At 44.6% G+C, this 288,358-nt stretch overlaps 3 protein-coding genes and 1 long non-coding RNA gene across 7 annotated transcripts; 2 read left to right on the forward strand and 2 right to left on the reverse strand.

The window, feature by feature from the left end:
• Nucleotides 1–5,837: 5,837 nt before the first annotated feature.
• Nucleotides 5,838–149,661, forward strand: LOC141103124 (pre-mRNA-splicing factor ISY1 homolog). Of its 3 annotated transcripts, XM_073592385.1 has the most exons (5): nucleotides 5,838–5,929; nucleotides 26,043–26,142; nucleotides 125,758–125,861; nucleotides 140,756–140,842; nucleotides 149,359–149,661. In XM_073592385.1, the coding sequence occupies exons 2-5, from the start codon at nucleotides 26,097–26,099 to the stop codon at nucleotides 149,371–149,373; spliced, it is 252 nt and encodes an 83-aa protein (XP_073448486.1). In that variant the 5' UTR covers nucleotides 5,838–5,929; nucleotides 26,043–26,096; the 3' UTR covers nucleotides 149,374–149,661. The 3 variants fall into 3 exon arrangements, 1 of the variants encoding a protein (XP_073448486.1); XR_012235250.1 differs by lacking the exons at nucleotides 5,838–5,929; nucleotides 26,043–26,142 and adding an exon at nucleotides 73,791–73,843; XR_012235251.1 differs by lacking the exons at nucleotides 5,838–5,929; nucleotides 26,043–26,142 and adding an exon at nucleotides 80,940–81,040.
• LOC141103125 (uncharacterized) lies at nucleotides 27,021–73,637 on the reverse strand. 2 transcript variants are annotated; one of them, XR_012235253.1, is made up of 4 exons: nucleotides 73,536–73,637; nucleotides 37,599–38,013; nucleotides 30,537–30,724; nucleotides 27,021–27,705 (listed from the first exon to the last, which is right to left on the reverse strand). It is a non-coding gene; the product is annotated as an uncharacterized lncRNA (long non-coding RNA). The 2 variants fall into 2 exon arrangements; XR_012235252.1 differs by having other exon boundaries at nucleotides 27,023–27,705; nucleotides 30,377–30,724.
• Nucleotides 149,662–151,717: 2,056 nt separating the features above from the next.
• Nucleotides 151,718–196,906, forward strand: LOC141103126 (haloacid dehalogenase-like hydrolase domain-containing 5). Its single transcript, XM_073592386.1, has 8 exons — nucleotides 151,718–151,945; nucleotides 181,504–181,701; nucleotides 184,206–184,318; nucleotides 185,113–185,206; nucleotides 186,714–186,747; nucleotides 187,839–188,013; nucleotides 193,839–194,027; nucleotides 196,248–196,906. The coding sequence occupies exons 1-8, from the start codon at nucleotides 151,838–151,840 to the stop codon at nucleotides 196,651–196,653; spliced, it is 1,317 nt and encodes a 438-aa protein (XP_073448487.1). The 5' UTR covers nucleotides 151,718–151,837; the 3' UTR covers nucleotides 196,654–196,906.
• A 36,606-nt stretch (nucleotides 196,907–233,512) lies between these two features.
• On the reverse strand, nucleotides 233,513–272,816 carry RAB43 (RAB43, member RAS oncogene family). The gene is given in 7 exon segments (XM_073592387.1): nucleotides 233,513–237,058; nucleotides 237,061–237,095; nucleotides 237,098–237,164; nucleotides 237,166–237,254; nucleotides 237,257–237,286; nucleotides 249,831–250,014; nucleotides 272,467–272,816. Coding segments are annotated over 7 exon segments (621 nt in total). The 5' UTR covers nucleotides 272,659–272,816; the 3' UTR covers nucleotides 233,513–237,034.
• Between the last annotated feature and the right edge of the window lie 15,542 nt (nucleotides 272,817–288,358).

Consider the following 288,358-nt stretch of genomic DNA (forward strand, 5'->3'; position numbering starts at 1 on the left):
GGGCTACAGTCCACTCAGTGACAGATCTAAAAGCGATTTACCATAAATCGTTTTCCTATATCCTTTAAGGATTTTCTGTGCAAACATATGCAAGAGCTATATGATTGCTTCTTTAAGGCCTGCAGGTGGCTATTTACCTCCAGGCTAAATTGGTAACCACCCTTTCTAGAGGTCTCTAGGGCTGGGCTCATTGAGACTTTAGTTACTGATCAGTCCCACCTGTGTATGAGCTGGCTAGCGTTTGCTCAATCTACGGAGGTAAGGTAGGACAACAGCTACTATAGTAGGGTGTCCAACCATTTTAGGATTGGTTCCTTCACTGGTGGTGAAGGATTAGTATCTACAGCCCAGGCTATGCCTATGAAATAAATTGCCCCTGTTTGGTTATTTCATAAAGGGATACACCATGACTCCTTCTTGGCTGCTCACCAGTAGACCTCAGTAGTGAAGGTTTGTCCTTGCTGGGGTGTTTGGTGGCACAACTAAAGTACACATTGAGATTTGTGACATCTCTGCTGAAGCTTGTTGGGTGTCCTTTATATCCTAAAGGTACTGCTTTGTTTGGCTACAGATCAGAAAATACAACAGAGAAGGTGGTCTGTACTTTCTGGTTTTGTGCCGCACACCAGAAACGCATCATTGAGTCTGGTGATGACATTTCTGCTCATAATTGTTATATTGCTGCACATCAGACCTACACAAGATTGAGGTCTGTCTGTGGGGTTTTTGTGTCCTGTATTACTGCCTTATTAGTTGCTTATCAGAAAGGCAGTAGGAAAGATTGATGGTCCTGATTTGTCGGGCTCCATAACAGAAGTACAAATTGAACCTGTGCCAGGGGTAGTACATACACTGCCTTTGGTAATCGGTACAGCACCACAAGGTGGCATCGTGCTGATTCAGACAGTGCTATTAACGGCAATAGCTGCCGATTTTAGGCATGCGATTTGACATGTTGAGTTGCATGCCAAATCGCTTCAATATGGATGTGCTATCTCTATTCAGAATTGTTAGATTGTTGCACATCAGAGATATACACGATTGAGGCCTGTCTGTGGGTCCTGTATTACTGCTTTATTGGTTGCTCATCAGAAAGGCAGCAGTGAAGATGGATGGTCCTGATTTTGTTGGAAAATACAAAATTGAACCTGTGCCAGGGGTAGTACACATACTGCCATTGGTAATCAGTGCAGCACCACAAAGTGGCCCGTGCTGATTCAGACTATTAACTAGTGCTATTAACGGCAATGGCTGCCGATTTTAGGCATGCGATTTGACATGTTGAGTCACATGCCAAATCACTTGAATATGGATGTGCTATCTCTATTCAAGATTGTGGTTGCACATCAGACACATACAAGATTGAAGGTTGTCTGTCCTTTATGTCTTACATTTACTGCCTTATTGGCTGCATATCAGAAAGGACACAACAGTGAAGGTTGTTTCTCTTTTTCTGATTTGTTTTTGCTGCTCAGCAGAGAGACACATTGAGGGTGATGGCATCTCTGCTCAGTATTGGTATATGCTACACATCAGACATACACAAAGATTGAACATTGTTTGTGTCCTGTATGTCCTATATTTACTGCCTTATTGTCCGTATATCAGAAAGGCACAGCAGTAAGTGGTGTTTCTCATTGATCTTCCTTGCTGTTTATTAGGTATACACAGTAGGGGGTTGTTGGTTGCACTCCTCCAGGGAGCCACAGCATGGGGACCCCTTGTTTGTTCGACCTGAAAGCTGCTTTTCCTGCGACCTGTGTAATCTTGAGGTCTGTGGTTCCGTAAGCAGCGACTGCTGGAGACGCTGCGACCTGGAGTCGCACAGTCACGAATGGTACCCTTTGGAAGCCATAGTATATGACTTCTAATGCGTCTTGCAGTCCCAAGTGGCAGGTTGGGTCGCACGAGTGTGGGAACCCTAAGCTTATCTGTCCCTTCTGGTTCAGGTTTTGCAACGCAGCAGGAATACTCATTGTGGAGTTATTGCCTTATTTTGCAGTAGACCAGAAAGATCGCAGCTGTAAAGGCTGTCTGTTGTTTCTTTGTTTTTATGTTGCTGCACAGCAGAAATACTCAACATTGAAGCTTGTTGGTGCTTTCTGTTTCATATTGCCTTACCTTATGGCACTTCAGAAAAACACAATGCTGTAGGTTGCTTGTGTTCTTTCTCTGTTGGTTCTATGTAACTGCACTACAGAACTGCATAACAGGAAGGATTGTCTTATAACTGTACTTGGTGGTTCGTCATAAATAGGCAACATAGAAGTTTGGGTCTTTCTGTCTTCTCTTTATGGCCTTGTTTTACTGTACATCAGTAAAACACCACTGTAAAAGGGGGTTCCCGTCCTTTCTGTATTTACCAGTTATGACCTAGCTAGCTGCACTTCAGAAATGCGCAGCATTTAAGGTGTGTTTGTGTCTTAATGCTTACATATTGGCCGCACATCAGAAAACCAGACTGTAAGATTCAGATTTGGGTCTCTTCCCATATTTGATATTTTGGTTTAGCTAGTCACACTCAGATACACAACATTGTTGTCTATGCTTGTGTCCTTTCTGTCTACATCTATTGTGCTATGTCCACAATCTATGATTTTTTTATTTGTGATGTTAATAATACATGTATCATCTTTTTGTATTTCAGCCTTCTCTTCTGTGGAAGGGCCAGGAGTTCTGGCTGCAGATGTCACATGTCAGAAAGCCTCGACCCCTTACATTCAGGGATGCCAGAGCCATTTCCTAGGGTGAAGCCCAGTAGAGTTATAGGTCACTGGAGGAAGGCAATAATGAATCGCCCTCTTTAATAAGAACTTAGGAAGTTCGGTTCAGAGGAGTTTTATGGCCTGAAGATGAAGTATAAACATGTATACCCGACCAAATAGGTTACAGCTCGGTGCATGGCCTTCATTTTTCCCTTCTAGCAAAACTAGATGTAGCAATATGAGTGTTCTTCTCCTGCTATGGATGTTAATCTCCTGAGTAGGCTCTCAAGCGTAAGTAAAACTATAGATTGGGCATGCCTTAAACCCAGGGATTAAGTTTTTGTTAATCTATTTCCCTTAAGTAGGTTTCCCTTCAGTCTTTGCTGACGTAAAGATAAAAATGAACAAAAAGGGGTTGTCTGTCAGGGGCCCCTCTTTTTTGGCAGTTTATTTCCCTGGACAGGGTTGTGTTAAGACAGGCCCCCTTATGGATCAATGTAGTGTCCTTGTCTTACAACACAGGTCTCCGATTAATCTTTTTAGTGGTTCTAAGCAGCACCTATAGGCAGAATAGGCCATTGTTAGATGTGTGACAGGCAACATTGATAACCTACAAGTTTAACATGTTTTCTGATTCCATCTTTAAGAGCCCACTCCACCTAGATACTGCATCCGAAGCAGAGAAGGCAGGGACACCGGTGGAGTAGACCGGCAGATCAGCCGCATTATCCAGCTAAGATGCCTTCATCAAGCATATAGAGTGAAGGTAAAGCTCACTGCAGAACCGAGGTTTGCCAAGAGGGTCTTGCAGTGGTCCCACCCTAAGGTAGGCCTGAGGTACTTGATTATCCTCTCAGGTGTGCCGTCCTGGAAGATGACTTGAGAAAAGTACTAGTTACTTACCGGTAACTGTCTTTCTAGGAAATCTTCCAGGACGGCAGGCCTACTTCCCACCCGTTGGAGGAGGGAAAAATTTTAGAACACTAGAAGGTAAGTGCCTATGAGGAATGATTTCCCTTGTGAACCAGGTTCAGGAGTTACTTCTCTACAAACTGAGGATCAAGGGGAAGGGTGTGGACTTAAAACAGCTGTTGATTGATTGTGTTTCCTGTGGGGAGGAGCCTCTCATCTCTCAGGTGTGCCGTCCTGGAAGATTTCCTAGAAAGACAGTTACCGGTAAGTAACTAGTACTTTTTTACAATTTTTTTTTTATGTCACACGGTATTTGTGCAGTGGTTTTTAAAGAAAAAATACAGAGCAAATACACTTTAATGAATATTCAGGCAAAAAGAACACAATTTATAATCCATTTTTTTTAGTAAAATATAAAAGATGTTACTCAAAGTAAATAGATACGGGACATCACGATTTAAAATTGCAATCGCTCGTGGAATGGCGACGAATTACATTACTTAAAAATCTCCATAGGCGATGCTTCAAATTTTTTACAGGTTACCGGTTTAGAGTTAGAGGAGGTCTAGCGCTAGAATTATTGCGATCACTATAACGTTTGCAGCAAATTCTCAATTGGTGCGGACACCGTTTACATATGTGTGTGCATCCTAAGTATGCGTTCACTTCTGTGCGCGAGCATGGAGGGATGGGGGCACTTAAAGAGGAAGTAAACCTTCCAGTGCTCTTTGTACCTATAGGTAAGCCTAGGATAAGGCTTGCCTATAGGTACTGTAAATATCTCCTAAACGTGCGCCGTTTAGGATATATTTACTGTATACTACGACGAATGATGTCATCAGCACATGCACTCTGAAAGAACAGCCGCCCATGCCGTTCCTTGAGAAGCCTGTGCCGTGACAAGCGGCTACCGTGCGCATGTGTGGGAGTTACATCAGCAGCCCAGCCAGTGACACAGCCAGAGTCCGCGGCCCTGGGTGGAAGACGGGCTAAGATGGTTGCGGCCTCCAGCAGGGCGCGACACAGGTTTTGTTTGCAGGAAAGCGTCACATAATGTGCTAGGATGCTATGCATCCTAGCACATTATGCCTTTTACTTTGTAGGGAAGAAAAAAAAAAAAACATCAGTTTACTTTCTCTTTAAAATGTTTTCTTTATTTTATTAATATTATTTTTACACTGTTCCTCTAAAGGATATGTAAACGTTCATTGTTTTTTTTTTTTTTTTTTCTTTTTAGACAAACATGTCATACTTACCTTCTCCATGCAGTTGGTTTTGCACAGAGTGGCTCCGATCCTCCTCTTCTGGGGTCCCTCAGCCTGCGCTCCTGGCTCCTCCTTCTCGAGTGCCCCGTCGGAGAAGTGCTCTCCCTCAGGGCACCCATGCAGGCGCTCTCCCCGTGTCCTGCTGCTACGTCCATTGACACTGACAGCAGGACTCAGCTCCGCCCCCGGCTACTGTGTCATTGGATTTGATTGACAGCAGCAGGAGCCAATGGCTGCACTGCTATCAATCTATCCAATCAGGACCCGAGACACCGGCTGTGCTCGTCCCCGGCACAGGAACGATCGGGCTCAGGCACGTAAAAGGGGGGCTGGTACACTACAAGAGGTTTTTCTTTTCATACATCAGGGTACACAGAGCCATAGTAATTACTATGTGGGTTATAGGCCACCTTTAGGTGATGGACACTGGCACGCCCTAAATTAACAAGTGCGCTCCTATATATCCCCTTCTACTACTGGGAGTATCCAGTTTTTTCGCCAGTGTCTAAGGTGTTGGTCACGAGTAAAGATGTGCTGTGCTGAGCTCCACTGGAACAATCCTTGCTGGGGATAGCCATGCTGACCGGATCCATTCAGTGTCTTTCAGGCCAGGTTGAATGGTACCCGGGCCTCGTATCTGAAGAAACAAGGTTTTTGCTTGCAAATGCTTCTCTTTCTAGAGAGCTGGGCCCTGGGATCCAGTACTTTTGGTAGTAAGGCCAATAAAGTTTTACTGGCAGGGTGCTGTTGCAGGTCCAGGATTGTGGGATACCTCGAGGTTCCCTGTTCCTGAAGGTTTTACGGAGCCCACCGTGAAGGGTGAAGATTGGGTCTGATGGTTTACCACAGAAAACCCTGTGGCGGGAAAAGGTAAGTGGAGATTTTGAAATTTTTATGAAAAGTCTCCTTTAAGTATATAATGTTGTCATGTCTATGTGTCACCACTGGGGGCTGTATTGAGCACTCACCGCCTCATGTTGGAAACAGCCACTGTGTCAGGAGCGAACACTTCCTCCTTCTCCTCTGGCAAAGCAGCAAGATTCTCTGGTAAGAAGGGGTAACTTGTCCTCCTGTCGGTAGCCCCTGCGCTGGGATTCCCCCTTCTGGGGGATTAAAGGCCCGGATTCAATTAAAAAAACAAAAAACGCTGCAGCCGCCTGGCGGTTGTTTTACCCCCCCGCCGGACCGGCTCGGGATTCCAGTGAAACCTATAGCCCGCTGCTCGCGCGGGAAAACCCGTCCTTTTGAAAAGGAGGGTGGAGCCGTAAAACAGCGTGGGGGGACGGGGCTAACAGCGTCAGCGTTCTCCGACGCCAGGAACACATGGAGGAAGTTTTTAAAAGCACACTGGGTGCTGCTGCAGGCTGTTGAGGGACACAAGAGCAAAGAGGTGGCATTTCCTTTGACACATTATTACTATTGCTTCAGGCTGGGCATTAATAGCAGCATTTTTAGTGCTGGACTATAGTCTAGCAGTGTATGCATTCTTTGGTAGTGCCTCTGTTTTGAACATTAGGCTTTGAGTGGTAGTGGTTTGATTATTTTACAAACAACCTAAATCCATGTCCAAAAGAATGTCATCCTCCTGAGAGTGATGCGGTTGGTCAGAATGAGCCGTCAGGGGAGACTGGTGTTGCAGCAGCGCTGAACACTTCAGCCCCTATAGATATCACACAGGAGGTTTTTTTCTTCTACCATTTCTAGTGGAAAAGAAGATTGATGCTATGATCACTTTCCATAGTGGGTTCAATCATAGCAGATCCCCATCCATTGCTCAGGACCCTCATTTTGAGGTACAAGAGGCAGGGAATCAGGAAGGTCTTCCAAAGAGACCTGGAAAATACTAATCTATCCTCTTCTGAGGATCCTAGTATGGAGGGAGTAATCTCACATTTCTGGTACACTCCCTCACTAGATTGGTTCGTTTAACCCTTTTGCTGCCTGTAGTGCAGTGATGAGCCCACCTCTGGTTGGGATCACTAACCTTCCCCGTCTGGGGATGCTTTTCCTATCCATTCATGACTAAAAAAGCTGATATATTCAGAATGGGAACACCTGGATAAGCTGTTTTTTTTCCTCCAATAAAGTGTATCTATGGAGGAAAAATTCTATAAGAAGTGGGAGGTTCCAGCAATTAATGCTGCAATCACCTTGGTGAATAAAAATCTCACTTGTCTGATAGACAATGCGCAAATGATAAAGGATCCAACAGTTAAAAAGTTGGAACTCCTGTTTAACCCCTAGACATCCGCGCTATGGCCGAATGACGGCCACAGAGCAGACCTGCATTCCCGGGAGGCCGTCATATGACGGCCTCCCCTGTGCACGCTCCCTGCGTGCGCCCTGCAGGGCGCGTGCTGTGATCACCGAGTCACTGAGATTTGGCTGATCACCGATCCGAGTAAGGGGCCGGGGCCGGTCCCGGCCTCTTACCATGTGATCAGCTGTCAGCCAATGACAGCTGATCACATGATGTAAACAAAAGATCGGTAATCGTGTTTTTTTTTTTTTTCTCACGCTGACAGCGCGAGTAGAAAAAAAAGCCGATGACCGCCTCATCAGTGCCACCTAAAAGTGCTCACAGTGCCACCTATCAATGCCCACCTGCCAGTGCTGCCCATCACTGCCACCTGCCAGTGCTGCCCATCACTGCCGCCTCATCAGCGTACATCAATGAAGGAGAAAAATTACCTGTTTTAAATTTTTTATAACAAAATATAAAAAAATAATTTTTTTTTTTTTTTTTTTAAATTCATTTTTTTTCATTTTTTTTAACAAAAAGTAAAAACGGCAGAGGTGATCAAATACCACCAAAAGAAAGCTCTATTTGTGGTGAAAAAATGATAAAAATGTCATTTGGGTACAGTGTTGTATGACCGTGCAATTGTCATTCAAAGTGCGTCAGCGCTGAAAGCTGAAAATTGGTCTGGATAGGAGGGGGGGTTTAAGTGCCCTGTAAGCAAGTGGTTAAGAACAACATGTCTCTGGCAGGTTCAGTAGCGCAGCAGATTCTTACAGCAATTAGGGTATCTCAGTCCATAAAAGGATCAGTTTGTAGAGATACTTAGGATTCTTCCTGATCAGCAGGCCCAACAATGGGATGGCGTATTAGATGCACTATGTTTTACGGTGGATGCAATGAAAAATTCTATCATTTAAGCCTCACGGCTTATGTTGGGACTAGTACATACACAGAGTCCTGTGGCTGGTAAATTGGTCACCCGAAGCACCATGTAAACAACTCCTAGCCAGTTTGCTTTTTCATGGTGAGCGGTTATTGGAGACGATCTGGATAAATATATCCAAAGGATTTCTAATGGGAAAAGTTCTCTTTTGCCAATAAAAGAAGTGCAAACGTTTCTCATTTTAGCATGCTTCCTCTCCAGTACCAGGAGCATCTGCCCCTAGGCAGTCTCGACAGCCTGCCACCGTCAAGACCAAGAGTCCCAGGGCCAGAAGAGGTCTTGGGGCAGGTAGCTTGCAAAGCAAAATGCTAAGGCCTCCTTATGAAGGCGCGCCCCCGCTCGCTCGGGTGGAGGGAAGGCTTCTGCAATTTCCAAATCTGGCAGGAACAATGTCAGGACAGTGGTGGGGCTTCCTCAGTTTCTCTAGGTTACAAACTAGAGTCCCGAGAATTCCCGTTTTCTAAAATCAAATGTTTCAGAATTCCAGGGGAAAAAAAGTCTCTTTTTAGCTCTGGATCATCTTTTATCTCAAGAGGTGATATTGGAGGTTCCCTTAGAGGAACAGAGTTCAGGGATTTATTCAAACCTTTTCACGGTTTCAAAACCAAACGGGGAGGTAAGTCCTATTTTAGATCTCATAGATCTGAACCGGCACTTATATATCTGGTCCTTTCGCATGGAGTCAATCCGATCGGTGGTCTCCATTTTGCAAGGAGGAGAGTTCTGGCATCAATCAATATCAAGGATGCAGATTTCCACGTGCCGATATTTCCCGCTCATAAGAAATTTCTACGCTTTGAAGTAGAAAATCGCATTTTCAGTTTGGGGCTCTGCCATTTGGTCTAGCCACTGCTCCACGGGTATTCACAAAATTCCTGACACCTCCCTTAGTCAGGTTAACGGCCCAGGGCATAAGTCCTAGCCTATTTAGACGATCTGCTTTTAGTAGATCAATCAGTCTCTGGCCTAAACCAAAGAATCTCTGCTGTAAGCTACCTGGAATGCCTAGGTTGGCTCAACCTAGAAAAATCCTCCTTAAAACCATCAAGGAGATTACAGTACTTGGGGCTAGTCATAGATACCATACAACAGGCATGTCCAAAGTCCGGCCCGCGGGCCAATCGCGGCCCGCGGTCCGGTTTCGGACGGCCCGCCTGGTAATTTTGACATATATATCTTTTGTGGCCCCCAACGAATCCCCGAGCGCCGGGGGCCATAAAAGATAGATATGCTGGCTGCCTTGGAGGGGGCGGGACAAGCGCCGTACAGGATACAGGAGAATTTCCTGTTTACACGGCGTCCTGTGTAAAAGGAAGTCCCGTCTCCTGCGCTGCCATTGGACAATTGTTTTGTCCATCATAGGAGGCGGGACTTTCAATTAAAGAGGCCGCCGTGTAAACAGGAATTTCTCCTGTATATCTGTTGGCGCTCGTCCCGCCCCCTCCCTGTCTCCTCCAAGGCTGCAGATGGACATGAATCAGGCTGCACTGACAGCAATGGTGAGTCTGCATTCATGTCAATGTGGTGGGGGCTGCCGTATTTATGTCAATGTGGTGGGGGCTGCATTCATGTGAATGTGGGGGCTGCATTCATGTGAATGTGGTGGGGGCTGCATTCATGTGAATGTGGTGGGGGCTGCATTCATGTGAATGTGGTGGGGGCTGCATTCATGTCAATACGGTGGGGGCTGCATTCATGTCAATACGGTGGGGGCTGCATTCATGTGAATGTGGTGGGGGCTGCATTCATGTGAATGTGGTGGGGGCTGCATTCATGTTAATGTGGTGGGGGCTGCATTCATGTCAATACGGTGGGGGCTGCATTCATGTCAATACGGTGGGGGCTGCATTCATGTCAATACGGTGGGGGCTGCATTCATGTCAATACGGTGGGGGCTGCATTCATGTGAATGTGGTGGGGGCTGCATTCATGTCAATACGGTGGGGGCTGCATTCATGTCAATACGGTGGGGGCTGCATTCATGTCAATACGGTGGGGGCTGCATTCATGTCAATACGGTGGGGGCTGCATTCATGTCAATGTGGTGGGGGCTGCATTCATGTCAATACGGTGGGGGCTGCATTCATGTCAATACGGTGGGGGCTGCATTCATGTCAATACGGTGGGGGCTGCATTCATGTGAATGTGGTGGGGGCTGCATTCATGTGAATGTGGTGGGGGCTGCATTCATGTGAATGTGGTGGGGGCTGCATTCATGTGAATGTGGTGGGGGCTGCATTCATGTCAATACGGTGGGGGCTGCATTCATGTCAATACGGTGGGGGCTGCATTCATGTTAATGTGGTGGGGGCTGCATTCATGTTAATGTGGTGGGGGCTGCATTCATGTCAATACGGTGGGGGCTGCATTCATGTCAATACGGTGGGGGCTGCATTCATGTCAATACAGTGGGGGCCACATTCATGGCAATGGAGTGGGGGCCGCAGATGGGCACTGATTAGGCTGCATTGATGGGCACTGACCCTTATTTTGCTTCACAGTTCTTTATTTAAAATTTAAGATTTTTTTTCCTGAAACTTCATTTTTAAAGTGAAGGTGCGTGTTATAAGCAGATTAAATCCGGTATATCCAAATAACACGCCCAAGCTCATCTATTCACCACACACAGCACAAAGGCAAGAGAATTCTTGTTGGGCCGTGTATTAGTGCTCGGATAGACACACTTAGACCAAATTTTAATGGTTTAAGAATGTCAGGCAAAATGGTCGGCCCTCAAGCATGTTCTATTCATCAAATCTGGCCCTCTTGGAAAAAAGATTGGACACCCCTGCCATACAAAGAAGGTATTCCTACCCCAGGCGAGAATCGGTTCCATTAAAGAACTGATTCAACTTGTCAAAGCAAAGAGAAATCCTTCCATTCAGATGTGCATGAAATTGTCAGGGAAAATGGTGGCCTCCTTCAAGGCTGTTCCTTATGCGCAGTTTCATTCAAGACTGCTAGAAAACGCTATTCTGTTGGTCTGGAACAAGAAGGTTCAGGCTTTGGTTTTTTTTTTTCCAATACTCTCATCCACCTAGGTGTGTCTGAGCCTCAATTGGTGGTTAATATCAGCAACCTCCAAAAATGGAAATTCCTTTTTTACCAGTATCTTGGAAAATGGTAACAACGGACGCCAGCCTTCTAGGTTGGCAAGCAGTCCTGGAAGAAGCGTCTGTCCAGGGGAAATGGTCCAAGAACCAGAAAGGACCCTGTCCATCAACGTTCTAGAGATTAGGGCAGTACATCTGGCCCTGGAATTCTGGACGCTCAGGCTACGGAATTGTCCTGTCAGGATTCAATCCAACAATGCCACGGCTATGGCTTACATCAATGACAAGGGGGCACGAGAAGTCGTGCAGTCCAAAAAGAAGTGAATCATGTACCAGCTTGGGCAGAAAGCAACATACCTTGTCTATCAGCAATGTCCATTTCAGGGATAGAGAATTGGCAGGCGGACTATTAAGTCGCCAACTATTGTTTCCGGGAGAATGGTCCCTTCACCCCGACATCTTCCTCTTGATATGTCAAGAATGGGATTATCCGGACGTTGATCTGTTCGCGTCCAGATTAACAACAAAGTCGACAACTTTGTGTCTAGGATGAAGAATCCACTAGCGTGCGGAACAGATGCCTTGGTTTTCCCATAGGATCAGTTTTCTCTGATCTATGCGTTCCTCCAGTTCTGCTACTTCCGCGCCTTCTCAGGATCAAGCAGGAACGAAAAGAGGTGATTCTGGTGGCCCTAGCGTGGCGCCGAGATCATAAAGATGACAGTAGAAGTCCCTTGGACCCTGCCATTATGGCCAGACCTTCTAGCTCAAGGTCCGGTATTTCATCCTACCTTTCAAACGCTAAATTTAGCGGTTTTGCTATTGAAACCCACATTCTAAAGCAGTGTTTCTCAGCTCCAGTCCTCAAGGCGCCCCAACAGGTCATGTTTTCAGGCTTTCCATTATTTTGCACAGGTGATTTGATCAGTTTCACTGCCTTAGTAATTACCACAGCTGTTTCATCTTAGGGAAATCCTGAAAACATGACCTGTTTGGGCACCTTGAGGACTGGAGTTGAGAAACACTGTTCTAAAGGATCGTGGGTTATCTCCTTCAGTAGTGTCTACTTTGATTAATGCTAGGAAGCTGGCCTCCAGAGTCAGTTACTTAGAATCTGGAAGGCACATATTTTCTGGTATGGAGCCCAGGGGTTGGCACCCCAGGAAGTATGTCATAGGTAGGATTCTTGAATTCCTGCATCTGGGATTATAAATGAACCTGGCCCTGAGTACGATCAAGGGCCAGGTCTCGGCCTTATCAATATTTTTTCAACGGCCTCTTGCTTCTCACTCTCTGGTGCGTACTTTTATTTAGGAATTTAGGTAACAAGAATTAATCCCCCTGTCAAGGCACCTCTAAATCCTTGGGATTTGAATTTTAGTCTTGTCGGCTTTACAGAATCAGCCTTTTGAACCTATATGGGAAATTCCCTTAGTTCTTTTAAAGAAAAATAGTCTTTTTGGTTGCCATATCTTCTGCCAAGAAGAATATCGGAATTGGCAGGTCTGTCTTGTAAAGAGCCATATTTTTAATCATGCATAAGGATAAGGTGGTATTGCGGCCTCATCCTAAATTTCTACCGGAAATGATGACCGGTTCTCATTTGAACCAAGATATTATTCTGCCTTTTTTCCCAGAGTCTCGATCTAAGGAAAAGAAGGCACTACATTCCCTTGATGTAGTAAGAGCGGTTAAAGCCTATTTTAAGGAAACCGCTCAGATTCACAAAAACAGATATTTTGTTTGTGCTGCCAGAAGGTCCTAAAAGAGGACAAGCAGCATCGAAATCTATTTCCAAATGGATTCGTTAAGTGATTGTTCAATCTTATGGTCTGAGGAAGAAAGTTCCTCCTTTTCATGTTAAAACACATTCCACCAGGGCTGTTAGTGCCTCCATGGGCGGTGCGTTACCAGGCCTCTATGGCTCAGATCTTAAAGGCCGCAACTTGGTCTTCAGTCCATACATTTACCAGATTCTATCAAATCGATGTAAAAGGTCATGAGGATATTGCCTTTGGGCGTAGTGTACTGCAGGCTGCAGTATAAGTCCTCTGGCCTCTTAATGCCCCACCTTTTATTGTGTCTCCCTCCCTTCAGTTGCCATTGCTATGGGACATCCCACATAGTAATTACTATGGCTCTCTGTCCCCTGATGTATAAAAAGAAAACAGGATTTTTAAAACAGCTTACCTGTAAAATCCTTTTCTTTGAAGTACATCAGGGGACACAGAGGTCCCTCCCTTCTTGGTATACACGTGTATTGCTTGGCTACAAAACTGAATACTCCCAGTAGTGGGAGGGGTTATATAGGGAGTGCACTTGTTAATTTAGGGCGTGCCAGTGTCCATCACCTAAAGGTGGCCTATAACCCACATAGTAATTACTATGGCTCTGTGTCCCCTGATGTACTTCAAAGAAAAGGATTTTACAGGTAAGCTGTTTTAAAAATCCCGTTTTTACCTCAATGCATAGAATGCATTGAGGTGAAAAACCGTGAGGGTTTACAACCCCTTTAATTTTTTGGATCACTTTTATAACAATCACAAGAAATGTAAACCTCCCTTGTGATAGAAATAAGGGATGACAGGTCCTCTTTATGGAGACACCTCTCCTCTTACCCTTTTTAAAGCATCAAATAAAATTTAAAAAAAAAAAAAAAAAATCTGATGCTTTAAAAAAAATAGTTTACATCCGCCCTAGACTGGAAGTGACATCAGGACGTCACTTCCAGACTTCTAGATCATAGGGGTTAGGAGAGACCAAATCGTCCTCTGTGGCAAGCTGCGCAAACCGGTTGGATCATTTCTCGGGCTCCCCGGTGAGAATGGTAAGCCAGAGAAACGACCCCTCCCCTCCCACTGCTTCTAAAAACTCAATTTTGTTCTTCTAATGAATTGTATTAGATATGTGTTGTTTTTCCTCTAAATGGTTATGACAGTACAGGCCTATGAAAATATTATACGGGCCCTGACTGGCACCTGCCTAGTACCAGCAGGGCTGGTGTATGTGAAAGGATCCATAGATCTGTGTCACCCCCACGTGTTTAAAGTTTTCTCTTCTCGTCTCCCAGAAGTTAAATAATCTCTACCAACATTTTTATTAGCAGAGTATGGAAGAGTCAAAAACTCTTTCAGATTTATGGTTAATGAGGAAAGTGGAAAGATAGTGCTGGACCTGTAGGGTTATCTTACTGGTATTGTCTAGGTAGGTCCTTCTCCCCATACACTGCTTGTGGACTGTTATCCTAAACCCTGACCTGTTATTTACCAACTGTATAGCTAGCTGTTCATTGCTGATTCTGTAGAATTTCAAAATGGCTACTTAGTTGATCACCTCCTGTAGTAGATCTGCAGTCTCTGGTCATCTCCTGTAGAACATCTGCCGTTTTTGGTCATCTCCTGTAGGACATCTGCAGTCTGATTATTATCTCCTGTATTACGTCTGCAGTCTCTGACCCTCTCCTGTAGTATGTCTAGCAGTAAATAATTTGCACAACCCTTTGGTGTTTCGGGGAATGCAGAGTATCCCAAAATCTCATCAGTTGACCATACTGGGATGCAGTCTCAAAACAAGCTATAATGTATGTTCACAAAATAGTATTTGAGAGTCGGGTCAAGCCCTTTTGTGGCTTAAAGTGGACCTTTTACCACAAAGGCCTAGGCCTCTTTCACATGTGTTGCAGTCCCTTCTGCTCCACTATAAAGTTATCCACAGTGGATCACGTTGTAGTGGCAGTTAGCAGGCATTCAGGAGAAGATAGTGCTTGTGGCTGCAGCGACTGACTTTAGTGGGCAAGGGGATGGCACCTGTGAAACTTCACATGTTGAGTTAAAATTGCGGCACTCAGAAGCTAAGCATTGACATCGGGGCATGTGTAGTCAACGAAGCAGCTGCTATGTTCGTTTTAAAGGTAGGTGGTCAAGGGGTGGTTCTGTTTAATCACCCTCTCTCTTTTTTTTTTTTTTTATCGCCCTCTTTGAAGCCACTCTTATACACAATCTGGTCATGCCCACTACTCTCTGTGGCATGCTTAGCAGAACTTGTTTTTAAACTGTATCTCAGGGTCACACTGTGTTGACTTTGTAGGTGTAAACCATTTCAATTGCTTGTTCTGGGTATTGTCAGTGTTTACAGTGCCTTGAAAAAGTATTCACACCCCTTGAAATTTTCCATATTTTGTCATGTTACAGCCAAAAATGTAAATGTATTTAATGTGATAGACTAACACAAAGTGGGACATAATTGCGAAGTGGAAGGAAAATGATTTTCAAAACTTTTTACAAATATCTAAAAAGTGTGGCATGCATTTGTATTCAGCCCACTTTACTCTAATACCCCTAACTAAAATCTAGCAGAACCAATTGCCTTCAGAAGTCACCTAATTTGTAAATGGAGTGCACCTGTGTGTGATTTAATCTAAGTATAAATACAGCTGTTCTGTGAAGCCCTCAGAGGTTTGTTAGAGAACCTTGGTGAACAAACAGCATCATGAAGGCCAAGGAACACAGTAGAAAGGTCAGGGATAAAGTTGTGGAGAAGTTTAGAGCAAGGTTAGGTTATAAAAAAAAAAAATCCAAAGCTTTGAACATCTCACGGAGCACTGTTCAATCCATAATCCGAAACAGGAAAGCGTATGGCACAACTGCAAACCTACCAAGACTTGGCCGTCCTAAACTGACAGGCTGGGCAAGGAAAGCATTAATCAGAGAAGCAGCCCAGAGGCCCATGGTAACTCTGGAGGAGCTGCAGAGATCCACAGCTCAGGTGGGAGAATCTGTCCACAGGACAACTATTAGTTGTGCACTCCACAAATCTGGCCTTTATGGAAGAGTGGCAAGAATAAAGCCATTGTTGAAAGAAAGCCATAATGGGTCCTGTTTGCAGCTTGCAATAAGCCATGTGGGGGACACAGCAAACGTGGAAGAAGGTGCTCTGGTCAGATGAAAGCAAAATGGAACTTTTTGGCCTAAAAGCAAAACGCTATGTGTGGCAGACAACTAACACTGCACATCACCCTGAACACACCATCCCCACTGTGAAACATAGTGGTGGCAGCATCATGTTGTGAGGATGCTTTTCTTCAGCAGGGACAGGGAAGCTGGTCAGAGTTGATGGGAAGATGGATGGAGCCAAATACAGGGCACTCTTAGAAGAAAACCTTTTAGTCTGTAAAAATTTGAGACTGGGTTCACCTTCCAGCAGGACCACGGCCCTAAACATACAGCCAGAGCTACAATGGAATGGTTTAGATCAAAGCATATTCATGTGTTTAGAATGGTCCAGGCAGATGCTTTCCATCCAATCTGACAGAGCTTGAGCTATTTTGCAAAGAATAATGGGCAAAAATGTCACTCTATATGTGCAAAGCTGGTAGAGACATCCCCAAAAAGACTTGCAGCTGTAATTGCAACAAAAGGTGGTTCTACATAGTATTGATTCAGGGGGGTTGGATACAAATGCACACCACAATTTTAGATATTTATTTGTAAAAAATGTTGAAAACCATTTATCATTTTCCTTCCACTTCACAATTATGTGCCTATTTGTGTTGGTCTATCACAAAAAATCTCAATAAAATACATTTACGTTTTGGTTGTAACATGACAAAATGTGGAAAATTTCAAGAGATACGAATACTTTTTCAAGGCACTGTACATATTGTGTTTATATTGTTTAAATACCGATTGTCAGTAAATTTTCTAGGTTTTGTCAGTAAAAAAATATGCGAGAGGATGGCAACCCTGGTATCCAGTGACAGCAGTGGTATGCTAAAAGGCAACTGGAGGAATCTTGGAGCAACCAGACAACTCCATCTGTGACAGTTTCATCGAGACTAGTGCACCCTGTAGTGAAGAGCTGTGTATTGAGGGCTGGATCTAATCACTTGATTAATGTGCTGCTCAATTATCTGGGATTGCTCCATTGCTCAGTGAGCAGCAATGATGTGTGGTAACCTCCAGCAACCAATGAACAATAGTGATCTGGAGTAACCTCTAGGGACCAATCAATGACTGGTAATTATATGCTGGTAACCTCTAATAACGAAACAGTGAGCGGTAATGAGAAGCAGTAGTAATTGTGTAAATTGCTGCGCTAATATGTGATATTAAACAAATGTGACTCAAATAAGATGAAACCAAAAAAAATCATAAAATCCAAATAAACTCTTCAAAACACTGCAGTGACACTTTGCAGGGAGGAAGTGTACAATTCACTTTGGCAATCACCATGTAAACCATCACCAACCCTAAGAAGTGGACTCCTTCCTACCAGAGCACGAGGACTCTAATACAGAGTCAAATCAATAAATGAACAGTGCTGCGCTACTAATGAAAATAATTAAATCAAGTGCTCCTCAAATGATCAATGAAGACATGAACTATCAAATAAATTCCAGTCCATGAACAAGTGACTTATGAATAAAATTAAATGGGACAATTAAAGCGATCCACCATTCTTGTGCAAATAAATCCAGAAAGTACTCATACTCTTCTCCACCTGTCTTTTAGGCTGCTCACCTCACTGTTTGACCCCTGTAATACCAGCGGGTCAAACACAGCAGTTCCCCTCTGGGGATATCAAAAGAGACTGGTGTGATGCTGGCACTGATAGCCCTCTATTTCTTACACATCCTCTGTCTGGTTCTCAAACCCTCGATGTGAATAACAATCAGCAAACATATAAAAAAGAATGGCAAAATCTAGTGCTCTCAGTATAAAAGCAGTTTAGTCCCATAAAAAATGAGTAAACATACTTACAAAAATGGCACTAAAAGACATTTTTAGTACAAGCATGGATACAAAGTATACGGAATAGCTGCGGTGTGATGACAGCATGTAGGCTCTGCCCCCTATTATTTTTTTTTTATGGGAATAAACTGCTTTTATACAGAGAGCACTAGATTTTGCCATTCTTTCTTTATATGTTTGCTGAATGTTATTCACATTGAGGGTTTGAGAACCAGAGGATGTGTAAGAAATAGAGGACTATCAGTGCCAGCATCATGCCAGTCTCTTTTGATATCCCCACAGGAGAACTGCTGTGTTTGACCCGCTGTTAAAACCTGGGTCAAACAGTGAGGTGAGCAGCCTAAAACGCAGGTGGAGGAGAGCATAAGCACTTTCGGGATTTATTTGCACAAGAATGGTGGATCGCTTTCTTTAATTGTCACACTTCATTTTATTCATGTCACTTGTTCATGGACTGGAATTGTTTTGATTGTTCATGTCTTCATTGATCATTTGAGGAGCACTTGATTTAATTATTTTCAGTAGTAGCACAGCACTGTTTGTTTAATAATTTGTTATTGGAGTGAAAACACTTTAGCAGCTACTTTGTATATGTTTTTGTCTCGTATTCATCATCTTTTTTTTATATTTGTTTATTTAGTGTGATTCACAATAGATTTGCGCTGATTGATTTTTTAAATTTATATACAGAGTCAAATTCGCCTGTATATGACAATCCCATCAAGCAGAAATCTGGTTCATATTGATTGGCTGGGGTTCAACAGTATATCTCGTTTTTCCAATCAATGGTAACCATATAATGCACGAAATTCCACATAAAATCAAACTGGAAGAATCCACATAGTGTAAAACCAACTATGATTTTTTTTTCCTCACATACTGTATGCACTTGTGTTTATTTTATATTGTTTAACCTTATTTGAGTCACGTTTGCTTATTATCACATTTTAGCACGGCAATGTACACAATTACCACTGTTATAAAGTTTGACAATTTTTGCCAGCTGCTTTTTTTACTTGTACCTACCAGCGCATTTTCTAATATTGTTTAATGATAAGCAGTAACCTATAGCAACTAAACAGTGAGCAGTAATAATGTGCAGTAATGTCTAGCAACCAGTCAGTGAGTGGTAATGATATGCTGTAACCTCTGACAACCAATCACAGCCTGATCTGCTGCAGTAAACTGAATTCAAGTCTTCCTGCTATTTGTTATATGTCTAAGAGCAGGCGGGGAACCAAGAAAATGGTTGCCCAGGGTCTAATCAATATTAAAGATGACCCTGGTAATGGCACTGGTCATTTGTGTGAATACAGATTAATTCAGTGAAAGGGTTAAAGGCCTTTTCTCATTTGTCCATTTTCATGCAGTAAAGAGGAAAAAACTTACTGTATGAAAATGCATATCAAATAGAAATCCTATTTTCTTATCGTACATCACGGGACACAGAGCCATAGTAATTACTATGTGGGTTATAGGCCACCTTCAGGTGATGGACACTGGCATGCCCTAAATTAAAAAGTGCACTCCCTATATAACCCCTCCTACTGGTGGGAATACCTCAGTTTTTTCGCCAGTGTCTAAGGTGTTGGTCACGAGTAAAGATGTGCTGTGCTGAGCTCCTCTGGAGCAATCCTTGCTGGGGCTAGCCATGCTGACCGGATCCATTCAAAGTGTCTCTTTTGGCCAAATTGAATGGTACCCAGGCCTCATATCCGAAGAAACAAGGTTTTGCCTGTAAATGTTTCTCTTTTTAGAGAGCTGGACCCCGGGATCCAGTACTTTTTGGTAGTAAGGCCATAAAGTTGTACTGGCAGAGGTGCTGTTACAGGTCCAGGATAGTGGGTTTCCTGAGGATCCCCAGCTCCTGAAGGTTTAACGGAACCCACCGTGAAGGGTGAAGATTGCGTCTGTTGGTTTACCACAGAAAACCCTGCGGCGGGAAAGGTAAGGAGTTTTCTAAGAATTTTTTTTTAATTTTCTTATGAATGTCTCCTTTAAGATCAGTAAATGTTGTCATGCCTATGTGTCACCACTGGGTGCTGTATTGAGCACTTACTGCCTCACGCTGAGAGAACATGCTGTGTCAGAGAGCTAAGATGCTTCTTCCTCCAGGCAGACAGCAGCACGCCCTAAGCTCTGGGGGGGGTTCTTCTCCCCCCTATTGCCCCCCTGTGCTGACATTCCTCCCCTCTTCATGGGGGAAGAAGCGCTCTAAGTTTTTCTTTTGAACAAAAAAAAAAGAGAGAGAGAGAAGAAAACTAGCGCGATCAGCTTACAGACCCCCCCCCCCCGCCATGCTGCTCATTCCCATAGTCCGACGCTCGCGCCGGAAAAAGTTTTCTTTTTAAAAAGGAAAAGGGGAAGAGCTGTAGTCAATGCGGGGGGCGGGGCTTGGCGGTGTCCTCCGACGCCCAACACGAGGAGGCAAGGTTTTAAAAGCACCTTTTGTGTTGCAGGCTGTGGAGAGACACAAGAGCAAAAGGTGGCGTTAAGAGGTTTGGTGACACAGGCATTTCCACATTTTTACTGCTGCATCAGGCTGGGCATTAATAGCAGCAACTGTGCTGGACTATAGCTCAAGCAGTATATGCATTCCTTCTGGTAGTACCTCTGCTTTGTGCATTGGGCTATGGCAGAAGGGGGGTAAAAACACCTTTGGGCTCTAGAAAGACTTATCTAGTCGTACAGAAGCCTAGATCCATCCCAGTAAGATGGTATCCTCCCCTGAGAGTAATATGGCTGGTCACGGTGAGCCGTCAGGAGGGGCAAGTGTTGCAGCTGCTCTTAAACACTGCAGGCCCTGTGTATATTACTAAGGAGTTTTTTTCTTTAACCATTTTAAGCTTGAAGTAAAAGTTTGATGCTTTAATCGCATCCCAGAGTGGGACTAAGCGTAACAGGTCCCTGACCATTGCTCAGGACCCTCATACTGAGGAACAGGGTGCGAGAGATGGCAAATTTCTCTCTAGGACCAGGAAAAGGCTGATGTCTCCTCTTCCGAAGAACCTGATGCGAAGTATCAAGCTCGCAGGAAAGGTTGTTTACAGTCGCTCACTGAATTTGTCCGCTCCACATGTTTACTGCCAGTGACGCAGTCAGTCGATGAGCCCACTTCTGCTTTGGGTTCACTAAAAGCCCCCCCAATCTGTTCATGCTTTTTCTATCCATTCATGGCTAAGAAAGCTTGTGTATTTTGAGTGAGAGCACCCAGATAAACAGTTTTTTTCCTCTGAAAAAGTTCTCAATACTTTATTCTATGGAGGAAGGGTTTTATGGGGAGTTCCAGCAATTAACGCTGCTATATCCTCTGTAAACAAAAACCTGACTTGTCCAGTAGACAATGCTCATATGCTAAAGGGTCCAACAGATAAGATGTTGGAGTTCTTTTAAAAAAAAAAAAAAAAAACTCTATATTTTGATCGCAGGTTTAGTCATTCAAACCTGCGCTGGCGTTCAGAGTATCTCAGTCCAAAGAACCAGTTTATAGAGGTACTAAAGTTATTCCTGATCAGCAGGCCCAGGGTTTGGCCAGCATATCAGAAGTGTTCCGTTTTACAGTTGATGCTATGAAAGATTCTATTCTCCAAGCCTCACGGCTCATGCTAAGGCTGGTACATGTGCATAGAATCCTATGATTGAAAGATGGTCAGCCGAAGCGCAATGCAAAAAGCTCTTGGCCAGTTTCCTTTTTTATGGTGAACGGTTATTTGGAGACAATCTGGATAAGTATATCCAAAGAATTTCTAATGGGAAAATTCCCTTTTTTCTGGTTAAGAAGTTTAAGTATTTTTCTTTTAAATGTGCTTCTTCTCCAGTGCCAGGGGCATCTGCCTCCAGGCAGTCACGACGGCCTCCACCTACAGGATTCAAGAGGTAAACCTCAGGGTCAGTCCCAGGGTCAAAAGAGGACCTGGGGGAGGTAACCCGCAAAACAAAATACTAAAGCCTTATGAAAGGGTGCCCCCGCTCGCTTGAGTGGGGGGGGGGGCTTCTACAGTTTTCAAGGGACTGTCAGGAACATTGTCAGAGTTCCCATCTCTTCGTTTTCTCAGATCAAAACGATCCCAGAGATCCAGTGAAAAGAAGTCTCTCTTTCTAGCTTTGGATCATCTCTTGTCTCAAAGAGCGGTATCGGTGGTCCCCTTGGTAGAGCAAGGATTAGGGTTTTTCAAACCTTTTTTATGGTTCCAAAACCGTACGGGGCTCTCAGACCCATTTTAGATTTCAAAGATCTAAACCGGGTTTGAATATCTGTTCTTTTCGCATCGAGTCAATCGGTAGTCTCTGTCCTACAAGGGGGAGAACTTCTGGTGTCAATCAACATCAAGGATGCTTTTTTCCCCGCTCACCAGAAATTTACGCTTCAAGGTAGAAAATATTCATTTTCAGTTTGTAGCTCTGCCTTTCGGTCTAGCTACTCCATCTCGAGTGTTTACAAAGGTCCTGGCTCCTCCCTTAGCCAGGGTAATGGCTCAAGGTATAACAATACTAGCCTATTTAGATCTTCTCTTCATAGATCAATTCGGTAGCCCGCTTAATTCAATTTGGTCATCGCAGTTAGCTACCTAGAATACCTAGGTTGGATTCTCAACCTAGAGAAATCCTCATTAAATCCATCAAGGAGATTGCAGTACTTGGGGCTGATCATTGATACAGCTCAAAAGAGGATGTTTTTTTTCCCCAGGAAAAGATCAGTTCCATAAGGGAACTGATTAAGTTACTCAAGTCAAAGAAGAATCCTTCTATTCGGCTTTGCATGAATTGGTTGGGAAAGATGGTGGCTTCTTTCAAGGCCGTTCCTTATGCACTGTTTCATTTAAGACTGCTGCAAAACAGTATCCTGTCAACTGGGAACAAGAAGGCCCAAGCTCTGGGCTTCCTAATGCGTTTATCCCCCAATGTGTGTCAGAGCCCCAATTAGTGGTTGATATCCAAGAATCTTCAAAAAGAGGAATCCTTTCTACCAGTTACCTGGAAGGTGGTAACAACAGACACCAGCCTTCTGGGCTGAGGAGCAGTCCTGGAAGAAGCATCTGTCCTAAGGAAATGGTCCAAATCAGTGATGACCTTGTCCATCAATATTCTAGAGATTCGGGCAGTACGCCTGGTCCTCGAGGCCTGGATGCTCAATCTACGGAATTGCCCTATCAGGATCCAATCCGACATTGCCACAGTTGTGGATTTATCATTCACGAGAAATTGTGCGGCCCAGAAAGAGGTGGATCATATTCTATCTTGGCAGAAAACAACATTCTTTGCCTATTAGCAATTTTCATTCCAGGAATAGGAATTGACAGGCGGACTACTTGAGTCACCAACAATTGTTCCTGGGAGAATGGTCCTTTCACCCCGACATGTATCTGTTGATATACCAGAAGATGGGGAGTTCCGGATGTGGAATTTTGTGTCAAGGACAAGGGATCCGAAGGCATACAAAACGAATGCCTTAATTTTTTTCCGTGGGATCAGTTTTTTACTGATCTATGTGTTCCCTCCTGTTCTGCTGCTTCCGCGCTTTTTTTTCAGGATCAAGCAAGAAGGGAAGGAGGTGATTCTTGTGGCCCAGGAGATCTTGGTTTGCCGAGATCGTAAAGATGGCGGTGGGGGACCCTACCACTATGGCCAGACCTTCTCTCGCGAGGTCCGGTATTCCATCCTACCTTACAAATGCTGAATTTAGCGGTTTGGCTATTGAGACCCACATTCTGAAAGATCGTGGGTTGTTAGCCTCAGTAGTTCTACTTGGGTAAATGCTAGGAAGCCGGCCTCCAGAGTCAAGAATCTGGAAGGCATATGTCTCCTGGTGTAAATCCAGGGGTTGGCACCCCAGGAAATATGTCATAGGTACGATCCTTGAATTCCTACAGATAGAATTAGAATTGAAGTTGGCCTTGAGTACTATCGATGGCCAGATGTCGGCCTTATCGGTCTTTCTTTTCATCAGCCACTTGCTTCTCTCTCTGGTTCGTAACTTTATTCAGGGGGTAACGCGGATTAATCCTCCAGTTTAGTCACCCCTGAACCCTTGGGACTTAATTTTAGTCCTTTTGGCTTATAGAAGCAGCCTTTTTTTGGAGCCAGTACGAGATATTGCCTTGGTCCTCTTAACAGGGGAAAAATAATTTTCATGGTTGCCATATCTTCTGCAAGAAGAGTATCCGTGTTGGCTGCTCTTTCTTGTAAGGAGCTGTATTGGTTTATTAAGGTCTATTGAAAGTGACCGCTCAGATTCGTAAACAAATGTTTTGTTTGTGTTGCCAGATGGTCCTAAAAGAGGACAGGCATCATCGAAATCTATTCCTAAATGGATTTGTCAAGTGATTGTTCAAACTTATGGTTTTAAGAGGAAAATTCCTCCTTTTCATATTAAAGCGCACTCCACCAGGGTTCTTAGTACTTTTTGGGCAGTGCATCACCAAGCCTCCATGGCTTAAATCTGCAAGGCCGCAACTTGGTCTTCAGTCCATACATTTACCTGATTCTATCAAGTAGATGTAAAAGGCATGAGGACATCGCCTTTGAGCGCAGTGTACTGCAGGTTGCAGTATGAGCCCTCTAGTCTCTTGGTGCCCTACTTTGTTGTGTCTCCCTCCCTTCAGTTGACATTGCTATGGGACATCCCACATAGTAACTACTATGGCTCTGTGTCCCGTGATGTAAGATACGAAAAAAGGATTTTTGTAACAGCTTACCTGTAAAATTCTTTTCTTTGAAGTACATCACAGGACACAGGGGTCCCTCCCTTCTTGGTATACACGTGTATTGCTTTGCTACAAAACTGAGGTACTCCCACCAGTGGGAGGGGTTATAGAGGGAGTGCACTTTTTAATTTAGGGCGTCAATAAAAAACAAAAAGTGTAGCGCTAAATGAAAATACACTCTCAATGTATAAATTGTGAAAAAAATATTAATAAGTGAGTGTCCAGTGCTTTCAATAAAGAACAAATGTCCATCAAAAACAAATTGAATGTCCTTCAGTGAACCAATAATTAAAATCCGTAAACCATAAGGACCCTGAAGGTCACCACTTGTGAAAAAATGTGCACAATGCCATCACCAGCGTGTAACTCCATACAGACTGATATAAAATAATACACAGCTGGTTACTATTAAGTCCGTTATATGTACATATTAGATCTTATTGGATGGTAAATATAGAGACCAATTCGATACACCGCACCACAGTGTCTTCAAAAAAACGTGCAATGCCCACAGCCAGTGAAGATGGAGGCTTACCGGAGGGTTTGAACCCAGAACAGCATATACTGTCAGGGTCAAACCAGCTTGTATTGCACACCGGCAATGGGGGGAAGACCTCGGCAGCCTGGAGATGGAAGAGTCCCAGGGGGCTTCATGAAAGTGTCTTCTCCAAATGTAGCGTTAACTATCCCAGCATATGGGCATATAGCAAGCCGGGGTCATGCACGGGTAATCAGGCAGAGGCAAAGTCCATAAAGCAAGTTGGAGTTATGCACTGGTAATCAGGCAGAAGGAAGATCCAGGAGCAAGCCAGGGGTTGAGCCAGGAGAGGAGATCAACAGGTCTGGAATGAACTGGGTCAATGAACAGGAGATCCAAGTAATGATACAGAGGTTTAGGAATACAGGAAGCTGACAACAATCCAGCTGCAATACAAGCTGGTTTGACCCTGACATTATATGCTGTTCTGGGTTCAAACCCTCCGGTAAGCCTCCATCTTCACTGGCTGTGGGCATTGCACGTTTTTTTGAAGACACTGTGGCGCGGTGTATCGAATTGGTCTCTATATTTACCATCCAATAAGATCTAATATGTACATATAACGGACTTAATAGTAACCAGCTGTGTATTATTTTATATCAGTCTGTATGGAGTTACACGCTGGTGATGGCATTGTGCACATTTTTTCACAAGTGGTGACCTTCAGGGTCCTTATTGTTTACGGATTTTAATTATTGGTTCACTGAAGGACATTCAATTTGTTTTTGATGGACATTTGTTCTTTATTGAAAGCACTGGACACTCATTTATTAATATTTTTTTCACAATTTATACATTGAGGGTGTATTTTCATTTAGCGCTACACTTTTTGTTTTTTATTGGTTCACTTAGCAATTATTCTTTTTGCTGTGTTAGCAGCTCATACTTCAGAGCAAGCGCAATTTTACCACTGTTTTTTTCGTTAATTTAGGGCGTGCCAGTGTCCATCACCTGAAGGTGGCCTATAACCCACATAGTAATTACTATGGCTTTGTGTCCCGTGATGTACTTCAAAGAAAAGGATTTTTCAGGTAAGCTGTTATAAAAATACTATTTTTTCCTATATGTCTTGTTTATTTCACTCATTACCCACAGAAATCAGACCAGGCAATGTTTTTCTAATCTTGTTTCCTGTTCTTAGCAGACAGGAGTGGCACCCGGTGTTGTCTTCTGCTGCTGCAGCCCATCTGCTTCAAGGTTCGATGTGTTCAGAGATGGTATTCTGCATACCTTGGCAGTAAAGATTGGTTGAGTTACTGTTACCTTTCTATCATCTCAAACCAGTCTGCCCGTTCTCCTCTGACATAAACAAGGCATTTTTGTCCACACAACTGCTGCTCACTGGACATTTTCTCTTTTTTGGACCATTCTCTAAACCCTAGAGATGGTTGTGCGTGAAAATCGCAGTAGATCAGCAGTTTTTGAAATACTCAGACCAGGCCCATCTGGCACCAACAACTATGCCATGTTCAAACTCACTTAAATCTCCTTTCTTCCCCATTCTGGTGCTTGGTTTGAACTTCTACAAGTCGTTTTTACCACATCTACATACCTAATTGCAGTTGCTACCATGTGATTGGCTGATTAGCAATTTGTGTTACTAAGCAATTGAACAGGTGTACCTAATAAAGTGGGTGTATTTCTACAGGTAAAAGGCAACTCTGCATCACAACCTCCTGAGCACAGATCTCTGCTTCACATACTACATTTCAGGGCTTGTTCACACCAGGTGTGGTGCAGGAATGAGTGAGAAATTGTGCGTTTTCCCACACCACACAAAAAGGTGCTGCTCTTTCTTTGCAGCATGACGCAAATACGTTCACACCTGCTAAAATGCAGGGTACCTCAGTACCATGGGTTTTGGTGGGCTGTGATTTAAAAATTGTGGCATCTTTTTTGCTATATTCATGCACATAGGGCAACCCAATGGGCAGGAACACACAAAAAAAAAAAGTGTGTGTTTGTGCTCAGACGCACCTCCTGGTGTGTCCTGAGATCGGGCACCCTTTAAAATTCTGCACAGACTGAAAAATTTTTCACTTTTTTATTTTTTATTTTTTCAAAGCACCATTTACTATACGTATCCTGTATAAAGAGAAATTATATGTTATACTATACATTTACATTAGTTTACATAGTTTTTTTTGTTTTGTTTTTTTCAAATCATCAACCACTACAAGCATTCTATATAAATTCCTCAATTCCAAACCGGCCCTGGAATCTCCAGTGCTGTTGCTGGTTGGGAACAGCAGCCCGGCAAATTGGACAAGTTGCACATAAAATATAGGAGTGCAGTTCAGAATTATAGTGTCCTCACCATCTTCATATCCTGCAAGACAAATAGAACACACTATCTTGTCCTTGCCGTGCTGCTCCATGGCTGATGGTGGTGCTCAGCAGCCTTGTTGAAGTCTCTTGGTGAACGGCTCCTGTTGATGAGTGTGTCGTCCTGTCTCCGACAACGTTGCGCTCTGGACCTCGTCCAATGGACGAATAGACTTTTGACCTTCCTCATACTAACACCTTTGGCGGGATCTGCGACGTGAAGGTCGTGGCATCCTGATGGTGTTAAATGCTGGTGTATCTAAAAATAGCTAAAAAAAATATATAATATTAATAATAATAATAATAAACAATAAAAGTATGATAGTAATAGAAATAAATATTAATAAAAATGATAAGAATTGCAGTGAATATCAGGAGAAAAGCTCTGACGTTGCAACTCAGTCAGCTCCCAGTGCAGAAGTGATTTGAGAGACAGCCTCGGCCTGCAACCAGTCACAGCTTATGACATTACACCAACTGTCACTTTTCAGGCCTAAATATTTTGATTGACAATATGTCTGCCATGCAATACTGTACCCACACAAGTGTTATATTTTACATATAATAAAACTGTGCTATGGAGTTATCCACATCTGCAATACCACTCATCGCCATAGATGTCTGCCTTAATGAACAGCTTAATACAGTTTATACACAGCAGTTTGTTTCTGCAGCCACCTTGTCTAGTGTAAAGTATAGGAGGCCAAGCCCAGAGGAGAGAGGAATCTGCCCGTGTGAGGTGCCGGAAAAACGGTCCGGTGGGGATGATGGCCTCCAGGGAGAGCACAGTCGAGCAGGTAAGGAGGACAGAGGGATGGAGAGCTAGGGGTAGTGATGAGAAGGCCGTGGTAAGGTGTGGTGGATGGTGTAGGCCTAAGTGGTGAGTAGAATGCGGGGAGGTGGAATAGGCTCAGGCTGTTGTATGGCGTGGGCCGTATTGTGCTGGATGGCGGAGGAGGGGGCCAAAGGTGGTGAATGGCCGGCTGTAGAGGGGATAATGTTCAGAAAAAGTCGGGTGGGGGTGTTGCAGACATAGCTGAAGCTCCCCCTTCACCTCCCACTGTTCCCTCATCTAGCTTTCCCTCAACAAGCATTGCACAAGAGTGACGATCCCAGCCAAACTGGACCTTTTTACATATTCCCAGGATTGCAGTGCAATTTGGAATGGCGGTGATTCCACTCTCGACCCCAAATTTCCAAATTTGAGCGAGGCCTAATAGTGAATGGCAACCTTTAAATTCCTGGTACCCAAAGCACACCCCACCCCCCTGTGTGACTTGCAGGCGGCTGGGCATCATGGAAAGAGCAGAGTGGCAGCGGGGTGCTGGGCATTGGATGGCACTCTGTGTCCTAGACCCTTCACTGATGAGACTAGACTATGGTTTGAGCTTTCTCTGACCACAGTACATGGAATGTCCGGCCAGGGGAGCAACATAGGAACCTGTGATCCGGGAAGGGGGAGGGGGTGAAGTTTCACTACCATGGACAGTAATAGGGGAAGAATTTGAGGTTTTGTATTGCTAAGGACTGGGATGATGGGGTGGTCACTTAAGTTGAAGTTTCTGGTGGTAAGAATAAAGCAGTAGATAGCAGTGTTTTTCATGTCATGTGCACTAATGCCCGTGGTTTAGGCAACAAGCTTTCTGAGCTGACAGATCTTATATCTAGGGACAACTTGGACCTTGCTGCAATTACAGAGACATGGTTTAGGGATTCAAATGATTGGGAAATAACCATCCTAGGGTACACACTATACAGGAACATCAGAGTAGGGAAGAGGGGAAGTGGAGTTGCCATGTATGTCAAAAATAGCATAACGCTAACATTAATTCAAAAAAACAAACTAAATACTTGAAACCCTCTGGATCTGCCTTTCAACCAGAGAGGAATATTTTCTTAAAATTGGTGTTGTAAACAGACCCCCAGGACAGACTGAAGATTATGATAACTTGTTGATTGATGAAATAACCCAAATTGCAATGAAGGGAGAGTTTTTGATTATGGGTGACTTCAATAGGCCTGACATTAACTGGAATTCTCAACTTACTATTACAAGCAGGAGCAGGGATGTAATGGAAGCACTGAATCAGGTTTCTCTAAACAGTAAAAGAGCCCAACCTGAGGTGACCATATTCTAGACCAGTGTTTCCCAAGTCCAGTCCTCAAGGCGACCCAACAGGTCATGTTCCCAGGCTTTCCCTCAGATGAAACAGCAGGACTGGAGTTGAAAAACACTGTTCTAGACCTAGTACTGACAAATGGGGATCGACTGTCTGATGTTGAGGAGGGAGAGAATTTGGGTTCTAGTGATCACCAATGTCTTTGGTTTGATATTAAAACAAGAACTGAAAAATCATATACATAAACAAAAGTTTTAGATTTCATAAGGACAAATGTTGCTGAAATGGGGACATTTCAATGAAATGAAAGGTTGGAGTAAAATGACAGGAGTAAGTAATCAGTGGGCACTATTAAAGTATACCATCCTATAGGCAACTAGATTATAGGTCAGGCAAGTTAGTAAGAATAAACAGAAGAAAAAAAAATATGGTTCAATAAAGAGGTAAGTAGGATAGTAAAGAAAAAAAAATTGTATATAGAAGATTTAAGGAAACAGGAGTTGTAGCTGACAGAGAAGAGTATAAAAATGGACAAAAAGAGGCCAAACACATCAGTGCTGCCAAAGCACAGATAGAGGAGGAAACTGTCTAAATCTATTAAGAAAGAAGATAAAACCTTTTTTAGGTACGTTAGTGATAGAAGGAAAAAATACAATGAGATCACAAAAATAAAAACTGGGCACAACATATACGTTGAGGGAGACCTGGATATAGCAAACCATTTAAACAACTACTTCTTTCCGTTTTTTTTTGTTTTTCAAATCATCTACTACAAAACCACTACAAGCATCCTGTATAAATTCTTCAATTCCAAACTGACCCTGGAATCTCCGGTGCTGTTGCTGGTTAGGAATAGCAGCCCGACAAGTTGCGCTTTCCTGAAGCTATCGTTGGATGCAGCCGGTGTGAAATTGGTGAGTGCAGGTCAGAATTGTAGTGTCCTCACTATCTTAATATCATGCAACACAAATAGGACAAACCATCTCCTCCTTGCCGTGCTGCTCCATAGCTGATGGTGGTGCTGGGTGGAGATCAGCAGCCTTGTTGTGGTCTCTTGGCGAACAGCTCCTGTTGATGGGTATGTCACCCAATCTCTGTCGACATTGCGCTCTGGACCTCGTCCGATGGGTGATTGGAGACTTTTGAATGGTGGTGTACCTAAAAATAGCTAAAAAATTTTTTTTAAATTAATAATAATATAAAACAATAATAGTAATATTAATACAAATGATAAGGATTGCAGTGAATATCAGGAGAAAGGCTCTGACAATACGACTCAGTCAGCTCCCAGTGCAGAAGTGACTTGAGACACAGCCTCAGTCTGCAGCCAATCACAGCTTGTGACATTAAACCTCCTCACACCAACTGTCACTTTTCAGGCCTATATCTTTTGATTGACAATACGTCTGCCATGCAACACTGTACCCACCTAAGTGTTATATTTTATAGATTTATATATAATTAAACTGTGCTATGGAGTCTACCTGTGGATTGTGAGTGCACGTGGGCGGTGAGTATCTGTGTATTGTATTGAGTATTAGTGTCAGGAAGCAAGTTGTTAGGTAATTTGGACACGGTATAATCCCCAATCCTCATTAAATTAGTAGGTATGATGCCTGACGAGTGTGGAGATGCGAATCGGTGTACATCTTGCAACATGTATGCGTTCCTTGTACATCTGATAAAGGGCGAATACTGCTGTGCAAAATGTAAGCACATTGTTTCCCTTGAAGCCCAGGTTCTGAATCTAGGGAAGCAACTGTCAGCACTGAGAAGACCCTCCATACTAAAGGAGAGCCAGGAATGTACTCGGCAGGAGCCAGCACAGAGGCGGGTGGAGACAAAGAGGTGCAGGCACTAGAAACGAGTAGATGGGTGACAGCCAGGAAGGATAGGAGGGGAAAGTGCCAGGGAGGCCGATTCTGGGCTGGAGCATCCCAATAAGTACGCTCCATTGAGTGACATTAGTAAAACCGGTCAGGGACCAGCACTGCTGGAGCTGAGGGACTCTCCTAGCTGCCAGGGGATGAACTCCTCCAGTGGGAGGGGGAGGAAGCGAATGGAAGGGATAGACAGATTCTGGTGGTAGGGGACTCCATTCTTAGAAGAACAGAGAGGGCAATCTGTGACAAAGAGCTGAAGCGCCGAACTGTATGCTGTCTACTGGGCGCTCGGGTTCGGCACATCACGGATCTGGTGGACAGATTACTAGGAGGGGCTGGGGGAGACCCGGCTGTCATGGTATATGTTGGCACCAAATGACAAAGTCTGAGGCAGATGGAGTTCCCTAAAGAATGATTTTAGGGACTTAGGAGCTAAATTGAGGAAAAGGACCTCCAAGGTAGTATTCTCAGGAATACCATCGGTACCTCGAGCCACACCAGAAAGGCAGAGGGAGATAAGGGTAGTATACAAGTGGCTGAAAAGCAGGTATAGTAAGGAGGGGTTTTGGTTCCTGGAGAACTGGGCTGACCTCTCAGTAGGTCACCATTTCTATAGAAGGGACGGACTGCACCTAAATCAGAAGGGTGCAGATCGCCGCAAAGTTAGAGGGGTTTTTAAACTAGGCGACGGGGGGGGGGGGGGTCCAGAGGTAGAGATTGTCAGCAATGAGCATATTCCAGAGGGTAGTATCAGGGGCATTAGTGGTGGGTTGGCTAAAGCACATAAACCCAACGCAAGTATAGTAACAAGCACGATTTGCAGTCTCGGAACACCCAATAGGAGGAGAGTAAGCGACCGGTCTAAACTACGTGGCATGTTCCCCAATGCAAGGAGCCTGGCAGACAAGATGGGTGAACTAGAGATACTGTTGAACGAGGAGGATTTTGATTTTGTGGGAATTTCAGAGACCTGGTTCAACAGCTCTCATTATTGGCTGGCAACCATTCAAGGGTATTCCCTTTATCGTAGGGATAGAGGGTAAAACAAGGGGGAGGGGTATGCCTATAGATCAAGAATAATGTACAAGTGAATGTGAGAGATGACATCAATAAAGGGAGCTAGGGAGGAGGTGGAATCCTTATGGGTATAGCTCCAAAAGGGATGAAGCCAAGGAGAAAATACTGGGAGTATGCTATAGGCCCCCTAACCTGAGGGAGGAGGGGGAGACGGACCTCCTATCACAATTTGTATTAGCAGGATGGATGGGAAGCGTTATCATAATGGGGGATTTTAATTATCCAGACAGACTGGGCGGAGGGAGGCTCGCCAGTTCCTAAATGTCTTGCAGGACAATTTCATGGGTCAGATGGTAGACGCAGCAACTAGAAACAAGGCGTTACTGGATCTACTGATTACCAACAATACAGACCTGATCATGGATGTGGAAATATGGGGCAATTTAGGAAACAGCGATCACAGGCCAAACCTCCCTAAACTATGAACCTTGCTAGAAGATATAAATTGGGATAAGATCTTAGAAACAAAGAACACGGAGGAGAGGTGGGCTTGCTTTAAGAGCATATTAAATAAGGGCATTATTATATGTAAGGGTGCAATTAGGGCAGCTAAGACAGAACATGAAAGACACATAGCGGAGGAGAGCAAAAAAAAAAAAATCCCAAGAAATTCTTTATATAAACAGTAAAAGGGAGGACAGAACATATTGGCCCCATAAAGAATGCGGAAGGACATCTGGTTACAAAGGATGGGGAGATGGCGAAGGTATTGAATTTATTCTCCTCAGTCTTCATGAGGGAAGTGGGGGCTTCAGTAACCAGAACTGCTGTGTTTGTCCTTATGACATCACAGGAAGCACCCTCATGGCTAAAAGAGGACAGAATTAGAAATAGACTTGGGAAACGTAACATTATTAAATCACCGGGACCAGATGGCTTGCACCCGAGGGTACTTAGGGAACTCAGTCAAGTAATTGCCAGACCATTGTTCCTAATTTTTACTGACAGTCCACTGACTGGAATGGTACCAGTCAATTGGAGAAAAGCCAATGTAGCCCCAATATTTAAAAAAGGGCCAAAATACATCCCTGGGAATTACAGACCAGTTAGCCTAACATCAATAGTATGCAAGCTCTTGGAGGGGATGATAAGGGACTGTATCATTAGCAGTAATCAGCATGGATTCGTGAAGAATCATTCTTGCCAAATCAATCTATTAACCTTATATGAGGAGGTGAGCTGCCATCTACAGTGCTTTGCAAAAGTATTCACCCCCCTTGGCTTTTTACCTATTTTGTTACATTACAGCCTTTAGTTCAATGTCTTTTTAATCTGAATTATATGTGATGGATCAGAACACAATAGTCTAAGTTGGTGAAGTAAAAATATATACGTAAAACTATTTTTCAGAAATAAAAAACTGATAATTGGCATGTGCGTATGTATTCACCCCCTTTGTTATGAAGCCCATAAAAAGCTCTGGTGCAACCAATTACCTTCAGTGCCGGTTCACACAGGGGCGGCACGACTTGCAGGTCGCCTCAGCGAGGCGACCTGCAAACGACTTCCGAGGCGACTTGCAAAACGACTTCTGCATAGAAGTCTATGCAAGTCGCCCCCAAAGTAGTACAGGAACCTTTTTCTAAGTCGGAGCGACTTGCGTCGCTCCTATTAGAACGGTTCCGTAGCACAGAACGGGAGGCGACTTGTCAGGCGACTAGGTCGCCTGACAAGTCGCCCCTGTGTGAACCGAGCCTTAGAAGTCACAGAATTAGTGAAATGATGTCCACCTGTGTGCAATCTAAGTGTCACATGATCTGTCATTATATATGCACACCTTTTTGAAAGACCCCAGAGGCTGCAACACCCACGCAAGAGGCACCACTAACCAAACACTTCCATGAAGACCAAGGAACTCTCCAAACAAGTAAGGGACAATGTTATTGAGAAGTACAGGGTTAGGTTATAAAAAAAATATCCAAATCTTTGATGATCCCTAGGAGCACCATCAAATCTATCATAACCAAATGAAAAGAACATGGCACAACAGCAAACCTGCCAAGAGACAGCCGCACACCAAAACTCATGGACCGGGCAAGGAGGGCATTAATCAGAGAGGCATCCGTGTGGGTGTGGGTACATGACCCTCGAACGCAGACAGTGTAAGCTGTCTGCGGATGTAAAATTGGAGGCAATGGCTCTGTTCATGCAGGTGCTACATCCGAAATGACATCAATGGGACTGCCTACACAGAGATGCATGGAACACCTGTGCATCTCTGTAAAGGTATACCGTGTATGCCCTGTGTGAACAAGGCCTTAGGCCCCTTTCACAAAAGCACACTGATCGGCTCTGCCTGTCCATTTTTCAGGCGCGCCCAATCGGACCACCCATTATTCTCTATGGAGAGACTGATGTAAATGGAGGTGTCCGTTTACAACCGCCTGCGTCTGATCCAGTCCACTAAAAACAGACGGATGGGGAATCCATTTCCCATCCACCTAGCAGATTGGATCGGATGGTATCGAATGGAAATGGACAGGCGGTCCGTTTCTATCCGACCGTCCCATAAAGAATAGCGAGCTATGTCCGTGTCCGCTCTGCATCAGCGGAGCGGACACGGACCTGTCATCTGCCTGCTCAGCGGGGATCAGCAGACAGATCCCCGCTGAGCAGGCGGATCTGCTTGACAGAGTTCGCTCCATGTGAAAGGGGTCTTACCAGGAGCGGCCGGTCCATTATGGACGCTGCTCCCCTGTAGGGCGATGGACTCATACGTTTGTATGAGTTTTGTTTTTTTTTCAAGCCACATGATTAGAGCCTGAGGCTCTAATTGGCTTGAAAAAGGTTGGGCTCAGGCGCATACCCACCTCACAAGTGGGTGGGCTGCACCCCGAATCCACCCATTTGTGAGTTGTGACAATAGCAAATTAATATTTGCTATAGTCCTCCGGCTTCTGGCCTTGAGCGAGGCCTAATAGTGAATGGCAACCTTTAAATTCCTGGTACCCAAAGCATGCCCCACCCCCCCATGTGACTCGCAGGTGGTTGTGGTGGTTCTACAATACTGTTCCTCAGACAGATATACACCTCACCTCCATCCCCTGAAGAAGAGGTAGTAACCTCGAAACGCATTGGGCCTGCACTGTCAATTAGCTCCTGCTGATACAGCCTCTGTGGGGTTATGTGTAGCTCTGTCGACTTGGCGTGTATATCCTGGTTGTATTATCAATATTTGTAAATTGTGGCATCCATATTTGTTTTTATTTATGTGCCTTAGTATATGTTATACTTTTAAATTTTTGATATAATAAAATTTTGATATTTTTTCATATTTTCTGTTATACTTTTTTGAGACCTCCGCCCTTTAAAATCCCACTTAAGAGGAAAAATCATCTAGCGCAGGTGGTTGTGCATCATGGAAAGAGCAGAGTGGCAGCGGGGTGCTGGGCATTGGATGGCACTCTGTATCCCAGCCCCTTCACTGATGAGACTAGACTATGGTTTGAGTTCTCTCTGACCACAGTACATGGAATGTCCAGCCAGGGGAGCAACATAGGAACCTGTGATCCGTGAAGGGGAGGGGGTAAAGTTTTACTAACATGGACAGTAATAGTGGAAGAATTTGAGGTTTTGTATTGCTAAGGACTGGGATGATGGGGTGGTCACTTAAGTTGAAGTTTCTGGTGGTAAAAATAAAGCAGTAGATAGCAGTGTTTTTCATGTCATGTGCACTAATGCCTGTGGTTTGGGCAGCAAGCTTTCTGAGCTGACAGATCTTATATCTAGGGACAACTTGGACCTTGCTGCAATTACAGAGACATGGTTTAAGGATTCAAATGATTGGAAAATAACCATCCTAGGGTACACACTATACAGGAACATCAGAGTAGGGAAAAGGGGAAGTGAAGTTGCCATGTATGTCAAAAATAGCATAACGCTAACATTCAAAAAACAAATTAATACTTGAAACCCTCTGGGTCTGCCTTTCAACCAGAGAGGAATATTTCCTTAGAATTGGTGTTTTATACAGACCCCCAGTACAGACTGAAGATTATGAGAACTTGTTGATTGATGAAATAACCCAAATTGCAATGAAGGGAGAGTTTTTGATTATGGGTGACTTCAATAGGCCTGACATTAACTGGAATTCTCAACTTACTATTACAAGCAGGAGCAGGGATGTAATGGAAGCACTGAATGGGGTTTCTCTAAACAGTAAAAAGCCCAACCTGAGGTGACCATATTCAAGACCAGTGTTTCCCAAGTCCAGTCCTCAAGGTGCCCCAACAGGTCATGTTCTCAGGCTTTCCCTCAGATGAAACGGCTGTGGTAATTACTAAGGCAATGAAACTGATCAAATCACCTATGCAAAATAATGGAAAGCCTGAAAACATGACCTGTTTGGGTGCCTTGAGGACTAGAGTTGAGAAACACTGTTCTAGACCTAGTACCAACTCGACTGTCTGATGTTGAGGAGGGAGAGAATTTGGGTTCTAGTGATCACCAATGTCTTTGGTTTGATATTAAAACAAGAACTGAAAAATCATATACATAAACAAAAGTTTTAGATTTCATAAGGACAAATGTTGCTGAAATGGGGACATTTCAATGAAATGAAATGTTGGAGTAAAATGACAGGAGTAAGTAATCAGTGGGCACTATTAAAGTATACTATCCTGAAGGCAACTAGATTATAGGTCAGGCAAGTTAGTAAGAATAAACGGAAGAAAAAAACAATATGGTTCAATAAAGAGGTAAGTAGGATAGTAAAGAAAACAATTTGTATATAAAAGATTCAAGGAAACAGGAGTTGTAGCCGACAGAGAAGAGTATAAAAATGGACAAAAGGAAGCCAAACACATTATCAGTGCTGCCAAAGCACAGATAGAGGAGGAAACTGTCTAAATCTATTAAGAAAGAAGATAAAACCTTTTTTAGGTACTTTAGTGACAGAAGGAAAAAAATACAATGAGATCACAAAAGTAAAAACTGGGCACAATATATACGTTGAGGGAGACGTGGATGTAGCAAACCATTTAAACAATTACTTCTTTCCGTTTTTTTTTTTGTTTTTCAAATCATCAACTACTACAAAACCACTACAAGCATGCTGTATAAATTCCTCAATTCCAAACTGACCCTGGAATATCTGGTGCTGTTGCTAGTTAGGAATAGCAGCCCGACAAGTTGCGCTTTCCTGAAGCTATCGTTGGATGCAGCCGGTGTGAAAATGGTGAGTGCAGGTCAGAATTGTAGTGTCCTCATCATCTTAATATCATGCAACACAAATAGGACACACCATCTCCTCCTTGCCGTGCTGCTCCATAGCTGATGGTGGTGCTGGGTGGAGATCAGCAGCCTTGTTGCGGTCTCTTGGCGAACAGCTCCTGTTGATGGGTGTGTCTACCTATCTCTGCCGACTTTGCGCTCTGGACCTCGTCCGATGGGTGATTGGAGACTTTTGGCCTTCCTCATGTTAGGGCCGTCGACGGGATCTGCGACGTGAAGGTCGCGGCATCCTGATGGTGTTGAATGATGGTGTACCTAAAAATAGCTAAAAAATAATAATTTAAAATTAATAATAAATAATATAAAACAATAATAGTAATAAATATTAATAAAAATGATAAGGATTGCAGTGATTATCAGGAGAAAGGCTCTGACAATACGACTCGGTCAGCTCCCAGTGCAGAAGTGACTTGAGACACAGCCTCAGTCTGCAGCCAATCACAGCTTATGACATTAAACCTCCTCACACCAACTGTCACTTTTCAGGCCTATATCTTTTGATTGACAATACGTCTGCCATGCAACACTGTACCCACCTAAGTGTTATATTTTATAGATTTATATATAATTAAACTGTGCTATGGAGTCTACCTGTGGATTGTGAGTGCACGTGGGTGGTGAGTATCTGTGTATTGTATTGAGTATTAGTGTCAGGAAGCAAGTTGTTAGGTAATTTGGACACGGTATAATCCCCAATCCTCATTAAATTAGTAGGTACGATGCCCAGCGGGTGTGGAGATGCGAATCGGTGTACATCTTGCAGCACGTATGCGTTCCTTGATCATCTGATAAATGGCGAATACTGCTGTGCAAAATGTAAGCACATTGTTTCCCTGGAAGCCCAGGTTCTGAATCTAGGGAAGCAACTGTCAGCACTGAGAAGACCCTCCATACTAAAGGAGAGCCGGGAACGTACTCAGCAGGGGCCAGCACAGAGGCGGGTGGAGACAAAGAGGTGCAGGAACAGGAACTAGAAATGAGTAGATGGGTGACAGCCAGGAAGGATAGAGGGGAAAGTGCCAGGGAGGCCGATTCTGGGCTGGGACATCCTAATAAGTACGCTCCATTGAGTGACATTAGTAAAACCAGTCAGGGACCAGCAATGCTGGAGCTGAGGGACTCTCCTAGCTGCCAGGGGGATGAACTCCTCCAGTGGGAGGGGGGAGTAAGCGAAAGGAAAGGATAGACAGATTCTGGTGGTAGGGGACTCAATGAGCTGCCATCTACAGTGCTTTGCAAAAGTATTCACCCCCTTGGCTTTTTACCTATTTTGTTACATTACAGCCTTTAGTTCAATGTCTTTTTAATCTGAATTATATGTGATGGATCAGAACACAATAGTCTAAGTTGGTGAAGTAAAAATATATACGTAAAACTATTTTTCAGAAATAAAAAACTGATAATTGGCATGTGCGTATGTATTCACCCCCTTTGTTATGAAGCCCATAAAAAGCTCTGGTGCAACCAATTACCTTCAGAAGTCACAGAATTAGTGAAATGATGTCCACCTGTGTGCAATCTAAGTGTCACATGATCTGTCATTACATATACACACCTTTTTGAAAGGCCCCAGAGGCTGCAACACCCAAGCAAGAGGCACCACTAACCAAACACTGCCATGAAGACCAAGGACCTCTCCAAACAAGTAAGGGACAATGTTGTTGAGAAGTACAAGTCAGGGTTAGGTTATAAAAAAAATATCCAAATCTTTGATGATCCCTAGGAGCACCATCAAATCTTTCAGAACCAAATGGAAAGAACATGGCACAACAGCAAACCTGCCAAGAGACGGCCGCACACCAAAACTCAGGGACCGGGCAAGGAGGGCATTAATCAGAGAGGTATCCGTGTGGGTGTGGGTACATGACCCCCGAACGCAGACAGTGTAAGCTGTCTGTGGATGTAAAATTGGGAGCAATGGCTCTGTTCATGCAGGTGCTACATCTGAAATGACATCAATGGGACTGCCTACACATAGATGCACGGAACACCTGTCCATCTCTGTAAAGGTACGTGTGTATGCCCTGTGTGAACAGGGCCTGAGGCCCCTTTCACAAAAGCACACCGATCAGATCTGCCTGTCCATTTTTAAGGCGGGCCCAATCGGACCACCCATTGTTCTCTATGGAGAGACTGATGTAAATGGACATGTGTCCGTTTACACCCGCCTGCATCTGATCCAGTCCGCTAAAAACAGACGGATGGGGATTCCATTCCCCATCCATCTAGCAGATTGGATCAGATGGAAATGGACAGGTGGTCCGTTTCCATCCGACCGTCTCATAGAGAATAGCGATCTATGTCCGTGTCCGCTCTGCTGATGCAGACACAGACCTGTCATCCGCCTGCTCAGCGGGGATCAGCACACAGATCCCCCGCTGAGCAGGCGGATCTGCTTGACAGAGTCCGCTCCATGTGAAAGGGGTCTTACCAGGTCCATTAGGGGCGCTGCTCCCCTGTAGGGCGATGGACTCATACGTTTGTATGTGTTTGTTTGTTTGTTACATGATTAGAGCCTGAGGCTTTAATTGGCTTGAAAAAGGTTGGGCTTGGGCGCATACCCACCTCAGAAGTGGGTGGGTTGCACCCCAAACCCACCCACTTGAGAGTTGTGACAATAGCGAATTAATATTTGCCATCGTCTTCAGCTTCTCCTCCTGGCCAATCAGGAGGGATCGGGTTGGCCGGGAGGAGAAGCCGATGTATCCGTAGAGGGGTGAGTGTTTGTTTTTTTTGTTTTTTTAATTTTACAATTTTTTTTTTTTTGTCATTTGTCATTCAGAGGTCTAAATAGACCCCCATATCTCTTTTTTTGAGACAGAGAAAGGGACTGAACATAGTCCCTTTTCCCTGCAGCACTTTACTTGAATGAATGAGAAGCTGTATAGAGATTCCATTCATTCAGAAAATGACAGTCTGATACATTGTAACACTCGCAGTTACAATATATCAGCTGTCAGTGGGCACATAGTAGTGATCGCCGCATGCTCAATCTCTTCTACAGGGGGAAGCTTAGTAATACATTTACTAAAGCCCCAACTTCATCCCTCCCGCACCCCCCCCCCCCCCCCCGATCTCCAACCTGACAGATCACGGAGATCTATGCAGGGAGAAGCTGCAGGCGGAGGGAAGAAGAGCGGCCATGAATCGGGGGTGCAGGGGGGGGGGGGGTCGACCCCCCCCCAAGCAGCACCTGAAGCCGGCGGGATGCCGGCTAATGATGGCGGGAGCGGGTTTGGGGGGGGGTAATCAATGCTGGTGTTGAAGAAGGGGGTGAAAGGGATAGGAGAGGAGAGTGGGGGCGCAGTTTTAGATGGAAAGGTGCGGCGTGGAAAGCATCCTTAGGCCCCTTTTACAAGATCGGCCCAACCCAATCGGACCCTCCATTTACCTCTATGGAGCGGCTGAAGTCTGTTTATATCCGCCTACCTCCAAACAGATTTGCAAAAAAAAAAATAAATAAAAACAGAAGGTCTCAGAGTAGAGTGGGTTGTGTCCATGTCCATACATTTTTTTTTTTTAAAGATATTTTTATTGCAGTTTTATGACATACAGACATAAAACAAAAAGCACAAACAAAAACTACAACACTGATAACAGAATGCTCCTAATCCAGAATATCATGAAAATCCAGGCCGTGTGCAATAATAAACTAGAGATTACATCTACCAGTGGATATAATCAACAGAGGAGTAAGTGATAAGGTTTTTAAACATCCTGGGCATAACAGAAGTTCCTGTTTAATTCAACACACAAAAGGTGAACCCCTGTCATGGTAGTACATGGGGGAGAAAATCAGCAGTTTGTCAGCAACCGCAGAAGCAGGCAGCAGAGGGGGATAGTCCCATTTTATACAGTCTAGCAGGGGTGAGGTGTGAATGATAGAAATTTTTTAGTTTAATCACCCTGTCCCTCGAGGAGAAAACAGAGGTTTTGAACGTATCACAGAACTCAGACCAATCCTCTTCTGTGATAGAGATATCAAAGGATGCCTACTTTTCTTGAGCCCTCCGAAACCTAGGGTTAGTGTTTGTCATGAAAGTGGAGTAATATGTGGATATAAGTTTCGTCTGGTCTGGGTCTCTCAGAAGTTTTTACAGGTCAGGTGTCTTAATAGGACTGAGCAGAGAACCAAACTGAGTACGTATAGCATGTCTGAGTTGGAAATAATAAAATAGGTATGTAGATGGGATGTCAAAGTCTGTCTGTAGTTGAGAAAAGGATTTAAAACCCTGGGGGGTACATAGATAACATAAGTATTTTGACTCCCTTTGATGTCCATCTGATGGGGTCAGGTATAGAATATAACTCCTTAAGGTTAGAGCCCTTGCACACTGGGGCGGGGGGCGGCGGCGGCGGTAAAATGCCGCTATTATTAGCGGCGTTTTACCGTCGGTATGCGGCCGCTAGCGGGGCGGTTTTACCCCCCGCTAGCGGCCGAGAAAGGGTTAAATACCACCGCAAAAAGCCTCTGCAGAGGCGCATTGCCGGCGGTATAGCCGCGCCGTCCCATTGATTTCAATGGGCAGGAGCGGTATACACACCGCTCCTTCGCCACTCCGAAGATGCTGCTGGCAGGACTTTTTTTACCGTCCTGCCAGCGCATCGCTCCAGTGTGCAAGCCCTCGGGGCTTGCACACTGGGATTACAGCAGCGGCACTTTCGGGGCGGTTTGCAGGCGCTATTATTAGCGCAACAGCGCCTGCAAACCGCCCCAGTGTGCAAGGGCTCTTAGGGTTGAACCGCGAGGGGCTGTTGAGGGAGGTCTGCCATGAATCAGTGAACATTTTACCATTCAGAATAGGAAGAGGTTTGGATTATCGACATGCCCAGTCCAGGTGGTGTGCATCCCCTATAGACAATGTTGTGGAGTGTCTCAAATGAGGAAACTATGGCTCCCTCAGTAGTGGTGCAGGCATTATCATAGTTAGGGTGGAACCAATCATGAATGTTAAAGTGGTTGTAAAAGGCTCCTTTTTTTATTATTTAAAATAACAAACATATCATATTTACCTCCACTGTGCAGCTCGTTTTGCACAGAGTGGCCCTGATCCTTGACTTCTGGGGTCCCCTGGCAGCTCCTCCCTGCATCAGATAACCCCCTAGGAGAAGCGCTCTCCCAGGGGGTTACCTTGCGGGCTCGCTCCCGAGTCCAGCATTTGGTGTCCATAGACACGAATGCCGGACTCGGCCCCACATCATTGGAATAGATTGACAGCAGCGGGAGCCAATGGCTGAGCTGCTATCAATCTGTCCACTCAAGAGCCAGGACCCCTTGCAGAGGGACAGCTAGCAAAATACGGGGGCGGTGACTAGAGCTGCACAATTAATCGTTAAAAAATCGTGATCTCGATTCACCTCCCCTGATGATCTCTCCTGCTGAGTTTGACGATTCTTTCATATAAACAAGTGGAGATATTATCTGCTCACTCAGCTGTCAAAAGAAAACATCCATGCAGTCTGCCAAGTTTAGAACTTGAAACATTGTATCCAACTTCCTTCTTAGATCAAAGCGATAAACTTCTCTGTGTAAACAAATAACCTGGGCAATCTGCCAAGCTTTAAACAACCTGTAAATGCAGGAAGTTTAACCACTTAAAGTCTAAATCTTTTTCTAACACTTCTTTCTTAAGTTAAAATCAATATTTTTTGCTAAAAAAAATGACTTGGAACCCCCAAACATTAGATATATATCTATAGATATATATATCTATAGAGATATATATCTATATATATCTCTCTCTCTCTCTCTCTCTCTCTCTCTCTATATATATATATATATATATATATATATATATATATATCTATATATCTATATATCTATATCTATCTATCTATCTATCTATCTATCTATAGATATAGATATATAATTTTTTTTTTTTTTTTTTAGCAGAGACTCTAGGGAATAAAATGGCAATTGCTGCAATATTTTATATCACACTGTATTTGCCCAGCGGTCTTTCAAATGCAATTTTTTGGGAAAAAAATACACTTCCAATAAATTTTAAAAAAAGAAACAGTAAAGTTAGCGCAATTTTTTTTGTTTTAATGTGAAAGATGATGTTACGCCGCGAGAATCGTGAGAGAATCGTGATCTATCCTCTAGGCAAAAAAATTGTGATTCTCATTTTAGCCAGAATCGTGCACCTCTAGCGGTGACTGCCAGAAGTTTTTACACCTTAATGCATAAGATGCGCCACATGCGCCAACGGACCAGATACGACGCAAGGGCAGGGTATTGCATTTCGCGCTCGCTGCAATAGGAAAAACAAATTTTCCTATTGCGGCGAGCGCGGGACCTAAGGGCCTGGTATGGATTTTAAAGGGAAGCCCCAACGCCGAAAAAACGGCGTGGGGTCCCCCCTAATATCCATACCAGACCCTGATCCGAGCACGCAGCCCGGCCGGTCAGGAAAGGGGGTTGGGACGAGCGAGCGCCCCCCCTCCTGAACCGTACCAGGCCGCATGCCCTCAACATGGGGGGTGGGTGCTTTGGTGACCCGGTGACCACGCCCCCTAAAACGTCACAGTCCCAGCATGCCCAGGGACTGTGACATCATAAGGGGGCGGGGTCTCTGCCTATATAAGTCACAACGGAGCGCTCAGAGAGCAGTCCAGCCGGAGAGAGCGACGTGTCAACATCTGGAGAAGAGAAGAGGGAAGAAGACAAGAAGCCCAGAAGTCCGGACCTCCGCTGGCAAAAGAGCGGCCTGAAGACAGCGGAGGAGCCGGCCGAAGAACTGGAACACCGGGAGAAGAGGCCAGAGAGAGCAGAGAAGAACCAACCGGACGCCGGGAGAAGAGGAACCGGAGGGACCCCCCGAATCCGGAGGAAGACCCCCCGGAGCTGTTTAATAAATTATTTTAAAAACCTGTGTAGTGTGTTTTATTATTGACACCTTTTCCCTAGGTGAATGGGTAGGGGTACCATGTACCCCATACTCATTCACATAGGGTGGGGGGCCGGGATCTGGGGGCCCTCTTATTATAAGGGGCTCCTGGATTCCGATAAGCCCCCCGCCCGCAGACCCCGACAACCAACGGCCAGGGTTGTCGGGAAGAGGCCCTTGTCCTCATCAACATGGGGACAAGGTGCTTTGGGGGAGGGGGGCCCCGGCTGGGTCCTCAATCTGGAAAAATCTTCCTTATAGCCCCTAAAAAGGCTGGGTTATTTGGGCATGGTCATAGACACAGTCCAAATTTGGTCTGGGTGGTCATAGCAAGGAAAAATCCCTCCATTTGACTATGTATGAGACTATTAGGGAAAATGGTGGCCTCTTTCGAGGCTGTTTCTTAGGCCCAGTTTCACTTAAGGCCTTTACAGAGCAGCATACTCTCTGCCTGGAACAAAAGAGTTTAAGCCTTGGATCTTCCAGTGTGCCTATCTCCGTGTGCACGCCAAAGCCTCAATTGGTGGTTGCTGACCAAGAATCTACTGAAAGGAAAATCCTGTTCCAGTTACTTGGAAAGTCGTAACCACAGATGCCAGCCTATTGGCTGGGGAGCAGTTCTGGAAGAAGCTTCCACCCAGGGAAGATGGTCCAGAAGCGAAAGTCTCTTGCCCATCAACATTCTGGAGATTCGGGCAATTTGCCTTGCCCCCAGTGTCTGAACTTATAGGTTGCAGGGTTGTCCTGTCTGAATACAGTCCGACAATGCTACGGCATTATATCAATCACCAAGGGGGCACCAGGAGTCTGTATGCCCAAAAAGAGGTGAATCATATTTTTTCTTGGACAGAGGCATGACCCCTGCCTCTCTGCGGTCTTCATTCTAGGGGTAGAAAATTGGCAGGCAGATTTCCTAAGCCGCCAACAGCTGTGTCCAGGAGAATGGTCTCTACACCCCAACATATTTCAGGCGATATGTCGAAGATGGGGTACCCCGGATGTAGACCTGTTGGCTTCCAGGTTCAACAAAAAATTGGACAGCTTTGTGTCAAGAACAAAGGATCAGCTAGCACAAGGGTCAGATGCCTTAACGATTCCATGGGATTAGTACTCTCTGATCTATGTGTTCCCTCCAGTTCCGCTTCTCCCGCGTTTCCTTCGGAGGGTCAAAAGGGAAGGAAAGCCGGTAATTCTGGTGGCCCTGGCTTGGCCCAGACGACCTTGGTATGCGGAGATCGTAAAAATGGCAGAAGGAAGACCTTGGGTTCTTCTGCTGCGCCCAGATCTACTCTCACAGGGTCCAATATTCAATCCTGCCTTATGAAGTCAGAATTTGACGGTTTGGCGGTTGAGACCCACATTCTGAAGGGTCGTGAACAGTCCTGTCCACTCTAGTTAATGCTAAGAAGCCGGCCTCCAGGCTCATCTACTACAGAATCTGGAAAGCATAGGTTTCCTGGTGTGAATCCAGGGGGTGGCATCCTAGAAAGTATGCCATTAGCAGGATTCTTGCCTTTATTCAATTAGGCGTAGAGATGAAGCTGGCCTTGAGCACTATCAAGGGCCAGATCTCAGCCTTGTCGATATTCTTTCAAAGACTGCTTGCCTCTCATTCCCTGGTCCGGGCCTTTGTTCAGGGGGCACTACGCTTGAATCCACCGGTTAAGCCTTGTGTGCCCATGGGATTTGAATTTGGTTTTGTCTGTTTTACAAGAACAACCTTTTGAACCATGCTTCTTTAGTTCTTTTGACAAAGAAATAGTTTTCTCTGGTAGCCATATGCTCGGCTAGAAGGGTATCGGAGTTAGCAGCTCTTTCTTGTAAAGAGCCATATTTGATTATTCATAAAGACAGGGTGGTGTTGCGTTCTCAACCGACTTTTCTGCCTAAATTGGTTTCAGGATTCCATCTGAATCAAAATGTGGTCCTACCGTCCTTTTTCTAGATCCGCAGTCCGCGGAGAAGTTGTTACACTCTTTAGATGTTGTAAGAGCAGTCAGAATCTATCTGCAGGCAATGGCTCAGATTGTCTATTTATTCTGCCAGAAGGCCCCAAAAAGGGCCAGGCAGCGTCAAAATCCACTATCTCTAGATGGATTTGACAGGTTATTGTTCAGGCTTATTGTGTAAAGAAGATTCCTCCTATTCAGGTTAAAGCGCACTCAACTAGAGCAGTTAGTGCTTCATGGGAAGTGCATCACCAGGCCTCCATGGCTCAGATCTGCAAGGCTGCAACTTGGTCTTCAGTCCATACATTCATTAGATTCTATCAGGTGGGTGTAAGAGGGCATGAGGATGCCGCTTTCGGGCACAGTGTGCTGCAGGCAGCAGTATAGGTCCTCTTGTCTGTTGGCGGTCCATGTTTTCCGATCTGTGTCTCCCTCCCTTCAAATTTGGGCATTGCTCTGGGACATCCCACTAAGTAATTATCAAAGGCTCTGTGTCCCATGATGTATGAACAAGAAAATAGGATTTTTTCAAAACAGCTGACCTGTAAATTCCTTTTCTTGGGAATACATCACGGGACACAGAGCTCCTGCCCCTCTTCAGGATTATACGTTGGGATACTTATTGCTTTGCTACAAAATTGAGGTACTCTCCATATGGGAGGGGTTATATAGGGGAGGAACTCACCTTGTAAATAGGGTTGCCAGTGTCCAATCACCTGATGGTGACTAACCCACTAAGTAATTATCAAAGGCTCTGTGTCCCGTGATATATTCCCAAGAAAATAATTTTTCAGGTAAGCTGTTTTTAAAAAATCCTATTTTTTCTACTACTGAACTTTCCATTAATATGCTTGGATACAGCACTCTGAACAGTCAGCTTCTTTAGCAATGACCTATTGTGACTTACCCTCCTTATGGAGGATCTCAATGACTGTTTTCTGGACAACTGTCAAGTCAGCAGTCTTCCTCGTGATTGTGTAACCTACTGAACCAGACTGAGAGACCATTTAAAGGCTCAGGAAACCTTTACAGGTGTTTTGCATTAAAGGAGTTGTAAAGTCAGAAGGTTTTTTATCTTAATGCATTCTATGCATTAAGATAAAAAGCCTTCTGTGTGCAGCAGCCCCCTCAGCTTCCCTCTTTCCCAAGCCTGATCGCTGTCCACAAGTGTTTCGGCTGTCCGAGACTCTCCCTCCTGATTGGCTGAGAGACAGCAGCAGCACCATTGGCTCCCGTTGCTGTCAAAGTCAGTCAGCCAATCAGGAGAGAGGGGACGGGAGGCAGGACACAATAATGGACACAGGGAGCTGTTACTCGGCTCATGTGCCCCTATAGCAAGCTGCTTGCTGTGGGGGCACGCAACAGAAGGTAGGGGCCAGGAGCGCAGAAGAGGGACCCGAGGAGAGGTGGATATGTGCTGCTCTGTGCAAATCCACTGCAACAGAGCAACATTTTTTTTTTTTCAATAAAAATAACAAACAAGACTTTACACTCATTTTATTTAGCTCATTAGAGCGTGACACCATGAGCCTACAATATTGAACTTTTTCACAATATTCTAATTTTATTAAATACTGAATTGTGGGCTTTCACTAGCTGTGTGTCATAATCATCAAAAATAAAAGAAAGAAATGCTCTGTGTGTAATAAATCTTTACATTATAATTCACTTTTTGAATTGAATTACTGAAATAAATTAACTTTTAATGATATTCTATTTTTTGAGATGCACCTGTATGTACAGTCTGGAGGAAAGAAGGGAAAGGGGAGACATAATTGAAACCTTTAAATACATCAAGGGGGTAAATAAGGTTTAGAAAGGCAGTTTTTATATGAAACCAAAATCAAGAACACTGGGAGCGCAAACTAATCTTAGAAAGTATTATTCTACTGAAAGGGTAGTTGATGCTTGGAATAAACTACCAGCAGAGGTAAGGAGACAGTCAACAGTAAATTGCTTCAAACATACTTGGGATAAACCTAGATCTATACTCAGACCATAAAGTTAACGAAAAAAAAACAAATAATGGCAGACTTGATAGACTACTCAGACTTTTTCTGCTGTCACTTTTCCATATTCCAATTGGGGGGGGGGGGGGGGTTACGGAGGAGTTAACTTTCACAGCCATGATCAGCAGTTAAATTACACTTCTATGACCAATGGGAGTAACTTTTACTGACGCTGAGCACGAATAAAGTTGGGGGGTTACATTTTATTGCCAATATGGAGAGCGGGGGTTAATAGTACTGACACCAATGCTCTGAAGTTGTTATTGGGTCCGTGGACACCAATGCTGGGGGCTCATTATTGCATCCGCTGACACCAATGCTGCTCAGTGGTTTTTTTTTGCATCCGCTGACACCAATAATGCGCAGGTTTTATTGCATCTGCTGACACCAATTGCCGACCATACTACCTTTCATCATACACTCCTCATTCCTCTCCTAAACATTCTACTTAGCATCATACACTCAATCCTCTCTCCTGAACATATCTGTCCTCATACAATCTGCACTCCTGACTACCTGACATCATAAAAAAGGATTTTTTTTTTTTTTTTCGAGATCTTAATACCTTGTTTATACTATTATACACATTCCAACACAATGTATACTTATACTACTTTCATTTGTTTTAATTTTGTATTAGCATCTACCCAGTAAAAGTCCTCAAGCATTCTCTGCGAAACGCGTAGACTAAAGCATATGGAGGAATTTATGGACCCTAACGATACATTTGTATAAATATTTTGTCCATATGGTTATTCATATCCTCTTGCTTATTGGGTACTGTTGATTTTGTCTGTCAGTAAGGTGCTATGTACGTCTATGTTTTTTAAAAATAATAAAATTGTATTTTTTGTAATAAAGACTGTATATTTTTTTTAAACACTTTTTGGTCTCATGTTGCGCTTTTTGATTGAGGCGTTTCAACTCAATCAATCCTTTTTTCTGAATAGGATGTTGGCAGAGTGGGAGGTTTTCCCTTTTCTATACCCGACATCATACAATCTGCTCTCCTTTCCAAACATACTACCTGTCATCATACAATCCGCTCTCTATTTCTAAACATACTATCTTTCATCATTCACTCCTTTCCTACACATACTATCTGTCATCATGCACTCACTCCTTTCCTAGACATACTACCTGTCCTCATAAGCTGCACACTCCTCTCCTGAACATACTATCTGTCATTGTACAATCCTCTCTCCTGTCCTTAACATACTACCGGTCATCATATAATCCGCACTTCTCCCCGGAACATAGTATGTGTCATCATACAATCCGCACTCCTCTCCTGAACATACTACCTGCCACCACACGCTCCGCACTCCTCTTCTAAACGTATTACGAGTCATCATACAATCCGCACTGCTTTCCTAAACATACTACCTGTCATCATGCACTCACTCCTTTCCTAGACATACTACCTGTCATCACACAATCTGCACTCCTCCTAAACATACTACCTGTCATCATACACTCCTCACTCCTTTCCTAAACATACTTCATACACTCCACTCTCCTTTCCTACAAATACTACCCATCATCATACACTCTGGACTCTTCTCCTGCTAGAGCTCGTTGGAAGTTCGCTGGAGCCTGTCACACAGCTTGGAGGTGTGACGCGGCTGGTCAGGTGACTGTAGCTCCCAGAACCCGGAAGTCAAGCCGCGAGAGGTTTCCTCCGCTCTCTTTGGCCAACTGCAGCGGTGCTGGTGCTGCCACTCTCCCTGGATGACATTGAGGCTACAAGGTTGGCCCCCCTTGTTCCATCCCCTGGCATTCTGTGCTGTGAGGTTGGGAGCTGGTGGACAGTGGGCAAATATTGCAAAGTATAGATGTGCAAAGTTAGTGGAGACATATCCCAACAGACTAAAGGCTGTAATTAAAGCAAAATGTGGTCCAACAAAATACTGACATGGTGGGGGGGGGTAATCATTTTTCCAACTCAGTATAGCAACAAAATGTAATTATTTTAAAAGGGGTGATTCTTTTCTATAATATAAACAAAAAAGTCAGTGCTACAACCCATACATCACATAGAAAGCATAGATCCCAGGTGCTCGATCCACAGTTGCTGGCTGAGTAGGTAAATGAGAAAAAGATGATCCGCACTCCGGTGATTGCTCTTAAGAAGTATAATATTTATTGACAAGCCACAGTGACCAAACGCAAATAAGAACAGTTGACGCGTTTCAGCCTATAAGGCCTTAGTCATAACCATGATTCTTTTCTATACCCACTGTAATTTCAGTGCGGCCTGGAGCCAAGAAGGATACAATTTACTCCATTTACATAGAGGTCACCTTCATTAAAATCTAATCCTAAATATGGTCACATGTTAACTATCATTGTGGTCAGTTGTATGAGCCTTTGCAAGGTCTCTATATAAATCTAGTGCTTGATCACTTACTATACCTCAGTTCATTTTTAGCGATAATTTCTTTACCCAAATGTATTAGAGAAATCATTAGTTTACCACAGTCTATAATTTAGTTATTTCTATTTTGTTGCAGTAATACTATATTAGGCCTGGGAAACAATTGCCTATTACAATCTTACCACCTAATAATCACCATCATACCAATCTACTAGTATTTTTCTTATCCACCTGCTGACCTGCTCACACAGATATACTGCAGCCGGTCGGCTCTCCTGCGCAAACTGACGTACCAGCAAGTTAGTCCGTTAGTCCTGGGGTCAAAAAGTCCTCAGATCTCATATTTGGACTAAAATGCAAAAAAAAAAATAAAAATTTGTCATTTGAAAAAATGACATTGAAAAAAATGGTCCTTTAAGACGTATGGGCGGAAGTGACCTTATGATGTCGCTTCCGCCCTGCTATGGTATGGAGACGGGTGGGGGCCATCTTAGCCTCACTCGTCTCCATACCCAGCCAGGACAAGAACCCTATCGCCTCCGCCGCTGCCGGCGGCAGCGGAGGGCGTGGGAGAGCGGCAGGAGGGGGGCCCCTCTCCCAACGCCGATAACGGTGATCTCGCAGCAAATCCGCCACAGAGACCACCATTATCGTAAACACGACCAGCTCCTGAAGAGATGGATACCTCGGTTGTGGCAGCAGCTGCTGCTGTTACCGAGGTAGCCATCTTCAAAGTGACGACGTATATGTACAGGAGCCGGTCGGCAAGTGGTTAACCCCTTGATCGCCCCCTAGTGTTAACCCCTTCCCTGCCAGTGTAATTTTTACATTGATCAGTGCATTTTAGCACTGATCAATGTAATAATGTCACTGGTCCCCAAAAAGTGTAATTTGGGGTCAGATTTGTCTGCCGCAATGTCGCAGTCCCGCTAAAAATATAGTATAGCAGAGTATAGTTATATGCCACTTTTCACTGATTTTGTGTGTTTTATTGTCATATCCAGTAGATTACCTGTATGATAGGCATATAACTATACTCTGCTAGAAGACATACCACTACTATATTTTTACCACAGTGTCACATTTAGGTATTGTTTTATTGTCATATATTTTCATTTTTTTTGGAGACACCCACCATCACTGAGGTATCACACATATAACCATTGTTCATTTAAAGGATTAGCGCAGCACCACATTTTTTTACTCACAAAGGGGTATTCCCCGCTTTAGACCGCGCATGCACGCGATCGGGAGCACGCATCGCGGTCACGTCGGTGGCGGCGTGTTCCCAGGAACACTGCACGTCATCGACAAGGGTAAACAGCCAATGGCTGCCGGCTGTTTACCATGTGATCGGCTGTGATCCATTCACAGCCAATCATTAAATGTAAACAAAGACCGGTTACTAGCTGTTACCGTTTCCAGTGTGAGGAGAGAAGAGCCAGGAGAGTGAGTGACCGATCTATGTGTGTATTGTAGTGTACTGCACCAACACCACAAAGAGAACATGTCACATCGCCCGCCCCCCCCCCCCCCCCCATTACAGCTGTCACCCAACAGTCACCACATCAGTGCTTATAAAAGTGCACCTGTCACCCATCAGTGCCCACAACGTGCACCTGTCACCCATCAGTGCCCACAACGTGCACCTGTCACCCATCAGTGCCCACAACGTGCACCTGTCACCCATCAGTGCCCACAAAGTGCACCTGTTACCCATCAGTGCCCACAAAGTGCACCTGTCACCCATCAGTGCCCACAAAGTGCACCTGTCACCCATCAGTGCCCACAAAGTGCACCTGTCACCCATCAGTGCCCACAAAGTGCACCTGTCACTGTCAGAGACTGCCATCAGCGGTGCACCTGTCACCCATCAATGACCATCGCCAGTGACCGCCATCAGTGACCCATCCGTGACCCTCATCTGTCACCTATCAGTCCCATAAAGTGCACCAGTCCCCAGAGACTATCATCAGTGACTGTCACCCACCAGTGACCGTCACCTGTCACCCATCAGTGACCATCACACGTCACCAATCACCTGTCGCCCATCAGTGACTGTCACCCATCACCTGTCGCCCATCAGTAACCGTCATTTGTCACCCGTCGCACAGCCCATCAGAAAAAATGTCCAAAAGATTCTATACAAGCGAGGAGGCGTTCCAGATTCTCTCCATGACTGATGAGAGCAGCGGGGAGTTCTCATCAGATTCAAATGCCAATTCCGATTATGAATCAAATTCAGAATTTGAACCAATCGATAGTAGTGGATCGGCAAACAAATCAGCGGAAGAATGGATCCCTCCTAAAAGAGCACGGCGCTCTGGAAACCAGGCAGCCGCCAGCAATATAACCCAGGATCAAATTCCCAGGCCCAGTACCAGCGCTGCTGCCAGCGAAAGGCCACAAGAAATGCCCAGTACCAGCAATTCCGCAGCATCACACCCAAATGCCAGCACAGGAACTCCAACTACCAGCACTGGAGTGCCACGTCCCCCAAGAGCCAGGGCAGCCACATATCTCCCAGATGGTCTTGCCAATCCAACATGGCTGCCTTCCGACTCAGGATCCCCCCTTTCACCGCACAGCCAGGTGTGCAGGCCAATACCCCAAATTTTTCTGAAATTGATTGTTTTCATTTATTTTTGCCCAACACTCATGCGACTCATCATGGACCAGACCAATTTATATGCCCAGCAGCATATTGCCAAAAACCCACAATCTTCCTACGCCCGTCCATTTGAGTGGAAGGATTTGACTCTGGAGGAGTTTAAAATGTTTATGGGCCTCACCATAAACATGGGGCTTACCAAAAAAAAAAAATGAAGGACATGCCTATTGGTCCACCCACCCCATTCACCACATGTCCATTTATTCTTCTGTAATGTCCAGGTCCCAATACGAGATGATAATGCGCTTTCTTCATTTCAGTGACAACACCCAGTGCCCTCTAGGCAATCATCCAAATTACAATAAATTATATAAAATTCGCCCACCCATTAATTTCTTTTCCCAACGATTTGCAGAACTCTGTGTCCCCGATAAGCATATATGTGTAGATGAGTCCCTGGTACCCTTTTCAGGCCGGCTAGGAATAAAACAATACATTCCTAGCAAAAGGGCCAAATACAGAGTGAAATTTTATAAGCTTTGCGAGAGAGTCACGGGATATCTGTATGCGTTCTGCATATACGAAGGAAGAGATTCCCAGCTCGACCCCCTAGTGCCCGGCCTACATGGGCACAACTGGTAAAATTGTATGGGACCTGGCATACCCACTGCTGAAGAAAGGTTACCACATATACCTGGATAACTTCTACACAAGCCTGCCCCTTTTCAAACAACTATACCTCACACAAACCCTGGCCTGTGGAACCTCCAGAAGCCGTAATAAATAAGAAATTGCAAAGGGGAGAAGAGCAACTTTGAGATGCAACGAAGTGCTGGCCTTGAGGTGGAAGGATACCAGGAATGTGTACATGATGTCCACCATCCATGACGACACTACAGTTGAAGTTCAGAGAAGACGAGGTCCCATTGTAAAGCCAAAATGTGTACAAGATTCTATCTGTACATGGGGTGGATTTCAAACGACCAAATGCTTCAGCCCTATTTAGCAATAAGGAGGTCCCGTTTCTGGTACAAGAAAGTAGCACTCTATTTAATTCATTTGGCCATTTATAATGCCTACATAATTTACACCACTTCCTGAAATTCATAGAAGAAGTTGTCACGTCCCTCATCTACCATCAAAGACCCCCCCACCCAGAAAACCTTTACTCTGATGCTGTTAGCAGACTTCATGAACGCCACTTCCCAGACCACATTCCACCATCTGAAGCAGGCCGAAGATGCCAAAAAGGATGTAGAGTATGCAGCAATAAAGGATTTCGAAGAGATACCAGCTACCATTGTCCCCAGTGTCCCTCCGAACCCGCCCTTATTGGTGAATGCTTCAGACTATATCACACATCCTTAAAATATTAGCCCATATTCTTAATCCCCATTTTCATCATCTGTGCTGACCATTTCCTATGCTTCCTCAAATAACCATACCACTGCCTTCTACGTGAACTGACCCTTGCCTGTTTTTTGACTATGCCTCTGCCAACCGTTTGGACTGCATACATGTGAACTGACCCTGGCCTGTTTTACCAACTACTTCTGCCCACCACTTGGACTGCTTGCACGTCATCTGACCCTAGCCCGTTTTATGGACTATGCTTTTGCCTACCGCTTGGACTGATCTGTTGCCCTGCTACTGTAGGACACAGGGGTCTCACAAGTGAGGGGCTCCAGAAATGTTTTTCTGGATGGAGAAAACTATTTTTTTTTGTTATTTCCGGGTTTCGTAATTTCCGAATTAGGGTCTTGAGTCCGGAGGCTTCATAGAGATTTGGGTGGGTCGAAGCCTCTACCCCTGTGCCCAGGTCTTACCTGATTGCGGCCCTCAGCCTGCTGCTGACTTACTGCCGCCATCCCCCTGCCTGCAGCATAAACTGACCACACCTCTGCCTGCTACCTGGACTATGGAAATAATTAGCTGTAGCAAGAGGCAGTATGTTTATCAAGGGCTGGAGAGCGGTACAATAATGAGTGCAGGGAGGTAACGGTGTACCAGGACCAATATTATGGCTGTGCTGGCTGTCTCTTCCTGGACAATTTCAATGGACAAATGCTTTGGCTGTGCTGACCATATCCTTGTGCTGACTATAGACAATATTCCCGCCTGCTGCCTGGATAATTACTATTGTTGCTAAGCACATCCCTGCCTGCTGCCTGCACCAATTCTCTCCTCTGGGGACACTACTAAAACCACAGGTAATTCTTTTTTTTTTTAACCCTTTCCTCAATAGAATTTATTTTGGAGTGTAATTTTTGGTATGTAAATGCTATGTGTTAGAAATATAAGGGCCTTCAAAAATAATAGGTTGTCAGGAAATTAGATGTGTAATTTATGCTTGTAGAACGCCTGAAGGTGCTACTTCAATGGTGGGCCTCTGTATGTGGTCAGGCTGTGTAAAAGTCTGACACATGTGGTATCGCCATACTCAGGAGGAGTAGCAGAATGTATTTTGGGGTGTCATTTTTTGCTATGTAAATGCTATGTGTTGAAAATATCTTAAAAATGGACAACTTTGTGGGGAAAAAAATGCGTTTTCATTTTTTTTCCACATTTTCCAAAAACTTCTGGAAAAAAATGAACCGTTCAAAAGACTCATTATGCCTCATAAATTATACATTGGGGTGTCTGCTTTCCAAAATGGGGTAATTTTGAGGGTGTTTTCATTGTCCTGGTGCTCTAGGGCCTTCAAAATTGTAATAGGTGGTTGAGAAATTAGATTTGTAATTTATGCTTGTAGAACACCTGAAGGTGCTACTTCACTGGTGGGCCTCTGTATGTGGCCAGGCTGTGTAAAAGTCTCACACATGTGGTATCGCCATACTCAGGAGGAGTAGCAGAATGTATTTTGGGGTGTAATTTTTGCTATGTAAATGCTATGTGTTGAAAATATCTTAAAAATGGACAACTTTGTGGAAAAAAATGTGTTTTCATTTTTTTTCCACATTTTCCAAAAATTTCTGGAAAAAATGAACCATTCAAAAGACTCATTATGCCTCATACACGATACGTTGGAGTGTCTGCTTTCCAAAATGGGGTCATTTTGTGGGTATTTGTACTTTCCTGGCTTGTTAGCGTCTCAAGAAATGAGATGGGTCTTCAGTACATCAGGTGTGATCAATTTTCAATGATTTGCACCATAGCTTGTAGACTCTATAACTTTCACAAAAACCAAATAATATACACTAATTAGGGTTTTTTTACCAAAGATATGTAGTAGTATAAATTTTGGCCAAAATTTATGAAGAAATATTACTAATTTGCAAAACTTTATGACAGAAACAAAGAAAAAGGCATTTTTTCACCAAATTTTCAGTCTATTTTTTATTTATAGCACCAAAAAATAAAAAACCCACTAGTGATTAAATACCACCAAAAGAAAGCTCTATTTGTGTGAAAAAAAGGACGCAAATTTCATTTGGGTACAGTGTTGCATGACTGAGTAATTGTCATTCAAATTGTGAGAGCGCTGAAAGCTGAAAATTGGTCTGGGTAGGAAGGGGGGTGAAAATGCCCTGTAGGCAAGTGGTTAATGTACACACAGCACCTCATATTGACAGAAAAACACAGAATTGTTGACATTTTTGCAGATTTATTAAAAAAGAAAAACTGAAATATCACATGGTCCTAAATATTCAGACTCTTTGCTGTGACACTCATATTTAACTCAGGTGCTGTCCATTTCTTCTGATCATCCTTGAGATGCTTCTACACCTTCATTTGAGTCCAGCTGTGTTTGATTATACTGATTGGACTTGATTAGGAAAGCCACACACCTGTCTATATAAGACTTTACAGCTCACAGTGCATGCAAGAGCAAATGAGAATCATGAGGTCAAAAGGAACTGCCTGAAGAGCTCAGAGACAGAATTGTGGCAAGGCACAGATCTGGCCAAGGTTACAAAAAATTTCTGCTGCACTTAAGGTTCCTAAGAGCACAGTGGCCTCCATAATCCTTAAATGGAAGACGTTTGAAACGACCAGAACCCTTTCTAGAGCTGGCCATCCGGCCAAACTGAGCTATCGGGGGAGAAGAGCCTTGGTGAGAGAGGTAAAGAAGAACCCAAAGATCACTGTGGCTGAGCTCCAGAGATGCAGTCAGGAGATGGGAGAAATCGAAGCATTATGGCAGAGCAGCCAGACAGAAGCCTCTCCTCAGTGCAAGACACATGAAAGCCCGCATGGAGTTTGCTAAAAAAACACCTGAAGGACTCCAAGGTGGTGAGAAATAAGATTCTCTGGTCTGATGAGACCAAGATAGAACTTTTTGGCCTTAATTCTAAGCGGTATGTGTGGAGAAAACCAGGCACTGCTCATCACCTGTCCAATACAGTCCCAACAGTGAAGCATGGTGGTGGGGGTGTTTTTCAGCTGCAAGTACAGGGATATTCTGGACGAAAGCCTTCTCCAGAGTGCTCAGGACCTCAGACTGGGCTGAAGGTTTACCTTCCAACAAGACAATGACCCTAAGCACGCAGCTAAAATGAGGAAGGAGTGGCTTCATTTTTTTTTTTTTTTTTCCTTCTACATACGGTATTTTTGGTAAAAAAAAAAAAAGCAAATCGCAATGGATGTATATTGATTGGTTTGCGCAAAAGTTATCGCGTATATATATATATATATATATATATATATATATATATATATATATATATATATAAATTTTTTTTTTTTTTTTGGATATGCATTATAGCAGAAAGTAAAAAAATGTCATTTCAAAATTGACGCTTTTTTTTGTTTATAGCGCAAAAAATAAAAACCGCAGAGGTGATCAAATACCACCAAAAGAAAGCTCTATTTGTGGGGAAAAAAAAAAAAAAAGGACGTCAACTGCTTTGTGCAGTTGGTTTTGCACAGAGCAGCCCAGATCCTCCTCTTCTCAGCTCCATCTTCAGTGCTCCTAGCCCCTCCCTCCTGTCGAGTGTCCCCACAGCAAGCAGCTTGCTATAGGTGCACTCAAGCCGCCCCTCTCTCCTGATTGGCTAACCAACTTTGACTGACAGCAGCGGGAGCCAATGGTGCCACCGCTGTGTCTCAGCCAATCAGGAGGGAGAGTCCCAGATGGCCGAGGCACTTGTGGACATCACTGGATAGAGATGGGGCTCAGGTAAGTATTAAGGTCCGCAGGGGAAGCTGCTGCACACAGAAGGATTTTTAATCTTAATGCATTAAGATAAAAAAAAACCTTCTGCCTCTACAACTACTTTAACTTCAATGCCTGGCTAATCTATGAATATTATAGTCACATAGGCGTCCATTTAATAAGGCACAGAGCAGGGGTTAGGCAACAGTTGAGAGGTGGAGATCTACCTGAGCAACATAAGAGATCAAAAGATCACCAGGGTGCAGCGCCCCCTTTATTCCCCTTTTTTTAAATTTTGTTTTGGAAAATTCTTTGTATTCACATTTTTATAAACAATACACAAGTGTAAAACCCACCCACCATTCCCCCCTCCCCCCTCCCTGTTGTGCAATGTACCAAGAATTACAGGCAATTAAACAGTATGAATTATCCTTCCCGCATCCTTACATCAATTAAACAGTGTAGACTAGATGAGATATAGAGTAGTAAACACAATCACCTGGTCACTGCTAAGCCTGCCAGGCCTCTCCAAACTAGTGTATATTCCGTTTATGGATCATTTAACCCCTCAATTATAAAGTGTCATCTGAGGAGAGCCAGCATTGCCATACTTTCTCAAACTTTTTGGGACAACCTCTGCTCAAGTACGTGGCTTTATAGAAGAGCAATGCCTTATTCACTATGCCCTTCCAGTAGGCCAGGGAGGGAGCTTCAGGTTTTTCCAGCATAGTAGGATAGCTTTGCATGCATAAAACAAAGTGAGGGAGAGCTTGGTTCTTTGTGCCCTTAGCGGTGCCACCTCCTCCACCAAGCCCAGCAAACACACCGATATCGTCATTGGGACAGGCAGTGAGATGAGTCCCTGAATGGTGTTTGTAACCCCTGTCCAAAATTCCTGTATTGGCTGACAATGGCAAAATATATGATGGAAATCCGCCCTGGCGGTAGTACAACGCCAGCAAGCTGCGTCATCCGAACCATATATACTGGCTATTCTTGCTGGGATGTAGTATACCCTATGAAGTATCTTAAATTGAATATAGCAGGGATCCATTCATGAGAAAGTGGCTTTGTATGCGGATGATCTTATCCTTTTCTTGAGTGACCCTGCCCAATCCCTTCGGGAGACGTTGACCATTCTCTCCAATTTCACTAGCTGTTCGGGGCTCAAAGTAAACTGGGATAAATCCCAAATTTTGCCGATAGATGGGGCCGCAAAAGATATAGCGGATCCTAATTTACCTGTACTATGGACAGACAAAATTAAATATCTAGGTATTCACATCTCCACATCTACCTCTGACTATTATACCCTTAACTTAGAACCACTGGTGCAGAGGATGAAAAGGAGGCTGAGGGCGTGGGCGAATCTTCCCCTCTCTTTAATCGGAAGGATTAATTTATTTAAGATGAAGCTTCTGCCTGCCTTTCTCTATGGTCTCAGACATGCACCTGTCTGGATCCCCAAAAAGATATTTCGCCTAATCAATACCGTTCTATTATCTTTTCTCTGGGGATCCGGTCAGCCGAGATTTAAGCTGACGGTGCTGCAGAGACCTTGGGGAGAGGGGGGTTTGGCTTGCCCTGACCTTCACTCTTATTTTGTGGCGGCCATGCTATCACACGCCCACAACTGGCTGATCTCTGATGAGTCCAACGCAGCAGTGGTTCTGGAAGCAGCACGTTTGGGGTCTTATGAGGCGCTAAGGAATCTACTTTACCGGGGCTCTAGAGCTCCCTTCCCTCTTACATCAGCAATGAGAGCGGTAATACGGGCGTGGACAGTGGCAAACTCACTACGCTCCATCCCCTCTGGACACATTTCCCCTTATAGTCCACTTTGGTTCAATCCACAATTACCAGAATTCGGGTCCATTCCCGACCCTGGGGTATGGGCATGCAAGGGCATTAAATATATAAATCAAATTTGTCTTGAAGGCAAAATACAGACTTTTGATAGGTTGAAACAACAATATAATTTACCTAACTCACACCTGTTTAGATTCCTGCAGCTTAGGCACGCTTTCAACACTCAGTTTGCAGGTGCTTCCGTGGCCTTTTACACCTCGAATCTAGAGACTCTCCTCAGAGATGAAGCTCTATCTAAACCCTTATCTTCCATATATAAGGCACTACTCCCTAACGTACACACGGGACTAGAAAACCTTAAGGCAAAGTGGGAGGTAGATTTCCCTGCATTGGACACAGAAGATTGGGAAGAAATGTGGGATTACCCCTTCTCACAGCTAGTATCAGCCAGAGATAAATTGGTGCAATTTAAAATAATACATAAGGTATATTATACACCCGTGCGCTTACATAGAATCTATCCATCTATTTCTGCCTCTTGCAGGAGGTGTAACTCAGCCTCAGCGGATTTTATTCATATTTTTCGGAATTGTCCAGATTGCAATTTTTTGGGTTGAGGTAACCAATTTTATTTTGACTGTCACCACCGTTCCTGTGCCATTGTCTGTGAGGTATGTCTCCTGGGACTCGTTAAACCACTGGCCCCACGCCGGGCACTCAGAACCCTGCTAGGATTATTACTTTACTATGCCCGTAAATCTATAGTACTCAGATGGAAGGCCTCATCTGCACCTTCAATAAATTTCTGGAAGAGGTTGGTGAATGCGGCCCTACCATTGTACAAGGCTACTTGTCACGTGGTTGTGAAAAAAAATTCCACAAAATATGGGATATTTGGACGGAATCTCTGTCTACTAATGCAGACTCGATTGATGATTAGTTCACTCCATTAAGTAACCGGGAATGGCTCAAATGACGTTCCTGATCTCAGAAAAGTCCCTGGGCTGTTTCAGTCGATAGGTATGGGAAGGGGGGGAATATGAATATGTAACTATTTTGCACATCTCATTACATAAATGAATAAAATGGGTATTGCAGCGTACACATGGAATTGGAGGACTGCTTTGAATAGTCTGCAAAGGTGGTTGAGCGTACAATGGTTTAGGTAGGAACATATATATATAGATTCTATGTGTATGTTTTTTTGTTTTGTTTTTTGTTTTCTATGTAGTTGTTGACTGAGCCTGGGTATGCCCAATAGGCTCTGTTTTGTATTTACATTGAAATTATAATAAAAATAATTTACAAAAAAAAAAAAAAAATTGAATATAGCAATCACGAGCCGATACTAGGACCCGGAATGGATGGTCCCACATATCGTCTCCCTGAAATTTGGGGACTAGTGAGCTCCATTTATCCCTACATTTTGTGAGCGGCTGGGGCCTTTTGACAAATAGCTTCTGGCAGCGTCTTACGCACACTCTCCAAACCCAAATCCTATAGAAAAACTAAGGAAGGATGGAAGGAAGGAAGGAAGGTTTACTAAAGGCAAATCCCTTGGAAGTGCAGTCGCTGTAGATCCAACGGGGACACACAAGGAAAACAACAAACAACATTTTAGCTTGCACATAATTGGATGATAAAATCAGCAGAGCTTCCCCTCAGATTTACAGCAAGTGCACCTTCAAGTACAATTGTAGTGCAAAGTGGATTTGCCTTTCGTAAATAACCCCTAATCTGTCTCCTCTCCCCTGAAAGAACCAGGCACACACAGATCCAGGCATCTCCACCGGTACAACCACTAGAAGCCAATGACGTATGTCGTACAGGTTTGTAATTTGGCGGCTGTTTTAATGAGGATAATTGCCAGCATCCCTTTAGATGTGGTTTAAGAATATTTTACCAGGCATTAAGTTCTTGTTGCAGAGGGTGCCTAAAATCTGACTTGTAGCTTTGTGCAGACTTCTGGGGGAAAAAAAAGTTAGTGAGCCAATCACACAAGCAAGAAATTACATTTCGGGGGTGTTCCGGACACCAGTGGTGTAAGGAACTCCTCCAGGTTGCAATATTGCATTACATTTTAATTTTGGAATTGAAAAGGAAAGGGCATTTGTAATACCATTCGATGACAATATGGCTTGTGTAGCAATTCTATATGCTATGTTTGTGGGGCTTTTTTTTTTTGCTATCCTCCCACACACACACACTAAAGTTACACTTTAACCTGCTTAAAGAGTATGTAAACCCAACACTTCATATTCCTGATATGTGCTTGCTGTACCATGTACTTGTATGAGAAAGTATCCTGTTATGTTTGTATTGCTTCCCTTGTATGAAATCCCTGGCGTTCCTGCGAGTCCCATTGCTTTCCTATTGAAAACTGACCATACTGGGAAGATCAGCGTGCTGCTGTTTCTTCTCCCCCGGCTCTTATGCTACTGAGAACAGAGGGAATGTAAACATGTAAAAATGAATGTAGAATAAAAAAAAAAAAAAGGTATTTTTGTTTTTCATATCCATACACAGAGGTTTTGCCTTTCATTTCTAATTTAAACTGAATGGGTTGTTTTACAAGGTGAAGGTTTACATACACTTTAAAATGCTATCTGCATGCTTGAGCCTTTATTATGTGCAGGAAACATCAACTGCAGTGTAAAGTAGATCCGACTGTTGATTACATAAAGGATTCTGAAATAGAAGGGTTCATCCATGTTACTACAGAAGAGTTTGTAGCAGGATTTATTTTATTTCGTGATGACAGCTCTTTAACCACTTGGCGACCGCCGCACGACGATGTACGTCGGCAGAGCGGCACGGGCAGGCAAAAGGGCTTACATGTACGTCCTTGCCTGCCCGCGGGTGGGGGGTCCGATCGGACACCCCCCGGTACCTGCGGCGGTCGCATACAGGTCAGGGGTGATCAAAGGTGAGGGGGAGGCCACTCATTCGTGGCTCCCCCCTCGCGATTGCTCCTGGCCAATGACAGACTTCCTCTCCCTCTGTAATGTAAACAGAGGGAGAGGAAGTGATGTCATCCCTCCTCGAGCCGGTCTTTTCGTTCCGGCGCCAAGGAGAGAAGACATCCAAGTAAGTTTGCACAACACTACACTAATAGTAGAACACGCCAGGCACACTTGTCACCCCCCTGTACCCCCTGTCACACTGACACCAAAAGCAGTTTGTTTTTTTTCTGATTATTGCATTGGTGTCAGTTTGTGACAGTTATAAGTGTTAGGGCAGTTAGGGTTAGCCCCCTTTAGATCTGGGGTACCCCCATTTAGGTCTAGGGTACCCCCCTAACCCCCCCTAATAAAGTTTTAACCCCGTGATCACCCCCCCGTCGCCAGTGTCACTAAGCGATCGTTTTTCTGATCGCTGTATTAGTGACACAGGTGACGCTAGTTAGGGAGGTAAGTATATAGGTTCTCCGTCAGTGTTTTATAGTGACAGGGACCCCCATATACTACCTACTAAAGGTTTTAACCCCCTGATTGCCTCCTAGTTAACCCTTTCACCAGTGATTACCGTATAAGTGTTACGGGTGACGCTGGTTAGTTTGTTTATTATAGTTTTAGGGCACCCGCCGTTTATTATCTTATAAAGGTTTAACCCCCTGATCGCCCGGCGGTGATATAAGTTACGTTTTTAGGGTCAGATAAGGTCTGCGTTGCCCCAGGCAGCGTCAGGTTAGCGCCAGTACCGCTAACACCCACGCACGCAGCATACACCTCCCTTAGTGCTATAGTATCTGAACGGATCAGTATCTGATCCGATCAGATCTATACTAGCATCCCCAACAGTTTAGGGTCCTCAAAAACGCAGTGTTAGCGGGATCAGCCCAAATACCTGCTAGCACCTGCGTTTTGCCCCTCGGCCCAGCCCAGCCCACCCAAGTGCAGTATCGATCGATCACTGACACAAAACACTAAGCACACATAACTGCAGTGTTCGCAGAGTCAGGCCTGATCCCTGCGATCGCTAACAGTTTTTTGGTAGCGTTTTGATACAGTCACTGACAGTCAGGAGCTTTTTTGCCTGTGAGTCTCACTAGTGTACCCCTAAATTTAGAGCCCAAAATGGCAAATCGAAGGTACACTAGTGAAGAGGCCTACACGTTTCTGAGCATGACAGATAGTGAAGAGGAAGTCACTCTTCTGTCAGATTCAGGCTCAGAATACAATCCTGTAGAGGACAGCGGCTCCATGACAGATAGCTCTGACGACGGAGTTGTGGTCCCTGCTAAGGTCAGGCGTACCAGACCCCAATCTTCTTCTTCTGTCCTTGAAGTGCAAGAACCGCAGGGCTCTCATATGGAGCAGAGAAGTACTAGCGCCGCTATTCCTTCTGGTGAACTGGCAAGCACCAGCGGCCTAGTACACCCTGGTCGTACATCCAGCACTGCAGTAACACTTGGTGACGTGGCGAGTCCCATAAGTGCAGTTCAAGCTGGCGAGGTGGCAAGCACAAGTAGTGTCCCGCTGCCACCAAGAAGACAAAGACAGGCCCGTCGTGCCCATAGTGCCCTTCCTGCTGCATTCGCCAATCCGAATTGGGAACCCACCACTTCTGCAGCACCCATACTTCCCCCATTCACTGGCCAACCCGGAATTCAGGTGGAAAGAGTTGATTTTACGCCACTGGATTTTTATTCACTGTTTTTCACCGAAGATCTCTATAGATCTATTGTGGACCAAAGCAATTTATACGCTGGTCAACACATCGCCGCTAATCCCCAGTCCTCCCTTGCCAGAGATTGGAGACCAATTACGGTTTCCGAATTTAAGCTCTTTCTGGGCCTTTCCCTCAACATGGGCTTGAATAAAAAGAGTAAGTTGCGGTCATATTAGTCCACTGACCCAATTTACCATGCGCCCGTGTTCTCTGCTTCCATGGCCAGGACACGATACGAGCAGATTTTGCGGTTCATGCACTTCAACGACAATGAACTCTGTCGTCCTCGTGGAGACCCTGAATACGATCGGCTCTACAAAATTCGGCCCCTCGTAAACCACTTCAACCAACGCTTTGCAGACTTGTTTACTCCCCATCAAGTTGTCTGCGTTGATGAGTCCCTGATTAAATTTTCTTACCGCTTGTCATTCAAACAGTACCTTCCCAGCAAGCGTGCCAGATACGGGGTCAAGATGTATAAGCTCTGTGACAGGGCCACAGGCTATACATGTATATTAATGGTTTACGAGGGCAAAGATAGTCACGTAGAGCCGACAAACTGCCCTGACTACATAGGAAGTGCTGGCAAGATAGTGTGGGACTTGGTGTCACCCTTATTCGGAAAGGGGTACCATTTATATGTGGACAATTATTACACGAGCGTACCACTTTTTAGTCACTTGTTTGATCAGCAGATTGGAGCATGTGGCACCGTGCGACCTAATCGCTGGGGCTTTTCCCAGCGGCTTGTAGATTCCCATCTTAGGCTGGGGGAGAGAGCCTGCTTGCAGTGTAATAATTTGCTCGCTATGAAGTGGAGGGATAAGAAGAAAGTTTTCGTTCTCACCTCCCTTCATGCAGACACGACGGCCCAAATTACTACGGCGACTGGTGTTGTGGAGAAACCCCTCTGTGTCCATAAAAATAACCAAAATATGGGAGGGGTGGACCTCAACGACCAGTTGTTGGCGCCGTACCTAGTTGCCCGTAAGGCCAGACGCTGGTACAAAAAAGTGTCTGTTTATTTATTTCAATTGGCTTTGCTGAACGCTCATGTGCTATACAGAGCTTCAGGATGGACTGGATCCTTCCTTACATTCCAGGAAGAGATCATCAGAGCCCTTCTGTATCCAGACGGTGCTCCACCTCACCTTCCCCAACCAAATGCAGTAAGCCGGCTGCATGAGAGGCATTTTCAATATGTCCTCCCGAGTACCACTACCCAACGAGCCCCCCAAAGAAAATGTCGTGTCTGCAGAAAGCGCGGATTTAGGCGTGACACCCGGTATTATTGTCCCTCCTGTCCTGGCAATCCTGGTCTTTGCATTGGTGAATGTTTTGAGCGCTACCATACACTAGTTGAGTTTTAGCGTAGGGTACAGCATTGCACAGACTAGGACACACTTTCACAGGGTCTCCCAAGATGCCATTGCATTTTGAGAGTTCCAAACCTGGAACCGTTACAGTTTTAAAAGTTACAGTTATAAAAAAAAAAAAAAAAAATTATACACAAAAAAAGATATAAAATAAAAAAAAACAAAAATAGTTGTCGTTTTATTGTTCTCTCTCTCTCTATTTTCTCTCTATTGTTCTGCTCTTTTTTACTGTATTCTATTCTGCAATGTTTTATTGTTATGTTTTATCATGTTTGCTTTTCAGGTTTGTAATTTTTTTTTATAGTTTACTGTGTTTTATCCATTTTTTTGTTTTCAGGTACGCCATTCAGCTGCAGCGCAGATTTATTTATCTTGACAGCAACAGCGTTTGCTCCCACGATACATAAAGCCGTGACTCCAGCGCTGTCGGAGGTGATTTCACCACCACAGTTACATACTTCAGCATATACAGTGGCTTGCGAAAGTATTCGGCCCCCTTGAACTTTTCAACCTTTTGCCACATTTCAGGCTTCAAACATAAAGATATAAAATTGTTATTTTTTGTGAAGAATCACCAACAAGTGGGACACAATTGTGAAGTGGAACGAAATCTTTTGGATTTTTGAAACTTTTTTAACGAATAAAAAAATGAAAAGTGGGGTGTGCAAAATTATTCGGCCCCCTTGCGTTAATACTTTGTAGAGCCAGCAACAGCGTTTGCTCCCACGATACATAAAGCCGTGACTCCAGCGCTGTCGGAGGTGATTTCACCACCACAGTTACATACTTCAGCATATATGCTGAAGCGTGGGGGCAGCAGTGGGTGGAGGAGCGATTTGCTCCTGCCTTTTGCGGCAGGATGCCCCCATGCTTCGGCATATATAAACGGTGCATGTATGCCCATCATTAGAAGTGGGTGGATGAAGGGAGGTATTCTAATGGTGGGCATACCCACCGATCAATATCTTTTTTTTCGTTCAGCCCACAGGCTGCATGAAAAAAAAGTTTACAATATATGCCCAACAAGGACCAGCAACGTACTGGTATGTTGCTGGACTTTGAGTGGTTATACCAGAATGATATCTGCAGGTTTAGGTATCATCTTGGTATCATTCTTTTCAGCCAGCGGTCGGCTTTCATGTAAAAGCAATCCTAGCGGCTAATTAGCCTCTAGACTGCTTTTACAAGCAGTGGGAGAGAATGCCCCCCCCCCCCTCCCCACCGTCTTCCATGTTTTTCTCTGGCTCTCCTGTCCCAACAGGAAACCTGAAAATGCAGCCGGTGATTCAGCCAGCTGACCATAGAGCTGATCAGAGACCAGAATGGCTCCAAACATCTCTATGGCCTAAGAAACCGGAAGCTAAGAGCATTTCATGACTTAGATTTCGCCGGATGTAAACAGCGCCATTGGGAAATTGGGAAAGCATTTTATCACACCGATCTTGGTGTGGTCAGATGCTTTGAGGGCAGAGGAGAGATCTAGGGTCTAATAGACCCCATTTTTTTAAAAAAAAGAGTACCTGTCACTACCTATTGCTATCATAGGGGATATTTACATTCCCTGAGATAACAATAAAAATGATTAAAAAACATAAAAATGAAAGGAACAGTTTAAAAATAAGATAAAAAAAAAAAAAGCACCCCTGTCCCCCCCTGCTCTCGCGCAAAAGGCGAACGCAAGCGTTGGTCTGGCGTCAAATGTAAACAGCAATTGCACCATGCATGTGAGGTATCACCGCGAAGGTCAGATCAAGGGCAGTAATTTTAGCAGTAGACCTCCTCTGTAAATCTAAAGTGGTAACCTGTAAAGGCTTTTAAAAATGTATTTAGTTTGTCGCCACTGCACGTTTGTGCGCAATTTTAAAGCATGTCATGTTTGGTATCCATGTACTCGGCCTAAGATCATCTTTTTTATTTCATCAAACATTTGGGCAATATAGTGTGTTTTAGTGCATTAAAATTTTTAAAAAAAGTGTGTTTTTTCCCCAAAAAATGCGTTTGAAAAATCGCTGAGCAATTACTGTGTGAAAAAAAAAAAATGAAACACCCACCATTTTAATCTGTAGGGCATTTGCCCTTTAAACCCCCAAACATATAATGTTTGGGGGTTTAAAGTAATTTTCTTGCAAAAAAAAAATAATTTTTTCATGTAAACAAAAAGTGTCAGAAAGGGCTTCGTCTTCAAGTGGTTAGAAGAGTGGGTGATGTGTGACATAAGCTTCTAAATGTTGTGCATAAAATGCCAGGACAGTTCAAAATCCCCCCAAATGACCCCATTTTGGAAAGTAGACACCCCAAGCTATTTGCTGAGAGGCATGTCGAGTCCATGGAATATTTTATATTGTGACACAAGTTGCGGGAAAAAGACAAATTTTTTTTTTTTTTTATGCACAAAGTTGTCACTAAATGATATATTGCTCAAACATGCCATGGGAATATGTGAAATTACACCCCAAAATAAATTCTGTTGCTTCTCCTGAGTACGGGGATACCACATGTGTGAGACTTTTTGGGAGCCTAACCGTGTACGGGACCCCGAAAACCAAGCACCGCCTTCAGGGTTTCTAAGGGCGTAAATTTTTTATTTCACTCTTCACTGCCTATCACAGTTTCGGAGACCATGGAATGCCCAGATGGCACAACCCCCCCCCCCCAAATGACCCTATTTTGGAAAATAGACACCCCAAGCTATTTGCTGAGAGGTATAGTGAGTATTTTGCAGACCTCACTTTTTGTCACAAACTTTTGAAAATTGAAAAAAAAAAAAAAAAAAAAACATTTTTCTTGTCTTTCTTCATTTTCAAAAACAAATAAGAGCTGCAAAATACTCACCATGCCTCTCAGAAAATAGCTTGGGGTGTCTACTTTCCAAAATGGGGTCATTTTGGGGGGTTTTGTGCTATCTTGGCATTTTATGGCCTTCGAAACTGTGATAGGTAGTGAGGAGTGAAATCACAACTTTACGCCCTTAGAAATCCTGAAGGCGGTGATTGGATTTCGGGGCCCCGTATGAAGCTAGGCTCCAAAAAAGTCCCACACATGTGGTATCCCCGTACTCAGGAGAAGCAGCAGAATATATTTTGGGTTGTAATTCCGCATATGCCCATGGCACGTTTGAGCAATATATCATTAAGTAGCAACTTTGTGCAAAAAAAAAAAAAAAAATTGACACTTTCCCGCAACTTGTGTCAAAATATAAAATATTCCATGGACTCAACATGCCTCTCAGCAGATAGCTTGGGGTGTCTACTTTCCAAAATGGGGTCATTTGGGGGGGGGGGGGGGGGGGGGTGTTGTGCCATCTGGGCATTTTATGGCTTTTAAAACTGTGATAGGTAGTGAGGAGTGAAATCAAAAATTTACGCCCTTAGAAATCCTGAAGGCAGTGATTGGTTTTCGTGGCCCCGTACGCGGCTAGGCTCCCAAAAATTCCCACACATGTGGTATCCCCGTACTCAGGAGAAGCAGCTGAATGTATTTTGGGGTGCAATTCCACATAGGCCCATGGCCTGTGTGAGCAATATATCATTTAGTGACAACTTTTTGTAAATATTTTTTTTTCTTTTGTCATTATTCAATCACTTGGGACAAAAAAAATAAATATTCAATGGGTTCAACATGCCTCTCAGCAATTTCCTTGGGTGTCTACTTTCCAAAATGGGGTAATTTGGGGGGGTTTTGTACTGCCCTGCCATTTTAGCACCTCAAGAAATGACATAGGCAGTCAAACTAAAAGCTGTGTAAATTCCAGAAAATGTACCCTAGTTTGTAGACGCTATAACTTTTGCGCAAACCAATAAATATACGCTTATTGACATTTTTTTTTACCAAAGACATGTGGCCGAATACATTTTGGCCTAAATGTATGACTAAAATTGAGTTTATTGGATTTTTTTTATAACAAACAGTAGAAAATATCATTTTTTTTTCAAAATTTTCAGTCTTTTTCCGTTTATAGCGCAAAAAATAAAAATGGCAGAGGTGATCAAATACCATCAAAAGAAAGCTCTATTTGTGGGAAGAAAAGGACGCAAATTTCGTTTGGGTGCAGCAGTGCATGACCGCGCAATTAGCAGTTAAAGCGATGCAGTGCCAAATTGGAAAAAGTCCTCTGGTCCTTAGGCAGCATAATGGTCCGGGGCTGAAGTGGTTAATAAATGCAGTAGAATGGCCCCTTGAACTTTTTGTAGAACACCAGATTGCTAAAATTATGATGTTTTTTTTCTAGATTAGGCAGGGCTCTATTTTTTCATTTCTCACTTGGCTATAACACAGTGCTATTTGTTTGTTAGGTAGCTTTAAATAACATGGAATCTAATTATTGTAATGTAATTTTTTTTTTAATATTGTTAAAAGCAATCGGTTTACAAACTTTTTCAGTATCCGGAGAAGAAAGCAGATCCTGGGAAATGTGTAATGTAATTAAGTGGGAGAGATCATTTTCTGCTGAATGAACAGTTCATTTAAATGCCATCACATGAATCTGAATGTATTTATTATAATTTAGGGCACACTCAAACACGTGAAACTTTATCTGGATAATAGGAAATGTTACGTTTTTATTTAATTGCATTTTGTTCAGCGAAGAACCTAATCATGTCATGCTGATTCTTGTGATTCTACTGAAGTGTTTTATTTCCAGTAATTACTACCAGGGCTGATGGTAGATGGGTAAAGGTTTCTTTAAGTACATAGGACAAGGAGACATCTACCTGTTTTCAAACTACCCAGACCCATCACTTACCACTTTGCTGATTTGCCTGTGTGTTCCCGTGAGTGCTTCCTTCCATCTTCTTAGTAAAAGACTGGGTCCGCTGCCTGCAATTTGCAAAAGCCCTTTGTGCTGTAGGAAACTTCCTGTCAGTAGTCACCCCCTTACAGTAGTTTTAAAAGACCCAATCCTTTTATTTATGCTGAGCCTGAAACCGATTAGATAGGTTCTCTTTACTTGCTAAGCAGAACTATTTGTATTCTACATGTAGCACTACCGCCGCAAGGGTTGCAGATGACAGGGTTCCCCACTGCTGCACAGCCATGCTGTAGTGATAGTCATAATAAACATGTCATACTTACCTGCTCTGTGTAATGGTTTTGCACAGATCAGCCCAAATCCTCCTCTTCTCGGGTCCCTCTTCGGCACTCCTGGCCCCTCCCTCCTGTTGAGTGCCCCCACAGCAAGCAGCATGCTATGGAGGCACCGGAGCCAAGCCGCAGCTCCCTGTGTCCCTTCAGACATGGAGCTGTGGCCTGGACCCGTCCACTTTCTCTCCTCTTTCGCTGACTGACTTTGACTGCAGTGGGAGCCAATGGCGCCGCAATGCTGTCTCAGCCAATCAGGAGGGGAGTCTCGGGCAGCCGAGACCAGAGCCAAACAACCACCCACCCCCACGCTGTTTGCTGGTCGGTCCAGCACTTACCCCATCGTGGTGGGTGGCAGGCAACGTGGTGCAGTGGCTCGGCTCCGAGTCTTCTCCATGGCGGCTTCCAGCTCCTCCCCTCCTAGGCGTCCAATAGGATCGCCAGTCCTTTCAGCCAAATGGATGACCGGTGTCAGAACCCGCCTCCTGATTGGCCAGGAGGATCAGTGTTACAACAGCGAATGTTCATTCGCTGTTGTAACACACCTGGGTGGGCTGAGAGCGCACTCTCTGCGACCCAAGCCCACCCTATATTGAAGCCTACTAGAGCCTCAGGCTCTAATCAGTGCTTCAAAAAAACAGCCCCTCCACGTTGGAATTCATGCACCGATGTCCTGAAAGGGGCCAGATGCATGGATGGGAGAGGCGACGGGGTGCCCGTGCGCCCTTAATGGACAGGCCCGCCCCTGGCCGAGACACTCCTGCAACATCGCTGGATCTACATGGACCTCAGATAAGTATTAGGGGGGCTGCTGCACACAGAAGGCTTTTTATCTTAATGCAGTGGTTCTTAAACTCAGTCCTCAAGTACCCCCAACAGGCCATGTTTGCAGGTTTTTCTTTATCTTGCACAGGTGTTTTAAATCACAGTCAATGGCTTGGTATTTTGGATAGCTATTTTATCCAAGAGAAATTACCAAAACATGGCCTGCTGGGGGTACTTGAGGACCGCGGTTGAGAACCACTGTCTTACAACTACTTGCATTAAGATAAAAAAACAAACACCTTCTGACCTTACCACCACTTTGTGCTTTGTTTTTTTGTGTTTTATTAAGGGGTAGTAACCTGGATGGGATAGGCATTATGGGATGCCCAACTTGATAGTGACAAAACCAGGAACAACTTCCTCCCTATATACAGCTCCACTTGATCCCCTGTACAACTTTTACTGATCCCTCCTCCTTGGTCTGTACAGTATTAATTGATTCCTCTTCAGTAGCTAAGGCTGGGTTCACACAGACATTGCCTGTAATTCCCACCGCATTGCTGTGCAGATCACATGCGATGTCTGCACAATGCAAATTCGGCCAAACTGTATGGCTGAAGTCGCATTTGCACCAAAATGGTGCAGGACCCTTTTTTTTGGTCGGCATAGAATCAGATGGGGTGAATGGGTGTTCACACCTTTGTGATCCGATTCCTGCACCATTTCACAGTTTGCACCGCGATCCGATCTGGGGGGGGGGTTTGATTAACTTTACATTGACATGCCCCCGCGGTTCACAGATGTCAGTATGAACCAGGGTGCGATGTGGGAACCGGCACTTTATCGCAGGGTTTCCCGCATCGCACCAGTGTGACCCAGGACTAACAGTCTCTATTAGATCAGCAACAGCCCCTTACAAGCTAGGAACTCTCAGGCCCTTTAGGAATTAGCACCCTGGAGTACCTCCAACTCCCCTGTAGACACTGGTCCCAGCTCTACTGCAGGAAATACTAGTCCACCTGACTGACTCTCTGGTGACCTCCCAGGGTAAGGTTAAAGCGCAAGTTTACCTTCAGCACTAAAAGTCTAATTCCTTTAAAAAGCATGCCTAACATTGATGACAATCTTAATTATTTTTTTTATAAAAATTACTTACCCCTGAGTTCTGCATATCCCATTTTGTGAGTCATTTTAAGAAATGGTGGCAACTACTAGAAGGACCCTGGTGATGTCAGCAGACCATGTGACTGCACTGAAAGTTTCTTTTCCTACTTCCTTCTGGCAATGCCTTCTGGGATTATAGTTCACTGAGCTAATAAGAAACTACAAGTCCCATGAATCATTGCCTTTGTGCTGTATAGGAGGGGCTGGCATGTGCACTAGCATTTCTCTGTTCAGCTTTCTCCTCCCCTCCTCCCAGCTCCACACTGCTGTGACTGAGAGGGGGAACCCGAGGAGACACAGGTATTCTGTCTCACTATTCTATGATTATAAAAAGAATATGAATGGAGAGTTGCAAGAAATAGAAAAACGGCAATGCCCCAGTATACACGTGTCTATATATACTGGATATTAGAACAATGCCTTCAGTAAAACTTTGGATTGCAAGCATAATTCGCTCCGGAAACGTGGTTGTAATCCAAAGCACATATATCAAAGCGAATTTCCCCCATAAGTAATAATGGAAACTTAGATGATTCGTTCCACAACAAAGATTTTAGCAATGGTTGTGTAACCATAAAATGTCCATCCAGAAATGGAAGCCTCCACAAGGGGATTAGAAGCAAAATCCAGCAGGAGCTACAGATTATAAAAGAGAAGAGAGGCGCCTCTAAGTGTAGCAATATGGTTAAAAGAGGCACATTTAAATATGCAGGCACCTGGGGTAAAGCTGTCCACATAGACCGTCCTCACCGCTGTCAGTCTGCAATCGTGACCAGGAAGACTACCCTGCAGTAGAGCGATCTGAAAGCGAGGCTTGAAGCGCTAGTGGATCGCAGCGTGGAAGGGATGATGTCAGTGGTGGTGCAGAGGATGGTCTATGTGGACAGCTTTACCCCAGATGCCTGCATACTTAGATGTGCCTGTTTTAACCGCTTCAGCCCCAGACCATTTGGTTGGCTAAAGACCAGAGCACTTTCTGCAATTCGGCACTGCGTCGCTTTAACTGACAATTGCGCGGACGTGCGGCGTGGCTCCCAAACAAAATCGACGTCCTTTTTTCCCCACAAATAGAGCTTTCTTTTGGTGGTATTTGATCACCTCTGCGGTTTTTATTTTTTGCGCTATAAACAAAAAAAGAGCGACAATTTTGAAAAAAAAGCATTTTTTTACTATTTGCTATAATAAATATCCCCAAAAAATATATAAATTTTTTTTTTTCCTCAGTTTAGGCCGATACGTATTCTTCTACATATTTTTGGTAAAAAAAAAAAAAAATCGCAATAAGCGTATATTGATTTGTTTGCGCAAAAGTTATAGCGTTTACAAAATAGGGGATAGTTTTATGGTATTTTTATTAATAATTTTTTTTTTTTTTACTAGTAATGGCGGCGATCAGCGATTTTTATGGTGACTGCAACATGGCGGACACGTCGGACAATTTTGACACATTTTTGGGGCCATTGGCATTAATACAGCGATCAGAGCGATTAAAAATGCATTGATTACTGTAAAAATGTCACAGGCAGTGAAGGGGTTAACACTAGGGGGCAGTGAAAGGGTTAATGTGTGTCCTAGTTTGTGTTCTAAGTGAAGGGGGATGTGGACTGTGCAGGGTAACTAACAGATCCTCCGTTCATACTTTGTATGAACAGAGGATCTGTCAGTTGTCCTCTCAGAGAACCGGAAACTGTGTGTTTACACACACAGATCCCGGTTCTCCGTGTGCCCTGAGCAATCGCGGGAGCCCGGCGGTGATCGAGACCACCAGGCACTCGCATCGGCTCGGGAGGGCGTGCACGCACCCTCTAGTGGCCACAGGGCGAATCGAGCCGTGCCATTCTGCTGCAGTACTACTGCGGCGGCTGGTCGGCATGTGGTTAATCATCAACCAAGTGAGTTGCTAAATGTTGTACCTTCATTAAATGTAATCATATTGCTACACTAAGGCTGGATTTAGACCTATGCATTTTTAGTGCTTTTTGCATTTTGCAGATTTTCACAACAGAATGTGTTCCATAGGAAACCATGGTAAATGGACTGTAGTACAAATCTGCAAAACGCAAAAAGCACTAAAAATGCATAAGTGTGAATCCAGCCTTAGAGGCACCTCTCTTCTCTTTTATACTCAGTTGTGACATCACGCTACTTGTATACAAGACATTGCTTGTATATCAAGTCAAAATTTTGTTACTGATTAAAATTTTCGTGTTCGATTAATCTATTTTTTTTAAATCGATTACTCGACTAATTTCGATGAATTATAACGCGCATACAGAGCCAACTACTTTTAGCTGATTTAGCACTGTTGTTATGGCAACGGCCGAACCCGGACATAGCTGGGCATGGCTAGGACATCACACGTCATAAACTCAGCCTCACCGTGCCCATAATCTCAGGCTTACCGTGCCTATAATCGCAGCCTCACCGTGCCCATAATGCAGTCTCACCGTGCCCATAATCTCAGACTTACTGTGCCTATAATCGCAGCCTCACTGTGCCCATAATCGCAGCCTCACCATGCCCATAATGCTGTCTCACCATGCCCATAATCGCAGCCTCACCGTGCCCATAATCGCAGCCTCACTGTAGTCAGTGCCTGTGCCTGGAATACACAGTCTGCGGGCATCTCCCACTGTGTGTCTCGGAGCTGAGTGTGAAAACTTTGGCAGCGCTCCTCCTAGATCAGCTTGTGTGATAGACAGAACACTGCGTTTATCACATGAGCTGATCTAGGAGGAGAGCGGGACGTTTCTAACAGCGCGGCCAAAGTTTTCACACTCAGCTCAGAGACACACAGCGGGAGATGCCCGCAGACTGTGTATGACATATAGTGGAGGAGGGAGCGGAGCGCTGTGCTGCAGCCACAGCTTGGCCCAAAGTGGCCCCAGGGCAGGCAGCCTTCCGATCAAAAACATTTTGATCAATCAAAAAAATTAACGATTAATCGAGGTATTAATCTTTAATTTCTGCAGCCCTACAAAATTTATTAAAAAAATGTTGCTTGTCTTGCAAAACCTTCCCAAACGAAGTTACTCTCAAAGCAAGGTTTTACTGTATCACTCTTTCTGTATATCTCTCTATCTCTCACTCTCTGTACCAGGGTTGTCAACCTCCCGCAGCATTTTTTACTGATAAAACATGGGAAATTTACTGGCGGAGCACATTTTTTCCTGGCAACCTGAGAAATTACAGAACTATTGAAAACGAACACAGTGAATATTTGAACAGTATAAACATGATATGGAAACACTGACAATACCTATAACAAAGTGATTTAGGCTTCATGCCCACCTAGGCGTTTTTGAGCTGCAAATGGCATAGGTGTTTTTTAAGCTGTAAAAAAAAAAACGAGGACCAGTGGGTTCTGAGAGACGTTTTTCAGCTGTAAAAACGCTCTAACGCTCAGAAACGTCACTCACCAACATTTTTTAACGTTTCTGATCCATTGAAAAAAAAAAAATAATAATTTTGAAAAAAAAAAAACGCGGAAAAACGCTATTGCAAAATGTTGAAAAGAGCTGAAAAAAGTTAAAAAAAAATCACTGCAAAGATACTGGCGTTTTCATAACGTTATTTTAACATCCTGTGCATGAGACCTTACACCTAAAAATTCAACACAGCATGAAATGATCAGCTCCTGATATTTACTGGCAGTTCACAGATTTTTACAAACTGTCAGTAAATTTACTGGCGGTTGGCAACCCTGCTCTATATCTCTCTTTTCTCCTCTCTCTATTTCTCAACCCCCCCCCCCCCCATTCATACACACCTCTCTCCATTAATCTCTATTTTATAGCAACATGCGTTATAATAAAAAACATACAAATCCCATACGTTTAAGTGTATACATATGTGATCTAAACATAAATTGTGCAGCATTATGTGTGAGACTACCCAAAACAATTCCCTTTTCAACTTTTCAAAAATTAGTAAGTAAAAAAATAAATAAATAACACACACATCATATACAGTAAACAATTTCCCAATAATCCTCCAAAAGTGATTACTGGGGAAAAAAATAAGAAAATTTAAAATCCAGTGTTTGGGAACAATGATATAACCAGAAAAAAAAATCCCTCTTCAACACACCACATACCACAACAACAAGGATATGCGCACAGACCTCCACACACCTCAACGTTATAAGGGGTCTAAGAAGTGCCTGATCAGCGTTACTAAACACTGAATTTTCATTTTCTTTTTTCACTAATCATTTTTGGAGGATTATTGGGAAATTGTTTACTGTATATGTTGTGTGTGTGATTTTTTTTTTTTACATACTAATTGAAAAGTTAAAAGAACAGTTTTGGGTAGTCTCACTCATAACACTGCACAATTTATGTTTCGATGAAATTTCACATATGTATATGGTTAAATGCATGGGGTTTGTGTGTTTTTTTTAATTATAATGCATGTTGCTATAAACCTTTTTTATTCAGGATTGGGTAGTCTCTCTAACTCTCTTTGTTTATATATTTCTCCATAATTCCCTATATCCCTCTTTACACACACACACACTTACACTATATTACCAAAAGTATTGGGAAGCCTACCTTTACACGCAGACAAACTTTTTTACAGCTTCATCTCTTCTGGGAAGGCTGTCCACAAGATTTAGGAGTGTGTCTATGGGAATGTTTGACCATTTTTCCAGAAGCGCATCATTTGTGAGGTCAGGCACTGATGTTGTATGAGAAGGCCTGGCCAATTCGTCCCAAAGATGTTCTACCAGGTTGAGGTCAGGACTGGGGGCCAGTCAAGTTCCTCCACCCCAAACTCGCTCATCCATGTCTTTATGGACTTTGTGCACTAGTCCAAATCATTTGGTGGAGGGGGGGAATCATGGTGTGGGGTTGTTTTTCAGGGGTTGGGCTTGATTCCTTAGTTCCATTGAAGGGAACTCTAAAGACATCAGCATACCAAGACATATTGGACAATTTCATGCTCCTAACTTTGTGGGAACAGTTTGGAGATGGCCCCTTCCTGTTCCAACATGACTGCGCACCAGTGCACAAAGCAAGGTCCATAAAGACATAAATGAGCGAGTTTGTGGTAGAGGAACTTGACTGGCCTGCAGAGTCCTGAACTCAACCAGATAGAACACCTTTGGGATAAATTAGAGTGGAGACTGCGAGCCAGGCCTTCTTGTCCAACATCAGTGCCTGACCTCACAAATGCGCTTCTGGAAGAAAGGATCAAACATTGCCATAGACACACTCCTAGACCTTGTGGACAGCCTTCCCAGAATAGTTGTGGGGCTGGGCATGATCTCCCCCCCCCAACCTGAGCATGGACTCAAGTGGACCACAACACCCGGACTGGAACCAAGCCTGCCACAGAGGCTGGAAAAACTCGGGACGGATTCCGGTTCAGTCTCTTACAATAGAACGAATGTGAGGAGAAATATACCGATTATCCATGACCTCACCTCACATACCATCACAATGTATATATGTGTGTGTTTTCCCTCTTTTTTCTCACCCCTCTCCTCTCTCTACTACTCATTCAGGTTGTAAAATGACTTTATAATTGCCTGTGTAGATAAGCAAGTAAACACACAAGTATGAGCTTGTGGGCAGCTGTAGTGCAGGGCAGCCTAGTTGGCTGCAAGAGGTAGTGGGTTAGCAAATGTATAGTCTCACTTTCCAGCCTATTTGATATGTTTATGTGTAAATATGTTCAGAGCTGTTTGGCCTCTATAATTGTCTCCAGCACCATTTTGGAGAAGTCTGTTGTCCTGATAGGACAAGCAAATCTTGGGAGATTTGGTCGGCCATTTTTGGGTGGATACTTGATATAAGAAAGCCCAGCCACGTTTAGTTCAGTTCACGTGTGTGCATAGACAGGGAGGGAGAACCCGCTTGTCAGGGAGAGTTAGGAGAAGATAGGGAGAGTGTTCCGGCCTGTGATGGATAGCTGAGGGTTCCTACAGAGTCCTGTATCAGCAATCCTGGTCAGATGAAAGACTCCCCATTGCAGATAATAAAGGTGTCCTCGCTGTGAGGGAGGGACAAGCGGATCAGATACCTATATCTATCTGCTGAAGGAATACCGTTGTACCAGGTAATGTGTGTGGATAGCAGCCTCTACAGATACGCACCATGTGCTTGGGTTTATACTGTGCTATTCAGTGGAAAGTGCCTATAGTGATGACAAATACAATTACCGCTCTCATCAGAAGTGACTGTGCTGTGTATCTGTGCCTCCATGCTTGGTGTGAAACTACGTGCCTTACTGCTGTAAATACTCTTTCTACTACCGTCTCTCCGGTAATAAACGTTGCCTGGTTTAGAAAGTCAGTACGTGTGATTCCCTCTGTGAAAACGCTACACTCTACCCTCGCTTACAAGCTGAGGAAATCAGAGAGGTGTAGAGAGGTGTAGATGTAGAGTAGAGATTGGCGTGTTTGTGATCGTAGTCCCAACCCACCTGGCCGATCCCGCCAGGAAGCCGACATTACACACCGCTAATCACAGGCAGTGAGACATTTCCTGGGGAAGAGAGAGAGAAGAGAAAGAGACTTTTTTAATCTGTTCAGTGCTTATTGTTAATATGGAACATAAACTAATTTTTTATCATTTTCTTCCCACAAATAGAGCTTTCTTTTGGTGGTATTTGATCACCACTGGGTTTTTTTTTTTTTTTTGCTAAACCAACTAAAAAAGACCAAAATGGTCACTGACAAGCAGCTGTGATGAGCACTGATAGGCAGTACTGATTGGCACTTACAGGTGGCACTGATGGGCAGCACTGATGATGAGGTACTGATGAGGTTTTGACAGGTGTTACTGTAGGGCACTGATTGGCAATGTGATGGGCACTGTGGTGGGCACTATATGGCACTGATTGGCACTTTATTGAGCACTGATAGGCGATCCTGAGGGGGCACTGACTGGGTACATTTTTGGCACATCTGATGGGGCTGTGCTGATAATCAATGTGCTCATTATCAGCACAGACCCCCCCTCTGACAGGGAGAGCCACCGATCGGCTCTGATTGGCTCTCCCTGTCAGCGCGAACTGAAGAATGCCGTTTACCGGAAAGCCTCTCACAGAGGCTTCTTATCACGATCGGAGATGCGGCGTGTCAGACTGACATGCTGCGAGCGCCGCGCTGAGCGCCCTCGCAGGCGCGCGCCGGCATGTTATCCTGCTGGTTGTCACATGACACCCAGTCAGGATAACAGAACCACTTCAATCTGTTATTGACTGGGCGGGAAGTGGTTAAAGAGGACTTAAGCACACCACTGTCTACTACATGTGGCAGTCTCTCCCCTTGTAAGTCCCTACACCTTGCTGTAGTACTCACACTGTCCTCCTTGCTCCCGCTGCCTCTCACGGGAAGACTCCCTCCAAGCCTCTCCTCTTATCAGGATCCTCCCAGGCCAGCACCTGAGCCAGAGCACCCCCCTCCCCCCAGACTAGACGGAATCGCCTCAAGGGCCACCGACAGCCTCCTCAGCACTGCATCTCCATCTTCCACAGACGCCCCTGCTGGTGAGGAATAGCCACAGTATAATAAAAGCAAATAGGCTGTCTGTCAGGGAGGGGTAGAGGGTGAGATTCCATTGACTAGTAAAGATTCAGTGTTGGGGGGGTGTGCAGGGTGGGGGATTCCAACCAGTTGCAGTGTTTGTGTATGGGGGGGGCACACACCTGTATGAAGGTGAAGTGTCTGCAGAGAAGAAGACTGGGAGGGGAGTGAGGGACTATTGTTTGTAAAGTGTCAGGAAAAAAATGTCTGGACATTAGCTGAAAATTAGCAGGGAGCAGAAGTAGCGAGGGTTAACAACATGTGGGAGAAGAGCCGTGTGACAGGCAGAGACAGATGGGTGACCTGTGTGAGGATAAAGGGAAGGCAGGACCAGATAGTGGCTGAGGTGGGGAGGAAGATGCTGGGAGGGAGAGACATTAGGACAGCTGGACACAAGATACATTACAGCACTGACCTGTACGAAAAGAGCCGACCAAAGTGAGGGGAACTTGTTGCCAAGAGTATTGCTGGGAGCAGTGGGAGGAAACTTCTAGGCCCCCCCATGCACCAACAACCCCTGGGCAGTTCTCAGAGGTGCCTGTGTCTTAAGACAGCCCTAGGAAGGGGCTGTAAATGACATATCATCCCATCCCCCCCCCCCCTGCTCTCAGTCTCCTGACAGTGACACATCTCTCTATGTTCCACTAGAAGAAAACAGGCAGCTCTGCTTTCAGATGCATCTAGCAGCTGAAGACAGGAGGGAGAGAAACCGGCTTTCAGTTGCTAGATGGATCGTTTCTGTATTTATCATACCGCACTGATCTGCCTCCCTGTCCGGGCCGCCCGCTCAATAAGATGGCCCTGCAGCCAATAGGCTTCAGTGTACAATAGAATTTTCTGTATGTACACTGAAGAGAGAAGCCGCCCCTCTGCACTGAACACAAGGGAAAACAACACTCGTGGCGGTGGCCATTTTTGTGTAGCCGCTGCTATTTTTAGCCAAAAACATTCCCGATTTTCCCGGGACAAAAGCAAAATCCTGGGAAAATAATCGGGACAAGCTTAAATCGGGACGAGGGTCCCAAGATCGGGATTGTCCTGGGAAAATCGGAACTGTTGGTAACTATGCTTTAATGGCAAACACTCATTGTGCATGAGGCCTAATACAGACTTGTGGTGAGGTGTTGTTGGCATAATTCTTAGTTCTACCATACTGCTGCAGCCATTACAAAATAATGGTGTCACGCTTTCTTTTTCACATGATCTATGTATAAATGTTTGGGGAATGAAGTTGAGAGGGTGTGTGCTTTCATTATGCTGCTTTGCTGGGGGTGGCAATTAAACTACCCCAGAATACCTTGCTATTTGTGTCTCCAAGAGATATAAATCACTAGTTAGTCATCCTGCCATAAATCCTGTACATAAAGGAAAGGAGATCTTGGTAGACATGTGGGCACTCCATAAATTACATCTGGCTGCTCCTTAACCACTTCAACCCCGGAGGATTTGGCAGCTCAATGACAGGAAGACTTTTTACAATTTGGCACTGCGCTGCTTTAACTGGTAATTGCGCGGTCATGCAATGATGTATCCAGACAAAATTTGCGTCCTTTTTTGCCCATAAATAGAGCTTTTTTTATGGTATTTGATTGCCTTTGCGATTTTTATTTTTTGCGATATAAACGGAAAAAGACCGAAAATTTTGAAAAAAAAAATTATATTTTTACTTTTTGTTATAAATTTTTTTTAACAAACTCAATTCTATTCATACGTTTAAGCCAAAATGTATTCAGCCACATGTCTTTGGTAAAAAAAAATGTCAATAAGCGTATATTTATTTATTGGTTTGCGCAAAAGTTATCGCTATGGTACATTTTCTGGAATTTACGCAGCTTTTAGTTTATGACTGCCTATCTCATTTCTTGATGTGCTAAAATGGCAGGGCAGTACAGAAAATTGCTGAGAGGCATGTTGAGCCCATTGAATATTTTTTTTTTTTGTCACAAGTGATTGAAAAATGACAAAAGAAAAATACACAAAGTTGTCAATAAATGATATATTGCTCACACATGCCATGGTTATATGTGGAATTAAACCCCAAAATAGATTCTGCTGCTTCTCCTGCGTACGGGGATACCACATGTGTGAGACTTTTTGGGAGCCTAGCCGCGTACGGGACCCTGAAAACCAATCACCGCCTTCGGGTTTTCTAAGGGTGTAAATTTTTGATTTAAAAGCCTTTACAGGTTACCATTTTAGATTTACAGAGGGGGTCTACTGCTAAAATTACTGCCCTTGATCTGACCTTCGCGGTGATACCTCACATGCATAGTGCAATTGCTGTTTACATATGACACCAGACTGACGCTTGCGTTTGCCTTTGTGCATGAGCACTGGGGGACGGGTGCTTTTTTTATTATTATTTATTTTGCTTTTTTATTATATTTTTAAACTATTCCCTTCATTTTTTTAAATCATTTTCATTGTTATTTCAGGGAATGTAAATATCCCCTATGATAGCAATAGGTAGTGACAGGTACTCTTTTTTTGAAAAAATTGGGGTCTATTAGACCCTTCATCTCTCCTCTGCCCTCAAAGCATCTGACCACACCAAAATCGGTGTGATAAAATGCTTTGCCAATTTCCCAATGGCACTGTTTATATCCGGCGAAGTCATAAAATGCTTGTAGCCTCCGGTTTATTAGGCCATAGAGATGATTTGAGCCATTCTGGTCTCTGATCAGCTCTATGGTCAGCTAGCAGAATCACTGGCTGCTTTCTTGGGCTCCCTGTTGGGACAGGAGAGCATGAGAAAACCATGGAAGACGGTGGGGGGGGGGAGTTCCCTCCCACTGCTTATAAAAGCAGTCTAGAGGCTAATTAGCCGCTAGGATTGCTTTTACATGAAAGCCAACCGCTGGCTGAAAAGAATGATACCAAGATGATACTCAAACCTGCAGGCATCATTCTGGCATAACCACTCAAAGTCCAGCAACATACCAGTATGTTGCTGGTCCTTGTTGGGCCATTGTATTGTAATCTTTAATTACATGCAACATTTTTTTTTTTTTTAACTGTGGTGGTGAAATCACCTCCGACAGCGCTGGAGTCACGGCTTCATGTATCGTGGGAGCAAACGCTGTTGCTGTCAAGATTAACCACTTGACAACTGGGCACTTAAACCCCCTTCCTAACCAGACCAATTTTCAGCTTTTGGTGCTCTCACATTTTGAATGACAATTACTCAGTCATGCAACACTGTATCTATATGAAATTTTTGTCCTTTTTTTCACACAAATGGAGCTTTCTTTTGGTGGTATTTAATCACCGCTGGGTTCTTTATTTTTTGCGCCGTAAAAGAAAAAAGACCGAAAAATCTGTAAAAAAATACATTTTTCTTCATTTCTGTTATAATATTTTGCAAATTAGTAATTTTTCTTCATATATTTTGGCCAAAATTTATACCGCTACATATCTTTGGTAAAAATAACCCAAATCGGTGTATATTATTTGGTCTTTTTGAAAGTTATAGAGTCCAAAAGCTATGGTGCGAATATCTGAAAATTGATCACACCTGAAGTACTGACGGCCTATCTCAATTCTTGAGACCCTAACATGCCAGAAAAGTACAAATACCCCCCAAATGACCCCTTTTTGGAAAGAAGACATTCCAAGGTATTTAGAAAGATGCATGGTGAGTTTTTTGAAGTTGTCATTTTTTCCCACAATTCTTTGCAAAATCAAGGGTTTTTTTTTACTTTTTTTTTACTTTTATTTTTTCCCACAAAATTGTCATATTAGCAGGTTATTTCTCACACACAGCATATGCATACCACAAATTACACCCCAAAACACATTCTGCTATTACTCCCGAGTACGGCGATACCACATGTGTGAGATTTTTACACAGCGTGGCCACATACAGAGGCCCAACATGCAGGGAGCACCATCAGGCATTCTAGGAGCACCCAGGCCAATTCTGACATTTCTCTCCTACATGTAAAAATCATCATTTATTAGCTAGAAAATTACATAGAACCCCAAAACATTATATATGTTTTTTTAGCAAAGACCCTAGAAAATACAATGGCGGTCATTGCAACTTTTTATCTTGCACGGTATTAGCGCAGCAATTTTTTTAACGCTTTTTTTTTGGAAAAAAAACTGTTTTGTGCTTTACAAAAACCAAAACAGTAAAGTTAGCCCAATGTTTTTGCATAATATGAAAGATGAAGTTACGCTGAGTAAATAGATACCCAACATGTCACCTTTCAAAATTGCACGCGCTTGTGGAATGGCGCCAAACTTTGCTACTCAAAAATCCCCATAGGCGACGCTTTAAAATTTTTTACTGGTTACATGTTTTGAGTTACAGAGGAGGTCTAGGGCCAAAATTATTGCTCTCGCTCTACCGATTGCAGCGATACCTCAGATGTGTGGTTTGAACACCGTTTTCATATGTGGGCGGGACTTACGTATGCGTTCGCTTCTGCATGCGAGCACACAGGGACAGGGGCGCTTTAAAATTTTTTTTTTTTTATTGTTTATTTTACTTTATTTATTTTAGTTTGATGCTTTTTTCCAAAAAATAAATTTTTGACCACTTTTATTCCTATTACAAGGAATGTAAACATCCTTGTAATAGGAATATGGTATGACAGGTCCTCTTTACAGTGAGATATGGGGTCAATAAGACCCCACATCTCACCTCTAGGCTGGGAAGCCTGAAATAAAAAAAAAAAAACAAAAAAACGATCCTGGCTTCGATCGTAGCGGTGAGTCGGTAGAAGCGCGGGAGGGGGGGACATCCCCTCTCGCCTCCCGTAAGAACGATCAAGCAGTGGAACAGCCGCTATGATCATTCTTATGGTGTAGGGAATCGCCGGCTGAAAAAGCTGATATCTGAATGATGACTGTAGCTGCAGGCATCATTCAGATATCCCCACACAAAGTCAAGGACGTTGTATGACGGCCGGCGGGCGGGAAGTGGTTAAAACGCATTTTTTTTTTTAACACAAAGTTGTCCATTTATACAATATTTCTACCACATAACATGTACATTCCAAAAATGACACCCCAAAATAGATTCTCCTACTCCTCCTGAGTACGGCGATACCACATGTGTGAGACTTTCACAGCCTGGCCACATATAGAGGCCGAGTACAGCCGAGCATGGCTCAGCATGGCGGGGTATGGCGGGGTATTGCGGAGTATGGCGGAGTATGGCGGGGTATGGCGGAGTATGGCGGGGTATGGCGGAGTATGTCGGGGTATGGCGGAGTATGTCGGGGTATGGCGGAGTATGTCGGGGCTTTGCAGAGTAATGTGGGGCTTTGCAGAGTAATGTGGGGCTTTGCAGAGTAATGTGGGGGCTTTGCAGAGTAATGTGGGGGCTTTGCAGAGTAATGTGGGGGCTTTGCAGAGTAATGTGGGGGCTTTGCAGAGTAATGTGGGGCTTTGCAGAGTAGTGGGGATGGCTGAGCATGGATGGATGGATGGCTGGATGTCTCTGTGCAGCGCTGTGGGCACTACACATCCAGCCCACAGCTCTGCAGCCATCCATCCATCCCTCTCTCCGCTCACAGTGTACCGATCGGTACACAGGAGGGGAGGAGAGGAACTGGCGTCATCAGATGACGCCGGTCTGTTTACATGTGATCAGCGGCCATTTACCGGGATCCGTGATGCGCCGGGTCCTCTGGACCCAGCGGTCACGGATGTGTTCGGGTGCGCGCCCCAGGGGGCGCGCGAGAGGGAAATTCTGGGAGGACGTCATAGTACGCCCTCCCAGAGTTATCCAACCGCCCTGCAGCCGTCATTTAACTATGGGCCGGTTGGTAAGTGGTTAATAAACCCGTTCTGCAGCTGAATGGTGTACCTGCTAAGCAAATGATGGTTAACAATAAAACAAACATTACAGTATAACATACCATACCTGCAAAGCAAATACAATAAAACATAGCAAAAATAAAACAGAGAGAGAACGATAGATATAGGACAATAGTGAGCGGACAGTAGTAAGCGAACATAAGAGAGAGAACAATAGAGAGCAGAAAAATACAACCACAACTATTTTTGGATTTTTTATTTGATATTTTTTTTGTGTTTTTGTGGGGTTTTTTCACTTTTTTCCCTTTTATAAAAACTGTAAAAAAACTGTAAACTGAACATTGCAGATTAGGGTCTCTCAAAATGTGATGGCCATCACATCTTTCGAGACCCTGTGTACGTGTGCCTAGGACTGTGTGGTGCTGTACCCTACACTAATACTCAACTAGTGTGTAGTAGCATTTGAAACAGTCACCGATGCAGAAACCAGGTTGGTCAGGACAGGAGGGACAATAAACGCGGGTGTCATGCCTAAATCCACGTTTACTGCAGACACAACATCTTCTTTGAGGTGTTCTTTGGGTAGGGGTACTAGGGAGAACATAAGGAAAATGCCTCTCATGCAGCTGGCTCACTGCATTTGCATTGGGAAGTTGGGCCAAAGCACCATCTGGAAACAGAAGGGCTGTGACCATCTCTTCCTGGAATTTAAGGAAGGATCCTGTACGTCCTAAAGCTCTGTATAGCACAAAAGCTTTCAGCAGAGCCAAATGAAATAAATATACAGACACTTTTTTGTACCAGCGTCTTGCCTTATGGGCAATTAGGTACGGCGCCAACAACTGGTCGTTGAGGTCCACCCCTCCCATGTTAAAGGTTGTATTCAACACCAGTCGCCGTAGGAATTTGTACTGCCGTGTCTGCGTGAAGCGAGGACGGAATGAAAACATTCCGTGAATCCCTCCACTTTACTGCAAACAAATTATTACACCTCAAGCAGGCTCTCTCTCCCCGTCTAAGTCGGGATTCTACAAGTCTTTGGGGGAAGCCCCGGCGATTAGATTGCACGGTGCCACAATCGCCAATTCCATAATCAAAAAGGTGACTAAAAAGTGGCGCGCTCATGTAATAATTGTCCACGTACAAGTGGTACCCCTTTCCGAATAAGGTTGAGACCAAATCCCACACTATCTTACCAGCACTCCCTATGTAGTCTGGGCAGTTCTCCGGCTCTACGTGACTATCCTTTCCCTCGTAAACCATAAAACTATAAGTATAGCCTGTTGCCCTGTCACAGAGCTTATACATCTTGACCCTGTATCTGGCACGCTTGCTGGGAAGATACTGTTTGATAGACAAGCGGCTAGAAAACTTAATCAGGGACTCATCAACGCAGACAACTTGATCGGGAGTAAACAAGGCTGCAAAGCGTTGGTTGTAGTGGTTTACGAGGGGCCGAATTTTGTAGAAATCCAGGGTCACCCCAAGGGAGACAGAGTTCATTGTCTCTGAAGAGCATGAACCGGAAGATCTGCTCGTATCGTGTCCTAGTCATGGAGGCAGAGAACACGGGCGTATGGTAAATTGGGTCAGTGGACCAATATGACAGAAGACTCACTATTTTTAGTTATGCCCATGAGGAGGGATAGGCCCAGAAAGGTCTTCAATTCGGAAACCATAATTGGTTTCCAGTCTCTGGCAAGGGTCAGCTGGGGATTAGCGGCGATTAATTGACCAGCCTACAAATTGCTTTGATCCACAATAGATCTATAGAGATCTTTGGTGAAAAACGCCAAATAAAAATCAAGTGACGTAAAATAAACTGTTTCCACCTGAATTCCGGGTTGGCCAGTGAATGGGGGAAGTATGGGTGCTGCAGTTAGGATTGGTGAATGCAGCAGGAAGGGCACTATGGGCTTGACGGGCCTGTGTTTGTCTTCTTCTTGGTGGCAGCGGAACACTACTAGTGCTTGCCACCTCACCAGCTTGAACTGCACTTATGGGACTCGCCACGTCACCAAGTGTTACTGCAGTGCTGGATGTACGACCAGGATGTACTAGGCCGCTGGTGCTTGCCAGTTCACCAGAAGGAGTAGCGGTGCTAGTACTTCTCTGCTCCATACGAGAGCCCTGCGGTTCTTGCACCTCAACATCAGCAGAAGAACGGGGTCTGGTACACCTGACCTTGGCAGGGACAACAACTCCGTCCTCAGAGTTATCTGTCAGGGTGCCGCTGCTGTCTACAGGTTCGTATTCTGAGCCTGAATCTGACAGATGAGTGACTTCCTCTTCACTATCTGTTATGCTCAGAAACATGTAGGCCTCTTCACTACTGTACCTTTGATTTGCCATTTTGGTCTCTAAATTTACTGGTACAGTAGTGAGACTCACAAGAAAAAAAGCACCTGACTGTCAGCGACTGCTTCAAATGCTGCATAAAAACTGTTAGCGTTCGCAGGGATAAGGCCTGACTGCGAACGTTGCAGTTATGTGTTTTGTGTTTTTGTAAGTGACAGTGATCGATCGATACTGCACTTGGGTGGGCTGGGCTGGGCGGAGGGGCTAAACGTAGGTGCTAGCAGGTATCTGGGCTGATCCCGCTAACACTGTGTTTTTTGGAACCCTAAACTGCTGGGGACGCTAGTATAGATCTGATCAGATCAGATATCGATCCGTTCAGACACTATAATATTAAAGGGAGGTGTATGGTGCGTGCGTGGGTTTTAGCGCTACTGGCACTAATCTGACGCTGCCTGGGGCGACGCAGACCCTATCTGACGCTAAAACCTAACTTTGATCACCCGCCGGGTGATCAGGGGGTTAAACCTTTACAGGGTAAAATACGGCGGGTGCCCTGACACTATAAAAAATAAACTAGCTAACAGCTGACAGGGGGTGATCAAGGGGTTAGGGGGGTCCCTAGACCTATCTGGGCATAAGACTAATTACCCTAATGCTGATTTTTGTCACTAATGACACCAGTACAGCAATCAAAAAAAAATGAATGCTATACTGGGTGATACAGTGACAGGGGGTGAAAGGGTGAATTGTGTGCCTACGTGACCTGGTGTCAGTGTAGTGTTGTGCATTTACTTTGAGATGTTACCTCTCCTCGGTCTGGAACGGAAAAGACCAATACGAGGAGAGATGACATCACTTCCCCGTCAGTGTTTACAGTTACACGACAGGGAAAGAATCTCATTCGCCAGGACCGATCACCAGGTCCAGGCCAGCTTTCATTGGCCTGGACCTGGAGACTGACCGAATCCGATCGTTGCGGCCGGTGGGGGGGGGCGCGCGTGCCCCCCAGCTGGTCGCGCACGCGACATATAGCTACACCATTTCACGCAGCCGGACCAACCTGCCGCAGTATAACTGCGGCGGCTGGTCTGGAATCGGTTAAAACCCCTTTCACGCTGAGGCGGTAGAAATAGCCTCTAAATAATGACTGAAAACCGCCTACCATTCATTTCAGTATGACTTTTCATACTTGGGCGATGCGCTTGCAGGACTTTAGGAAAAGTCCTGCAAGAAGCATCTTTGGGGCGGTTTGGGAGCTCTGTATACAAAACGCCCTGTCCATTGAAATGAATGAGCAGCACTTCCAAAAGCGATTCGAAAGCACCGCAACACGGGCGCTTTTACCCCTTCTTCAGCCGCTAGCAGGGGCTAAAAGGGCTAACGCTCAACGGCCCCAGCGTGAAGGGGGTCTTAGTGCAGTCTGTGAGCTGCAAATGTTAAACTGAGGTCAACCTAAACCCCTGGTTCCTTCTCTTTGATTCCCTGCTGGTAGTGTGAATAAGCACTCATTCCTCATCTGACCCCACTCACCATAACTAACCGCCTGTGACTTTCCTTCCATCATCCAGCAGGGGCGGATCCAGAGTCCAGTCTCGGGAGGGGCACTGCCAGAAAATATTATTTTTTGTGGGCAATTTATCGGGGAAATGGCTGGTGTTGGCGCTTCAATCATCACGGCACCATGTTTGTTATGGTGTCAGGATGATTGAAGAGCATTATTTATATTATTACATTGTAATATAAAATGAAATGGTTCAACTCACCATAATGCAGAATCAGTGGGAGCCCTGAGTGTGTCTCTTGCCACGTCACCTGCCACACGTTGCGGATTGTCTACTTGCCACATCACATGCCACATGTTGCAGATTGTCACTTGCCACGTCACCTGCCACACGTTGAGGATTGTGCACTTGCCACATCACCTGCCACACGCTGCGGATTGTCACTTGCCACGTCACCTGCCACACATTGTGGATTGTCACTTGCCACGTCACCTGCCACACGTTGCGGATTGTCACTTGCCATGTCACCTGCCACATGTTGCGGATTGTCACTTGCCACGTCACCTGCCACACGTTGCAGATTGTCCACTTGCCACGTCACCTGCCACACGTTGCGGATTGTCCACTTGCCACGTCACCCGCCACATGTTGCGGATTTCCGCTTGCCACACGTTGCGGATTGTGCACTTGCTACGTCACCTGCCACACGTTGCGGATTGTCCACTTGCCACGTCACCTGCCACACGTTGTAGATTGTCCATTTGCCACGTCACCTGCCACACATTGCGGATTGTCCACTTGCCACGTCACCTGCCACATGTTGCGGATTTCCACTTGCCACACATTGCGGATTTTGCACTTGCCACATCACCTGCCACACGCTGCGGATTGTCCACTTACCACGTCACCTGCCACACATTGCGGATTGTCCACTATTTAAACTATATCTAACTCTATCTATCTGTCTAAACTCTAAACTGCAGCAACAACTGTTCCCCTATTTATGGCTCCAGCTCCTGTCACGTTGGCTCTGAGACTCGAGTCCGACATGACTCACCGACGTCACTTGTCTGAGACTCGAGTCCGACGTGACTCTGACGTCACTCGTTGCTAGACGCCAGGCGGCCAAGGCGCTAGCAACGAGTTCAGGGAAAAGGCTCCACCCACCTCCTCCGGCTCCTGGGCAGTGCGGCGTAGCCGTAATAACACTAGACGAGTCACTCTAATGTGAGAGAGAGACTCGGGCAGAGGCATGTCAGTGTAGTATTTTCGGGGGGGGGGGGGAGCAATTGCTCTGTTGCCCCCCCTGGATCCGCCACTGTCATCCAGCTTGTCTCCACCATGATATTACTAAAGAGGGGACCATGTCACTAATGTCACTAGAGCACTCTGTTCTCTGACGCTCTTATGCCGCGTACACATGATCAGACATTCCGACAACTAAATCCTGGGATTTATTTCCGACGGATGTTGGCGGAAATTCCGAACTTCAAGAACGCGGTGACGTACAACATGTACGATGAGCCGAGAAAAATGAAGTTCCATAGCCAGTGCGGCTCTTCTGCTTGATTCCGAGCATGCGTGGAATTTTGTGCGTCGGAATTGTGTACACACGATCGGAATTTCTGACAACGGACTTTGTTGTCAGAAAGTTTGAGAACCAGCTCTCAAATTTTTGTTGTCGGAAATTCCTACAAAAAATATCCGATGGAGCCTACACGCGGTCGGAATTTCCGACAACAAGCTCCCATCGAACATTTGTTGTTGGAAATTCCGATCGTGTGTACGCGGCATTACACTGAAGTATTTTAAAAAAGTGATTTACCATGTATTTTTGCATGTTTGAATGCATTTATATGTATTCCTGTAAACATTTTAATGCACTCATAAATGCAGAAAAAACTCCTATCAGAAAAGTTATAACAAACAGTGTATCAACTAGTGATTAATGGAGAGTTCAATAAACAAGTGTCCATGTGTATCAGACATTATTCCATTGGTATTCCATTCAACTGAGTGTGCTATCCACCGTTCCCAGTGATAATGAAGTATATCAATATAATTAAAAATAAAGTTGGCTTCTAAGAGATCATCTAATGCAGGGGTAGGCAATCTCCCGGCACTGATGCCACCATCGCCACTTGAAGCCTCTTTCTGGCACTCGACTCCCTCCCAATCAGCAGAGCAGCGCAGGGAAGTGTCAGTGAGACACTAATGCATTCCAATTTCAGAATTCCCCACACCACACCTGCACTGAGGGGGAGGCACTGTGCCCCCACACATTGTAAAAGATGGGAAACATTGTTTGGTTCTCCAACTTTGCTGTAGCTGCGATCGTCAGCTTTTGTGATGGGGAAGAGATTGGGTGTAGTTCTGCTAGGGGGCTGTCCCTGTTTCCAGGAGGAGGAGGACTGCCAATGGCCACTGCTAAACCCAATCACAGTCCTGCTAGCTCCGTCCACCACCAATCTCAGAAAGAAGGGATTTCACTGTGATTGAGAAAATCACAATCAGGTGACAGTTTGTGGAATTACTGTTGAGCTTCTGGGAACTTTGTTGAAATTATTCCTGAACCTTTGCGTCACTTACTACTGAACCCCTGCACTCTGTGTCCCTTTAAGCCACAGCCAGTATTCAGCGCAATGAAAATCACACCCAACTTCTGCTGTGGCGCTTAGCGCCACACTTTTTCTCAGCTGCGGGGGCCCAACTTATGATCCTACACACAGGCCCACTGCTTTCAGAAAATGCCCCTGATCTGAGCTCATCATTACGCATCCATTCCAGAGACTTGTATGTGACATCATATACATCATCACATACATCATCACATACAAGCACGTAGGCTGAATGCGAGAGTTGAATCAGCAAGATGAGTGTGCTAGGACAGGTAGATGTGTCTCATCTCTGCTTCACTTTCACCACTCTGCATATCACACATATAGGTGAGAAGAGGGTACAGCGGTGGGGTAGATGTGCAGGGAAGTACAGTGGTGGAAGAGATGAGAAGGGGGTTCAGCAGCGGGACAGAAGAACAGGGGGGTTCAGTGGTGGGACAGTTGAGGGGGTTTAGTGGTGGGACAGAAAAGCAGGGGGGGTAGAGCAGTGGGGCAGATGTGAAAGGGGGAGTATTGGTGGGACAGATGAGCTGGGGGTTACAGTGGTGGGGCAGGAGAGCAGGGGGAATCGAGATGAGACAGATGTGCAGGAGGTACATTGGTGGGGTAGATGAGAAAGCGGGTACAGTGGTGGGGCGGATGAGCAGATGGGTTCAGTGTTAGGACAGACGAGAAGGTGATTTAGTAGTGAGACAGAAGAGCATGGGGATGCAGAGGTGGAGCAGATGTGCAGGGGAGGTACAGTGGCGGGGCAGATGAGAAAAGGGGTACATTGATGAGGCAGATGAACAGGAAGGCTACAGTGGTGCGGCAGATGTGCAGGCAGTGGTGGGAGGGATGAGAAGGGGGTTCAGCGGTGGAACAGAAAAGCAGGGGGTACAGTGATGGGGCAGATGAGCAGGGGGTTACAGTGGTGGGAAAGATGAGAAGGGGGGGTTCACTGTTGGGGCAGATGAGAAGGGGGTTCAGCAGTGGGACAGAAGAGCAAGGGGGTACAGCGGTGGGGCAGTTGTGAAAGGAAGTGCATTGGTGGGACAGATGAGCAGGGAGGTTACAATGGTTGGGCAGAAGATCGGGGGGTACAGAGGTGGGGCAGATGTACAGGGGGGTACAGTTGTGGGGAGGAGGGGAAAGGATGTACATTGGTGGGACAGATGAGTAGGGCGGTACAGAAGTGGGGCAGATGTGCAGAGGGGTGCAGAGGAGAAAAGAGAGAAAGGAGGTACATCGGTGGAACACCTGAGCAGGGGGTTACAGTGGTAGGGCAGAAAAGCAGGGGGAACAGAGGTGGGACAGATGTGCAGGAGGTACAGTGGTGGGGCAGATGACCAGATAAGTTCAGTGTTAGGACAGATGAAAAGATGGTTCATTAGTGAGACAGAAGAGCATGGGGGTACAGCGGTGGAGCAGATGTGCAGGGAGGTACAGTGGTGGGGCAGATGAGAAAGGGAGAATATTGGTGGGGCAGATGAGCAGGGGGTTACAGTGGTGGGACAGAAAAACAGGGGGGTACAATGGTGGGCAGATGTACAGGGGGTTACAGTGGTGGGACAGAAAAACAGGGTGGTACGATGGTGGGACAGATGAGCAGGGGGGTACAGTGGTGGGGCAGGTGTGCAGGGTAGTACAGTGGTGGGGCAGATGAGAAAGGGGGTACATTGGTGGGGCAGATGAGCAGGGGGTTACACTGGTGGGACAGAGGAGCAGGGTGGTACAATGGCGGGGATGATGTACAGGTGTTACAGTGGTGGGGCAGATGAGCAGGGGGGTACAATTGTGGGGCTGATGTGCAGGGGATTACAGTGGTGGGACAGATGAGCAGGTGAATGGGGGCTGATCTGAGGTGTGAGGGTGCAGGATGTTCATTTCTCACTACTACTTAAGTAGTTTACAGCATTTACTTTCTGAAAAATCCTGATACAAAGAGAGGGGGGTTCCCCTTGGGTAGGACTTTAGCGGCACTTAAATAGGAGTCACAGATCAATTAAATAGAAAAATAATAATCATATATTTATTTAGAAAATACAGTGATAAAAACATGACTCATAGAGTGTACATATCAACCATAACTGATAATGCAAGTAGTCAAAATGGGTGGCAATTGAATTAGATCCTTCACCCGACGCGTTTTGGATTCTACAACAGATACTCCTTCCTCAGGGCTAGATAGGATATAGAAAGTAATTGCAACAAGCAGATGCTTGTGGCGCACTCCATAAGATTAAAAACAGCATTGAAAGCAGCACAGTGGCCATGGGAAACTGCCATTGCCCTTTAGAGACCCAGTATATAAAAATATATCGTAAGAAGCCCAAAGAACATCAAAAGGGCTCACTACATGTGGGTCATGAAAAAGGACCAGCTGAGGCCTATGAAAAGGATCCTGGGTATATTCTTGGGGGCGGGATGGAAAACAAAACAAGTGTCCTTCTTCTAATTATGGTGTAAGGGAGGCACTTAAGAGCTGTAGATATGCAGCTTGTGTCTCTTCCACTGGTCTCATGTGAACAGGTTGCGTTACAACCTAAGGGGTATCTTTTGTAGACTCCGAAACGTGTCGGGTGAAGGATCTAATTCAATTGCCATCCATTTCGACTACTTGCGATATCATTTATGGTTGATATGTACACTCCATGATTCATGTTTTTATCAGTGTATTTTCTAAATAAATATATGATTATTATTTTTCTATCTAATTGAATTGTGACTCCAATTTAAGTGCCGCTAAAGTCCTACCCAAGTGGAACCCCTTTCTCTTTGTATCTGTATATTTGGATGTTGGCACTGTGAAACAATCACTGCTACCCCTCTATTATTTTATGAAAAATCCTTTTCGTGATTGAGAGTGTTAAGTTGACATTTTTTTGTTATAAAATCAGCACGCTCAATTTCTTTGAAAACATTTTTCGGCACAATGTGCTCAAAAGGTTGCCTACCCCTGATCTAACCCATGAAGGAAGAAAAAGCCCGATGCCTGGCCACATCCTCTGTGTCTCCTGACCTCCAAGATGGATGAATCCAACAGTCCCCCGGCTCAGCATCCCCACACTGCACTCTCCGGACTCTGTCTCCACACTAGAAGTGTACTCTGCAGCATCCCAAAACAGCTTGCCTCGTTCAGGGTGATCACTGTGCTTCACTCAGGTGTGTGTGCAGGATATGGGAACTCAGAAAGAAAGCGCATCATGAGTAAGCTGTGTTGGGACGCTGTGGAGTAAACTTCCAGTGTGGAGACAGTCTGGAGTGGGGACGCTGAGCCTGGGACTGTTGGATTCATCCATCTTGGAGGTTGGGAGACACATAGAGGATGTGGCCAGGCATCGGGCATTTTCTTACCTAATGCGTTAGAGGATCTCTTATAATCTAGAGACCCTCGGGATCTTGTAAGAAGCCAACTTTATTTTTAATTGGATTGATATACTTTATTATTACTGGGAACGGTGGATGGCACACTCAGTTGGTGGAATACCAATCGAATAATTTCTGATACACATGGACACTTGTTTATTGAACTCTCCATTAATCACTAGTTGATATACCCTGTTTGTTTATAACTTTTCTGATAAGAGTTTTTTTCTGTATTTATGAGACAGCGCAATATTTTATATTTTCACTTTTTTTTCACTATCTCCTTGATCCAAGGAGTGTTAAAAGTGCAGCAGTCTACACTTATAATTAACGCAAGATTTATTTTCACATATTTTTATACATTTCAATGCATCTTTTGTCTTATAGCTGTAAAGTATATGGGGGGTATTTATCAAATCTGGAAGGACTGTTTCACATGGGCTTCAGCTTGCATAAGACCCCTTTCACACTGGAGGCATTTTTCAGGTGCTTAAAAAAAAAAAAAATAGCACCTGTATAGCGCCTGAAAAATCCCTCATCTGCAATCCCAGGGTGAAAGCTCGGGTGCTTTCACACTGGGGCGCTGCGTTTGCAGGACGACAAAAAAAGTCCTGCAAGCAGCTTCTTTGAGGTGCTTTAGGAGCGGTGTATCGGTACAGACAATAGTTCCGATGTACAGGAGGTAATATCCAACCAAAACCGCTGAGCATGTTTGCATTGCCAGAAAATGTGATCGGCGTCTGCTGGTGAGTGAGGGCACCTCCAGCACTCTGCTGAGGCCATAGGAAAGATCTTAGCCAGCTTAGCCGGGGTGTAATAACTCCTGTGTAAGAATTTAAACTGGATCAACCTATCCCTGGCTTACACTAAGTGTTTAAATGGTTGCGTCCATAAATCATCCCAATCCTCCCCCCTGTGCATCAGGAATCTCCGCCACCCACCTCTCTCTGCACCTGGCGACCGCCTGTGGGGTCGTCTTGAAGAATTCTTTATACGACACCGAGAGAGGCTTAACCAGCTCCTCACTTGACAACAATGTTTCAAGAGCCGAGGGCAAGGACTCTACCCTCACCTCCCGAAACTGTATCTGAAAGGCATGTCGAACCTGCAGAAATCTAAATAGGTATGAATTTGCAAGATCATGCCTTGCTTTTAGTTGGGGAAAGGTCAACAATTCTCCAAAGCATGTGATATCCCTCAGCGTTTTTTTGCACCCTCAGGTTATAAAACTGGGGTAGGGTTGGGTTCATCCACAGAGGAGCCGATGGTGATTACCCCCCCCCCCCCATAGCTAAGGCATACCAATTTTACCGCTGCCTCCAACGCCTTGATTGTGGCCTTCATTGTTGTCGTCAGAGGTAGGTCAGACCTGGATCCCCTAAACAGAGCAAATCTGAGACTTTCATATGACCCCAGATGAGCCGCCTCCAATACGGTGGCCGCATCCCTATCTTCCACCAGCAGCCACCTATGAGCAAAAACCATTTGACCCGCTAAATAATACTTCTGCCAGTCTGGCAGTGCCAGACCCCCCTGATCACCGGGTTCCTGCAATGGTAATAAATTTAGGGGCATGTAATCCTGTATATTAGCTGTAATCTTAACTCCTGGATATTTGAGGGACGTGACCCATTGTAATAGCAAGCTCGGGTCCGCCTTGTCTTTGGCTTCAGTGTCTAGGGGTAGAATAGAAGATTTATTCCAGTTTACTTTTAACCCTGAAAATTTGGCCAAGTGATCTATAAATCCCAGAACTGTTTTCAAGGAGTCTCCAGGGTCGCTAAGAAATATTAACATATCATCGGCATACAGTGCCAGATTCCTCTATTGTACCTATCTTGATGGACTGCTGTATCATCCTCGATGACCTAGCCAGGGGTTCCAAGGCGAGGGCAAACAGGAAGGGGGATAGTGGACATCCCTGCCTAGTTCCCCTTCCCACCTCAAAAAAATTGGAAACAGAGGAGCCCAACCAGACCGCTACTCTTGGGGATCTATATAACATGGAAATACATTTCCTGAACTGTGGCCCAAACCCCATGACCTCCAATACCTTGAGCATGTACTGCCAATCTACGGAGTCAAAGGCTTTCCCAAAATCTATGGAGACTACTATTCTAGTTTTGGCATTTTCTGGCTGAATTTGTAAGTGGGTGAAGAGTCTCCGTAGATTTGTGTCAGTTGACTTACCCGGCATAAAACCCGTTTGATCAATATTAACTATAGAGGGGATAACAGTAGCTAGCCTAAGTGCCAGTACTTTGGTTAAAATCTTTAGGTCCATGTTCAACAGGGCTATAGACCGGTAGGATGCACATTCCATCAGATCCTTCCCTGGTTTTAGTAAAAGAACCATATAGGCCTCTAACATGGAGTCTGGCAAAGTGTCATGTTCATGGCAATATTCCAGAAGCAGATTAATCCCAAGGGCTAAAATCTCAACATTTACCTTATAAATGTCGGCAGGTAGGCCAGGAGCCTTGTGCGGAAGGAAAGCAAAGAACGCCTGATGTATTTCCTTGACCGTAATTTTAGCGTCTACAATATAAATATCATTACCCGACAGCTTCGGGATTGGCAGATAACCTAAGAGGGAGTCTAAGGCTGATTGGTCCTAAAATGGAATGGGGGCGTAGAGGGAAGAATAAAAAGAATAAAAACTGACAAATTCGTGCATGATAAGCATGGGGTCACTAACCAAGGCCCCCCCCCGTCCTTTATAACCGGAATGTTAGTGATCGGGTGATAATCCGCAACCAACATCGCCAAAAGCTTCCCATTCTTATCTCCCTCTGCAAACACTGCATGAGCCCTCCCTGTCATCTCAGAGCGGGTCTGACCCGTAATGTGTAAGGACAAGGCACTACGTGCCTCCAACAGAGATTCATACGAGGCTTCTGTAGGGGATCCTGCATGAGCCTCCGCACACTCCCTCTCCTGCCGCTGTAGGCGCTCGCTCTCATTATCCTGTACTCGAGCGGTCTTGATAGCTGATATGCATTCCCCCCTAATAACTGCCTTAAAGGCATCCCATACTATCGGAGGATCTGCTGTATCGGCATTGGATGACCAGTACATATTTATTGACTCCCCTAGCTGGGCAGCAACCTGCTCGTGCTGTAGCCAACCAGGGGAGAGTCTCCACCCCCCCTCTCGCCCCCGACACTAGGGTCAGGGTGAGTAAGAGGGTTATGGTCAGTCAGTCCCCAGCCAAGTATGTAATACCCATCATAAATGGTAGAAGATCATTCCCGAAGGCCAAATCAATCCTGGCCGAGGATCTATGGGCCATCGACACATGGGATTATCATCTGTTGGTCGGGGGCTTCCAGCGCCACAGTTCCTGAAAACCTGCTACGGATACCCAGCTCAGCAACTCAGCAGATCCCCCTCTGTTCGGGATGGAGGAACAGCGCCGCATCCAGGACGGCATTGAAATCCCCCATCACAACCACAGGAAGATGGGCATATGGCGCTATCTTAGCTAATAAATCATACAGTATTTGCACATGGAAAGGGGGGGCACATATATATTCACCACCATGATTTTCTTATGACACATGTCCAATACTACCCCTCTAAGAAACGTGGAGTAGGTCGAGTGTAAGGCTCTTTGAATCCATGGTTTGCGCAGGGAGAGGACCCTGCTGCCATCTAGGTGTGTCTCCTGCAGAAAAATGACATGTGGCTTGAATTTTTTAAGGTATTGGAATATCAAGGCCCTTTTAAGCTTGTGATTAAGGCCTCGAACATTCCAAGACACTATTTTAACTTAATCCGTCATCTTTAACAGTTCTACCAACCATATCACAGCAGGATAGTTGTTTAAGGGGACTGTCTCCTGCAAGAGCACCGTATATCCTAATTTCCATGAAAACTATACCAATACTTAATACATTAGATCAGTGTTTCTCAACTCCAGTCCTCAAGGCTACAGGTCCTGTTTTCAGGCTCTCCATTATTTTGCACAGGTGATTTAATCAGTTTTACTGCCTTAGTAATTACCACAGCTGTTTCATCTGAGGGAAATCTTGAAAACATGACCTGTTGGTGCGCCTTGAGGACTGGAGTTGAGAAACACTGCATTAGATTGAGCTGTGACTCGAAAAAAACCCTCCATTGCCAATATGCCAGAAACAAACATTCTCAGTCCGGCGTATAGCTTAATCCCTGAACAAAAAAACAAAAAACATGCGGTGAAGTCCCGCCACAGCAATCGAAAGTTCGGCAGTTCCGTAGGTGGTTTCATATCTTCTCTGCGTGCTCCAACAGGGAAAACTGGAGTCGTTCGGTATATGATATTTGTATGTATAGTAAAAGTTGAAACAGAAAAAGTAAAAAATAAAAATAAAATAAAAACAAAAAAGAGTATGCAAGAGCTATGGTTTTGCGATGCAGGGGTAGTGGTAGCCCCCCAGTGATTCACTGGCGTGCAGCACTCAAGGTACCAGCGGCACTGTATCCTTGTCACAAGAAAATTTGCACCCATCCACTGGCCACCCCCCCTGAACTCCTCGACATCACCCTCACCCCCGGCCCAACAGTATACAGAAACAGAAAGTTCCAACGTCTTCCAAGAATCATAGAGAAGATGTCTGCAACACAGACAAGACTAGCAGCTTTCCATGTTTAGAGTGCTCAACCATTGAGAGCAATTTTAAGGGCATAACAACAGTAAAAAAAAAAAAAAAATGAAGGGAAAAAAACAAAAAAAAAAAAACATACCGTCCCCAGTTTTGGGTTTATAGACAGGTTGAAGGACCATTAAAATTCTTTATCCATCCATTCACAAGCTTCCTCCGGATTCTCGAAGAATCTCACTGTCCCCTTGTATTGAACCCTGAGCTTGCTAGGGTACAGCATGCTATATTTGATCTCCTTCTCCCTCAGGCGTCTGTGGACCTCATTAAAGGATCGTCATTTGTATTGCATTGTCTGGAAAGAGCAAGTCTGGAAAGAGCATAATCCGTGCATTTTCATGGCGCAGCTCTTGAAGTTTCTTGGCTTGTGTCAGAATCATGTCCCGGTAATTTAAGAATCTAACCAGGAAAGGCCGTGGAAAGGCACCTGGGGGTCTGTTGCCAGTGGGTACCCTGTGCGCTCTCTCCACCACGTAGGTAGGGGGCAAATCTTGTAGAGACAACAGTTGCTTAAACAAGAGCTCTGCAAACTGTGTGGGTTTGTCACCCTCAGCCCCTTCAGGCAGCCCTACCACCTGGACATTATTCCTTCTTTGTCGGTCTTCAGCGTCATCTGCTCTACGCTGCAGAGCCCAGACCTGGTCCCGGAGTTCAGATAGGTGGGCACCATGAGAGTGGGAGACAGCCTCCACATCCGAGACCCGCGTCTCCACTGTAGTCAGGCGGCCCCCGGATCTTATCTAAGTCATGTCTGATTAAAGTACACTCAGACGAGAGGTGATCTATACGCCCCATCAGCTCCGCTTTACTGGCACTAATGGCTTCCAGAATCGGCCTGGTGATTGCATCTGTGTGCACTGCCAGGACCGAATCCACCTTCTGAACTAGTTCTGCTGCACCTTGTGCCTGTGCCATTTTCGCGGCCGCTGAGTTGGCGAGCTGTTTCTTCGGCAGAGAAGACAAGATGGCGGGGGCGGGGCCTCTCACAGCGTCCTTTGTGGAGCGGGTTTGCCGAGGGTCCGTCTGTGCCTTAAGCGCCTTCTTGGAGGCCGAAGAGGGCATCAACAGAGTCAGGGCGCCTTCTCCTACCCGTTTGTAGAATTAGTGGCAATCAGCAATTACTCCAATATATTCGGATAATGACAGGGGAACGGAGCTGCAGAGGAACATGTGCTGCCTCGATCACATCCGGCCGGAAGTCTGCCTGATTCATTTCTTCAATGCCTTCGCCTTGGTCAACTTATCTAGAGACTTCTCTGCCGTTTTACTGTTGAAACTGACATCCCTTCTGGTTCCTGATCCTGTCTGCTGCCTCTGACTACGCTCATCCCTGTGTCACGTACCTGGTAGGTAGAGCCCAGAATGCAGGGAACAGCCTCTCGTATACCTCTGACTCGGGAACCCCTGGTAGTGTTGACAGGGGCTCGAGAGTACAAAGGGGCACAAGTGCCTGAGTGGAAGGCTGGAGTAGAGGGCTGGATCCTGTAATCAGCAGGGAGGTGTTCTGTAGTCCAGCAGCAGGATGCAGACAGCAGGGAGGTGTTCTGTAGTCCAGCAGCAGGATGCAGACAGCAGAGAGGTATAAACAAGCCGGGTCAAAACACAGGGGGCAGAACAGGTACAGAAGGGAAATCCAAAAGAATAGTCAAAGTCCAAGCCGGGATCGGGGCAGGCAGCAAACAGGGTAGTCGGGAACAGTCCAAGTTAGATAATAGATTCAGAGATTCAGGTAACAAGGTACCAGGGCATCAGGGGTCTTCAGGAACGCTGTAGACTGGACAGCAAGGCAGCAATGCATCAGTCCCCTTTAAATAGCACATCTTGGCGCCAAGTGCTGTCACAAGGGGCGCGCGCGCACTCCTGCACGCCGCTATTAGCGCTATTGTGCATGCGCGTGCGCTGGACGGCTCTTCTGTGCACAGGCATCCTTCTAGCCTTCACATTGCTAGAACATTTGCTAGAAGGCTTTTCCTGACACTCTGGCTTCCTGATTTCCTGGCTTGTTCTAACTACCCGATTTAGCTACCAAACCCTGGCTATGTTTTGATTACGTATACCAGTTTATTGAAAGGTGTGTTTTTTTTTTGTTTTTTTTTAACTGCATTTTCTGTCTCCATCTGTTTTAGGGTTCCTGACACAATGACACAAAACAGTGCTAAACATATACACTGTCACTGTACTAATGACACTGGCTGGGAAGAGGTTAACATCAGGGGCGATCAAAAGGTTAACTGTGTGCCTGAACAGTGTTTTAGTGTAGTGTGGGAGGTGCTTTTACTAGAGGAAGGCATGGATCCATGCCCCTGCTTTGCAGGAACACAGAATCCATGCCTTCCTTACTGACCGACAATCTGCCTTGTTTACATAGGCAGATTGTAGTTCTGCCTGTATACCAAATGATCAGCGGGTGCGGGCGGACATATAGTGTAGAGTCACAGTGGGAGCAAGCCACCAGTGGTGCGCACCCACTACCCAGAAGTGCAGAATCACGTATATATACATGTGATCCTGCGCAGCGCATCCATCCTGTAGCAGTAAAACTGCTTTAGGGCGAACGACAACTCTGAATGCCAATCAGAGCGCCTGTCACTAATTAAAATTGTTAGCTTACAATCCTGTTTACACATTGCTTTTGCTTTGCTTAGCTTCAAAAATTATACCCCATGTCATACTTCCACTGTGCAGTTTTTTTTGCATAGAGTGGCCCTGATCGTCCTCTTCTGGGGTCCCCCGGTGGGGCTGGTGGCTCCTCCCTGCAATAGGTGTCCACGTTTGAGAAGCGCTCTCCTTGGTGGACACCCATGCGGGTGTGCTCCCGAGTCCTGCTTCTGCGTGTATTCACACAGAAAGCGGGACTCGGCCTCGCCCCCCCTGGCTCCTGCCCCATTGGATTTGATTGACAGCAGCGGGAGCCAATGGCTGCGCTGCTATCAATCTATCCAATCAAGAGCGGAGACAACGGGCAGAGAGGAAGAGCGTGTCTCCGCTGAGGGAACGAACAGGCTCAGGTGAATAAAATGAGGGGGCTGGACAGTGTCAGGATGCATTAAGGTGAAAAAACACAAGGGTTTACAACCTCTTTAATGTGTGTCAAAGTAAGTGTAAATGAGCTCTTTATGGTACTTTAAGGGCTAGTTTACACTTGCTTCACACTTATACTTTTACACACTTTACACTTGCTTCATGTTGTAGAGATCTTAAAGTGGGTTGATTAGCTTATCAAAAGACAATGGGCAGGACTGACACCATTTAAACTGGCCATAGATCAAGCAGTTTTCTTTCCATTTCTGCATAGCCAGTGTGTTCTCTCAGCGCTAGCAATAATCGCATGTAAAACTCGACAGGCTGGTTGTACCCAAGCTGATCAACTTGGGTACATTCAGCCTGCCCATACATGGCTTGAATTTCGGCCAATTTCTGCTTTCCTAAAACAGATTGGGGGGGGGGCATGTTCTAGACATGGCCAGATAAAGACGTGAGTCTACCGAGCTCTCCTGGGCATCCCCTATCTACCCCAGCTTTTTCAGCCTAATAATCCACAATATGCACTCCAGGAAGAAGAGAACAAACAAGAGGAATATCAAAGCTACCAAATCCTCTCCATCTACACCGTCAGCAGGTGAGATTCAGTGCTTATTCTTGCTCTCACAGCTAAACTCCCCTGAGCACAAGATGGCAGCCACACGTGGAGACCGGGAGAGAGACACCGCAACCCAGGACTCCCCAACCTCTCCTGCAGTCTCCTTGGGAGCCGACCCATGTCTTGACATACCACCAGCCTTCCTCACACTCGCCGTCCCAGCCTTGGTGAGTAGACTCAGAATTAAGATCCCTACTACAGGTGCTTCCGACCAAGGCAGACATCGAGGCCCTCATTGGGAAGGTGGAATCCGCACACAGGAAAGAGCTAAAAGTGGTGAAAGTGGACGTACAAGCTCTCTCCACTAGGCTATCAACGGGCGAGGCAACGTTACACTGGATCACCGGGTGTCAGCACTTGAAGCCCAGCAAAACTCCCATACAGAAGCCCTGGTGACCCAGCAACTCCACATTGAGGACATGGAGGACTGTAGCCGCAGGAACAATCTGCGGCTGCGGGGCCTACCGGAAGCCACTGGGGCTGAAGACCTAGCCGACACGGCTATAGCCATCTTCAGAAGTATAGCGGGAGTGGAGCTGCCGGAATGAGTAGAGCTGGACTGCATACATAGGGCACTGGGCCACAAGTCAACTGACCCTGCAAGGCCACGGGACTTTACCACTATGTCCACAAGGAGCACATAGTGCGCCAGGCTTGGGAAGCGGGAGATCTGGACTTTGACGGAGTCGTCATCAAAGTCCTCCCAGATCTTTCAAGAGCTACCCTACAACAACGAGCCATGCTCAGACCGCTACTTGACCTAGCCAGGAGGAAAAATGCCACATACAAATGGGGCTACCCCCTCTCAGTTACCTTCCGGAAGGACCAGTGCTTGTTCACACTGTGGGCTCCAGATTCCTTACCGGCGCTCTTCACATTACGGAGCCGATTTCGGTACCAAACTGGCTGGCTCTGCTCCCGAGGTTCACTGGCTGTGTGTATACACCCACACCTGGAGGCAACTTCTCCCCCAGACCGCAGAGAGGCCAACGCCGACAGAGAGCGTCTTAATCTGAGGAGACACGTGAGTCTTAATACATTCACACGTTACACACTTTCCCCATCCTCTGCACTTTGAGCCATATCTCCCTACCGAGACTCTAATAGCCCGGATTCTAGGTAACATATGCTTCCCCTGCACACAGCGCCTTTCCCTGTTTGTTTGTCTGTGAGCTGAGGTTTCCCACAGACTAATGGAATGATCTTCCGCAATATAATCTTCTATTTCAATAGACAAGGTCCTTGCAAAACAGAAGGGGTGAACGTGACTGTACCCAAGATTGTTTCCTGAGGAGTATATATCCACGGTAAAAACTGGAGACTGCTCATCAACCCCCTCTCCTCTTGCCCCACACTGCCACCCCGGAGGGCTGCTACACTCCAAAATACCGAGTGCCACCCAGAAGAAATATGCGACACGGTACCTACACATGAAACTGCCACACCACTTATTAAGCTGCACTGAAGAACATAGGGGAGGCCTCCCTAGTTATGGAGGACTGTAGTACAAAGTAGAATACATATAGCCCTAAGAGGACAATCTTCTCTGCTAAATACCCGATGGGGTGCCACACTTACTCTAACTCTAAGGGGGAGGCCAGAGATGTATTCCCCCCCCCCCGGTGGTTGCTGACAGCCCGGACCTTAGTGGGAATTATCAGCCCTCGCTTAGAGGACAGGAGGTATCTCGACTTTCTGGGACAAGGGGAAAAAGGTTCTCCCAGTAGATAAGTAGGTGTAAGATGAGGACGCTCTATTGCAAGATTACCCTGCTCATGAGAGTGGAAGATGTTTAGTTTGTGGGGGGGGGGTTACCTTATTTCTTGTTTGTGTTTTATTATTTTGAACCTATGGAATGGTGTTGAGACTCCACTTACGGCCATACACCAACAAGTGCTGATTTGTTAGATGACACAAATCGATCTATAAGAATATCGTCTGAAGAGAGAGATATAATAAACATACATAAACGAGCTCCATCAGCCAGAAACCCTGGGGTTGACACGCTGGTGCGGCACAAGAGGACTGTAAGTGGATTCTCATTAACCTACCGTTTTACATATAATAAATGTGTTCTGAGTTCTCAAATACAGAGTTGATATATACTGTTGCAATATCATAGAATACTAGCTGGGGTGGATGGGGGGACCGGGACCTTACCTAGCAGGCCTGATCTTACCCCTCTCCCAAATAGGATAGCGCACTCTTTCGGGGGACTAATTCTCGTCCCCTCGGAGCGTAGTGTTATTAAATATTATCTTTAGACTAAGGGGCATTTAGCCCTGCTCTTTCTACCCCTCCTTCTCTCTCTAAATCTCCCCTCCCCTTTTTCCTTTCTTTCCTTTCTTTCCTTTCTCGCCTGATCCCCAATTCTTAACCTCAGCCCCCCCCCTACACACGTTATGGCAATGGATAACATTAAAATAATGTCGCTTAATGCTAAGGGCCTTAATACACCTGAGAAGAGACGGATGCTACTAAATGACTTAAAGAGATCTCATACAGACATCGTCTTCATACAAGAGACCCATTTCAGGAACAACAAATTCCCTCTTCTCCAAAACAGATTTTATCCCATAACATACCACTCTACAAATCCGTCAGCCAAGTCAAGAGGAGTCTCCATTTTGTTATCTGGTAGACTCCCTTGGACAGGTCAGGACTCTCTGAGACCCGACAGGTCGTTACCTGTTCCTCAGGTGACACCCAGGTGACCTTGGCGAATATATATGCTCCCAACGAACATCAAGACACCTTTATTGAAGAAGTAATAGGAAAGCTTCTAGACTTTAAGTCAGGACAATTGATCCTTGGAGGAGATTTCAATATTCCCCTAATACCCTCGGTAGATACCAGGACAGGCACCTCTTCCATCCCGACAAGCCCATTGAAGCGTATTGCCAAGACCCTACATAGAGCCCAATTAATCGATGTGTGGCGACTACAACATTCCGGTGAACGGGATTATACATTTTACTCGAATCCACATAAAACATATACCAGAATTTACTTTTTTCTGATCTCCCACACACAATTACATGCTGTACAAAACACAGTGATCGGGAATAGAACATGGTCTGACCACTATCCCAGACAATATCACAAAAACACCGCTTTTGGTGCTTAAACGAGAGCCTATTACAGATTCCAGAGGTACTGACAGATGTAACAAAGGAGCTAAACTTATACTTCCAAACGAACAATATACCAGGCTGTGACCCAAATACTCTCTGGGAAGCACACAAGGTGGTGATTAGAGGGGTTCTCGTCAAGCACGGCTCCCCCATAAAGCGAGAATGCAATGAGCAACTCTCCCAGTTGTTACAGAAACTATCAGTGGCTGAAGCTAGACACAAACATGCCCCATCTCCTGCCTCTGAGTCCGAATTGACGCTCATACATAACCAGATAACAGATCTGCTACAGTATAGGGCAAAGGCTGCCATTCAAATTTGTCGTGGGAGATAAATGTGGCAAACTATTGGCGAAAATGGTCAGAGAACATAGGCTATCCACATACATACCCCAAATTATTAAATCCAATGGCCAAAAAGTAACACTCCCAAATCAAATCTCACAGGAATTTAAAGACTTCTATTCACATCTATATAATTTACCAAAGACATCCCCCTCCCAAACAACAATAGACGCATATATAGAATCATCTCAGATCCCCTCTATTTCTCCTGAAATCTGAGAAGAAGTGGACTCCCCCATTACTATGGAGGAACTCCAACAAGCTGTTGGGGCGAGGAAACTGGGGAAAGCCCCGGGCCCAGAGGGCTACACTCTCCAATATTACAGGACACTTCTCACATTACTGGGCCCACATATGGTCAATCTCTATAACGTGGTTGGCACAGGGGGGACACTTACAAGAGACACACTAAGAGGTCACATCTCCGTAATACATAAGGAGGAAAAAGGTCCTACGTCTTGCGGCAGTTACAGGCCAATTTCCCTTTTAAATGTGGATCTTAAACTGTTAACTAAGATACTGGCTACCCGGCTGGCACACCACCTCCAAAAGCTGATCGATATAGACCAGGTCGGTTTTGTCCCCTCTAGAGAGGCGAGAGACAATATGACGAAAGTGTTAAACCTCCTGCATATTGCACAATCCACAAACACCCCATGTGTCTTTTTAAATACTGATGCCGAAAAGGCATTTGATAAGGCGAGCTGGACGTTTAAGTCTTCAGTGTTGAGACATGTTGGTCTGGGGGAGGTGATGCTCAGTCGTATAGCCTGGATCTATTCTAATCCGTCTGCCCAAGTAAAAGTGAACGGGGTCTTATCGAAACCCTTTTGCATACAAAACGATACGGGACAGGATGCCCTTTTATCCCCTCTCTTATTTGCACTATCCCTAGAACCATTCCTATTCACTATTAGGCAAAATCCAGATATCTAGGGCCTAACAGTAGGAGACACAAAATATCTGCATACGCTGATGACATGATGTTCACATTGACAAACCCGACAGTATCGCTTCCCAACCTCCTTAGGGAATTTAAGGCCTATGGCGCGATCTCCAGTTTGAAAATTAATTTTACCAAGTCGGAAGCAATGGGAATCATGCTAAAGCCGTGCACCCTCCGAACAATACAAACTAGTTTCAGCTTTAAATGGACATCTTCTACTCTGAAGTACCTAGGTACTCACATACCTACCGACGTCTCACAGGTATATGAACACAATTTCCTTCCATTACTTGCTGAAACCAGGGGCTTGTTGGAGAAATGGCACAAAGGACTAGGCTCATGGTTCGGGAGTAGGGATGAGCTTTGTGTTCGAGTCGAACCCATGTTCGACTCGAACATCGTCTGTTCGACCGTTCGTCGAATAGCGAACGATATGGGCTGCTCGCACCAAATGTGGCGCATCATGGCCCATAATTCACTGTGGCATCGCAGTACATTGCTGGCTGATGATTGGTCAAGCATGCGCTATGACCCGCATGCTTGGCCAATTACAGCGCCGTCTTAACAGAGAGCCGTAATTGGCCAAAGCCAAGGAGGCTTTGGCCAATTATGGCTCAGGGGATTTAGTACACGCCCCACACACTAAATAAGCTACAAGTTAGTTTTTTGCGAGCTCTGCACATTGTTCAGCTAAAGCTACCTGTAGAAGGTTGGTGGTGTTCTCATACTACAGGCAGGCAGTTGATTTTGCTAGCTGCAGTATCAGTATATATATATACAGTGCAGCTGTAGTGCAGCTGCAGGCCATTAGTATGTCTGGAAGGCCAACAAGGAGAGGCAGACATTCACAAGCCAATAAAAGAGGGCAAGCAGGCTCTGTGTCTAGAGGCAACAGTGCTGGTCGTGGAGACGGTGCATCCTCATCAGCACGTGGCCGTGGGACACGCTTGGCCTTTTTTTAGGCAGCTGGCCGCGTTGAGCTGCAACATGCGAAAGACTTAGTCGAGTGGATGACCAAGCCGTCCTCATCCTCCTCATCCTCTCTCACCCATGCTCAGGGTACTTTGTCTGGCAAAGCAGCTGCCAACGCGGCCTCTTCCCTCGGCTCAATGGCATCAGTGACTCCTTCCCTAGCCCCACCATGTCCTCCTGAGGAGTCCCTCGAACTGTTTGACCACAGTGTTGGGTACATGCTCCAGGAGGATGCCCAGCGTTTAGAAGGCTCTGATGATGATACTGAGCTAGATGAAGGCAGTAACGTGAGGACGGACAGAGGGGGTGCCCAAGAAGGACAGCAATCTGGCAGTCATGCTCCCCTTGGGATGATGAGGTCACTGACTCAACGTGGGTGCCTGATAGGAGGGAGGAGGAGGAGGCACATCACCAACGAGGCAGGATGCCCTCCAGGGGCCAGCCTAAGGGCAGCACACTGACTGCATCACACCCCAAAGCTCTGCATGTGTAGGGCGCTGCTGTCTCTGCGCGTTATTAAAAAAGTTCTTTGGTGTGGGCCTTTTTTGAGACGCGTGCATCAGATCGCACCGCTGCTATTTGCAACATATGTCTCAAGCGTATCTCGCGTGGCCAAAACCTGTGACACACCTCTCTCCTCCACCCCCTCCTCTTCTTCTTCCTCCATGGCCTCTTCCTGTGCTTTGTCCTGGGAACCAGCGGTGCTCCGTAGCCATTCAAGGGGCTACACAAGTATGCAGGCCAAAGATGCCATGCGGTTCTTGAGCTAGTGTGCTTGGGGGACAGGTGCCATACTGGGGCAGAGGTTCTGTCAGCTCTGCAGGGGCAGGTTCAGAGGTGGTTGACGCCATGCCAACTTAAGGCAGGAATGGTGGTTTGCGACAATGGCACCAACCTCCTCTCTGCCCTCTGACAGGGACAGATGACCCATGTGCCCTGTTTGGCTCACGTCCTTAACTTGGTGGTGCAGCGGTTCTTAGGCAGGTACCCGGGCTTACAGGATGTCCTGAGGCAGGCCAGGAAAGTCTGTGTGCATTTCCGCCGGTCATATAATGCCAGTGCTCGGCTGGCAGACCTCCAAAAGAAGTTTAACCTGCCCAAGAACCACCTAATCTGTGTCATGCCCACCAGGTGGAACTCAACATTGGCCATGCTGCAGCGACTGCACATACAGCAGAGGGCCATCAATGAGTATCTGTGCGACTATGGCACCAGGACAGGGTCAGGGGAGCTTGTTTTTTTTTCCCCACGCCAGTGGGCCATGATCAGGGATGCATGCACTGTCCTGTCCCCTTTTGAGGAGGCCACAAGGATGGTGAGAAGTGACAGTGCATGCATCAGTGACACTGTCCCCCTTGTCCACCTGTTGGAGCACACGCTGCGTGGAATAATGGACAGGGCACTTGAGGCAGAACAGAGGCAGGAAGAGGAGGACTTCTTTAGCTTCCAAGGCCCCCTTTATCCAGACAGTAGTCCTGCATGCCCGCCGATCACACAGGAAGAGGAGGAGGAGGAGGATTGTGTCAGTATGGAGGTGGAGCCTGGCATTCAGCATCAGCAGCAGTCTTTAAGGGATCAGTCCCAAGAAACACATGGACTTGTATGCGGCTGGGAGGAGGTGGCTGCGGACCATGTCGTCCTTAGTGACCCAGAGGACTCCGGACCGAATGCCTCAGCAAACCTATGCTGCATGGCCTCCCTGATCCTGCAAAGCCTACGTAAGGATCCTCGTATTCGTGGTATCAAGGAGAAGGACCAATACTGGCTGGCAACCCTCCTTGATCCACGTTACAAAGGTAAGGTTGCGGACCTTATCTTGCTGTCGCAGAGGGAGCAGAGGATAAAACATCTTCGGGAGGCCTTGCAGAAAGGTCTGCAACGCGTTCCCAGAGACTGGGAGGTTACAAACTCCTGTTTCTGGACAACATGTTGCTGAGGCTTCGGTCAGTCAAAGAAGGAGCGGTGGAGAAGGTGGCCGTCTGACCGATGCGTTCAGACAGTTTTTTAGTCCGCAGCCCCAAGGTATGATCGGTTCCAGCAACCATCGCCAGCATCTGTTTTACATGGTGCAGGAATACCTAGGGGCAAGATCTGACTTGGGCACCTTTCCCACCGAAAATCCTCTGGGTTACTGGGTCTTGGGGATGGATCACTGGCCAGAGCTTGCACAGTATGCAATTGAGCTACTGGCCTGTCCTGCATCCAGCATTCTTTCGGAACGCATATTCAGTGCTGCTGGAGGCTTTGTAACCGATCACAGGGTGCGTCTGTCCACCGACTCGGTCGATCGACTGACCTTCATAAAAATGAATCAGTCTTGGATCACCACCAGCTACCAAGCACCTGATGCTGATGTAACCGAATAATTTTTTTTGAAATCTCAGATCCCTTCAAAGACTGCCTATGCTGATGCTGAGTGACTATCCTGAGTAATTATCCTCTTCCTCCTCAATGATCACGCTGATAGCTTGTAAGAACATTTTTAGTTCTGGGCGCCGCCACCAGTGCCTAAGGTCCAATTTTTCAGCCCCTGTTTAACAGGGGCGTGTAATTACAATTTTTGATGCAATACTTTGCATCAGGGCTCGTTCCTGCGTTCCAACTAGAGTATCTGTGAGGGGTTGCAGTGTTGTGGCACCAGCACCAGTGCCTAAGGCCCAATTTTTCTGCACCTGTTTAACAGGGACGTGTAATTACAATTTTTGATGCAATACTTTGCATCAGGGCTCGTTCCTGCGTTCCAACTAGAGTATCTTTGAGGGGTTGCAGTGTTGTGTAACCAGCACCAGTGCCTAAGGCTCAATTTTTCAGCCCCTGTTTAACAGGGGCGTGTAATTACAATTTTTGATGCAATACTTTGCAGCAGGGCTCGTTCCTGCGTTCCAACTAGAGTATCTGTGAGAGGTTGCAGTGTTGTGGCACCAACATCACCACCACCACCACCAAAGGCCCAATTTTTCTGCCCCTGTTCAACAGGGGCATGTAATTACAATTCTTGATCTAATATTTCACAGCAGGGCCCGTTTCTGCGCCCACCAAGAGCAAGTGAGGACTTAGTGTTGTGGCACCAGCACCACCACCAAAGGCCCAATTTTTCTGCCCCTGTTCAACAGGGGCATGTAATTACAATTCTTGATCTAATATTTCACAGCAGGGCCCGTTTCTGCGTCCACCAAGAGCGAGTGAGGACTTACAGTGTTGTGGCACCAGCACCACCACCAAAGGCCCAATTTTTCTGCCCCTGTTCAACAGGGGCATGTAATTACAATTCTTGATCTAATATTTCACAGCAGAGCCCTGTGAGGGCTTACAGTGTTGTGGCCACAACAACACCTAAGGCCCAAATTTCTGCTGAGTATATAGGGCAGGCCCCTACTTTCAAACATCCAACTTACAAACGACTCCTACTTGCAAACGGAAGGAGACAACAGGAAGTGAGATGAAATCTACCCCTAGGAAGGGAAATTCTCTCCTGTAAGAGTTAATATGGGAAAAACATTTCTCCTTTCCACTAATGCTTTATCACCAATCCTTGTTTCACAAAAAAAAAACACATTTTCAAAAAACATTTGTCATTGGGACAAAAAGTGAGGTGAAATCTTCTGAAGAGGAGCAGAGACAGCAAAACAAATGTCACAGGGGTGATAACCCTTCCCTATATTTTCCAAAAAGCTTAAAATAGATTTTGTGGCTGGAGCTAAACACGTTAAAAATGTACCAGTTCAAAATTACAAACAGATTCTACTTAACAACAAACCTACAGTCCCTGTCTTGTTTGCACCGCCTGTATACTGCTGTTCAGAGTACAGAGCCTGTATACTGCTGTTTCATTTTTTAATTTGGGTGCGGGGTTCCCCTTAATATCCATACAAGACCCAAAGGGCCTGGTAATGGACTGGGAGGTACCCATGCCGTTTGTCTCACTGATTTTCATCCATATTGCCAGGACCCGACATTACATTAAAGCCGCAAGCAGTTTTAAATGACTTTTTTTCCTTTAAAAATGACATTTTGTGCAGGGACTGTTCTAAGCACGGGAAACACGCGCCACTTTACAGGCATACTATAAACACCCCCAGGTACGATATTTAAAGGAATATTTCACTTTTTTTTTTACTTTAAGCATCATTAACCACTTGACCACTGGGCACTTAAACTCCCTTCCTAACCAGACCAATTTTCAGCTTTCGGTGCTCTCACATTTTGAATGACAATTACTCAGTCATGCAACACTGTACCCATATGAAATTTTCGTCCTTTTGTTCACTCAAGTAGAGCTTTCTTTTGGTGGTATTTGATCACCTCTGGGTTTTTTATTTTCTGTGCTATAAATGAAAAAAGACCGAAATTTGTTTCATTTGTATTATAAAATTTTGAAAATTTTTCTTCATAAATTTGGGCCAAAATTTATACTGCTACATATCTTTGGTAAAAATAACCCAAATTAGTGGATATTATTTAGTCTGTGTGAAAGTTATAGAGTCTACAAGCTATGGTGCCAATCACTGAAAATTGATCACATCTGATGTACTGAGGCCTATCTCATTTCTTGAGACCCTAACAAGCCAGGAAAGTACAAATACCCACAAAATGACCCCTTTTGGAAAGTAGACATTCCAAGGTATTTAGTAAGAGGCATGGTGAGTTTTTTGAAGTTGTTATTTTTTCCCACGATTCTTTGCAAAATGAAGATTTTTTTTATTTTTATTTTTTTTCACACCAAATTGTCATCATAACAGGTTATTTCTCTCACATGGGGTGTACATTACACAAATGACACCCCAAAATATATTCTGCTACTCCTCCTGAGTATGGGTATAACACACGTGTGAGACTTTTACACAACCTGGCCACATAAAGAGGCGCAACATTGAAGTAGCACATTCAGGCGTTCTAGGAGCATAAATTACACATCTAATCTCTCAACCACCTATTACACTTTTGAAGGCCCTGGAGCACCAGGACAATGGAAACGCCCACAAAGTGACCCCATTTTGGAAAGCAAACACCCCAATGTATAATCTATGAGGCATAATGAGTCTTTTGAATGGTTCATTTTTTTCCAGAAGTTTTTGGAAAATGTGGAAAAAAAATGAAAACGCATGGGAGACGGATAATTTAGGTTGTACCTTCACGACATTACAGATACAGAACATGTTAAGATTTGTACCAAAATCCAAGAGACCAACTTTAAAATACTAACAAGATGGTATCTGACACCGAGCCGTTTACACTCCATCTTCCCTGACACACCAGACAGTTGCTGGAGATGTCAGAGAGACATAGGGACGATCTTGCATATCTTCTCGACCTGCCCTAAATTGACAGAATTTTGGACGACAGTTCGTATTGTAACGAGCCCCTTGCTCAGTTCCACTCTCCCGACACTCCTCTGCTGCTATAGAATCAGACTGCAGATCACAACATCTGATTGTTCGGTCATCCGATGCTCCGGGACTAGAACTACAGCTCTGTGCCATTCTAGTCCAGTTGTGATAGCTCAGAACAAACACCAGGCAGGCTGTATGTAAGTTCAACCAGGAATCTCTCTTTATTGACAAGAAGTCTTATTTATACAATAAAAGAGGAGGTGCAGGCCTCCTGCTCAGATTACTCTAACAATACAGCTGTAACCTAATTAACCTAATTAACATGAACTAATTAACTAATCCCTTTAGACAGCCTAGATGACTCAGACATGACTTTTAGGCCAGACTGGCTGTCTTGTAGTTCAGAAAATCCAATCAACATTATCACAATCCACATAGACTCTTCTTCACACAATATCAGAGTTAATTAACACTACAACAATGGGGATCTAATGACCCTTAGATCCCATACTATAGACTTATTTACAATACACATTTTAGCATACAACAGATCGACAGGTGCTGGAATTTACATCAGCATCTCCTAACAGTATCTGTCCCAGCATTATGAATCAACCACTATTCCAATATTCATGACAATACTCCACCCTGGGAAACAGTCCAACAGCCACAGTGGGACCCCGAACGGGATAACCCATCCGCATTCCCGTTTTGAGGCCCTGGCTGATATTGTATGGTGAAATTGTACGGTTGCAAACCAGGCTCCACCTTAGTAATCGGCCGTTCTCTCCCGCCACCCGGTTGAGCCATATCAAAGGATTGTGGTCCGTCATGACGGTAAAAGAGCGTCCATACACATAGGGCTGCAGTTTCTTTAAAGCCCAGACTAAGGCCAAACACTCTTTTTCCACGGCAGCATATCCAACTTCACGGGGTAACAACTTGCGGCTGAGATACGCCACCGGGTGCTCTTTCCCGACATCGCCAACTTGACTTAGTACGTCTCCCAGTCATGGACATGGAGGCATCAGTATGAATGACAAAGCGTTTGTTAGGATCGGGTGCTGCCAGTATGGGAGCTTGCGTTAGGGCGGTTTTTAACTGATGAAATGCTGTCTCGCACTCCCGTGACCACAGGACCTGTCTAGGGAGAGTCTTTTTGGTCAGGTCCGTCAGGGGTTTGGCTATGTCACTATAGTGGGGTACAAACTTCCTGTAGTACCCTGCTGTCCCTAAAAATGCAAGTACCTGGGTCTTGGTTCTGGGAACTGGCCAGTTTAGGACGGCCTCGATTTTTGCAGGTTCTGGCCTCTGCTTCCCACACCCCACTCTGTGTCCCAGATATTGTACCTCAGACATCCCGATATTACATTTGTCTGGCTTCAGGGTCAGGTTAGCGGCTCGGATCCTATCTAGCACTATTCCCTACAGGGGAAGCCCAGGGGCTTGCCGATGGTTCGATCACCCCTAACTCAAGCATCTCCCTAATCTCCACTCTCATCCCTTCTTGCACTGCTCCGGGAATCCTATAGGCTGGTTGTCTCAGGGGCTTCTGCCCGGGGGTCTCTACCTTGTGCACAGCTATGTGAGTGTACCCAGGGAGTGTCGAGAATATCTCCTGCCGGTCCTGGAGTAATTCTCTGGCCTGTTCTCGTTCTTGGGATCCTAATCTATCTCCTAGCCGTATATCCTCCACACCCCTGGAACAGTTACTGAATTCGGGAAGCTCCAGCATCGGTAGATATTCAGAGTCCCCGGTGGCAGGAGTGCATATGGCAGCTACGGCCTCAGTCCTCTCATGATAGGCCTTCATCATATTAATGTGGAACGTCCTCTTAATGTTTGTGTCTGCACAGCTGCCAACCACGTAGGTGGTATCGCACAGCTGATAGGGGCCCTGCCAGGAGGCCTGTAATTTATTTTGCTTCAGGGGTTTTAGTACCAGGACTTTCTGTCCGATATAAAAGGTTTGATTCCGCGCAGATCGATTATACCAAACCTTCTGCTGATACTGGGCCGATTGCATATTCTCATGGACTAGATCGGTAAGTTCCCGCAGGCGCTCCCTGAGTTCCAAGACATAACTAAGGATGGGGAGGCCTTCTGGATCCTTTACCCCCTCCCACTGGACCCTCACTAAGTCTAAGGGCCCCCTAACCCTTCGCCCATACAACAGCTCAAATGGGGAAAACCCTGTGGACTCTTGGGGTACCTCTCTATAGGCGAACAGTAGATGTGGAAGATATTTCTCCCAATCCTTCCTACTCTCCGCGAAGGCCCGAAGCAGCTGCTTCAGGGTCCCGTTAAATCTCTCACACAGCCCGTTAGTCTGAGGGTGGTAGGGGGCGCTCTGGAGGGGTTTAATCCCACAGAGACGCCAGAGCTGCTGCGTCAGCTCGGCTGTGAACTGGGTACCCTGATCGGACAATATCTCCTGGGGAAACCCTACCCTAGTGAATACCCGCAGTAAGGCATCTGCTACTGTATCCGCCTGGATATTGGATAAGGGAATGGCCTCCGGGTACCGGGTGGCGTAATCCACCACCGTAAGAATATACTTCTTCCCAGTGGCACTGGGGCGGGCCAGTGGGCCTATAATATCAACCGCAATGCGGCTAAAGGGTTCTCTAATGATCGGCAGGGGTTGCAGCGAGGCTTTTGGGTGATCCCCTGTTTTCCCTACTTTCTGACAAGTCTCACAGGTCCGGCAGTATTCTCGCACCTCAGCATGTAACCTGGGCCAGAAGAACGCATGAGACAACCGACTCCGGGTGTTAGCTATCCCTAAATGTCCGGCCAAGGGGATGTCATGAGCCAGCCGCAATAGCTCCCGTCTGTATTTCTGGGGTACAACTAGCTGTTTGTGGGGACCCTGTCGCTTACCAGTACCCATTCCCTCGGTGTAACAATATAGAAACCCCCCCTCCCGCTCTATTCTGTCTTCCCCCAACCCCCCTGGATCCTTGCCCGCCCTGTCCCGATAACCAGCTAATGTTGGGTCATTCTGAGTCTCTTGCCTAATGTCGGAGGGAGAATCCCAGGACACAGAGTTGTCAAGTCGGGGTAATGTAGGAGGATTTGGTCTTACCTGGGTCCCCATAGGAGTGGAGTTGCCTTGAAGTTGGCTCTGACGTCGGGTGGTCACGGCCATGGCGGCCTCTGGGGCATATGAGGAAGTCAAATGCCCCAAATCGTTCCCCAAAAGTACTTCCGCGGGTAACTCACGTAGTAATCCCACTCGCATTTGTCGCTCCCCTGAGCCCCAATCCAAGAGGACTTGGGCGGTGAATAAACGTAGCACCTTGCCCCCTGCTACCTTGACTGCAACAGTCTGGCCGGTCCGGGCCGACTGGGGAATCATGTGAGGCTGGATGAGGGTAATCGTAGCCCCGGAATCGCGGAGTCCCTGGGCCGACTGCCCATTAACCCATACTGCCTGACGATGGTGCTGCCAATTATCTCCGGCAGCAGCTTGGACGGGATCAGCCTCAAAAAGTTCGCCAAACTCTTCCTGAACATCTCGATGGTTTGGCTCGTTCTGGAAGTAATGAGCCACTGGTCTGGATGGATGAGCAGTCTCTCGGTACCTTGTGTATCGGGTAGGACAATATCGCTGCAGATGACCGGTTTGGTTACAGGTATAGCACTTAGGTCCGTTAGGAGGGTTGGGTCGGGTTGGGGTTCTAGAGGCAGACCACTGCGGTACTGAAGTTGGGTTAGAGGCTGGTAAACTGGGCCGAGATAGTGGATAGCGCTCGCTTTCGCATGACCTTCGAGAGTCCAGATATTCATCAGCCAAAGTAGCCGCTTGCTGTACAGTCTGTGGTCGCTTATCTCGCACCCAATCCCGTACTACCGGAGGGGTGTGGTTAAAGAACTGTTCTAAGAGTACTAGCTGGGTGATGTCCTCTATGGTATGAGCGTGGCTTCCCTGGAACCAGCCCTTAAGGTTCTGCTGCAGACGATGTGCCCACTCCACGTATGTTATGTTGGCTTGTTTCCGGGATTCTCTAAACTTACTCCGACTGGCTTCGGGTGTAATGGCAAATCGGGCTAGCAGAGCTTCTTTTACCCGGTCATAATTTTTAGCGTCCTCGTCCTCCAGGGCCCGATACGCATCGGCTGCTTTGCCAGTCAAATTACTCGCCAGTAAAGCAACCCAATCTTGGGACAGTACATTATGTATCTGGCATAGTCTCTCAAAGTCCTGCAGGAACGCTTCAATTTCCTCCTCTCCTTCCTTAAATAGTTTGAACGGCCGAAAGGGTAACTTACGGAAAGGCGCTGTATCTTTAGGTGTTGTCTTCGATTGCTGTATTTCCGCCATTCTCCGCTCATGTTGCCGCTCTAGTTCTCTCTCTTGTCGCTCATCCTGCCGCTGGATGTCTCTAATGGCATTCTGTATGGCGGTCTCTGATGGGTTAGCACCATATAATGCCAACCGCTCTCGAACTCGTTGCTGAAACAAGTCTTCAACTGACCAGAGTCCCGCATCACCATCCCTCTGATTCATCTTGGCTAGCTCACTGATCAGGGTGGCCTTCTTCTTTGTCCCACCGGTCCCTCAACGGCTCTCAAGTAAGTGTTTCAGCGTGGCTCTCCTGCAGGCTGCATAGCTGGCCATTCACTGTGGTGGTTTGGAGTGTCCCAGTAACTGGAGAGCGAATCCCACGGCTGCCAACCAATGTAACGAGCCCCTTGCTCGCTCAGTTCCACTCTCCCGACACTCCTCTGCTGCTATAGAATCAGACTGCAGATCACAACATCTGATTGTTTGGTCATCCGATGCTCCGGGACTAGAACTACAGCTCTGTGCCGTTCTAGTCCAGTTGTGATAGCTCAGAACAAACACCAGGCAGGCTGTATGTAAGTTCAACCAGGAATCTCTCTTTATTGACAAGAAGTCTTATTTATACAATAAAAGAGGAGGTGCAGGCCTCCTGCTCATATTACTCTAACAATACAGCTGTAACCTAATTAAACTAATTAACCTAATTAACATGAACTAATTAACTAATCCCTTTAGACAGCCTAGATGACTCAGACATGACTTTTAGGCCAGGCTGGCTGTCTTGTAATTCAGAAAATCCAATCAACATTATCACAATCCACATAGACTCTTCTTCACACAATAGCAGAGTTAATTAACACTACAACAATCGGGATCTAATGACTCTTAGATCCCATACTATAGACTTATTTACAATACACATTTTAGCATACAACAGACAGACAGGTGCTGGAATTTACATCAGCATCTCCTAACAGTATCTGTCCCAGCATTATAAATCAACCAATATTTATGACAGTACCATATCCCAAAAATTTACAGATGACATAATTCCTAATGACCCTGCATTCTTTTTATTGGATATATCGACCATCCCTGCTAGAGTCTACAAAAAAATCAATCCGAAGACATCTACTCAACGCAGTTAAGTCTTGCATTCCTCTACTCTGGAAACAACAATATCCACCGACCACAGCAAATTGGCTGATCCAGAAGAAGGGAAAGCCCTTCTTGAAACATAAGCCTCCTGATAACCCCGAGCATTGAAATAGAGCTGTAAACCTGACCCATAGCTGTGACTCCCTATCCCACTCTCTTACACTATCCACACTCCCCCCCCCCCCCCAATCTCTAATTCTGCTATTCCTCCCCCCCCATCCCTTTTTTCCTCATTTCTCTTTTCTTTTCATTTCTAGCTTTCTACTTTTACTATATCTCATAAAGATAATAGAAAATAAGAAAGAGTAGCCCTACCCAGTTATATACCGCTGCAATGTAAATTATTTTGTCTATAGAGTAAGCAGAAGCAGACCTACAGGAGGTCTGGACACCAAGATACAGAAAACTCTAATGCCGCGTACACACGAGCGGACTTTCTATCCTACTTGGTCCGGCACACTTTCCGACGGACTTTGTCCGCCAGGTGCGCCGGACTTTAAAACGAACGGACTTGCCCACACACGCCGGGATTTTCCGGCGGGCTAAGTCCGCCCGTCTTTCCGACGGACTTTCGCCGGAGTTCCGGCGGACTTTCAGAATGAACGGACTTGCCCACACACGGACAAGTCCGTTCATTTTGAACGTGACTCAGGTGCGACGGGACTAGAAAAGGATGTCAATCTTGCCGCTTTTACCGGCTAGATTGACACCTTGCGAGCCCCGTCGCGGGGCATACCAGGCCCATAGGTCTGGTATGGATTATAAAGGGGAACCCCGCTACGCCGAAAAAACGGCGTGGGGTCCCCCCTAAAATCCATACCAGACCCCGATCCGAGCACGCAGCCTGGCCGGTCAGGAAAGGGGGTGGGGACGAGCGAGCGCCCCCCCCCTCCTGAACCGTACCAGGCCGCATGCCCTCAACATGGGGGGTGGGTGCTTTGGGGGAGGGGGGCGCCCTGCGCCCCCCCCCCCAAAGCACCTTGTCCCCATGTTGATGAGGACAAGGGCCTCTTCCCGACAACCCTGGCCGTTGGTTGTCGGGGTCTGCGGGCGGGGGCTTATCGGAATCTGGGAGCCCCCTTTAATAAGGGGGCCCCCAGATCCCGGCCCCCCACCCTATGTAAATGAGTATGGGGTACATGGTACCCCTACCCATTTACCTAGGAAAAAAGTGTAAGTAATAAAACACACCACACAGGTTTTTAAAATATTTTATTAAACAGCTCCGGGGGGGGGGTCTTCTTCCGGCTTCGGGGGTCCCTCCGCTTCATCTTCTCCCGGCGTCCGGTTGGTTCTTCTCCGCTCTCCGGCCTCTTCTCCCGGTGTCGCAGGTCTTCGGCCGGCCCCTCCGCTCTCTTCATGTAGCTCTATTGCGAGCGGAGGTCCGGACTTCTGGGCTTCTTGGCTTCTTGGCTTCTTGGCTTCTCTTCTCTTCTCTTCCCCCAGATGTTGACACGACGCTCTCTCCGGCTGGACTGGTCTCTGAGGGCTGCGTTGTGACTTATATAGGCGGAGACCCCGCCCCCATATGATGTCACAGTCCCTGGGCATGCTGGGACTGTGACGTTTTAGGGGGCGTGGTCGGGGGGCGTGGTCGACCACGCCCCTAAAACGTCACAGTCCCAGCATGCCCAGGGACTGTGACATCATATGGGGGCGGGGTCTCCGCCTATATAAGTCACAACGCAGCCCTCAGAAACCAGTCCAGCCGGAGAGAGCGTCGTGTCAACATCTGGGGGAAGAGAAGAGAAGCCAAGCCAAGCCAAGAAGCCAAGAAGCCAAGAAGCCAAGAAGCCAAGAAGCCAAGAAGCCCGGACCTCCGCTCGCAATAGAGCTACATGAAGAGAGCGGAGGGGCCGGCCGAAGACCTGCGACACCGGGAGAAGAGGCCGGAGAGCGGAGAAGAACCAACCGGACGCCGGGAGAAGATGAAGCGGAGGGACCCCCGAAGCCGGAAGAAGACCCCCGAAGCCGGAGGAAGATCCCCCCCCGGAGCTGTTTAATAAAATATTTTAAAAACCTGTGTAGTGTGTTTTATTACTTACACTTTTTTCCTAGGTAAATGGGTAGGGGTACCATGTACCCCATACTCATTTACATAGGGTGGGGGGCCGGGATCTGGGGGCCCCCTTATTAAAGGGGGCTCCCAGATTCCGATAAGCCCCCGCCCGCAGACCCCGACAACCAACGGCCAGGGTTGTCGGGAAGAGGCCCTTGTCCTCATCAACATGGGGACAAGGTGCTTTGGGGGGGGGGGCGCAGGGCGCCCCCCTCCCCCAAAGCACCCACCCCCCATGTTGAGGGCATGCGGCCTGGTACGGTTCAGGAGGGGGGGGCGCTCGCTCGTCCCCACCCCCTTTCCTGACCGGCCGGGCTGCGTGCTCGGATCGGGGTCTGGTATGGATTTTAGGGGGACCCCACGCCGTTTTTTCGGCGTAGCGGGGTTCCCCTTTATAATCCATACCAGACCTAAGGGCCTGGTATGCCCCGCGCTCGCCGCAATAGGAAGATTTGTTTTTCCTATTGCAGCGAGCGCGAGATGCAATACCATCCCCTCGTGTCGTATTTGGTCTGTCGGACCAGCCTACACACGAGCGGGCTTTCCGTCGGACCAGCACACACACGAGCGGACTTTCCGCCCGAAACTGAGTCCGACGGAAAGATTTCAAACATGTTTGAAATCTAGGTCCGGCGGGCTTTTGGGAAGAAGTCCGCCGGAAAAGTCCGCCGCCGCCCACACACGGGCGGATTGTCCGGCACACTCTGGTCCGCCGGACCAAGTATGCCGGAAAGTCCGACCGTGTGTACGCGGCATAACTCAAGTAATAAAGAAAATCTTGCTTTGTTCTCATAGTACTAAGTTGTTAGAGGCTGCAACCTCAACTCTTTATATGCTTATGATGTTACATTGGGGCATGGCCCTTTCTTGAAGTTTTTCAGACGGATCCAGACTGAACCACAATGTATGTCTATGGTCGGTCAGATGTAAAGGCACATACTTTTGTTTACACCTGCTTACCTGTCCACAGAAAAAAAATGGAGAATATCTGAGAGCTTTTCTGTTCTTGTAGATGTAACCGGATGTAAATAAATTAAACCTCTTCTGTTTTACGTCTGTTTTTAGGCAAGAAACATATTTTTGTTTATACGTTTGTCACCAATGACTATTTTCTTCAACTACTAATAAAATAGACATGTAAAAAACGGGTGCAAAAATAGTTGTAAACTGAACTGAAGAGGGATGTGCAAACTGGTGTAAATTAATTTTAATTAATTTAATTAATTTTTCAGTATTCATCAGTTTTTTACTTGCTACAAAATGGGACTAAATTGATGACCCGTGTGTGAAAGGACCCTTGGGACTCGTGTACACTGGGTATTTAGCCCTGTGTATGGATCTCTGGTGTTTAGCTGCAGGCAGAGGGCATCAGTGCGCTGTCCAGCCCCGCTACAGGCAGCCTGTTAAACTCTATGAGAGGCTAACACCTGCTGCTGCTCAACAGGACTGGACAGAGCACCTAGCAGTACGATTGTTTAAGGCAGTAGGCGCCAGGGCCAATCCTGGGCGTGTGCACTGCACCCCGGCGCTGCAAGCTGCTGCAGAGGAGGGGCGCTGAAGCTGTGGAACTCACTTGACTTGCCGGCCGCCTCTGCTGTGCGCTACACTGGTTGCTAGGAATCGCATGCCGCCTGGCATCTAGCAACCAGTAGCGTCAGAGGCCGCAGCTGTCCCAGCATTCAGAATGCGCCGCGGCCAACCCAGCATCCAGAGCGCACCACCTCCACGGCTAATACACTAGCTCCACCAATGCCATGTTCTTCAGATAACGTGGCTTGGAGGGAGGGGAGCGGAGAATACCTGAAGAGAGCTGCTTTAGCCTGCCTTGCTGCCAGTGTCTGAGCTCAGCTGAGCAGCTGCCCACCTGCACTGCACCAGCATAGCAACTGCCACTGCCTGACACTGTGTTCTGGAGGCTCGGAATTGACCCTCGGCTTCACCCTGTAAGTTGTGCCCATCAAAAGCAGCCACTGTGCCCATCAAATGCAGCCACTGTGCCCATCAAATGCAGCCACTGTGCCCATCAAACGCAGCCACTATGCCCCCTCAAATGCTGCCACTTTGCCCATCAAATAGTGCCACATCAAATGCTGTCACTGTGCCCATGAAATAGTGCCACATCAAATGCTGTCACTGTGCCCATCAAATAGTGCCACTGTGACCCCCCCCCCCGCCAAAGGGGAGGAGTAAGATGACCACGCCCATGTGGGGGTGCCAGAAATATTTTTGCACCCAGGCGCCTGTGACCCTAGGATTGGCCCTGCTAGGCACCCAGGGATGAATGCGCAGACTTCTTGCATTCCAACATTCATCCCTGAGTTGCATACTGCCCTTCTTTCTTTACAGTTGTGCTTTACTTTACCTTTAGCTGACTCATTAGAATCTACATTACGTGGCCATTAGGAGGGGGCTTACTTTGTCTACTGGATTTTTCATTCATGCTGTATTATGGAAATATCTCCAGAAATAGTATTTTTTTTACAGCTATTGGGGGGGGGGGGGGGGGGGGAATAAAGTCAACCCAATTAGTTGCAAATTTTAAGAAAACTGGTGTGATCTTTGTAATACGTATTATTTGTAAAGGTTGTTTTGCTTATAAACATCTTCCTTTTTTATCCGCCATTGCAGAGGATATAGAAAAATGGAGAGCGGAGAAGGAAGCTCTCCTTGCATCTGGTGATAAAAATGAAGAGGAGGAGGAAGTCAATATCTATGCAGTGACAGTGGATGAGGTAAAATGCTTTCTTGGGTCAGTAATGTGATTTTTTTTTCATCTTAACGGATGATGGTAGGTTTGGGGTACTTGATTCTTTTAAGGCCACAGCAGTCCGTATACCATTGTTCTGAAACCAGATTATGAAAAATGTGTGAATAGTGGCATCTTAAACAAGTATTTAGACCCCACTTACACTTGTCTTAAAGTTGTCCCCCTCTTCAGTAGTATCTCATTATCACACAGTATCTCTGTCTTAAAGTTGCCCCCCTCTTCAGTAATATCTCATTATCACATTCATTAGGGTTGTACCGATACTAGTATTGTTATCAGTGCTGATACCGAGTATTTGCACAAGTATCGGTACTCATGCAAATGCACAATACTGAAACCGTACTTTAAGGCTTGGTTCTTTGAGCTGTCAGTGGGGTCTTCCCTGTTGACAGCTAAAGTGTTAAGGAAGTCCGGTAATTGGAGCTGTCAAAAAAAAAAAAAAGCAGACGGCAATGTTTATTGACAACATTGCTCAGCCGCTGAAACACTAAAATAAAAAGAAACATTGTTTCTTCATCTGCAGATCAAAGGGATGAACACATGTTCCTCTGTTTAACACCTTATAACCCTTAATTTACTCTAATCAGCCTTAATTAACTCCCTATTCTCCTCCATTTAATTATTTTCCTGCTTTTATTTTTTTTTTTTGTTTACGTCTATTTATAAACAATAAAAACTTTTTTTGTTTGCTTTGTTAGTGAATATTTTTACACATATATATTAACATATATGTACACATTTCACATTGAAAAAGCACAAAATTAAAAAAAAAATCTATTTATATCATTTGTAAATAACTTTTTAATGCCTTTGTACCATTGCTGACAGCTGAAGTGAAAACAAAACAGTTGCCGTAGGTATCAGTAATTGATATCGGCGAGTACTAAAAAAAAAGGATCGTACTCGTAGTCGTAAAATAAATGGTATCGGTGCATCCCTACCATTCATAATTGTTGTTAAAAGAAGTTATATAGTGTTCTGAGAGCATGAACTTCAGCTTCCACAATATATATATTTTTAGATACGCTTTATTTAGAGAAGAGGGCATCTAAGGGACAGTAATCAATTAAACCAAAAATGGAGAGGAAGCCAGAAAGTTGTGGGAGTAATAAAACCATACAGCACATGATTGAGCGTATGTTGCTTCTAATTTGCGCTCAGTTATTTATGACTTGAGGACTAAAAGGATTAGTCCACAACTGAAATGTCAGCTCTTGGTATATTGCTGCTGGATTGAAATGCACACTGAATTTATTCATCTCTGAGGGACTCCAGTGACAAGGCTTTCTATGTTTGCTCACTGTCAGGGCCAGTATGAAAAGGTTTTACGTCCCTTGTTGGATCTTTCATTTATTTTAGGCTTTGAAAATTGCGTAGGATGAGGCTTCTTGCTGAAGATGAGGATTGAATTTAAAGGTATAGGAAACAGGCCAATGATCTACAGACAAGTTAATGTTCTTTTGTGTGAAATACCTGATGATCCTTATAGTTCCCCTGCTTTTCTATTTCAAACTGACTGTGCTAAGCATGAGAGCACATCCATCTCAACACCCCATTGCATTCTACTTGAGAGAACAGCCTGTCTGTATTTCAACGATCTGACTTGTTCTGACACACCCCTATACAGCTGATCACTGGAAAGATCAGTGTTCAGCTGTTCTCTGCCTCCTGCTTACACGCCCCATGCAGTCTCCACCCCACCACTCTAAGCCCCTTATGCAGCTGAGAATAGAAGTCACGTGATATATATATATTTTTATATATATATATATATATATACACACACACCTAGCATTTTGCCTTGCATTTCTGTTTTAAACGTAAAGCTGAGCTCCAGCCCCCCCCCATGAAAAAAGTTAAGTCAGCAGCTACAAATACTGTAACTGCTGACTTTTATTATTAGGACTCCCGGTCTAGGGTTTCTGCAATGTCAGCACCCCAGCTGATTTTTCAATCGGCTCTCGGGTGCTGCCGCCGCCATTCCTTCTAAGGAAAACCGGCAGTGAAGCCTTACGGCTTCACAGTATGGTTGCCACATCATCCCTTTAAACACAAACACATATTATTACATAGGTTCTGTGCTGATTAAGGTGGTAATTAAACTCACTTGGTGCCTTATCTGCATTTAATTAGCCTCAGAACCTGTGTGCAAAGGTGTTCGTGTTTAAAGGGATGAGGTGGCAACTCTACTTCAAAGCTAGTCCCCTGCTGCGCATGCGCGGAGCGTGGTGATTTGTGAATGGCCCGGCAGCGGGGGAGGGAGATGGGGGGACAAACTTCCAGGGGACCTCGCTGCGGCGAGGTCTCCTGAGGTGGGGACGGTTACCTTTCAAAAAATGAGGATGGGGGGGGAAGCAAACAAGCAGAGCTTCCCATTTTGGGTGAAGCTTTGCTTTATTTGGTTGTTTTACAAGGTAAGGGTTCACATATGCTTCAACCACTTCCCGCCCGGCCTATAGCAGAATGGCGGCCGGGCGGTGGTTCAGTTATCCTGACTGGGGGTCATATGACGTCCAGCAGGATATCAGCCACTGCACGCCCGTGAGGGCGCGCATTGCAGCGATTGGTAGTGCGGTGTGTCAGTCTGACACACCACTACATCGATCTCAGTAAAGAGCCTTCGACTGGGGCTCTTTACCACATGATCAGCTGTGTCCAATCACGGCTGATCACGATGTAAACAGGAAGAGCCCTTGATTGGCTTTTCCTCACTCACGTCTGACAGACGCGAGTAGAGGAGAGCTGATCGGTGGCTCTCCTGACATGGGGGTTTGCGCTGACAGATTATCAGCGCAGCCCCCCTTGGATGCCCACACTGGACCACCAGGGAAGCAGCCAGGACCACCAAGGAACCCCCTAACATGTGGATGGCCAGGTACATCCCCCATGGCCATCCACATGTGCCAACTTATGCCCAACATATGCCAATCAGTGCCCACAAATGGGCACTGACTGGCACCATTATAGAACTAATAAAATCAGTGATGCCCAGCAATGCCACCCACCAGTGTAATCAGTGCCACCCATCAGTGGCCCTCAGTGCCACCTATCAGTGCCCATCCATGCCCACCTATTAGTGACCATCAGTGCCCATCTGTGCCACCCATCAGTGCCACCCATAAGTACCCATCAGTGCCGCCTATGAGTGGCCATCAGTGCCGCCTATGAGTGCCCATCAGTGCCGCCTATGAGTGCCCATCAGTGCCGCATACCAGTGCCACCTATCAGAGCCCATCAGTGCCACCTCATTGGTGCCGCCTTATCAGTGCCTGTCAGTGCAGCCATATCAGTGCCCGTCATTGAAGAAGAAAACGTACTTATTTACAAAAAATTTTAAGAGAAACAAAGAAAAACTTTTTTTTTTTCAAAATCTTCAGCCTTTTTTTATTTGTTGCGTAAAAAATAAAAAAAATTGCAGAGGTGATCAAATACCACCAAAAGAAAGCTCTATTTGTGGGAACAAAATGATAAAAAATTTGTTTGGGTACAGTGTAGCATGACCGCGCAATTGTCATTCAAATTGTGATAGCGCTGAAAGCTGAAAATTGGCTTGGGCAGGAAGGTGTATAAGTGCCTGGTATTGAAGTGGTTAAAAATTCACAAATTCACAGTGCCCTCTCCCACTTCTCAAGCTACTCAGTCTTGTAATATGTGGCCTCACTGATTAAAGTTGGCCATAGACAGTTTTATTTTTACTCAGCGGGACTAATGAAAAAGAAATACCAGATTCCTCAATCCACACAAGCAAGGTGGTTGGAGGAATCAGCCAATCGGGACATAGCATTCTGACAGTGGGATCCACCAATATCAGAATACACTGATCAATGGCTGCAGTCACTGTTCAACAAAATGTCCCTTTGGCAGAAGTCGACCAAAGCGCTAAACCGGCCCAATTTTGGTCAGTGTATGGCTAGCTTTAAGGCTCCATTCACACTAGCACGTTTTTTGATGCATTTTGCAGAAATGCATGGGAATTTTTTAACATGGGTTCCTATGGAACATGTTCACATCAATGCTTTTTTGTATCTCTGCGTTTTTGGAAAGGGTCGGGGACTTTTTTTCATGCAAAAAGCAGCGTTTTGCATGTAATGGATTTCAATGGACAAGCATCAAAAACGCAAGTGCACCGTTTTTGCAGCGTTTTTGGTGCGTTATTGGTGCGTTTTTGCCGTTTTTTTTTTTTTTGTTTTTTTTTTGTAATTTTTTTTTAAGACTGTAAAAAAAAATGAAAAAAAAAAAAAAAACGCAAATCGCGGCAAAAACGCGGCAAAAACGCCGCAAAAACGCTACAAAAACGCTGCTCAAAAACGTGCCAAGCATGAAAAAAAAAACCTCCAAAAACGCTCAAAAGCAACATGCATAGGTGTGAATCGAGCCTAAGGCTCGATTCACACCTATGCATGTTGCTTTTGAGCGTTTTTGGAGGTTTTTTTTTCATGCTTGCCACGTTTTTGAGCAGCGTTTTTGCCGCGATTTTGCCGCGATTTGCGTTTTTTTTTTTTTTTTTTTACAGTTTTTTTTTTTACAGTCTAAAAAAAAATTTAAAAAAAATTAAAAAAAAATAAAAAAAAAAAAAAAAAACGGCAAAAACGCATCAAAAACGCTGCAAAAACGCTGATAAAACGGTGCACTTGCGTTTTTGATGCTTGTCCATTGAAATCCATTACATGCAAAACGCTGCTTTTTGCATGAAAAAAAGTCCCCGACCCTTTCCAAAAATGCAGAGAAACAAAAAAGCATTGATGTGAACATGTTCCATAGGAACCCATGTTAAAAAATTCCCGTGCATTTCTGCAAAATGCAAAATGCATCAAAAAACGCGCTAGTGTGAATGGAGCCTTAGGTCTTATTCTCACAGGCATTAAGAACAGGCATATGCTTTGCATAATTGAAGGTTTCCCAATGCTTTTCAAAGCCAATACATTTTATGTAACATAAAAGCTTAGGGTCTAGTACACACATAAAATTCAAAATGTCTTTGCATTGATTTGCTTCACCTTGTTTGTGATCTCGCCATCAACATTTAGCTGGTACTGGGAAAGCTTGCGAAAAACCTTAATTCAAGTCAATGACAGAGTGCCTTATAGACTTGTAAGGGGTTCAGGAAGCTTTTGCTTTTAAGAAATTCCTTTCTAATGAATAACCTATTCAACAAGACCTTCTGGAGGCTTTGGACAAACACCTCCTAAACACAAAAATGCGCTTCAATGCTGTGTGCAAATCTAACATGCAGAATTTTTTTAATGCCCATGGGAACTTTCTGGGAAAGTTTCTTTAGCTTCTAAAGGAAAAACTAAGATGGTCATATAGTGTATATATATTGATCATGTTATGTCTTTTTTACTGAAGGTTACCTCTGCTTTCATTTTCATATTGCTTAGGTTTGTCGCTACTCTCACTTAAAAAAAAAAAAATGGTATATGCAAAGACCGCCTTTATTTTTTATTTTTTGTAATGTTTTATTCTTCGGTTTTCAGTTGTACAAGGTTGAAAATGTATAATCAGACCAAAAAGACATACAGCATAGTATAATCATAAATAGACAATTCCACCGTAAATTTAAGATTACGAAATGCAAATCCCAACTTCAGCCATGTGGCTTCTGTGGAAAACTAGCAGCCGATCAGCATACGAAGCCAATGGCTGCGATCGCTGATCGGAGTGTTCTAGGGGCAGTCCTCCTGTCAGAACACAAAAGCTCTGCAGTGGAGTATGCTGCATTAACATCTGATGTGTTAGTACGACCATCTGCACATTTTTTTTTTCGTTCAGCCTGCTGGGTTGAATGAAAAAACTTCCCCTGTGTACCAAGCATTACTTAAACAGCAAAAGAAAGCAGCTTTCGCAAATTCCTACATAGACAATACCTAATAGCAACTTTATTGTTGGCTCTCTCTAGAGCAGTGGTCATCAACCCTGTCCTCAGGGCCCACTAACAGGCCAGGTTTGCAAGATAACTGAAATACATCACAGGTGATATCATTTGCTGCTCAGTGATTGCAGTATTCTAGTCTGCATCTCCCCGAGGTAATACATAAAACCAGGCCTGTTAGTGGGCCCTGAGGATATGAGTTGATGACCACTGCTCTAGAGGATACAAAGTGTATCCAAGTGGACCATTTTTAAAATCAAATTTGTCATATCTGTCCTGGCAGGTGTGTACCCATTCCTCTCCTTCAAAGATAGAGTTAATTTTTTTGATCCTCTTTTCAATTAAGAGTGTCTGTTTCCAGAATATCAGAATTCAGCTTTTGGTGGCTTTAAGAAGATGGGGATTTTCTTATTACACCCCTGCTTGTTCCTGCTGCGTAACACACCCAACCATAGAAGCAAGAGAGGATGAGATGCAGGTATCTGACATATCCCTAAGCCCTGGTTCACACTGATGCGTTCCAGAACTCATGGAATCGCATGACAAGTGAAATAACATGAGTTTCCTCTGAGGCCATTTACATATCCAATTCAATTTTAAAAGGGATTTTAACATTTCAATTTTTATGCAAGTTAAGTGCAGTGCGATTTGTAGCTACATAGACTTATATGGAAATCGCATGGAGATTGATTATCTGTCCACACCATTCCTGTTGTTTTCTTCAAATCTTTGCTTTGTTCCTTATCTCCCATTCCTGGCCAATGTGAGGGGAGAGAGAGACAGACTAGTATCCAGATCGCATCTAAAACCATAAGAATTGCTTCTGAACCGCATCAACTCCCAATAGAGCTGCTCCTTGAAAGCACACTGCAAAACGGATTACACTTGCACCGCATCAGTGTGAATCTAGGTTGGGGGCCGGTTCCCAATGCTGCGATGTGGGAACACTGCAAATCTACTGCATCGCATCGCATGTCTCCCGGCGGCAGTTCACACTGCCCTATGCGAACTGCTGGGAGTGTCAGGTAAAAGTTAATGACAGCCCCAAATCAGTTCGCATATCGCAGTGCAATCTGCAAACTCAGACAGGAATCGGATCGCATGGTTTGAACATCCATGCGATCCGATTCTGCTGTGGACCAAAAAAAGGGTCCTGTACGAGTTTGGTCCGAATGCGATGCAAATTCAGCCATACCATCTGTATGGCTGAAATCGCATCGCACAGAGATCGGATGTCATGTGCACTGCAGTGCAGTGCGAATCACATCCAATCTCGGACATCGCAGCAGTGGGAACCTAGCCTCAAGCTGTCCGTACAATATTCAATGTTATTCAATTTCCTTAAGGCTGGGTTCACACATGTGCGGTGCGAATTCCAGCTCCGTTTTCTCTGCAAAGAGAAAAAACAGCTGTTCAGCAGTTCCTCTCCGTTGTAGCTGCGGATCAGTCAGCAGGGAGAGGGGGAAGGTGTAGTGAGGAGAAGGAGAGAATTCGTGTTCAGAACAGAATGCATCTGCGAATCAGATGCGTTCCCATAGAAGATAATGTGCTTGTAATTTGCACCGCAATGCCCAGAAAACGCACACGTTTTTGGGCAATGCGCAGTGTGAATGCAACGCACATATGTGAACCAGATGCATTTAAATGAATGCATTTTAAAATGTCCTGCGTATTGGATGCGATGTAAGCCGCATCTAATTTGCATAGCTGTGAACGGGGCCCTAGATTTACCTTCAACTATGTAGTGCAAGGGCCTACTTAATTACATACAAGTTGAAAGTCTTTAGGTTTGACTTCATATTATATGGTTTTTGTAAACCTAATGCAAAATTGTACAAGAAAATTATATAATGTTTGGTCAAGTGTCTGCTGAAGATCTTAAAGATCTTTTTAAGCTGAACTCTCCAGTCTTCTCTCCCATACTCAGATTGCTTACTCTGATTTCACTGCACTGTGAGTTTCTCACATTGTACATTAGAAGCAGCAATAAGTCAGATGGAGGATGTCCAGCATCATCTAGCCTTTTCCTCCCCAGCTTAAATGTCTCTGGCTTGCGTCTCATTAGTGGGTTTTCAGTTCTATTAATTATAGAGGCTCGGCATCATGGGGTGGGGGGCTGCAGGGTGCCTCCCTGCCCCAAAGCACCCACCCCCCATGTTGAGGGCATGCAGCCTGGTACGGTTCAGGAGAGGGGGGGCGCTCGCTCGTCCCCACCCCCTTCCTGACCAGCCGGACTGCGTGCTCGGATAAGGGTTTGGTATGGACTTTGGGGGGGACCCCCTTGCCGTTTTTTCAGCATAGGGGGTCCCCCTTAAAATCCATACCAGACCGAAGGGCCTAGTATGCTCTTAGAGGGGGAACCCATGCCGGTTTTTTATTTAAAATTTGGCGTGGAGTCCCCCCTCAAGATTCATACCAGGCAGTGCCTGGTAAAGTCGGATCCATGTTCATTGAAGTCGGACGCATCTCTGACTTCAAGTTGCAGGGCAAAGTCGGATCCAAAGTAGAACGAGTGTCGTGTCGCACCAGAGTGAACCCGGCCTTAAACAGGCAGAGCTCCTCTGGACTGGACGGCTTAAGTAAATCAGACAGAAGGGCCTGGTATGCTCTTGGAGGGGGAACCCATGCCGATTTTTTATTTAAAATTTGGCATGGAGTTCCCCCTCAAGATCATCAGAGCACAAGTCGCATGCCAAAGTCGGATCAGGCAAGACGGCAATCCGACTTTTATTAGACTTCAATGATATTCAATGGGCTGAAGTAGGATCAAAGTCGGACCAAAGTAGTGCAGGGAGCATTTTCAAAGTCAGACCGACTTGTGTCGGACCAGTTAAGACGGCTCCCATAGGGAAACATTGATTTTCACACGTCATGCGACATGAGCTCCCAATGTCGGAGCGTCTGTGCAGGCACCCGCCTCGAGTATTACCTCTATAAGAGGTATGTCTGGTTCCGCTCCGCTTCCCCAGCGATTTGGGGGCGATCCAGTCCAATGCAGAGGGTTTCTCAACCAGGTTGAGATATACTTCGAGATGCTGTCCCAGGCGTTTCCCATGGACAGAAGCAAAGTAGGTTTTGTGATATCTTTGCTTTCTGAGAGAGCCTTGGCCTGGGCAAACCCTCTATGGGAGACGCAAAAACCTGTTGTCTTGAGTTACCCTGAGTTTGTGTCTTCATTTAAAAGGGTATTTGACATTCCCGCATGCTCCGTTTCTGCTGCCAAGTGCCTCATGTCCATCAAAAAGAGTACGAGGACTGTTGCCGACTACGCCATTGAATACCGTACTCTGGCAGCAGAGGTTGCGTGGAACAATGAGGCCCTCGTGGCTGCTTTTTCTCATGGTCTCTCGGACACCATCGAGGATGAGATAGTAGCCCGAGATATACCCACTGAGCTGGAGAAGTTAATCACGTTTGCCATCCTCATTGACTCCAGACTCAGAGCGAGACTCTCTTTTTAAGGAGCACTTGCGGAAGCCTCCTGTACGTTTGTCTCTGAGCTTTGCAGTCCCACCCGTGCCTCCCTCACCTCCCATGCTTCCTGGTACCGAGTCGGGCAGTGAAGGTGAACCCATGCACTTGGGTTTCACGCGTCTCTCTTTGGATGGGAGAAACTTTAGGAGGAGGGAGAGATTGTGCCTTTATTGTGGCCCGGCAGGTCACTTTTTGAAGTCTTGTCCTACCCGTCCAGGGAATGCCAGAACCTTGAGGTCCTGTCACGGACAGACCTTAGGTGGCATTGTTTCCTCCCCAGTTATCCAGAAGTATAAGCCCCTGGTTTCAGTCACCCTTTCTTGGGCTGAGTCGTCTGTCGAGATACAGGCTCTAATTGACTCTGGGGGCTGCAGGCCTGTTCATTGAGGCTGCCTTTGTATTGAAGCACTCAATTCCGCTGCAGCTGCGTGACACTCCACTTGCCATTGAGGCTCTTGAAAGGAGACCTCTACAGCCTGCTCTTGTGACTCATGAGATGGTTCCATTGTCCATGGCCGTAGGGGCTCTTCACCACGAGATAATCCAATTCCAAGTTATTTCCTCACCTAGATTTCCACTGGATATTGGTTATCCTTGGTTACAGAGGCACAACCCCTCTTTTGATTGGCTCCGTGCTGAGGTTCTCTCCTGGTCACCATAAAGCAGTGAGACATGCTTCCAAAAGGTAGCCAAGGTCCTGTGCCCCTCTTCACTCTCCTCCCTGCCAGAGGAGTACCGCAATTTTAGCGATGTCTTTGACAAAGGTCAAGTCGGTAGTTTGCCTCCACAACAGCTGTATGATTGTGCAATTGACCTTCAACCTGGTGCCATACCCCCTTGTGGCCGGGTTTACCCTTTATCGGTCTTGCAGGATAAGGCCATGGAGGAGTACGTTGCAGACGCACTTTCTCGAGTTTTCATCTGCAAATCCTCATCTCCTGCTGGTGCCAGTTTCTTCTTTGTGAAGAAGAAGAGTGGTGAACTGAGACCTTGTATTGATTTATAGGGGTCTCAATCGTTTCACGATTTAAGATTGCCTATCCGATTCCGATTACGGAGTTATTTGACCGTCTCAAGGGAGCAACGGTTTTCAGGAAGCTTGATTTGAGAGGGGCATACAACCTTGTGAGGATTAAGGAGGGCAACGAGTGGAAAACTGCGTTTAATACAAGAACAGGCCATTATTGTACCGCGTAATGCCTTTTGGCCTTTGTAACGCCCCGGCAGTTTTCCAGGAATTAACAATGTCCTCCGAGATTTGTTGCAGTTATGTGTGGTGGTTTATCTTGATGATATCCTCATATTTTCCAAGTCCCTGGAAAGCCACCACACAGATGTCTGTTGTGTACTTCAGAAACTAAGAGAGAATAATCTCTAATGTAAACTGGAGAAGTGCGAGTTCCATCGTGAACAGGTTAAATTCCTGGGCTATGTCATTTCCACTGCTGGTTTTTCGATGGACCCAGAGAAACATTCAGCAGTCCTACAGTGGCCCAACCCATGGGTTTACATCCTCTGCAGTGTTTCCTGGGCTTTGCCAACTATTATCGGAAGTTTATTCTTAACTTCTCGTCTCTGGTCAAGCCCCTGACTGATATGACCAGAAAGCACGGTAACCCACAGAGTCTCTGGAGTCCATTAAGGCCTTTGAGAGTCTCAAGGCTGCCTTTGTTTCTGCTCCTGTGTTGGCACATCCTGATCCTATGTTACCTTTTATCCTAGAGGTTGATGCTTCTGAGATTGTCTCATTCTTACCCAGTACTAAGAATGTATGGGCTGATGCCTTGTCAAAACAATTTTCCTCCACTTCCAAGTTGGAGTCGGTTCCGGTTCCAGTGATTCCTCCTGATCATATTCTGGCTACAGTTCGCACCAGTCTCACTTCTCCTTTGGGTGACAAAATTCTTGCTGCTCAGGTCCATGCTCCTCCTGAGAAACCTTGTGACCTCTGCTTTGTCCCAGAGAGTCTCCGTACTGCCGTGCCCCAGACTTACCATTCTTCCAAGGCAGCTGACCACCCTGGGAAGAATCAACTTGTTTGGGCCATTTCCCAACAATTCTGGTGGCCTAGTCTACGTGCTAATGTAACTGCCTTAGTAGCTGCCTGTTCCATGTGTGCTCAGAGTAAGACTTCACGACACCTTCCAGTGGGCCTCCTACAACCCATACCCAATGGAGAGAGGCCCTGGACCCACCTATCTATGGATTTCATTGTAGAGTTACCCAACTCCCAAGGCAACACTGTTATCCTTATGGTGGTTGACTGATTCTCATCAAGATGTGTCATTGTATTCCACTTAAGAAGTTGTCCACTTCTAAGGAACTGGCTTCCATTTTTGCTCAGGAGGTCTTTCGCTTACATGGGCTGCCCAAGGTGATTGTCTCGGACAGGGGTAGTCAGTTTGTGTCCCGGTTCTGGTGAGCCTTTTTGTGCACAGTTGGAAATTCAGCTTACTTTCTCCTCTGCATATCACCCGCAGTCTAATGGGGCATGCATAGAATGCATTAAGATAAAAGACCTTCTGCCTTAACAACTCCTTTAATATTTGCCATATAGCCCAACCCAACCATTGCCTACACTGCATAGTATTTAAACCTTTGCATTTTAAGCTGGCCATACATGACTAAATACATCAAGTGATACTCTCTATTTAGCATTGTTTGTTTGTAATATTAGGCCTTTACACATGCACTGGAGGTCAGTAAGGAGTGACTCGGGTAGTTGGAGGTGATAATTACAGCACAGGGAGATTTTTACAACTTGTTGCCCCTTAAAACTGGCCATACATGGATCAAAATTCCACCGGTTCAGTAGGGACAGGCCAAATTTCGATCCATTTGTGAGCACTGCAGTTGAACATAAAAAAAGGCCCGTATACACGATACAAATATCTGAAGTAAAATTTCGTCCGACGAACGATCTGCCAATTTTCGGATCATTAGTATGGTGTTTTCGGCAGCCAATTCCAGTTTTTCGTCCGATTAAAAGCTGGATGTGCATAAAATTATACTATAAAATTTTTATCGTACGTGAACCCAACGTCCGATTTTCGTTTTAATTAGTAAGGTTTTCGTACGAAAAAAATTGTAAGAGCAAGACTACGCATGGTCAAACGAAAGAATACATACAAAACTATTCAACACATTATGTCACTTCTGAAGTTGTATTCTGTCATACGAGAATTTTCGTATGGTGAGTAACCTCTTAATTTTCTACACCAGACTAGCATGCAACAAAAAACGTACAAAAATCTGATCGTGTGTACGAGGCTTTAATCTATGGACCGATTTCTGTTGGCTGCAGTGCTGATATGTGTATTTTGACAGTGGGGGAGTCTCCCTGCTGTCAGAATACAATAGCTCATCAGGGAGGATTTCCACACCAACCTCCATTTGTGTGGATGGGGGATTCTGTTCGGTTTTTTTGTTCAGCTCGTCGACTGAACCAACCAAAAAGAAACTGAACAGTGTATGGCCAGCTTAAGCCTAGCCATGCACACGTAGGTTTCTGTTGTATAATAAATGAAGGAGTCTCTGCTGTCAACTATTGTATTCATCCAGCCGAGACACCCATAGATCCTTAAATACACATAACAAAACAGTGTTGCGCTTCCTAAATAATAACTACCAATAAATCCTTAAAGAGAATAGATGATTAACTTGCAATAAAGCAAGATACTGAGTGCACAATCAAATATTCGTGTTCCTTGACTGGGAATGGCGAACAATACACAATAATGAAATATACGTGTTCCCTATATGGGAATAATGAACAATAGACAATAAATAAATACACGAAGAGTGACTGCATCTGAATTCTATGCTGTCAGAAAAAAGATTGCAGCAGGTCTCAAATTAAACTGGAGGAAAGTTCAAAAATCTAATTTTATAAAGTATTATTTTACTGAAAGGCAGTGGCGTCGCTAGGGGTGGCTTTTGGGGCTATCTCTTCAGGGGTCCCAGAGGGGAGGCTCTCTGGGGACCCTGATTTAAGGGGGAGGCTCTCTGGGGACCCTGATGTAAGTGGGGGGCTCTCTGGGGAGATATATATATATATATATATATATATATACACACATGTGTATGCCCGCCCAAGCGTATGACTTTCTTTACTACGCTGCTATGGGCTCTAGCCCAAGATCTTTTGTAGACCTAGCAACGCACCTGCTGAAAGGATAGTTGATGCGTGGTATAAACTTCCAGCAGGGGTATTTAGACAGTCAACAGTAAATTGCTTTAAACATGCTTGGGACAAACCTAGATCTATACTCCGACAAAAAAGTTAAGAAAAAAAAAAAAACGGGCAGACTCGATGGATTACTCTACCTTTATTCTGCCGTCACTTTTCTGTTTCTATGCCTCAGGTGTGGGATGAGGAAGTGGACATCTGCCCATCTATGGCCAACCTCCATAAGGTTTTTTCTCTTTTTGTGCTTGGAGTGTGTACGCTGTATTTTGCAATATTTACTGTAATCAGAACGATACTTATCTTTGACAGGTGGGCAGTTTTGGCTTTTCACTAGAGCATTGTAATTTGAATGAAGGAGTGGTCCACGTGCAGTGAGCATGATAAAGGGTCCGTTGACCAGGGAATCTTATGATACAGATCATGTGACCTGGACAGAACAAAATGTCAAAAACAGACACATTGATCATCAAGCTGCATGCTTTTGTTGCTCAATATTTGTTGATATCTGTTAGTAGTTAAGCAATGTTTATGTCTTTTATGTCTAATTTCGAGTTTCTCTGGCCAGAAACACATTTTTATTACCAATATGTACTCATTTGTTTTTAAAATATATGTCTGTATACATAATGTGTCCTTTAAGGCCTCATGCACACTGCACGTTTTTACAGCAGCTGTTTTTGGCTTCAGACGTTTTTTTCTACAGTCAATAAACTCCCCACCATGTTATCCCATGTGTCCATGCACACATAGGCACATATCAGCAATTTTTGGCTGGGGCATTTTTTGGCTTTAAAAAAAAACCCAAAACTAGTGGGTTCTGAGAAGAGTTTTTCAGCTGTAAAAACGATCTAACGTCAAAAAACGCTCAAAAACGCTTCTCACCAGCGTATTGTTTATTTTTATCCATTAAAAAAAATGCTAAAAACCACTAACATGGAAAAATGCTAAACGCTATTGCAAAAACATTGAAAAACTTACTGCAAAGCTACTGGTGTTTTTATAACGTTATTTTAACATTCAGTGTGCATGAGGCCTTAAATGTAAGTTCAGCAAGATTTTAAAAAAATCCCTCTATGCAATCCCATAGCCCTTGAATAGTACATACTAGTGCTCTTCCTGTTTTTAAATGGTGCATATCCTTCCATTACAGTTGGTTATTAGGAAGGCCTCTCAGCAAAAAACGCTGGCCCCTCATTTCCCTCCATCCTGTTATTTGTCTCCATCTTGCTAGGGACAAGATGGAGATTTCTGGATCCTTTAAATCACAAGTTTGAAATGCTTATGTACCGTTAATTCATTTTGATTATTGTGTTGTTTTCCTAAGTCTGGAGAAGACTGCCACCCTGAAAATGAAAGGTATGAACGACAGCAGAAGTTAATTGCTCATGTACCAGTACCACCTCGGAAGAAGGTAAGCTGTATTTTCGTATACTGAGTTTATCATACAAGGTCATTTCACCCAAATCTATAGATCTGTTCTGGATCAGCATAATACACTGATTATTATTGTATCTTGAATGTCTCCAGGAATGAGATTCCTATCTATAGTTCCTGTTCTATACACACAAACCTACAGTATGATGGCTTTAGCAGGAAAAGTGTCAGTACTCTACAATATAACATGAAGTATTCAACAGAGATAGTAAATTCCCATTGTAATAGCTTTGCAAGATGGGTGATGATGTGAATCTACATGTACTCAGGGAAATAACGAGGCTCCATATCCTGACCATCATCTGAAACTGCTATTTGCCAGGGTATCCTGGTGATTTTTTTATCTTGAATGCTTTTTGAGTAATTGACCTAAAGGAAACACGCCAGATCTTCTTTCTGCATATGTATTCTAGCTTTTGACTCGGAAAGTACTGAAGTAAGAAATTGCCAAACCACTATCATTTTGAGAGAGAGGTGCAAAGTAATGGCCTTCATTTTTTTGTTCAAAAGGATACATGCTGGTGGGCTTATTCACCCTCCAAGTTCCTAACAGAAGGCTAATATTACATTACAGGGAGAAGTGATTATTTAAAGATATAAAAAAATATATAAAAAGTTGTTTTGGCAAAGTGTGCCACCTCCTAATGGAAAAAACCACAGATGTCCATCAGATATTATGTTCTTCTCTTGCGGCTCTTACACACATACTTGCGTTTAGGTTACTCTCTGTAGGATATCTTCTTAAAGTTCCCATGTAACCAGTAACCTTTACCCTTTAGTGGTGGGGTGTCCCAAGAATCCTATACGGGTCTGTCGGGCCTGCAGTTGTGCTGGAATCGCAGGTACTAGACTATGAACTAATGCCTTTAAACACCTTAACACAATGTCTGAATTCTCTTTTCTACTTTTCATGTTACATCTGTATCACGGATCTAAATGTGGTTTCAGAGATGTTTATTCTTTCTAAACTAAGGATTCCATTTTCTAAATTTTGCTTCCTTTTTGCAGAGCTTTGGCTTGTTCTGTTCAGAAGGCAGAGAGTGGCAACACCACTTTCTTGATATATTTTACGTGTATTTTTTAAAACAGAGCAGTATGCACCAGTTATATTTTACTGCATCACTTTTAGGGATGAGCTCATTGTTCAGGTTGAACATTGTTTGTTCGCTGAAGAACAAACATTATGGGGTGTTCCCGGCAAATTCGAGCGCCGTGGAACGCCCCATATTGCACTGCGAGCTCGCAGTGCATTTCTGTATGATGATTGGCCAAAGCATGCACCTGATCTGCATGCTTTGGCCAATCCCAGTGCCCTCTGCTAAGAGAGCCATAATTGGCAGGGTGCCTTTGGCCAATCATGGCTCAGGGGGGACTAAATCCACGCCCCACACTATATAAGGCTACCTACACGGCGGCCGTGTGTAGTGTTGTTGGTGTGGACGGAGAGATAGCTTGATTTAGATTAAGCAGGCAGGTTATTCAGTTAGTGGCAGTGTGAGAGAGAGAAAGAGAGAGAGAGAGAGAGAATATATATATATATATATATATATATATATATATATATATATATATATATATATATATATATATATATATATATATATATACACACAGTATCTCACAAAAGTGAGTACACCCTCCACATTTTTGTAAATATTTTGTTATATCTTTTCATGTGACAACACTGAAGAAATGACACTTTGCTACAATGTTAAGTGTGAAGTGTACAGCTTGTATAACAGTGTATATTTGCTGTCCCCACAAAATAATTAACACACAGCCATTAATGTCTAAACTGGCAACAAAAGTGAGTACTGTCCAGATTGGGTCCAAAGTGTCAATATTTTGTGTGGCCACCATTATTTTCAAGCACTGCCTTAACCCTCTTGGGCATGGAGTTCACCAGAGCTTCACAGGTTGCCACTGGAGTCCTCTACCACTCCTCCATGATGACATCACGGAGCTGGTGGATGTTCGAGACCAGACCTTGCGCTCCTCCACCTTCCGTTTGAGAATGCCCCACAGATTCTCAATAGGGTTTAGGTCTGGAGATATGCTTGGCCTGCCATCACCTTTACCCTCAGCTTCTTTAGCAAGGCAGTGGTCGTCTTGGAGGTGTGTTTGGGGTCCTTATCATGTTGGAATTCTGCCCTGCGGCCAAGTCTCTGAAGGGAGGGGGATCATGCTCTGCTTCAGTATGTCACAGTACATGTTGGCCTTCATGGTTCCTTCAAGGAACTGTAGCTCCCCAGTGCCAGCAGAACTCATGCAGCCCCAGACCATGACACTCCCACCACCATGCTTGACTGTAGGCAAGACACACTTGTCTTTGTACTCCTCACCTGGTCGCCATCACACACGCTTGACACCACCTGAACCAAATAAGTTTATCTTGGTCTCATCAGACCACAGGACATGGTTCCAGTAATCCATGTCCTTAGTCTGCTTGTTTTCAGCAAACTGTTTACAGGCTTTCATGTGCATCATCTTTAGAAGAGGCTTCCTTCTGGGATGACAGCCATGCAGACCAATTTGATGCAGTGTGAGGCATATGGTCTGAGCACTGACAGCCTGACCCCCCCACCCCTTCAACCTCTGCAGCAATGCTGGCAGCACTCATACGTCTATTTCCCAAAGACAACCTCTGGCTATGACTCTGAGCAGGTGCACTCAACTTCTTTCGTCGACCATGGCAAGATCTGTTTTGAGTGCAACCTGTCCTGTTAAACTGCTGTATGGTCTTGGCCACCATGCTGCAGCTCAGTTTCAGGGTCTTGGCAATCTTTTTATAGCCTAGGCCATCTTTATGTAGAGCAACAATTCTTTTTTTCAGATCCTCAGAGTTTTTTTGCCATGAGGTGCCATGTTGACCAGTATGAGAGAGTGAGAGCGATAACACCAAATTTAACACACATGCTCCCCATTCACACCTGAGACCTTGTAACACTAATAAGTCACCTGACACCGGGGAGGGAAAATGGCTAATTGGACATTTTCACTTAGGGGTGTACTCACTTTCGTTGCCAGCAGTTTAGACATTAATGGTTGTGTGTTGAGTTATTTTCAGGGAACAGCAAATTTACACTGTTATACAAGCTGTACACTCACTAATTTACATTGTAGCAAAGTGTAATTTCCTCAGTGTTGTCACATGAAAAGATATAATAAAATATTTACAAAAATGTGAGGGCTGTACTCACTTTTGTGAGTGTGTGTATATAAATAAAAAAAAATATATATATATATATATATATATATATATATATATATATATATATATGAGAGAGAGAGATCTAGTCAGTCTAGTATGTATGTATATATATATAATATAGTGGTACCCCCGTGAGGGCTGCTGATTGACTCTATATCCCACTGGCTACCCCAACTCTGCAGATCCTCTGACACCTTGGGTTGCATTCTGCAATGTGACGTTAGCAATAAGAAACTCACATGATATCACTGAACCACTCAGAAGTGTTTACTTAGATAAGTCCCAGAACACAATAGAGAGTATAAATAGACACAAATTATAATTGACAATTGTTATCACTTAATGCACATATTCAGAACTTATAACCTTATAATCACTTTAAGGAGTATATGTGATCAGGTGCACAGAGGGATAAGTACTCAATATCTTCAAAACATATATTAAATACCTTTCCACTGAGGCCTCAACACACAGACCAAAATGCAATATATAACCTTTACATTCAAGAACACAGTGTGAGGTCTAGCATATACTCAATGGCTCCCCCTAGGGCAGTGATGGAAAACCCTGGCACTCCAGATGTTTTGGAACTACATTTCCCATGATGCTCCACTACACTGCAGCGTGCATGAGCATCATGGGAAATGTAGTTCCAAAACATGTGGGATGCCAAGGTTCGCCATCACTGCCCTAAGCTATCATTCAGAGTTCAACTTATGAGTGAAACGGCAATGCTTAGTAAAAGAGGAAGATGGTGAAAGTTCTTTTCAACTCTGGATATCTTCAGCTAGCCTGATGTTTAAACTGCAGTATTTGTAATCCACAAAGACAAAGGGAAAGAAATGACTGTAGAACAAAAGATATGCTGATGATGGTTTAACTGAAGAAATATCACCACTTGTAGATTCCTCCTTACATGTGAGTGTAATACAGTACTGACCTTACAGCACAGGGGAGAAGGACAAGGCCCCAAAGTCCAGCTGTATGATGCCTGTGAAGAAGAAGATTCACCTCCGTGGAACTACAAGTCTCACCAGCAGTCTGTAGGAAGAACTCACTCAGCAATACTGTACTCTCTACTGGAATGGGCAGGTGCCCTCTCACCACAATAGACCTCAATGGCTGTGAGGCTCTGTCCGGAATCCCCTCCTGGTGTCTCCGTCTGGTGAAGATGGCGCCGTGCTGCAACTCCCGGTGGACTGAAGTGCAGGGGCTTCCAGTTGCTCTGAAGCATAGGTCGGTCCGCTTGCTAGGATAGCAGGGCTGTACTCCAAGATCCCTCAGAGGCGGGCGATCCGGCTCTCACTCCGGGTCACACACAAACCTCCTGCTGGCAGGTGTTGAATGGTGTCCAGAGAGGCTGAAAACAGGCAGGCCGCGCCCGTCCTTTTATCACTCCTCTCAGCAGTCAGTGCTGCGCGCTTTGCATTGTCTGTCCTGTAGTTCAGGGCTCATCCAGCTAACAGAGTCACTTCCTGCTGCAAACTACATCTCTCACAATGCTTTGCTGCATTCCTTCTCAAGGGGTAAGGAAAAATCCTACCAGAGTCCAGCAGCCATTAGAGGGAGCCAAACTAATTGGAAACAACAACAACTATAATAACTATAGTAGCGAACCCTTGGCTACATATATACAGTCAGGTCCATAAATATTGGGACATCGACACAATTCTAATCTTTTTGGCTCTATACACCACCACAATGGATTTGAAATGACACGAACAAGATGTGCTTTAACTGCAGATTTTCAGCTTTTATTTTGAGTGTATTTACATCCAAATCAGGTGAACGGTGAAGGAATTACAACAGTTTGTATATGTTCCTCTCACTTTTTAAGGGACCAAAAGTAATGGGACAATTGGCTGCTCAGCTGTTCCATGGCCAGGTGTGTGTTATTCCCTCATTATCCCATTTACAAGGAGCAGATAAAAGGTCCAGAGTTCATTTCAAGTGTGCTATTTGCATTTGGAATCTGTTGCTGTCAACTCTCAATATGAGATCCAAAGAGCTGTCACTATCAGTGAAGCAAGCCATCATTAGGCTGAAAAAAACAAAACAAACCCATCAGAGAGATAGCAAAATCATTAGGTGTGGCCAAATCAACTGTTTGGAACACCCTTAAAAAGAAAGACCGCACTGGTGAGCTCAGCAACACCAAAAGATCCGGAAGACCACGGAAAACAACTGTGGTGGATGACCAAAGAATTCTTTCCCTGGTGAAGAAAACATCCTTCACAACAGTTGGTCAGATCAAGAACACTCTCCAGGAGGTAGGTGTATGTGTGTCAAAGTCAACAATCAAGAGAAGACTTCACCTGAGTGAATACAGAGGGTTCACCACAAGATGTAAACCATTGGCGAGCCTCAAAAACAGGAAGGCCAGATTAGAGTTTGCCAAACAACATCTAAAAAAGCCTTCACAGTTCTGGAACAACATCCTATGGACAGATGAGACCAAGATCAACCTGTGCCAGAGTGATGGGAAGAGAAGAGTATGGAGAAGGAAAGGAACTGCTCATGATCCAAAGCATACCACCTCATCAGTGAAGCATGGTGGTGGTAGTGTCAAGGACTGGGCATGTATGGCTGCCAATGGAACTGGTTCTCATGTATTTATTGATGATGTGACTGATGACAGAAGCAGCAGGATGAATTTTGAAGTGTTTCGGGCAATATTATCTGCTCATAGTCAACAAAATGCTTCAGAACTCATTGGACGGCGCTTCACAGTGCAGATGGACAATGACCCGAAGCATACTGCTAAAGCAACCAATTAGTTTTTTAAGGGAAAGAAGTGGAATGTTATGCAATGGCCAAGTAAATCACCTGACCTAAATCCGATTGAGTATGCCTTTCACTTGCTGAAGACAAAACTGAAGGGAAAATGCCCCACGAACAAGCAGGAACTGAAGACAGTTGCAGTAGAGGCCTGGCAGAGCATCACCAGGGATGAAACCCAGCGTCTGGTGATGTCTATGCATTCCAGACTTCAGGCTGTAATTGACTGCAAAGGATTTGCAACCAAGTATTAAAAAGTGAAAGTTTGATGGATGATTGTTAATCTGGCCTATTACTTTTGGTCCCTTAAAAAGTGGGAGGCACATATACAAACTGTTGTAATTCCTACACCATTCACCTGATTTGGATGTATATACCCTCAAATTAAAGCTGAAAGTCTGCAGTTAGAGCACATCTTGTTCGTTTCATTTCAAATCCATTGTGGTAGTGTATAGAGCCAAAAAGATTAGAATTGTGTCGATGTCCCGATATTTATGGACCTGACTGTGTGTGTGTGTGTGTGTGTGTGTGTGTGTGTATATGTATGTATGTATGTGTGTGTGTGTGTGTGTGTGTGTGTGTGTATATATATATATATATATATATATAATATATATATTCTGCATCCATTGTAGCTGGTACACAATACATTGCAGTCGTAGTGCAGTTGCTACTACTTTTCTGATGGTGTACACAATACAGTGTAGTGTGGTGTTGCAAAACAAAATATACATCATGTGCAGAAGGCTACCAAGGAGAGGCAGACACTCACAGACCACTAAAAGAGGGCAAGGAGCCTCTGTGTCTACAGTCAACAGTGCTGGTCGTGGACATGGTGCATCCTCTGCAGGTGGCCGTGGGGCACACTTTTTTTTCTGCTGCTAGTCGAGTTATTGAGCCAGAATATACAGAAGAGTTGGAGTGGATAACAAAGCCGTCCTCATCCTCTGTCACCCAGGCTCAGAGTAGTTTGCCTTCCAATACAGCTGCCAAAGTAGCCTATTCCATTGGCTCCTTGTTCAGTCACTCCTTCCGTAGCCCCCACCATCATGCATGGAGGTGTCCCCCGAAGCTATTTGACCACAGTGTCGGGTACATGCTGCTGGAGGATGCGCAGCGATTTGAAGGCTCCGATGTTGGTTCCCAGGTTGAGGAAGGGAGTAACTTGAGCCTAGAGAGAGGGGGTGCTCAAGAAGGACAAGAAACTGGCAGTCATGTTCCCCCAGCTGCAGCATACTGCCAAGTTTGCTCCAGTGATGAGGAGGGAGGGGATGATGAGGTCACTGACTCTACTTGGGAGCCTGATAGAAAAGAGGAGGAGGAGGCACAACTCCAATGAGGCAGGATGTCCTCTAGGGGGCAGCTTAAGGGCAGCCACCCTACTGCATCACACCGCAGAGCTCCACAGGTGCAGGGCGCTGCTGACTCCCCGCTGATTTTGAAAAGTTCCTTGGTGTGGTCCTTTTTTGACACGTGTGCAGCAGATCACACTGTTGCTGTTTCCAACCTATGTCTGAAGCGGATCAAGTGTGGCCAGAACAGCAGCCGCTTGGGCACCACATGCTTGGGCAGAGACGACCTCCCATGCAGTGTGCACTGTGGTGGATGAGATGATTGGTAGGTAGGTGGGTGTGTAGGATAGGACACATGGAGATGAATGAGGGGACGTGGACTGTAGTGCATGAGATGATTGGTAGGTAGGTGGGTGGGTGTGTAGGATAGGACACATGGAGATGAATGGAGGTGACGTGGACTGTGGTGGATGAGATGATTGGTAGATAGGTTGGTGTAGGATAGGACACATGGTGGTGACATTGACTGTGGTGGATGAGATGATCGGTAGGTAGGTAGGTGGGTGTGTGGGATAGGACACATGGAGGTGATGTGGACTGTAGTGGATGAGATGATTGGTAGGTGGTTGGGTGTGTGAGATAGGACACATGGAGGTGACGTGGAGTGTAGTGGATGAGATGATCAGTAGGTGGGTGGGTGTGTAGGATAGGACACATGGAGGTCACGTGGACTGTAGTGGATGAGATGATCGGTAGGTGGGTGGGTGTAGGATAGGACACATGGAGATGAATGGAGGTGACGTGGACTGTGGTGGATGAGAGGATCGGCAGGTAGGTAGGTGGGTGTGTAGGATCGGACACATGGAGATGACGTGGACTGTAGTGGATGAGATGATCGGTAGGTGGGTGGGTGTGTAGGATAGGACACATGGAGGTCATGTGGACTGTAGTGGATGAGATGATCGGTAGGTAGGTGGGTGTGTAGGATAGGACACATGGAGATGAATGCAGGTGATATGGACTGTAGTGGATGAGATGATCAGTAGGTAGGTAGGTGTAGGTTAGAACACATGGCGATGAATGGAGGTGATGTGGGTGTAGGATAGGACACATGGAATGACGTGGACTGTGTGGCAGGGCTGGGCTCAGCCCTTCCTTCTCTAAGCTGGCCTCTCAGCTGTCGGCTAATTGCCAACTCCTATCTCTCCACAGCGACTCACCTGTTGATGATATCCCGCTCGTCAGTCCTGCCTAGTTAAGCTGTCCAGTCCAGATGATCTCTGCCTTTGCCTTGGTCACATCTCTAGAGACGCTCTTCTGTGTTCCTGTTAAAGACTTGCTTGGCTGACATCCCTTCTGGCTCCAGATCCTGCTTGCTGTTCTACTATGCTCATCTCTGGCTCCCTGACGTTTTGGCTTGTCTATCAGTTCCGGTTATGAACTCTGGCTATGTTTTGACTACGTTTTACATTTTTAAAAAAATGATTATTATTAAACAAGCATGATTTAACTGTTCTTTTGTCCCAGTCTGAGTCATGGTTTCTGACGCTGTGGTGGATGAGATGGTAGGTAGGTGGGTGTGTAGGATAGGACACATGGAGATGAATGGAGGTGATGTGGACTGTAGCGGATGAAATGTTCGGTAGGTAGGTGGGTGTGTAGGATAGGACACAAGGAGATTGGGCAGCACAGTGGTGTAGTGGTTAGCACCTAGCAGTAAAAAGGGTCACTGGTTCGAATCTCGACCATGACACCATCTGCCTGGAGTTTGCATGTTCTCCTTGTGCATTAGTGGGTTTCCTCTGGGTACTCCGGTTTCCTCCCACACTCTAAAGACATGCTGGTAGGTTAATCAGATCCTAAATTGGCCCTAGTATATGTAGGAATGTGTGTTAGGGACCTTTTGTAAGCCCCTAATGGTAGGGACTGATGTGAATGTACAATGTATATGTAAAGCGCTGCGTAAATTGAGTGCTATATAAGTACCTGAAATTAATTAATAAATAATAAGGAGATGAATGGAGGTGATGTGGATGAGATGATTGGTAGGTAGGTGGGTGTAGGATAGGACAGAAGGAGATGAATGGAGGTGATGTGGACTGTGGTAGATGAGATGATGGGTAGGTAGGTGGGTGTAGGATAGGACACAAGGAGGTGATTTGGATGAGATGATCGGTAGGTAGGTAGGTGGGTGTAGGATAGGACACAAGGAGGTGAGGTGGATGAGATGATCGGTAGGTAGGTAGGTGGGTGTAGGATAGGACACAAGGAGGTGAGGTGGATGAGATGATCGGTAGGTAGGTAGGTGGGTGTAGGTTAGGACACAAGGAGGTGAGGTGGATGAGATGATCGGTAGGTAGGTGGGTGTAGGATAGGACACAAGGAGGTGGATGAGATGATCGGTAGGTAGGTAGTTGGGTGTAGGATAGGACACAAGGAGGTGGATGAGATAATCGGTAGGTAGGTGGGTGTAGGATAGGACACAAGGAGGTGAGGTGGATGAGATGATCGGTAGGTAGGTAGGTGGGTGTAGGATAGGACAAAAGGAGGTGGATGAGATGATCGGTAGGTAGGTAGGTGGGTGTAGGATAGGACAAAAGGAGGTGGATGAGATGATCGGTAGGTGGGTGTAGGATAGGACACAAGGAGGTGGATGAGATGATCGGTAGGTGGGTGTAGGATAGGACACAAGGAGGTGGATGAGATGATCGGTAGGTGGGTGTAGGATAGGACACAAGGAGGTGGATGAGATGATCGGTAGGTAGGTAGGTGGGTGTAGGATAGGACACAAGGAGGTGGATGAGATGATCGGTAAGTAGGTGGGTGTAGGATAGGACACAAGGTGGTGGATGAGATGATCGGTAGGTAGGTGGGTGTAGGATAGGACACAAGGAGGTGGATGAGATGATCGGTAGGTAGGTGGGTGTAGGATAGGACACAAGGAGGTGGATGAGATGATCGGTAGGTAGGTGGGTGGGTGTAGGATAGGACACAAGGAGGTGGATGAGATGGTGGGTAGGTGGGTGTAGGATAGAACACAAGGAGGTGGATGAGATGATCGGTAGGTAGGTGGGTGTAGGATAGGACACAAGGAGGTGGATGAGATGGTAGGTAGGTGGATGTAGGATAGAACACAAGGAGGTGGATGAGATGATCGGTAGGTAGGTAGGTAGGTGGGTGGGTGTAGGATAGGACACAAGGAGGTGGATGAGATGATCGGTAGGTAGGTAGGTGGGTGTAGGATAGGACACAAGGAGGTGGATGAGATGGTAGGTAGGTGGGTGTAGGATAGGACACAAGGAGGTGGATGAGATGGTAGGTAGGTGGGTGTAGGATAGGACACAAGGAGGTGGATGAGATGGTAGGTAGGTGGGTGTAGGATAGGACACAAGGAGGTGGATGAGATGATCGGTGGATTTCTGGCGGTGAGTGTGATCAGCAGATAATTGGTGACTATGAATGACACGTCGGGGGGAGGGGGAGGTGACACTGGGATCATATACTGGTCAGACTGGTGTTATTGTCTTCACCGGAAGCTGCTGGTCTGGGGGCTGGGAGGGGGCGGGATCTGGTTGTGGTCCCTGATTGGCTGAGTAGGAAGCCGCCGGTGTGTGAGTGGCTGGGTGTCCCCGCACAGCTGAGATATATCCCGGGAGACAAGCAGAACGGAGTCCGGGGAGAAGAAGGAACGATGAGGGGGATGTGGTCGCTGTGTCGGGGTCTCAGGCTGTGTGGGACACGGAGGACGGTGAGGAGGGACCCCCGGTCCGGAATGTGTACGGCCTCCGATGAGCACCAGGTAATCTTCTCATAGGGGCTGTATTGGGGGAATGGAGACAGGAATCTGGGGGGGGGTCACTGAGGGACACCGAGCACAGGGGCCCCGAACACGGCCAGTGCTCCTCACATCCCATCAAGTGGTGTCTGTGGGAGGATTTCATTGTACAATTATTTCATGTACAATTGAAAGCAAAACTTCCTTCATTGTGTATGAAGAGAGGAGGGGGATGGGGGTTTCCTTTCATTTCCTGTCCCATAGACACATCAGTAAGTGACAGGATCTCTGGTTGGCACCAGAACCAGTGTGGATGTCCATTCCTGTTATGTTGGCAGCCTGAAATTTTGAATTTACTTTCAGTGATAACAATAAACAGGACTGGTGGAGGGTGAATCTCCCTCATGGGGACACAGACAACAAAGATACCTGATTGGGGTTCTAATAATAATTATTTGTCTTTAGTTCTACTTTAAAGCAAAATGATCATTTTAGATGAGATTGTGTGTTCTATGTGTATAATGAGGACACTCTGTCATCATACATGGGATTATCAGGGGCCATTCTCTACAATCTGTCATCACCACACACATCCAGAGCAAGGTCCCCACTTCTGGGGTGACCCCTGTCAGTGCTCTGTACCCCAAGATGTGGAGGGATCCTCACATCCAGCCAGGCAGGGGACACTGGATATGGAGCCATTTAGTGATTAGAAATACGGTTTATATGTCAGGACAGGTACTTGCATGTCACAATATATTTATGTCAAGACATGTATTTGTCAGGATAGGGGTGCTAATGCTAAAAAAAAAAAAAAAAAAATATTAATTTTAACCACTTCAATACAGGGCACTTAGACACCTTCCTGCCCAGACCAATTTTCAGCTTTCAGCGCTGTCGCAATTTGAATGACAATTATGCGGTCATACAACACTGTACCCAAACAAATTTTTTATCATTTTGTTCCCACCAATAGAGCTTTGTTTTGGTGCTATTTGATCACCCCTGCGATTTTTATTTTTTGCGCAACAAATAAAGACCAAAAATTTTGCAAAGAAAACAGGTATTTCTTTGTTTCTGTTAATTTTTTTTGTAAATAAGTACATCTTCTTCAATGATGGGCACTGATAGGTCGCACTGGTATGCGGCACTGATGGGCCCTCGTAGGTGGCACTTATGCGTACTTATGGATGGGCACTGATGGGTGGCTTTCCTGTTTTGTAATGTAAATATGATGTGCCAGTCAGTGCCCATTCGTGGGCACTGATTGGCATATTTTGGGCATTTTTTTTTTTTTTTTTTTTTATATGTGAATGGCCATGGGGGATGTACCTGGCCATCCACATTCTGGGGACTTCCCTGGTGGTCCTGGGGGCTTCCCTGCTGGTGTAGGGTGGGCATCTGAGGGGGGGCTGCACTGATAAACAATCAGCACATACCCCCCCTGTCAGGAGAGCCACCAATCGGCTTTCCTCTACGCGCGTCTATCAGATGCGAGTGAGGAAAAGCCGATCAACGGCTCTTCCTATTTACATCGTGATCAGCCGTGATTGGACAGGGCTGATCACGTGGTAAAGAGCCTCCGCTGGAGGCTCTTTACTGAGATCAGTGTAGCGGTGTATCAGACTGACACACCGCACCACCGATCGCTGCGATGCGCGCCCCCATGGGCACATGACGTCCAGTCAGGATAACTGAACCACCGGCTGTCATTCTGCTATAGGCCGGCAGGAAGTGGTTAATAATATAATTTTTTTTCTGACATATACCTGTCCCAACATATAAGCAATGAGAGATGGGGGGGGGGGTGCGTCATGACATGTAACTTGTATATTGGTACAGGTGTGTGTGTGTGTGTGTGTGTGTATCTCTCTCTATCTCCTTTCACACTGGGGCCACCTGTGCGTTAGCGCTGCTCTTTTTAGTGGGGCTTTTCTAGCCCCCCCCCCGCTAGCGGCTAAAGCAGGGGTTAAAAACACCTGTGTTGCAGTGCTTTATTGCAATGGGCAGTGGTGTTTTGAGAGCGCTGTATGCAGCACTCCCAATCCGCCCCAAAAAATGCTGCTTACAGGACTTTTTCTAACGTCCCACACAAGCACTGCCACTCAGGCTTTCCCATTCGGGCGGCATGGGAGGCAGTTTTCAGGCGCTATTTCTAGCACTAAAACGCCTGAAAACTGCCTCAGTGTGGAAGGGGTTTAAGTCATGACCAGTGTTAATTTCGTCGACTAAAATGACTAAAACATTTTAGCCGACCTAAATGAATACTATTTTAGTTGACTAAAATATGACTAAAACAATCGAGATGACTAAAATACGACTAAAACTAAAATGCCATTTTAGTCAAAAGACTAAAACTAAATTGAAATTTGACTTCAAAATTAACACTGGTCCGTAGTGCGTGTTCATACCTCAATGCCATGAATAATAACATATTAAATTTTTCACTCATAATGAGTTTGGAAATTTTAGAGAAATGTTTAACTAATGCATTACAATTTACGCCCATTCGATTTTAGACGACTAAAACGTAGGACATTTTAGTCAACTAAAATGTACTGGAGATTTAGTCGACTAAATACGACTAAACTAAAACAATTGCAGAAGACTAAAATGGGACTAAAACTAAAATGCCATTTTAGTCCCAAGACTAATGCCCTGTACACACAGTCGGATTTTCCGAAGGAAAATGTGTGATAGGACCTTGTTGTCGGAAATTCCGACTGTGTGTACACAAATCCGACGGACAAAGTGCCACGCATGCTCCAGAATAAATAAAGAGACGAAAGCTATTGGCTATTGCCCCGTTTATAGTCCCGACTTGCGTGTTTTATGTCACCGCGTTCAGAGCGATCAGATTTTCCGACAACTTTGTGCGACCGTGTGTATGCAAGACAAGTTTGAGCCAACATCCGTCGGAAAAAAATCCATGGATTTTGTTGTCGGAATGTCCGATCAATGTCCGACCGCGTGTACGGGGCATTATGGGTTATGACGCCTGGGACATCACAAGTCTGTGTGCACAGCACTGCTAAATGAGTGAGGCTGATCCCATTGGACAGACTGAGTGATATTCAGTCTCATTCACACCGGCACTGTTGTAGTTTATAGACCTTAGAGGACATTTCTAGACACATGCGTGCAATGATTTTTCATGCTGTCAGCTAAGTTGGGCATTTACCGATGTCTCTCTGGTTGTGGTCAGTTTAGAGGAAACAGAATTCTGTGGCCAGGATCAGAATATATATATCTCTATCTATATCTCTCTCGCTATATAGAGACTTGCAAAGAAAAAAAATTAAGCTAGGAAACTGTAACTGCCATATGATTCTACACATTCCCCCAGGAAGTCAATGCACTTGTGACATCTGTCCTGCAGCTGAAGTCCTTGCAAATAAAATTCTTCCAAATGATGATGTAACCACTCATTTGCAGCATTAGTTGCCTCTGGAACCCTCCCAAATCGTTGTCCCTTTTTAGGTGTGTGTTTTTTTTTTTTTTGTTTTTTTTTTGAGATTGGGAAACAGATGAGTCAGTAGGAGCCAGGTTGGGTAAATAGGGTGGATGGGGCATCACTTGAAAGCCTGAGGTCAGTTTTGCCTTTGTTTCACCTGCTGTGTGTGACGAGGCGTTGTCATGCAACAAGATGACACCTTTGGAGAGCAAAGTTTTTTCCTTGATATTTTGCGTCAACTTCGTCAATAAAGGACAGTAATATATAAAATTTTGGAGGTAGTCCACCAGCAGAACTCCCTTTTTATCCCAAAAAACTGTTGCCATTTGCTTTGCACACAGAACTTCTTTTGCCTGGGGGAACCACTGTGCCTCCATTCCTTAGGCCCCTTTCACACTGAGGCATCGGCGCCGTCGGCGGTAAAGCCCCGCCTTTTCTAAGCGGTGCTTTACCGTAGTTTTTGTGGGGGTTTTTGTCCGCTAGCAGGGCACTTTTAACCCTCGCTAGCGGCCGAAAAAGGGTTAAAACGACCCACAAAGCAGCGGCGCTTTGGCAGCGATGCCCATTCAGTTCAATGGGCAGGAGTGAGGTATACCCCGCTCCAAACATGCTGCTTGCAGGAGTTTTTTTAACGTCCTGCCAGTGCATCGCCTCAAGCCCTCCGGCTTTCACACCGAGACTGCAGGGGAGCTGTTTTTCAGGCGCTTTACAGGTGCTATTTTTAGCCCAAAGCGCCTGAGAAACATCTGTGTGAAAGGGGTCTTAGTCTCTGGATCATAACAGTAGATCCATGTTGTTACCAGTTTGTCCAGGAAATCTGACTCCTTTCTTGCAAAATGTTCTAAAGCAGCCACCAATGTCTCCACATGTTTCCTCTTTTGTTCGGTTGTCAAGTTTTGGGATCCACTTTGCTGCAAGCTTTTTCGTTTCCAATTTGTTGTGGGTAATGGCACCAACTCTCTCACATGATGTCCCCAGATATGTAGCAATACTTTTGCATATGAAGGGCCACTGTCACCCATAGTTTGTGACATTTCATCATGGATCTTCTTCGCACCTTTCCCTTGGAGAAACAGGAACTTGATTATGGTCCTATGATCTTCCACATTGAATTTTTCTGGAGGTGCTGCCATGTTCACTTTGGACCTGAAAAAGAAAGCCAAGTTAAAATCGTAGGTAGTTGCTTTTTGCACCATTGATTAGAGACAAATTCTCTAGTACACCCTGCAATTTACATCTTCCTAGCTTAATTTTTTCTGGGTAAGGTTCAATACTTGTCAGCACCCCCTCGTATATACACTTTATTGTCAAAAGTATTGGTTGGGTTGTCTGCCTTTACACGCACACAAATTTTTAATGGCATTCCAGTCTTAGTCCGTAGGGTTCAATATTGAATTGGCCATCTCTTTGCAGCTATAACATCTTCAACTCTTCTGGGAAGGCTGTCCACAAGGTTTAGGAGTGTGTCTATGGGAATGTTTGACCATTCTTCCAGAAGTGCATTTGTGAGGTCAGGTATTGATGTGGACAAGAGAGCCTGGCTCATAGTCTCTGCTCTAATTCATCTCAAAGGTGTTCTATTGGGTTTAGGTCAGGACTCTGTGCAGGCCAGTCAAGTTCCTCCACCACAAACTCGCTCATCCATGTCTTTATGGACCTTGCTTTGTGCACAGTCATGTTGAAACGGGAAGGGGCCATGGTTTAGACCAGTGCAGAACGCAAGAGGACGACTTGTATCTGTCCCTGAGCACAGGTAGTCTTTGCCATTGCTTTGCACAGGCTCAGTGTCCACAGCTATCCACCTCTTCATCCAGCCACAGAATTACATTGGATTCATGACTGACTGCAGCTGGCAATACAATCCTTTGTGAATGAGGCTGGAATTTCCAGATAACTTCTTTATTTGGAAAAACTAATTGTGGGAATGAAGAGTGAATGCAGCTTCAACAAACAAAAGCATGAAATCTTGTGATGTTTGTACAGCTCTATTGCTTTGCAGAATGTCAGGCAGACAGGACTTGGATAATACAACATATTGATGTGCGGAGTTATTCTATATATTGGAAGGAGAAGCAATATATGGAAATCCTGTAGCTGAAAAAATACAGTTGTGTATTGCATGAAGATGGGTTACTAGTCTTAAAAAAAAAAAAAAAAAACCTTAAGTGGAGATAATTAGGCACCTATCAGAACCGAAGTAATGTGAGATAAAGCTGATGTTGCAGAGGGGAGGCTTACTGGTTAGAGCAGGCATGTCCAAAGTCCGGTCCGCGGGCCAATTGTGGCTCGCGTTCTGATTTCAAAAGGCCCCACTGGTAATTTGGCTATATATATCTTTTGTGGCCCCCAATGAATCCCACGAGCGCCACGGGGGACACAAAAGATATATAGACGTATTTATATGTGCCTCGGAGGGGGCAGGATGAGCGCTGACCGAATACATACAGTGAGAATTTCCTGTTTACACGGCAGCCTCTGTAATGGGAAGTCCTGTCTCCTGGGCTACCATTGGACCACTGTTCTGTCTATCATAGAAGGCTGGACTCTGTATTAAAGAGGGCGCAGAGAAAACCGGAGATTCTCCTATATGTAACCTGTTGATGCTTGCCCCGCCCCCCTCCCTGTCCCCTCCGAGGCTGCAGATGGGCATCGATCAGGATGCATTCATGGCAATGGTGAGGCTGCAGATGGGCACTGATAAGGCTGCATTGATGGGCACTGACCCTTATTTTGCTTCACAGTTCTTTATATAAAATTTTACGTTTTTTTTTTTTACCTGAAACTTCCCTCCTAAAGTGAAGGTGCATGTTATATGCCGATAAATGCGGTATATCCAAATAACACAACCGAGGTCATCCTTAGTCCTGAGTGGCGCTCAGGGATTCGTTGGGGGTCACAGCCACAAAAGATATAGCTATCTCGCTAATCTTTTCACCACACCCAGCCACAAAGGCAAGAGAATGCTTGTTGGCAGTGTAATAGTACTCGGACGAACACACTAAGGCCCCTTTCACACGAGGCGGACTCTGCTTCCACGGAGTCCGCCTCGGTCCGCCGGCTCACTGGGAGATCTCTTCGTTGATCTCTGCTGAGCCGGCGGATGACAGGTCCCTCTCTGCTCACTGAGAGGGGAGGGGCTTGTCAGGCGCCGCTGCCGCCTATGGAGAGATCGGACGAAAAGGGACAGCATGTCCGTTATCATCAGATCTGGTCTGATCCGCCAGCGATGGATCCGAACGTAGAGGCATCTGTCTTCTTTTAGTGGATCGGACCAGGTCTGATGTCAGCGGACATGTCTCTGCTGACATCCGTCGCTCCATAGGCTAACATGGAGCGCCCGTTCAGGTCTGCTGTCAAAACTGACAGACAGACCTGAACGGTCCGATCTTGTGAAAGGGGCCTTAGACCTAATTTTAATGGTTCAAAGAATGTCGGGCAAAATGGTCGGCCATTCACACATGTTCACTTAATCAAATCTGGCCCTTTTTTGAAAAAAGTTTGGACACCCCTGGCTTAGAGCCAAAATTCTAAAGAAACTGGTAGTTGTCTTTGGGAAGCATTATTTGGTCAACTGTCAGCAAAACAGACCTAAACCCTCCTTTCCTTTAGGCCTCAGGCACACTGGGTGGAAAAAAAAAAAAAACTTTTACAAGCGTGTTCTATACGCCCCTCTTAATCTGTATCCATGCACACAGGCAATTACGGGCGTATTTGAAGAGTCAGGCAGTTTATGAGCAGAAAAACCATCACCAGCATGTTCAGCGGAGGAGCTTTTGGGCAGAAAAACGCTAACTGCATGTTAATCCATTACAAGTCCCAGTTCACACATATGCGATGTGGGAACCAGCGTGATTCCAGTACGGGTCCTCGCATTGCATATCACTCACCGGCTGTTCACACTGACATCTGCGAACCACTGCGGGTCCAGATCAGATCACAGTGCGAACTGTCAACTGGTGCAGGAATTGGATCGCCTAGGTGTGAACACTCATCCAATCCTATTCCAGTGCTGACCAAAAAAAGGGGTCCTGCACCATTTTGGTGTGAATGCGATGGGATTTCAGCCATACAGTTGTTATGGCTGAATTTGCATCGCACAGACGTCACATGGGATCTGCACAGCAATGCGGTGCGAATCCTATGCAATGTCTGTGATCGCACAAGTGTGAACCCAACCTAATGGCCAGAATAAATTCATATACTAGACAATAGAATGCGTTGTTGTGCAAGCGCATATAAACATGCGTGCAATATGTGGCTTTACCTGCTTTTCTAAAATTTTATGTATTATTTTTTTTTTTTTTTTTCTGCCAGGAGTAAAGGCTCTCAGTGAAGCTGTGTAAACGCTCAATGTGCATGGGGCCTATGGAGATTACATTTTGTACTAAGGTTGCAGTAAGTTCTGCTCCATAGTGGCCACAATAAAACTTGCCATGGAAAGATGCCAGGATTTGAAGGTTTAAATTGGATTGGTTATTGTGGGACACAGTAAATACACAAAGCTAACCAAATACTTAACATGTCAGAATTGCTGATTGGATGTTGGTGAGAACATTTGCTTTTATGAAAGTACAACCGTGAGCAGCATTGCAGGATGTGTAAATCTATAGTGCTGCTGACCTAGATGCAAACAATCCTTCATTTTTTTGACCTAATTTACCAAGCGAGATCTATAAATAGAATGCTTGGTCCGAAAACTTCCCATCTTGTATGACATGAGCAGAGGTCAGGTAAAGGCTCTGACAGCAGAGAGCAGCTGTAGCCATGGTATGCCAGACGTGGGAGCTCCCTGCAGACACTACAGATGGCAGTTGTTTTCTAATAATACTCTGATAAATGTTCACTATAAGAACCTTTTTTTGTTTTTATTTTCTAATCATTTGTCGAATGTATGTGTTTTTGACTGCAGTAACGAGAAAATTGGAAGGAGTCTGATGGAAAATGTTTGAACAAATGTCTACAGTGCATGTGGTTTTTGTTTTGTCCACTCTCACTCCAATATCGAATGTTGGAAGCAGTTGATCAGCATAACGGCAAGGTGTTTTCTCTAAGCGTCTTCCAGGATAGCCATGAGACCTAGGGCTCCTCCTACCAGGACAGGAAACACGTTATCCCCCACCAGATAAAAGGGCGGTCCTCCATACCCCATGTCAGTATTGGTGTTTCCTCCGGACTGCGGTTAACATGTTTCCTGGAACTGGTTCCCCTAGGTCTCATGAGCTTGGCTCCTGTTGCATTTTGGGATGGTATTTCTACTTTCTTCTTGGTCCCAGAGTGGCACATCCACCGGGGGAGTAGGTTTGTGGCTGCTGTCCCTGCTTCTCGGGGCATGGGGAATGCCAGTACCGCGGTGTACGTCGGAGCTCTTGTCCGCGAGCCGCATGGCGGCAGTCAGCTTGTCTCCCCCTGTTAAACAGTGGGGTTGGAGTGTGCAGGGGTAGAGAGGAAGCCACACGCGTGGAGGGGGTGGAACTTATGCGTTCCAAGCTGACCCACAGGAAGTACCCGGAAGGGTCACTTCCGGGGCCTGTGACGTTGTCAGCAGGCAGCGGAGATGCTAGTTCTGGTCTCCAAACGGCGCTAACAGGGACGCTGGGAGGCTGGTGGTTTTAAAAACTGTGAAACCCAGCAGAGGCTGCATCCCACTACAGGGGTGGGATGGTTTCCTCTGCGATACCTGCACAGGCAGCGGAAGCAGGCCCTAACACCAGCACCTCCACAGGTAAGCCTGAAGTGTATTTTACTTGCACATCCTGTGAGTGTTCTCCCCCTTGTAACCAGTAGGGACTAGGTGAAGGGGGCACATTTTCCTATCCTCCTGCGTGGGGTGTTATGGAGTGTATGTGGCGTAAAATTCACTGGGGTCATTTGTTGACCAAATTTGTTGACCTTGCAGGACAAGGCCCAAGCACAGCCACCAAAAATGTGTGGTTTGTGGAAACAAATTGAGCTCCTCGTCGAGCAAAGCAGTTTGCCGCACCTGTATAGACAGCCTAGTTAAGGATGTCCCGGTAGTCTCCTTTTAGAAAATACTGACTTCTTTTAGAGATGAGCTTATGTCTACATTTTAGCTCATTTTAAAACTCTGATAAAATTCAAGTGCCCTCAGAGGGTCCATCTCCAGTTAGGACTTCAGCCGGTCCTAGTGCTCCACAGCATAGTGTGGAGAGTGAAGACTCTGAGGCTGCAGCCGGATCTACCCATTCTTCTCTGGAAGAATCGGGGTCAGATACAGGGCCCAGGGATAGAGAATCCGCAAGGGGCTCGAGGTATAAGTTATCATTGGAAGATGTAGATTACTTATCAAAGGCTATCTATACGACACTTTGATATAGAAGAGAAGGTACAATTGTCTAAACATGACCTCATGTACAAAGGTTTGCATAAGAAAAAGGCTAGAGTTTTTCCCGTACATAGTTCCCTTCTTGATACTATCAAGTGGGAAAATCCAGAGAAAACCTTTCTTTTCCGGTAACCTAAAAAGAAGGTTTCCATTGAAGGACACAGCACAGCCATGCAACAAAAATCCCAAGTTAGACGCACCTCTTTCAAAAAACTCGGACCTTGCGTTTGACGATATGGGCACGCTTGTGGATCCGATGGATAAGAGAGGATATCCTTCTTCACAGAGCCTGGGACTCAGCCATTGGGAATCTTAAACCAGCGTTGGAGTCCACTTGTGTAGCCAGAAATTTAGAAGTATGGTTGACACAAATACAAACACACTTGTTGGCAGGTACCTCTAGAGAACAGATTCTGAAATCTTTCCCTCTCCTCTTTCGTGCTGTGGGGTTTTTGGCTGATTCTTCCGTAGAGTCGGTAAGGATGACAGCTAGGACCTCGGCCATAGTGAATTCAGCCAGGAGAAGCCTATGGCTTAAAACCTGGTCAGGCGATGCTGCCTTAAAGTTGCTCTTATGTGGTCTTCCCTTAACAGGCAATTTTATCTTTTTGTCCCAGGTCTGCAAGAGGCGCTGGAACACACGGCCGATGGAAAGAAGGCCTTTTCAGAGATTAAGAAAAAGCTGACAGCCAGAACGGTGTTTTTTTTTTTTTTTTTTTTTTTAATTTTTGTGGCCAAAGTAGGCAGCAAGGTCCTAGAGAAAGGGACAATAGGCCCAAAAGCATTGGACAGGGCACAAGGGCAGAGGTAGAGGTTGTGTCTTGTTTAACCCTCCTCAACAAGCCACAGTGACTCATGTCGAAGATTGAGGACCTTTCTCCCACAGCGGGCAGCAGTCACCCCAAGTCCATTCATCCTGGGCCTAGTGACCAATGGGTACCGGCTGGAATTTTCTTGCCAGCCACCAGAGCGATTATTGGTCACCTTCCCTCCCCAAGTTTGGGTAAAAGCGAGGGCCCTGGGTCTCCAAATTTTGAGACTTGATAGATCAAAAGGTCCTGATCCCGGTTCCCCGGTCGGATCAGGGCAAGGGATTTTATGCTCATATATTTGCCATCGGAAAGCTGTCGGACAATATAGGCTTATCCTGAACCTCCGAATTCTTCTCATCTACCTTGAGGTCACCAAGACCTTTAGAAAAACAAAAGCCTTATTTGTCCTCTTTTCAGGAGCATACAAGTGAGTGCATATAAAGCCACCTTGGCTGGATGGATAAAGCAAGCTATTTCTGAAACTTCCAAAATTAGGGAAGTTCCTTTGCCTTTTGTTACTGCGCACTCAACAAGAGCCTTGTCTGCGTCTTGGGCTGAGAAGGCTGGAGCCTCACTTAAACAATTTTTCAGAGCTGCCACATGGTCCAGTTTTTCGACCTTCATTAAACATTATCGTCTGGATCTCCTATCTGCTCGGGAGCAGGCGTTTGGTCATAAGGTCCTTCAGGCAGTTGTCCCTTCCTAGACTGGTAAGTTCTGGCTCATCGTCTCATGGGTGTCCTGGAAGACGCTTAGAGAAAAGCTGAGTTGGACTTACCGGTAACTCCTTTTCTGAGAGTCTTCCAGGACAGCCAGATTCCAACCCAGTTTTGTCTTGGAGTTGTGTATTATGCATATGTTTTACAGGGATGTCCTACGGTTCTCGAATACTGACATGGGGCCTGGAGGACTGCCCTTTTATCTGGTGGGGGTTAACGTGTTTCCTGTCCTGGTAGGAGGAGCCCCAGGTCTCATGGCTGTCCTGGAAGACTCTCAGAAAAGAAGTTACCGGTAAGTCTAACTCGGCTTTTCTGTTTCCTGATTTAAGAAACTACTTGTCTCTGTATTCTGGCACTAGGGTAGGGGAAGCCCTTTCAACTAGAAATAAAAACTGGACAGTCTTTTAAAGGCCAACAGTATCTGTGCAATCCTGCTACACCCTTACTAAACTGACCTACATGAACACTGCCACACCCCTACTGAACTGACCTGCTTTTTTGAGCTCTTTTTTTGCACGTGTGTGTGTATTGCCTCGTTTCCACTGAGCGGTTCGGTTTGGTACGGTACACTATTTTGAGTGTTTCCATTATGAAAGCGGCCCATACAACCGAACCGCACCATTCAGGGACCTCCTTCAGATGTGGGGCCATAGAAAATGGTACAGTTCGGTTAGGGCGGAGCTACGATGCATTCCACTGATTGGTGGACATGTGACGCCATGCTAGGCATTTTTTCTAAACCCACGTATGGCCCCTGTCGGTCAGACTTGCAGTGGAAACGCTCACCTGAATAGGCCAGACCATTCTAGGCCTTCCAAACTGTACCGACCCGAACCGATCCGCTCAGTGGAAACAAGGCATATGTGTGTCTTTTCTGCTCAAAAGCACCTCTCAAACATGAGTTTGGATTTTGTTTTGTTTTTTCTGCCTGTAAGAGCATATGCCTGTAAACTCCTGAAAAAGCCAAAGTGTGCATGGACACATAGGTTAACATGAAGGGGAGTACTTTCCAGGCAGAAAAAATTAGCTCAAGCCTGTAGGAGCATTTTTTGAACTGCAGTCTGCATGAGCCCTTAACCCTATCAAATTCTTAGCATCCCTACTTGATCTAACCTGCACTAACACCCCCAGCTTCTTACATCAGTGACTGAGCCATGTCCTGCTGTACAGGGTACACCACCTTGGCAGTAACTCCCTTTATTGGGGACAATGCCTGCACAGTGAGCCCTTATAGACTTGTATGAGGTTGTACAGTGAGCATGGTCACATACAATTTCTCCCTTCGCCTTTCAGGACAGCACCTTGGAGAGAGCGTAGCTCCACCTCTTAGACAGGAAACACTGCGTGACAACGCCCCTTTAAAAAGCAGCTGCTTCCACCATGCCATCAGTTTTAGTGTTTCCTCCGCCATGGTGGAAGCACTGCTTGGGGAACCAGAGGGGCTGCGCTCTCTCCAAGGAGAGGGTTTTGGCAGGACCTCCACGTTTGGATACTCAGACCAACCCAGCTCCTTCCCTTACGTGAGGAGGGTGCTCCGGTGTCCCTTCCTTCTCCGGCTCACAGGAGTAATGGTCTGCCGGAAGTTTTCCACCCGGGGTGTTCGGGGGGCCGCGGTTGTGCTCAGTAAGAGCGTCCATGCCAGGCCTCTGCATGGCGGCGCCGAATCCCGGACAGCAGGTGATGTCAGTTCCGGTGGGCGGATACTTCCGGCGGGGCGTAGCAGCGATTGGTTCCTGCTGCTGGAACGCAGGAGGAAGGGGCGGGTCCTCTGGCCGGGACTTCCTTTTGTTTGGCACATGGAGCCTAGTACACAGTGCAGCAGCTGCGGATTGCACTATGGAGACAGCGGAATCGTCAGCAGCAATGGCGGATGCAGGCGCCCAGGTTCCCGGTCAGGCCCAGGTAGGAGAGGTGCGGTGGCACCTCTTTCCTTTTATATCACTGGGTGTTTTATCTTTGATGTGGTTATTCAAAACCTGCTGCTGTCTGCTATGGGGTAACAGTTTCCATTAGCAGTTCAGCAAAGGAGTGAGACTCTGGGCACTTAGGGTGTTGGCTGGAGGTACTACTTTTCTCTGAAGCCTTAGTTCTAAAAGACCTGGGTTTTTTCTTGTTTCTCTGTTTCAGAAAGCTACTGCCAAATCAGAGAGAACAGGGAGAAAGTGCCCCTCATGCAAAAATCCTTTAAGGGACTCTTGGCCCAAACCACTGTGCAAATCCTGCATTGTGGATTTAGTAAAAGAAGAATCCTCACAAGAGTGCAAAGAGCTCTTATCTTCTGTGAGGAAGGAGTTAGCAGAGGCCCTAGGGACAGTGCGTTCCCTTGTAAAGCACGGCCAGAGTTCCAGCCAAGAGCAGAGTTCTCACTCCAGTTTCCCTCAGTCCACTTCCAGACAGGTGGAAAGTGAGTCGGAGGAGGAAAGGGAAAGCATTCCACCCTCAACCATTGATTCTGAGGAGGAGGAGGTGGAAGAAGAGTCAAGATCATCTAGATATAAGCTGTCACTTGAGGAGGTGGATGAATTACTCAAGGCAATTTATACTACCCTGGAGATCCAGGAAGAAAAGGCTCAGCTGTCTGTGCATGATAAGATGTACCTGGGGCTGGAGGAAATTAAACACAGGGTGTTCCCTGTGCATAAAGTGTTAACAGACACTATTAAAAAGGAATGGAAGAACCCAGAGAGAGGACAGTTTTTTTCTAAAACCCTCAAAAGGAGGTTTCCTTTTGAGGAGAATGAGGAACTATTGTGGAATAAAAAACCAAAAATAGACGCTGCCTTTTCTCAAGTATCTAGGAAGACTGATTTAGCTTTTGAGGACATGGGTATTCTCAAAGATGCTATGGATAAGAGGGCAGATGGGCTACTGAAGAAAGCCTGGGACTCATCTCTAGCTAATCTTAAGCCAGCAATGGCGGCTACGGTTGTGGCTAGGAATCTGGAGTGCTGGTTAGAGCAACTTAAAAATCATGTTGTGGCAGGTACCTCCAGAAAAGACTTATTGGAGTCCTTCCCTACCCTGCTTAAGGCAGTAAAATATATGGCAGATGCCTCTGCAGAATCTATCAGGATGTCAGCCAGGTCCTCTGCGCTTGTTAACTCAGCAAGAAGAGCACTCTGGCTAAAGACCTGGTCAGGGGATTCAGCTTCTAAAGTAAAACTGTGCGGAATTCCCTTTTCAGGAGACCTGATGTTTGGGCCAGAACTAGAGACTGTCCTTGACAGGACAGCAGACAAGAAGAAAGCTTTCCCACAGAAGAAGAAAACGGTACAGCAGAGGAAAAATTTTCGTCCTTTTCGACAAACCGATAAGGAAAAGGACCACACACAGAAGAGACCCTGGTCTTCTCAGAGAGGAAGAGGTAGAGGTGGGGTACTCTTTAGAACCCCAGAACAAACCCCTAAAAAACAATGACCATCTAGTAGGGGGGAGACTACAGGACTTCTTACCAATCTGGGAAAAAACAACAAAGAGTCCTTTTGTTCTGGGGTTAATCAAAAAGGGTTATCAATTGGAATTCTCACAAAGCCCCCCAAGTCGGTTTTACATCACAAACCTGCCAAAGGATCGGGAAAAGGCTCTGGCCATGAAGTCTCTGTTACAGGAACTGATGCAACAGAAGGTCATTTCCCAGGTTCCGAAAGATCAAGAGGGGAAGGGGTTTTACTCCCACATTTTTATGGTCAAAAAGCCATCAGGAAAGTTCCGCCTGATTCTCAATTTAAAGGTTCTAAATCGATCCATAAAATACAAAAAATTCAGGATGGATACGATTTTCTCAGTAAGGAATTTGCTAACCCCCAAATGTCATATGGCTTCCATCGATTTGAGAGATGCCTATCTCCATATACCAATAGCGCCCCCATCACAAAGGTTCCTGCGTCTTGCAGTCAATCTGGGGGGAGGGGAGATTTGGCACCTGCAGTTTCGGGCCCTGCCTTTCGGTCTTTCCTCTTCTCCCAGGGTATTCACAAAAGTGATGGCGGAATCTTTGGAGCCCCTGAGACTGAAGGGGATTTCAATAGTACCCTATTTGGACGATCTGCTACTGTTTGCAGACTCAAGGGGTCAAGTAGAGGTCAACCTACAGACAGTTCAAACACATTTAAGAGGTTTGGGATGGCTTCTCAATCTTCAGAAGTCAAACTTAATTCCATCTCAAAGGGTAAGGTTTCTGGGGTACGAAATAGACTCGATAGAACAGAAAATTTTTCTACCCCAGGAGAAAATAGAGAAGATGCAGTTGACCCTGATAACACTTCAATCCAACGCAGAGATCTCTGTAAGACAAGCCATGTCTGCTCTGGGTCTGTTGACAGCAGCAATTCCTTCGGTACAGTGGGCCAGGTTGCATTCCCGTCCTCTGCAATCGGATATCCTGATGAATTGGTCATACCAGGAACCTCTGGAGAAGAAATTCAACTTGGGGGCAAGAGCAAAAAGGTCTCTCTGGTGGTGGAGGAACCTAGGAAACGTTTCAAAAGGGCTTCCTTGGGTCTTTCCGGTAACCAGAAGGCTGACTACAGATGCCAGCGCCTGGGGATGGGGAGCTCACCTGGAAGAAAAAACGGTTCAGGGAGTTTGGACCAAACCAGAAGCAAGAAGATCTTCAAATTGGAGAGAGTTAAAGGCTGTTCACTTAAGCCTCCTCTCCCTCCAGGAATTTCTAGTGAATCAACATGTCCAAATATTGTCAGACAATATGACGACAGTATTATATTTAACAAAGCAAGGGGGCACAAAAAGCAAAACCCTAATGGGTCTAGCGCATCAGATCCTAAGATGGGCAGAGAACAATGTGGCCTCTCTATCAGCAGTCCATCTAAAGGGGACGGAAAACACCTTAGCAGATCTCCTCAGCAGGAAAGAAATAAGGGAAGCAGAGTGGTCTCTCAATCAGGAATTATTCGAAAAGATTTCCAAGAGTTGGGGTCATCCCCAAGTGGACCTCTTTGCAAAAGAGGAAAATGCAAAAATACCAGTCTTCTTCTCTCTTCAGAGACAGGATCAAGCTCTCGGAGTAGATGCGTTAGCTCACAAATGGGACTTCCATCTGTCCTACGCTTTTCCCCCGTTCCAACTGATACCAAAGGTGTTAGCCAAATTCAGATTGGAGTCCACGGAGCTAATATTAATAGCTCCTTATTGGCCAAAAAGACCCTGGTTTTCAACCTTGATGAACCTCTCAGTGAAACCTGCTTGGAGATTACCAATCAGGGCAGACCTGTTGAGTCAGGGCCGAATTCTCCATCCAGATCCAGCTTACCTCAAACTAACAGCTTGGTTTCTGAAGAACAAATCTTAAGACGGAAGGGTTTATCAGAGAGGCTTATTTCTACCCTTCTTGCAAGTAGAAAAAAAGTGACGAGAGACATTTACTTTAAAGTCTGGAAGATCTATAATTCTTGGTGTTCCAGTAAAAACTTTGATTTTCGTACCACATTTTCAGTTTTGGAATTTCTTCAAGAGGGATTGGAGAAGGGGTTAGCAGCAAGTACGCTCAAGACGCAGGTAGCTGCTTTATCAGTTTTTTTGGAAAGAACCCTGTCAGGGGAACCTTTAATAATCAGATTTTTTAGGGCAATGGCAAAAGTAAAGCCTAGACCTGTTGTTAGTTTTCCCAAATGGGATTTATCTTTAGTTCTTCAGGGTCTAACTATGGCACCGTTTGAACCCATAGAAGAAGCATCATTACGTTTCTTGACGTTAAAGACTATTTTATTGGTAGCAGTAACTTCCGCACGTAGAATTAGTGAGTTACAAGCCCTTTCAATTAAAGAGCCCTTCATGAGATGTCTACAGGATAGGGTAGTCTTAAGGACGGATCCAGCATTTCTACCAAAGGTGGCTTCAGTTTTTCACCGTACACAGGAAATCATTCTCCCTACTTTTTGTCCTTTACCTTCGGGAGCAGGAGAAGAAGCTTTCCATACCCTTGATGTCAGGAGGTGCCTGCTTAAATATCTGGAAAGAACAAAGGAAATCAGAAAGTCATCCTCACTCTTTGTTTTAATGGAAGGTACTCACAAAGGAGGTAAAGCTTCCAAAAGCACCCTTGGAAGATGGTTAAAGCAGGCCATCAAAGAGGCATACATATCTTTGGGTCTGGAACCTCCGGAAGGGGTATTACCTCATTCTACTCGAGCAGTGGCGGCATCATGGGCAGAAAGGGCTGGGGCATCTCCTGAGCAAATCTGCAAGGCTGCCACATGGTCCAGTTTTTCGACCTTCATAAGGCACTACCGCTTGGATCTACTATCAGCCTCGGACCAATCATTTGGTAGGAAGGTTTTGCAGGCAGTAGTCCCACCCTGAAGTAAGTTTCTCGGTTATCCTCTCCAAGGTGCTGTCCTGAAAGGCGAAGGGAGAAAACCTTAGTTAGACTTACCGGTGACGGTATTTCTACGAGCCTTTCAGGACAGCAGCCTACTTCCCTCCCTTGGTTATCATATGTAAAGTATAATTATAGGACCTGGTAATTGTCTGATTATATTTTCCAGCATGTCGGAGGATTTCTCGGTAACAACTGATGGCATGGTGGAAGCAGCTGCTTTTTAAAGGGGCGTTGTCACGCAGTGTTTCCTGTCTAAGAGGTGGAGCTACGCTCTCTCCAAGGTGCTGTCCTGAAAGGCTCGTAGAAATACCGTCACCGGTAAGTCTAACTAAGGTTTTTCCTTATATTCTACTTGTTATCTCAAAGGGGTTGTAAACCCTCGTGTGTTTGTTATATTAAAATGCCTGCACCTGAGAGCTGAGGGACAGATCGGCTTCAGGTTATGACATCGCGGGCCCCCTGGACACGTACGTGTCCTAATATATCAGCAGCTGAAGTATTTGTAGCTGCTGACTTTAAAAAAATTAATCATTTTCGGCAAAACTCCGCTTTAAGAATTGTGACCTGAATTGTCTAGTTGGCTTTTACAACAAAGTGATACCAGCAGTAGGTCTGTATGGGGCCCCTGTGCAGGTAGACTTCCTATACCCATGGCACATTGGTTTATTGGTATGTCTCTGATAGCCAGTCCATCTGATGCCTCTCTGATCATTGTAGTATTAGGAGGAAGCAGCAGATAGGTTTGTTGCTTTAGCAAGTTCTAAGTAAATAACCGTACAATCTGCATGTGGTAACAATAGACACTGCAAATATTATTAAGATAAGAATGTAAAGTGTGCAGGTTAATGATAAGCCTCATGCTGCATTTTGGGAGTGGATTGCTCTCCCATCATAATGATCAGGGGAAAGTATATCTTTGCTATATGGGGTTATGAATTCAGCTCTTTTCTGAGGGAAAATCAGAGATCAGCAGCATTGTGTATGGTGCAGATCATAATGTAATGTTTACATGCATTGTATAGAGCATGAATTTCAGTGGTTTAGGATACATTAGAATGTAGGAAAGGTTAATTAACACATTTTAATAAAATTAAATACAGTGCAATTACTGCATGGAACACAAGAAATGGGGGGGGGGGAATGCTTTCTTCTGAATGAGGGAAAACCACTGTTGTATTCATTAGTGTAAACAGAGCATGTAAAAGCCCATCTGACATTACTATTAATAGATGGGACGTATGTTTAGAATCTGCAGACAGTCACTATGCGCATTTCACCAAGCCATGGCTGACTGCAGTAAACACTGTAATGCCTTGTGTACACTGGCAGAAAAAACTGCCACTTTTAGGACTCATTTGTCTAAGTGTTGCCATCTGAAGCGCAATCTGCGGTGGATTGCATTTTAGAGAGCGCTTGAAGGGCAGTGAGGAGGCAATATGTTGCCTACTTGCTGCCTGTTTTAACTAGGGGTGTTAAATTTAATCACGGCATCGATGCATCACGATTCTGCATCAATGCTATGACCGACGTAATCAATTTTTGGATGACATCATCCACTGTGGCGTTGCCGTGTGTTGAGATGGCTGCTGTAAGAGAGGAGACGAGACACATGGTGCAAGTGTCCCCAGATAGTAGTCCGCGGCTCACTGTCACACAGGTTGCGGGAGACTAGAGTCCGCTTCCTGCACTTGTCCTCCACCCTCCTTACAACAGGCTGCTGTGGGCAGCAGGAGACCCTCGCGAGACAGGCCAGCATCCCAGAAGAATACTGGAGGGCGGCAGTGGGAGACCAGTGCACACTGTCAGCTTCATTATCAGGTACTTAAGTTAGACACTGACAATAAAATCTGATACACATTATGTGCAAATTAGCCAAATTATGATCGTAATAAAATATGATGGTCCTAAACATTAAAGTGACCATGCCATTTCATGAAATATGATTTATGTATGCTGGCTTTGCTCATCACTGCCCCACATATGCATGGCTGCATGCAGGGCAGTGATGAGCTTAAATCCTACAAAATCAATGAAGTTGTGAATCAATCACTAAGACGACAAGGCATACATAAATCATAATTAATGAAATGGCATACACTGTTTGGGGGGATGTTATTGGGACATTGTCTCCTGAATCATGTCTGCAGTCTCTGTCCATCTCCTAGTATTTTGGGGGGGGCTTGGCGCTCCTCTTTGTTGTCTGCTGTGTTTAGACTTTGCTATGTTTTTGTGTGTGTGTGTGTGTGTGTGTGTGTGTGTGTGTGTGTGTGTGTGTGTGTTTTTGTTTGTTTTTTTTTTTTTTTTTTTTTTTTAAAAAAGAGTTCTGACTGCCTGCTTGAATATTTTTGATGAAAACCATGGTCAGTAATTGTGATGCATCACAGAATCGAATTGTGTGACCAGTGAAGATTCGCACCTCTAATTTGAACCCACAAAAGCCCACACAACCACTCTGCAACCCTGTGTATTTCACTTGGTTGCAACAGGGCCCCATTCACTTCAAAGAGTTGCATTTGGCGAGCAGTACTGCTTGCATTCTGGGCATTTGTTCCATGGCGCATACTGTCTTATGGGGTCCTAAAAACAAATGGTGACTTGTGTACGGTCTTCTTGGTTTGGATTTTTATTTATTTATTTATTTATTTATTTTATTGAACCATGCCTTACAAGAATAGTGGCAGTAGTAAAACATTTTGTTGTGAAAGAAAAAAGGAGAAAATTGTGGCAGTATATGAGTTTTGTTAAAAAAAAAAACAGAAAAGTCCTTTCTTATAATTGCACAGTACATTATAATCTCCTGTGACGTATTTAAAATTGTGAATGCGGTGCATGAAAAAACGCACACAAGTGTGACCGCGTCATTACAGGGTCACTAAGATCCTGGGGAGTAGAAAAGAGTACAGAAAATAAGGTGCCAGGTCAAATTTACTGTGCAGGAACATAACTCTTTTCCCATCTATTTATATATTCTATTTATACACACCGGGTTGGGACCTCTGTCATGATTTTAGCCAGAAGCAAAGTCCCAGGAAGGGTGACTCTTGCGTGATGAATTTGACCTTGGGTCATATTCTTGTTTACTCTGCCAAAAAAACTTTGTTTTCTAGAATGAAATGGTTAACAGGTGGAAACATCGCCAGGAGACAAATCAACATACTGGTCAGCTCTTCCTTTTTTTTTCCTTTTTTTTTTTTTTTTTCCCCAAGATAATTATCCGCCTATGTAAAAGAGGACCCTTGTGTTGTGCAGTCACTTGGAAATTTTGTACACGTGTAGATAGTAACTTCTCAAGCAGTTATAAATAATACAGGTAAACACTGTGTGGGAACTGGAACTCTGTAAAGCTAAATTGGGTGAGCTGTGGAAAAAGCCTTATCCTAATCACGCCGGGGATTTCTGACTTCATCTGGGACTATACTGTTAATTTAAGGCTCTATTCACACTTCTGTGACTTGTCATGTGACTTTAAACACTAACGTTGCATGACAAGTTTCACCCCATGTTTTTCAGCAACAATGTTATAAATGCAACAGTTGCGCAGTTGTCCATTATCATTGGTCGAAGCCAAAGTTGCATTAACTTTGCACCCCAAAGTTGTGTGACTTTGGAGTCCTACAAGTGTGAATGGAGCCTCAGGCTATGTTCATACTAGCCACGGTAAAACACAGATCTTTACTGTGCAGATTCAGCTGTGGTAGGAAGCCAAGCAATGCGTGTTTGAGCACATCGCACTGTGTGGTGTGTGGGGTTTTTGTGCACCGCACATCACACCTGTTATTGTGAATGAGACACCTGGAAAACTGTTGCTTTCTGTGGCTCTAAGGAATGCCCTGTGTTTATCCAGTGTGGAAAACGCAGGTTTTTACGCATTGCAGGGCATCGACATTCAACACAACTGAAGTGCTGAAGTGAGGAGTGTTTTTTGTTTTTGAGCCTTCCGGGGAACTGGGAATTATGTTTAAAGGAAATAAGACTTCAAAACACTTATCAACGGATGAACTTTTTGGCCTGGTTCACACTACTGCGATGTGATTTTCAGTTCTATTGTATAGTGACTTTGCTGCAACTTGGCTGCATTTTTGCATAATGAAAAATTGGCACTATTGAATGAGATTTCCCTTGTCATGTGGTTCTGTGTGACTCAAGTTGCATATGAAAGCTCACTTGTGTGAACCAGCACTAAAATGCATGCCAACCCATATACTGTAAATGCAGTACGGTGTGAAGGACTGTAAGGCGATGTGCCCACTAGCCAGACTGGTAAAGCGCAGCATTTTACACTGCAGGCTGGTGCAATATCGGCTCCAGCAGCGAGCAATGCATAATAGTTCAGGTGACTGGAAACCATGTGAATGTGTCCTTAATGAAACTCCGCCAAATAGGTGAATCAGTTTGTATGAGATGATTAGTTCTGGGTGTAGTGTGGTTGGGACATGCTGGGAGTTATTTTATGAACAAAACAATATATTATTGGGTGCTGTGTTCTCTTACAAGCTGTCAAATATTCATACACATAAATGCCAAAAGGAAGAGCATGGTGTGCCTGACTGGAACCAGTTAGAATCTGGATTCTTGTGGATTTTTGCTGGCTGTAGCTGCCTGATCTGATCATGTAGTTCCATTATCTCTTCAGCCCAATCTTTACAAAGTCTCTGTAGCCATCCTTCACTGAGAGCAAACACAGGTATTCTCATGGACTCTATATACTGGCCTGCTCAAGCTGGTTGAAATAAGTTCAAGAGCTTGCCTTGTAAATTTATTCTGGCACTTGTTCTGCAGGGTTGCTGATGGCTCCGTATCTAGAGCATAATTCTGCATATCAGTTATAAGGTTAACATAAACAGTAAATTGTTGGAAGAAAAATTTACTTTCAGCCCCCTTTTCACACAGGTGTTTTGTCGTCCCCCCTTTCATCCCTGTGTTTTTTTGTTTTTTTTTTGAAGAGGAACAGACAGTAATCTATTCCAGTAGGCTGGTGGATGTATACTTCCAATTAAAAACTGGATAGATTTGCATCCTTTTCTGTTTTTACGCAGGCTTGCCAATGGTCATCAGTGCACATCAATTCATTAGAAGTCCGTTTATGATCTAGAAAGTGAAGGACACATTTGATATGGGAGATGGACATAAAAGCTTATATTTGGCCTTGCAATGTCTCTGTTCTCATTTATTGATTTTAAAGAGAAAGTATAGGCTAAAGTTTGCTTAAAAATGTTGCCTCCCCTCCTACCAATGCTGGTTAATGTTTGTTAATGAGAGCGCTGTAAATGCCTATTTTATTTTTCTAGCTTGGGTGTAGTCAATAGGATCCAGAAGCAGCAGCTCCCCTGTGACAGTGTGTTGCTGCTGCAGGGGATGTATAAGAGCACTGATAACGGAGGGCAGTGGAAGCCAGCAGGTGACCTCACAGAATTCAGCCCCGTTGTCGAGCACTCTGAGACTGGGAGCTACTGCTTCTGGATCCCCTAACCACCCCCAGGCTGATTGTAAATTGGCAATGTAAATGCTTTTTTACAAACAGTATGTAGTATAGGTAGAAGGAATAGGAGGGAACATAGCACTCTCACCTAGCAGTAAGAAGGGTCGTTGGTTCGAATCCCAACCATGACACTACCTGCCTGGAGTTTGCATGTTCTCCTTGTGCCTGCGTGGGTTTCCTCCGGGTACTCCGGTTTCCTCCCACACTCCAAAGACATGCTGGTAGGTTAATTGGATCCTGTCTACATTGTCCCTAGTATGTATGAATGTGAGTTGGGGACCTTAGATTGTAAGCTCCTTGTGAGTAGGGACTGATGTGAATGTACAATGTATATGTAAAGCGCTGCGTAAATTGACGGCGCTATATAAGTACTTGAAATAAATACATTTTTTAAGTAGATTTTTATATACGCTTATACTGCCACTTTAAGTATTGGGAAAAATATATGAGCAATTGGATGGATATATATATATGGTGTGGATGATGCCCATGTGAAGGGGGCATTAGATAGCTCCACATGAGTGCCTGAGGAAAATGGGCTATAGCAGGGGCGTCAAACTCCATTTCTTTGCCGGCTGCATCAGCATCATGGCTGACCCTAAAGGACTGATTGTATCTGTAAAACCAGAGCCCCCCTTTTACATCAGATGTTAAGAGCCCTCCCACCATCAGAAGTCTAGTCCCCCACCCTCCTTTCCAGCAGCACACAGTAAGGGGGGTGCACTGTGATGTAAAGAAGCTTGGACGGAGCTGAGGAGTGCAGGGTCTGTATGAGGACCAGAGGAGTGCTGGAGTCGGCTACCAGAGTCTGCTGAATGCTGAGACCAGGGGAGGCGGAGATGAGGAGTGCTGCGTCTCTACAGAGAGGCGCAGGGTCTGTAGGACAAGTTCTGTCCTCTTCTGTCAACTGCTGAGTTAAGGTGGTGGCTGAGATGAGGGGGTTGCTGTAAGAAGATCACATGAAATTGTCTGGTGGGCTGGATGCAGGCCTTGTTTGACATGTGGGCGATAGTTTTTCCTTAGTGAAGTATTACAGGTTATGGAGCACATTGCAAGCTGAGATCTGTAGTAATACTATATACTCTCTCCCCCCCCCCCCCCCCCCCCCTTTCTTCCCTTTTTTTTTTTTTTTTTTACTGTTAAACTAAGAGCAACATATGAGAACTGAAAATGATGAAAAGGAAGTTTTTGTATTTTATAGCTACACACAGCTGACTTCCTGTTAGTAATCTCATTGACAGACGGCACCATCCCTCTGCCTCCACCTAAAAATACCCAATGACATCAAACAATAGTTTAAATAAAGCTAAACCTAAAATGGTAAAAGATAAGAATCTTAAGTTACTTGCAGTTTTGGAGCTTTCCTGTTTGTGCAATTAAATTGTTATTAATGGCTTACTGTGCATTTGATAGGGATGTGTTTCTTTTGGAGGCAGGCTTTTGCCTTTTAATGCCACATAAAGGATCAGTTACTTAAAACGCAAATTGGCTTATGTAAACTATACATTGTTGGTAACTTTTCGGTGGGGTTTCAAAAAAGTCATCAGCTGTATAAAATGGCATTCCTAATTCATAGACCTTTGGGGTCTGGAAGATTGGGAACAAGTAAACAAAAACTGCCACCCTCTCCCCAGTTATCAATCAGACAGGGCAAATTGCTGACTGGTATCATTAGCCTCCTTCTGCCCTCCTAAGCTGGCTGTACACTGGCAGTTCCATTGTTTAGCCAGTAGGCAGAATGGGGGAAAAAAAATCCAGATTCCGCCATTCGCACAAAAGCATATATTTGAAATGCAGGGGTAACAAGAAAGGGGTTTGGACAGGTTAGAACTCTCCCCGACTGCTTTTGTTTTCCTTGCCATGCTCCAATTCAGCAGCGTTCTGTTTAAAGGAGAACCTGGAGTCAAATACTTTGTGGATTTGATTGTTGCGCATGCTCAGTCAAATACTAATTGCAAATTTCTCCTCCGTCTTTCACTGCAAATTGCCAAAGCGGCTGTTCGGCGATTTTTAGATGTGGTTCAGATGCAAATTTTTGGAGCTGCCGGCTGCTGTGCCCTTAACGGATGACTCGTCAGCTGAATGTAAAAATAAATAAATAAAATCGACAAGGGCCTCTTCCCCACAACCCTGGTCGGTGGTTGTGGGGGTCTACAGGCAGGGGGCTTATCAGATTCTGGAAGCCCCCTTTTAACAAGGAAGTCAGAGGAAATCATTCCATGGTGATGGGGAAAAGCCCCCTCTTAGCTGTCACCGGTGGAAGATTTCCCTTTGCCGCCTACTCCAGTGACGACTAAGAATAGGATTTAAAGAAACGTTTTGGGTTTCCCATCCCCTTCTGAACCAAAGACAGTGGTCCTCGGAACAGATGGGGTGAATCTCACCAGTGGGGGGGCATATACAGCAATAAGATGGCAGACGTTCTTCCTTTAACGCCACTCCATCTAATACCTCCTCCAGCCTAACGTAATTGATAACGGAAGCAACAGATTATTGCTTTCCGCTCAAGTCAAATGTGCTAAAACCTCATTCCATCAAGATGTAAGCCTTTTGCACACATCTGATTGTGTAATGCTACCCACACATACTACATGCTTCTCTTTTACTGTTTTCATAGTACTATGCATCGTAGAAGTACACCAGAGGTGGCATACATATATTTAAGGCGTGTTTTGTTATAATGGGTTGCAGTTAAAAGATCATAAGTTATCCATGCATTTTATATTGATTTTTAGTAATCCACGACTGCCCCCCTTTTTTGCTTAAAGTTCATCATGCTTTTTTAAAACCTTTTGTGTTTAAAGACTAGAACTGCATCGGTGATCTTAGTACTGTAGTAGCTCGACTAAAGTTGCTAGCAGTGAATTGCTAAGAGTTGTCCATTTCAAAACCGATTGCACAAATGTGTCTTATGTCGTAAGCAACACAAACAGGATGTGCAGGGAGTAATCGCACACGATTGCACAGACAACCAGATCTGAAGCAATCCCCAATGTCTATGGATACGTAGAAGTAAATAAAATTGTAATTCGTTAAAACATGTTTTATCCCAATATGCCCCTAGAAGCATGCATCAAATTTAACACTCTTTAAATAGTTAGTCATGTGATCATGTTCTCTCTTGCTGTTTTATGAAGCTGAGATTTAAAGCAAAGCTCCACACAAGGGGGAAGTTCCGCTTTTAAGCACTGTTTTAGACCCAGTTATGTCATCACTCTGTGCTTCTTTATGCAGTGGAGGCTAATCATGGGTGAGAAGTGTGGACCAGCAGGGTCATATACATGGCTTCCTGAAAACATCACAAAATACAATCGTCAGGCCTTGTGCCCAGATGCAAGCAGTGGGCCAGATCTTGGGAAGAGGCAAATATCCAAATGTCTTGAGTGTTAGGCAGGCCATAGATGTGATTTTTCTTTCCTGCAACCATGGGTATGAATGAAGATAAATGTAATGGGAATCTTCAGGTTCAGAGGCCCATACATGTTTAGGTGTTGTAATGACACACAATTGTGAAAGGGCCCTCAGAGTGGTTTACCTCATTCTGTTTTTTTTCTGCTTAAGAGGACTGCCAGTTCTTGGCAAAACGTATCATTAACTGTGTCCTTTGGAAGGCATCCTAATTAGCAGAATCTATAGCTTAGCCTTTGTCTTGTCATGATATTCTCCTTTTGGGTGTATTGAACTTGTTGACTTTACATAATAGTTTTTCACCTTCTTAACCTGAAGGAGTCCTAATATAATATAGATCCTTGAAGTGCCCACCACTGTATTGGGGTTTTCAGACTAAAGATCACATTTCACTTGATTCCTCTTGTATTGAAATTTTGAGTCATGAGTGGCCCTGTTGGCATCACCCAGCTTGACAAAAATGGAAGAAGGCTTCTTATTCAGTTTTATAGCTAAATGCTTGTTATCCCTTTGTGGCCATATGCTTACCCAAGGCCTTGTGGAATACCTAACCCAATGTCCAAGGTCTTCCTTTTGTTCCATGTACAGAACATGCAAGGATTGGTCACTACTCTGCCAAGCGATGTTTTTCTCTTTTTTTTTTTTTCAAAATATTAATAAATGATTGAAAGCGAAAAATCAAAGAAGCTGTGTGGGAAATTGTCGATTGAGCAGTAACTGCATCCAATCGGATGCAGTCACTGTCTGGGTATTCAGGCAGCTGTGGCTCTCAGAATACAATAGCTGGCAGTAGAGATGCCTCCATTCCATGCTGTTTAACATTGACGGGGGGAGGAATCCATTGATTTCTCGCATTCAGCCTGTGGGTTGAATAAGAGAAATGTAAGCATGTATGACTAGCAGTTATTACTATTTTTCACAGAATCACAAGAAGACAGTGGGGTCATCTAAATGAATAGATATGTGGTTTTGAATCCAAATCGTTCACTTCAATCGTCCAATAATGTGTAAGCAAAATTTATTTCCCATGCACATGATTGGATTTCTTAATGTGAACAGAGCTTCACTTTATCTACTTATGAGTGCCCAGACACGATGTGCAGCAGTGCGTACAAATTTGTGTGTTGAGGCACATGGAATTGGACAGCCCATTCAATTTTTTTTTTTTTTTTCAGTAACCCTAAATGCACAAAAATGTCGTCTTTGCAGTATTTTTCTGCAACCTGCATGTGTGAATGGGTCCTTACTCTTCTATATGCACAGTCTTTATTTCTTTCTTAAACCATCTCCATTGGGTAGTAGTAGATACTTGTTGGCAGTACCGGATTTATAAGGGGGCAAAAGGGATAATTGCCATGGGCCCCGCTCTATACAAAAATGATCTAAAGGGTAAATAAGAACATTTAAAAATGTTTCTTTTAATGTTGTCTTTGGAAGTAATATTTGCTGGCCATCATCTGAAAGTTTTTACTCATGCATTTGATATTTTTTTTATTGTCTTTTAAAAAATGAATTTTGGCAACTCAAGCGAACTACACGTGTGTGTGTGTGTGTGTGTGTGTGTGTGTACAGACACACACATGTGACCTTAGAATCACATTATGCAATGCATTTAAAAAATAAGGTGCCCCCTCCCCCCGGGGGTTTAATTCTAGCCCTAGTTGGTAAGGCTTTATCCAAGAATAGTCATTTTTGTGACCCGAGGAGCTACATGTAAGGGAGAACATTGTTTCCCACCATCTATTAGTCATTTCTGTTGAAGGTTACTTGCTATAATTCTTTTGACTCTGCAGACTTCTTACCTGGAACTTTGGTTGCATTGGACAGAGGAAGTCTAATGCCGCGTACACACGGCCGGACTTCCCGACAGAAAGAGTCCGATGGGAGCTTTTGGTCGGACATTTCGACCGTGTGTATGCCCCATTGGACTTTTTCTTTCTGCATTTCCGACGGACTCAGATATAGGACATGTTCTAAATCTTTCCGTCGGAAATGCTGACAGCGTTTAGCCCGTTGGCAAGTCCGGCTGTGTGTATGCGGCATAAGTTTCATGAAAGAAACTGATCCTGGCTGGAGATGAAAAAATGCAAATGATTCATTGAAATCTGCAGCAAGGAGGTTGAATCTGGTCCTTTGTAGGACAGGAGATTAAATGCAGACTGACCTTCTTTCTGAGATCTTTAAAACTGAGCCTGTGTGGCCGTACAGCATGAAGATTAATGACTGGTTCTTAATCAAGCTTGGTTTGACATTGTATTCTGACAGCTGATGTCCCTTTGTCAGCAAATATGTAGGCAGCCTTCCTTATGTAGGAGTACATCTTCTTCTAAATTTGAGATCTAGCATCAGTGCTTGACTGCTGTATGTGTAGCCAACCAAATGTATGCCAACATAGATTTATTGATCTGGAGAATGCAAGAAATGAGAAGCATTCCCTGTTTTTGTTAGCTCTTCAATCCTCTCCCCCCCCCCCCCCCCCCTTGTTCTGGCTAAAAGCTGTTTGCAACGCTGATTTGATCTTGAGGAAGGGGTTTTTATAGTGTGGAAGGTGGGGTGGGGGGAGGAGAGATTTTGCCTTGAGCTGCTGCTGAATATCAATGTCTAGCTCAGGCTGTCCCTACCTTTTTTAACCCTAGAGGAACCCCAAAAATAATTTTCAGGTCTCGAGGAACCCTTACTAAAACCAATTCATCAGGGGTCAGTAGAACAATGCCCCTTACACTGGTGGCCAATAGGAAGAATGTTCCCCTTAAAATGGTGCTCAGAATGCCACACTTAAAGACTGCTAAAAATTATATTTTGTGTCATGCTGTTGGCTTTGCTAAGTGATGCTGAACCTTGAACTCTGTAGGCACCATCAAAAAGGTGGTTCATTAGCTACAGCTCAAGGAACCCCTAGCAACCTCTGGAGGAACCCCGGGGTTCCACGGAACTCTGGTTGAGAATGGCTGGTCTAGCTTGTAACTTGGGTTTATTATTTTATTATAATCTCTCTAAATATAATATTTTTTTTTTTTCCCCTTCTTCCAGCCGACATTTGGACTTTTGTTTGATATTGATGGAGTGCTTGTCAGAGGGAAAACCCCGATTCCTGCTGCAAGAAAAGCCTTCCAGAAACTGGTAAATAACCATGGCCAGTTCTTGGTGCCAGTTGTCTTTGTCACAAATGCTGGAAACTGCCTTCGTCAGACCAAAGCTGACCAGCTATCCAATATACTTGGAGTGCCAGTGAGTATATCTATACCTACACCTTTTCCCTCTGATTGTAAGGCAGATGGTGGTCCTGCATTCCAGTGCTACAAGACAGAAGTAATAACCTACTGTAATCATTAATACTAGATCACGTGTGTCAAACACAAGGCCCAGGGGCAGAATCAGGCCCGTCAAACTATTTCATGTGGCCCTCACACCCAGGGAGCTTTTTCAGCTAGAATGTGGTGGAACTCTCTTCCGCCACCTCCGTTTTTCACCCTCTGCTCCCCTCTCACCAGTGTTAGTTGTAAAACACAGAAGCCTTTAGGGCTGCAACTAACGATTATTTTCATAATCGATTAGTTGGTCGATTATTGTTTCGATTAATCGGTTAATAACCTTAAAAAAGAGTGTGGTGTATAATTTAGTTAATATGTAAAGTTTTTTTAAAAAAAGCTATTTATTTTTAAATATCTATATGCAGTGATAAATATAAACAACCAACTATATGGTTAGGGAGCAAAATATTGAATCCACCCTGAGAATAACAAACAGAAGAGATATACTGTATATACACTATTAGAGGAGAAATAGTTTTTTGGCCAATTTGTTGTTGGGCAGATTAAAAAATACAAATTGCTGCAAAAACGCATTACATGCTTTTCTGCAGCTTCTCCATTGAAGTATATTGAACCAATAAAGCAACGTTTTGCGTTAAAAAAAAAAAAGTCCTTGACCCTTTCTAAATATGCAGCGGCTGAAAAAAAGCATAGATGTGAACGTGTCCCATAGAAAACCATGTTAAATGAACTGTAGTGTGTTTCTGCAAAACACACCAAAAAACACAAAGATGTGAACCAGGTCCAAGACGTTTAGTAACATAATGGGGTTAAAAAAAACTAAAATGAGCCCTTTATAGTACAAAAAAAGCAAATAATCGCTACTGTAAAGGGTTCATTTTTTTACTGTAGAACTGTGAAAGTAATATTTACAGTAGCGATTATTTGCTCTTTTTGTACTATAAAGGGCTAATTTTATTATTTTTAACCCCATTATGTTACTGGCCGATTAATCGATTATGAAAATAGTAATCGATTATTTTCATAATCGATTAGTTGTCGATTAATCGATTAGTTGTTTCAGCCCTAGAAGCCTTTTTTGGCAGCTCCCACAGATCTCTGCCTAGCCTGCGCTCATGGTGTGGACAAAGCAAATGCAGGTGTAGTATGGGATGGGGCATCATGTGGCAAGCTGCACTGTGATCCCCATCTGTGCTCGGATGCACAGATGCTGACCAATGATCTCCCCACAAGAGATGGCAGTGATGGTTGAGTTCCTGTACCTATTAGAAAAAAGTCTGGATATATTTTCTATAGTCTTAGATATAACTGTCCCTTTTAGAGGCAACCATAATGTTGATGCAGGCCGCAATGAAATAGTTTTGACGCCCTTGTCCTAGAACATCCACCAAACTGGAGTAACCTAATGTTGCCATTGTAAAACCTCACTGCATTGTTTCTGTTTCAATTGTGGAATTGTCCACACAGTCATTTGTTTTCCGTTTGAACATTCTATAGGAACAAAGTTCAGCTTTATGGTGCAGTAAAAAATTTTCTTATCTATGTAAGTGTTTTTTTTTTGTTTTTTTTAAGAGAAACCTAAAGGCTGCCATTGTTGCTCTGTTGGAAAATGCTAGTTGCCCAGCTGGCATGTTGGTGTAACTGCTTCAACTCTTTCTGAGTTACTGATCCGGCTAAGTCCTGTAGCTGCAGTTATGACTTCACTCTGACTTTATTTGCTGTAGGTTTTGGCTACTCCCCTCACCGCCCCACCGATTGTCCCTGACTGTCCCCTGTATCTGGTCCCCCTCCATGTTCTCTGTGTGGTCTGGTTTCCCCTGTGTCGTCCTCGCTGTGCACTCCTCTGGTTCCCCTGTGTCCTCCTCCGGTCCCCCTCTGTCCTCCCCTGCCCTCCCCTTGATCTTCAGTGCAGCTGAGGCTGCTGATAAAGGAACTGGGGAGTCTCTTTAGACCCCTGATATCTCAACAAAGCACCCCCCCCCCCCCCGAATTTAAGTAATCAGTAAAATCGTACTTCCAAAATGCCCCGGGCAACGGATTCCTGTTGCTTTGCTGAGTTCCTTTCATTTTAAATGGCACCCCAATGCACTAATTAAATGAATCTGTGCTGTAGCAGGCCCCAAAGCTTGACTGTGTCCTGCTTTCCAAAATATAGATAGGTGTGTTGGCATCCCATTAAAATTGCATGGGACTGCCTTGCCACATGGCATGTTAACATGCCTTTTTATCCTATGTGTAATATGCACCACACAATTCTAAACCCAGCCTTAAACTTTCATAATTTAAATAAGTGCATTTTAACATGGTTTCTCTGTGCTCAGAAATTTCCGTAGGTCCGTAAGCCTGTGTGTGAGAGATCAGGAGGGGGCTCTTGTTGCTCTGAGACTGAAATCTGTATACAGTGAATAAATGTATCCTGATATTCTAATAACCATTCTTTTCCGCCTTCTCTTCCACCAGATCTCACAGGACCAAGTGATGATGTCACACAGTCCACTGCGTATCTTCAGACAGTATCACAATAAGTGCGTCTTGGTATCAGGACAAGGCCCAGTTCTAGATATAGCAAAATAGTATCCTTTCTGTGACATTACTTCCTACCATTTCTGCTGACATTTCTCATTTTGATTCATCTTTTTTTTTAAATTGGCTAACATGGGGTTCCTGATTTGTCCATACACCTGCAGATAGGCTCAATTAGACCTTGGTGACTTTGCATAAGATGTCTGTCTGGGAGCCCTCCATAGTCTGCTACGCAAATGGTTTGAGAGAAAATGAGAACAGCAGAGCAGCAAATGTGTGCTGATATTTTTGGTTTGGGGTGTATATGATGCTTAAAGTGATAGTAAAGACTGCTTTGTGATAAGGCTTACCTGTAGGTAAAATGAATATCTTCTAAATGTGCACCATTTTAGGAGATGTTCACCCTGGATGCAGCCGGTGATGTCACCGGGGCATTTGCTCTAGAGGCCTGGCATACTGTGCTGAACGTTCAGAGCACCAAGTAACCAAGGGCTCCCGTGCGCATGTGCCGGAGTGACTACATCGCGGCTCTGGCCACACACACAGCCAGAGTCCGCAAAAATGGAGTAAAAATCAGCAATAAGAGTACAGAGCCATAAAATAGAAACTTTACATTTGGTTTCAGTAATTTATGTGCACATGCATGTTTATGTGAGTATAAATTACAACACTGCAGCAGAATTTTACATGCCTCTGCACCTTTACATGCCTATACTCAACATTACTCAGGTCTTTATAGTGTGGGTGTGTGGTGTGTTTTTCTTTTCTTTTCTTCCACATTCATGTAAAGTATATGCAAGTTTGTATGATATAATTTTTTTTTTTCCCTTAACTAAGAAATCAGTTTAGGATTTTCAAATCCTATTACCGTTGACTCTGTGTGTGAGTCCTATCCATTCCTTGACATGGTGGACCACAGGAGAAGACCTAAAATTTTGGTATGTATTGATCTCTTTATTAATTTTATGTAGTTTGCTAGGTTGAAAAATGCAGGTTCAGCCTTTCAGAAATTCTAGCAGTTTTCATGAGTTTGAAGTGTATATAAGCCCTAACACATGCTTTCTACCTGCACTGCACTGTTATTAGTTTTATTGCTCTAGGCCAGTGATCTCCAAACTGTGGCCCTTTGTTTACCTTTATCCAGACCATGGGCCACTGCTCTTATCACTGATATGGGGCACTGTTCCTCACACCACTGATAAGGCACGGTTTCTTCAACTACTGGGCACAGGCGCCAAACCCGAGATTGTCTATTTCCACTGACCAGAGTCCAGCCCCCCTAAAGTCTAAAGGACAGTAAACTGGCTCTTGGCTTAGAGCAGGGGGCTCCAAACTTTCCAAACAATCACTGAGGATTACATAATGCCCCTACCTAACTTATGAAGAGGGGGGGGGGGGGGGGGTGGGTGGTCCTAGGGTGACAACACTGCTCCTTCATAGATATAGTACAGTGACTGAGTGTTGTCATGCTAGGGCAACACTCTCCCAACTGTGCAGTAAATTGGGAAAATATGATTATAAGCAATGTAGAAAAAAATCATTATGAAAGCACACTAAATACTGACTAGAGTAATATGATAGTTTTACACAAGTTTAATGGGAGTCTCTGCTCATATTGTGACCTGTGTATTGGTTCACATTCAATGCCGTGTTCTGTCCTGTGTCACTGTGACACACTGATAGCACCAGCTGGAGGGACAGATGTGCAAACAGCTTTAACTATCCCAACCAGTGACCTTTTACTTTAGCTCTTGAAGCAACTCGTATTTTAAAGGTTGGTGATAAAAATGCCCATGCTTTGTAACTCGTACAGATGAGTGCCTTTTTAGGCTAGCAACATTAAAGATTTGCCCAGATAACTGAAGATTGCACCATATAAATTCTAATGGGTCACAGTGTCCCAGTTCTTCTTAGCACTTAGATTGTTTAGTCAGCCAATAGAACAAAGAATCATGGGTGTTAATCTTTGATATTTGAAGTAGAAGCTAAAGCAAGGCTAAATGCTTGTTAAAGTTGTAAAAGTGTTGCAAGCCAAGTTTGTTTGCATTGCCTGTGTGCTGTTTTGGGACAGCTGTAGTAACTCTTGGTGGATTGACTAATTGCTTTAAAAAGCCCTTAGTGAAGCCATGGCTGACTTCACTGCAGTACTGTGATCTTGACATACCATGAGAATTCATTGCAAGAGTGCATTTTCATGGGGTATCAAGTACCCAGCTATCCTGTGAGGCATGGTGACATGACTGCCTCATGGAAGCATCAAAAGACGCGCCGGAGGTAACTTTTTAAAAAAAAAAAAAAAATTCTGTGTGATCTGTTTTACAAATGGTGTTTTTGTTTTTTAAAGCCCATGTGTTTTGGGGGCATGGAGCTTGCAGAAAAGCTATTTGGGTAACTACAAATATATTCAAGTGCCTTTAACTTTTTGTTTTCTATTTATTTTTACAGCCATCCACTGCTGTGGATCTGCCAAAAATAGATGGTAATTATTAGTGTGTGTGTGTATATGTATGTATGTATGCATTCCTAAAGGCTTCTTCCACACAAGGTGAGTCTGCCAGCTCAGCAGGAGATTGCTCCGGCGGATGACAGGTCCGTCTCTGCTCACTAATCGGGGAGGGGCCGCTAATTCCAATGGAGAGATCGGTTGAAAACGGACAGCATGTCAATGGTTTCCGCACTGCAAAAAGTCTGGCTTTCCTTTATAAATATGTCACAGAGTGGATGATTAGTGTATCATCGAGCAGTACTCTCCCCCCCCGGTCTAAACCATTTAACACGTACATATTTAATCTTTATATTTGTGTGTGTGTGTGTGTATATACTTAGTTCTTGTCTTCCTTATTCCACAACTCTTCTTCTATTTTCATGTCCTTCCACTCTGAAGACCTGTTTCCAGCAAGAATATTGCTGTAGGCCTTATGCACATGGACATGTGGCGGCTTCTGTGTGTTGAGTCCTTTAAAAATTGTGCATCTAGGAAGAATTGGCATACGTGCATGCATGGGCAAACGGTGATGCAGAAGCCATTGGTGTTTACCTGAGCACAGCTGCATACCTACATTTGATTGTCTTGGCGTCTGTACATGGCACATGCGGCTCACTGGGTGCCAGAAAGCACAGGGGATTTTATGCCTCTGCACACAGGAGTTCCTAAGTGTCTGCATACAAGGGATTATGTTTAAAGGTTGAAATACTCCAATTTTAAAGTCAGCTGAAAGTATGAAAACCCTTAAGAGTTTTAGTTCACTTGCATAGTGACCGTTATTGGATGACCATGTAACCCAATTCAAAGGACAACATGGCTGGCACCATTATTTGACCTATAATTGTAAATGCTGAATAATTGGTCAGTCTGTTCATATATGCTGTGATTGCTATGAATAAAAACTTTAATAACACAAGCCTGCAAATGTCTAATTCTGAAACACTGATGCTTTCAAATGTGACCATAGAGCACTACTATCTGGTAGTAAGCAATCAAGGTTATAGATGAGGGAGGGGAAGAAATGCAAAAGCCAGACCATAGTAATACTGTAGCCAGTGCTATAAGCTGCTGTTCTTGTTTTACAGCTGTGATTCTGTTTGGGGAACCTATCCGATGGGAAACAAATCTTCAGATAATTATTGATGTATTGCTGACAGGGGGTCATCCTGCAAGCCCCCATCAACTCGCCAGTTACCCTCATATTCCATTGCTGGCATGTAATATGGATTTAATGTGGATGGCGGAGGCCCGCTCACCACGGTAGGAACAAACATTTGTGTAATGTGTATGTGTGTAAATGAAAAGAGACAAACCATGGAAGATTATGTTTAAAAACCTTTTTTTTTATTGCACCAACATTTCAGGGAGTTGCAGCCTGACCAGATATGGGCATTGCAATATTTTGGGTAGTGACATCACCTTTTGTTTACATTTGGCTTTCAGACAGGGGGACTCTCCTAGCGGACAGCTGAATTGGGCTGGAGATACAGCCCTGTGCGGGAAATTGTTGCATACACGACAGTTTATCAGCAGTCACAGTATGCTGTATGGGCATACCTCCTGTATGCCAGATCAGTGTTGATCTTCGTTATCACCAGTTTCCCTAAATGTCTTTCAGGACCGCACCTGAGAGTGGCTCCACCCACTAGGAAACACCATCTCCACAAAATTTTAAAAGGAGGCTTCTCCCCACAGCTTGTCAGTTTTTGTTTCCTCCAGCATTCGGACCTTCCTCTAGAAAGATACTTTGTAACAAACTTGCCAAGGGACACAGCAAAGGCCCTAGCCATTAAGAACGTATTAGGAGATCTGATGCAACAGGAGGTTGTGATTCAGGTATCTCCAAGAGGAATGTTATCAGGGGGTTCTGTTCCCATATTTTCCTGATAAAGAAACAGTTGGGAAGCTTTCGTCTTATTGACTTTAAAACAGGTCAGTCCAATACAGGAGATTTCGCATGGACTCCATTTTTTTTTCAGTCAGAAATCTTAGTCAACGAATGCTTCATGGCATCAATCGACTTAAAGAGATGTGTACCTACATGTGCCTATAGCAGCAATGGCGAACCTTGGCACCCCAGATATTTTGGAACCACATTTCCCATGATGCTCTGGTACTCTGCATTGTAGTGGAGTATCATGGGAAATGTAGTTCCAAAACATCTGGGGTGCCAAGGTTTGCCATCACTGGCCTATAGCCTCTCCGTCTCAAAAGTACCTCAGGCTGGCAATAAATATGGGGAAGGAGGTGCTGCATCTACAATTCAAGGCCCTCCCTTTTGGTCTTTCATCCGCCCCACGAATAATTACAAAAATAATGGCAGAAGCTCTTGCTCCTCTGCAAGGAATTGCAGTAATCCCTTATCTGGACGACCTCCTCTTTGCCCCTTCCAGAGAAAAATTGCAGGTAGACCTGGCCAAGGCCCGCAATCATTTTGAAGCTTTGGGCTGGATTGTGAACCTTCAGAATCAAATTTCAATCCAGCTCAGAAAGTTCAGTTTCTAGGTTATCAAATAGATTCTGTAGAACAAAGGTTTTTCTTCCAGAAGAAAAGAAAAACAAAGTCATAAGTGTAGTAGCCAGGCTACAAACAAACCAGGAGATGTCAACCAGAAAGATTTATGTCAGCCCTGGGAACCTTAACTTCAACAATGCCGGCCATTAAATGGGCGAGGCTCCATTTCAGGCCCCTCAAGAGTTTTCTCTTAAAGGTTTGGGATCACAGCCCAGAAACCTTAGACACAAAAGTAGCACTCCCCACCAGGGTCAAGAGGACCCTTTGGTGGTGGAGAAGTCAGTTTTGTCAAAGGGCTTACTATGGTCTTTTCCAGCAGTTGGGGATGGGGGGCCCACTGGGATCAAAATTATAGCACAGGGAATTTTGGTTCCGATCCAAAATAGGAAGGTCCTCAAACTGGAGGGAGTTAAAAGCAGTCGTCCTAGCATTGGCTGCCTTCTCTCCAAACCTCCAGGTGTCCCATGTGCAGATTCTATCAGACAATGCCACTACCGTGGCATACCTGAACAAACGGTGGCACGAGTGGAAAAGGCTTTTCTATTGCTGTTGTCAGAAATCCTGGAGTGGGCATAAAAGCATTTACTCTCCCTGTCAGCAGTGCATCTCAAAGACACGCTAAACGAAGTAGCAGACTTTTTGAGCAGACAAAAAATTCAGGAAGCAGAATGGAGCTTGAATCCAGGAATATTTTCATTGATCACCAGGATGTGGGGGCGTCCACAAGTGGATTTGTTTGCGTCAAAAGAAAACTCTCAGCTCCCTCAGTTCTTTTCTTCTGCACAGAGACAGCGGCTCACTAGGGATAGAAGCCTTGGCACATCCCTGGAACTTTCATCTGGGCTACGCCTCCCTCCCTTCAGCTAATTCCACTGGTATTGAGGAAAATGCAAAAGGAAAAAGTGTCAATTCTGATCACTCCATTCTGGCTGAAAAGAGCCTGGTTTTCCTCCATTCTACAAATGACAGTCAAACCGTTCTGGCAGCTTGCTCTCACAGAACTTACTACTGCAAGGCTCAGTATACCACCCGGATATAGCCAGATTAAGTCTCACCGCCTGGTATCTGAGGAACAGTTGTTATGGAACAAAGGATTGTCCGAGCCTCTAGTATCCACTTTACTCGCCAGTAGAAAGTAACTAGAGATATTTACGCTATAGTTTGGAGAGTCTACAACTTTTAGGAAATCATCCTGCAAACTTTTTGTTCCAAATCCTTCTGGGAAAAAAAGAGAATTTATTCCATAACTTAGATGTAAGAAGAATTTTATTACATTACTTGGAAGTAACAAGTAAAAAAGGTCAATTGCTAGATGGCCAAAATCAGCTATTTCAGAAGCTTGTTTCCAGATGGGTTTGTCTCCCCTGCCAGGAATTCAAGCACACTCTACTAGAGCTTTGGCCACTACATGGGCCAAAATTTGTAAGGCGGCTACGTGGTCAAGTTTTATCTAACGTTTGTCCTTCATAGCAGACTGAATCTTCTGTCAGCCGTTGATCAGGCATTTGGCATACAGGTCCTGCAAGCTGTTGTCCCTCCCTAGTTGGTAAGTCTCTCGATTATCCTCTCAGATGCTATCCTGAAAGATGTTTAGGGAAAATTCAAGTTAAACTTGCCGGTAACTTGTTTTCCAGGAGTCTTTCAGGACAGCAACGACCCGCCCTTTTCTTGTTTATATATTTGCTGCGAGTAACCATATTCGGATTGTGTTCCAGCTTGGGCCAGAGGTTCTCTGCTACAACTGACGAGCTGTGGGGTGAAACCTCCTTTTTTAAAATTTGGTTTGGTTCCTGTTTCCTAGTGGGTGGAGCCACTCTCTTGGGTGCTGTCCTGAGACTCCTGGAAAGCAAGTTACCGGTAAGTCTAACTTGAATTTTCCTAATCTGAGAACTGGTGGTTAATTCTTTAAGAATCTGACCACTTTAAGAACCTGTCGCTTTGGCAGTGGCATAGTAAGAACTACCTGAATTTGCCATGTATCGGTAATTTTATTGACTGATGCAAATGCTTGCCACCATTTTACTCAGTGAAGTGAAGGTACCTTGCTGTACCTACAAATACCTGTAGCTGTCTCTGCGTTACTTTGTGGAGTTGACCCTACATCCTTAGTCCAGGCTGTATACAGCCCTCTATCCAAGTTGAGATTAAAGAAGTTCACTTTTTAAAAAAATGCTATGTGTTTGTGGGGTGTGGTAGTAGTTTTTTTTTTTTTTTTTTTTTTTTTTTCTTGGAGCCTGTAAAGCATTGCACCAACGATCAGCAGATGTGTGTGTGTGTGTGTGTGTGTGTGTGTGTGTGTGTCCGTACATACGAGCAAGCAGATGCACTGACCGGAAGAATCGATGAGCTACCATGGTGCTGCATAGCGCATGAATGACGGGGCTGTGTGCTGTAGGAGCGTGCCCGAGGGTCAGGCGGACTCTGTCTGCCGGCAGCCTGTGATCGCCTATGAGAGGCAGAACGGGGAACTGCCTTTGTAAACAAAGCGATTTCCCCATTCTGACAGGTTACATGACAGGGATCTACTGTTCCCAGTGATCAGGAACAGTGATCTGTCATGTCCCTGGCAGCCCATTTCCCCCCCCCCCCCCACAGTTAGAACACGCCGAGGGAACACCTTTAACCCCATTGAGCGCCACCTAGTGTTAACCCCTTCCCTGCTAGTGACATTTACACCATAATCGGTGGCTATTTATAGCACTGATCGCTGTATAAATGTCAAGTGTCCGATTTTGTCTGCCGCAATGTCGCAGTCCTGCTAAAAATTGCAGATCGCTGCCATTGCTAGTAAAAATAATAAAAATGCCATAAATCTATCCCGCATTTGGTGTTTGCCTATTGCGATTTTACCAAAAAATATGTGGAGGCATATATATTGACCTAAATTGATACTTCTTCCTTTTTTTTTTTTTTTTTTTTTTTTTAATATGTATTATAGCAAAGTAAAAAAAGTTTTTTCAAAATAGTTGCTCTTTTGTTTATAGTGCAAAAAAAAAAAAATTTTTTTAAAAATGCAGAGGTGATCACATACCACCAAAGGAAAGCTCTATTTGTGGGGGAGAGACATAAATGTTTGGGTATAACGTCGCAGGACCCTGCAATTGACAGTTAAAGCGACACAGTACTGTATTGCAAAAAAAATTGCCTGGTCATTAGGGGGGGGGAAAATCCTTCCAGGGCTGAAGCTTCACCCCACGCCTCGATCATTTAAATGTCAACTGAGCCTATGGTGACAATGACATGGGGTGGGGTTTTATATGAACCTAGAGTGAGAAAAAAAGCCCTGCCTACATCAGGGTCCTTCAGGTAGAAAAAAAAAAACTCTTTAAAAAAAAAACGCCCCTTAACCTCTTGACATCTGCGCTATAGCCGAATGACTGCCACAGCGCCGACCTGAATTTCCGGGAGGCTGGCATGACGGCCTCCCCTGTGCGCGTGGAGCGCGCAGTGACCACTGAGTCACTGAGACTCAGGTGATCACCAATCCAAGTAAGGGGTCGGTCCCAGCCCCTTACCATGTGATCAGCTGTCAGCCAATGATAGCGTGAGGAGAACAAAAAAAGATCACCAGCTCATCTGCAAGGGACATCGGTCCCGAAGAAGCAATAATGCCTCATCTGTGCCACCTGCCATTTCCACCTATCAATGCCCACCAGTGGTGCCAATCAGTGCCCATTATTGCCACCCATCAGTGCCGCCTCATCAGCGTACATCAATGAATGAGAAAAAGTACATGTTTTATAACAAAATATAAAATTTTTTTTTTTTTTTTTTTTTAATTCAGTCTTTTTACATTTTTAACAAATACTAAAAACTGCAAAGGTGATGAAATGCCACCAAAAGAAAGCTCTATTTGTGGGAAAAAAATGATAAAAATTTTTATTTGGATACAGTGTTGTATGACCGCGCAATTTTAATTCAAAGTGCGTCAGTGCTGAAAGCTGAAAAATGGTCTGGATACGAGGGGGGGGGGGGGGGGGGTTTAAGTGCCCAGTAAGCAAGTGGTTAAAAGACAAGTTCAGACCTTTGCAGACGTATCTGGGTGCTTTTTCGACCTCACCAGTACTATTTATGCAATTTGGCTGAAAGGTAAGGTTCATGTTAAAGGATGTTTTTATAAGGGGAAGTTTTAAAACTTGCAAATGCAGAAAATATAAATCCAAATTAAAGGTTTGCATAGTTACATTGGTCCAGCTTGGGCCATTTTAAGGAATGAATATTGCATACCTGATCAATCCAAAGCTCTACTCCAGAAACACCTTGGCTCCTATGGAGAAGGGCTGCGGATCAGACAAACCAGTATAAGCATACAACATATGGTGGGAAAGGAATAAAATTGTTTGGAGGGCTTTTTGATTCATTCAGTCCCTTCTCGCCTTAACCCCGGTATGGCTACACTGTCTGTGTTTAATGTAGAAACTGCTCCCTCTAGTGTCACATTGCGATATATCGGCCTGCGACCGGAAATCAGTGCTGGTTTGAGTTGTATTCAACATTTTCTAATATACTGCCACATTGGGGCACCCAAATGGCCAAATTATTTATGGATTTTTTTTTTGTCTGTTTTCAGGTTTGGTCATGGAATATTTATGGTTTGTCTTGAAAGCATTTATAAGAAGATTACAGGAAAGGAGCTGAAGTATGAGGCTTTAATGGGCAAGCCAAGTGAAGTGACTTACCACTATGCAGAATACCTCATCCGGACCAAAGCAGCAGAGATGCAGTGGAATAAGCCTATCCAAACACTCTATGCTGTTGGGTAATGCGCTTTTTATATTTTATTTAATATAAAATATGATAAAAATTATTATAAAATTTTATAAAGTGACCTTTACCTTGAACTCATAAAATTGTGTGCATTCTGAAATGCAAATATATCAACCAGCCACAACTGTGCTGTTGATGTACTAGCGCTGCCATGGTAATCGGAAAAGATAAAATGGGCCTTAAAGAAAACCTATGCACCTGAGAAATGCAGGGATGGCCATTGATCGCCTCCAGAAAAAAAAAAAAGTTGCCTGACTTTAATACTTTCTAAGTCGCTGACCTGGAACAAGCACGCAACAAGTATAGTCAGGGTGAAATTGAAGTCCTGATCTGTATGCTTGTTATGGGTCCGTGCAACTATGAATTGGATAGCATGATTGCCAGGGAACTAGCCCGTTTTCTATATATACAGTACCTTGCAAAAGACAGAAATAAACGTGATAATTGGCATGTGCGTATGTATTCTCCCCTTTGTTATGAAGCCCATAAAAAGCTCTGGTGCAACCAATTACATTCAGAAGTCAAATGTGAAATGATGCCCACCTGTGTGCAATCTAAGTGTCACATGACCCATCATTACATATACACACCTTTTTGTAAGGCCCCAGAGGCTGCAACACCTAAGCAAGAATCCCCACTAACCAAACACTGCCATGAAGACCAAGGAACTCTCCAAACAAGTAAGGGACAATGTTGTTGAGACTTACAAGTCAGGGTTAGGTTGTTAAAAAAAAAAACCCATCAAATCTATCATAACCAAATGGAAAGAATATGGCACAACAGTAAACCTGCCAAGAGACGGCTGCACACCAAAACTCACGGACCGGGCAAGGAAGGTATTAATCAGAGAGGCAGCACAGAGACCTAAGGTAACCCTGGAGGAGCTGAAGACTTCCACAGCAGAGACTGGAGTATCTGTACATAGGACGACAATAAGCCGTACACTCCATAGAATTGGGCTTTATGGCAGAGTGGCCATCAAAAAACAAAATGACACGTTTTGAGTTTGCGAAAACGCATGTGGGAGACTCCCAAAATGTATGGAGAAAGGTGCTCTGGTCTGATGAGACTTAAATTGAACTTTTTGGCCATCAAAGAAAATGCTATGTCTGGTGCAAACCCAACACATCACATCACCCAAAGAACACCATCCCCACAGTGAAACATGGTGGTGGCAGCATCATGCTGTGGGGATATTTTTCAGCAGTCGGAACTGGGAAACTGGTCAGAGTTGAGGGAAAGATGGATGGTGCTAAATACAGGGATATTCTTGAGCAAAACCAGTACCACTCTGTGTGTGATTTGAGGCTACAACAGAGGTTCACCTTCCAGCAGGACAATGACCCCAAACGCACTGCTAAAGCAACACTTGAGTGGTTTTAAGGGGAAACATGTAAATGTGTTAGAATGGCCTAGTCAAAGCCCAGACCTCAGTCCAATAGAAAATCTGTGGTCAGACTTAAAGATTGCTGTTCACAAGCGTAAACCATCCAAATTGAAGGAGCTGGAGCAGTTTTGCCAGGAGGAATGGGCAAAAATCCCAGTGGTAAGATGTGGCAAGCTCATAGAGACTTATCCAAAGCGACTTGGAGCTGTGATAGCTGCAAAAGGTGGCTCTACCAAGTATTGACTTTAGGGGGGTGAATAGTTATGCACATTGACTTTTTCTGTTATTTTGTCCTATTTGGTTGTTTTTTTTTTTTTTTTTTTTTTTTGTTATTGTGAAGCAAAGTTGTGGGCATGTTCTGTCAATTAAATGATGCAAATCCTCAAACAATCCATGTTAATTCCAGGCTGTGGGGCAACAAAACACGAAAAATGGCAAGGGGGTGAATACTTTTGCAAGGCTGTGTGTATATCTAGGGTGTTTTTTTTTTTTTTTTTTTATATATATGCTCACCCTTATTCTTGGTTTTAGTGTTGTGCTGTACTTGCACACCCCCCCCCCCCCTCAATTGTGTAGATTTTTAATATTAATATCCTGTACACCTTACACTAAGGGAGCACGCAGACAATATGTGGCAAAGGCTGCAACTTTTCCCCACCCAACGCAAAGAAAAAACTGTCTGTTTAAACCTGCTAACTAACAGGTCAATGTATTTTGGTAAAGGACAGGGTTTACCTGTGCTTTACTTTTCGAAAGTACAGCTTTGCTTTTGCAGTCAGTATACATCTTTATGTAATGTGTGACATTTTGTTTTCTTTTTTACAGGGACAACCTAATGACTGATATCTATGGTGCTAATCACTACAACCGCTATCTTCAGGAGAGAGATTCTAGGAAAGGCTCAAAGACATTAGTGCAGACCGGCTCTGGAGCCCGAGTGACAACCGTTTCTCAGGATGTGGAGGCAGCATGGGAAAGTGAGCTGTCCTGTCCCAGTGCCACTCACTGTAAGTCTGTTCTGGTTTGCACTGGGATCTACAACCCTCACGCTGAAGTGCCTGCTGACCCCACACAGTCAGTTACTGAAACTGTATTTCACGGCCACCGGGATTTCAGGATTGACCCAGCCTTGGTAGAACCTGGCCATGTTGTTCCTGATGTTAATGCTGCAGTTGACCTGATCTTCCAACTAGAAAAGTTTTTGCCAACCAGTGATCATGGGAAAAGCTAGAGATTTTTATATAATATACGTAAAACACTATCAGGATATTCTCATCTAACCTCAAACACCTTTTGATGTTTTATTAGTTTTTACTGCACTTTACTGTTCGCCCTATCGTATACATATATTTTTTTTCCCTATGATCTTTAAAGCCTTTAAAATTGTGTGCTTTTAACATTTAAATGTTCTATCTTATATTTATATTGTACAAATTAGGTGTGACTGAGAGCTTCTTGCCACCCCCGCCCCAGTCCCCCCCAGTCCCCCCCCCCCCCCTTTTTTTTTTTTTTTTTTTTTTTTTTTTTTGGTTACTGCAGTTGCCAAGCCAAAGTGGCTTCCCTCCCTTTTTAACTTGTGGAGTTTGACATCTTTTTCATATTTTGTTTATACACTTTTTTTTTTTTTTTTTTTTTCTCACACAAATTGCTCACCTGGTGCCTATTAACCAATCCATAGCAACCTTTGTACCATCAAAGGTGTCATTTAAATGTCTTCTCGTTTAAAATAAGATATTATTAAATTATTACTACTGTGATCTGGAACAAGAAGAGGACAGAACTTCAGATGCCACTGGCTGCATGCTCGTTTTAAGTCTGCGACTCTCTAGATGCTGAAATCTGGATGACTGCCGCTTTAAAAAATGGTCACCAATGGCAACTCCCAGGGTGTTTTTATTTTATTTTTTTTTTTTTTGTCTTCTTCAGAATTTAACATTTTATAAATGGTATCAGAAAGCACTCTATTTACCCTGGATGAAGAAAGCATGATGTGGCCATGTCTATGCATTTGGTCATGCAATCTCTGCTGAAGGCGATGATCAGCCAGTGGTATTAAGCAGAGGTTACATGATCAAAACCCAGGTGGCTTTAGTCATATGAACACCTGAAACACTTTTCTTGAACTGTGGTTCTGCAGCCAAGCTTGGCATTCTGTGCCTTTTTGCTACTGTTTTGATATGCAAGTATAGAGGTACATGACAATTTTCTTAAGAGGTGCTGAGAGACTAAACCACTGTTGGAAATTGGTAGCATCTTTTAGAGATCATTTACACATGGCTGAAACCTTTCGGTCATGAGGAATTGATCATTACTACATGCAAGTGACCTTAGTAGTACTGAACATATTCTGTATAGCTTTAGCCTAATGAGGTGACTGCCAGCAATGGTTAAATCTCAGTAGCAAAAGTCCTTGTCACCTTGCCCATTCTGGGAAAAGTGAGAAGTGTCTCTGCAAAAGGCCCCTGGCCCCCTTATATTTGTCCTACTAGTACTTTCTTGACACTCCTTCCTACTCCGCAACTGGCACTGAAAAGACCTGAGCTGGTGACTCAGGGAAATGGACATCATCCTCATGTGACCATGCTCAGGTCTAGTGATTGGCTACTAGATCAAAGCATTATTATAGGGGAGTTCACATGCTCCCGCATACCTGGAAATGCTCGATGTTGCCAGCTGCGACAGAGGAATGAGCAGCAGTGGAATGATGGTAAGCTAAATATAAGGAGTTTGGGTGGGAAGGTGCGCATTTTCAGGGACATTGGCTAAGGTGACAATTTTTTTACACCATGCCTGTGTAGCAAGCAAAGGAGTAAGGTGTCTTATTTAAAGAAGAAAAAAAGTCCACTTTAAAAAGCTGATGCAAGCCCATGGTATGTGGCAACCACACTTTATCAGTTTTGTAGCCAAGTGTCAGATGCAGATGGGTGTGGTTACTTTGTGCATCACACAAATATATCTCACATAGACTAACGCTTTCATATCACATAGACTGTAACCGGTGACCTCTTTGAACATCAGGATACTGTCAACAATGGTGGTAGTTCTCTACCAGCAGAGGAAAAAAAGCCACAGCAAGCAGATTTTTTTTTTTTTTATATCTATCTCTGTTAAAATGTCGGGTTTCTGTGATGTAAAAAGAGACCAAGTTGAATCATTTCAGAACTTTTTCCACCTTTTTGGATGTGACCTATAAACTATACAACTCAGTTGAACAACAAACTGAAATCTTTAAGGTGGAGGGAAGTAAAAATAAAATACGGTGTGCATACCTTTAGATTCATACCCAAAAAGACTGAGGGCTGTAATAAAATCAAAGGGTGCTTCAACAAAATATTAGTTTATCAGCATGGCACATTTTGACTTGCAAAAACACTCCAAATCTGTCAGATTGCAAGGGCATCTCCTGTGCACAGCCCTCTTCAGATCACCCCACAGATTTTTCAATCGGATTCAGGTCTGAGCTCTGGCTGGGCCATTCTAAAACTTTAATCTTCTGGTGAAGCCATTCCTTTGTTGCTTTAGATGTATGCTTTGGGTCATTGTCATGCTGAAATATGAAGTTCCTCTTCAGCTTTCTAGCAGAAGCCTGAAGGTTTTGTTCCAATATTGACTGTTATTTGGAACTGTTAATAATTCCCTCCCTACCTTACCTAAGGCCCCTGTTCCAGCTGAAGAAAAACGGCCCCAAAGCCGGGCTTGGATGTTTTTCTTGGTAAGAAAAGGCCTCTGTCTTGCCTCTCTACCCCAAAGCCCAGACATATGAAGAATATGGGAGATTATTGTCACATGTACCACACAGCCAGTATTTGCCAGATATTCCTGCAGCTCCTTTAATGTTTACTGTAGCCCTCTTGGCAGCCTCCCTGACCAGTTTTCTTCTCGTGTTTTCATCAGAGTTCACGGTTGTGTCATATTTTTTCCACTTGATGACGGTCTTCACTGTGTTCGATGGTATATCTAATGTCTTTTGTACCCTTCTCTTGACTGATAACTTTTTAACAATGAGATCCCTGTAATGGGTTGGAAGCTCTCTGCGGGCTATGCCTTTTGCTGTAGAATGTGACTAAGAAAATGTCAGGAAAGCCCTACTAGAACTGAACTTTTATTTGGGGTTAATCAGAGGCACTTTAAATGATGGCAGGTGTGTACTGACTCCTATTTAACATGAGTTTGAATGTGTTTGCTTAATTCTGAACACAGTTACAGCCCCCGTTATAAAAGGGTGTGCACATTTATGCAACCACGTTATTTTAGTTTTTTATTTGTACCCCTAAAAAATTTCAGTTTGCTTTTCAATTGAGTTGGACAGTTTTATAGGTCACATTAAAGGTGGAAAAAGTTCTGAAATTATCTTTTGTCCTTCCTTCCCTATATATTATACATTTTTTTTTTTTTTTTGTTACCCACTTCGTGGAAAATTTTAATTGGTTGCTGAGGGACGTCTCTTATTTATATATGACAACCACATACATAAAGAGGGCCCAGAACTTATGGTCCGGTTTATGTTCTGGGTTATTAAAACTGTAATATAGGGCAAAAAAAATCTTTGCAACAAGGTTTCAGTGCTATATAAAGAAAAATACATATCCTTTTTATATCTCTTCAGAACATTTCCACTATTTTTCAAGGGGCATTTTAAACTATTGCAACCAGTTATTTTATTTTCTACTGTTTTATGCTAAACGGGCACCATCTGCCCAGTTTGTGACTTGAAATGTTTTATTCTAACTGCATTTGTCGTGTATATAATTTCTGCCATTTTGGTGTACACATTATGGAGCTCATATTTCTCTTTATTTATAAGTATGTTACAAAATGGTTTCCTTCTTACGGTTTTATTAAACGTTGCTTACAGCACAGTTGTTGGTGATTGCCTTATTTTAAAAATGTGTCTGATGTGACAACATGCGAGACTGCTTTTATTTAAAAAAAAAAAAATCCAGTTTAATTTTATAAAAACTGAGTGACTATTGTATTTTTGATTCCTGCTAATTTTAGTAGCAGAAAAGTGACCAATTAAATCGTTTCTATGAGCAACACCTTTACATTCACTCTCCATTAAAATAAACTCCTGTCAACATTTATTTATTTATTTATTTCAGGTACTTATATATCGCCGTCAATTTACGCAGAGCTTTACATATACATTGTACATTCACATCAATCCCTACCCTCAAGGAGCTTACAATCTAAGGTCCCTAACTCACATTCATACATACTAGGGACAATTTAGACAGGATCCAATTAACTTACCAGCATGTCTTTGGAGTGTGGGAGGAAACCGGCGTACCCGGAGGAAACCCACGCAGGCACAGGGAGAACATGCAAACTCCAAGCAGGTAGTGTCGTGGTTGGGATTCGAACCAGTGACCCTTCTTACTGCTAGGCGAGAGTGCTACCACTACACCACTGTGCCGCCATCACAGACCACATGCTCTGCACAGAGTAAAACCAACTTGATTGACACATTTGTAATGATCTGATCAGTAATGCTGCTTTTATTAGCAGGTAAACACCATACCGTCCTTGTTTACCAAATAAGATTATTTTTTTTTTTTTTTTTTTTTTCCCAGTAACTCATCTTATTAATCAGATTTACTCATGCACTGGAAAATGGCAGATAAACTAGAATGCCAGATAAATCTGTGATACTCAGCCGGGACAGAGGCTTTTGGAGGGGACTGAATGCTAGCCTCTTGCTTAGTGACTATGGGCCCTGGCATTTGAGGGAGCTACAACCATTTAGAAAGATATTCTGTCACGTAATGCAAAAGGCCATTATTAAGGAGGCCATGATGGTCTCTGCCAGCTTGGGACTCAGTGGACAGATGTATGTGAAAGGAATGCTGATTGAGATCTGGAAAGCCCAGGTCTTTCACCCAATAGTTTGTCTCATTTTGTTGTGTACTATTTGCTGGGTCGTTTGGGGTGTGGCTGCATTCCAATGTTCTATTGTGTCTGTCTTGGACATTATGGGATGTGTATGTAGATTAGCTGTGAGGTTGGTGGGGGTGAATCCCTCCAACAGCTCTTACTGCTGATTGGACAGTCTACCCCACCTGGAATGCGGGGGGGGGGGGGGGGGGTTGTCCAGAGTATTAACATATATATTTTTTTTGTTTTTTTTTTCAATAAACAGTCCATGTTCAGCAACCAAACGAGTATTGTCTTTGTTGTTGGAATATCTGATACCTATATTCAGACTGGGAGGAAGCGGTATGACGAAAGCACTCAAGCGGAGTGTGGGATGTTTCGTTACATTGCTGGCAATCAGTAGGATGCTTCCTGCAGTCTGGGACATCCAAACCTCCACCTGGATCCAAGGTCCGGAGAGGTACAGATACCAGAGCATTGCTTCCGAGTGGTCTCCTTCACCTACACCATTATTTAACTTAGTCCTGAGAGCTGCCAACACTAAAGGTTTAATCTCTCAATGTTATAATATGCTCCTGCAGAGCTATATGAATAAACATCCCTTGAGAATGATGAAGTGGGAGAGAGATGTGGGACAGATAGATGGAGACCAGTGGGAGGAGATTTTACAAGCGGTGCCCACGAGTTCACTTAATGTATCGCAGAGGCGAACACAACTGTATCTTATTTTTAGAGTGTATTATACTCCACACAGATTGCACCAAATGGGTCTTAGATCTACCCCGACGTGCACTAGATGCAAAAGAGACCATGGAGATCTGATCCATCTTCTGTGGAGGTGCCCGAAGCTGCACCCCTATTGGGGCGGAGTGGTAGGTACCATAAATAGTGTATTTCAGATCTCAGGGGGGTGCACCCGAAAGTTTGAGAAACTCTGGGGACCGTGGCTGGATGTACCAGGACTAGTCCCAGTGGATCTGGTGAGGGGGATATTATTGGGTCTAAATGCTGACTAACTACACTTGAACAGACTATTGGTCAGAAAGATGGGCCACACTTAGGTTTGTTGTAATGAGAATTCACAAAATATGCAATGTAACTGAGTACTGTTGAAGCCTGGTTTTGTTTGTTTATGTTGAACTAAATAAACCTTTCTCTGGATAAAAAAAAAAAAAAAAGATACCAGCTGCCATGGAAGAGGACTTCGGAAGGAGGTTTCGAGAGATGCAGATACAGCACAGAGGACCAGTATCAGCGCAGGTCCTGCTGGGATGGTATGATTCTATCTGCTGGGAACTCTGGAAGGCAACACTAGCCCATGAGCAGTGACACCATGGAAAAATTGTCTCCATCTCCTTCCAGGAATGGTACTGGTCGCAGTACGAAGTGCGACTGGTGTTTTTGGGGGAACAACTGCATAAGGAATGCAAAGCTGAGTTAACCAGACTGGTCCAGGAGGAGATGCGGTTGGACGAGAGCTACAGAGCCCTCCGTTGGTACGTAGCTCAAGTGTACCCGTGGACAGTGGACGACACCCCAACAGAAGGCTTTGACGGTCTGGGGCTGTTATTAGAGAGGCTGTCACAGGACCCTGACTTTGGGAGCGATTTGGAGTGGCGTTTGGAAGAAATCTCCAGAATTGCAGAGAGCAGATGCTGAATGTCTCAGAAGTTCCCTGGGCACTGGAAGATTGGCTAGAAACTCCAAATCAGGAATGGGAGCTGGAGATTGTCTACAGACAGCTGCTAGATTCTGCGCAGCAGCAGGTCTGGGCTCCCTTTGCCTGGGACTAGGAAATACCAGCTGACAACTCTGCCACATTGCTGACTCTTCAGCCAGGATTTCAGAGTAGCAGTGTGCTTTGCCCACCTGCCCCTGCAGCTATGGACACGGAGGTCTTATGGTGGATGCAGCAAGTGCTGACTGACCTTGATGATCTTGGATGGAGGAACACGTCTGTTCAGCAGCTCGATGAGGGTACTGGAGATGGAGCAGTCGGCTCATCTCTCCAGCCACAGAATGTATGGATTTAACTGACCATTCATCAGAGTATGTTATAGATTATGAGTCACCTGCCAAAGTGTTGGCACTGGGCCCAAGTGCAGCCAACCCGTGCCCTAGATTTTCAGCAATTTTCAACTTGTGATTTCATTGACGTTTCTGCTGAGGAAGAACAACCGAGTGAGCCTCCAGCAAAAGAGCTAGCACCAGGGCAGAACAAACGGAGCTCTGCCCAGCACCAACAGCAGCATCTGTGGAGTTACAAGTAACATCCCCAGCTGAAGCACTGGCCACCAGCCAGAGGGTCCAAGACCTGCCTCACATCTGTGGCAGTTCTGGAGGCTCAGGGTGAGAAGGTGGCGGTCACCTCCCAGCAGCAGATCAGGATACAGGGGGAGAAGGTAGAGGTGTTCATCGTCCCTCCCCCAACAGTCGGCCAGGGTGGAGGAAGCAGGCTTTCCTCCCCAGCAATGATCTGTGCACCTGGGAAACAGTAACAGAGACATATATTGTCTCATCAGCCAGATGAGGGAATGGAAGAGGAAGCATCCGGCTCACCACCCCAATGGCAGCTACACAGTTGGGGCGGGAGGCTGGATTCCTCCACTCCCAAATGGTTAGCCAAAGTGGATGATGTGGAGTCTCCAGCAGAAGTGCTGGCAACAGGGCAGAGTGCTACCAACCTCTGCCCAGCACCAGCAACAACTGGAGTTCCAAGGAGCCGGGGTGGTCGGCCCCTCTCTCCAGCGACAAGCTGCTGTAGTAAAACTTCTCCCAGCTGAATCGCTGGCAACAGGGCAGAGCGCTGCTGGCCTCTGCCTAGCACCTACAGTGTCTCTACAGCTTCAGGAAGCTGGGGTGATCGACCCCGTCTGCCCAGCAGCAGACCGAGCCCTGGAATGTTAAAAACCAACCAGCTGAAGCGATGGCAGCCGGACAGTCAATAACCTCTGCCCCACACCAACTGATGACAATTATTCCTTGCAGCCAAGAATGGAGATCATGCGGATTGACTGATGTGAGTTCACTCTGCCCGACTAACGCATGTCCAGACCAGGTGGGGGTCTGGGACCTTGTTAGTCGACTTTTGATGGGGAAGAAATGTGATAGACTCACCCAGGACAGAGGCTTTTGGAGGGGACTGAATGCTAGCCTCTTGCCTACTGACTATGGGCCCTGGTAGTTGAGGGAGCTACAAGCATTTAGGAAGATATTCTGTTGTGTAATGCAAAAGGCCATTATTAAGGAGGCCATGATGCTCTCTACTGGCTTAGGACTCAGTGGACAGATGTATGTGAAAGGAATGCTAATTGAGAGCTGGAAAGCCCGGGTCTTTCACCCAAGAGTTTATTCTCTCATTTTGTTGTGTCAAAAGAGAAAATATGCAACTGGTCCAATAGGAGCTGCCCCCTTGGATTTTGAAGGCAGAAAAGGAGTAATGAAGTATATAAAAGGCAACCAAGTGCCACAAGTACAAAAAATGTTACTGTCAAAACTCATTTTTTTTTTAAATATTGAATGAATTATACATTGAGAGATATATCTATCTATGAAACCCAAGGCTAATAATCTAGGCACTGCCAGAGTAAAGCTGAGGTCAGTCCGTGAAGATTTGTAGCATACATACCAACATATTTTCCTTCATCAGGGGAGATTTACTTTGGGTGACTTATCTGCAACATAAATATAATGCATAAAATGTTTGCAGTAAAATATTGAAACAATTAGTATTCTATATAAAAAATGTATACAATATTTTTGGGTCAGAAGGTACTTGCATACAGACTTCATTGGAATAACGAGGAGAAAATATAAAAACAATGCATGATCATATGCTAATAAAGCTGTATTTATAGACAATTGATAGAATTGTATTCAATATACATATCCCCTAGCAAAGAGAAAAGAACCTTTATGAAAGAGAATCTATAATCGAATGCCTTATTGGGGCCCGATTATGTGATGGCCCAAGAGATTAAATCTGCATGTAATGGAGAGTGAAAATATGGCTAAGGATGGTACATTAAAAATCAGGCAGAGAGGGAAGGGAAAGAGCGGCTATAAATTCAATTTGCAACCCCCTGAGACAAAGGCCGGAAGAAAAGACTTAAAGTTAAATGTCTCATTGAGGCCACGTGGTGAAGTGGCCTGTAAATTGAATATCCATCTCCATTCGCACTGGAGGAGGCTCTTATTGAAGTCACCCCCTCTAGAGTGAATATGTACATGATCACGTGCCAAAAGGTATATTTTGAGGATAGATTCTGGGTGAACTAGGGCCATATGACGACCGATGGGTACATCAGGCCCCCATTTTGAGTATGGTGGATAGATGTTGATATAGTCGTTTCCAAAATTCGCTTATGGTCTTACCGACATAGTAGCACTCACATTCACATGTTAGTAGGTACACTATACCGGGAGTCCTGCAGTTTACATAATGTTTCGGCGGACACCCTGGGAAAGGCAAAATGTATGCACCTATCCATTGGGCAAGGCAAAATGTATGCGCCTATCCATGTATTGGCAATATGTGCATCCACCACACGCAAAGGTTTGCATATATGGCCTTTTATAGAATTTGTATTCGCTTGCTACCAGTTTGTCACCTACAGAGGTAGCCCTCCTGTAGGTGACAGCTGGTGAGTTAGAAATAAAGGGAGCAAGCAATGGATCCATCGTCAATAAGTGGCAGTATTTTTATTAAGGATATGTCTAACTTGTTTGTGTTGGAATAAATCTAGTTTATCTTCATTTTGCGGATTGTTTTTCCACATTCAGTAGATCACGGCGGGATAGACCAATGGTCCTTCGATATGCTTTCTTAAGGCATGTATTGGAATATCCCCTTTCTAGAAGTCTATTTCTCAGGGTGTCCGCCTCATTTTTGAAGCTGGCATCATCTGAGCAGTTCTGATATGCCCTCAAATACTGGCTATAGGGGACTGATGCAAGTAAGGGTTTAGGATGAAAACTTGATGCATGTAATAATGAATTCCCTGCTGTTGGTTTACGCTATAGTTCACTAGAAAGACCCCCATCTAGCTGCCTCTTAATGAGTACATATAAAAATATGATTTCAGTTGTACTATGTGACATAGTAAAGCTTAAATTTAATTCAATTTTGTTTATACAAGCCATGAATTCGCGCAGAAGATCATCAGGGCCATCCCAAATAAGAAACACGTCATCAATGTAGTGGTACCATGCAAGTACATGGCCCATCTATCTGTGTATATGCCTTTAAAGCATATTGAAGGACCATTGGTCTATCCCGCCGTGATCTACTGAATGTGGAAAAACAATCCTCAAATGATGATACAGCTAGCATTGTACTCAGAGTCAATCTGTGGATAGTGTAGGAAAGGAACAAAGAGCAACAGCAAACATTGACCTGAGGTGTGTCAGGGTCAGGTGTTCAGTATGCCTAAAAGCGGGCATACCCAAGTGCGAAATGAAAGGAAAAGGAAAAAAGGGTAATGGGTGGATGGGACACGAGTGCCTACAACCTCAAAGGAGGGCAGGCTTTATGCAGCCTGACTCCTCCTACAATTACAGGCTGACCTGCGGTCAGTCTTATAGGACGTACACACGGTCGGACTTTGTTCGGACATTCCGACAACAAAATCCTAGGATTTTTTTCCGACGGATGTTGGCTCAAACTTGTTTTGCCTACACACGGTCGCACAAAGTTGTCGGAATTTCCGATCGCCAACCACGCGGTCACGTACACCACGTTCGACGAGACTAGAAAAGGCCGGTTCAGAACCAAGCGCGGCACCCTTTGGGCTCCTTTTGCTAATCTCGTGTTAGTAAAAGTTTTTGGTGAGAGACGATTCGTGCTTTTTCAGACTCGTGGCTTTCAGATCTTTTTCTGCCGTTCAGTTTGTGCTTGTGGGTTTGTATCTGCTCTTCAGTGCGTGCAGTCAGTTCGAGTTTTCTGTGTGATCTTGCCTGCTCGTTGCTGTTTTTCAGGTCGCTCTTCACAGGCCTTGCTGTTCTTCAGTGCGTTCTGTTACTTCGTTCTGAGCAGCCGACCGTTTTCTAGCCATGTTTCGTATGCGTACTCCTCGTAGAGTTCGTGCTGTGCGGGGGCTTGGTGTTGGGGTCCTGACCTTGACACAAGTCCAGTCCATGAACAGGGTGGGGAGGAGTTCATGGACCAAGAATTGGTTGCTTCAGCGTGACCAGTTCTCTCATATGCCTTTGCTCCGTGAGAATAATCCTGATGATTTCAGGTACTTTCTCAGGATGACGAACCCCGTGTTTCACCGTTTGTTGGCTTCGCTGACCCCCTATATTAGCAGGCAGGATACCTGCATGAGGCAAGCCATCACTCCGGAGCAGAGGTTGGTCGCTACCCTGTGGTATTTGGCCACAGGGAGAAGTCTGCAGGACTTGAAGCTCTCGACAGGCATCTCCCCCCAGGCTCTGGGGATCATTATCCCAGAGAGAGACCTGTTCTGCCATCATACAGGTCTTGCAGAAGGAGTATATGAAGGTAAGATTTTTATCCTTTTAATATCACATTTTATTGTATTGAATGTTTGATAATATATTGTATTTCTTTCCTCATTCCCTAATTACCATGCTTGTAATATGCTGTGAATGTCCCCTTTGTTCTCATGCATGCTGGATTTTTATGTAATTATTATTTTATGTCCTTCATACATATTTGCCCTTCAATAACCTCCCCAGCATGGTGTCTCCTGACCTATATTCACCTCATGTAGTCACTTAACAATGTATTTTATCAGCTCCATAGTAGTGCTTTACCCCAAACACCCCCTAAAATGTTTGGAAATGTTATTTTTGATTTAAATTCAGGCAGAGTGCCAGAGGGTTTTTTTTGTGGTGTCCCCAAATAATTTTTAGTAACCCTCCCTCCCCCAACTGCTAAGTCAGCTGATCCCAATTCTCTATCTATCCTCAATCATCTATCTGCTGACTTTGCCAAACCCATACACACTATACCCACCTCTTTACTGGTCAGATGTATGGATGAATTCCACAAAGCATGTAGTGCAAGGGCCTGCCTGTATACTTTCCAATGGTAATGTTTAAAGTTTTTGTATCCTATTATTATCTTGATAGGTACTAGCAGAATGTACAAATGTCCTCAAATGTGTACAGTGTGTATTTATATCTTTGTATTATGACACTTCTTACCTGTCCAGTGGTCTGCCAATAGTGTAACTAAGGAAGGGCTGTTCCAAGTAATACCCATTATTTAGGCATTCATCTCTCAATGAAGTGAAGAGGGTTACCTGTCCAAGATTTCCACACACCCCATAATGTTAGAAATGGCTCATGAGAGGGGGGGGAGGGGGAATATGATAGGTGTACCTTATACTTTGGCCTTGTTAAATTCCCCTTAATAAATGCTATCTGGAGGTTGCCCCATAATGTTTGTGTCTAATCTGCTTGCCATGTTTCAGAGTAAAAATAGTAATGTTTATTGTTTTTTCCTCAACAGTTTCCTTCCACGCCACAGGAATGGCAGACTGTGGCCTCCCACTTTGCCCAGCGGTGGGACTTTCCTAACTGCGGAGGGGCAATTGATGGGAAACACGTCCACATCGTCCCACCACCCAACTCGGGGTCGTACTATTATAATTACAAGGGGTTTAATAGTATAGTGATGTTGGCGGTGGTGTCGGCTAATTACGACTTCTTGTATGTGGACGTGGGGAAGAATGGCCAGATGTCTGATGGTGGAGTCATCGCCCAGACGGAGTTCTACAGGCGTCTCCAGAATGGCAGCTTGGACTTGCCAGCTCCAGAGGACAATGTGGAAGGACTCCCATTTGTGTTCGTTGCTGATGAAGCATTTGCGCTGGGGGACCACCTGATGTGGCCATTCCCGATGAGGACCCTCACCCCGGAACAGAGGGTTTTTAATTACCGGCTGACCAGAGCCCGAAGAGTGGTGGAGAACACATTTGGAATCCTGGCCAGCCGGTTCCGCCTATTTCTGACACCTATCCATATGGCGGAGTATAAACTGAACCATATAATACTTGCGTGCTGTGTTCTCCATAATTTTTTACAGAAACATTCGGCCAACTATGCTGGCTCAGTTGGGCCTGAGGCCGGAATCCTACATCAAACCACACTGACGGCGCTTGAAAGTGGCCGTCCTGGCTTGCCCTCCCTGAGTGCCCGTGATGTCCGGTTACGCTACCTGGAGTTCTTTGCGGGTAGGGGGGCTATCAATATGCCAGACAATATGTGAAGCCTTTTTCTAATAAAAAAAAAAAAAAAAAAAAAAAAAAGAAGAAAATCTTTGTGGACATTTACTGCTTGTGTTTGTTTTAGCTGACCCTGACAGAAATGTTTTGAGTTGAGAAAATGTCGTGATTCGGTAACCTTATACAAAGCACTGTTGGCTGTTATTTCCTAAATGCAAAAACACATTTCACTACAAGTGCACTTGCAACTGCACTGAAACTGCACTTGTAGTGCAAAGAGGATTTGCCCTTAGGAAATAACCCCCACTTTTGCATCAAACAGCTATTACATCACCCCAAAAGTGTTGTAGTGTTGAGACAATAATCCACACATACTTGAGTAAGCCACTTTTTAATACCTGCACAATCACATGTACATTTACCAAAGGTTTTTAAAACAAACCAACATGTTTGTTGTATAACAATTTTTGCAGTAGCATTAGCAAAATTCGAAATGTTCATTTCAGATAAAACAGGCCTGTGTAAAACCAACAAGAAAGCCAAAAAACTTGAACTTACAAAGTTCACATTAGGTAAAACCTGAAGGCTATATCAGACATCAGTATTTAGGAACTGGGTTTGATATAGCGTTTAGATGGGGGGAAATCACCCCTGGAAAAGCCAAATTTGGAAGATGCACACAAATTTCCCAATGTCAACGTGCTATCTGCCATCAGGGGGGATCAAGGGACGTGTTTTGGGGGAGCAAGCCCTTCCTCAACGCTACTTTATAATTGAGGAAGGGGTTGCACCCCCAAAACGCGTCCATTGATCTCCCGTGATGGCAGATAGCACATGTTGGCACACTGTGTGCAGCCTCCAAATTTGGCTTTTCAAAACATTGCCAAAAAATATAAAAGATTGGACCACAATACAAAAAGTGATTTTGTGGGGTTTAAATTCGCCCCAAAACATCAATGATGTTATTATTTTTTTTAATAACATCATGGATTTTTTGCTGGATGTTTTGCAGTTCGGCATTACACCCTATGATCTCCCCGATCAGGATCTGGGCACTTTCAGAAGTAAAGCGTTCGGGATCCACAACCTCACGATCACCTAAAAAGAGATAAAAAAAAAAAAAAAAAAAAGGTCTCAAAAATCTGCCAGCATCCATCTCTTACCTGAGCCTGTGGTTGCAGACACTCACCTGTTGTGGTGCCAATCTCCACCACATCTTCTTCTTCCTCCTGCTCTTCTTCGTTTGGGGGTATTTCACCTTCTTCCATAGGTGGGGGGTCTCTGGTCTCCTCGGATGAGGGGTGTCCTCCGAGTCTTTTCTCCCCTATGTAAAACAAAAATGGTATAATTAGCACACAGATATTTGATGGCAGAACTAGAAATAGGAAACATTGCTTGGAAGTGGGGTACAATTGTCTATTTTAGCCGAGTTCCAAGATGTATTTTTTTTATTGCCCTTTGTCAAGCTGCAATACTTTACCTGTTTAGTACAAGCTTCACAGATGGAGACCCCCCTATAGTATACACTGGAGCACCTGTGTGGCCCCCCTAATAAAAATGGTGTTCTTGTGTCCCACACTAGTGCTTCAGTGTCCAGATGTGAAAACAGCTGCTCAGTGTCCTCTCCTTACACACAATCTAGTTGGCATTTCATTCTAGTAACAAACCCATCTACACAAACAAATATTTGGCTTCGAAGTAGGCCCCAAAAAAATGTGGAAAAATGCATATGGCCTAAACAATGGTGTTCTAGAGGCCGAAAGAAAAATGTTTGATACGAACGAATAATGGGTCCATGAACGTTAAAGTTGCCCTTTTAAACGTTACAATTAATAAAAGCATATGGAGCAGCACGAACGTAATAAAGACAGAAAGAATAGGAACACAGCACAACTACTTACTTTTTTGCAGCACTCTCCGGATCTTTCGGTACTGCTCTGGCTCTCTCAACTTCAGGTCCGACCACCGCTTCCTGAGCTGATCTTCGTACCCCGAAATTCCTGTGAAGGCTTTTGACCACTTTAGCAATCATTTTGGCCTTTCTGACGTTGGGGTGGGGGTAAGGCCCATACTTTCCGTCATAGTCGGACTTCCTCATGATGTCGACCATCTCCAACATCTCCCCAAAGGACATATTTGTGGCCTTAAAACGTCTCCTTCTGGATCGGGACGTGCCTGGATCCGGGCTTTCCTCCTCCTCCTCCTCGTTGCTATAATTAGCACACACCTGCTCGAACTCTGCCATCATGCTCTTCACCCACTGCGCCGAACAAAAAGGGGCGGGGAATAGACTAGAAAGAACGTCAGGGGCGGGCGGAGTTACACGCATGCGCATTACGTACGATCTGTGAGCGGAGGAAGGAGCATTGGACGCGCCGATCGTAAGAACGAAGGTAAGAGACAAACTTGTGCCTATACTGCTTCTAGATTGAGGCCTATATTGTAACAAGATTATAAGAGTTTTGTCTGACATTAGGCTTTGTCTTGTGTTGTGTCTTGCAGTGAACATGGATATGCTACTCAAAGATAATGACTTCATGTCAGTATTCCTAGATATGTTACGGGAGCTGCCCTGTCTGTGGGAGATTAAACACCCCCATTTCAAGAACCAAGCAAAGAGGAAGGCAGCACTGGTGCAATTGTGTGAAATTGTGACGCAGGTGATCCCCACGGCAGACATCACCTATTTAAAGATATTAATTGGTTGCCTGAGGAGCACATATCTAAGGGAGCGCAAGAAAGTCCAGGATTCGCAGAGATCCGGAGCAGCAGATGACATCTATGTCCCCAGGATGTTGTACTACGACAGGCTGCACTTTCTGGCAGGCCAGACTGAACCCAGGCCATCCCTCTCCAGTCTTCCTTCCACGCTTCCTTCCCCCTCCCCCGGTGGAGGCTTCTAACACCCAACCTGGGCCTTCCAGGCAGCAACATGTGGAGGAGCCCAGATTGAGCCAGGTATAGCATTCCTCTAAATATTTCTGCTTGTCCAATCAATGATGTTAACTAGATGTTAGTTGGGAGTACTAATTTATGATTGTGATTGATGATGCAACAACTAAAACCATGTCCCTTTTTCATACACAGGGAAGTCTCAGCCAGGAGGTGGCTGGGCCGAGCCGGCTGGCTGATCTGCAGGTCCCTCCACCCCCCCTGAAAAGAGAAAGTGGCAGTAGGAGGAGTGCCCTTGAGGAGGCTGCTATAGGATTCTTTTGGAGGGCTACAGAGGTCCTGGGAGCACCCCACACCATGGAGGAGAACATTGCTGCCTTCATTGCATATAAAATGCAGAGGATGGAGGAGGGCCAACAAGTCATGTGTGAGGCCCTCATATTGGAGGCTCTTGAGAAAGGTATGAGGGGCCAAATGACACCTCAGACACACCTTTGGGATGGTCCTCCTCCTCCTCCTGCAGGTCCTCCTCCTCCCTCTCCTCCAGGTCCCCCCAGTCCTCCTCCAGGTCCTCCCAGTCCTCCTCCAGGTCCTACTCCTCCTCCTGCCACATCTCCAACTGCACAGCCACAGCCCGGAAGGAAGCGTGGAAGGAAGACCAGACAGTGATTGCCCTGGGTTCAGTCTGGTCGGCCAAAAGATGCAGCCTCTTGTGGTACCACAGCCTAGGGACACAGATGTCATCTGCTGCTATCCGGATCTCTGCGAATTCTGGACCAGACTGCCCTCCCTTACATATGGACTCCTCAGGCCACCAATTTTGATGTTGAAGAATTGATGTCTGCCGTGGGGGTCCCAGGCTTCGCTAATTTCTCATGTTGATCCAGTGTTGCCTTCCTCTTTGTTTGGTTCTGATCCCTTAATAAAGGATTTTTGTTTTGAATTATACTCTCCTATGTGTTTTACTTCAAAAAGGACAGTTTGTTTGTGAGGATTCAGGTACATTTCAAATATACAATGTGAAATGAACAAGGGACACCAACACCAAACAATCTCCTGGAGATTAAATAATAAAAGATATCAATGGTGTTGGGGTAACTTGACACACAAAACACACCCAAAAATATTCTGGAGTAAAAATAAAAATAACATTGAACAAAGATCAGCCTTGGAAAAAATCCAAACATTAAAGAAAAAAAAAGGCTGAAAATCCAAAAAAAAAAAAAAATAATATAAAACTGTCAGATGTGACAACTAATAACAATATATTCAGGGAATCCCACTAAAAAAACACAAATAAAAGTTTGTGAGAAGTGTGTGTGAATATGAGCAGCAAAACTACTTAATTCTTGTCACATTATAAAGAAGAAGAAAGTGCGCTGTATTAAACCATTTTTAACATTGCAGCGTGACGAAAGTGCTGTATCCATTGCGAACGCTAAGTTTACCAGAACGAGCTGTCCCGTCTCGGAATTTCTTCTGAGCATGCGTGGCACTTTGTGCGTCGGAACAGGCCACACACGTTCAGAATTGACGCGATCGGATTTTGTTGTCGGAAAATTTTATCTCCTGCTCTCCAACTTTGTGTGTCGGAAAATCCGATGGAAAATGTTCGATGGAGCCCACACACGGTCAGAATTTCCGACAACATGCTCCGATCGGACATTTTCCATCGGAAAATCCGACCGTGTGTACGGGGCATTACACTTGTACTCAGAGTCAATCTGTGGATAGTGTAGGAAAGGAACAAAGAGCAACAGCAAACATTGACCTGAGGTGTGCCAGGGTCATGTGGTCAGTATGCCTAAAAGGGGGCAAAAATAAACACAGTAGGATGAAAGCTTAAACCAGCAGATTATTACACACTAAATTGTCGTACAATCTGCCACATTGACAAACGCTTGTGGCATCTCAAAAAGTGGCTCTGGGACATAGCCAGAGAAATAAGACAACCTCCACCTACCCAGATTCTAATATATTAAGGGCCGGGATCTCTTGGCACAAAGCCGCTCCTATCCTGAATGAATGGCCAGAGTATACTTAGGGTCCCAACCCCGATTGGCCAAAAAGGCACGGTAATGAAGTATGCATTGAGCTGCAGAGAGGGGAGCACAAAGGAAAAGGCAACAGGAGGACCATCCCTGGATTTATCAGACATAACACTGATGAGCTGGTCAAACACCAACGGCGGGCACCACGCCTTGCTGGTCTCCAAGAACCTGATGTTAGCACCGCCTCCTGCTTGCTGTGTCTTGTGAGCATACAGATGTAACCAGAAGAGACTGGGGTGCCTAACCAGTTGATAGGCCAAAAGTATGTGAGACCCTGGGTCAGAAAGCATAACTCCCCTGGCCTAAAACCATAAAGACCAGATATACCGCTTGAGCACCAAGCCCTTGAGAGCATGTCAGACATCACGGAAAATATGACCTATGATGAGAAGCCTGCTGGGCACTCCTCAGGATCCCTTTTGAGGATGGCTTTAATAGGGTGTGCCGAAAATAAAGGCCTGTCGGGGACTATTAAAACAGAAATGCTGAGTCCCAGCCAGATATGACCTGATAGTGCTGTGGGCAATTTGAGTTGGGAGTGCCAAAAAATAGAAAAACTAATAGGTACTGGAAGTTGTAACTGTCAGGACTAGGACACCCCGACCGGAAAGCCTGGAAAACATTCCAAACACTGACATAAGCCTTCCTGGCATTCAAAAATAAAGAACTAAACGAACAAGGCTGCTGCGTCAGCCCAATAGGAACCAAATGCTGGAACCGAGGAGAAGGTGTGGCGCAGGCATCTGCGTCTGAGACCTGGCCTATCTGAACCAGCCTAGGCACTGAGGGGGTACCGGAATACACTAACCATTGAGCCAGTAGAAGCTGCAGGAGCTGCATTAGACTGACTTCCAACAATTCCACTTAACTATGCAACTTGTGGCAGGACGTAGCTAGGGAATTAAGGGTAGTGTAAATTTAGAACAGGGAAGAAACCACAGTCCGCAGGGTAACTTGCTCCGCACTTGCGTCCCACGCACAAGGGAACAGCAACCTAAAAAACAGGGCTTCCCGAGCCGAAGCTGGGTAAGCAACCCCCTGCGTTGTAATACTGCCATCAGATCAAAGAGTTGCGGCTAGCTATGTGTGAACAATGAGGCCTAGGGACGGTTCAGGTCCTGAAAGAGGGTGAGCTACCGTGCTCCGATCCCCTAGCCAGAGAAGGAGGGATAGAAGCGAAGTCCCCAACATCTACTATTCGAGACCTAATGAGGTGTAATAGGCAAAGTAAACGTAAGCACAGGCCTAGAAACTTAAAAACGTGTCCGGTTACTGAAATAAATGGTAACCTGAAATAAAAGAAACAGAAAACGAGATGTAATGCAAGTAAGCTTCGTGAAAAAACATAACTAAACGAGAAACGTGAGTAGTGAGCTGACAAAATGTGAGCGGCATGAGAAACGCAGTTTGCATGAAAACTTAAAACTTGCATGAGAACGTAAAATTTGCCTGAGAAAAATAGCACGAGAAACGTAAAATAGCACGAGAAATGTAAAATAGCACGAGAAACGTAAAATTGTATGAGAAACGTAAATTGCACGAGAAACTTAAATTTTGCCTGAGAAATGTTAAATACATGAGAAATGAGAACATAAAATTGCATGAACTTAAAATCGCACGAGAAACGCAACATTGCCCAAGAAACGTAACATTGCACGAGAAACGTAAATTGTATAAGAAATGTAAAATTGCACGAGAAACTTAAAATTGCATGAGAAACCTAAAATTACATGCGACGTGAATTGTATGAGAAACGTAAAATTGCATGAAAAACGTAACATTGCACGAGAAACATAACATTGCACGAGAAACGTAAAGTTGCACGAGAAACGTAAAGTTGCACGAGAAACGTAAATTGCATGAGAAACGTAAAATTACATGCAACGTGAATTGCATGAGAAACATAACATTGCATGAGAAACATAACATTGCCTCAGAAACATAACATGCATGCATGAGAAACGTAAATTGAATGCGATGTAAATTGTATGAGAAACGTAAATTTACACTAGAAAACGTAAATTGTATGAGAAAATTGCACGAGACACGTAAAATTTGCCTGAGAAACGTGAAGTGCATGAGAACGTAACATTGCACGAGAAACGAAAAATTGTATGAACGTAAAATTGCACAAGAAACGTAGAATTGCGTGAAAAATGTAAAATTGCACGAGAAATGTAACCTTGCACGAGAAACGTAAATTATATGAAACGTAAAAATTGCACGAAAAATGTAAAATTGCACGAGAAACATAACATTGCATGAGAAACGTAAACTGTATGCGAAACGTAAAAATTACAAGAAAAACGTAAAATTGCATGAGAAAACGCAACATTGCACGAGAAAACGTAACATGGCACGAAACGTAAAATTGCATGAGAAACGTAAACTGTATGAAACGTAAAATTGCATGAGAAACGTAAAATTGCATAAAAAAAAACTTAAAATTGCATGAGAAACGTAAAATTGCATGCAACGTAAATTGCATGAGAAACGTAAGTTAGCACGACATACGTAAGCTGCGTGAGAACAGATGAGGAGACTTGCCACTGAACAAGCCAATTAAAAACGATCACCTCAATCTGTTAACCCATAGATGTGATGGGTAACCTGCAGTGGGAGAACGTAACCAGCCCTGCTGTGTGACCAGAGAACATAACCAGACAACCCGCCCATGAAATAACAACACCCCTTGGTATCTGACAAGTATGAGGATGTGGTTGCAGAAAAGACAAGAACAATGGCGCATGAACGTAAACCTAATGACAACACTACCCTAGTGTATGCAGTGAGCGTGCCCGAGCAACCCGCAGCGCCAAGACAGGTAATTAAAAACAAACACTCAGGGCTAAGGTACCCACAGACCGTGGTGGGTAGTAGTAAAGGTGTAACGGTGAACGTGCATGTATGACGTATGGTATACGGGCGGGAAGATTGTGGGAGGACAATCAATTTAAAAAAATTAAAAACGAAACCTCAGCCCGTATGGATTTGTAGACGTGACCGATCCCAGATGTGAGCACTAGCTAACGGAAAACCGTGAAAGAAAGGCTATGACATGAAATGCCACCAATTGACAAGCGACACAAGAAAAGCTACACAGGAAAAGCTACGAATGAAAGACTACAACTGAAAACCTTTGATCGAAATGCTATGAATGAAAAGCTACAAAACGAAAAACCCGAGATCGAACAAGCTATGATCGAAATGCTATGGCAGAAAAACTATGAATGAAAAACTACGAACGAGAAAAGCTGCAAATGAAAACTACAAACAACGAAAAGCTGTGACTTGACACTACTGCTGGAAGGGAGCAACATGTGCGCAGTGAGCCCGGGCCAGCTGAACGCCTCCATCCCTCCCCGATACAATACATGCACACATGAACATACACCTGCACCCATGTAAATCCTGTAGACTCTGCCTTGATACCAGCTGTGGGGGTCTTGGACGGTAGGGGGGGCCGGGGGCGGGCAGGACCCTACACAACACTGAAGTGACTGCAAACTGCTAGCACAGTATGAGTTTACTGGTAAACGTTGAAGTGTATATGTTATGCCATCAATCTTGATTGTGTCATTTATTTGCAGATTCCATCGCCACTGAACACAGGCTTACTCGCTGAAACTGTTACTTGGTACCGCCATGTGATTTTAAAAGCTGAACTCTGGGCACATACCAATACACATACCAATGCCATTTTGTATTCATTGGTAAATCATTGAATGTATCTATTGATAAGCACCCTGGTCTGAATTCTGTATAAGCACAGCTGATTACCCAAGAACCTACATATTAGTTTTAAAAAATAAATAAATAGAGAGAGAAACCACTGAACATCCTCCTGGTACGATTCGAGACCCAGAAGTGACGTCAGAGACATGAATCAAAAATGCGTTCCAGCAACGTACTGGCAAGCACTGATTACCCACTAAATCGCAGGAGTTTGATAAGAACGGCGGGAAGACGAGCTTCCTCCTTACCAGCGCCCGCAGCGCACAAGACCCTCCGAGAAGATCGCCGTAGCCCCCGGTAAGCCGGGCCAGAAACGAGGCAGGGAGAACAAGCGTCCGTTCATCTTCCTCGTAGCACCCGCAACCCGGAAGTGACCAAAGAGACGCGCCGGAAATGACCTCACACGAGAGCCTACGACCTCAAGGGAGGAGGCAAAGGAGGGCAGGCTTTATGCAGCCTGACTCCTCCTACAAATACAGGCTCACCTGCGGTCAGCCTTACACTTATCACCACCTATTTGACACAACACAAACAAGTTAGACATATCCTAAATAAATACTGGCACTTACTGACGATGGATCCATTGCTTGCTCCCTTTATTTCTAACTCGCCAGCTGTCGCCTACAGGAGGGTTACCTCTGTGGGTGACAAACTAGTAGCAAACGAATACAAATCATATAAAGGCGATATATGCAAAACTGTGCATCCACCACACAAAAGGTTCCCGTATTGCCAATACATGTATAGGCGCATACATTTTGCTTTGCCCAATGGACGTATATTTCGTCCGAAACATTATGTAACCTGCAGGACTCCCAGTATAGTGTACCTACTCACATGTGAATGTGGGTGCTACTATGTCGGGAAGACCATAAACGAATTTTGGAAATAAATATATCAACATCTATCCACCATACGCAAATGGGATCCTGATGTACCCATTGGTCGTCATATGGCACTAGTCCACCCAGAATCTATCTGAAAAAAAAAAAACTATTTGGCACTAGATCGTGTACATTTTCACTCGAGGGAGGGGGCAACTTCATTAAGCTCCTCCTCCAGTGTGAATTGAGATGGATATTCAATTTACCGCCCACTTCACCACCTGGCCTCAATGAGGCATTTAACTTTAAGGCCTGGTTTACAGCTATGCGAATTGGATGCGACTTACACTGCATCCAATTCGCATGACATTTTAAAATACGTTCATTTGAATGAGGCTGTTTCACATATGTGCGTTGCATTCGCACTCCGCATTGCCCAAAAAAGTGTGCGTTTTCTGGGCATTGCTGTGCGAATTGCAAGCACATTATCTTCTATGGGAATGCATCAGATTCGCAGATGCATTCTGTTGTGAACAGGATAAAATCCTGATGTAAACCTGACCTTCTCAAAAACTGGCTTGAAACGCTGAACAACTGATTTTTCTCTTTGCAGGGAAACCTGAGCTTCAATTCCACCACACATGTGTGAACCGGGCCTGAGTCTTTTCTCCTGGGCTTTGTCTCAGGGGGTTGCGAATTGAATTTATAGCCTCTCTTTTTTCCCTTGTCTCCTTCCCTCTCTGCCTGATTTTCAATGTACCATCCTTAGCCATATTTTTACTCTCCATTACATGCAGATTTAATCTCTTGGGCCATCACATAATCGGGCCCCACTAAGGCATTCGATTCTTTCATAGGGTTCTTTTCTCTTTGCTAGGGGGATATGTAAATTGAATACAATTCTATCAATTGTCTATAAATACAGCTTTATTAGTATATGATCATTATTTTTATTGCGATATGGATGATCTAGTGAGTCCTTTGTTAATCATGTCCGTTTGAAATGTAACTGCCATGTATGTGTATTTAATTTATCCTTTATTTTTCTTTTCCTGTCATGGTCAGTTTTGTTTGTTTTTTTTTGTTTCCCTTTTTTCCATTTTTGTTTATGACCTTGTTTAGTCTCCTTTTGTAAACATGTTGGCTGCTATTGCTCTATTTGGCCACTAGATGGTGCACGGCACACTTCTGGGGCTGTGCTATGTATCGCACATGCCTGGCGGGTGGGCTTCTCCTGTACATGGCTGGCGGGTGACAAAGGTCTTTCCGGTACCCCATCTGGGCCTTTGTGCAGAGGGGAGCTACCTGTCCCCGCTGTGTGTATTCCCATTACACAAGCAGAGGCTTCTTTTCCACCGTTGGCGCATGACGTCATCACGCCCCTTGGGGCGGGGCTACCTTGCGTGCCTCTATCTCAGAGAGACACTCTGAGTTCCTGCCCCAGATGTTTTGTTTTACAGCTGATGGGGCGGAACATCCGGCATTATGCAATTAGCTTATGCTGATTGGGTTTCCCACATACTGATTCACTATTTAAAGTGCTCATCCACAGTTGGCGTTCTCAGTCTGAGGACTGCCGCTCTGATGTCTGCACTGCATACTTTCCAACACAGTGAAAGGTAGAATTTACTTCAATCTTTCCTAGGCAATTCAGGGCAATATTTGCACCTGACCTGCTAAGTTAGCACAGTTTCTGTGTCCCTATATCAAAAACTCTATCTAGAAGTTAAAACCTCCCTGTCTATTTACCTATGGTTTTTTCATATAGTGCTTCTTGCTGGTTTTATACCAGGGAGTCTCTGTGTGTGTGTGTGTGGAGCATTGGCCGGCTCTGGATTGCGCAGTTGCACACCTGCTGGTCTCTCTGAGCTTTCCCAGCCAACGTGGACTATATGTCATTGTTTTTATGTTTTCTCCGTGTTATTCCAATGAAGTCTGTATGTAAGTACCTTCTGACCCAAAAATATTGTATACATTTATTATATAATACTACTTGTTTTCATATTTTACTGCACACATATTATGCATTATATTTATGTTGCAGATAAAGATAAAAGTCACCCAAAGTAAATCTCCCCTGATGAAGGAAAATATGTACCAATAAAAATTTACAAAATATTTTGGGATGTATGCTACAAATCTTCATGGACTGACCTCAGCTTGACTCTGGCAGTACCTAGATTATTAGCGGATAGATCTGTTTTTTGATGGTAAATTTTTTTTTTTTTTTTGCACTTCAATAAAAGTGGCTCTTGGTTGCCTTTTTATATACTTCATTAACTCCTTTTCTGCCTTTAAAGTCCAAGGGGACGGCTCCTTCAGGAGCACCTCCCCACACGTTTATCTTCAAGCTGATGAACTTCAGGGACTGTGACTTGATCCTCAGAGAGGCTTGGAAGGTAGACACCATTCGCCATGAAGCTGCATGGCTTATGTTCTTCCCGGACTTCTCTTTGGACATGCAGAAGCTCTGTAAGTCCTTTGATGTGGTCAAGCAGTCCCTCAGCTACAGAAATATAAAATATAGCATGCTTTTTCCTGTGCGCCTGAGGGTGGTGGATCGTGAAACTGCCCGCTTTTTAACCTTGCCTGAGGAGGCGTCAATACCCTACCCCGCCTATGAACTCCAATTCCTCTGAACCCAAGATGGAACAAGGATATGTGAGTATCTTTTTGAGATGGATTGTTTTCTCCCCTCTCTTTTCTAAACTATGCCTTGGGACGGGCTGGAAGCCATGTCTGCCTTTTTGAGCCATCCTCATTAAATTAACCGATTCTATGGAGATGCTAGCATGGGGGGTTGTTTTTTTGCCCGGAGATGGCTGTATGTCTCACTGCCCAGTTTTGGAGGACTGTAGGACCACATGGCCTGGGAATGCAGGAGTTAGCAGACACTCTTGCTGATATCACCCTGCAGGACAGTTCTATAGGGTCTGTTACTATCACTGCTTCCCCCTTACATGCGACCTGCAGAATAGATGTACATCCTGCCTCTTGCAAAGGATCGTTTGCCTGAAGTATCCTTGTATACTGAACACTCGGAACCTCAGAGTGTGCACCAGGCCTGGACCAAATGCTCTTACTCCTTTCTATCCTGCCCAGTTAGCGGTACTCTCCACACTGAAAGTACTGTTCATGTTCAGCCTGGCCTGGTTTATGTCCTGATATGACTTCTGTTATCCTGGAAAGAGACGAGCTCACTAATGGAAACTGGTCCCAGGGTTATGTGTTATGCATTAACAAACACAGCTAGTGGGTTGTTTGTTTATCTCTCTAAGTAATCCATATGTTGGATGAGCCCTTTTCCATCTGCAGATGTTTAACCTTGACTATTATTACCTGTTTCTTACTGGACTATTAGTAACTAAGTCCCCGTCTTCGGCTGGGTGATTCCATTTCCATACACTGTGCCCCGTTGGTGGCGTCTCTGCATTACACTTCAGGGCTTTGTGCCTGGGTTTAACTCGCCTACTTGTCTGTTGCTCTTGACCCTAAGTGGTTGGTAACCATGTTTGATTCGGGGATCCAAGTGCATCCCAGTTGGGGTGGGGGGTATTTTTTTTATGTCTGTTTTTATTTTTTTTATGTTTTACTTTTGGTTTTTGAAGGAATGTATGATCGTTGGTATTGGCGGGGCTTGCGGCTGAGAATGCGTCTATCATCTAACTTCCCCTGGCAACTCCACCGCTCTCTGACCCTCATTAGAGGCTTGGGTGCGGTAGACGGGCTCCCTCTATTATGTTTTCCCTCTCTGATATGGCCCCATTGACACTGATCTCGTGGAATGTTAGGGGAAAAAATTCCCAAATTAAAAGGGCCCTAGTTTTCAAATTTCTTAAAGCCTTTAACTTAGATATTTGCATATTACAGGAAACACAGTTGGTAGGGAGCAGGATCCTCAGCCTCAAGAAGCCGTGGGTGAGACATTACTATCACTCCACTCATACAACACGTCCTCGAGGGGTTAGTGTACTCATACGCAAATCCTTACCTTTTGGACCTGCGACTAGATCCCGAAGGACAATATGTGGTGTTGCATGCAGCAGTTGATGGTGTTGGTGGGCCTGTATATCCCCCCTCCAGCCACAGTTGGTCTCCTCACCAAGATAGCGCAGCTCGTGGCTGAGTTTCCAGCCAATGCGGTTGTTTTGGCTGGGGATTTCAACATGGTAACAAACCAAAAGGCCCCTGCCCCCACCTATAACTGGCCTTCACAGTAAGGAGCACATGGAAGGGCAAACAATGAAAGACAAAGAGATCATACCATAGCTCAACTTACCAACCAGTCAGCCAACTGACCAAATTAACCTGTCCAACAGTCTGCGTTAAAAACAGGGGTTTAGTTAGCTCCTTTAAGGGGGTTTGGGCTTCCTCCAGGCCCACCTGCCCCCCGCCTATCCATTTAATGCATGTGCTTTCATTGTGGAGACACTTATAAATTCAATAGTGTTAGGACTGCAAGCATACACAGGGTGCCGTGAAGAGGCCTTGCAGCTTATGCATGCGTTTGCAAATGCGTGCTAATTAAACCCCTGTTTTTAACGCAGACTGTTGGACAGGTTAATTTGGTCAGTTGGCAGACTGGTTGGTAAGTTGAGCTATGGTATGTTCTCTCTTTGTCTTTCATGGATTTCAACATGGCCCTCAGTCCCTATAGAGATAAAAATGACTCAGGATCCGGCAATAGACTCTCCACTTTACCGCTGGGCCTCAGTGATTGGTCTTACCGACGTTTGGAGGTGGAAACATCACTGGACCCAGGGATACAGCTGTAACTCAGCCACGTATTGATCTCATATATATCAGCAACCCCGTCTTACCTTTGGGAAGGGCAGATACCTCCTGTACCCTAGCTATCGCAGACCATGCCCCTGTCTTATTGCGGTTACAAGTCACAGTGTCCCCGGCTAACTGCCTTTAGCGGCTTTCCAGATACTGGATCTCAGACGAGCAGTTGCAGCCAATTGTAGAATCGGCCATTTTGTCATCCAAAATTTGTTCGCCGAAAGTTGGACAACAATTGTCAAACGGAGGGTACTAAGGGCAAGATTTTAGGACAACAGTCTGTCAACAGACAATCCCCTGCCAACAGTCGTACCGTGTGTACCGAGGCTTCAGACTTAGTTACCAACGTGGTTTGTGGTAAATGTGCTTTTAGGCTCCATGCACACTAGTGTTATCCTATGTGTCCATGCACACTACTGTGGGCTATTAACATTTTTGGAGTTTCTTGGAGCATTTTTCCATCAGAAACGCTCCTAAATGTGTTTTTATTTTTTTTTTTTTATTTTAAAACTGCAAAAATGCTAACGCTCCTAAAACATTACTACAAAAAGCTATTACCAGCTTAAAAAAAAAAAAAAAAAAAAGCTAGTGTGCATGGAGCCTTTACATTGCTCACATTTAAAGCTCAATTAACTACTTTTTTTTTTTGGGTGAATTACCAGATGGGGACAATAGAGCTTGTATCCTATATTACATAATATGAGGGCCAAAGCATTGGCCATCTGTAATAAGTGTCTGTGCAAGGACCTAATGTCAGACTCACCAACTTTTATTTTTCAATAAAACGTTGCTATAACTGCTTTTTAAAGTGTGGGCTGAAGTTAGTGTATCCAAAATCTGCTAGTACATTGCACAACCTCCCCCATGATTAACAATTCTGCAGTGCCCCTTTATACAGAGTGGAGGCACTTGTATACAGGAGGTGTGTTACTAGCCAGATGACCAGGTGAAAAAGGGAGGAAAGCATACAAATAGAAAACTAATGCAGCCACCACCACATTAATGATTGGTAAGCTGCACTAAAGATTACATTTTCGGTTTAGAGTTTAATACTGCTTTAAATATATTTTAAGAAACCTTGTTACCAGATGGTTTATTTCAACAACAACAAAAAGTGTGTGTGTGTGTGTGTGTGTGTGTGTATATATATATATATATATATATATATAATCTCTCACACTCTATATTGTCAAAAGTATTGTGACAACTGCTTTTACAAGCACATGACCTTTAATGGCATCCCAGTCTGAGGCCAGAGAGGAAGGTTGTCCACAAGATTTAGGAGTATGGCTATGGAAATGTTTGACCATTCTTCCAGAAGCGCATTTGTGAGGTCAGGCACTGATGTGGATGAGAAGGCCTGGCTCGCAGTCTTTGCTCTAATGCATCCCACAGGTGTTCTATTGAGCTGAGGTCAGGACACTGTGCAGACCAGTCCAGGTCCTTCACCCCAAAACTTGCTCATCCATGTCTTTATGGACCTTGCTTTGTGCACTGGTGTGCAGTCATGTTGGAACAGGAAGGGGCCATCCCCAAACTGTTCCCACAAAGTTTGGAGCATGAAATTGTCCGAAATGTCTTTGTATGCTGACGCCTTAAGAGTTCACTGGAATCCCCCCTCCACCAAATGATTTGGACCAGTGCGCAAAGCAAGGTCCATAAAGACATGGATGAGTGAGTTTGTGGTGGAGGAACTTGACTGGCCTGCACAGAGTCCTGACCTCAACCCAATAGAACACCTTTGGGATGAAATAGAGCAAAGACTGAGAGCCAGGCCTTCTTGGCCACATCAGTGCCTGACCTCACAAATGTGCTTCTGGAAGAATGATCAAACATTCCCATAGACACACTCCTAAACCTTGTGGACAGCCCTCCCAGAAGAGTTGAAGCTGTTAAAGCTGCAAAGGGAGGGCCAACTCAATATTGAACCCTATGGACTAAGGCTGGCCATACACTAGGGTTGTCTCGATACCACTTTTTTAAGACTGAGTACAAGTACCGATACTTTTTTTTCAAGTACTCGCCGATACTGATTACCGATACTTTTTTCTTAATGTTATGTGACAGTTTTCAAAGCACAATACAGATTAGGTGGCACTGATATGCAGCACTGATAGATGGCATTGACAGGTGACAGATGGCTGGCACTGATGAGCAGCACTTATGGGCATTAGGCACTGATAGGTGGGCATTTATTGTCATTGATGGGCAGGTACTGTCATGCCATGAGGAAAGGCTGCTGCGACGCCCATCTTGGTACTCCTTGCACTCGGCCGCTTTAAAAGCAACAGCGGCCATCTTTTTACACCCAGCCCGAACTATATGGGCTGGGTGTAAAAAGATGTCTGCTGCTGGCTTACTGCAGCCGAGTGCAGGGTGTACTAAGATGGGCGTCAGGATGTCCAACCGCTGACGTCAACACGGAATGTCACTTCCATTGTTCCACCCGCTGACTTCCGGTTGCGCCGAGTCGCTTTATTCCTCTCTCCCAGGTATCGGATCTGGCATCGGGAGCATTTGTGTGAGTACAAGTACTACAAATACAATTTTCTTGTACAACTTTGCTTTAGATTTACCAAAACCATATAATAGTAGGGCAAACCAAAACACTTTCAATCTGTATGCAATCAGGCAGGCCCTTGCACTAGAAAAGTGAAGGTAAATCTAAAGAAAATTGAATAAGAAAATGATATGGTGTATGGCCAGCTTAAGCCCAGGTTCACACTGAATGTGGGTTTAAAATTGTGCGAGTTCAGCTGAACTCAGACAATTTCAAACCTGCATTTCAGTCCGACTTCGGGGGCGATTTGAGAGACATCTGTGCAGGTTCATGCACAGATGTCTATTGAAATTGCCCCTGAAGTCGCCAAAAGTAGCGCAGGATCTACTTTTATGAATCAGTGCAGCATCGCACCAAATCGGACAGTGCTGTTGCCAGCAATAGGCTCCGATTTTACATGTCAAATCACCCGGTGTAAACGAGAACTTAGAATGGGATGCCATTAAAGCTCATGTGCGTGTAAAGGTAGGTGTCCCAATACTTTTTGACAATATAGATTGTGTGTGTGTGTGTATATTATATATATATATATATATATATATATATATACACACACACACACCAGCCACTATAGTAGGTACACTTACTCAAATAACCACTCATTACAACCAAGGTATGAAGAATACCATCTTTGAAACAGATGGGCTACAGCAGCAGAAGACCACATTAGGTTTCACTCTGTCTGTTAAGAACAGGACACTGAGACTACAATTCATACAGGCTCACCAAAATAGAAGATTGGAAAAACATTTCCTGGTCTGATGAGCCTCGATTTCAGCTGCGACATTCAGATGGTAGGGTCAGAATTTGGTGTAAACAACATGAATGTATGGATCCATCCTGCCTTGTATTAATAGTTCCAGCTGGTGGTGGTCTAATGGGGTGGGCGGTATTTTCTTGGCACACTTTGGACCCCTTAGTACCAATTGAGAATGGTTTAAATACCATGGCCTACCCAAGTATTGTTGCTGACCATATCCATCCCTTTATGACTACAGTGTACTCATCTTCTGATGGCTCCTTCCACCGGGATAATGCACCATGTCACAAAGCTCCAATCATCACAAACCGGGGTCTTGAACATGACAATGAGATCACTGTATTCTAATGGCCTCCACAGTCACCAGATCTCAATCTAAGAAATTTGAGATTTGGTGGAACGGGAGATTCGCATCACAGATGTGCAGCCGACAAATCTGCAGCTACTGCGTGATGCCATCATGTCAATATGGACCAAAATCTTTGAATAATGTTTCCAAAACCTTGTTGAATTTATTCCATGAAGAATTAAGGCAGTTCTGAATGGCGAAAGGGGGTCTAACCCGGTACTAGTAAGGTGTACCTAATAAAGTGGCCGGTGAGTGTATATATTTATTTTTTCCTTACCTGTAAAAGCCTAGGCTTGTGTTGATGTCCAAACCCCCCCCCCCCCCCCCCCAAGACAGCTGCTGGGTGCCGCCATCTTGGATGTGATATCAGCAGTCCCCGCATACTGAGAATTGTCACTAAAGTGCCCTCTAGAATATTCCTTTTCACTTTTCCCCTGGCTGCTTCATCAGAGGTTAAGGGAAGAGGTGCAGAGGAGCTAGCACACAAAATACCTCGACACTCACACAAATGGAGAGAGTTATTATATGCAAGAAGGTAGGTGGACTATGGTAGGGAATTGACTTTATGGGGAGTAGTCAAATTTTAAGGCAAGTTCAAAGGCACACTGCAAGTGAATAAAACATTTAAAAAAAAAAAAAGATCTGAAATGCTTGATTTCTTTTTTTTTTTTTTTTTTTTTTAAAGCTAAACTCCGGTACAACAAAGCTCATTTAGCCACTTGCCGACCACCTACTGCAGATGTACTGCGGCAAGTTGGCTCTATGGTGCGAAACAATGTACCTGTACGTTATTTCCTGCAATAGACACTGGGGGGGGCGCACGCGCCACCGGAGGTGCAATTGTGCGCTGATTGGACACAGGAGATGCCAATCAACGGGTCCGGCGGACCCAATGTCCGCTGGCCACCCGTGATCATTACCTAGAGAGGCAGAATGGTGATCTGCCTATGTAAAACAAGGCAGATCGCCGGTCTGACAGGCTAGAAGATAGAGATCGGTGTTCCTGCTAAGTCTTCATCCAGTCAGCCCATCCCCCATACAGTTAGCAAGCACCAGCTAGGCACACATTTAACCCTTTGATGGCCCCCCGTTAACCCCTTCCCTGCCAGTGTCATTAGTACAGTGACAGTGCATGTTATTTAGCACTGATCACTGTATTAGTGTCACTGGTCCCCAAAAAAAGTGTCAGTGAGGTGTCCAATTTGTCCACCGCAATGTCGCAGTCCCGCTAAAAGACACCGATCGCCGCCATTATTAGTAAAAATTAAAAAAAAAAAAAAGAAAAAGAAAAATGCCATAAAAATATCCCAGTCTGTAGACGTTATAACTTTTGCGTAAACCAATCAATATACGCGTATCGGGATTTAAAAACAATAAAAATATGTAGCAGAATACACATTGGCCTAAATTGATAAAGAAATTTGATTTTTTTTAATTGGAAATGTATTCTAGCAGAAAGTAAAAACTCGTTTTCTTTTCAAAATTGTCACTTTTTTGGTTATAGTGCAAAAAAAAAAAAAAAAAAACGCAGAGGTGATCAAATACCACCAAAAGAAAGCTCTATTTGTGGGTGGGGGGGGGAGAGACATACTTTTTATATGGGTACAGCATTGCATGACTGCGCAATTGTCAGTTAGAATAACACAGAGCCGTATCGCAAAAAATGGCCTGGTCATTAAGGAGGATAAACCTTCCAGAGCTGAAGTGGTTAAAGCTTCATCATAACTTTTCCCATTCGCACGGCAGGAGATTGTGACCGGCTCTCTATTGAGCCGGTTTACATATCTCCGTGGCGTCTGCAGAACTGATTGCACAGGAGCCCTGAGCGTCTTTGGCTTAGTTTCAGGGCCGAATTCAGGCAAAAATGTGGCCCTGAAACGGAGAACAGGGACACACCGGATCCCCTGCTGTGAGCCGCATCCGTCCGAGGTGTGAACCCAGCCTAAAGCATTTAGAAACAATATGCATATAGGTATCTTTGAAATGAGCCTAACCTTCGCTGTTTAGGAGAAATCGCACAGTGTTCGCTTTAATGATGTCATGCGCTTTTTTGCCCCCCGATTCACAGCATGCTCAGTGTCCTATCAGACCATTAACCCCTTCCTGCCAAGCGTACGCAGATGTGCGTACTCGGCTTTCCGGGGTTATACCGGGATGATGCCCGAAGCTGCAAGCATCATCCCAGTACCATTGTTTAGAGCCGGCGATCGGCTATCCGAGTATAACAACCGATGTGGCTAAAAGCCGCTCGGCTGTTATACCGAAGGAGCGGGAGGGGACACCCCCCCCCGCCGCTCTTCTCGGGCCTTCCGATCCACCGGGAGACCCAATCAACAATCCGCCACCTCCGGCGGCTAGGGACAGACTGGAATGAAGCCAGAAAAGGCTTCGTTCCAGTTTCCGTTCGATCGGGAGGCCCGGTGGCCAATCGGCTGCCTTCGGCGGCTGGGGGCGGGCTGGAACGAAGCTGTGAGCGGCTTCGTTCCAGCCTTCTAACTGTAAATGCGGAAGCAACGTCATGACGTCACTTCCCGTTTACTCGGTTGCCAATGGCGCCGATTTTAAAAAAATACACAGTATTCAGAATCGCCGTTTTCGGCGATCTGAATACTGTGAAGTGCAAAGGAGGGATCGGGGGTCTTTTAGAAAAAAAATTTAAAGCGTCGCCTATGGAAATTCTTAGGTACCGTAGTTTGTTGCCATTCCACGAGTGCGTGCAATTATAAAGCGTGACATGTTTGGTATCTCTTTACTCAGCGTAACATCATCTTTCACATTATACAAAAAAATCGGGGTAACTTTACTGTTTGGATTTTTTAAAATTCATGAAACTGTCCCTTTTCCCAAAAATTTGCGTTTAAAACACCGCTGCACAAATACCGTGTGATATAAAATATTGCAACAATCGCAGTTTTATTCTCTAGATTCTCTAATATATATATATATATATATATATATATATATATATATATATATAATGTTTGGGGGTTCTAAGTAATTTTCTAGCAAAAAATACGGATTTTAACTTGTAAACACCAAATTTCAAAAATAGGCTTAGTCATGAAAGGGTTAAGGAAGATGCCATGTCTGCGTCTTCACTGCTCTGCAATACCACAAGAGTACAAGCTCATTCACAATAAGTAATGCACAAGATTACGACTATGACTGAATGATGGGGCAGAAGTAAAATGCACTTTGGAGGCAGAAGACAACAGCTAACTTTGCAACGGGATACATTAAAAAGAAAATAAGCCGCAAAACAAGTAAACACCCGAGGGGGAGAATTAATAATGTAGAATGTTGTAGAAAGCTTTGGCATACTAGCTTTATTGCTTTTTATGATTTGGGCGGCTGAGTTCACCACTACTTTAGATATACCGTATATACTCGAGTATAAGCCGAGTTTCTCAGCACATTTTTTTGTGCTGAAAATGCCCCCCTTGGCTTATACTCGAGTCCTCCCGGTGCTGTCCCCATCTGCAGCCTTATTATCTCCCGGCGTTGTCCCCAACTGCAGTGTACCAAAGCCCTGCCTCCTCCTCGTCCATGATAGGCTGAACACTGATTCACTGCGTCAGTGTTCTGTCACGGAGGACAAGGAGGAGGCGGGGCTTTGGTACACTGCACGGCCGCCGAGAAGACTGAATATATCACAGCGCTGGGAGATAAGGCTGCAGATGGGGACAGCACTGGGAGATCATAACGCTGGCACAACGGCAGACGCCGATCAGGTACTTGAGGGTGTGGCTGAGGGATGCAGATGGACACAGTGAGGGGGGTTGAGGCATGCAAATGGGCAGAGTGAGGCTGCAAATGGGCATTGTTGACCCTCTTTTCCACTTACAGTAGCTGCTGCATTCTCACCCTAGGCTTATACTCAAGTCATATGTTTTCCCAGTTTTTTGTGGTAAAAGTAGGTGCCTCGACTTATATTCTGGTCGACTTATACTTGAGTATATACAGTATAATCTTTATTGTGTAGATATATATTCCTAAATACCCAAAAGGGATAAAAATCCACTTTGTGAACCGCCGTAGAGACCACTATTATTGGAAACCGGACCGCCGGCCGAAGAAGAGGATACCGGGGTTATGGTAGCTAGCTGCTGCCATAACAACGATATTCCTCTTCAAAGTTAGGACATATATCGGTGTGCGGCGGTCCGGAAGTGGTCATCAGTACATGTACACGGGGTCGTTTATAGGAAGTTGAGTTTAGAGGCTTTTTTTGGAACACAAAAAAAATGGGTTCAGAAGCTGAGTTTAGAGGCATTTCAAGCAACCATCGGTTCTAAACGCAGCTAAATGCAGTAACTCGTGTTTCATTTACAGGCGTCTTTCATTTTTGGCAATTTTGAATATATATATATATATATATATATATATATATACACACACATACACACACTCTTACATTTTTCACTCTTTTTTATATTGCAGCCATTTGCTAAGATCATTTAAGTTCATTTTTTTCCTCATTAGTGTACACACAGAACCCCATATTGACAGAAAAACAGAATTGTTGACATTTTTGCAGATTTATTAAAAAAGAAAAACTGAAATATCACATGGTCCTAAGTATTCAGACCATTTGCTCAGTATTTAGTAGAAGCACCCTTTTGATCTAATACAGCCATGAGTCTTTTTGGGAAAGATGCAAAAGGTTTTCACACCTGGATTTGGGGATCCTCTGCCATTCCTCCTTGCAGATCCTCTCCAGTTCTGTCAGGTTGGATGGTAAACGTTGGTGGACAGCCATTTTTAGGTCTCTCCAGAGATGCTCAATTGGGTTTAAATCAGGGCTCTGGCTGGACCATGCAAGAACAGTCACGGAGTTCTTTTGAAGCCACTCCATTATTTTAGCTGTGTGCTTAGGGTCATTGTCTTGTTGGAAGGTAAACCCTCGGCCCAGTCTGAGGTCCTGAGCACTCTGGAGAAGGTTTTCGTCCAGGATATCCCTGTACTTGCCCGCATTCATCTTTCCCTCGATTGCAACCAGTCGCCCTGTCCCTGCAGCTGAAAAACACCCCCACAGCATGATGCTGCCACCACCATGCTTCACTGTTGGGACTGTATTGGACAGGTGATGAGCAGTGCCTGGTTTTCTCCACACATACCGCTTCGAATTAAGGCCAAAAAGTTCTATCTTGGTCTCATCAGACCAGAGAATCTTATTTCTCACCATCTTGGAGTGCTTCAGGTGTTTTTTTAGCAAACTCCATGTGGGCTTTCACGTGTCTTGCACTGAGGAGAGGCTTCCGTGGGGCCACTCTGCCATAAAGCCCCGACTGGTGGAGGGCTGCAGTGATGGTTGACTTTCTACAACTTTCTCCCATCTCCCAACTGCATCTCTGGAGCTCAGCCACAGTGATCTTTGGGTTCTTCTTTACCTCTCTCACCAAGGCTCTTCTCCCTCGATAGCTCAGCTTGGCCGGATGGCCAGCTCTAGGAAGGGTTCTGGTCGTCCCAAACGTCTTCCATTTAAGGATTACGGAGGCCACTGTGCTCTTAGGAACCTTAGGTGCAGCAGAATTTTTTTGTAACCTTGGCCAGATCTGTGCCTTGCCACTATTCTGTCTCTGAGCTCTTCAGGCAGTTCCTTTGACCTCATGATTCTCATTTGCTCTGACATGCACTGTGAGCTGTAAGGTCTTATATAGACAGGTGTGTGGCTTTCCTAATCAAGTCCAATCAGTATAATCAAACACAGCTGGACTCAAATGAAGGTGTAGAACCATCTCAAGGATGATCAGAAGAAATGGACAGCACCTGAGTTAAATAAATGAGTGTCACAGCAAAGGGTCTGAATACTTAGGACCATGTGATATTTTAGTTTTTCTTTTTTAATAAATCTGCAAAAATGTCAACAATTCTGTTTTTCTGTCAATATGGGGTGCTGTGTGTACATTAATGAGGAAAACAAATGAACTTAAATGATTTTAGCAAATGACTGCAATATAACAAAGAGTGAAAAATTTAAGGGGGTCTGAATACTTTCCGTTCCCACTGTGTGTGTAATATATAATTTTTTTTTTTTAAAGCTTCTAAATGCAAACGCTGACAGGGTCTCTAAGGACAAAGCCAACAACATCAAGCTTTAATTAAAAAAAGAAAAACAAATTACCTTTGGTTAATTGATAAACAGCGATCCAAGACATTGTATACAGTATATGTACACAGCACCCATTGTGTTGTACATAACGATTGCTTAGTTATGTCTTTTTCACAAATAAATCAAACTTTTTACTTCTAAAATTATTTATTTCATACTTCTAAAATTATTTCAACTTTAAATATATCATCTATTTAAGAGAAAACACTTTGAGTAGTATATCAAACATCCTCTGAAATGTTAACTGATAGTATGATTGAGACATTGCACGTGACTCCCCGTCTTGAAATGTTCATTTGGTCACCCAAAAGTTTTAAAGATTCAGGAATGACTCCAAAGTATTAAGAGGCTAAAGTGTCCAAAGAAGAAGCATGAAAAATAAAATATTAATAAAATAGATTTTTTTTTTTTTTATGTTCCAAATCTTAGAAAAAGATTCCAAAGTTTAGAAAAAATATCTACAAAAATGCAGGTTGTCCTACATATTTTCAGTGGCTTCCTGCCACATGCAAAAAAAAATGATCTTCTACTAAAAGGTTATTAAAATCATGTGGTATCATTATCAGAGAACAGCTAAGGTTCTCAGCCCAATGAGTACAAAGGCAATCGGTGTGGTTCATATACAAATTACAGTACACAGATCCCTGTACTAACAGATTCTGCATCACTCACATAGGTGGACACCAGGTCCACTATTTTGGCCATTAGTTCCCACTTCAACTTTTGCTCACTTAAAGTAAAGCCCTCGTGAACAAGGCCTTTATCGGCTTGTATTACAGCAGTGTGTACAGCAAACCTTTAAAAAAAGATTTGCAGAACTTTTAGCAAGTTTTGTTGAAGCCTTTAGGGCAGATTCACACATGTGGCTAACATACCCGCTCCTCTGAGAAGTGAGCCATGGTGGATAATTTTTTAGAGGGCATATGACAGGCTACAAGATGATATATCACCACCGCCTCACCCGTTTAAACCCTTGAAATGCCACAACTGCAGCCCTATTCCGGTGGTGCTTCCGGCCAACAGTGACAAGCCATTCAAATCCTGCCACAAATGCACAGCAAGGGAGTTGGGGGTATTGGGGGCAGTGGTAAATCATCTGATTTTACTGCCCCCTCGCTGCTCGTGTGAACGAGACCTTAAAGCAGGGATCTCAAACTGGCGGCCCTCCAGCTGTTGTGAAACTACAAGTCCCATCATGCCTCTGCCTGTGGGAGTCATACTTGTAACTGTCAGCCTTGCAATGCCTTGCGGGACTTGTAGTTCTGAAACAACAGGAGGGCCACCAATTTGAGACCCCTGCCTTAAAGTGATAGTAAAGCCTCATATTTTTACATTTAAATAAAAATGGAGGTTATACTTGCCTGCTCTGTGCAATGGTTATGCACAGAGCGCTCCCTTTCCTCTTCTGTCCACTCTTAGCTGCTGGTGCCCCTAAGCAAGCCGTGTGCTATGGGGCACCCATGCGGGCATGCTCCTGAGCTGGTTGCGTCCTTAAACACACATGGTTCGTCCATCCTCATAGGATTTGACTAACAGCAGTAAGATGCTATGGCTCCCGCTGCTGCCTCTGTCTCCTGTAAGATCAAGAAGAGGAGGGAGAAGAGCTGCAGCCAGGGCAGTGATGGATCACTGACAAGACTCTGGTAAGAATTTAAAGCGGAACTTCACCCAAAAGGGCAAATCTTGCTCTGCCTCCTCCTCTACATTTGGCATTTTTTTTGTGGGGGGGGGGTACCTGATTTCGACAGGTACCCCCACTTTCAGTCAGATGGCCCAGGCGATCTGAGCAGCTGTTGCGCGCCCGCCCCCCCCCCCCCCCCCCCCCCCGCAGCTTTCTGGGACACATCACAGGACATCGCTGGATCCAGGGGCAGGTAAGTGTCCTTATATTAAAAGTCAGCAGTACTTTTTTTGGGGGGAGACTGGAGCTCCTTTAAAGCGAAGTTCTGCTTAAAAAAAAAATTAAAAGTCAGCAGCTACAAATACTGCAGCTGCTGACTTTTAATAATCAGACACTTACCTGTCCAGGGTCCAGCGATGTGGGTGTACAAAGCCCCGCTCGTCTCTCCCTCCTCTCTGCGGCACCAGCATTGTAACTGTGGGCACCCACTGCGACTGAGCAAGCTGCGCTGTGACTGGCCAGGCAATCATCTGGGACCTGTGACGTGTCCCAGATGATTGCCAAGAGGGAGGGGGGGGTTGGTAATCTCCCTTCCGGTGCCGCGGTGCGCTGGGAGGAAGTGGGAGTATGGGCACCAGCCCCCCTCCCACCCAAAAAAAATGACATGCTAAATGTGGCATGTCAGGGGGTCGCCTCCCTTAAAGCAGAAGTTCCATTTTTGGGTGGAATTCCTCTTTAAGAGAGGGGGATACAGTTAACAGGGAGCTTTTGTTTTTCACAAATTACAGTCAGTACTCCCATTATGATCTGTGTTGGATCTCCCCAAACTGGAAGGGTTCTTTAAAAGCTTCAACAAAATTGCTCGTTAAACACACTGCTCTTGTACAAGCTGAAGCCCTAAGAATAGCACCCCCATCACAGGGGCCGTGTCTAATCAGTGGGAGATTCGTAAATAGCTCCCCTGCTGAATTAGTGCAGAACATCTTATGTCATTTGACAGCACAAAACTGTTTTTTGCTGTAGGAGCTTTCCAGACACATATTAGATCTTTGGGCAGCAGGATTGTAAATAGACTTGCATCCACTTCAAATCTATCAGGTTTAGGTCTGAAAAAAACGAAAGACCTAGAGACCCTTTTCGTTTTTTCCCCTGGATGCAGGCTTGGAGGCAATCGGATGTAAACAGGTGCAAATGCGTTTACATTTGCTTGCCCGCAGACTTACATGCAGCTTCTGATCAAGTCAGCCTAAAAACTGATTGGCCAAAAACCATTCAGATTCTCCAAAGACTGAACCCAATTAACTTCTAGGCGCAGTATGTCCTTCAGATACCTAATGTACAGCTCTCTGGCAAAAACTTACTTTGAGCAGAGTTGGTTAGAACCTCGGTCAGATTTTTTTTTTTGTCATCTATATCCAGACGGAGAGATTCTCCCTTACTTACTGTCCCGGTTTACACAAAAGAAGGTAAGAAAATCTCAGCAGGGACACACATGACATTAACGCCTAATCAGTATTCCAGCCTGAATTATAGTGCTTTTATTGTTTTCTGTGTCCTCAGAGAGATTCAGCTCACTTCCTGCCCCAGTGACACAACAAGAAGTTAACGGAAATCTTCACAGTGAGGACACAGGCAATAAAACCATGACAGATTTTCTAAGCCTTCCCTACTCTATACAAAACAAGAAATATGTCCAGAGTTCTACTTCCACCGTAGGACCTGCTGCCTTTAAGTTCAACTAATACGGTCAGCATGCAAGCTGCATATTGAGAGTTGTAGTTTTGATAAAAGTGGAAAAGCCCATTTACTGATGACACCAATCTAGAACTAAACGTAACAGGCTAGAAAAAACGGTCATCAACAGGCACATCCCCAAGACTCCCAGCCATGTCTTTGCTGTCAAGTTTTATACTATCTGCTGGTTTTCAGTGAAGACTGGTCCTCCATGCCTCATCATCAGCTCAACGGCCATCTTCACAAAGGCCTCTTTCCACGTTACTGGAATCCTTTGCGGAGGTCTCGACGACGCTGATGATGTCATAATGTTTTGCCAGGTTTTCAGCATCTTGTAGTGGGAATCTCGAAACTCGTGCATATCAGATTTGTTTCCTGCAGAACAAAGGTTGTACTTCGTTATGGCACATACAGATCCACCAACCTCACAAAACTTAATATGCTATTCCCCTAGGAAACATATTTCAAAATGTACTGAAGTATTCTGTATTAAAGTGCCTGAACAAAAGAACAGTCTATTCATTCTCCCAACCAATCAGTTTCTCCACTTACTGTTGCTAGGACAGGTGAGAACATTTCTTTTGACAGCTCAACAGGGTTTTTAAATGGAAATACTGTGCCGCAACCACAACCCTAGCGGTTGCAATACATTCGTATTTGCTGACTACCGAACGTGATATGGGGATCTTTTTTTTTTTCTATGCCGCAAAGCATCACGGCCGCAGCAAATGTACAACCCAATACAACTGCCTTACAGCTTAAAGCAATATTAAACCCAAAACAAAAATGTAATATATTGCAGCCTACCAATCCCTCATACTGTATAAGCTTAAAAAGTCGCAACCTGGAGCCCCCACATGGCCAACCCTCTTCACTCTTAACCACAGAGTAGCGAAGTAAGTATGGGCTGCTGGTGGACCTGCCATTAAAATGAACCTATTGCTTTGACTAGTATAGCCACAAAAGTCACAAAAAGGTTCCCCTAAGACCACTGGCTTATGGTATTGGCTGCATTATCAGACCCCAGAACAGTTAAAAGGAGTTCTAAGTTCATAGAACACACTTTCATTTTATAACATCTCCACTTTTATGCCCTGTACACACGGTCGGATTTTCCGACGGAAAATGTGTGATAGGACCTTGTTGTCGGAAATTCCGACCGTGTGTAGGCTCCATCACACATTTTCCATCGGAATTTCCGACACACAAAGTTTGAGAGCAGGCTATAAAATTTTCCGACAACAAAATCCGTTGTCGGAATTTCCGATCGTGTGTACACAAATCCGACGCACAAAGTGCCACGCATGCTCAGAATAAATAAAGAGATGAAAGCTATTGGCTACAGCCCCGTTTATAGTCCCGACGTACGTGTTTTACGTCACCCCCGTTCAGAATGATCGGATTTTCCGACAACTTTGTGTGACCGTGTGTATGCAAGACAAGTTTGAGCCAACATCCGTTGGAAAAAATCCTAGGATTTTGTTGTCGGAATGTCCGATCATTGTCCGACCGTGTGTACGGGGCATAAGGCTGAGTTCACACTGGCATTAAGAGCAGGCATTTAAAAGGCGTTAAAAAGGCCCCTCAAACGCCTATGCACAAGATACAATAGACAGCACATAGTGCTGTTCACACTAAGCGTTGTCGTCGTGTCGCTTCAAAATTGAAGCCTCATGTCGAGTCAGGAGGCGTTTGAAGCCTTTCAATGCTTCCCATTGAAGTCTATGGTAACGCCTCGCAAATGCTCTGGCAGGCAGTTGCGGAGCGGTTGCAGGGGGATTAAGATTCGTTCATTTACTGTAATGGAAAAGGCATTTGTGGAGCAGTTTTAACACTCGTCAAACGCTTCAAAACTGCGCATAGGGTGTTTGGGGAGCATGTTTAACTCCTCATTAATGCTTGTAAAATTCCTGTCTAATGCCCAAACTAAAGTTTGACGCCTGTCTGACGCCCATACTAACGCCATACAAACGCTATAGGAGTGTTTGTTGAGCGTTAGAAATTTAGTCAAGTGAGAACAAACCCAAAGAGCCCTTTCACACTGCCAGCGCCCGGGCGTCGGCGGTAAACTTTTCGGCCGCTAGCGGGATGCTTTTAACCCCTGCTAGCGGCCGAATAGAGGGTTAAAAACGTCGCTGCAGAGGAGCTGCCCGTCGATTTCAATGGGCAGGGGCGCTTTAGGAGTGGTGTATACACCGCTCCCAAAGCGCCTCAAAGAAGCGGTTTGCAGAACTTTTTTTGATGTCCTGCCAGTGCAGCGCCCCAGTGAGAAAGCACCCGAGCTTTCACACTGGGACTGCAGATGAGGCTTTTTTCAGGCGCTTTACAGGCTCTATTTTTAGCGCTAAAGCCCCTGAAAAATGCCTCCAGTGTGAAAGGGGTCTTATAGAGATTAAAATCCAATACAGGCAGTTCCCGTGTCATGAACAAGGCAGGTTCTGTAGGTTTGTTTTTAAAGTTGAATTTGTATGTAAGGAACAGGTAAATTTTTTAAGTGCAACTCCAGCCAAAAAATATTAAGTTATGCAGAGATGGGGGATTGCTGACAGGTCCACCGGACAGTAGGTGGCAGCATGCTGTAAGCAGCAAAATGATCGCCCAGTCATTTCTGAGACCAGTATGACGTCATGGTTCCTCCATTCTTAAGTACAAGTTATATGTAAGTCAGATGTTTGTAACTCAGGGACTGCCTGTATAAGCTTACTTGAAACTTCTCCTTTAATATTATGAGCTTTGCCTGTCTGCTGGCCATCTCTTTCCACAACTTCCTGAATTTCCTGCATGCTTTGCAGCTTCTCCTCTGCTGTTTAATTTCTAAGGACTACATATCCCATGGTACCTCCCTGCCTCAAGTAGTGATGCCCTGCCTATTCCTCCTCTCAGCGCCTCTGTAGATCAGAAGACAGGCTCTGTGAAATGTGTGACACAGCAGTGTCTACTCACAAGGTATAGTGAATACGTGTCACGGAATTCAAGAAAGTAAGTGTGTGGAGATCTTCACAAAGTTTTCAAACTTAAAGAATGTTTAGATTAATAGGAGTAGACTAGAAATAATTAAAATACAATGTGGAAATTAATTACATTCTGACCACAGATATGCTTTTAAAGGCGTTGTAAACCCTTGAGGTTTTTCACCTTAATGCATTCTATGCATTAAGGTGAAAAACCTTCTGTAGTGCAGCTGTCCCCAGAGCCCGCCTTTTACTTACCTGAACCCGATGGTTTCAGCGACGGGGACAAGCACAGCAGCTCCAGCCGCTGTTTCGGGTCCTCATTGGATAGATTGGCAGCAGTAGGAGCCATTGGCTCCCACTGCCGTCAATCAAATCCAGTGACATGGAAGCCGGGGGGCGGAGCTGAGTCCTGCTGTCTGGGTGAATGGAGGCAGCAGCAGGACTCGGGAGCGCACCCGCATGAGTGCCCCCTTGGAAAGCGGCTCCTCGTGGGGGCACGCGAGAAGAGGAGGAGGAGGAGAAGAGGAGGAGCCAGGAGCGCCACTGAGGGACCCCAGAAAAGGAGGATAGGAGCTGCTCTGTGCAAAACCCTTGCACAGGGGAGGCAAGTGTAACACGTTTGTTATTTATAAAAAAAAAAAAAAAAAAAAAAACAACGAACCTTTACAACCCCTTTTATGACATCTTCTAGTGCCGTCAGATACCAGGGCTTGACAAATTTGCTTTGAATCGAGGAGCCAGCTAAAAAAGTTAGGAGCCAGTTGTTTTAACCGCTTGCCGACCAGCCGCCGTCATGATCCTGCAAACCATCGTAGCTATACGTCAGCTAGCCGGATCAGGATAGCAGGTGCACACACCCGCTGCACAGTTGGGGTGCCGATGCTTGTGGCTGACAGTCACGATGACCGCCGGCCACGAGCGATCGCGGGCACGGGAGGCAGAACAGGGACGAGTGTGTGTAAACACACAAATCCCTGTTCTGTGAGGTGTGACAGATCGTGACTTCCTATTAGCTAGGAACCACGATCCCTCACTTCCTCTAGGTCAGTCTCCACCCCTTACAGTTAGAAACACACATAGGGAACACAGTTAACCCCTTGATTGCCCCCTAGTGTTACCCCTTTCCTGCCAGTGACATTTTTACAGTAATCAGTGCATTTTTATAGCACTGATTGCTGTACAAAATGCCAATGGCCCCAAAAATGTGTCAAAAGTGTCCGATGTGTCCGCCATAATATCGCAGTCCCAATAAAAATCGCAGATCGCCACCATTACTAGTAAAAAAAAAAAAAAAATAATAATAATAAAAATGCTATAAATGTATCCCCTATTTTGTAGACGCTATAACTTTCGCGCAAACCAGTCTATGCTTATTGCAATTTTTTTTTTACCAAAAATATGTAGAATACATATCAGCCTAAACTGAGATTTTTTTTTTTTTTTTTTTTTTTAAATGGGGATATTTATTATAGCAAAAAGTACAAAATATTGTGTTTTTTTCAAAATTGTCGCATTTTTTTTGTTTATAGCGCAACAAATAAAAACGGCAAAGGCGATCAAATACCACCAAAAAAAGAAAGGGAAAAAAAGGACGTCAATTTTGTTTGGTTGCAGCGCTGCACGACCGCGGAATTGTCAGCTAAAGTGAAGCAGTGGAGAATCACAAAAAATGGTCATTGAGCAGCCAAATCTTCTGGAGCTGAAGTGGTTAAACAAACAAATCTTACAGGGGAACATGTAACGTGTTCCCGAAGGTGAACTTAAATTTTAACCCTTTTACAGCCAGAGCCGTTTTTTGCTTTTTTTTGCACACGTTTAAAAAATTATTTGAGGCCTGAAGATTACATAAAACCCCCAAACATTATATTTTTTCTGAAAGCAGACACCCTATAGAATAAAACTGGGGTAGTTCCAATTTTTTTATGTCGCACTATATCAATGCAAAATTTCAGTTAAAAAAACAAAAAAAAAAACAACAAAAAACACATGAAAAGTTAATTTTAGTGGGCACAAAAACACAATAAATGACCCAATTTTTTTGGTAAAATATAAAAGCTAATGTTGCACCAAGTAAATAGATACCCAACATGTCGAGCCTTAACCCTTCATGACTGTGCTATAGCCTCGCACTTCCCGCGCACCCCCTGTGGCGCACATCGGCAGTGATCGATACGTGGGGAGCATTCGGGCGGCAGCTCAGGCGCCAAGACGAAACTTCTTGTCACCATGGCGACCTGGTGTTTGTCAAGCCCTGTCAGATACTGTAAATTGAAATAAAGAAACCACATGGGCTTATCAATAAGTAACCAGTTACCTTAAAAAAGCCTTTCCTTAAAAATGGACCCATCTACAGCCTGCCTAAGGGTTCTCAGCACACGAAGCCCTACAGCATATGGATGAGAGTCCGGTGACACCGGTATGGCTACACCCGGTCACACTGCTGTCCAGGGGGGACAAGTGTTTGGGAAGGTCACTCAATTCAATAGAGAACAGACAATAGAGCACAAATACTCCAGCACTGCACACACCCTGACAGTTTATCTTCAATAGAGTAAGTGCAGAAGAGGACTAGAGGACAACCAAGAAGACAACACAGCAATAAAGATAAAGGGCAAAGCACAAAGCCTGGGAGCCAAACACACTCCACCTTCACAGGCCTCTTAGCTTCTGACAAGAGTATTTTTGTCACCAGGTAGAAAAATATTGACAGGTGTCCTTAGAGAATACAAGGGTGGAAATAAATGTTCTTAAATAGAAAAAAAAGACAAGGCAGCTGAAAAGACCACAGAAAGATAAAGGAATCCATTTATAAAAGTTATTGGAAAGCTTTAAAGTGATTGTAAGGGTCATTTTTTTATTTTTTAAACAAACATATACTTACCTCCACTGTGCAGCTCGTTTTGCACAGAGTGGCCCCGATCCTCCTCTTCTGGGGTCCCCCGGCGGCTCTCGCGGCTCCTCCCCACATCAGATAACCCCCTATGAGAAGCGCTCTCCCGGGGGGGTTACCTTGTGGCCGCGCTCCCCAATCCAGCATTTGTGTCCATAGAGGCCAAATGCAGGACTCAGCCCTGCCCCCCGCGTCATCGGATATGACTGACAGCAGCAGGAGCCATGGCTGCACTGCTATCTATCCAATCAAGAATCGGGAGCCCGTGGAGAGAGACAGCATGTCCCCGCTGACTGAATGAAGGGGTTCAGGTAAGTCAAACGGGGGGTAAGTTATAAACAAATATATACCGCGCTGTCTCAAAAAATAAAAAATAAAAAAACTAAAGCAGCCAGCACAGCAGTGGATAAAGTTGCAAAAATGACAAATAGGGTGAAATGTGCAGCGCTTATGTGATCATATAAACCATAACAAATAATATTAGTACAGAAAACTTGAATAATAAATGATGTGCTCAAAAATACTCCAAGCAGTCCTCTATTATGACATGTGATGTCTATAAACAGAGGAACTTGGACGTGTGATGTCCAAAAAAGAAAAAAGTCAGTGACAAGCTTCAGTCATGTGTGATGATAATCCTCAACCACATGTGGATATAATATAGTGACAGTCTTTAACTTCAAATATGTATGATGTAATAACAGTTAATAGGTCCACCACCAAAGACACCAGAAGCTGCTTACCAGAGGGATTGAACTCAAATAGGTGTACACCTAGTGAGTCAATCAAGCTTTGTGGTATAATATACCAAGGGGATCAGATGCTCTATCCAGATATGACCTCCAGATGGACCTCCGAACAAGTGTGGAAGGATATGCTGAGACCACTGTCTTCTTTTATACAAGCGCTTGATTTTACTGCTAAACACGTGAGTGTATTTCCTTTGCTTTTTATGTATTAAAATTTCCATACGGAGTTACACTATATGCCTTCCTCTTTCTTTTAATGATGGGGCTGACTGCCTATATCTACTGAGTCCATCCATACCTTACACCTGTTCGGAGGTCCATCTGGAGGTCATATCTGGATAGAGCATCTGATCCCCTTGGTATATTATACCACAAAACTTGATTGACTCACTAGGTGTACACCTATTTGAGTTCAATCCCTCTGGTAAACAGCTTCTGGTGTCTTTGGTGGTGGACCCACTATTAACTGTTATTACATCATACATATTTGAAGTTAAAGACTGTCACTATATTATATCCACATGTGGTTGAGGATTATCATCACACATGATTGAGGCTTGTCACTGACTTTTTTCTTTTTTGGACATCACACGTCCAAGTTCCTCTGTTTATAGACATCACATGTCATAATAGAGGACTGCTTGGAGTATTTTTGAGCACATCATTTATTATTCAAGTTTTCTGTACTAATATTATTTGTTATGGTTTATATGATCACATAAGCGCTGCACATTTCACCCTATAAGTCAAACGGGGGGGGCTGGGGGGTCGGTGACTGCCAGGTGATTTTTCACCCTAATGCATAGGATGCATTAAGGTGAAAAAACACAAACCTTTACAAACCCTTTAAGACCAAGCTACTGGAGTTATGTGCCCCATACACACTATCAGATTTTCTGCTGATTTTTTGTCTTCAGATTTACCAAAACCATGTAGTGCAAGGGCCTGCCTGATTGCATACAAATTGAAACTCCTAAGGTTTGACCTCATATTATATGGATTTGCTAAATCTGAAGGAAAAGATCAGCAGAAGATCTGATAGTGTATGGGGATTTAGAATACAAATCTACTCAAGGGCTAACATATTAAATGCCCAGTTTTAGGGTAGCTCCTTTCTCTTGCAGCATCCTATGGAGCTACCCTTGAATGCAGTCTCTCTGCACTGTGTGCCTCCATAGAAACACACAGCCCTGTAAAGATAAGGCACTCCCCCTGCTCCTCCCTCCTTCTCCATCCTGTGAGGAAACTACACTGTCCACTGTTAAAGTGTTACTAAACCCAGTAATATGAAAATAGTTCATCTACACCCCCCCCCCCCGTGCCCACAGCTTATAAATCTTTTTACATTAAAATACTGCCAATATATACCTTTCTGGATGAGCTGTATACCACGGTTACATCATAAAATGCACAGTTTCTCCAGTGCTGAGAGTTCAGGAGGAGATTTTCACTACAGCCTGTATACATGCCCACATGTGTGATGTCAATATCATGTGACCTGGCTAGCTCTGAGAACAAGTAAATGTTCTCTCCAGCATAAAAGACACAACTGAGCATGTGCAGGTCAGCTACCCTGCCTGTATTAGCTGGTATCCCCAGATAGACAGTGCAGGAGGGGGAGGATCTGTGCATACAGGATAATACCCTTTTTACACAATGCAGAGGATTAACCCCTTAAGTTCCACAGTGAGTATAACAAGCATGCTATGCTGCATATACAGACTGATTTTACTGTTGTGGGTTTAGTAACACTTTAACTCTTTTCAGTAAAGAAAGGAAGTTCAGGTAAGCAGCACTAATAGAGCAGGAGCCAGCAGCATTGGAAGTTGTAAACTGCAAGTGCCGAGGTAGGTTTTTAACAAAGTTTACTGGGGAGTCTTTATTTTATTGTGCTCAATGTGGTAAGATAAAAAAAACACTGAGGATTTAACACTATTTTAAACGCTTGTTGTGTCTAGGGATGCCAGGATAAAGAAAAACACCTTATTCTGCATTCCAGCAGGTTCCTTCAAATGGTGTGACCAGTCCCCTGCAGCCTCCTCAGGACCATTGTTGCATGCTCTCCCCCCTACAGGATTAATAGCCCTGCATTGTACAGGGTGATGCCACGGGACAACAAGTGTGGGGGATGGGAATCTTGCCTGTGTCGTCCCCCCCCCCCCCCCGGGCCTTATAATTAGCATTTAACCCTTGCAGGAAGTGAGGCTTTAACAAAACAAAAAAGGCTGTTATAGGAGAGCTCTGCATTTCGATCACATAAATACACTATCTTTAATTAATTTAAACTTCAAATGTATTTGAAATAAAAAACAAACAAAATAAAAACAGTATCTTATCCACCATTATCTGATGCAATTTTTTTCTGTGGGCTTGCATTTTCTTTATTTGTACATAGTGATCCTTCCAGTGAGGCTCCATGCACACCGGGCTTTAAAAAACATTCATATAGAGCATTTCTTGTACAAAGTTTAGACGAGTTTAGGAGTTTTACAATTTGTTCTGCCAGTAAGCTCCAATCAGAAACGTGAACCAGAAAGGGTTTTTTTTTTTTTTCCTGCCTCTAAACATTGAGCTCAAAATATGCCTGTAATCATCCTAATGTGTATGGACACATAGGATAACATTGAGCTGCTTCTACAGGCAGAACTCTAAACTCCTGTAGAAGCAATGTTTTTTAAGCCAGTGTGCATGGAGCTTTAGACCTTTCCCAGCAACTTCCTGTCCTTGAGTGACAATGTTCCCAGAAAATCTCTATTCAGGAGCAGCATTGTCACCCTAGGGCACACACTCTTGCTGTGACTGCCGTCTCCTATCTGTGGGTTTCTCCATCTAACATGCATCTGCTGCTGTGATGAGGGTGGCATGAAAGAAGAATGGGATTAGAAATCTTCTGTGCCATACATAGATTGAGTGCCAGCTCACAATATGCGGTGCGGGAAGAATTGCACAGCATTCCTGTTGAAATCACATGCGATTCTTCAGCCTTGCGATTTGAGCCATTATTCTGTATGGCTCAAAACGCACCGAATCTGCACTAAAATGGACCCTTTTTTTGGCCGCACCAGAATCAGATTGCGTAAGTGTTCACACCTATGCGATTCGATTCTGCAAATCGTCTTGCGAACAGATTTTGGGGTGTTGTTAACCTTACATACACACCAACAGCAGTTTGCATGAACGGGGTGCTATTTGTTTATGGTGCCGAATCGGTGTGGTTCACTTAAATAGGAAAAAAAAAAAAATACTTCCAAGAAATGGAGCTTACCAATACCATTATCTTCAACCCCTCCCCCTGCAGCATCCAGATGGTCCTGAACTAACAATACAGCCCAGAGCTGTCAGAATGATGTGCTATTAGCATTCCGCCTCCTACTTTGCCCTGGGCTGCACACATTACTTTGTATAGCTGGCCATACGCTGGTAGAATTATGGTCTAGTTTTGGATATAAGAATATTCAATTTTCAAATCAATTCTTCAAGTCATTCCAAAATCTACTAGTGTATGGCCCGCTTTAGTTTGAATTCTCACTAGAAGCAGTGACGGTAAGGCTCCTGTTTACATGGGATTGACCCTGCCAGCGAATTTGTCTGCTCAGCCAAGGATCTCTCCTCTGATCCCCGCTGACCAAGCAGATGACAGGTCCGTGTCCACCTCATTGATGCAGAGCAGACACGGACACAGCCTGCTGTTCTCTATGGGGCAGTCGGATGGAAACGGACCGCCAGACTTTTTTGTTAGCGGAGAGGATCGGATGCCGGCGGGTGTCAGAGGACACATCTGCCGACATCCACCACTCCATAGAGAGCAATGTAGGTTCCAATCTGGTCCGCCAGAACAGACAGGTGGACCTGATCGGAACGTTTGTGTAAAAGGGGCCTAACAGTAAGGAAGAATTCCAAGTATGGTTTGAACAATGGGGGGGATGTCATGCTCTTCACTTCATCCAATATTCATTTAGAAAGTGCAAAATTAATTCTCTGTGCCAAGCAGCCGACCTCCTGTGTTCAGAATGCAGTAGGCCAGCCGCTCAGCACAGGACCCAAAAGTGGAGATCACTGAAGTATTAGTGTCTATTTTCGTGGTTTCCAGCTTCCAGGGGCATTGGCCGGGAATACCTGTATATACATAGTTACATTGCTCCAAGCTGAACCAATGTAATTATGTATGAAATATCCATAGCCGGAATTATTTAAAGCAGGAAGGGTGCTTTCTCTATATGTAGTCTGAGCATTGACAAATATGGTTTGCGTTGAGCAAAATAGCAACTCTGGTATGTGATTATGTTAGGGGCTCTGTGATTAAACCTGATCCATTATCATGTTGGGCTATTTTAATAGCCAATACGAATGTCTAAAAGGCAGAAAAGGGGCGGGCAAACTTCATCACATCAGGAATCACCAAAGTTTTGCCTGCTATACCTGCAGCAGGTTTATTTTTTCTTAAGCATAGGTTCACATCGTATCGATGCGGGAACCAGCGCAATTCCAGCTCCAGTTTCCACATCGCATCTCTCCCGCAGGCAATTCACACTGCCCTCTGCGAACCGCTGCAGGTGTCAATACAATGTTAATGACACCCCCAGATCGGTTCACAGATCGCAGTGTGAACTGTGGATACAGACAGGAATCGGATCGCATGGGTGAGAACACCCATGCGATCCGATACCAGTGCGGGGGGGGGGGGGGGGGGTTGGGGGGGGAGTCCCTGCACCTTTTTTTTATGTGAATTGGCATTGCACAGACATCGCATGTCGCATGATTGGCACCGCAGTGCATGTGCGAATCACATGCAGTGTCTGTGTCCACTATAGTGTGAACCCGGGCTTAATGACAGAGTCACGAACATAAGTTATGTATTCTGTCAGCTCTGAGCCGTAATGTCAGTTTGGCACTGCCTGGATCAGAAAATAACAAGTTTATACTATTGTTTGTGGGCTAAATGTGCATATTCATTTAAAGCTGTTGTGGAAATTTTATGAAGATGTATTTAATATGTATTGTCATAGTGTCTCCCAGTGTTAGTTCTCCCGCAACCCGCTCTAAAGAGCTGACTGGGGCAGACTGACGCTGGTTGAGATCCGTTTGGTAGTGAAAAGCTCCTTGGGGATGTAGAGAAGTGTCTGTAGAGTGGGGATATGTCCGCCAGTGAAGGGCCCCTGCGTGATGCACAGAACGATCGTCTGGGGGGGGGGGTTCGCTCTGCAAAGACATTATCGGTTTAGTGGATATACGCTCGTGTCACCCCTCTGTGCCTGATCAACACATTTGGGGTGCCGTGGCGTGCACCTGGAGATAATCTCCCATGTTCTCTGAACAAAGCAGAATAAGTATTCACACTAAACGTTAAAAACGGGAGTCTTTGAGTCGTTGTGGTCGGGAGCAGCGTTCGTGATCTCAAGGTTCCTGTCAGTAGCTGAAGATAACTTACAGAGACAGGGGGTGGGAGATCGTACACGCTGCCCCCGCCCAGACATGCCCGTAAGACTCCCCTAGTCATCATTCATAGGTTGTTGTAAAAACTCATCCTGCTGGAAGGATTTCCTGTGTTGACATTCATATCCTGTGAGGTCATTTCCCATGAAGGAAGCGATTGGCTGTTGGGGCAATCACTTCCGGTTTGTCATTGCTTTTGTTGTTTTTGAATAAAAGACCCAGTGCGGTGCTCGGTGGGGGCAGTCGTGCTGAGAAGAGGACGTAAGCTGTGGTCATGTCTGTTTACTTGGGGATATGGGGGAAATAGAGTGATTGGTAAGATGCATTATACCATTAGACGAAAAGGGCGCTTATTAGCACAAAAGAATATGCTGTGTTTTTCCACCACAAACCCAACTCAGGGAAACTTAAAAATGATTCCTTGCGGTGGGCTGAGCTGTACTGCAAGGGTTGATCGCTCGTTTAGTCTAGGGGAGAGGAGAAGAACTTTAACATACTTGATCCTCCACTCCCCAGCAGATACTGTGCCTCCATTTCTCTGACAGATGACTATCCCTCGGTTTCCTCATGTCCAGTACAGAACTATGGACCCTAAAATGGTCCTGATGACATTAGGACTTTGTACTGTGGGAGCATGGGGGAGGGGGGGGGGGGGCGATCTAGCATCATAATCAGGTAAATAGATCTTCTTTTCTATGGCTCAACTTCACTCTAAGGATTCATTTTTAACTTTCCAAGAGTTAGTCTTTAGGAATTTAACACAATTTAGAAAACTTCCAGGGCATATGAGGTCACAATAGAAAAAACAAAATTCAGGGGGACGTGAATTATAATTTGCGTTATTTCCTGCAATTCTTACAACACTAAATGTCATACAAGACGATTTAGCTCACCAATCAGCAGCTGTACAATGTTGGAGCCGGCATATTTCTTAACGTCCTCTATCCAGCGAGGAACGGACTCAAATGATTTTTTCTTGCTGATGTCATAGGCGATGATGGCTCCATTGGCGCTCCTGTAGTAGCTCTGGGTTATTGTCCGGAAACGTTCCTGTCCAGCAGTGTCCCAGATCTGCAACTGTTAAATGTAAAATACATCAGCGAGATCATTCTCTCTCATTATATACCTTTTCTATAGTCTTGTATTATATTTCAGGCATACAGGGGGTAAAGGTAGTACACTAAAATAGCTCTATTAAAGCAAGAATGACCCAAACTTGACAGCGGATTACATTTTCAAGCAAGAATATAATTTATTTTTGCATAGTTCCACCATGTTCCGTGGCACTGTACAAAGTATGCCCTGCAGCTTGCAAGTGATAGAATGCTTTGTCAGTGGACATCCCTAATTGCAGAAAATTTCATTTTAAAAAATAGTGTCTGATTGTATGGAGTGCAGTGTCTAACCTAGAATATGCAGACTTAAAGGTCCAAAACTTGAAGTGAAACTAACTTATGTGATCTGTAGCTTTCACTACTCATCCACATCACCTACCCCCTCCAGCCTCTTAATGTGAACTTGCAGCCTGACTATGAACATTCAAATATATCCTTAACAAGCAATACAATTAAAGTTTTCACTTTGGATAGAGTAAGGGAGGGTTAAAACCTCTGCCAGGTTTGTTTTTGCAATCTGTGTCCCATTGGGGAGATTTCCCTTCACTTCCTGTCCAATAACCTAAACAGGAAGTAGGAGGAAATCCATTTAAAGTGAGGGAATGCCTGGTTGTCATCACATCTAGTGTCCCCATTGGAAAATTTACCATCTCTTACTGTGCTGGGGACAACCCAAAATATAAGATTCTTTTACCAGTGCACATTGCACGGCCACTATTTTATTAATTTTCTCCTTCACGGTTGTCACCTTTTCACTTTTATGTGTTTTTTTTCTTTCACTGGATGCAGGGTGTGGGTCCTGGGGCCTATCCTGAAGTCTGGAGGGAGGATTTGTGGCCATCAGGTCCCCCCCCGAGCTGGGGGGGGTCTCTCTTCAGGAGAGCCCCTGGCCCTAGTACTCATTGGTCGGCTCCGGCTGACCAAGAGCAGAGGGGTCCGCCAGGCTTTTTGGCTAAGTGGACCATGTTGAAACCTAGCCCCTGTCAGGAGCCTGGAGGGTTGGACAAAGAGCCCACCCTTAAGTGCACTTTTTTTGTGTGTGTGTTTGCACATGCACCTTTTTGGTACACTTACAAGTTTTGTTTTTTGTGCACCACTACAGTTTCAAGAAAAAAAAAAAAAACACAAGTGCTCTCCCATGACCCCAAATTAGCTGACAGCAGGCTAAAGCTCCAATGTGTATACTGCTGCTCCAGGTGGGTTCGCCACACAGTCCCTTTCACCTCCAGTGTATTCAGGTGCAAGCACTGTTCATCCGGCTACGTGAAACAAATGCAATGAGATCCAAAGGGCTGCACACTTGAAAACTGAATCCACTTCATTGATGATCTTTAAAAACGCCGTATACAGCAACAGCAGACACTGTGGGAGCAAAGAAACTCAGCCAATGCGTTTTGCACTGCTACCACTTAATAATGACATGGCTAAAGCCCAATGTTGGCCGATGTCATACAGCAACTACAGGCACTGGAAGGATCCTGACCATATTGTCAGGATCCACCCAGATGCCTGAGTGACAGCTGGCTCCGCCTCTCAATGCTTAGCTGTCGAAGTCGAAGCCAGCTATTCCCACCCCCTCTCCAACACAGATCTCTAGTCACTGCTCTCTGCTCAGAGCTGACCGAGAAATGAGTGACCAGGGACCATTTGATCACTCAGTTCTCTGTCTTAGAGCCAGCAGGGGACAGATGAAGCATCACACCAACGCTGCAGCATGGAAGAGATTATGTATGTTTTGTTTAACAACCCCAAACTTCTCCTTTGAACAAGCCCTTGCTTACCTCAGTAGCTGCAGGCATTCTGAACATTGAATCCCCAAATTCATAGCAGAAGAACTGAATGCCATTCTTACTGCAGCTCAGCTCTCCCTGTTTCCACCTCATTAAGCACATACTCCGAGATTGTGCTGGAAGGCTGCAAAGGCACTGCTTGGGGAGTATGTGAACACAGTCATCTGAACTGCTGAGCGATAAAGACCTCAGTGCTTCTGCTGTAAATCCAAGATTGTATTGCTCCACTGTGCCTGTAGCTACGGGGGTCATTTGCTTTAACACTGTCTATTACAGCGACGGGCCAGTTGTATAACTTAGGAGAAGGTGATGCCAGGCTCTAAACTCTGGAAGCTGGGCAAATAATTGATTTGGTGCTGCCAGCTTTGTAAAGAAAAAGTAAACTGGTTAGCATACCTCACCCTAAACAGAAACAGGAGATGGATATGATTCTGAAGTTATTGGGGTCCATTTACTATGTAGGATTGCTATAATGAGCAGTAATGAGTGTTGGTGTTCTGCAGTTCTATCATTCTGAAGAGCATGCCAACACATTCTACAGCTCACCACAATGTACGGTAACAAAATATAGCGAGTTGTGGTGCGATATGCTGATAACAATAGTACAAATGCTCCTTTTTAGTGTGTTAAGCAGCCAGTTCAAAAGAATGGGCTGTGTCAATGTAACATATGTTAATGTGCTCGCTTTAACGCACTACAAAAACTGAATTATGCCCCTAATGAAATAGCCATATGTGTTCAGGGAATACTATTACACTTTCCAGGACTGACCCAGCAAAATGCTGCTGACAACAAAGTTAAAGTTCACAGCTTCTATGATAAAGTACTGATCATATCATAAAGCCAAATGTTCAGAAAATAAAAACAGCCCCCATATATAACATATAACCAGCATATTACCTGGATGGCTACAAACGCCAAGCTGCTGGAATGAGTTGATTATCACACTATTGCAAAACTTATCTTAGTAGCTCCGTCACTTCATACCAAAGAACAAGAGCTCCAGCATCTTGTGGAGGATTTACATATAAATATGGTGGGTAGGTGTGGTGTACTCAGGGAAGAATGACTCAGATATATTTACTTCCCTTCAAGAACAATCTGCATACAGCTTTGTTGTGTTTTATACAGCTGAAACTTGAAAACGGCTTTCCAAGGCCAAATATTACCTTTTCTACTAGATCCTGGTGACGATCACCAGCTTATATCACATGTATGACATCACATCATGTGAAAACGCACAGACTTTCTACTATGGTTAGAATAGGCACTTGTAGCCGAGAAATACCTTCTGCCATGGCACTGCCTCCCCACCATCATATTAGGTGAAGCATTAAAATGGAACTAAACTCTCTCAATCAACATTACCCGTTTTTAATCCTTATATTGCTTGCATTGGTAAATAGATTGGTAGATTGGAAGGTATACTATACTTATACTTTTTAAAATTTTTATTTCTTCAGTTGCTTCCTGGTCTCTGGCCTAGGCCATAATGATGTCAAATAATAAGAGTCTTTCATCTGGAGGAGGGTCTCTCTCAGCTAAACACACCCTCCCGTTTTCCCACAGATACACACAAAAAATTCAATCAGGGTGTTGCCCCATGAAACGCGTAGAGAGCTTTAAGCCTTCATGAATTTAAAATCACATGTTCCTGCAATTATGGGTGATGTGTTGTATATACATGTCTGATTTGTGGATGTTGATAATATTTTCTAAATTGAATTGCACTACTGTCTTTTGTAATAAATTTTGTACGCTTTTAACACTCTGTTGGATCTTTTTTAAGCACCACTCACAAAAGTCCCATGGGCACATTTCCTTTTGGCTGGTCCCTCCTGTTTGCATGCCTGAGCTAAGGGAAGATGGATTCCAGGGAGTAAATGCTACGCAAATCATCTGCCCTTACGCAAGATGGCCATGGCTAGTAATGCTGGGGCGGGCCTGAGAGACATGGAAGGATGCGTAGATTTGCTTTGAATATTAAAAATGAATTAATGAGCATTATAGTTTGAGGTGCTCAGATACAGTTTAGTTCCCCTTAACTCTTTTACTGCTGTGTCATAAGTACTATGGTGGGACAGTAACAGGATGTAGCCAAGCTTCTATGTACTGTGCATCTACTATTTTAATAATAAAAAAAAAAAAAGGCATTTATCTTGAAACAAACCATACCAAACAAGAGCTCAGTTGAATCTTCATAAGGCCCCTTTCACACAGGCTTTCTGATGAGTTCCGCCTGTCAGTATTTCAGGTGGACCTGATCAGACGCTTCATGCACTATGGAGCGGTGGATGTCAGCGGTGACATGTCCGCTGACATCCGCCGATATCCGATCCTGTCCATGAAATCTAGGACAGATAAAAACCCTAATTTCCATCCGTCTGGAGAATCGGATCGGATGAAAACAGACAGGCGGTCTGTTTTCATCTGATCTCCATAGAGGACAGCAGGGCTTTGACAGGTCCATCTCTGCACAGTGAGTGGAGATGGACCTGTCACCCGCCTGCTCAACAGGGATTGGCCGATCAATCCCCACTGAGCAAAGCGGAGTCCCAACACAGACAAGCCCGTGTGAAAGGGGCCTAAGGGTGTCAACGCCGGGTAACAAGACAAGCATTAACCACTAAGCCACCGCCCACCGTCATATGACGGCTGGACGAGGCTTCTGTTATTCTGGGAGGACGTCATATGACGTCCTCGCCTTCCCGAGCCACTAGGGGGCGGCGGCGCGCGCGCCCGCCGTGTCACTCGGGACCCGGTGCGCGTGCCCGGCGGCCGCGATGTCCGCCGGGCACCCGCGATTGCCGGGTAACACAGCAGGAGCGTGGATCTGTGCATGTAAACACAGATCCACGTCCTGTCAGAGAGGAGAGGAGACCGATGGCGTGTCCCTTGTACATAGGGACAGCGATCGGTCACCTCCCCCAGTCAGTCCCCTCCCCCCACAGTTAGAATCACCTCCTTAGGTAATACATTAACCCCTCGAGCGCCCCCTAGTGTTAACCCCTTCCCTGCCAGTCACATTTACACAGTAATCAATGCAATTTTATAGCATTGATCGCTGTATAAATGTGAATGGTCCCAAAAATGTGTCAAAAGTGTCCGATGTGTCCGCCGCAATATCGCAGTCACAATAAAAATTGCAGATCGCCGCCATTACTAGTAAAAAATAAATAAATAATAAAAATGCTATAAATCTATCCCGTATTTTGTAGACGCTATAACTTTTGCGCAAACCAATCAATATACGCTTATCGCAATTTTTTTTTACCAAAAATATGTAGAAGAATACGTATCGGCCTAAACTGAGAGAAAAATTTAAAGACAAAAATGTGTCTGCGCTAGATGGAAAATAATAATAATGAAAACTAATAATATTAAAAATATATATAAACATACAATAGTAAGTGCTAAGTGCAAAAAGTGAACATACATATAAATCAACGTGCTACAATAAATCAGAGATGACTGATGGTGCATACATCCAAGGTGCAAGGTGCTATATTGAACACACAAACTAAGTGCCCAATCAGAAGAAAAACAATAACGTTCCTCATATGAATCTTTGGGGTTCAACCAGTGTAAATCCAAAATTGCATAAAGTGCCCAAAAATAGTGTCCATAATCAGTGAAGCTCATCCATCACGTTCTTCAAAAGTGCAGCACCATAAAACATGCCTTAGTGCCCTCCAGTGATCCCCATAAGCATATACGCTCACCTTCCAGCGTGTGACACAGTGTTTAAACTCTGTCAAAATGTGCTTTGGAGCCACTCCTGTGCTCAAATGGAATCAGCTGTAAGGTCTCCAATGCTCCCAATTATGATTTTATGCAAGAGAAAAGAAACTCCATAGCGCAATATAGTTTAACAATAAAGAATATTTATTAAAATGTATATAAAACTCACCCCTTGCTGGGGTACTCACATGCTACAGGTGCGTCAGTGCACCCTTCTATAAATGCATAGACCAGCCGATCGTAACGGTATGGCGTGCGGTGCGGTGTGTGCCTCCAAATCTCCTGCTCTCTCTCTCTGCTGACAGCTCCGTCCAGGCCCCTCCCCTACGCGTGTTCGGCACCGGGATCACGTGCCTTCATCAGGGGGATATGATTGGACGGACGCTCTAGGAACAATATATAGTCTCGGCGGCCATTTTGCCTAAGACCGCAGACACAACTAGTAACAGAACTACAGCTGTGGTTATAGCGGCCATTTTCCCTAAGGCCGTACAACGATTTTAGCAGCAGGCTGCTGTTACACTTATCAACAACCGACAATCGAAACACCGCAACTGTCAGTCCTGCTAATCATGATATAAGAAAATTTAGAGGCCAACAATATGATTATAAAAAATGAATATTGCGAAAATAAATATATAATACATATAAAAAAGCCAACAAGGTAAATAATATAAAATCCAGGACGGAGCCGCCAGTCATAGAGAGCACCGCCGCGCACCTCACACATATAGATAGTTATACAAATCACCGCAAGGCTACAAAACCAGCGGTACATTGCTTAAACATTACTACACATATACATATATAATCATGAATAGGTAACCCTATGCCAAAATGTTTATTAAACTATGCATAAAATAAGTTACAATAAAAATAAAATATAAAAATATATTAATATATGAAAAAAATAAAGAATAAAAAATCTGTAAAGTTTGAAGTTAAAAAATCACTAAAAAAATTTGTTAAAAAAAAAAAAAATTGGATATTTATTTATATTTATTATAGCAAAAAGTAAAAAATATTGTGTTTTTTCAAAATTGTCCCTCTTCTTTTGTTTATAGCGCAAGAAATAAAAACCGCAGAGGTGATCAAATACCACCAAAAGAAAGCTCTATTTGTGGGAAAAAAATGATAAAAATTTAATTAAGGTGCAGTGTAACACGACCGCGCAATTGTCATTCAAAGTGCGACAGCGCTGAAAACTGAAAAATGGCTTGGGCAGGAAGGGGGTGTACATGCCCTGTATTGAGGTGGTTAAAGTATAATTCCACTTTTGTTGAGAAAAAAACCCCACCATCATCTGGGTGATCTATGGCAATTGCAAAGTTTTTTTAACAAACTTTGAAGCAGACTCCTCCTTTTTTCTGCACCAAAGAAAAGGCTGTTTGTTTCACAATATCCTTTGCAGACTCATTCTGAATGGAGGGGGGGGTCAGGTTTATTATAATCACCTGTTGCATTCTCAAGTGTTCTAATGAGAAAAGCTGCTTTGTCAGCATCCGTTTAGAAGTGTTTAACCTGTGGGGAGTATCTCATCAAAACTGAAATTCCTATTGCAGGGGTGCCTAAAATTTCACTTGTATCTTAGAGCAGACTTAGAAAGCGCATGAGCACGTGTACAGAACGGCTCCAGGTTGCCATATTCCACTGAATTTTACAGTGGCTGCAGACTGAAAAGGAATGGTAATTTTATTAGCAATAAATTACAATATGACTTGCTTAGCAATTGTATATACTATATTTTTTATATGATATTTTTTGTGGTTCAGTTATCCTGACTCAGCGTCATATGACTTCCAGCAGGATAACAAGCCAGCACGCGACTCCGGGGGCACATAGCACGGCGACTGGTGGTGTGGTGTGTCAGTCTGACACCCCGCAACTCCGATCTAGGTAAAGAGGCTCTTTACCACATGGTCAGCTGTGTCCAATCACAGCTGATCACAGTGTAAACAGGAAAAGCCGTGTATCGTCTTTTCCTCTATCACGTCCAACAGACGCGAGTAGAGGAGAGCTGATCAGCTGCTCTCCTGACAGGGGGGGTCTGCACTGATTAGATTATCAGTGCAGCCCCCCCCCAGGATGCCCAACCAGGACCACCAGGCACCTGTCATTCGGCACTGGTGGTCCCTGACATGGTGGTCCTTGACAAGCGGCACTGGTGGTCCAACACGGTGGTCCCTGACATTTGGCACTGGGGGTCCCTGACATTCGGCACTGGTGGACACCGATATGCTGCACTGGTTTGCATTTATATTAAATGCATTAAGATTTTTAAATTTATTTTGTATGGATTTATTAAATGCATCAAATTAATATTATATTTATATGCATTTATATTAAAATGCTTTGCATTTATAAGGCTGTAACCTATCATACCGTGTTATGTATGGCTTGCTGGCTGCAGAATGAGGGGTGTGATTTATGTTGAAGTGGGCGAGTTCACATTTACATGTACAAGCCTAGTGTATCTCCCACATTTACTCCCATCCCAAGGATTCATGGGAAATGTAGTCTGATTACAGTTAGAGAGAGAGAAGAGGATATGAAGCAATCACTGTTCTAAGAGATCCTCCCTGCCAGAAAAGATGATGCATTTTTTGAATCACGAAACTGACTTCCTGAAAATTCAATTACACATATCTCTTAAACGGTAAGAAATGTTTACAATTTTTTTTTACAAATGTAATAACTGGGGAGGGGGATACTAATGGGGTTTTTCTTTTTTAAATCCCAGAGTTCTTTAACCACTTCCCGCCCGGCCTATAGCAGATTGAAGGCCGGGCGGTCATATGAGGTCATGGGCACTGACTGGCACCATTTTAAATCAGTGATGCCCAGCAATACCACCCATCAATGTGATCAGTGCCACCAGTCAGTGTCCATCTGTGCCACCTATCAGTGCCCACCTATCAGTGCCCATCCGTGCCACCCATAAGTACCCATCAGTGCCGCCTATGAGTGCCCATCAGTGCCACCTATGAGTGCCCATCAAAGCCGCCTATGAGTGCCCATCAGTGCCGCATACGAGTGCCACCTATCAGTGTCCATCAGTGCCACCTATCAGTGCCCATCATCAGTGCCTGTCAGTGCCACCTCATTGGTGCCCATCAGTGCAGCCATATCAGTGCCCGTCATTGAAGAATAAAACTTACTTATTTACAAAAGTTTTTAACAGAAACAAAAGCGTGTTTTTTTTCAAAATTTTCGGTCTTTTTTTATTTGTTGCGCAAAAAATTAAAAACGAAGAAGTGATCAAACACCTCTAAAAGAAAGCTCTATTTGTGGGAACAAAATGATAAAAAAATGTGTTTGGGTACAGTGTTGTATGACCGCGCAATTGTCGTTCAAATTGCAACAGCGCTGAAAGCTGACCTGGCCTGGGCAGGAAGGTGCCCAAGTGCCTGGTATTGAAGTGGTTAAGGACACTGGCATCTTGTGAACACAAACACCGATAAAAACAAATAGTAAGCATTGTTCAGGTGTGACTTGCTTGTTTTAGAATAGTAATCTGACACAGCAGTCACATAGCACACTGTGGCCTTCTATCAGATCTGCTGAGTCAGATCTCCTCATAAAGCGGGCCATACATGGATCCAAGTTCAGCAGGGACTGGCCGAATATCAGTCCATGTATTGGCAGGGTGGTTGTACAGAAGTTGATTTGCCGATTGACATCTGTACAACAAAACCTGACTAATTTCTGCAGCTCGATCAGTGCCGCCAGCTATAGCCCGCAGTGCTGTCTCCCCACCGTCAGAATACAAAGGCACAGTGGGAGGATTCCTCCATCCACCTCCAATGTATGGATACAAGAAATAGTCAGTTTTTTCTTTCAACCTGATGGTGGAAGGAAATAAAACGCCCCATCTATGGGCTGTTTAAGAAAAGCACTGAAGACAGAGCTTTAGATATCATGTGTGTGTATAGAGAGGGGTTTCAATAGAGAAGATTTCAATGTAGTTACATCAGCATACTACTGAAGAACACAAGTGAAAAAAACTCATCCAATTCGGGGGAATTTTAATGGAGCAGAAAACTGGTGTTGTGCCGTGCATCACATTACCTAGATAGAACGCTTTCAGATTCTGCACGCAACCCGCACCAGTTTCTATTTTAGATTGAAACAGAAGCTGGTGCAGAGTCCGCAAATACCTTATTTATCCGAGTATAACACGCACCCCAATTTAAGAGGGAAGTTTCAGGAATTTTTTTTTTTTTAATAAACCACTTCAAAGCAAAATAATGGTCAGTGATGTGCCCATCTGCAGCTTCAGTGCAGCCTGATCTGTGCCCATCTGCAGCATTCCTCCTCACTGCAGTCTAATCAGTGCCCATCTGCAGCATAGAGAGCCATTATTGTCTGAATTCGGTATTAGTTGGGATATAATTACCAGCATGTATTCTGTCCTTCTGATCCTACTTGTCACATTTCTCCCAATCTGCTATCACAAAAGTAAGTACACCCCTCACATTTTTGTAAATATTTTATTATCTTTTCATCTGACAACACTGAAGAAATGACACTTTGCTACAATGTAAAGTAGTGAGTGTACAGCTTGTATAACAGTGTAAATTTGCTGTCCCCTCAAAAAAAAAATCCAACACACATCCATTAATGTATAAAGCGCTGGCAACAAAAGTGAGTACACCCCCTAAGAGAAAATGTCCAAATTGGGCCCAATTAGCCATTTTCCCTCCCCGCAGTCATGTGACTCGTTAGTGTTATAAGGTGGCAACCTGTGAAGCTCTGGTGAACTCCATGCCCAAGAGGGTTAAGGCAGTGCTGGAAAATAATGGTGGCCACACAAAATATTGACAGTTTCACTTAGGGGTGTACTCACTTTTGTGAGATACTATCTATCTATATGTATGTACATACGTACATACACACATACATACATACATACATTTATTAAGAGTTTGCTACTGCTTTAAACACACAATGCATTAAGGCAGCTCATTAATTTAAATCACTCCTACAGCATTGCTTTTAGTGCAGTGCAAGGCAGTGCATTACAATGCCTGAGGGTGTGTTAAGCTGGACATAGATGGATCGAATCCCAGCCGGTTCAACAGGGACAGGCTGGCTGGACTGCATACTGGGAACCAACTTGTCAGATATTTTACATGCTATAGCTGCCGGCAGTAATTATTGCATTCTGACAACCAGGAAGGCTCCCCGTCAGCAGAACACAATACCGCTGTGGGAGAAGATTCCCTCACTGACTGTGTTGATGGGGGAATTGAGTGATTTTCTCTCCTTTCATACCAGTGCATGGCTTGCCTTACAGAATGTGGCGACTGTCTACAAAAGATTGCCCATCAAGTTTTTACCTTCCAGCAGAACAAGAGTTGTAACATACCCCATATAATACAGATACGCTTCCAAACTGGTGGGAATGTTCAGGTTATCCTGACGCTCCATTTATTCACACTTGAGAGTTTAGTAGCTCGAAAAAATTGAACATGTAAAAAGCCCTGGTTCTCAGGTGTCCCTGTTCACACCTCTACGGAGTGTTGCTTGTAACTCGGAAAACTACATGCGCTTCTTTTGAGCCACAAGCTAATATAGAATATTATTATTTTGTTCCCTTTGGAGTCATTTCAACACAAGGTAACATTACACAACTTCTCAAACAGTCAAGGAAATAAACCAGTTCAGCTTTGTGAACATTTACCTGTCATACAGCTGACATTTGGGGGTCATCAGACCTGACCATGCAGTCACTACAGAAGAACGGTGACAATCGTTCCTTTTTTAATTACAAAGAAGCCAAAACAATCACTTTTTTGCCTTTCCATATTGGAATTTTTTGTCTACCTGGGTTCCTATTATATGGATGTATTTGCCATGAAAATACTTACAGAACACAACCCTTGAAGCTGAGCTCCGGGCAAATAAACACACAGATAAAGTACAAATATGAGAGTTGTCAAAAGAGCTGTATTCCTGTTCATCCAGTCCTGTGATTTACACAGCTCTGCCACACAGTATAGTCCTGTCTAGCAGGGCAGGAGACCTGATTTTTCTTAGCTCGGTAGCACTTAGGGCACCTTAACACCAAAACATTGGGACATCATAGGAGTCTATGGGAAAGCACATCTAACCCCGCATGAAAGTTGCAGGAGCTACGCTGTGTCCAAAAGTACAGCGGGACAGCACTGGGGCAGTGTGAAGTCACCCTTAGACTAATAGAGGTCTTACCCCCCACCCCCAAGCCAGCCCCCAAGACTGGACAGTGTATTGCAGAATGAGCAGCTCAGCTCTCTGTCACTTTGCTCTCTCCTTCTATCAGAATGCTCCTTGCCCTGCACCACACCTGATTGGCTCCTGACACTGTTTCTTCCTCTCCCAGTCTGAGCTCTGCTGCTCAGGGACTACAAGAGGCAGATACAAAGCCAAATTCAGGTACTTACACCTAAATATTACATATACAGATGTATTACTTAATACAAATCTGCATTAATTGTGTATTTCAGCTTTGAAGTCATACTAAAGTCTTGTTTTTTTGTGTTTAAAAATAAACATGTTATACTTACCTGCTCTGTTGTGGTGGTTTTGCACAGACCAGCCCAGATTCTCCTCTTCTAGGGTCCCTCGCCGTCACTCTGGGCCCCTCCCTCCTTCCCCCACAGCAAGCAGCTTGCTAGGGGGAGCAGCTGAGCTGCTGCTCTGTGTGCCCCCTCTCTCTCTTCTCATTGGCTCATTGACTTTGATTGACATCAGCGGGAACCAATGGCGCCTGCTGCTGTGTCTCAGCCAATCAGGAGGGAGAGTCCCGGACAGCCAAGTCTCTCGTGCAGAAATCACTGGGATCTAGATGGGGCTCAGGTAAGCATTAGGGGGGCTGCTGCACCAGGTTTTTCTTATCTAAATGCAATGCATTAAAAGGGTCGTAAACCCTCATTTTAAACAAACATGTCATGCTTACCTCCACTGCACGTTTCGTTTTGCACAGAGTGGCCCCGATCATTCTCTTCTGGGGTCCCTCAGCGGCGCTGGTGGCTCCTCCCTGCATCGAATGTCCATGTTGGAGAAGCGCTCTCCTTGGTGGACACCCGTGCGGGCATGCTGCCAACCCCCGCAACTGTGTCCATTCACACAGAATGCAGGACTCAGCCACGCCTCCTTGTGCCGCATCATTGGATTTGATTGACAGCAGGGGGAGCCAATGGCTGCACTGCTTTCAATCTATCCAATCAGAACACGAGACACCAGGTAGAGCTGGTGTGCTCATACCTGGCCGGAGAAGGATTGGGGTCAGGTAAGTAAAAACGGGGGCCCGGGGGGGGGGGGGGGGGGGGGTACCACTGACGGTTTTTCACCTTAATACATAGAATGCATAAAGGTGAAAAACCATGAGGGTTTACAACCCCTTTAAAGATAAAAAAAAGAAAACTTCTGCCTTTAGAACCACTTTAATGGCACCAAAACACCTTTTTTGTGTACTTTGAATGTCTATTCCTTGTTGGGATGGATAGATTCTGATCCAAAAAATATACTGATAGATTAGTTGGTTTGTGAATAATAGTGTTCCTAGTGTGTATATTCATGTTGTAAAGCGCTGCGTAAACTGTTGGCGCTATATAAATCCTGTTTATTAATAATAATATATACATTCTACATTTAGTTACTGTATTTATTGGCGTATAACACTCACTTTTTCACCATGAAAATCGGGTGCAAATAGCATGTGCGTTTTATACGCCAATACTTAAATTTTAGCTGCCTCGGAGGGGACAGGGAGTGGGGCGGGACGAGCGCCGTCAGATTACATGCATTACATGAGAATCTCCTGTTTACTTGGCGGCCTCTGTAATAGGAAGTCCCGTCTCCTGGGACGCCATTGGACCACTGTTCTGTCTATCATAGGATTCTCACTGCATGTAATCTGTCGGCACTCATCTCGCCCCCCTCCCTGTCCCCTCTTGCTGCAGATGGGCATCGATCAGGCTGCACTGATGGCAATGGCGAGGCTGCTGCATTGATGGCAATGGCGAGGCTGCTGCATTGATGGCAATGGCGAGGCTGCTGCATTGATGGCAATGGCGAGGCTGCTGCATTGATGGCAATGGCGAGGCTGCTGCATTGAAGGCAATGGCGAGGCTGCTGCATTGAAGGCAATGGCGAGGCTGCTGCATTGAAGGCAATGGCGAGGCTGCTGCATTGAAGGCAATGGCGAGGCTGCTGCATTGAAGGCAATGGCGAGGCTGCTGCATTGAAGGCAATGGCGAGGCTGCTGCATTGATGGCAATGGCGAGGCTGCTGCATTGATGGCAATGGCGAGGCTGCTGCATTGAAGGCAATGGCGAGGCTGCTGCATTGAAGGCAATGGCGAGGCTGCTGCATTGAAGGCAATGGCGAGGCTGCTGCATTGAAGGCAATGGCGAGGCTGCTGCATTGAAGGCAATGGCGAGGCTGCTGCATTGAAGGCAATGGCGAGGCTGCTGCATTGAAGGCAATGGCGAGGCTGCTGCATTGAAGGCAATGGCGAGGCTGCTGCATTGAAGGCAATGGCGAGGCTGCTGCATTGAATGCAATGGCGAAGCTGTACTGATGGCACTTGTGAGGTTGCAGATGGGCATTGATCAGGCTGCATTGATGGCAATGGTGAGGCTGCAGATAGGCACTGACCCTTATTTTGCTTCAAAGTTCCTTATTTAAAATTTAAGTTTTTTTCCTGAAATTTCCCTCTTCAAATGAATGTGCGTGTTATACGCCAATAAATACGGGTAATTAGGGCAGATTACGGTTAACAAAGGGTTAACCAATTTTTATTTTTATTGGTTTAATTGAGATCATGTACAGATCGAACCTCATAGGCAGATGCATAAAACAGATTAATTACAAAGCAACAATAATGTTACTTTGTATCTTTGAGTTTTGCTACTAAACAGTGTTTACAAACCTTCATCGGGTTTATCTTTCACAGCAGTGGCTGGAGCAGACTGATGTATTTACACAGCAAAGTCCCAGCTGTCATTTTGGTTAAAGTGTCAGGGTAGAGAGAGGGCATGTGTGCCCTTTGTCCTTCAGTGAAGTTTGTTTGGACTTTGGGCGTATGTAGTACACCTAGGGTACAAGACTGGGTACATATTTTTTCACTGCTCATAGCAGGTAAAAAACACAATAAAACCATGTGCTAAGAAAAAAAAAGAAAAGAACTTAAAGTATCTAAAACCCAAACATTTGTTTTGGATAGAATGGTAAGGGTTTTAATTGTTAGTCTGTGAAAGTTGAGTTGGTCCTGCCCTTTCTGTCACCATTACTGCACTACTGGTCAACGAAACAAGGTATTGGGGCAATCTTGAGGCACATAAAGCAGGATGGGTTAGCCCGGGTTCACACAGGCTTCAAAAATAGGTTTTTACTGTCTGCCAACCTGCCACCACCAAATGAACCTGGGTGGCCCCTCTGAAGCACATACATTGCCCCGGTCACAATTTTAAAATTGGCACATCAAACTCGTCCATTGAAGTCAATAAATCAGTGCCGCAACTGTAAGCCAAATGCCCGGCTTGTGGTTGCAACACAAGATTTCAATTCAGAAGAGCAGCAGAAGTTGATATGCTTGTAGATGGGCCTTTACGGCAATAACAGATTTCAAAAATTGAACTAAGGATTTGTGTAATAGGATTATCCACAGTTATGAGGTTCCTGGGTCACTCCTCAAGATCACTTATACTCTTAAGCAGGCCATACAAGGAGCACATTTGTTTCCTGCAATCATGGGTCAATTCTCCCATCAACATGGACAGGGGAATCCCTCCCGCCAGGTCATTGTCTTCTCCTGGTGGGGAAAGCTGTCCCTGCTGGGAGAAGACAGTGATTATTGCTAGCGGTTATACCAGCCACTAGAGATAATCGCATGTAAAATCCAGCAGGCTGGTTGTATTTAAGTTGATTGCTCAACCTGGCACATTCAGCCTGCCCCATACATGGTTTGAATCAGCAGGAACTACTTTGCATTGGAAATAAAGTATAATTTAACAATTGGGTAAATCTCTCCATAGCTTGAGATTATACTTACAGGTGTGGCTTACCCAACCATCCCGTCTACCATTATAATTCAATGAGGAGGCAATTCAAAAAAACACAGCATGGAGCCCAATGACAAAGGAATCCTGTTCTAAATAAACAGGAAGGTTTAAATCCCCAAATGCACAAGTATTATGAAAGTCAGGAGCCAGTTTGTCTAATCCAGGAGCCCACCCAATTTTTTTTTTTTTTTTTTTGTGTAGCGGGCTAACACACACACACACCGGGTGCATGAGGTCGTATAATGTAAATTGTGGGCATATCTCCATGCCTGGAACACACAGCTGATCTTTACAGCTGTCCTTAGTAATGAATGGCTGTATGTTAATTCCACAACTTGTGTAAATCCACACATACAACCTTGAATGCAGACTGTCTTTATTCAGCGGTGTGTGAGATAAGGCACGTGTTACTTAAAAAGAAGTAGTGGGGTAATAAAGCCATTCATTACTATGGCAGCTGTGTATACCAGGCAAGAAAATACGCCTGCAGTTTACATTATTAGGCTGCCATGGGAATGGGGAGCCAGCTCCATTGACAACTAGAGAACCCCTCAAAAGTTATACTCACTGTGGAACTTAAGGGGTTAATCCTCCACATTGTGTAAAAAGGCTGTTTGATCCTGTATGCAGAGATCCTCCTCCTCTCCTCCCACTGACTCCAAAACATGTCCGGATAAGACCCCTTATCCACTGGGGCCGCAGCAACACTAAAGCAGTGCTCGTTTTATCTGCGCTTTTCGGCCGATAGCGGGGCGCTTTTAACCCCAAATGAGGGGTTAAAAGCACCCGTTTCGCGGTGCTTCCACTTTGGAAGCGCTGCCCATTCATTTCAATTGGCAGGGCATTTTGGGAGCACTGTATACAGAGCTCCCACACCGCCCCAAAGATGCTGCTTGCAGGACTTTTCCTAACGTCCCACAAGCGCACCGCCCCAATGTGAAAAGACATCCTGAAATGAATGGGAGGCAGTTTTCAGGCGCTATTCAGAGGCTATTTCTAGCATTAAAACACCTGAAAACCGCCTCAGTGTGAAAGGGGTCTAAGACTGAGTTACTGGAGTCAGGCTGCACATGCTCAGTTTGGTGTGTATTGTTAGAGAGTTTGTTATTTCTTGGGAGAGTGCATGTGATCATCACAGGGCCAATCAGCACTATCCAGACAGAGGGTCAGGGGTCCTTTATTCTGATAAATCAGCCAGTGCAGTATGAAAACTCCCCCTACAAGCTAACCAGACACTGATAGAAGTCACAAGACTGCTATATACTGCTGATGAAAAAAGGTATTTAGCAGTTTATATTTACTAAAATAATTGAATTTCCAGTTCTGTGTACTGTGGGAGACCAGATATAGTGAATGCAGGGTCCTGGGTTTAGTAACACTTTAAAGCAGGGTGGATATAAATCGACAATTAAAAATAAATAAAAAATCTGATTTTTTTTTTTTATTGAAATCATTTTTTTGATTTTTAACAAAATTTATTTTAGTAAAATGCATTTGGAATAAAAATCTATCTAAAGATAGTTTTCTATTTAAGATACATTAATAATTTAGTTTATTCAGCATGCAATGGAGCTTAGTTATATAGCATGAGGCTGTATATTCTGCAATATTTACAATTTTGGTAAACTCATTCAGTGAATCCAAGCTCTGCAAGCTGAGATAACATACACTGCATTGATGCATTCACACAATTTCACAGTAACCATGAGATAAAACAAAGTTCAGGAATATTCCTTTATCCCATTGTTTTGCAAATCTATGTACACTACAAACTGTATAATTGAATCGGTTCTGATATCGCTATAGGAAATTTGGTTTGCAAATATTAAAGATTATAACTACCAGCAAGAATGAGTCCTTACATTTAAAGAGCACCTGTCATTTCAGATCCATCATGGCAGCGGCTGTTAGCGGGCATCCACTCACCTGCTGCCACCACATCCCTCACCTTGTTGTGTCACTGCTGCATCACCAGTCATCCCATTAAAGTGAATGGGAGTGTCGGTGAGTGAACAGCGGGTCAGAGGAGGAGCCGCTGTGGGACAGAGATGACAGTTCTCTTTAAAAATTATGATTTAAATCATCTTTTTACTAGTGATTTAAATCAAATCCGCCCTGCTTTAAAGTAATCCTGTATTAAAAGAAACATGGAGGTGCCTGGCTGCGTTTAGTGTCAATCCCAATGCTAACCATATGCTGGGGGGTGGGCACAAGCACCCATTTCCAGGTGTCTATTTTATTAGATCAGAAACTGTACATATTAGCATCTTGGCCTGGTACAAAAAGTGAGATAAAATGGTTCATTGGTTACATTTAGAAATCTAAATATCTTTACTATTAGACTCTACAGAAAGAGCTTTGTTAAACCCGCAGTTGTTCTTTCTCGACTGAAACCTCCATGAGTAATACCAGACACCAGTACTAATACATATCACAGTTCCCGTATGAACACCAGCTGTACATTGCTGCACACCTCAGTAGTCTTAAAGCAAACCTATATGTTAGACTATAGACATCTCTTCAAACAAGCAGGAAAAGAGATTTAAAACAAGCCCTCACTGATCTCTGTAGCTGCAGGTGCTCCGGAGCAATTCATTCTCAAAGTTCACAACAAAAGCATTAAAGTCCTTCAGATCATTCTCTCCCAGGGCTCCCCTCTGTATTTATAAATCACAAGGCTGGAAGGCTGCCAAGTCAACACTAGAGGGGGTAGCTGAGCTGCGCACAAAACAACTTCAGTGCCTCTTCTATGATGTTTGAGGATGAATTGCTCCACAGGGACTGCAGCTACAGAGGTCAGTGAAGACTCGTTTTAAAGCTTGTTGATTGTTCTTTTAGAATATATAAGACCTCTAATGTTTACAGCCTGGCTATGGTTTCACTTTAAAATGGTACCCCAAACAAAACCAGCTCTGTTTTGGAGATGAAGGACCCTCTCACTGAATATCCCAAATGTCATCAGAATAGAAAGTGAAAAGCAAAAATTCAACACAGACAACAAAAACCTGACAAAGGTTCTAACCCTTCCCCGCTTTATCCAAGCCTTCAAAAAGCTCAATTTCAAATCCTGTCAGTTCTGTATCATGTATAATTCTGCCAAATATAATTTATGTGCCAGCTAAGGCATAATGTTATTTTCGTATTTGATAGAGTGTGAATGGGTAAGACCCACTGGCAAGTTTTTACTGTGGTGTCTGTGCTGTGAGATTCACCCTTGTATTTATCCTGCTCTCTAGCTCCCTTGTCACCTCATCCCATGCTCACCTTCAGGACTTCTCCAGTGCCTCTCCCATCCTCTGCAACTCCCTACCCCAATCTATCTATCTCCTACTCTGTCCACTTTCAGACAATCTCTGAAAACTCATCTCTTCAGAGAGACCTATCCGGACTCACCTAACTACTGTACATTTATTTTCTCCATCAGCTCACCCCCCACAGTTATTACCTTTTTGTCTCTTGACTCTCCCTTTTAAAATGTAAACTCTAACGAGCAGGGCCCTCTGATTCCCACTGTATAAAATTGTATTGTAATTGTACGGTCTGTCCTTGTGTTGTAAAGCGCTGCGTAAACTGTCGGCACTATACGAGACTGCATTCGCACTTCAGGGCTTTGAATCTCTGGGCAGATTTGCCGCGATTTCAAAGCGCCGATGTGTGAATGACAAATCGCGGGACTCACATTTGAGATGCCATTCGTCTGAATGACACCTAAAATTGCGGTGCGGGTCTGACGCAATTGTCGGCCGATAAACCGCATGAAGCTTGTTAGGGCTGCAACTAACGATTATTTTCATAATCGATTAGTTGGCCGATTATTGTTTCGATTAATCGATTAATCGGTTAATAACCTTAAAAAAAAAAAAAAAAAAGCGTGGGGTATAATTTAGTTAATATGTAAAGTTTTAAAAAAAGACAATTTGTTCTTAAATATCTCTATGCAGTGGTAAATATAAATAACCAACTATATGGTTAGGGAGCAAAATATCTAATCCACTCTGAGAATAACAGACAGAAGAGATATACTGTACATACTATTAGAGGAGAGATATACTGTACATACTATTAAAGGGTGAATCTGATAGTTAGTGGGGTCAAGTCGACGTTCATTTTCAACCACAGTGACGGGAAAATTTGGAAATAGAAAACTTCTTGGTCAAAGGAATTTTCAGACAGACAGTGTATGTGGTTTTCGTTCAGAAATTACATTCATTTTAAAAACAAAATGTTAAAAACAAGTGAAAATTTCAAATAACATTCTTTCATTCAGCGAATATACAAAGATTTTTCGTCTGAATATTCTCATCTGAAAATTAATCCGTGTGGCCAGAGTAAGGCTCTCTACACACCTAGGCAGTTTGCTTTTGATCTGTTTCTGCAGTGCTTTTTGCTGTGCGTTTTGATTTTTGCGCACGTGATTTTGCGGCGATTTGCATTTTTTTTGGCCAATTTGTTGTTGGGCAGATTAAAAAACACAAATTGCTGCAAAAACGCATTAAATGCTTTTCTGCAGCTTCTCCATTGAAGTATATTGAACCAAAAAAGCACAGTTTTTGCAATAAAAAAAAGTCACTGACTCTTTCCAAATACGCAGCGGCTGAAAAAAGCATAGATGTGAACGTGTCCCATAGGAAACCATGTAAATGAACTGTAGTGCGTTTCTGCAAAAAAGCACCAAAAAACACATAGATGTGAACCAGGTCTAAGACGTTTAGTAACATAATGGGTTTAAAAAAACTAAAAATAGCCCTTTATAGCACAAAAAAACAAAAAAGCAAATAATCACTACTCTAAGGGGTCCATTTTTTTACTGTAGAACTGTGAAAGTAACATCTACAGTAGCGATTATTTGCTCTTTTTGTACTATAAAGGGCTTGTTTTAGTTTTTTTTAACTCCATTATGATACTGGCCGATTAATCGATTATGAAAATAGTAATCGATTAATTTCATAATCGATTAGTTGTCGATTAATCGATTAGTTGTTTCAGCCCTAAAGCTTGTTGCTCCAAAAAAACTTCAGGAGCTACTTTTGGGTGACATGCTTCTCGCGATGTGGGTTCCCATGATTTATCGCACGACAATCGCGGCAGATCCGCACCGCGATTTTAGGTGTCATTCAAATGAATCACATCTTAAATGTGTGAACGACAGATCGCGGGACTCACATTTGAGATGCGATTCATTTGAATGACACCTAAAATCGTGGTGCGGATCTGCCGCGATTGTCAGGCGATAAAGCGTGGTAACCAGCATTGCAAGAAGCATGTCGCCCAAAAGTAGCTCCTGAACTTTTTTTTAGAGTGACAAGCTTCACGAGAGGCGGGTTGCTGCGATTGCAGAGCGGTTTATCGCCCGACAATTGCGGCAGACCTGCACCGCGATTTTAGGTGTCATTCAGACGAATGGCATCTCAAATGGGAGTCCCGCGATCTGTCATTCACACATCGGCGCTTTGAAGATTCAAGACACTGAAGTGTGAATGCAGTCTAAATCCTGAATAATAATAATAATGTCAGAGTTGTCACACGAACAGGAGGTGAGGGGAAATCTTCCAATGGGGACAAAATGTTTTGGTGACAACTACCTAAGAGAATTCCTCTCACTTCCTGTTGTGTCTTTAAGACAGGAAGTAAAGAATCTCCCAAGCAGGTCACAGACAGCAGAAAAAAAAAAAATCCTGATAGGGGTTTTAACCCTCCGTGTTGGGTGACAACACTCAGTAATAAGGGGAAAGCTCCCCAATGGGGACACACACAGCAATATAGACCTGACACAGCATCAAGCTCTTCTCTGCTCCATCCAAAACTAAAGAATGGTTTAGCCTGGAGGTGAGCTTTATATGATCAGAGAGGTTTGTACTGCATGTTCTGTTCTGGATTACACAAGGAACACAACAGGATGTGTCTGCCTTATTTTGCAAGAAGACTTTCTCAACCTGTTTAGAGAACAAAGACAGTGTGGGCCGGTCCGTGACAATGACACAGGACAAGCTGTTCAAACAGAAGAGAAGTTCAACTGTTGCCCAAGGCTCTATCCATGTAATATATCATATGAACACGGACTGCTGGAATCCCCCCATCTACAGAAACAAGGCATGACAGTGATTTGTAACCACAATGTGCAAATACTTCGCCATGTTAGTCTTCAAGCACCTGTCACTGGGTGGCCATACACATAACCATCTAATCAAATGAGTCTTCACATAATCTACCAGTAAGATTGAATCTATGAATTCTGAATACATAGGGGTCGGTTTATAAAGAAATCACATTTGCTCGGTGACAGTGCATTTACATTTGTTCGGAGTAAACAAAAACAAAAACTGTGAATAGACTTTATCTCGTTCTGTTCAAATGTAAACCATTCATTTTAAATAGAAAAATACAACATTTGGCCACTAGAGGGAGCTGAGAATGAAAAATCTTTATTATACTTAGCGCCATCTAGTGGCCAAATGCGGCATTTTCCATTTAAAATCAATAGAGTACATTTGACCAGCACAGGAAATAGCATTTATTTTTTGGACCAATCACACAGAATGAAGGTTCATGCGCTGTCACCGGGTGAATGGCGATTAGACTTCTGCATAAATCAACTCATCACTGTGTTACTGATCGATTTTTGCAAAAAGCGATCAATTTCAGTGTGGACAGAAAATCCAATCATAACCTGCCAGAGGTTCTAACCCTTCCCTAGTCTATCCAAACCTGAAAAAGCTGTGGTCACACATACACTTTAAGAGGCTGATAGGCCATGACTCTGCACTCTATGAGTGTCAGGGCATGCTGGCTCCTGTAGTGCCCCAGCCTCATATACAGTCCAATGCTCTGAGCTCTCACCTTGACCCTCTTGCCCTGGATCTCCAGGGTCTTCATAGTAAAGTCCACCCCGATGGTGCTCCCCTGACGCTCTACAAACACGCCGCTCTTGAACCTCTGCACCACACATGTCTTCCCGACCCCGGCATCCCCGATCAGCACGATCTTGAAGAGGAAATCATAGGCGTCGTCTGAGTCTAGTGGGGTGGACATGCCGGGGTCCCGGGAGCCGAGATCTCCTCCAGCTGCCCGTGACGTGGTGCGAGCACCCGCGGATCTGACAACGCGGAACTACAGGACCTCTGTACAGGAGAAAGACACCAGGGCTGTCCCACCGCTCTGCCTAACTCAATTCCATAGAAACTAATACACCGCTTTCACATTGCTGCCCCGACACTGCCTGACTGGAATAGAACAGAAAAGATAGAGCACTTTCATATTGCTGCCCTTGCTGATGCCGGGCGACAATTTAAACACTGTATATTATGAGACAATACAGGGCTGTACTGCTTAGTGAGTCCTTCGCAAGTATTCATTGTTATTGACATAGGTAACGTGCATGTTTGTTCCAGGTCATATTATCATATTAACTCACTTGTAGTAAAGTAAACAAAAAACAATATATATTTAGTTGTGACTGCTTCCCACGTCTGATTTCAACATCCTCCTTGTTTCTGCTCTCATCCATCTCATGCCCCCTTCTATACTGCTCCTTTCATCAACCTCTGGTTCCCCACCCCCCTCTCTGTGCAAGCTGCTCCTCTATTCTGCCTCTGGTTCCCCCCTATGTGCCGCTCCTCTCATCCATCTCCAGTGCCCCCCTCTCTGTACTGTTCCTCTTATCTGCCCCTGTCCCCCCCCCCTGTACTGCTCCTCTCATCCGCCTCCAGTGCCCCCCTCTCTGTACTGTTCCTCTTATCTGCCCCTGTCCCCCCCCCCCTGTACTGCTCCTCTCATCCGCCTCCAGTGCCCCCCTCTCTGTACTGTTCCTCTTATCTGCCCCTGTCCCGTCCCCCCCTGTACTGCTCCTCTCATCCATCTCCAGTGCCCCCCTCTCTGTACTGTTCCTCTTATCTGCCCCTGTCCCGTCCCCCCCTGTACTGCTCCTCTCATCCGCCTCCAGTGCCCCCCTCTGTGCCTTTCCTCTCATCCGCCTCCAGTGTCCCCCTCTCTGTGCCGTTCCTCTCATCCGCCTCCAGTGCCCCCCTCTCTGTGCCGCTCCTCTCACCCGCCTCCAGTGTCCCCCTCTCTGTGCCGCTCCTCTCACCCGCCTCCAGTGCCCCCCTCTCTGTGTCGCTCCTCTCACCCGCCTCCAGTGTCCCCCTCTCTGTGCCGTTCCTGTCATCCGCCTCCAGTGCCCCCCTCTCTGTGCCGCTCCTCTCATCAGCCTCCAGTGCCCCCCTCTCTGTGCCATTCCTCTCATCCGCCTCCAGTGCCCCCCTCACTGTGCCGCTCCTCTCACCCGCCTCCAGTGTCCCCCTCTCTGTGTCGCTCCTCTCACCCGCCTCCAGTGTCCCCTTCTCTGTGTCGCTCCTCTCACCCGCCTCCAGTGTCCCCCTCTCTGTGCCGTTCCTGTCATCAGCCTCCAGTGTCCCCCTCTCTGTGCCGTTCCTGTCATCCGCCTCCAGTGCCCCCTCTCTGTGCCGCTCCTCTCATCCACCTCCAGTGCCCCCTACTTGTACTGCTCCTCTCATCTGCCTCCAGTGCCCCCTCTCTGTACTGCTCCTCTCATCTGCCTCCAGTGCCCCCTCTCTGTACTGCTCCTCTCATCTGCCTCCAGTGCCCCCTCTCTGTACTGCTCCTCTCATCTGCCTCCAGTGCCCCCTCTCTGTACTGCTCCTCTCATCCACCTCCAGTGTCCCCTCTCTGTGCCATTCCTCTCATCCACCTCCAGTGCCCCCTCCCTGTACTGCTCCTCTCATCTGCCTCCAGTGGCCCCTCTCTGTACTGCTCCTCTCATCCGACTCCAGTGCCCCCTCCCTGTACTGCTCCTCTCATCTGCCTCCAGTGCCCCCTCTCTGTGCCGCTCCTCTCACCCGCCTCCAGTGCCCCTCTCTCTGTGCCGCTCTCATCTGCCTCCAGTGCCCCCCTCTCTGTACAGCTCCTATCATCCATCTCCAGTGCCTCCCCTCTCTGTACCGCTCCTCTCATCCACCTCCAGTGCCCCCTCTCTGTACAGCTCCTCTCATCCATCTCCAGTGCCCCCTCTCTGTACAGCTCCTCTCATCCATCTCCAGTGCTCCCCTCTCTGTGCCACTCCTCTCATCCGCCTCCAGTGCTCCCCTCTCTGTGCTGCTCCTCTCATCCACCTCCAGTGCCCCCCTCCCTGTGCTGCTCCTCTCATCAGCCTCCAGTGCCCCCTCTCTGTGCCGCTCCTCTCATCCGCCTCCAGTGCCCCCCTCTCTGTACAGCGCCTCTCATCCATCTCCAGTGCCCCCTCTCTGTACAGCTCCTCTCATCCGTCTCCAGTGCCCCCTCTCTGTACAGCTCCTCTCATCCGTCTCCAGTGCCCCCTCTCTGTACTGCTCCTCTCATCCGCCTCCAGTGCCCCCATCTCTGTGCCACTCCTCTCACCCGCCTCCAGTGTCCCCCTCTCTGTGTCGCTCCTCTCACCCGCCGCCAGTGCCCCCCTCTATGTGCAGTTCCTTTCATCCGCCTCCAGTGTCCCCCTCTCTGTGCCGTTCCTGTCATCAGCCTCCAGTGTCCCCCTCTCTGTGCCGTTCCTGTCATCTGCCTCCAGTGCCCCCTCTCTGTGCCGCTCCTCTCATCCACCTCCAGTGCCCCCTCCCTGTACTGCTCCTCTCATCCGCCTCCAGTGCCCCCTCTCTGTACTGCTTCTCTCATCCACCTCCAGTGCCCCCTCTCTGTGCCATTCCTCTCATCCGCCTCCAGTGCCCCCTCCCTGTACTGCTCCTCTCATATGCCTCCAGTGGCCCCTCTCTGTACTGCTCCTCTCATCTGCCTCCAGTGCCCCCTCCCTGTACTGCTCCTCTCATCTGCCTCCAGTGCCCCCTCTCTGTGCCGCTCCTCTCACCCGCCTCCAGTGCCCCCCTCTCTGTGAAGTTCCTCTCATCCGCCTCCAGTGCCCCTTTCTCTGTGCCGCTCTCATCTGCCTCCAGTGCCCCCGTCTCTGTACAGCTAGTATCATCCATCTCCAGTGCCTCCCCTCTCTGTACCGCTCCTCTCATCCACCTCCAGTGCCCCCTCTCTGTACAGCTCCTCTCATCCATCTCCAGTGCCCCCTCTCTGTACAGCTCCTCTCATCCATCTCCAGTGCTCCCCTCTCTGTGCCGCTCCTCTCATCCGCCTCCAGTGCTCCCCTCTCTGTGCTGCTCCTCTCATCCACCTCCAGTGCCCCCCTCCCTGTGCTGCTCCTCTCATCAGCCTCCAGTGCCCCCTCTCTGTGCCGCTCCTCTCATCCGCACCAGTGCCCCCCTCTCTGTCCAGCGCCTCTCATCCATCTCCAGTGCCCCCTCTCTGTACAGCTCCTCTCATCCGTCTCCAGTGCCCCCTCTCTGTACTGCTCCTCTCATCCGCCTCCAGTGCCCCGATCTCTGTGCCGCTCCTCTCATCCGCCTCCAGTGCCCCCCTCTCTGGCTATACCAGACCTTCACATCCTTGGGGGCTGTTTGGAATGTAACAAGTTGCACATCAAAGCTTTATAGCATATCTGAAAGAAGAGATCAGGCCTCCATCAAGGCTGAACATAAGCTTGGCTCCTGTCGGTCAGGTGTGATAACATAGAAATCCTTAATTAGCCCTCTGCAAGCAAGCTTGAAAAGGACCATAGCTGACAAGATGATTGATGAATGTCCTGCTACAGAAGATCAAAGGGCCAGCTAAGACTGATTTACCCAGGATACGTAGACATGATATATGGACAATGCTGCCCCTAGAGTTCAATAAAGCAGGATGGACAATAATATAATATATTAAAAGGACTACCTCTTGGCAATATCCCATTGGACAGGAGGCTAGTGGGGGTGGTTTTCATGTTAGCGTTTTCCTATTTTCTTGGAAAATAGATAAGATATTGTTTTATTAAGCAGTGTGCTTGTTTTCATAGCTAACCTTATATTATTGTGATAACAATAGTAACTATTAGAGTTTTAATAGACTAGATAACTATAGGAATAGACAAATTAATATATATATGGAATAAATAGAGGGAATCCGTAACCACCTGCAGAAAAATTGGGCCTTAGGTGTTGGTGGTACCAGAGCACTGTAACAACTCACAGTTACTCTTGTTGGGCGCAGGAACGGGCCCTGCTATGAAATATTATAACAAAAATTGTAATTACATGCCCCTGTTAAACAGGGGCAGAAGAATCGGGCCTTGGGTGGTGGTGCCACAACACTGTAACCCCTCACGGATACTCTTGTTGGGCGCAGGAACGGGCCCTGCTGTGAAATATTAGATCAAAAATTGTAATTACATGATCCTGTTAAACAGGGGCAGAAAAATTGGGCCTTGGGTGGTGGTGGTGGGGGTGCCCTAAACCAAAATACCGTTGGAAGCTAGCATCATCAAGATTGAGGAGGAATAGGATAGTCAGCATAGGCAGTCTTCAAGGGATTCCAGATCCATAGCAAATTCAATCAGTTACAAGACTGATTCATTTTTATGAATGTGAGCCTATCAACAGAGTCTGTGGACAGGCGCACTCTTTGATCCGATACAAACCCTCCAACAGCACTCAATGTACGTTCAGAAAGCACGCTGGATGCAACACAGGCCAGTAGCTCGATTGCATATTGAGCAAGTTCTAGCCAGTGGTCTATCCTCAAGACCCAGTAACCCAGTGGATGCTCTGTTGGAAAGGTCTCCAAATCTGCTTTTGCCCCTAGATATTCCTGTCATGTGTATCCACAGGTAGGGGCAAGGGGGGTCAAGTGCCCCCTCTTGGAATTAGGGGTCAGATCCGCACTGTTAAATTCAGCACAGTGGCGTCGCTATGGGGTCGTGGGCAGCCCGCACCCAGGTGCCACCCATCAGTCAGGTGACACCATCAAGGTGCTGTCAAGCCCCCCATCGGTGTAGTGTGACTGCAGGCTCTTTTCTCTGCTCAGTCCAGCAGAAAGCTTGACATGTGAAAGGCGAGCTGCGGGCTGTCATTGATTTCCCCCGCTCGCTCCCCTTTATCCTGACAGGGAGAAGAGATGGCGGCTCCCGCTAGGTTTGCTGTCCAGCTTCCTGCCTACTCCGTTCCTTCCCCTTTGGCCATAACTGAGGGCCAATCAAAGGAGACTAGGAGAGGAGAGCATCATGGGACATGTAGTCCCGAAGATTGACGGCTCGATTTTCCACAGGGAGGGGGCTACGGCTCAATCAAGAGAGAGATTGAGAGATTGCAGCCTGGAAAAAAGCTGAGGGAGTGAGTGCTACAGGACAAAGAAAGAGGAGTATGCTCGGTCAGAAGCCAGAGAGAGAGTCACGTTTGCCCAGCGCCACCAGAGAGAGCCACGCTGCCCAGCACCACCAGAGGAAGAGCCCTGCTGCCCAGCGCCACCAGAGGGAGCCATGTTGCCCAGCGCCACCAGACAGAGTGCCATGCTGCCCAGCACCACCAGAGAGAGAGAGCCATGCTGCCCAGCGCCACCAGAGAGAGAAAGACTGAGCCACTGCCAGGGTACAGACATACTACACTACTGACCAGAGTTGCCACTGGGGAACCCAGAGTGAGCGATTGCCCAGACAGAGGGATCACTGCTGTAGTTTCGCTGGGTCTGGTAAGAGGGCCTATCGGCCATTATCCATTACTTATCCTAGGAACTGTACTACGTACAGTTGTCGAAAAGGGGCGGCGCATGGGTGACCATAAAATGATGCCCCCCCCGAAAAAGATTCTGTGGATGCCCATTATTCCTGCGCCATACAATGTAGACACTGGCGATGGTTGCTTGAACCTATCAGACCTTGGCGCTGAGGGCTGAAAAATTGTCTAAAGGCATCGGTCAGCCGGCCACCTTCTCCACCGCTCTTCCTCTGACTGAACGAAGCATCAGCAACACATTGAGCAGCAACAGGAAATGGTAACCTCCCAGGGTCTGGAAATGCATTACACACCACCTTTTTTCAAGGCCTCCTGAAGGTGTTTCATCCTCTGCTCCCTCTGCGAAGGCAGGGTGAGTTCTGCGACCTTACCCTTGTAACGTGGATCAAGAAGGGTTGCCAGCCAGTAATGATCCCTCTCCCTGATACCACGAATCCTAGGGTCCTTTTGCAGGCTTTGCAGAATCAGGGAGGCCATGCAGCATAAGTTTGCAGTAATAAGCATAAGTTTCTAGTGATCTCCATATTTTTTTTCTTTTATCTCGTGATCTCCAGAATAATCTTTTTTTTTTTTTTCTAGTGATCTCCATAATTTTTTTGTCGTTTTGTGTATCAAGTTACCACAACTCTATTTTTATCTTGTATTTTTTTAACATCAAAGATACAACTATGTTGGTGTCCCTTGTTATTTTACACTGTACTTTTGAAAAGGTACCTGCCTACTCACAAACTGTCCTTTTTGAAGTAAAACACATAGCCAAGTATTTGTCAAAACAAATAATAGAAATTTAATAGGGGTCTTAACAAAATAAAGAGGAAGGAAACGCTGGAGAAACAGTTGGAATTGGTGAAGCCTTTGTACCCCAGGGCAGACATAAATTATTTGACTGTCAAAATTGGTAACCTGAGGAGTCCCTTTAATAGGGAGCACAATACGGTCCAGGACTCCGAGTGATCGAGAGCAGCAGCAGATGGCATATATGTCCTGAGGCTGTGGTCTTACAACAGCTTGCGTTTTTTGCCAGACCACACCAAACCCAGGCCATCACTCTCAACAAAACTTCCCTTCCACGCTTCCTTCTATGCTGCTGTGGTGGGTTGGGTGGCTGTGGTGTTGGTGGCGTTGCTGGAGGTGGAGGAGGAATATGGTCCAACTCACACACGTGGGTTTGAGTTGTTAGTTCGCCCCTCATCCCCTTGTTTAGGGCCTTCAGAATGATTTCCTCACAGATCGTGCATTGGCCCTCCTCCATGTTTTCGAGCTTGCTTGCTGTGACACAGCCAAATGCCTCGTGGCCACCAGGAGTCGTGTTAAGTGCCGCAGTAGCCTGGCCAAGTAAAATAGTCGCTGACTCCTCCAGGTTCCTCGCCTTCCTGGTCCTTTTGGTTGGAGGGCGGAGGGGAGGAACCTGGGATTCCGTCAGGCTGCTTGCTACGGCCACCTCCTGACTGAGACTTTCCTGTGTATGAAAATGCACATAGGTTTAGTTTTTTGGTCATCAATCGCACACAATTTTGAGCTCATGACTGTTGCAAATTGAATGATACCAAATAGAAAAGATTATCCTTCTGACCCCAGCATTTTTCATTCTTGTCCCAATCATTTTTGGCTACTACTATCTATTGATATGTAAACCACTTTGTTAAATCTGAAATTAGTGATCAATAACATCTAGTTAACATCATTCAATTTTTGACAAGAAATAAGTTCAACAATGCTATACCTGGGTCAAGCTGGGCTCCTCCACATCTTCCTGGGTGGAAGGCCCAGGTTGGACTTCAGGAGCCTCAGCTGATGTGGAAGGAAGTGTTGAAAGAAGTGTAGATAGTGATGACCTGGGTTCTGTCTGGTCTGACGAAAAACGCAGTCTGTCATATCTCTGGGAATCCTGGACCTTCTTGCACTCCCTATTTTATGTGTTCCTCAGGCTACAAATTTTGGCCTTCAAATAGTTGATGTCTGTCATGGAAGACACTGACTTCACCAATTTCAACAATTTACCCAGCGCTGCCTTCCTCTTTTGCTTGTTCGAGTAGTCCCTGTTTTGTACTTGCCAGAGACATGGCAGCTCCCTGTACATGTCTAGGAATTTGGGCAGGAAGTCCGGGTCTGTGAATTTATCCACCATTTTATCTGCAAGACACAACACAAGACAAACCCTAATGTCAGGCTAAACTCTCCTAATGTTGTTCCAATATAGGTCTCAATCTATAAGCAGTATAGGCCACTAACCACTGATGCCCCAAGTTACAATCGTACCTTCATTTGCACGATCCTCCACTCACAGATTGTAGGTACGACGCCCACGTGTTATGCTTTATATACACTGCACATGCGTCAAACTCCACCCCTGTCCTTCTTTCTAGTGTATTCCCCGCCTCTTCTCTTTTAGGGCAGTGGAAAAGCACATGGCGGAGACACAGCAGGTGTGTGGTGTTATCAGCAACAACAAGGAAAGCCCTGAGCAAGGCAGGTCCAGATCCAGGAGGAGATATAAGGCCTCAAATATGTCCTTTGAAGAAATGGTGGAGATGGTGGACATCTTGAAGAGGACAGACTATGATGGGAAGTGTGGACTGTACAGAAACCCAAATGTGAGAAAGGCCAAGATCATGACTAAAGTTGTGAGAAGTCTGCACAGGACTTTTGGGGTACGACGATCCAAGGAGCAATTGAGGAAACGCTGGTCAGACCTGAAATTGAGGGAGCAGGATCAGTATAGAAGGATCAGGAAAGTGCTGCAAAAAAGTAAGTATTTGTCATGTGTTCCTATTATTATTACTCTGTGCTAATTCATGTGCTTTATTTTACTGTTGTACAGTTTAAAATGCCAAGTTTGTGGGCACAGTAATCGTTAGTATTAAATGTTTATACGGTCGACCACTAATACAACGTTTTTGGCAGATGCAGGTTAACTACATTTGTTCATGCCTATCTGGATTAAAAGAAGTTTATTACATTGTTGTCTAGATGTGTTTGAAACTTTAATGAAATGCCAACTTGATTCAGTGTAAGGAGAGGACACTCAGCAGCTGTTTACACATCTGGACGCAGGAGCACTAGTGTGAGACACCATAACAACCTTTTTATGGTGTGCCACGCAGGTGCTCCAGTGGATACTAGGGGTCTCTCCATGTGTGAAACTTGCACAAAACAGGTAAGTATTCCAGCTTTGGAAAGTGAAAAAAAATCATGTCTTCAGCTTGGAACTCTGCCAAAACAGACGATTGGACAACACATCCAAGCAATGATTCATATTACTATTTCTCGCCTCAAATATCTGTCTGCTAAGTATACCATTTTTGTATTCACATAGGGGAGAAAAAAATCGGGACATCTGAGGACACAAGGAACCCCACATCTCCCAAAAAGGGAAACTCAGCACACAACTTGAGGATGTGGATGCAGAGCCTGAGGATGTGGATGCAGAGGTTCAGGAAGTGGTCAAAATGGTGTGCACAAGAGGTCAATGTCTGAGACCACAGCTTCAGGTAATAGATGGATGCCTGCATATTTATAATACATGGTGTGTTTTTTTTATTTTTAGGTGATGTGGATGTTGTGGAAGAAGAAACTTACTTCAGCAGTGCAAGTGCACAAGTCCTCATCAATGAGATCATGGTGTGCAATCGGGATTTAGAAAAGCTGAAGCAAAATATCAATGATGTTCAAAAAAAGACTGAGCAACATCATTGATGTTTTATGCAAAATCTAAACCCCCAAAAAATGTAAATTTTGTCGTTATCGTACGTTTTTTAAAAGTTTTACCGTAATTGCAAAGCAGAATTTTGAAGATGCACACAGTGCATCAACGTGTGCTATCTGCCATCATGGGATATGAATGTACGCGTTTTGTGGGTGCAACCCCTTCCTCGAAACTAAAGTAGGTGAGTGGAAGGGGTTACACCCCCGAAACACGTCTATTGATCCCCCATGATGGGAGCTAGCACATGTTGACACACTGTGGCTTATTTCAAAAAAGCAAAACCACTTTGCACTACAAATGCAATGCAAGTGCACTTGAAAGTGCACTTGTAGGGCAAAGTGGATTGTCCTTTCTGAAATAAGGCCCAGTGTGTCAACATGTGCTACCTCCCATCATGGGGGATCACTGGACATGTTTCGGGGGTGCAACCCCTTCCGCTCACCTACTTTAGTTTCAAGGAAGGGGTTGCACCCACAAAACACGTACATTGATATCCCATGATGGCAGATAGCACATGTTGACATACTGTGTGTTTTGTGGCTTTCGAAAAATAGATGTAGGGAAAAGACACACATTTTAGGCATGGGATCATGAGGGAAATCCACATTTTGAGTCCCAATTTGTGTACATCTTCAAAATTTGGCTTTTACAGGGGTGAGATCACCCCATCTCATGAAGGCAAAATCAACACAGTTTTGACATACTAATGTCTCATATGGCCTTCACTTTATCAAAGTTGAACTTTGTAAGTTCCTGAGTTGGGGATGTGTATGTTATGGTTTTAAACATGCTGCTTTAGCCACAAAAAAGGCTATATACTGTCAAACATACATGTTATACACCAAAGGTGCTGGTTTGTTAAAAAACCCTTTTATAACGCACATGTTAATGTGCTTGGAGTAAAATATTTTATACTCAACAATGTGTGGCTTCTTCTTTCAATGCTCAATACCAGTTTTTTTTAGTAAGTTGGTATAAGTGACAATGGGGGTTACCCCCACTGTGCTGTAAAATTTGCCTAAATCAGGCCATTTTAGGGACAATTAATTCATGGAGTTGAAAAGGATGATTTTTTTTTATCATTAATGTATTACATACTTTAACAACAAAAACGTTGTGTGTGTGTAGCAGACCCACAGCACAACATAATAGTTAGCTGAAGAAGAGATTGTCACCTCATGTATCAAATATGTTACGTTTGCACTATTGAAGAAAATGGCCAAAAATAAAAGGCCATTGGAGAACCTAGGAGAAAGATAAGAAACACAAGCAATAAATCAAATTAAATATGAGTTTAGTTTTTCCAAAAAAAATTATTTTAACAAGCTTCCAGATTCTCTAGTATATCAATTGCCCCACTACCCATGAAGTACTCCATATAGCTTTGCTGTACTTCGCGGGCGCTTTGGGGGGGCAAGCCAGACAGCCAGTTTCAAGCGCCGTCATTGTTTCTGTGGGTGAAAAGTCAGACTCAGGCACAACTGAGGCCAGATAGTTGGCTGCATTCCTACGCAGAAAATTATGTAGAATGCAGTAGCTTAAAATTATGTGGTTCAGTTTGTATTCAGCCATGTTTATGGTCATTTGGAAAAGCTGGAACTGGCTGGCCATTATGCCAAGGGCATTCTCGACTACTCTTCTGGCTCTGGCCAGCCGTTAGTTAAAAACCCTTTGCTCCAGGGTCAGGGTCCTCATGGGGAATGGCCTCATCAGGTGGTCCCCCAGCACAAAGGCCTCATCTGCCACAAAATCAAATGGGAGGCCCACCATGTTATCTTCTGGAGGTGGTAAGCCCAAGCTGCCATTCTGGAGACGGCTGTAAAATTCGGTCTGTGCGATCACTCCACCATCTGATATACGGCCATTCTTCCCAACATCCAGATAGAGGAACTCATAAGTCTCTGACACCACCACCAACATCACAATACTACTGTACGCCTTGTAGTTGTAGTAGTATGACCCGGAGTTGGGGGGTGGGACGATCCAGATGTGCTTCCCATCTATCGCACCACCGCAGTTGGGAAAATCCCATCGTCGAATTGGGAGGCCACAGTCTGCCATTCCTGTGGGTTGGAAGGAAACTGTTGAGTCAAACAAGAAAAAAAAATTTTACTTTTGCACATAACATTGCAAGCAGATTAGACACAAACATTCTTGGCCAAAATAAGTAGAACATTTATTAAAATTAGTATTTAAAGACAAAAGAATAAGGTCCACTTATCAGATTCCTCACCCCCTCTGATGGCCTATTGTAAAAATTTTAGGGTGGGGGGAGATGTTTTGAACAGGTAACCGTCTCCGCTTCATTGAGAGCTGAAAGCATAAATAATGTGTGTTACTTTGGCCAGCCCCTCCTTACTTGCACTATTGGCAGCCCACTGGACAGGTAATAAGTGTCATAATCCACAAATATGAATACACACTGTCCAAATTGAAGCACATTTTTACATTCTGCAATTACCTATCAAGATAATAGGAGAACAAAACTTTAAACAGTACCATTTGAAAGTATTTAGGCAGGCACTTGCACTACATGCTTTGGTGAATTTATCCATAAATACAAACACAAAATAGGTAGGTATAGTGTGTATGGGTTTGGCAAAGTCAGCAGATAGAGTATTGGTATCGGTTGACTTAGCGGTTTGGGGGAGGGAGGGTTCCAAATGAGTATTGGCCCCCCAAAAAAAGCCTCTAGCACTGTACCTGAATTTAAGGATAACAAAAACATTTGGACACATTTTAGGGGGTGTTTAGGGTAAGCACTACAATGGAGCTGGCAAAATACATTGTTAAGTGACTAGTCTAAGTGTGTATGGGCCCAGGATAGCATGCTGGGGAGGTTAGTGAAGGCAAATATGTATGAAGGACAAAAAAGGATCATTAAAAGCTTACAGCATGCATGAGGACAAAGAGGACATTCACAGCATATTACAATCATGGTAATTATGGAATGATGAAATGAATACAATACATTAGCAAACATTAAATACATAGAATGTGATGTTAAAGGATAAAACTTACCTTAATATAGTCCTTCTGCCGGACCTGAATGATAGCAGAACAGTTCTCTAGAATAATGATTCCTACCCTGGAGACTTCTCCCCGTCACCAAGTACCGCAAGGTGGCGACGAGCCTTTGCTCGGGAGTGATGGCTTGCCGCATGCAGGTGTCCTGCTTGGTAATATAGGGGGACAGCAAAGACAACAGACGGTGATAGACGGGGTCCGTCATCTGGAGATAGTTCCTGAAATCGTCAGGATTATTCTCCTGAAGCTCCCGCAACAAAGGCATATGAGAGAATTGGTCACGATTAAGTAACCAATTCTTGGTACATGAACCCCTCCTCCACCTGTTCATGGACTGGACTTGGGTCAAAGCAAGAACTCCAACACCAAGCCCAACAACAGCACGAACTCTACGACGAGTACGTAACCACAACATGGCTAGAAAACGGGCGGCTGCTCAGAACGAACTGACAGAACACACAAAATCAGAAAGGACCTGAGAAGAACGAGCTGAAAATCAGAAATGAGCGGACAAGAAAGCACTGAAAAACAGAAGCGAACTATAAATAGAACGCACTGAAAGACAGGAACGAACTGACAACACGTACTGAGGAACAGATACGAACCGACAAGCACAAACTGAAAAGCAGAAACGAACTGAAAAGCATGAGCCTGAAAAGAGCAAATTGTCTCTCACCAAACTTCTACTAACACGAGATAAACACAAGATTAGCAGAAGGAGCCCAAAGGGTGGCGCACTGGCTATTGAACTTCCTTTATATCGGTTCATCGTAAGTGTTGTACGTCACCGCGTTCCCACGTTCGGAATTGTTGCCCAACATTTGTGTGACTGTGTGTATGCAAGACAAGTTTGAACCAACAACCTTTGAACAAAAATCCACGGTTTTGTTGGCGATCGTGTGTACGCGGCATAAGAATCCAAATCTTTCCCAATCTAAAGAAAATTGATGATTCCCTAAAACAAATTATGCACTCAATATGAGCGAAAGATAATTATACTAGATGAGCAAATTCAAAAATGGTACAGTGATTACTGTCTTATGCCGTGTACACACGAGCGGACTTTCGACGGACTGAACTCCGAAGGACTTTTTGACGGACTTTTGACGGTGTTCCGAAGCAACGGACTTGCTTACACAGGATCACACCAAAGTCCGACTGATTTGAACGTGATGACGTACGACCGGATAAGGAAGTTCATAGCCAATAGCTGCCCTTGTGTCATTGTTTGTCCGTCGGACTAGCATACAGACGAATTGATTTTTTGACCGGACTCGAGTCCGTCGGAAAGATTTAAAACATGTTCTATTTCTAAAGTCCGTCGGATTTTTCGATAGCAAAGGTCTGATGAAGCCCACACACGATGGAATTGTCCGGCGGATTCGTTCCGTCGGACCTTTGCTGTCGAAAAGTCCGGTCGTGTGTACACAGCATTATAGTAATTAGTTCTAGAGTTAAGAAAAAGGAACAAGAATTGAAAGAACACATTGAAGGATATACTATAGACGTTATTCACACTAAAGAAAACAAGTTTGTTTCAATAGTTTTTATTGGTATATCAAATAGAAAGGAAGAATTACAGTCATATAAATAGGAGATGGTCAAAAATAAACGACAATGCTGTTGAATTATCTATAAAGGATCTTAACCATAAATATTACATATAAAGAGTGTATCTAAATGACTGTTACAAAGGATCCGACTCTTAAAGATCATATCTTCAAAAGAATTCAATCTTAAGAAAGACATCTACAAAAAGGAGTGAAGAAAAGTTCAGAAAAGAGAGAAAAGAAAAGAGAACAATTGAAAATACTAAAATAAATAAATAAATAAAAAAGGAGGGGGGGAGTAGACAATATGCAAGCAATAGAGAATCGATTATAAACAGTTTGATAAATGATCTATCCAAGGTTTCAATATCTCGTCAAAAGAACATTGTTTGTCCAGTAAAATTGCTGTAACATGTTCATTAATCATTATAAATGATAATTTTTTTTTAACCAATTTAATGGGAACAGGAGGAGTTTTCCAGGATTTGGCTACTGCAATTCTAGCAGCAGTAACATTTTTGTATTCTTGGACACGTCCACCAAATATGGAATATAGTACCATTCATACCACATCCCCTAAAACATAAGGTGATGCTTCCGGGATATATTTTGCTATTCTAATCGGAACCATATACCACCTAAGTAATATTTTAGAATTGGCCTCTATCAGGGAAGTATTATTATTTTTCTCTGAGTGTTTGTATTGTCATAATACCCCTATGTTCATAAAAATCAGCAATTCGTAGTAAACCCTTATTTGTCCACCAATAAAAAAACTTGTGGATTTCGATTTTGGTGAATGAAGGGTTACCGGTTAAAGGAGCTAAAGCAACATGGGGAGAAATAAATTTATGAGCCTTATTTAGTCTGTCCCATAAACTTAAAGAAAAAGAAAGTGTAGGACACATTATAGGTGGTCTATTTTTGTTTTGCAACCATATTAAATGGCTAATTGGTTTTGATGGATAAAGAGAAGATTCAATTTTCATCCACAATAGTTGTGGTGATAAAGAATGAAAACGAATTAGTTGTGCCAACTACGTTGCGTGAAAGTATTTAATTAAATCTGATAACCCCAAACCTCCTAATCTAGGTGTATGTAAAGTGTGTGCATTCACTCGGGTTCTTTTATTCATCCAGATAAAATTAGATATCTTCCTTTGGAACCATTTAAGATCTGGCATATGAATCAAAATAGGCAATGTTCTGAATAGATACTATATTCTTGGTAAAACATTCATCTTGATTGTGTATAGTCTACCAAACCATGAAGGTGGAGAACCTGCCCAGCGTATAAGATCCAATGACAGTTTTTCATGTAACGGGGGATAATTGGCTTTATAAAGAGTGTGTAGAGAAGGTGTAAGAAAAATTCCCAGATACGCTAGACTCTCTTTTAGCCATTGAAAGGGGAATGAATTTTGTAACGTTTGGACAGTATTTGTACCATGGTTGATGTATAAGGCCTCTGATTTCGAGTGATTGAGTTTAAGACCAGAAATGTTAGTAAAGTATTGCATTGTGCGGTATAGATTAGGTAGCAAAGTTATCGGGGAGGAGAGGAGCATCAGAATATCGTCCGCAAAAAGGGCACATTTATGTATTCTTTTACCACAGTAAATTCTTTTAATATCAGGGTGGTTTCTGATTTTTATTGCCAAGGGTTCCAAAGCCAAGATACACAATATGGGAGAAAGGGGACATCCTTGTGGTGTACCTCTGCAAATATTTATAATTTGTGAACTATGACCTTTTACAATAATTTTTGCAGTGGGTGTTTTGTATAAGGCCTGTAGTATAGTCAAGAAATTGTGACCAAATCCATATCGTTTTAATACATAAAATAGGTAGTC

This window comes from Aquarana catesbeiana, linkage group LG07, assembly GCF_042186555.1.
Source record: "Aquarana catesbeiana isolate 2022-GZ linkage group LG07, ASM4218655v1, whole genome shotgun sequence".
Lineage (NCBI taxonomy): Eukaryota > Metazoa > Chordata > Amphibia > Anura > Ranidae > Aquarana > Aquarana catesbeiana.

Excerpts from the sequence above, each read along its gene's own strand:
- LOC141103126 (XM_073592386.1), top strand. The coding sequence starts at position 151,838 with ATGAGGGGGATGTGGTCGCTGTGTCGGGGTCTCAGGCTGTGTGGGACA. Across the intron at positions 151,946-181,503 it reads CGGCCTCCGATGAGCACCAG|CCGACATTTGGACTTTTGTT; the intron begins GTAATCTTCTCA and ends CCCTTCTTCCAG. Across the intron at positions 194,028-196,247 it reads CAAACACTCTATGCTGTTGG|GGACAACCTAATGACTGATA; the intron begins GTAATGCGCTTT and ends TCTTTTTTACAG.
- LOC141103124 (XM_073592385.1), top strand. The coding sequence starts at position 26,097 with ATGGCTTTGTGTCCCGTGATGTACTTCAAAGAAAAGGATTTTTCAG. Across the intron at positions 26,143-125,757 it reads CAAAGAAAAGGATTTTTCAG|AGGATATAGAAAAATGGAGA; the intron begins GTAAGCTGTTAT and ends CCGCCATTGCAG. Across the intron at positions 125,862-140,755 it reads ATGCAGTGACAGTGGATGAG|TCTGGAGAAGACTGCCACCC; the intron begins GTAAAATGCTTT and ends TGTTTTCCTAAG.